Source organism: Oratosquilla oratoria, chromosome 16 (assembly GCF_046742065.1).
Source record: "Oratosquilla oratoria isolate Oo_2021 chromosome 16, ASM4674206v1, whole genome shotgun sequence".
Taxonomy (NCBI): Eukaryota; Metazoa; Arthropoda; class Malacostraca; order Stomatopoda; family Squillidae; genus Oratosquilla; species Oratosquilla oratoria.
In genome coordinates, this window is record NC_134792.1 from 9,751,909 (window position 1) to 10,040,266 (window position 288,358).

The 288,358-nt window shown below is 41.2% G+C and overlaps 7 protein-coding genes across 11 annotated transcripts in view; 2 read left to right on the forward strand and 5 right to left on the reverse strand.

Moving 5' to 3' along the window:
• Positions 1 to 9,850: 9,850 nt before the first annotated feature.
• LOC143033815 (HAUS augmin-like complex subunit 3) lies at positions 9,851 to 147,565 on the reverse strand. Its single transcript, XM_076199319.1, has 12 exons — positions 147,542 to 147,565; positions 142,546 to 142,736; positions 129,601 to 129,783; positions 128,741 to 128,927; positions 125,787 to 125,897; positions 119,570 to 119,712; positions 48,783 to 48,917; positions 46,510 to 46,690; positions 45,641 to 45,793; positions 13,500 to 13,738; positions 12,481 to 12,658; positions 9,851 to 10,265 (listed from the first exon to the last, which is right to left on the reverse strand). Exons 2-12 carry the CDS (start codon positions 142,734 to 142,736, stop codon positions 10,230 to 10,232), a joined length of 1,737 nt encoding a protein of 578 aa, XP_076055434.1. The 5' UTR covers positions 147,542 to 147,565; the 3' UTR covers positions 9,851 to 10,229.
• Positions 143,096 to 159,501, forward strand: LOC143033822 (uncharacterized). Its single transcript, XM_076199329.1, has 2 exons — positions 143,096 to 143,432; positions 154,563 to 159,501. The coding sequence occupies exon 2, from the start codon at positions 158,169 to 158,171 to the stop codon at positions 158,532 to 158,534; it is 366 nt and encodes a 121-aa protein (XP_076055444.1). The 5' UTR covers positions 143,096 to 143,432; positions 154,563 to 158,168; the 3' UTR covers positions 158,535 to 159,501.
• A 152-nt stretch (positions 159,502 to 159,653) lies between these two features.
• RpL14 (ribosomal protein L14) lies at positions 159,654 to 171,971 on the reverse strand. The gene is made up of 5 exons (XM_076199328.1): positions 171,904 to 171,971; positions 166,065 to 166,166; positions 160,233 to 160,310; positions 159,985 to 160,101; positions 159,654 to 159,816 (listed from the first exon to the last, which is right to left on the reverse strand). Exons 1-5 carry the CDS (start codon positions 171,904 to 171,906, stop codon positions 159,685 to 159,687), a joined length of 432 nt encoding a protein of 143 aa, XP_076055443.1. The 5' UTR covers positions 171,907 to 171,971; the 3' UTR covers positions 159,654 to 159,684.
• A 135-nt stretch (positions 171,972 to 172,106) lies between these two features.
• Positions 172,107 to 179,520, forward strand: RpS24 (ribosomal protein S24). The gene is made up of 5 exons (XM_076199327.1): positions 172,107 to 172,173; positions 172,438 to 172,509; positions 178,461 to 178,529; positions 178,782 to 178,922; positions 179,353 to 179,520. Exons 1-5 carry the CDS (start codon positions 172,123 to 172,125, stop codon positions 179,503 to 179,505), a joined length of 486 nt encoding a protein of 161 aa, XP_076055442.1. The 5' UTR covers positions 172,107 to 172,122; the 3' UTR covers positions 179,506 to 179,520.
• A 19,473-nt stretch (positions 179,521 to 198,993) lies between these two features.
• LOC143033728 (uncharacterized) lies at positions 198,994 to 199,950 on the reverse strand. Its single transcript, XM_076199212.1, has 2 exons — positions 199,529 to 199,950; positions 198,994 to 199,285 (listed from the first exon to the last, which is right to left on the reverse strand). Exons 1-2 carry the CDS (start codon positions 199,933 to 199,935, stop codon positions 198,994 to 198,996), a joined length of 699 nt encoding a protein of 232 aa, XP_076055327.1. The 5' UTR covers positions 199,936 to 199,950.
• A 58,795-nt stretch (positions 199,951 to 258,745) lies between these two features.
• On the reverse strand, positions 258,746 to 260,792 carry LOC143033546 (uncharacterized). The gene is made up of 2 exons (XM_076199038.1): positions 259,423 to 260,792; positions 258,746 to 259,316 (listed from the first exon to the last, which is right to left on the reverse strand). Exons 1-2 carry the CDS (start codon positions 260,790 to 260,792, stop codon positions 258,746 to 258,748), a joined length of 1,941 nt encoding a protein of 646 aa, XP_076055153.1.
• Positions 260,793 to 283,771: 22,979 nt separating this feature from the next.
• LOC143033824 (uncharacterized) overlaps positions 283,772 to 288,358 on the reverse strand; it is a 154,744-nt gene continuing 150,157 nt past the window's right edge. For all 5 annotated transcript variants that reach the window (XM_076199334.1, XM_076199332.1, XM_076199333.1 and 2 more), the window contains exons 10-11: positions 287,379 to 288,358; positions 283,772 to 287,033 (exon numbers count right to left, since the gene is read on the reverse strand). The exon at positions 287,379 to 288,358 is cut by the window's right edge and continues 230 nt beyond it. In XM_076199334.1, coding sequence (XP_076055449.1) covers positions 286,861 to 287,033; positions 287,379 to 288,358 — 1,153 coding nt within the window. In that variant the 3' untranslated portion in view covers positions 283,772 to 286,860. The remainder of the gene's footprint in view (positions 287,034 to 287,378) is intronic.

The window sequence follows — 288,358 nt, forward strand, 5'->3', positions numbered from 1 at the left end:
TTTTGTCTATGATAGAGGAAAACTCTTCATAGAGAAATGATGACACTTTTATACTACGACTTTCCCTCCGTTATGCTGTCCCCCAACCCCTTGCTACTGTCAATGTACCATTTCTCTGAGTATTCATTTTCTGCTGTGGGGGAATTCCCTGTGGTGGGGGAAAAGAATACTGCCACCAAGTATTTCCACTTGGATCGTACAAGGCGAGAAGAAATGGACGGGGAATGGGTCTAGGCATCCTTCTCCTTGTAGCCCCACAGGGTACATTCCTAAAAGAAAAAGTGAAGGCATAGGAGGGTCTGGGAGTTTTCCGACCAGCACCCTAAGGTTTGGGTCTTTTAATGTGCATGGATGTGGTACAGATGAGAGTAAAAGGGAAGAGATAGGTAGTATGTTTGTGAGAAGAAAGATGGATGTGTTGGCTTTGAGTGAAACTAAGTTGAAAGGGAAGGGTGAGTGTAAGTGGGAGGTTATCAGGAGTGAAGAGAGGGCAAGGGAGGGAAGGGGTGACTATTCTAGTAAGTGAAGAGATAGGTAAATGTGTAGTGGAGTGGAGGGAGGTTTCCTCAAGGATAATGTGGATGAAGGTGAAACTGGGAAAAGAGATGTGGGTCTTTGTAAGTGCATATGGGCCTGGCAGTGAGAAGAGTGTAGAAGAAAGGGAGGCCTTTGGATAGATTTAAATGAGTGCATAGAAGATTTAGGGAGAAATGTCAATGTAATAGTACTGGGAGACCTTAATGCTAGGGTAGGAAATGATCCAATTGATAGAGTGGTTGGGAAATGTGGAGTTCCAGGAAAGAATCATAGTGGAGAGTTGATGGTGGAAATGTGTCTAGAAAGAGAGTTGATGATAGCAAATACAGTGCTTCGGAAGAAAGTCAACCATAAGTACACATGAGAGAGGGTGGTGGATGGAAGGGTGATAGATAGAGCGTTGATGGATTATGTAGTGGTAAATAGGACTATGATAGGAAGAATTAAGGATGTACATGTGCTAAGGGGAGAGGGTGGGGGAATATCAGATCATTTTTTGGTGGAAGGTAAGCTGAGAGTGGAGGATAGATGGAGAAAGAGGAAAGGGACAAAAAGTAGGGAGGTGCTTAGAGTGAACTCTTTAAAGGAAAAGGAGTACAAGAAGCTGAAGGAGGAGTGGGAGGGAGTGAAGGATAGAGTAGAGCTAGGTGTGGAGGAGGAATGGGGATGGTTCAAGGAGGGAGTCACAAAGTGTGCAAAGATGGTGTGTGGAACAAGAAGGACAGGAGGAAATAGAAGGAAGGGTAGTGAATGGTGGGATGAGGAAACAAAGAAGGTTGTAGAAGAGAAGAAGCGAGCTTTCACAGATTGGTTACAAAATAGGACGAGGGAGTCATATGAGAGGTACAAAGAAAAAAAAAAAAGAGAAGTAAAGCAAAAGGTACAGGAGGCAAAGAGGAGAGCAGATGTGAAGTGGGGTAAGAGTATGACAGAAAATTTTGAAAGTAATAAAAAGATGTTTTGGAAAGAAATTAAGAGAGGAAGAAGAAGCGAATCAAATAGAGAAGAAAAGGTAAAAGGTGCAGATGGAGAGATGATAATGGAAGAGAAGGCAGTAAGGGGAAGATGGGCAGAATATTTTAGGAGTTGCTGAATGTGAAGGATAGGGAGGGAAAAATAGTTGCAGTGGGAAATGCTAAGAAAATGAGAGTGATGAGTGAGGAAAATGGAGGAGAAATAAGGAAGGATGAAGTGAAGGCAGTTGTTAAGATGATGAAAGCAGGTAAGGCACCTGGTCTGGATGGATGCCATGCAGAATGTCTGAAAAAGGGAGGTACAGTGATGGTGGACTGGCTGGTGAGGTTATTTAATGTTTGCTGGAGAGAGGGTAGAGTGCCGGAGGACTGGAGGAGTGCCTGTATAGTTCCACTTTACAAGGGAAAAGGGGACAAGTGTGAATGTAGTAGTTTCAGAGGGATTAGCTTGTTAAGTGTAGTTGGGAAGGTTTATGGGAGGATCTATATTGAGAGGATTAGGAGAGGAACAGAGGGAGTAATTGGTGAGGAACAGTGTGGATTTAGGACAGGTAGAGGTTGTGTAGATCAGATTTTTGTGGTAAGACAAATATGTGAGAAAGCTATAGGAAAGGGGAAGGATGTTTTTTGGGCTTTTATGGATCTGGAAAAGGCTTATGATAGGGTAGACAGGAAGGCACTGTGGGAGGTTATGCAGATATATGGGATAGGAGGAAAGTTTCTAGGAGCTGTCAAGAGTTTTTATGAGAGTAGTAGAGCTTGTGTCAGGATTAGAAATGGAGAGAGTGAGTGGTTCGAGGTAAAGGTGGGACTTCATCAAGGATGTGTTATGTCACCCTGGCTGTTCAACTTATACATGGATGGGGTAGTGCGAGAGGTAAATGCAAGGGTAGTGGGTCAGGGATTGGAGATGGTTAAAGAAAATGGAGAAAAGTGGGAGGTGAGCCAGCTGTTGTTTGCGGACGACACTGCGCTCGTGGCAAGATCGGAGGAGGGATTGAGGAAGTTGGTGACAGAGTTTGGGAGAGTATGTGATAGAAGAAAGCTAAAGATAAATGTGGGTTAAAGTAAGGTGATGAGATGTACAGGGTGGGGCAAATCAAATGCCCGAGTTTTGAAAGGCGTGCGAAACGGCTGTGGTGATGATGGTAAGATGTGTGTGGTCTCATTGTGACCACCAAACCCCGCCGTTTACAGTAGCCAGGAAATGTTGAACCGCATCCCCGAACCATCAACTTTTTTCAGCAGTGACAAGGCCCACTTCCACCTTTCTGGAAGCGTGAATAAGCAAAATTGTTGCTATTGGGCTGAAGACAACCCAACAGAACACCAGAGACCGCTCTATTCCCCTAAAGTTACTATTTAGTGTGCAGTTTCCAAATTTGGGGTAATTGGGCCTTATTTCTTTGAGGAGGATGGAAGATCTGTCACCATCAACTCTCAACGTTATCTTGCGATGTTGTAAGACTTTTTTGAACCGAAATTGGAAAAATTAAGTGAGGAAATAAATCTGGGAGACATCTAGTTCCAACAAATTGCAATGGTTAAATTGCGACAGATGTTCCCGGCACGCCTCGTCTCTCGGAGGGGTAATGTCGAGTGGCCCCCACGCTCACCTGATTTGAGCATGTGCGACTTCTTCCTGTTGGGATATCTGAAGGAGAAAGTGTTCAGAAGTCGGCCATACAATTTGGAAGAATTGAAGATCAGAATTCGTGAGGAAATCGCTGCAGTACCCCTTGAAATGTGCCGAAGAGCAACCGAAAACTTCAGACATCGCCTTCAACAGTACATCGCTAAAGATGCCATCTTCAAAAAGTGATCACACAAACAGCATTGTATACTGATTCAAATAAAACAACAAATAATTCTCCAAGTATTGTTTTACTTTTCCTAATAGCCTTTCAAATCTCAGGCATTTGATTTGCCCCACCGTGTACAAGGGGTGAAAGTGGCAGTAGACTGGAAAAAGTGGATAGTTTTAGATACTTGTGGCAGGAAAAGGTGGAGTGAAGGTGGAGGTAGAAGGTAGATTGAGAGAGGCGAGTAAATGCCTTGGTGGATTAAAAAGTGTAATGAGGAATAGACATTTGGGAATGGATGCTAAGAGGAGACTGTATGAAGGAGTGATTGTGCCAACAGCACTGTATGGGGCAGAAACATGGAACATAAGAGAGGAAGAGAGATGGAGTTTGAATGTGTTTGAGATGAGGTGTCTGAGAAGTATGATGGGGGTTACTAGGCTAGATAGAGTGAGAAATGAGGAGGTGAGGAGAAGAACGGGGTTGGAAAGGGAGTTGGGAGATAGGGTTGATGAAAGTGTATTAGGATGGTTTGGACATATGGAAAGAATGAGTAAAGAAAGACTAGTAAAAGAGGTATGGAAGGCAGATGTGGAGGGAGTGAACATAAGGGGACGTCCTAGGATGAGGTGGATGGATGGGGGCTTTGGGGAAGAGGGGAATGTCTGTCGAGGAAGGATGAGAGAGGACAGAAGACAGGGGTGAATGGAGAATGGTTGTATATGGATGATGTTGTGATGCATGAGGTGGGGGGTGAGGTAGTATGTGTGAGCAAAATTTGATGCAGCCCAAAGGGATTTCTCCCCGTCTTCTCCTTTTATGCATGGGGGGACAGAGAGAGGGGGTCGCCGATTTAATGAAGCGGCCTTGCTGTGGATGTGCTGTGTCTTGCGACACTGCTTCTGACCCAGGGCAGTGGACAAGGTGCAGGGATGACCCATCATCCAGGAGGTGCTAAGATAAGAGGGAGGGTGGAGGGGTGTGGAATGTATTCAGGGATGGAATGGGTGGGAATGAATTTATGCATTTTCCTTTTTTGGCTACCTCCCTTGTAAGGGGGAAAAAGCCTTGGTATATGTATGTATGTTTTTCTTAACTTATATACTCTTTGAGGTGGGTTTGTGGTTGGGAGACATGACAGTTGTATTTTTTTTTTTTTTTTTTTTTTTTGACAGGGTTATTACTCCTTGTTGATGTTTGGTTACTATTGTTATTTGTGCTGCATTTAGACCTTGCTGGGGGCAGTTCCCCAACCAGAACAGGTTTAGGGAGCCTATATTTAGGGGTATTGGCTGCATGTTAGTGTGGCAAAGTAGCATGTTGTTGATACTTTAGGGTCTATATGGGGTGCCCCTATGGACCAGAGCCATACATAATTTTGTCTGTGATAGAGGAAAACTCTGTTCATAGAGAAATTATGATCAATTTATACTACGACTGTCCCTCTGTTATGCTGTCCCCCAACCCCTTCTTACTTTCCTGTACCATTTCTCTGAATATTCATTTCCTTTTTTCGCCTACCCTGTGATGGGGGAAGAGAATGCTATCACCAAATCTTTCCACTTGTCGTAAAAGGAGACAAACAAGGGACAGAGGATGGGATTAGGAGTCCTGCTACCTGTAGCCCCAAAAGGGTACATTCCTAAAAAATGTAAAGGCATAAGAGGGTCTGGGAGTTTTCCAACCTGTACCCTAAGGTTTGGGTCTTTTAATGTGTGTGGATGTGGTACAGATGAGAGTAAAAGGGAAGAGATAGGCAGATGGATGTGTTGTTTGAATGAAACTAAAATGAAAGGGAAGGGCGAGTGTGAGTTTGGGAGTATAGCTGGAAGGTACTCAGGAGTGAAGAGTGGACGAGGGAGAGAAGGGGTGGCTATACTAGTAAGCGAAGAGATAAGTAAGCATGTAGTGGAGTGGAAGGAGGTTTCATCAAGGTTGATGTGGATGAAAGTGAAGCTGGGAAGGGAGATGTGGGATTTTGTAAGTGCTTATGTGCCTGGTAGTGAGAAGAGTGTAGAGGAAAGGGAGGCTTTTTAGGTAGATATAAATGAGTGCATAGAGGGATTAGGAAGAATTGTCAATGTAGTTGTATTGGGAGACCTGAATGCTAGGGTAGGAAATGAACCAATAGACGGAGTGATTGGGAAGTATGGAGTTCCAGGTAAAAATCGTAGTGGAGAATTGATGGTGAAGTGTCTTGAAAGAGAGTTGATGATAGCAAATACAGTGTTTAGGAAGAAAGTCAAGCATAAGTACACATGGGAGAGGGTGGTGGATGGATGGGTGGTGGATAGAGCGTTAATGGACTATATAGTAGTGATCAGGAGTATGGTTGGAAGAATTAAGAATGTACATGTTCTAAGGGGAGAGAGTGGGGGAATATCATATCATTTTCTGGTGGAAGGTAAGTTGAGAGTGAAGAATAAGTGGAGAAAGAGGAAAAGGGCAGAAGGTAGAGAGGTACTTCGAGTGAACTGCTTAAATGAGAGGAAAAAAATGAGTATAAGAAGCTGGGAGAGGAGTGGGAGTAAAGGATAGAGTAGAACTAGGAATGGAGGAGGAATGGGAATGGTTCAAGGAGGGAGTCATAAGGTGTGCAAAGATGGTGTGTGGAACAAGGAGGGCGGGAGGAAATAGAAGGAAGGGTAGTGAGTGGTGGGATAAAGAAGCAAAGAAGGGTGTAGAAGAGAAGCAGGCATTCATAGATTGGCTACAAATCAGGATGAGGGAATTGTATGAGAGGTACAAAGTAAAGAGAAGGGAAGTTAAGTAAAAGATAAAAGAAGCAAAGAGGAGAGCAGATGTGAAATGGGGTAAGAGTATGACAGAAAATTTTGAAAGTAATAAAAATATGTCTTGGAAGGAAATTAAAAGAGGAAGGAGAAGCGAATCAAGTAGAGAAGAAAAGGTAAAAGGTGCAGATGGAGAGATGATAATGGAAGAGAAGGCAGTGAGAGGAAGGTGGGCAGATTATTTTAGGGAGTTGCTAAATGTGAAGGAGGATAGGGAGGGAAAGTTAGTTGCAGTGGGAAGCGCTAAGAAAATGAGAGTGATGAGTGAGGAAAATGAACGAGAAATAGGGAAGGATGAAGTGAAAGCAGCTGTTAAGGTGATGAAAGCAGGTAAGGCACCTGGCCTGCATGGATGCCATGCAGAATGTCTGAACAAAGGAGGTACAGTTATGGTGGACTGGCTGGTGAGGTTATTTAATGATTGTTTAACCTCTTCACTCCGGGGCACATTGCATGTCTGGCAGCATTAGCTGCCTGACGTGCAATGTTGCGTCATAATAATCACATTATAAAAAATAAAGTCAGTGCTCAATCGTTCGTTCTTTCACCTATGAATTTTGATAACCATAGAAAATATGATGAAGCCAGTTTAGAGAGAATGGAGGTTATGTAGGTACGACTACAATAAATATAATCAAGACGCCGATGTCGGCATCATCGCGTACCCATTTGCTCCTCATGACGCCTACGTAGGTGTCACCGTATGGAAGTGGTTAAGAGAGGGTAGAGTGCCGGAGAAATAGACATCTGGGAATGGATGCTAATAGGAGGTTATATGAAGGAGTGATTGTGCCAACAGCAATGTACGGGGCAGAAACATGGAACATGAGAGAGGAAGAGAGGAGTTTGAATGTGTTTGAGATGAAATGTCTGAGAAGTATGATAGGGGTTACTAGGCCAGAGTGAGAAATGAGGAGGTCAGGAGGAGAACAGGGGTGGAAAGGGAGCTGGGAGATAGGGTTGATGAATGAGTATTAGGGTGGTTTGGACACATGGAAAGAATGAGTGAAAAAAGATTAGTAAAAGAAGTGTGGAAGGAGTGAATATGAGTGGGCGTCCTAGGATGAGATGAATGGATGGGGGTGAAAGGGGCTTTACAAAAGAGAGGAATGTCTGTAGAGGAAGGGCGGGAGAGGACAGAAGATAAGGGTGAATGGAGAAGGGTTGTGTACAGATGAGGCTGTGATGCATGAAGGGGAGTGGGTGGGGATGGGGGGTGAGGAAGTATGTATGAGAAAAAATTTGATGCAGCCCAAAGGGATTTCTCCTCATCTTCTCCTTTCCTGCATGAGGGGACAGGGAGGGGGGGTTGCCGAATTTATGAAGCGGCCTTGCTGTGGATGTGCTGTGTCTTGCGACACTGCTTCTGACCCAGGGCAGTGGACAGGATGCAGGGATGGCCCATCATCCAGGAGGTGCGAAGATAAGAGGGAGGGAGGAGGGTGGAGGGGAGTGGAATATATGGGAAATGAAATGGGTGGGAGTGGTTTCTATGCCTTTTTCTTTTCGGCTAACCCCCCCCCCCCTTGTAAGGGGGGAAAAAGCCTTTAGTATATGTATGTATGTAGAGTGCCAGAGGACTGGAGGAGTGCCTGTATAGTTCCGCTTTACAAGGGAAAGGGGGACAAGTGTGAGTGTAGTAGTTTCATAGGGATCAGCTTGTCGAGTGTTGTTGGGTAGGCTTATGGGAGGATCTTGATTGAGAGGAATAGGAGAGGAACAGAGAGAGTAATTGGTGAGGAACAGTGTGGGTTTAGGACAGGTAGGGGTTGTGTAGATCAGATTTATCAGATTTTTGTGGTAAGACAGATATGTGAGAAAGCTATAGGAAAAGGTAAGGATGTTTTTTGGGCTTTTATGGATCTGGAAAAGGCTTACGACAGGGTAGACAGGAAGGCAATGTGGGAGGTACTGCAGATAGATGGGATAGGAGGAAAGCTGTTAAGAGCAGTCAAGAGTTTTTACGCGAGTAGTAGAGCTTGTGTTAGGATTGGAAATGGAGAGAGTGAATGGTTTGAAGTAAAGGTGGGACTTTGTCAGGGATGTGTTACTGTATGTCGCCCTGGCTCTTCAATCTTTACATGGATAGGGTGGTGTGAGAGGTGAATGCAAGGGTAGTGGGTCAAGGGTTGGAGATGGTTAAAGAAAATGGAGAAAAGTGGGAGGTGAGTCAGTTGTTGTTTGCTGATGACACTGCGCTTGTTGCAGGATCAGAGGAGGGATTGAGAAGTTGGTGACAGAGTTTGAGAAGGTGTGTGAAAGAAGGAAGCTGAGGATAAATGTGGGCAAAAGTAAGGTGATGAGATGTACAAGGGGAGAGAGAGACAGCAGGCTGGAAGTGAGCATAAAGGGTGAAAGACTGGAGGAAGTGGATAGTTTTAGATACTTGGGTGTGAATGTGGCAGGAAAGGGAGTGGTGGTGGAGGTAGAATGTAGATTGAGAGAAGCGAGTAAATGCCTTGGTGGATTAAAAAGTGTAATGAGGAATAGACATTTGGGAATGGATGCTTAGAGGAGGTTATATGAAGGAGTGATTGTGCCAACAGCACTATACGGGGCAGAAACATGGAGCATAAGAGAGGAAGAGAGAAGGAGTTTGAATGTGTTTGAGATGAAATGTCTGAGAAGTATGATAGGGGTTACTAGGTTAGATAGAGTGAGAAATGAGGAGGTGAGGAGGAAAACAGGGGTGGAAAGGGAGCTGGGAGATAGGGTTGATGAAAGAGTATTGGGATGGTTTGGACACATGGAATGACTGAAGAAAGATTAGTAAAAGAAGTGTGGAAGGCAGAGGTGGAAGGAGTGAATATGAGGGGGCATCCTAGGATGAGATGGATGGACAGGGTGAAAGGGGCATTACAAAAGAGAGGAATGTTTGTGGAGCAAGGACAGGAGAGAACAGAAGATAGGGGTGAATGAAGAAGGGTTGTGTATGGATGATGCTGTGATGCATGAGGGGGAGATGGGGGGTGAGGAAGTATGAGAAAAAAATTGACACAGCCCGAAGGGATTTCTCCCCGTCTTCTCCTTTTCTGCACGAGGGGACGGAGAGAGGGGGTTGCCGAATTTGTGAAGCAGCCTTGCTGTGGATGCGCTGTGTCTTGCGAGACTGCTTCTGACCCAGGGCAGTGGAAAGGATGCAGGCATGACCTGTCATCCAGGAGGTGCCAAGATAAGAGGGAGGGTAGAGGGTGGAGAGGAGTGGAATATATAGATGGAATGGGTGTGAGTGGTTTTTATACCTTTTTGTTTTTGGCTACCCCCCAAGTAAGGGGAAAAAGCCTTTGGTATATGTATGTATATTTAGGGCATCTTTTCTAGTCCTTCCCCATGTGGAGTGATCAGAACAGATCCTAAGTAGTGCTACATAACCATATAGGTTGCTATCCAACTCAACTGCTCCCTAATCTTAACAAAGGGGCTGCCTACCATGTGGGTTTTAACCAAGGGTTTGCAAAGATCATCATCGTTTGTCCCCACCATCATGCACCATCACTGGAAGAGTTTTGGGTGTTACTTGGCAGAATAAAGTTTCTTCTTAGAAGGATCTAGGAAAGAGCACAAAGACAAATGACAGCTGTTGTGGGGCTGCAGGTTTTCAGTCAGTGAAATTCAAGGCAGTGGTTAGTTGATAGTGTGGCCAATCCCAGACAATTTCAATCTGCATTGAGTAGGATCTTATACTGAAGAGGAATCATTGTGTAGCTTTCCTTTCCAGAAAGGATGAGGTTACTGAGAAAACATCTTGCAGAATACAGATTTATTAACAAAAATAATATTTTCCCATATATGTATTGGATCTATGTAGGATGCACACAAAAATCAATCTAAATTAAAGCTCAATGGCAGAAATCATCCTTAAAAATGCATAACCGGGGTGGGAGTGGGGGGTTAAGAGGCATGACCCCATCAAATTCCTTTTTTCACACACCCCAATTGGCATTTTATGTGGGTGTGCCCCAGGTTTGTCAATTACCCTAATATTAGAACATAACTACTCCACCCCCAAATAGAAATTCATGGTTAAGCTCTAGATACTTAATTAAAAAAATTATAAAGAGACAGAAAAAAGTGTTTATTTTAATTAAGATAAGATTCCAAGGAGTTAATTGATGTCAGACCAACTACTTATCTTTCAGACCTGGAGCAGCTTTTAAAACCTGAAAATATATCATACATTTAGATAATTATAAGTGAATAATATGCACAGAAAATTGTTTAGCATAAATATATACATACCGTATATACTCGTCTATAGGTCGAAATCTTAAGGAATTTTTTTTTAGGCCAAAACCTAGGGGTCGACCTGTACACAAGTAATAATCTTGTTAGGTTGAAATCCAGACATGACAAGAAAGGCTAGGAAGAACTCTTACCTTTTCTTTAGGTTCAGAAATCAAAATATTTACCTACTAAATACTACCAGTAAACAATGGGTACATAAAATGCACGGTACGTACTAAAACATGTAAAATTCCTTCTAGATACGGTAACCCCATACTGTGGTTTTACCTGTTTGTTAAATTTCTTAACACAGGCGAGCTTATTATATCATGTATACTATTACAGTACCCATAATTGTTTAAAAAAAATAATGAAATGCTGTGATATTCTCAAATTTATTTATTTATTATTTTTTTTTTTTTTATAGTTTAGTTTCGACCATGGGCGCAATATAGCAATAGAAAATTAATCATTAATTTTATAAATTAAAATGTATCAACGTAATATGCAATTTTGTGGGCGGAAGTGAAAATGAAAAATACCTTGCCACAAGCATAGGATCGGAACGCCATCTTGTCTGTCAATTGACGGCCTCGGTGCTTCCGACAGTACCTCGCCATGTACATTTTCTTGAAGGAATGTTATGGAGTGGAGATACATGCATTCCTTCAAGCTGCAAGAACTTTGTATAGCCAGCAAGCTAAGTGGTTGAAAAGCCCGCCAACTTCTCATTTCTTCGTCGTCGGCATGTATCATAACAAATATGACGTACTATTCGTCCGACACGACTTCATTACTTACGAAATGGTTTAGCATCTTTCTTGTTTTTTTATTTCCGATCACAAAATTGCATATTACGTTGATACATTATAATCTACAAAATTAATAATAAATTTTTATTGCTATGTTGCGCCCTTGGTCGAAACTAAAAATTTACCCAAATTTAGCTTTCTACATGGTATATGTTATTGTTACCATTACCAAAACAATGCATGGATCTCACCATCACGAAAACAAACTGTTCAGTATTGCCAACTTGTTACTGTTACAGTGACACATGGTATAATCCTAAATATTTTAACTGAAATCCACCAAAATCGTTTTCCTTGATGTCGTCATCTTCACCACCAAACAGCTCCTCCCACTCACTTCTGTGTCGAGTATCGTCATACGAATCAACCTCATCAGCCATAGGAACATCAACATCATCTTTCTCCTCCAGTTGAGATTACAAGACTAACTCTGAGTGTTGGTTAAATTTTTTTCTAACGAAACACGCCTAGCCAGTTTATTCCGAATACCGTACTTGGTAATCTACCGTACTTGGCAATCTGTTCAAGTTTTTCACTCCGCTGAAATGGCAATTTCAGTGAAACTTATTAAATTTTAAAATCAGTGAACTTGAAAAAACATAAACCAGAATACATCAGAATTAATGAAGTGAAAAAACCATAATAATCAATTGCTATACCAGGCAAGCCATGCTACTTCAAAGCATTAAGGCAGTGGAATGCTCACAGCACCAAAAACAAAAACAAACCACTCGACCTATACATGAGGTATATGGAAAATTCCAGATTTTTTGGCCAAAAAATGGGGGGTCGACCTATACACGAGATCGACCTATAGATGAGTATATACGGTAATCAAGGGTTTTTTTCCCCCTTACAAGGGAGGTAGCCAAAATCAAAGGGCATAATTCCACCCCAACCCATTTTATTCCCACATACTTCACTCCCATTCACAACCCTTCCTTCCCCCACTCTTTTCTTGTCTCCTCCTGGATAACAGGCCATCCTTGCATCTTGCCCACTGCCCTGGGTCAGAAGCAATGCAGCAAGGCACAGCACATCCACAGCAAGGCCACTTCATTTGATTGGCAAAAGCCCCCTCTATGTCCCCTCGTGCAGAAAATGAGATGGGGAGAAATCCTTTCATGCTGTGTCAAAATATCGTTCACACAAAATCACTCCCTACCCCTTAATCCTACACACTCCCTTCTATGCTAACATTATCATCCCTATACAACCATTTTCCACTCACCCCTATCTTCTGTCATCTCCCTCTTTCTCAGCACCCCTTTTACTCCAGCTATCCATCTCATACTCCCCCTCCTGTTCCCTCCATACAAAAAAAAAAAAAAAAACTCACCCTTTTCTTTTCTTCATAACTTTTGGAAATATTCAGAAGTTTCTGCTTTAACTCCAACATTTGCTCATCCAGTTGAATATAGCGATCCATGAGTTTTTGGTTCAGCCAGAAGCGTGGTAGGCTGGTGATAAAGGAGTCACCAAAGAGACAAACTTCCACCATGGTGCAGTTTAGATTTCTTAAAAAGAAAATGAGTATATATGTAAATACACACATACATATGTATGCACACAAGCACATACCCTGTCATGAGCCTTCTTCAGATTCATAAATACCCAAAACACACCCTTATCTTTTGCCAAAAACTTCTCACATATCTGCCTTCCGACAAAAATTTGATCCTTAACCACTTCAGTACAAGTCAAATTCTTGTGTGCACCATTGGCTGCCATATGTATGATGCATCACACTACTTGCTTTGTAAAATATAAAGTCAATGCTGTATTACTCATCCTCTTCTACTCTGAGTAAAAATAAACATAAAAAATGTAATCAAACCAGTTCACAGAATCCTGGTGTAACTCATGTACAACTACAAAAAATATATATATATATATAATCAAGATGCAGATGCAGTCATCCTCATGTACCCCCTCATGACTCCTATGTAGGTATCATCATACCGGAGAGGTTAACCCTCACTGTTCCTTCCCAATTTCTCTCTCTGTTCCTCTCCCAATCCTATACCTTTCCAACTACAATCATATTTGTCCCCTTTTCCTTTGTAAAGTGGAACTATACAAGCACTCCTCCAATTCTCTGCCACATTCCCCTTCCTTAGGCACACATTAAACAACTTTATTAGCCAAGCTACTATAACAGTTCCTCCCAATGTCAGACACCACATGATACTCATCCATTCCAGTTGCATTTCCAGCTTTTATCACATTCAATGCTCTTTGCATCTCTTTACAAGTAGAAATTTTAAACTCTAACGTGGACAAATACATCACAATTAGGTAAACACACATTAAATATAACATCCTAGGCAAAATATATCAAACAACAATTAAACTTACAGAACTGACAGATGACTTAATTGGAGTTTCCGAGTTGAAGCCAACTGCTCCCTTGCTGTATTCTGTTCCTTGTGTAACTTCTGATATTTCTGGCTGAGAGCCTCTGGAGTTGTCAGCATTTCATAAGACGAGTTCTCACTCTGATTCTGTATTATTCTGTACATAGTTTCAAGCGTGGAGGGCAACTCCCCTGAAGCTCTCTTCTGTTCTGCTTCTTCTAACCTTTTCTTTAAAATTCCCTGAAAGACAAATGGAATTTGCCTCTTAGCAACAGCCATCCATATACCAAGAGCCTTTTCCCCCTCATAAGGGAGGTAGCCAAGTCAAAGTCATGTACCTACTCCCACCCATTCCACATTTGCCCCCTCTAATCTTGGCTACTCATAAATGACAGGTCATCTCTGTATTCCGCCCACTACCCTGGATCAAAAGCAATGTAGCAAGACACAGTACATCCACAGCAAGGCAACTTCACTTAATCAGCAACCTGCTCTCTTCATCCCCTCATGCATAAAAAGAGAGGATGGGGAGACCCTTCGGACTCCATCAAAATATCATCCACACATAAGCACCCCCCACCCCTCTCTTCCTTGCATAACAGTGTCATCTATACACAGTCTCAACTCATCCCTATCTCCTCCCTTCCTTGCTGAACACCCCCTTCACTATTATGGTGGGTAAAGAAACGATGTAACAAGTTCACAAAAATATTGATCTAAAAGTATGGCACGATACAGAGTGCACATGTGCTCTTGACCATGGTTGGTACAATACTGACTTCACAGTGTTGGCACGCTCAATTGGTGGGAATATAAATCCATTGGGAGGAACCCGCTAGATGGTGCTTACACAATTACATTTGTACATGAAACAAAGGTGGAAGAGAAATGGACAATATGGAAGGAAATTTATAATGAGAGTGTGAATAAGTATGTACCTAGACTAAAACATGAAGGGGTATATATAAAACCCTGGTATGATAAAAAGTGCAGTGAGGTAAAATACAGAAGAGATAAAGCCTGGAAAAGATTGACGGGAAAAAAAAAAAAAAAAAAAAATGTAAAATTACGTACAGAAGAAAAAAGAAATTATGAAAAGGACATAATAGATATATGGAAAGATCAACCCAAACTATTTAATAGATATGTAAACGGCAAGCTAAAAAATAAACAGGAAATACACAAATTACGTCAAGGTAATAGAGAATACACATAAGATATAGAAATGGCAGATATTATGAACATTTTAAATCTGTATTCACCAAAGAGGAAGAGAATCTACAAAACTGGGATAAAAAAAAATTGAAATAAGATTTCCTCCACTAAAGAAAATAAACATTACTCAGAATGAAATAAGGAATCAAATACTAAAGCTAGACGTTAACAAGTCACATGGACCAGACGGAGTTGCAAACTGGATACTGAGAGAATGTATACACGAACTAACAGGAAAAATATTTAAAATAATAGAATGCTATCTCAGAGGGAAAACTACCAGAAGACTGGAAAAATGCCAATATAGTGCCGATATATAAAGGGGGAAATAAGGAAGACCCAACAAATTATAGACCGGTGTCCCTAACAAGTACAATAGTCAAAATTTGTGAGAGAATCATCAAAGATGGATGGACAAAATATCTGGAGGAGAATAATATTCTGAACCCAAGACAATTTGGATTCAGACAAGGGAGATCATGTAACACCAATTTAATTTGTTTCTATTCAAGATTGATAGATATATTGCAGGAAAGATATGGCTGGGCAGACTGTGCATTCTTAGACCTACAAAAGGCATTTGATAAGGTACCACACAGAAAATGACTATATAAACTGGAAACAATAGGAGGCATACATGGAAAACTATTGAAATGGATGGAGGACTTCCTATATGGAAGAAAAATGAGTGGTGCTCATAGAGAAATATTCAAAATGGGAAGAAATGAGTAGTGGCGTCCAACAGGGGTCACTACTAGCTCCGATAATGTTTGCTATATATGTAAATGACATGATTGAGGGCTTTGATAATTACCTGAACGGCTTTGCAGATGATGCAAAATTATTAAAGAGAATAAACTCCAAAATAGACTGTGACTCATTGCAGAAGGATCTGAACAAAGTCTCAGAGTGGAACAAGAGATGGGAAATAGAATTTGACATCAAGAAGTGCAGTACAGGAGTCCCTCAAATAATGTGGGGGTTAGGTTCCTGAAATTACCGCGTATGCTGACTTTCCATATTAAATACAGAGATCCGTATGTATGTCTATGTATTTACCTAGTTGTACCTAGTTGTATTTTACGTGGTGTCCTGTCTTCATATCTCAATTTATCTAAACTATTTTTAAATTCATGTATTGTTTTTGCACACACCACTTTCTCATCTAACTTGTTCCAACTGTCTATTCCTCTGTGAGGAAAGCTGTTCTTTTTCACATCTCTTCTATAGCTGTCTTTCTTGATTTTCTTTCCGCGCCCTCTTATATTTCTATCATCCCATTTTATCAGATTCTCTCTATCAATAATTTCTATGCCTTTCATGATTCTGTAAATAGCTATCAAATCTCCTCTCTCTCTTCTTGGCTCTAGTGTCTGTAGTTCAAGTTTTGCTAGTCTCTCTTCATATGATAGTTTTGAGTGTTGGTGCCAATTTTGTAATTGCTATTTGTATTCTTTCAAGTTTTTTTATACACTTTTTTGTACTTGGTGACCACATCGTTGCTGCATATTCCAATCTTGGTCTTATCAGAGTGATTAGAATTTTCTTCACCATTTCCTCATCCAGGTATGTAAATGCCACTTTGACTGTTCTTATTGAATTATAAGTTTCTCCAAAAATCTTATTTATATGTTTCTCAGGTGACATATTATTCATAACAATGACTCCCAGGTCCTTCTCATTTTCTACTTTTTTTATTTCTTCTCCCAATTTATATGATCCTGTTATTCTGTTGTTGCTTTTTCCAAATTCCATTATACTACACTTTTTAGTGTTGAACTCCATCTCCCACTTCCTACTCCATTCCCATACTTTATTCAGATCACTCTGTAGTGACTCACAATCTTCTTCCATGTTCACTTTTTTTAATAGTTTTGCATCATCTGCAAAGAAGCTCATTTAACTTTCAATTTCTTCATCCATATCATTAATATATATAGCAAACATTATTGGGGCCAGAACTGTTCCTTGTGGAACACCGCTTATTACGTCATCCCATTTTGAGTGTTTGTCTCTTATCACTACTCTCATTTTTCTTTCTTGCAAATAGTCTTCCATCCATTTAAGCAGTTTGCCCTGTATTCCTCCTTCAGTTTCTAATTTCTTAAGCAACTTCTTATGTGGTACTTTGTCAAAAGCTTTTTTTAGGTCTAGAAATGCACAATCAGCCCATCCATCTTTTTCCTGTATTATATCTATTAGCCTTGAATAGAGACATATTAAATTAGTGACCCATGATCGTCCTTGTCTGATTCCAAATTGCCTTGGATTTAGCATGCGTTTTTTTTTTCTTCTAAATATTTTACCCATTTACTTTTGATAATTCTTTCACAAATTTTTGCTATTGTACTTGTTAGAGAGACTTGTCTATAGTTGGTAGGGTCTTCTTTATTTCCTCCTTTATATATAGGTACTATATTTGCTTTTTTCCAATCTTCTGGAACTTTTCCTTCTTTCAAGGAACTATTTATTATGCTATGTATTTTGTCTGCCAGTTCATTTCTGCATTCTTTCAAAATCCAGTTTACTATTTCATCTGGTCCATGCGATTTTCTAACATCAAGATTACTCAAGTATTTCATTATTTCATTCTTTGTTACTTCTATTTCTTTCATAGGGGGGACTTTCTCCTTCCATTCGATCTCTTCCGGTTGTATATTCTCCCTTGTAAACACTGATTTAATATGCCTGTTCATAGTTTCCGCCATTTCTATTTCCTCTGTGTATTCAACTCCTCCTTGTTTTAATTTCTCCAAATATTGTTTGTTTTTCAGTTTGTTGTTTACAAATCTGTAGAATAGTTTTGGTTGATCTTTACATTTTTCTATGACATCTTTTTCATATTTTCTCTTTTCCTCTCTGCATGCTTGTACATATTTATTTCTATAACAAGTATATATTTTCCATTTTTCAGGTCTTTTGTCTTTCTTCAATTTGGTCCAAGCTTTTTCTCTTTTGTCTTTTAACTCCCTACAACTTTTGTTGTACCAGCACTTTACATATTCTTTTTCTTGTTTTTGTCTTGGGACATACTTTTCCACTCCTTTTTTTATATATTTTTGTCAAAATATTCCATTTCTCTTCTACTGTTGTATCTTCTTTGTGTATTCTTTCCCAGTTTTCATTTTGAAAGAATTCTCTTATTTTATCTAAATTTGTTTTTTCATACATCACTCTTCCTTTTCTATATTGATCATTTCTTTTTGTGATTTTTTCTCATTTAGTTCTAGTTCTATCAATATGTGGTCACTTTTACTTATTGGTGCCTGGTATTCTATTTTTTCCACTATTTCAGGTTCTGATGTGATTATTAGGTCTAGTCTTGATGGTTCTTCATCATTTCTATACCTAGTGTTCTCCTGAATCCATTGTGTCATTGTGTGGTCAATAATCATCTCAAGTAGAACATTTCCCCATGAGTCTTCTCCACCCTTTACGGTCATCTCTTCCCAGCAGATTTCTTTGCAATTAAAGTCGCCCATCATAACTATTCTTCCTCCATCTTCCATTATCTTGTTTAATGTTATTCTTGTGTCTTCTAACATACTTTTATGTTCACTCTCTTCCCACGAGGCTGTTTTTGGGGGCACATAGTTTATTACAATCTTTCTGCTCTTCTTATCTCTGTCTTCTACTTCTATCATAATCATCTCTACTCTATTCTTTCCATATGTGACACTCTTCACATTTATATCCTTCTTAGTCAGGAACATAACTCCACCCCCTTCTTTTATCTCTGTTTCTAATCCAATAATTATATGTATTGTGTCCTATGCTGTTGGGTGGTAGTGGACCTTTTAATTTTGTCTCAACAATTCCCATTATGTCCGGTTCTTTTTCCTTCAGATACTTGTTCAGTTCATTCAGTCCTATTATTAATCCATCTATATTTGTGTAGGACACTCTTAACTTTCTGTTATTTCCATTGTATTCTCTGTTTCTTTTTTGTTTCTCTCTGTTATGGTCCATTTCCTCAATTTCATATTCACTACTCTCCAGGCGCGGATCCAATTTGTTCTTCCATGAATCATTGTAAGGATGTCATTTAATCGATTTTAGTAATTTCTGATGTTTTGCCAGGTCCGGGGGCTAAATAAACTGACAGCATGGGTGCGGTATTTGGGCGGAATTGTACTGTGTTTGGCATTTGTTTAATTCCATTTATCTGTTTTGTGCTGCACGTGTTGTAGGGTTGCCAGGATTGTGTCTCAGTTGCGCTGAAAAGGGATAGAAAGGAGATATACCACGTTCGTTGGCCGTTTAACATACCTGTATTGTCACCTATATGATTGTTTTGTGTTGTTGAAGCAATCAAGTTGAAGCAATCAATCAAGAAGTATCATCTGCAAACAGTAAGCATTCAGGAATACCACAGGCTTTATAGATATCGTTACTGTAAATAAAAAACAAAATAGGACCTAGAATACTACCTTGAGGTACCCCCATACTTACACCCATTAATCTCGATTTAACACCATTAAATAAGACAACTTGATTATGATTAGATAAATATGACTGAAACATCTGAAGTTCAAAGTCTCTTATTCCGTACTCAGCCATTTTCATCAATAGAATACTATGATCAACTGTGTCAAAAGCCTTTTTAATATCTAGAAAAACTGCGGCACATATTTTTTATTAGATAGTCGAGTTGCAATATATTCATGTAAGAGAGCAACAGGCATATATGTTGAGTGGTTTTCACGGAATCCAAATTGATTATCGAAAATGATCCCATAGTACTCAAGGTAATCTACCAATTGCTCAAGAATAACGGTTTCAAGTACTTCAGACAATACCGGAAGGATCGAAATAGGACGAAAATTTGATACGTTTGATGTGGGCCCATCTTTATGGATCGGGTGTACTACAGCAATTTTTAGGACATTAGGAAAGCAACTCTGTTGAAAGCACAAAGTGATTAAATGCATGAGTAAATGAATAATTTTGGGAGCAGCAAGTTTAAGGATCTTTGTATTAGGGCAATCATAGCCATTGGACTTATTTTTAAGATTATTTATAATACGCAAAATATCATGAGTTGATGGTTTTATTAGACTAAATTGTGATGAGACTGGAGTTATATATTGAAGTGGGTTTCCTGGGTCATTTGGCAGCTTATCAGCCAATAAACTACCAACTGAACAGAAAAAGTTGTTAAACATGTCAGCGATCTCATGGTTGTCAGTAACCTGCCTGTTATTGTGAATAAACAAATTGGGAGTATTATTACTTTTCTTTTTATTAATTACTTCAAGAAGTATTGACCAGAGTTTCTTCGGAACCGATGAATTTTCTTCAAGTTTTTTGAGATAGCATTGCTTGCGAGCCAATTTAATTGATGAGTTGAGAACATTACGATATCTGATAAAATTGTGTTTATTAAGTTCAGAGTTGCACTTAATGTATTTTTTATAAAGTTTATTTTTTAAATTGATGCATTTCAATAAGTTATTTGTTATCCAAGGTTGGATTGGAATCTTTCTTCTTGATGTTATTTTAGTCGTTCATTTAGTAATTTCTTCATTAAATATAGTTATCAAACAATTGGCAAAATCATTGTGGTGACAAGTATAATGAGAACGAGAGCAACTCGGACGCGACGGGACTACTACTAATAGCAATCCGAGAGCCGCGCTTTCTTGCCAAGATAGTCCAGAGCCCCAGGATAACTGAGCTGAGTCAGAGCCTTTGATAGCTCTGGGACGGGTGGGTACTTTTATCCACTCTGACACCTGGCTATCACAGGCAGCTGGGCTCCTGGACTCCTTCAAGCTCACCAGCGTTCTCCTTGAGAAGGGTAGGGACTCTCCACACCCAGAGTTCAAGCCCCCACCACCATGGCTGTCGATACCTGCAACCTTCGTTGTCGCAAAGCTTCCCAGTAAGAAGAAGTTATGTGACCAGGAAAGAGTACGAGTGCAGGCCCTACAAGGCATCCGCGCACTGTCGGAACCTGGAATGGCGGTCTATTATACGGATGGCTCCGTAGACCCCAACAGGCCTCGTAGTGCGGGGGCTGCTTTCGTGACGGATGGTTTAACCTACGGCAGGAGAGTTTCTGATCATGCGTCCACTCTCCAAGCTAAGGCCATAGCGGTCCAAGGAGCGTTAGAGCATGCTCTAATATCTTGAGCTGGTCCTGTGGTGATCCACACGGATTCACAGTCTCTGCTAGGCAGCTTGGAATCGATACAGCCCAGTGACAATGTACGCCTACTGACCTCCATCCTAGCACTCCTGCTCAAGCTGCATCAGCAAGGCAGGAGTGTTACGGTCAACTGGGTGCCAAGCCACGTAGGTGTCCCAGGTAACGAGCTAGCCGACGCCGCAGCTGAAGCGGCGCGCCAAAGACCCGAAGTCGATGTTGTCGTCCCTCTCAGCAGAAATCAGTTGTGCATACGCACCAGGGCTCTTAATCAGATACAACGGTTCCTTCAGCACAGACTGGAGGCAGAGGTGTCAGAGAGGGCAAGGTGGTACAGGGCAGTCACAGACTACGAGCCCCTTGTACTTCCTCGCTCCACACCTAGAAAAGTGGAAACTCTGCTCTTCCGTCTGCGACTGGAGGATCGTTATTTCTGGCAAATCAAAAGTAACCCAACACCTGAAGAAAGAAGATGCCACCACTGTAGCCACCCTGAAGCATTACCTCAAGCATTGCCCCACAACTGCTTTTCTGAGGAGAGAGCCTCCGACAACATCTGAGGGTCTTGTGCGTCGCCTATGCCGCCACCTAAGCGATTACTAACTGCGTCGGCTGGTGGAGTGTCAGCCCCCCCTGTATATATATATATATATATATATATATATATATATATATATATATATATATATATATATATATATATACATGTATTCACTGTATCACCTCTTGTAACACCAAACACTGTTAGATCAGAAAGGGTGCATTCGCCGAGATGTGCATACATATTTTACATGCGTATACACATCTTTTGAATGTATGAGTGTGTGTGGTTGGGCCCACACACACACACATATGTAAAATCACCCTCCAAACGGGCTCGCATCAAAAGCCCGTGGGAGCTTCACTCCCGAATTACACACACACACACACACACACACCGCTTTCTGATTGGTCTCGCCGTCGCTGAGTCTGTGCTAGCTCACACTGTCGAGCCGAGCCGAGCCCTGCAGTCCCCTATGGTCGATCTAGTCTCAGCGTATGCTACGATTGGTGATGCGGTGATGAATCTAATCAAGACCCGGGAAGGTGCAATGACCAGCTTCCATTACATCTTCAAGAAGGCAGAGGGGCTCCTCCAGGAGATCGATTCATCACACGACACCATTCCTGTACCTCGAGTTTGCAAGCGCCAAACGCAGCGAGCGAATTTACCCTTCCAGACAGCTGAGGAGTATTACCGAAGATCTGTATATGTCCCATTCCTCGACCATGTATTGACTGAGCTGCAGACCCGGTTCGGGAATGATACTATTCCTGTTGGCTTCAAGATCAAGAATCTGCTCAGCAGCGCTGACGGAGATGTTGCTGCTGTACTGGAAGCGGCAAAGGTTTATGAGGCTGACATCGAGACCTTGAGCCTCGTGAAGGCGGAAGCAGAGCGCTGGTATTCAACAACAATGAAGTTTGAATCCATTGGAGATGCCCTTGCCCACGCCCATACCCAAATGTATCCGAATCTGGCCAAGCCCCTTCGAGTTTTAATCACGCTCCCAGTCTCGAACGCAGAGGCCGAGCGTCCATTTTCAACCCTGAAGCGACTGAAGACCTACCTAAGGAATACTATGGGTCAAGATCGCCTCAACGGCCTGGCGCTACTCGGCGTTCACAATGAAATCAATATTGAAATAGACAGTGTAATCAATATATTTGCCCCCAAAAAAAACAGGAGGTTGATGTTCGTGTGAGATCCCATGAACAATGCTGTGTGCTATTAATGTAATTTAGATACTTTTATTAACAGGTTCAGAAGTTCATACACGTTTTTGTTTGTATTTGTTTTTACAGCTGATTTTATTTTTTCTTACCTCCATGAGCAATAATTTCTCTCTATGCGAGAGTATACGCGTGCCAGTGCCATATCACTGACTAGCACAAGCCACAAGCGTATAATATAAAACGAATATACATTCTATTATATACGTCTAAAATACAGAAAAATCTGATATTATTAAGTTAAGTATACCTCAGACTTCTGATACATCAGACTACTCAGAGGAAGGAATTCAGGTTAGCCCCCCCCCCCAAATTTTTATCCTGGATCCGCAACTGCTACTCTCCAGTAGAATTCTTCTTTTTCTGACTCTGTTCTGGTCTCGTTTTTTTCTTTAGCTTCTTTCCTTTTCATTTTTTCTTCCTCTCTTTCCTCTTTATTCATTTCTATTTTTATCCATACCTTTTTATATTGTTCACTTGCTGCTAGCTTCCCTGTTTTTGCTAAGATATTCTCTGCTGTTGTTTGTGACCTGAATTTAATCTTAATTGGCCTGGTCTTATCTGTACTATATTTTCCGAGCCTAAACATCTCTTCAATTTGTTTCATTATTTCAGGTTCATCTTCCTGAACTAATTCTAGTAAACTGCTTACTTTTTCTTTTTCCTCATTGATTCTTGAAGTTCTATCTAGGTTATGTTTCTCTTCCATTCCCAATATAATTATACATTTCTTTTTATCTGCTAAGTCTCTTACTATATTCTCCTTTTGTCTCATCAGTTTGATAACTGAGTCTTCAGTTTGTTCTTTCATTTGCTGTTTAATTATGTCAGTAAATGCAACTTTACTGTTTTCCTGGATTTTTTTCCAACCCTGTGCTTCTTTTGCTATGGTCTCTTTATTGTCTTTATTATTCCTCTTTAATTCTTTATTCTCCTCTTTTACTTCTTTTAACTGTCTTTTTAATTCTTCTATTTCATTAGTTAAATTTTTGTTCGTCTTCTCTAGTTCTTCCAACTATTCAACTCTCTGCGCAATGTTGGTTATGTTACCGAACCTGTCTTCCCAATGTTCGATCATCTTATCAAGTTTTTCCTCTAGTCTTGTCAATCGGGGGAGGTTGGTATCCCCCCCACCCTCATTAAATCCCTGGAAATTATTATCCTCACCTTCCATTGTGCTGCTCTTATCTATATTTCTAATCTTTACAATTTTGTTAATCCCATCACCAGAATCATCGGTCCTTTATTTGTTTACAAGACGTCTGGCCTCTTGGACCAAGTGTACGTGTATGTATTTACCTAGTTGTACCTAGTTGTATTTTACGGGAAGGGGAGCTATGCTCATGGTGTCCCGTCTTCATATCTCATTTTATCTAAACTATTTTTAAATTCATGTATTGTTTTTGCACACACCACTTTCTCATCTAACTTGTTCCAACTGTCTATTACTCTGTGAGGAAAGCTGTTCTTTTTCAGATCTCTTCTATAGCTGTCTTTCTTGATTTTCTTTCCGTGTCCTCTTGTATTTCTGTCATCCCATTTTATCAGATTCTCTCTATCAATAATTTCTATGCCTTTCATGATTCTGTAAATAGCTATCAAATCTCCTCTCTCTCTTCTTTGTTCTAGTGTCTGTAGTTCAAATTTTGCTAGTCTCTCTTCATATGATAGTTTTGAGAGTGTTGGTGCCAATTTTGTAATTGCTCTTTGTATTCTTTCAAGTTTTTTTTATACATTTTTTTGTACTTGGTGACCACATCGTTGCTGCATATTCCAATCTTGGTCTTATCAGAGTGGTTAGAATGTGTGTATTTACCTAGTTGTATTTTACGGGAAGGGGAGCTATGCTCGTGGTGTCCCGTTTTCATATCTCGTTTTATCTAAACTATTTTTAAATTCATGTATTGTTTTTGCACACACCACTTTCTCATCTAACTTGTTCCAACTGTCTATTACTCTGTGAGGAAAGCTGTTCTTTTTCAGGTCTCTTCTATAGCCGTCTTTTTTAATTTTCTTTCCATGTCCTCTTGTATTTCTCTCATCCCATTTTATCAGATTCTCTCTATCAGTAATTTCTATGCCTTTCATGATTCTGTAAATAGCTATCAAATCTCCTCTCTCTCTTCTTTGCTCTAGTGTCTGTAGTTCAAGTTTTGCTAGTCTCTCTTCATATGATAGTTTTGAGAGTGTAGGTGCCAATTTTGTAATTGCTCTTTGTATTCTTTCAAGTTTTTTTATACATTTTTTTGTACTTGGTGACCATATCGTTGCTGCATATTCCAATCTTGGTCTTATCAGGGTGATTAGAATTTTCTTCACCATTTCTTCATCCAGGTATGTAAATGCAACTTTGATTGTTCTTATTAAATTATAGGTTTCTCCAAAAATCTTATTTATATGTTTCTCAGGTGACATATTATTCATAACAATGACTCCCAGGTCTTTTTCATTTTCTACTTTTTTTATTCCTTCTTCTCCCAATTTATATGATCCTGTTATTCTGTTTTTACTTTTTCAAAATTCCATTATACTACACTTCTTTGTATTGAACTCCATCTCCCACTTCCTACTCCATTCCTGTACTTTATTTTGATCTCTCTGTAGTGATTCACAATCTTCTTCCGTGTTCACTTTTTTCAATAGTTTTGCATCATCTGCAAAGAAGCTCATATAGCTTTCAATTCCTTCATCCATATCATTAATATATATAGCAAACATTATTGGGGCCAGAACTGTTCCTTGTGGAACACCGCTTATTACTTCATCCCATTTTGAGTGTTGGTCTCTTATCACTACTCTCATTTTTCTTTCTTGCAAATAGTCTTCCATCCATTTAAGCAGTTTGCCCTGTATTCCTCCTTCAGTTTCTAATTTCTTAAGCAACTTCTTATGTGGTACTTTGTCAAAAGCTTTTTTTAGGTCTAGAAATGCACAATCAGCCCATCCATCTCTTTCTTGTATTATATCTATTAGCCTTGAATAGAAACATATAATTGGTGACGCATGATAGTCCTTGTCTGAATCCAAATTGTCTTGGATTTAGCACGTTTTTTTCTAAATATTTTACCCATCTATTTTTGACAATTCTTTCACAAATTTTTGCTATTGTACTTGTTAGAGAGACTGGCCTATAGTTGTTAGGGTCTTCTTTATTTCCCCCTTTATATATAGGTACTATATTTGCTTTTTTCCAATCTTCTGGAACTTTACCTTCTTTCAAGGAACTGTTTATTATGCTATGTATTATGTCTGCCAGTTCATTCCTGCATTCTTTCAAAATCCAGTTTGCTATTTCATCTGGTCCATGCGATTTTCTGACATCAAGATTACTCAAGTGGTTCAAATATTGAACCACTTGAGTAATCTTGATGTCAGAAAATCGCATGGACCAGATGAAATAGCAAACTGGATTTTGAAAGAATGCAGGAATGAACTGGCAGACATAATACATAGCATAATAAACAGTTCCTTGAAAGAAGGTAAAGTTCCAGAAGATTGGAAAAAAGCAAATATAGTACCTATATATAAAGGGGGAAATAAAGAAGACCCTAACAACTATAGGCCAGTCTCTCTCTTTGTTACTTCTATTTCTTTCATAGGGGGGACTTTCTCTTTCCATTCAATCTCTTCAGGTTGTATGTTCTCCCTTGTAAACACAGATTTAAAATGTTTGTTAATAATTTCCGCCATTTCAATTTCCTCTGTGTATTCAACTCCTCCTTGTCTTAATTTCTCCAAATCTTGTATGTTTTTCAATTTGTTGTTTACAAATCTGTAGAATAGTTTTGGTTGATCTTTACATTTTTCTATGACATCTTTTTCATATTTTCTCTTTTCCTCTCTGCACGCTTGTACATATTCATTTCTATAACAAGTATATATTTTCCATTTTTCTGGTCTTTTGTTTTTCTTCCATTTGGCCCAGGCTTTGTGTGTGTGTGTGTGTGCGCGTGTATGTGGTGTATATATGTGGCGTTTGTGGCTTATGTATGTGTTTGTGCATATAAACAAGTAAAAATAGAATATTGAGAAATTATAAAATTGGTGAAGAAGTAAAAAAAATGAGCTCGGAAAAGGACCTAGGAGTAATAATCAGCAAAGACAAATCACTGTGCAAACATATTAATGAAATAGTTGGAGAAACCTTCAACCTACTAAGGTCAATGAAAGTGGCATTTGACTATTTGGATAAGGAAATGGTCAAGAAAATATTAGTTACACTGATAAGACTAAAATTGGAGTATACAGCAAAAATATGGACACCCAGTACTAAGAGTATAAATTAGAAAGAATACAAAAAGCAACAACAAAGATGGCACCAACACTCTCCAAAATGACGTACGAACAAAGATTGTCCAAAGTGGAACTACCAACTCTGGAAGAAAGAAGAGAAACAGGAGATCTACTGACTATTTTTAGAACCATGAAAGGAATGGAAATCCTAGATAGAGATGATATAAGGCAACAGTGTGTGCAAATACTATTCAAGAATTTAAGAACAAACTTGATAACTGAAAGATACAAAGACGGGTCACTAAGAGCATAGCTCCCTTCCAGTATAATACAACTAGGTAAATACACCAGAGTGTGACAATTTGTTTATTATCTATTTGATTAATATAAGAGAGGAAGAGAGAAGGAGTTTGAATGTATTTGAGATGAAGTGTCTTACAAGTATGATACGGGTTACTACGCTGGATAGAATGAGAAATGAAGAGGTGAGAAGGAGAACGGTGGTGGAAAGGGAGTTGGGAGATAGGGTGGATGAAAGAGTATTGGGATGATTTGGACACATGGAAAGAATGAGTGAAGACTAGTGAACGAGGTGTGGAAGGCAGATGTAGGAGTGAACATGAGGGGGCGACCAAGGATGAGATGGACGGATGGGGTAATGGGAGCTTTAGGGAAGAGGGGAATGTCTGTTGAGGAAGGACGGGAGAGGACAGAAGATAGGGGTGAATGGAGAATGGTTGTATATGGATGATGATGTGATGCATGAGGTAGAATGGGTGGGGGGATGGGGGGTGAGGGAGTATGTGTGAGAAAAATTTGACGCAGCCTGAAGGGATTTCTCCCCATCTTCTCCTTTTCTACATGAGGGGACAGAGAGGGTGGGGTCACTAATCTAATGAAGCAGCCTTGCTGTGGATTTACCTAGTTGTATTACCGTATTTTTCGGTGTATGACCCGCGGCTTTTTGCCTCAGAAAAGGGCCAAATTTCGGGGGTGCGGGTGATATAAAGGTGCGGGTCATCTGTGGATTCTGGTTAGAAATTGCCCTCTTACGCAGTGAAAAAAAAAAAAAATGAACGATTAGTTTAGCTGGGTGCCCTCTCGGATCGGGGATTTGCGGGGGGGACCGACCGGATTCGTCGTATGAAAGTTGATTAAAGTCATAATACAGCGCGTACGATCGAGACAAACGACAAAGAGAAGGTAGGATTTGTCTTACCCGCTTTACATGCTCTTGTGTCGCGATCAAACAAAAACAAGCGGGCGGCCATTTTCGCAATTACAAATTACAAACTGTACCTGATTCCTTAATGCTAAATTTGTGCATTACATGTGGGTCGTTCAAGCATGGAAGAAAATTAAAGATCGACTATTCAGAACGGTTTCCGTAAATCAGAAACGTGCCATTCTGCAATATTCGATGCATGCTACGACTCTGAAAAGGAATCGGACGAATCCGAAATCGAAATGGAAACGGATGAGGTCACTGCATTAGAATTGGCCGATTTATACCACAACCTCTTCCATGACGATACAGAGGATGAGGAATTCGATGGCTTCGTGAGCGATGATACGCCTTCATAAACATTGACTGGCGTCTGTGATCACTATTTTTTTTGTAATAACGATGTGCTCCATTGACTCTGTTCATAACAGTTCAGTAATGTGCTCTATTATTGTTCTATTCTATTGAAAACTAACCATTGGAAATTGTTTGGTTTAAAAATTAATTACCAGTGTTCGTATGGCATTTATAAACCAATTGATTAATTACTGGTAAACGATCAAACAGGGTTTTATGGCATTATTTACACAAATTTATTAAAGGTCAGATATCAACAGATATACCATTCACTAAAAATCATCGAAAAAGTACTTTTTAAAAGCATACAAATAAAGTTTTTACCTATTACAGAAGAATTTATTCAGAAAATTCATTTTTAATTGCGCCTCGCATACCACTTTTCCGAAGTCTAGATATTCAGAATAACAATATTGTTTGTTTGGCAACTGTGACGTCACGAACGCGGAATTCCCCGAACCTTTCCCGAAGCGCACGGGCGGAATGTTTCGAATAGCAGACGACGCAATGAAATGAAGACAAAACTGATTTTTGCCAAATTTGATAAGATGTAGATGGTGGAATTATATAGAATACTGTCAGTATGTTTTTCTATGTAAATTAAACTGTAAATACAAAAAGTTATTGAAGTCTTGATTTCTGACCTTTAAAGGTCAGATATCAAGACTTCAATAACTTTTTGTATTTACAGTTTAATGTACATAAAAAAAACATACTGACAGTATTCTATATAATTCCACCATCTACATCTTATCAAATTTGGCAAAAAACAGTTTTGTCTTCATTTCACTGCGTCGTCTGCTATTCGAAACATTCCGCCCGTGCGCTTCGGGAAAGGTTCGGGGAATTCCGCGTTCGTGACGTCACAGTTGCCAAACAAACAATATTGTTATTCTGAATAACTAGACCTCGGAAAAGTGGTATGCGAGGCGCAATTAAAGTGAATTTTCTGAATAAATTCTTCTGTAATAGGTAAAAACTTTATTTGTATGCTTTTAAAAAGTACTTTTTCGAGCAATATGATGATTTTTAGCGAATGGTATATCTGTTGATATCTGACCTTTAAGGTTCTTTGTAATATATATATATATATATATGTGCAATAAAATATATTGAAATTAATTTGTTGGTTATTCTTCATCTTCATCACAATCAGAAATAAATAGGACTAGAGGAATACTAGTATCATGATCATGAATCGCAATGCCGCGTCTTCGACCCATCCCAAAGGCATCGTAAGATCAGTTGCACATTTTCGGGATCACCCCTCTTTCATCGAAGCTACCACTACATCTAGTGGCAGCTTCAGAAACCAAATTGTGATGAATCCTGAAAAGCAAGATATCACCAAGAAACCTGCTAATATCGGAAAACATATATTTTTTTTTTTATAAATCACATAAGCATTGATGAGACAGAAAATTTAGAAAGCCTCAGCTTTGAAATTACTTTGATCACCACGTCAACGGCCGGCCGTAACAACAACCACCGTGAGCTGTGCCTGTGGCCACCCATGGATGGGTCGGATCTACACTGCCGCGCACGCCATATGACTGCGGGTCATACAGCGGTGCGGGTCTTGTGTGGATTTGCACTAAGGTGTAAGGGGGTGCGGGTCATATAACGGTGCGGGCTATAGTCCGAAAAATACGGTATACGAGAAGGGACCTATGCTTGTGGTGACCTGTCTTTGTATCTTTCAGCATCAAGTTTTTTTTTTAAATCTTGAATAGTGTTTGCAAACACTGTTTCTTTGTCTAATTTGTTCCAAGTATCTATCACTCTATGTGGGAAGCTATTTTTTTCAGATCTCTTCTGTAAATATCTTTTTTGAGTTTCTTTTCATGTCCTCTTGTTTTTCCATTGTCCCATTTCAATAAATCGTTCTTATCTAAGATTTCCATTCCTTTCATAATTCTATAGATACTTAATAGGTCTCCTCTTTCCCTTCTTTGTTCCAGAGTTGGTAATTTTAATTTGGACAGTCTTAGTTCATGTCATTTTGGAAAGAGTTGGTGCCAGTTTTGTTGTTGCTCTTTGTGACTGCTTCTGACCCAGGGCAGTGGACAAGATGCAGGGATGACCCGTCATCCAGGAGGTGCCAAGATAAGAGTGAGGGAAGAGGGTGGAGGGGAGTGAAGTGTGATAGGGTGGGAGTGGTTTTTATGCCTTTGTTTTATGAATACCCCCCTTATAAGGGGGAAAAAGGCCTTTGTTATATATATGTATTATTCATCTGTCCATTTATTATTATTTACCATTTACCTGTTTATTATTCAACTTTACCTATTCATATATATACATATATATATATTTCTATATGTTTTATCAATATTATCATTTTTTGCATCCGACATAGTTATGGACCAAAAGGTCTACTGTTGGCATGCTCCTCCTTTGTAATCTTTTGAAAAAGATTACATACAGCCCAGTGATCCAACACATAAATGCTGGCATTGTCTGCTTGGAGAGGGATACTTGTATCTTGAAGGAATACCTTTGGAATAGAGGACAGGAGACCACTGAATGCAGTATGACTGACCCACACAGGGAGTAGCTGCTGATCAATAGCTATGCACATGATCCTGGCTCACCCACCTCTACAAAAGCATGGAATTATGAGAATTTATAAAAAAAAAAAAAAAAAAAAGTCAATACTGTTTAAGTGAAATTAGCCTTGTCATAGAATATGAAGACCAATAGATAATATGATATTGGAAAGGGGTAACCATAATATACATTAACTCTAATATACAGACAATATGGTGGACAACAACATGCCAATGTCACAAACTAGCCTTTGTATTTGAGTTCATGTATCAAATCTTGGCTGTGATTTGAACAGTTCCTTCAATCCAATGGCCAGGGTGATATTTTGCCTTCTTAGGTTTTTCTATCCTCGTTTGGACAATATAAGTGGTTATGTGCAAAACTTATTTTATTTACATGATATATAAGATTTCAACTTACAATGAAGTTGGATATGAACAGAGAGCAAGCGTGGGAGTCAGAGGGTCCTATGCCCATGTCTCTTAATTTATAATACGACTGTGCAACATCAGTGCCAGGGACAGGTGCTGATGTGTGCCTATATAAGCCTATTCTATCGCTATTTGCCTAGCTCCACACAATCCTTCTACTTCTTTGTGTGAAGTAGCCTTACAAAGTTTCAATCATTACCTATCTAAACAAATGGGAAAATGCCCTCCGACCTCTAAGGGAGAAGGTCTCAATTTTGTACTCCTCTGCCACTGGTTTGCAAGGCTCCTGCAACTAGTTATGCTCACATGAGAATAAGCCTATTTCAAGTTTTATCTTATTATCTAATTTAAGGTATCCTACTACTTTGTTGGACCTAATATAATCAATTTACTAGGAATAGCTTTTTGGATAGATTTAAATGAGTGCATAGAGGGATTAGGGAGAAATGTCAATGTAATAGTACTGGGAGACCTTAATGCTTGGGTAGGAAATGAACTAACCGATGGAGTGGTTGGGAAATGTGGAGTTCTAGGAAAGAATCATAGTGGAGAGTTGATTGTGGAAATGTGTCTAGAAAGAGAGTTGATGATAGCAAATACAGTGTCAAGTCAGAGTCAAGCATAAGTACACATGGGAGAGGGTGGTGGAGGGAAGGGTGGTAGATAGAGTGTTAATGGACTATGTAGAGGTAGATAGGAGTATAATAGGAAGAGTTAAGGCTGTACATGTGCTACGGGGAGAGGGTGGGGGAATATCAGATCATTTTTTGGTGGAAGGTAAGTTGAGAGTGGAGGTTAGATGGAGAAAGAGGAAAAGGACAAAAGGTAGGCATAGTGCTTAGAGTGAACTCTTTAAACAAAAAGGAAAAGGAGTACAAGAAGAAGCTGAAGGAGTGAGAGGGAGTGAAGGATAGAGTAGAGCTAGGAGTGGAGGAGGAATGGGGATGATTCAAGGAGGGAGTCACAAAGTGTGCAAAGATGGTGTGTGGAACAAGAGGGATGGGAGGAAATAGAAGGAAGGGTAGTGAATGGTGGTATGAGGAAACAAAGAAGGTTGTAGAAGAGAAGAAGCGAGCTTTCACAGATTGGTTACAAAATAGGACAAGGGAGTCATATGAGAGGTACAAAGAAAAGAGAAGTAAAGCAAAAGGTAAAGGAGGCAAAGTGGAATGCAGATGTGAAATGGGGTAAGAGTATGACAGAAAATTTTGAAAGTAATAAAAAGATGTTTTGGAAAGAACTTAGGAGAGGAAGAGGAGGCGAATCAAGAAAAGGAGAAAAGGTAAAAGGTGCAGATGGAGAGATGATAATGGAGAAGGCAGTAAGGGGAAGATGGGCAGAATATTTTAGGGAGTTGCTAAATGTGAAGGAGGATAGGAAGGGAAAGATAGCTACAGTGGGAAATGCTAAGAAAATGACCGTGATGAGTGAGGAAAATGGAGGAGAAATAAGGAAGGATGAAGTGAAGGCAGTTGTTAAGATGATGAAAACAGGTAAGGCACCTGGTCTGGATGGATGCCATGCAGAATGTCTAAAAAAAAAAAAAGGAGGTACAGTGATGGTGGACTGGTTGGTGAGGTTATTTAATGTTTGCTGGAGAGAGGGTAGAGTGCCGGAGGACTGGAGGAGTGCCTGTATAGTTCCACTTTACAAGGGATTAGCTTGTTAAGTGTAGTTGGGAAGGCTTATGGGAGGATCTTGATTGAGAGGATTTGGAGAGGAACAGAGGAAGTAATTGGTGAGGAACAGTGTGGATTTATGATGGGTAGAGGTTGTGTAGATCAGATTTTTGTGGTAAGACAGATATGTGAGAAAGCTATAGGAAAGGGGAAGGATGTTTTTTGGGCTTTTATGGATCTGGAAAAGGCTTATGATAGGGTAGACAGGAAGGCACTGTGGGAGGTTTTGCGGATATACGGGAGAGGAGGAAAGCTTTTAGGAGCTGTAAATTGTTTTTACGAGAGTAGTAGAGCATGTGTCAGGATTAGAAATGGAGAGAGTGAGTGGTTTCAGGTAAAGGTGGGACTTCATCAGGGATGCGTTATGTCACCCTGGCTGTTCAACTTGTACATGGATGGGGTGGTGCAGGAGGTAAATGCAAGGGTGGTGGGTCAGGGATTGGAGATGGTTAAAAATGGAGAAAAGTGGGAGGTGAGCCAGCTGTTGTTTGCGGACGACTCTGCATTTGTGGCTGGATCGGAGAAGGGATTGAGAAAGTTGGTGAGAGTGTGTGATAGAAGAAAGCTGAAGATAAATGTGGGTAAAAGTAAGGTGATGAGATGTACAAGGGGTAAAAGTGGCAGCAGACTGGAAGTGAGCATTAAGGAGAGAGACTGGAGGAAGTGGATAGTTTTAGATACTTGGGTGCAAATGTGGCAGGAAAAGGTGGAGTGGAGGTGGAGGTAGAATGTAGATTGAGAGAAGTGAGCAAATGCCTTGGTGGATTAAAAGGTGTAATAAGGAATGGATGCTAAGAGGAGACTGTATGAAAGAGTGATTGTGCCAACAGCACTGTATGGGGCAGAAACATGGAACATAAGAGAGGAAGAGAGGAGAATTTTGAATGTGTTTGAGATGAGGTGTCTGAGAAGTATGATGGGGGTTACTAGGCTGGATAGAGTGAGAAATGAGGAGGTGAGGAGGAGAACAGGGGTGAAAAAGGAGTTGGGAGATAGGGCTGATGAAAGATTATTAGGATGGTTTGGACACATGGAAAGAATGAGTGAATAAAGACTAGTAAAAGAGGTATGGAAAGCAGATGTGGAGGGAGTGAACATGAGGGGACCTCCAAGGATGAGGTGGATGGATGGGGTGAAAGGGGCTTTGGGGAAGAGGGGAATGTCTGTTGAGGAAGGACAGGAGAGGACAGAATACAGGGGTGAATGGAGAATGGTTCTATGTGGATGATGTTGTGATGCATGAGGTGGAATGGGTGGGGGGATGGGGGGTGAGGTAGTATGTGTGAGAAAAATTTGTCGCAGCATGAAGGGATTTCTCCCCGTCTTCTCCTTTTATGCATGGGGGGACAGAGAGGGGGAGGGGGTCGCCAATTTAATGAAGCGGCCTTGCTGTGGATGTGCTGTGTCTTACGACACTGCTTCTGACCCAGGGCAGTGGACAAGGTGCAGGGATGACCCATCATCCAGGAGGTGCTAAGATGGGAGGGAGGATGGAGGGGAGTGGAGTGTATTCAGGGATGGAATGGGTGGAAACAAGTTTATGCCTTTTTCTTTTTGACTACCTCCCTTGTAAGGGGAAAAAAAGCCTTGGTATATGTATGCATGTACTAAGAATAGTAAGCACTCTGGCTCTTGCTAGGGTATGGTTTATGATGCCATACCCACATCCTTTTGTGTCAGTGATGCATCATGGACCATGACACCAACTAATGGAATCCCACATGGACTCGGAACACAATACTCATCTGACAACATCCATGTGCACAGTAAGAGTATACACTGAGGATAATAGTCTGGGACAATGTTAACCTCTTCAGTACGGGCCAAAATCTCGCGGGCAGCATTACATGCCAGACGTACGATGTGTCGTAACAATACTCGCATCATAAAATATAGTCACCGCTTATATCGATCGTTCTCTCTTTCACCCGTGAATTTTGATAACCATAGAAAATGTGATGAAGACAGTTTAGGGAGTATGTCATTACGCAGGGGCAAGTACAATAAATATAATCAAGATGCCGATATGGCAGCCTCGCGTATCCACATGCTCCTCATGCCGCCTATGTATGCGGCACCGTATGGAAGGGGTTAAGGTAGCTAGTGGCAAGGAAACGAGCTCTAAGTCGGAGGCAAAATGGCTCAAGTCAATGTCCAACAGAATAATACTAAGCAGTCCACAATTTCACCTTTTGCACTTCTACAATAGTCACTTATTTGCAGTTGCATACACTGCAGTGTATATATGAACCTAGCTCCCTTACAAGGGAGGTTGCCAAAATTCAGACATAAAATCCACTCCCACCTATTCCATCTCCACATACTCCACTCCCATTCACCCACCTCCCTTCCTCTTATCTTGGCTCCTCATAGATGACAGGTCATCCCTGCATCTCGCCCACTGCCCTGGATCAGAAGCAGTGTCACAAGGCACAGCACATTCACAGCAAGGCCACTTTGGGCTGCGTTAGAATATTTTTCACACATACTCCCTCACCCCCATCCCCCCACCTATTCCATCTCATGCACCACAGCATCATTCATACACAATCATTCTCCATTCACACAATCATTCTCCATTCTCCATTCACTGTCTTCTCCCGTCCTTCCTCAACAGACATTCTTCTCTTTCCCAATCCCCCTTTTACCCCATCCGTCCATCTCATCCTTGGTCACCCCTCATGTTCACTCCTTATACCTCTGCTTTCCACCTCTTTTACTAATCTTTCTTCACTCATTCTTTCTATGTGTCCAAACCATCCCAATACTCTTTCATCAACCCTATCTCCCAACTCCCTTTCCACCCCCGTTCTCCTCCTTGCCTCCTCGTTTCTCACTCTAGCCAGCCTAATAACCCCTATCATACTTCTCAGGCACCTCATCTCAAACACGATCTTGATGGAAATCTACAATGGAGTGAATAAATACATACCAAGAGGTGTACATTAAGTGCTGGTTCAACAGAAGATGTAGTGAGGCAAAAGATAGAAGTGATAAAGCTTGGGAAAGATGGAGAAAAAAAAAAAATGGAAATTGGCAAATATATATCAACCATAGAAATAGATATGTAAAAGTTCAGAGAGGAAAAAAGAAACTACGAAAAAGACAGGAAATGGTGAAACTACACCAAGGAAATACAAAACACACATGGTTTAACATCACAAACTCCTCCCATAGGAAGGCTAGGAAGGTGCCCCTTACAGAGGACTTTGTAGCGTGGAATTTAATGAACCATGCCTTTGCCTGTGGCAGGACTCGAACCGCCAAGATCTAGAAATGGCTGAAGTCATGAACAATCACTTCAAGTCAGTTTTCACTAGAGAAAAAGTACAGCATTGGACGAAGGAAGTGAAGTGCGATTTCCCCATGAAGGAAATAAAAATAACAAAGAAATAATGGATCAATTAATGAACCTTGGTGTTAGGAAATCACATGGCCCAGACAGAATTGCAAATTGGATACTAAAAGAATGTAAAGAACTAATGGACAAAATATACAACATAACAAGTTGTTCACTCAAAGAAGGAAAACTACCAAAAGACTGGAAAAATGCCAACATTGTACCAATATATAAAGGAGGAAACAAAGAAGAACCAACAAATTACAGACCAGTCTCTCTGTGAAAAAATGATCAACAATAGATGGATAAAACACCTTGAGAAAATTTGGATACAGACAGGGAAGATCATTTGCTACAAATTTAATCTGTTTTTACTCAAGACTAATAGATGTAATACAAGAAAGTGATGTATGGGCTGATTGTGCTTTTCTAGACTTAAAAAAAGGATACAAGGTAACCTACTAAACTGGATGGAGGATTTCCTGCATGGTAGAAAAATGAGAGTAGTGCTCAGAGAAAAGTGTTCAGGTTGGGAGGTGATTAGTGGAGTTCCACAGGGATCAGTATTGGCTCCAATAATATTTGCTATTTATGTGAATGACATGGATGAAAATGTGGAATGTTACACAAGCTTCTCTGCAGATGATGCTAAATTGTTGAGGAAAGTGAAAACCGAAACAGATTGTGAATCCCTACAGAGACCTAAACAAGGTTTGGAAATAGAGTCAGAAGTGGGAATAGACTTCACCATTAAGAAATGTAGCATAATGGAGTTCAGAGAAAGTAAAAAAAGAATATCAGGACAATAAACAATTGGAACAAAGGAAGTGAAGAAAGTGGGATCTGAAAAAGACTTGGGAGTAATTATCTCAAATGACTTGTCCCCTGATAAACAAATAAACAAAATTGTTGGAGAATCCTACATCTATAGGTCAATAAAGGTGGCTTTTACCTATCTAGACGAAGAAATGATGAAAAAAATATTACATACATATACCAAAGGCTTTTCCCCCCTTATAAGGTGCCAAGATAGGAGGGAGGGAGGAGGGTGGAGGGGAGTGCAATGTATGGGAAATGAAATGGGTGAGAGTGATTTCTGTGCCTTTTTCTTTTTGGCTACCCCCTGTGTAAGGGGGAAAAAGCCTTTGGTATATGTATGTATGTATAAGGGAGGTAGCCAAAAAACAAAGGCATAAAAACCACTCCCACCCATTCTATTCCTAACATACTCCACTCCCCTCTATCCTCTTCACTCCCTTTTATCTTAGCACCTCCTGGATGACTGGTGATCCCTGCATCTCATCCACTGCCTTGGGTCAGAAGCAGTGTCGCAAGACAACACATCCACAGAAAGGCCGCTTCATTAAATCGGCAACCCCCTACCCCTCTCCGTCCCCTCATGCTGAAATGGAGATGGGTAGAAATCCCTTCATTCAGGCTGCGTCAATTTATTTCTCACACATACTCCCTCACCCCCTATCCCCCACCCACTCCATTTCATGCATCACAGCATCATCCATACACAACCATTCTCCATTCACCCCTATCTTCTATCTTCTCCCATCCTTCCTCAACAGACATTCCCCTCTTTCCCAATCCCCCTTTTACCCCATCTATCTCATTCTAGGTTGACCCCTCATGTTCACTCCTTCCACCTCTACCTTTCACACCTCCAGTGGCTGCAATTTTTTTTTTTACATTTAGGACTTTGGTACTACACTTAATATTTTTACTTGTTACCCTTATTCTTGATAACCATCTGGATCCTTCTGGGCATTGAATTGGCAAGTTCGGTAAAGTAGGTGGTGTCCACTGTAGCCCACATCTTCTTCAGCTCCTCCTTCAGGACAGGGATGATTGTGGGTTGTGACTTTTCCAGCTTGTTTTCCATTTGGTTCCAGGCATTTTCAATGGGGTTTAGGTCAGGGGAGTTACCTGGCCACTTCAAAACACTAATGTAATGGTCAGAAAGAACTTTTTCACTGCCTTGGACCTGTGAGAGGGAGCACAATCATGCATGAAGTGGTCATACTCATGAATATCCCAGAAAGTGAGCATGTGATCCCTCAAAACCTCAATATAGTTACTTGCTTTCACTGTCACATTTGTGGGGAGAAAGTAGAATACACCCCTGCCCTTTTTTCCACTAAAGGCACCCCACACCATCACACTGTCTGGATGTTTTACTGTCTTGACCGTGTACCACGGGTCATATCTTGACACATCACTTGGTTGACAGACAATCTTGGAGTCTCCCCTAACCAGCCTGAAGATGCTTTCATCAGTGAACATGACATTCTGCCACTGCTGTGGTGTCCAGTCCTTGTATTTCTTGCAGAATGATAATCTTTTCTTCTTCATGGGTTCTGTGAGCAGCGGCTTCTTGGCAGCACGTCGAGCAGGTAACTTTAGGTCTTTTTGGAGCCGATGTTGAATGGTTCTGACAGACGTTTTTCAGTAGTTCCAGATGCTTTTTCTTTAGTCCAATGGCTGTAATGGATGGGTTTGATTGTACTTCTCATTGTAGGACCTTGTCAGTGTATGTAGAAGTCTTCCTTGGTGCCCCAGAGCCCGGCTTTCTTGGTGGAACAGTACTGGGAGGGAGGGCAGCGGCTGCTTTCTTGAGGGTGTTGATGGCTATCCTTGACACCTTAAGATTCCCTGCTTTAACAGAGCAAGGGCCCTGCTCTTCTCTTCCATAATAAGCTTGGTACACCCCATCTTGAACACTGGAGGGCAAGTTAAAGGGCACCAAAGTTCCTGGAGAAGTAAAAAAAAAAGGGGTGCTGAGGAGCAGCATACTGGGCCACCTCCCTCACTGAGCTCAGATGGCTCACTGAAAAAGGGCAGGGGTGGACTCCTAGTAACCCCTATCATATTTCTCAGGCACCATGGAACATACGACCCATTGGGTCAATAAATACCAGATACAGAAGTAATGAAGAACTATCAAGACTGGATTTAACATTTACAACAGAACCTGAAACTGTAGATAAAATTGAATACAAGACACCATTTGGAAATTGACCACATACTAACAGATGCTGAACTATAGGAAGAAATATATATAGAGAGAAAAGAAATGTACACATCAGGATGATTGATGTACAATAAAACAGACTTTGGAAAACTTAAGAAATTCTTTCAAAATGCAAATTGGGAAAAATTCTACATTGAAGAGACAAAAGTGGAAGAGATATGGGTGATCTTGATGGAAATCTATAATGAAGGATTGAATAGCTACATACTAAGACAGGAACAAGAGAGGCAGTATGTTAAATGCTGGTTCAACAGAAGATGCAGTGAAGTGAAAGATTGAAGAGACAAAATAGCAAATATCTATAAACTATAGAAATGAATATGTAAAAGTGTGCAGACAGGAAAAAAGAAACTATGAAAGAGACATCACAGGAAAGGGTTAAGATCAACCCAAACTATTGCATGTTGAGAAAAAAGGATTGTGGTACTCCCTAAGGCAGACGTAGCTCCTCTTGGGGATTGGTGCCACCTGCGTAGAGCCGGTGGCCAGGGCTGGTTGCCACGGTTTGGCCCCCAACTCTTGGGGTTGGTGGGTGGTCCCACGACGTAGACACTGCGGCTCCAGGACCCCATACCATACAACACATAACGGAAGACTGCATTATACACAATCATGCATGCAAACAACACAACATACACTCTATAAAGGATTTGTGGGAAAACCCAGTTTCGGCTGTGGCATTCCTTGGGGAGACGGGACTGCTCGGACAGACAGTCTATGGAACGACAACAACAACCCAAACTATTCTATACATATGTGAATGGTAAACTTAAAAATAAACAGGAAATGGTGAAACTACACCAAGGAAATACAGAACACACATAAGATCTAGAAAAGGCCGAAGTCATGAACAATCACTTCAAGTCAGTTTTCACTAGAGAAAAAGTACAGCATTGGGATGAAGAAAGGGAAGTGCAATCTCCTCCCATGAGGGAAATAATAATAACACAAAAATAAATAATGGATCAATTAACAAATCTTGATAATTAGGAAATTGCACGGCCCGGACGGAATTGCAAACTGGATACTAAAAGAATGTAAAGAAGAACTAATGGACAAAATATACAACATAATAAGTTGCTCACTTAAAGAAGGAAAAGTACCAAAGGACTGGAGAAATGCCACCATTGTACATACATATACCAAAGGCTTTTTCCCCCTCCCAACCATTCCATCCCCTACATACCCCTCTCCCCTCTTCCCTCCCTCTTATCTTGGCACTTCCTGGATGACGGGTCATCCCTGCATCTCACCTACTGCCTTGGCTCAGAAGCAGTGTCGCAAGACACAGCACATCCACAGACGACCCCCCCTCTCCATCCCCTCATGCAAAAAGGGAAAAGATGGGGAGGAATCCCTTTGGACTGCATCAATTTATTTCTCATATATACTTCCTCACCCCCCATCCCCCAACCACTTCCCCTCATGCATCACAGCATCATCCATACACAACCATTCTCCATTCACCCCTATCTTCTGTCCTCTCTCGTCCTTCCTCAAAAGACATTCCCCTCTTTCCCAATGTCCCCATCCATCCATCTCATCCTAGGTCGCCCTCTCATGTTCACTCCTTCCACCTCTGCCTTCCACACCAACATTGTACCAATATATAAAGGAGGAAACAAGGAAGAACCAACTGATTACAGACTGGTCTCCCTAACAAGCACTGTAACCAAAATTTGTGAGAAAATTATCATGAATAGATGGGTAAAACACCTGGAAAAAAAAACAATATAATAAACACGAAACAATTTGGATTCAGACAGGGTAGATCATGTACCACAAATTTAATCTGTTTGTACATATACCAAGGCTTTTTCCCCCTTCCAAGGGAGGTAGCCAAAAAGGGAAAGGCATAACAACACTCCCACCCATTTCATCCCTAAATACACTCCACACCCCTCCCACCCTCCCTCTCATCTGAGCACCTCCTGGATGACGGGTCATCCCTGCACCCTGCCCACCGCCCTGGGTCAGAAGCAGTGTCGCAAGACACAGTACATCCACAGCAAGGCCGCTTCATTTAATCGGCGACCCCCCCTCTCCGTCCCCCTTTGCATATAAGGCGAGGACGGGGAGAAATCCCTTCGGGCTGCGTCAAAATTTACTCACACATACTACCCCACCCCCCACCCCCCACCCCCCCGCCCATTCCTCCTCATGCAGTCACAACATCATCCATATACAACCATTCTCCACTCACCTCTGTCTTCCGTCCTCTCCCTTCCTTCCTCAACAGACATTCCCCTCTTCCCCAAAGCCCCCTTCACCCCATCCATCCACCTCATCCTAGGACGTCCCCTCATGTTCACTCCCTCCACATCTGCCTTCCATACCTCTTTTACTAGTCTTTCTTCACTCATTCTTTCCATGTGTCCAAACCATCCTAATATTCTTTCATCAACCCTATCTCCCAAATCCTTTTTCACCCCTGTTCTCCTCCTCACCTCCTCATTTCTCACTCTATCCAGCCTAGTAACCCCCACCATACTTCTCAGACACCTCATCTCAAACACATTCAAACTCCTTCTCTCTTCTTCTCTTATGTTCCACGTTTCTGCCCCATACAGTGCTGTTGGCACAATCACTCCTTCATACAGTCTCCTCTTCGCATCCATTCCCAAATGTCTATTCCTCATTACACTCTGTTTGAACTCACGACTAATAGATGTAATAAAAGAAAGGGATGGATGGGCTGATTGTGCTTTCCTAGACTTACAAAAAGCCTTTGACAAAGTAACACACAAAAATTATAATAATAAAAAAGGAGAATTTCTTGCATGGTAGAAAAATGAGAGTAGTATTCAAAGAAAAGTATTCAGGTTGGAAGGAGGTGATTAGTGGAGTTCTGCAAGGATCTGTACTGGCTCCAATAATGTTCGCTATGTGAATGACATGGATGATGATGATGTGAAATATTACACGAGCTTCTTTGCAATGCTAAATTGTTGAGGAAACTGAAAATCGTAATGGACTGCAAATCACTAGAGACTTAAGGGGATCGTCCATTAGAAAATCAAACTTTTTTAGTTTGGGGTGAAAGTGACTGAGATTTTTTCCTAGTAATTGTCTTGTCTCAGAGAAGATACCACCGAGTTTTCAAGTCATTTAGGCTTATACTTTTTTTATTGTGATTTTTTGTTTTTTTCCGAGGGGTAATTTTTGAAAATTTTGAAACTGATTCAGAGGATAGACCTTTGACTGGATATTGATTATTTTTTGTCTTTATAATGGGCTAAGATAGATGAAGAAACGGAGGCAGAATTATGATGTTCTGATCAGTCTGTTATGAGGAGGAAAAGAAAAGAAAAAAAAAAAAAAAAAAAAAAAAAAAAAAAAAAAAAAAAAAAATTTGATGGAAAAAAAAAATGTATATATCAAAAAATCCTACTAGTCCCTGACAGGACATAAATCTGCCTCCAAATGTTCTCCCAATTATGCTGAATCCAAAAAGGATTTGCAGTTGAAAATCAGTGAAGGCGTTTTGGATATGAATCGAGTTAAATGCGCAAAAGTCAAGTTTTTCAGGAATGAGCATCATAGTTTTTTTTGTTCATGGTTACTGGTCCCCTTTCATTATTTAGGATGTTATGGTGTTGAAAGGGTATCATAGGCACCACCCTACTCTTTGTTGCCAGCTTTTGATTAATTACAGGTTTATATGATGAATCCAGTTAGTATCCACCAAGGATATTGCTCAGGTTCCAAGCGTGCACTTTTCCTTTTCTTGGCGCGATGCATCTTTGGTGACAGACGATCTTTATCTGCCATCCTAAGCTGTTTTATGGCATCACTGGTTGTTTTAGAGGAAATATTTTCAGATTTTTTTTTTTTTTTTCGTGATTTTCTGATGGACGATTCACTGTACGGTATGCAGTCAGGTCCCTCTTACCATATCGTATGCTATTATCTATCATACAAAAGCATAAATATTGTGCAAAATACACAGCTTCTTTTGTTAGCAAATATATGTAACAACAGAAAACGTAATATGCAGTACGCAGCCCACACGACCCAGCCACAGTAGGATGGGGGGGTACTGTATTATATTTTTTTTAGATAGTAAAATCAAGATACAGCTTCCATACTCAGCCATGAGATAGCTTATGAGCAACACTTTTAGAGGAAATATTTTCAGAATTTCGTTTTCTTTTTCTTTTTTTTCGTGATTTTCTGTTGGACGATCTCCTTAAACAAGTTTTAGAAATGGAGTCAGACATGAAAAGTGGACTTCAACATTAAGAAATGTAGCATAATGGAGTTTGGAAAATATATATATATATATATCAGGACAATATATAATTGGAACTAAGGAGGCAAAGAAAGTGGGATCTGAAAAATATCTGGGAGTAATTATCTCAAACAACTTGTCCTCTGATAAACAAATAAACAAAATTGTTGGAGAATCTATAACTTGCTAAGATCAATAAAAGTGGCATTTACCTATTTGGACAAAGAAATAATTAAAAAAATATTAGTCACATTAATAAGCCCTAGACTGGAGTATGCTGCAATATTATGGCCACCCAGTACCAAAAAGAATATAAAGAAAATTGAAAGAATCCAGAGAGCAACAACAAAAATGGACCCAGTACTTTCAAACTTGTTATATGAAGAGAGACTGGCTAAATTGATGTTACTGACTTTGGAACAAAGAAGAGAGAGGCAATCTAATGACCATCTATAGAATCATGAAAGGTACGGAAATACTTGATGGAGAGGACTTAGTAAATTGGGACAAGAGAAACACAAGAGGACATGGAAAGAAACTCAAAAAGGATAGTTATAGAAGAGATCTGAAGAAAAAAAGTTTTCCACACAGAGTGGTGGATACTTGGAACAAACTGGACAAAACAATAGTGTGTGCAAAATTCATACAGCCAATACACCAGACAGGATAAAAATGAATAAGAAAAAAAGAAGAAAAAAAAGGTGCCAAAACACCCAGGAAACCATTGAATTCACTTGTGCACAATTCAATATCACTAAAATGTCTCACATTGAAATATAATGTTTTCAACTACTGCCACCATTTAATACTATGGTGGGTAAAGAAACAATGTAACAAGTCCACAAAAATATTACTGACATAAAAGTATGGCATGTGTGCTCTTGACCACAGTTGGTACAATACTGACTTCACACAGCATCTGCACACTCAATTGGTAGGAATATAAATCCAATGGCGGGAGCCCCCTAGATGGTTCTTACACAATTACATTTGTACATCTTTATATACTATTACACATACAATGCATTATATATTATAGACATACTACATTTGAAGAAAGACTAGTAAAAGGGGTGTGGAAGGCAGATGTGGAAGGATTGAACATGAGGGGGGGTGACCTAGGATGAGATGGATGGATGGGGTAAAAGGGGCTTGGGGAAGAGGGGAATGTCTGTTGAGGAAGGACGGGAGAGGACAGAAGACAGGGGTGAATGGAGAATGGTTGTATATGGATGATGATATGATCCATGAGGTGGAATGGGTGGGGGATGGGGGGTGAGGGATTATGTGTGAGAAAAATTTGATGCAGCCCAAAGGGATTTCTCCCTGTCTTCTCCTTTTCTGCATGAGTGGACAGAGAGGGGGGGGGGGGGGGGTCACAGATTTAATGAAGCAGCCTTGCTGTGGATGTGTTGTGCCTTGCAACACTTCTTCTGACCCAGGACAGTGGGCAAGATGCAGGGGTGACCTGTCATCCAGGAGGTGCCAAGGTAAGAGGGTGGAAGGGAGTGGTGTGTGATAGGAATGGAATGGGTGGGAGTGGTTTTTATGTCTTTGTTTTTTGGCTACCTCCCTTATAAGGGGAAAAAAAGGCCTTGGTATATGTATGTATATTTGACCACATCACCCCATCCATTCCTCTTATCTTTGTTTGTCCCCTCAAGTTCACTCCCTCCACCTCTGCCTTCCACATTTCTTTTACTAATCTTTCATCACTCATTCCTTCCATATGTCCAAACCATTCCAACAATCTTTCATTAGCCCTATCTGCCATCTCCTTTTCCACTCCCGCTCTCCTCGTTTCCCTCTTAGCAACTTACCTCAAAATTAATTATAGTTTTGATCTTCCTCATCAATGCTAGATGCAGTAATTACTATATGACCATTAAGATTAATTATTTTCTAGAGTTTAGTACTTACACTACAAAGCTGGTGATTCTTGTGTCCCTCAAAAATCATACTGCTACATTCCTTTAAAATTTGTAATATTTCTTTGATTCTTTGGTTTTCAAGTTCCAACTGAATGTTCACCCAATCATGTCTTGCAATCTGCTGCAGAAGTTCGTCTGTTACCTGATAAATGGATCAAGACATTATACAATCTGTTATCAGGTGAGCTCCACCAACTCTGTTGGGTTTCTATGGAGGTGTCCAGCATATTTGGAGGTTCATTACTACCTATGTATATTGGAGGGAACAGAATGGGCACTTGTGACTTGGCAGACCCAATTTCAGGTAGGAGAGGGGAATGTTAGTGGTTGACCTCTTCACTCCGGGGCACATCGCATTATAAAAAATAAAGTCAGTGCTCAATCGTTCGTTCTCTTTCACCCATGAATTTTGATAACCATAGAAAATATGATGAAGCCAGTTTAGAGAGAATGGAGGCTACGTAGGTGCGACTACAATAAATATAATCAAGATGCCAACATCAGCATCATTGCGTACCCACTTGCTCCTCATGCCGCCTACGTAGGCATCACCTTATGGAAGTGGTTAAAAGAAAAAGGGAGGAATGGGTTATTTAAGGAAGCAGTGATGGAGGCCATTCACCAACATCTAACTTTTCTTTGCAAGTTTATCTACTCTTTTTTCACACCAGAGTGGGCACAAGAAAAGTGAGTCTTTCCTGGTGCATAGTTTTTAATAATAGATTGACACAAGTGACCTATACCAACAAGCCCTAACATATACCCCACCCTCCCAACTGCATCAAGGTCCTCCACATGGAGGGTAGGGTTTGGAGAGAAGAGAATAGGAGAATGCATACAAAATGCTAATATTCTCACAAACTGCTGTTTCTGTTTGTAGTATTCCTGCCGGTGAAGTTTGAGTTGATAATTGCCAGCAATGGTGCGGGTACTTTCTAGTTGGGCAACTTCTTCAAGTAGAGTCATGAGTCTCTGTTTCTGGAGTAGGCTTTCTTTATAAACAAGATCTTTCTCCTCGTTAATATTTTCAATCTGCTGTCTGAAAATGAAAATGCCTATCAGTAGTACATTGGAAAAAATTACTACAATATAACAATGTACTCATTACATAAAAGGATCTGTTACTGTGACAAAATTGAGAAATAAAAAAACAAGATGGTCTACTTTGGACTTGATTGTTATTCTTTATACATTAACCACTTCACTCCGGGGCACATTGCACGTCTATCAGCATTAGCTGCCCGACGTGCGATGTTGCATCATAACAATCACATTACAATAAATAAAGTCAGTGCTCAATCGTTCGTTCTCTTTCACCCGTGAATTTTGATAACCATAGAAAATATGATGAAGCCAGTTTAGAGAGAATGGAGATTACGTAGGTACAACTACAATAAATATAATCAAGACGCCGATGTCGGCATCATCGCATACCCACTTGCTCCTCATGACGCCTACGTAGGCGTCACCGTATGGTAGTGGTTAAATATTCTTATTTCTGAAAAAAATTAAGTCAAGGCAAAAACTGAACAAAACTTAATAAACAAGAAAATTAAATGCATCAAAATAACATTCAGGTCCAAAGTACTAAAATAAAACATCTTGTTTTGTTTATTTCTCTTTTCAAAAGCAATATATATATATATATATATATATACATAAATCCTTACATACAAACATATGGGGGAGTCAAAGCACACATCTCCACCCATGTATACCCATTCACTGCCTGTCCTAGCTTAGTGCCTTAAGGCTGAAAGGTCATCCCAGTCCTTTACCATACTACTCAAGTCAAATGTAATACATACATACATACATACATACATATACCAAGGCTTTTTCCCCTTACAAGGGAGGTAGCCAAAAAGGGAAAGGCATAAAATAATTTCCACCCATTCCATCCCTGAATACACTCCACACCCCTCCACCCTCCCTCTTATCTGAGCACCTCCTGGATGACGGGTCATCCCTGCACCTTGTCCACTGCCCTGGGTCAGAAGCAGTGTCGCAAGACACAGCACATCCACAGCAAGGCCGCTTCATTAAATTGGCTACCCCCCCCCCCTCTCCGTCCTCCCATTGCATAAAAGGAGAGGACAGGGAGAAATCCCTTCGGGCTCCGTCAAATTTTGCTCACACATACTACCTCACCCCACATCCCCCACCCATTCCACCTCATGCATCACAAACTCATCCATATACAACCATTCTCCATTCACCCCTGTCTTCTGTCCTTCCTCAACAGACATTCCCCTCTTCCCCAAAGCCCCCTTCACCCCATCATGTTCACTCCCTCCACATCTGCCTTCCATACCTCTTTTACTAGTCTTTCTTCACTCATTCTTTCCATATGTCCAAACCATCCTAATATTCTTTCATCAACCCTATCTCCCAGCTCCTTTTCCACCCCTGTTCTCCTCCTCACCTCCTCATTTCTCACTCTATCTAGCCTAGTAACCCCCATCATACTTCTCAGACACCTCATCTCAAACACATTCAAACTCCTTCTCTCTTCTTCTCTTATGTTCCATGTTTCTGCCCCATACAGTGCAGTTGGCACAATCACTCCTTCATACAGTCTCCTCTTAGCATCCATTCCCAAATGTCTATTCCTCATTACACTCTTTAATCCACCAAGGCATTTACTCGCTTCTCTCAATCTACATTCTACCTCCACCTTCACTCCACCTTTTCCTGCCACAGTTGCACCCAAATATCTAAAACTATCCACTTCCTCCAGTCGCTCTCCCTTAATGCTCACTTCCAGTCTACTGCCACTTTCACCCATTGTACATCTTATCACCTTACTTTTACCCACATTTATCTTTAGCTTTCTTCTATCACACACTCTCCCAAACTCTGCCACCAACTTCCTCAATCCCTCCTCCGATCCTGCCACAAGCGCAGTGTCGTCCGCAAACAACAGCTGGCTCACCTCCCACTTTTCTCCATTTTCTTTAACCATCTCCAATCCCTTGCCTACTACCCTTGCTTTACATCTCAACAGCAGCCTGAACAGCTTGCAGCCAATGAAAATAATTTTCAAATCACAAGCCACAGCAAATGAAGTAATCAGCATCTTAAAAATTAGCAGGGAAAAAAAAATATTTTATTTTTCTTCTTGAACTCACATTATAACTGGAAGAGATGCGAGGAATTTTCCCTGTTGAAGGAGAACCATTTGTTTCTCCAGCTCCTCAATTTTGGTCTTCCTATCTGCCACAGTAATCTCCTCCTCCATTTTTTCTTTCTCTGTTATCAAGATCCTAGAATAAAGGAATGTAAGAAAAAAAAAAAAAAAAAAAAAAAAAAGTCAATTTCTCCTACAGAGTTCATGGAAAATATTCTGGGAGGTACCCTTAGAAATGGGTGTTTGAATATGAGAGGATGTGGAATAAGCAAAGGCAAAAAGATTGGTTGTATGTTCATGGGAAGAAAGATGGCTATGTTAGCATATACAGGGTGTTCGGGATAAATTTGATGCTTTTTCGGAAAGGAAAGAAAAACTTCGTACCTTGGCTAAAAATCTATGTGTTCTCAAAATTCAAAGTGCATCACTTAGAGGATCTTTTGCCAAATACAGCTCACTCAAAGAAGCTGTCCTGAGCCTCCACCACGGCCTCCCAGCGGGACCTGAACCTGCAGCATATGGCCTTCACGGTGCCTGAACACCAGTTTGATCATGGCAATCAGCTTGTCCTTGGTGTTGCAGACAGTATGATTGGTGTCTTTTTCAACTGCACCCCATACATAATAGTCCATGGGGTTGCAATCAGGTGAGTTTGGGGGTCAGATATTGGGATTGGTGAAGTCGTAGAAGTTCTCAGATAGCCACTTCTGGGTTTTCCTGGAGGTGTGACGCAGAGCTGAGTCCTGCTGCCACACGTATGTTCTTCCCGCAGCCACCCTCTCCACCCAACACTTGACAACGGTGGACAGCAACTCAATATAGCCATCTGAAGTGAGTCTGAGTCCCTCTTCAAAAATGTGGGGCAGCCTGACATGGCCTTTGCTGTAAACGCACCCAAAGACCATCACAGTTTGAGGGAACTTGGTTTTCATAAATTGTGGGACTTTGTGCAGACTATAGGCTAGCCACCTGTTGTTCTAGCAACTGGTCCTGGCAGTTCTTCTTGTCTGAGAAGAACCAGAACATCCACAGCTTCACTGGGTGTTTGACCTTGTTGAGGAGTTTCTTGGCTTTCGTAAGGTCTCTTGGTCCTTGGTGGTGATTAGTTGGCCCTTGCATCTCTTGCATGAGGAGTAGCGAAGATCCTCGATCAGTGCTTTCTTCATAGTTGCCACTCCAATGCCCATCTCTCTCACCAAGGTCTGCATTGCCTTGCCTGGATCTTGTCGCACTTTTTTTTTTTTGCAGCTTCTTGACGAATTTCATTGTGCAGACAGTCAGAACACCTGCTATGATCCTTCCTGCTAGCCACTGCTTCCACACCTCCATCACAATTCTCTAGCTCACATCTCACAGCCTTCATGGTATTCAAGGAGCACTGAGCTCCAGCTAAGATTTCCAATTTTTTAATCTGGCACAAATTATCATGATGCAGGTCACTCTCTTCCAGATCCTGCTTCAGGTGCAGTGTCGTCAGCAAACAACAACTGACCCATCTCCCACTTTTCTCAATTTTCTTTAACCATCTCCAATTCCCAACCCATTACCCTTGCATTAATTAAGGGGATCGTCCATTAGAAAATCGAACTTTTTTAGTTTGGGGTGAAAGTGGCTGAGATTATTTTCTAGTAACTGTCTTGTCTCAGAGAAGATACCACCGAGTTTTCAAGTCATTTAGGCTTATACTTTTTTTTATTGATTTTTTTTTTTTTTTTTCGAGGGGTAATTTTTGAAAATTTTGAAATTGAATCAGAGGATAGACCTTTGACTGGATATTGATTATTTTTTGTCTTTATAATGGGCTAAGATAGATGAAGAAACAGAGGCAGAATTATGATGTTCTGATCAGTCTGTTATGAAAAAAAAAAAAAAATCCAAAGTTGATGAAAAAAGAAATGTATATATGAAAAAATCCTACTAGTCCTTGACAGGACATAAATCTGCCTCCAAATGTTCTCCCAATTATGCTGAATCCAAAAAGGATTTGCAGTTAAAAATCAGTGAAGGCGTTTTGGATATGAATCAAGTTAAATGTGCAAAAATCAAGTTTTTCAGGAATGAGCGTCATAGTTTTTTTTTGTTCATGGTTACTGGTCCCCTTTCATCATTTAGGATGTTATGGTGTTGAAAGGGTATCATAGGCACAACCCTACTCTTTGTTGCCAGCTTTTGATTAATTTCAGGTTTATATGATGAATCCAGTTAGTATCCACCAGGGTTATATTGCACTTTTCCTTTTCTTGGCACGATGCATCTTTGGCGACAGACGATCTTTATCTGCCATCCTAAGCTGTTTTATGGCATCACTGGTTGTTGTCCCTCTTATTGATGGCATATATGCAAGTTCATAACCAAAGATGTGGTTCAGAACTGCAACTTGAGCACAGAATTGAACTCTAGCTGATGATGCAAACTTCCTCTTTGAACTCAAAGCCCATATCTTTGCATGGAAGCTTTCATTTTGGTTTTGTGTCCTTCCCTCGAGGCATTTCTCTAAAAGCTCTGTAGAGGTGAGGTCTTGATATATTGCCAGGATGGATTTCCGCTTCTCAATGGGAATCTTCGCCAGGAACGGCTTCTTGACTCTATGAGACTCGGGTTCCTCTTGCCTGGCTAGTGCTCTCTGGAAAAAAACACCACGAGTCTTCTCCCTTAGGACAGTAAGAATGCAATGGCTTCTCATCTGTGCTGACAGAATGCAGGTAGGAGGCCATGATAACTTTACGCATTGTCTGAACGTCAGTATTCACACAATCACGTATTGCCTTCCCATAATACTGTGTCAACTGTCACAGCATCAGTCAACATATTAGCTCATATGCTATTATCTATCATACAAAAGCATAAATATTGTGCAAAATACACAGCTTCTTTTGTTAGCAAATATATGTAACAACAGAAAACGTAATATGCAGTACGCAGCGCACACGACCCAGCCACAGTAGGGTGGGGGGGTACTGTATTATATTTTTTTTAGATAGTAAAAATCAAGATACAGCTTCCATACTCAGCCACGAGATAGCTTATGAGCAACACTTTTAGAGGAAATATTTTCAGAATTTCGTTTTCTTTTTTTTTCGTGACTTTCTGATGGACGATCCCCTTAACCTATCACACCATCCCATCCATGTATAAATTGAAAATCCAAGGCAATTTAACATATCCCTGGTGAAGTCCTATTTTTACCTCAAACCACTCTCTCCATTTCTAATTCTAACACAGGCTCTAACTCTTGTAAAAACTCTTGACTACTCTTTAACATTTTTCCTCCCATCCCATATATCTGCAACACCTCCCACAGTGCCTTCCTATCTACCATCACAAACCTTTTCCAAATCCATAAGGGCCCAAAAAACATTCTTACCTTTTCCTAAAACTCTCTCTTCAAAACGTTGATCATCATAGTAATAACATGCATAAATTCGAGCTCCTGAGAAAATACTTTAAAAACAAAATGTCTTAACAGTGATACAATTACAGAATACCAAGGGTGTGATATATGGGAAGAGGAGTGCTTGTGGGTACCTGAAATGGTTAATTTACATAGTAGTGTGAAATTGAAGTAAAATGGAAGAAAACAATGAAAGGCCACACAAACCCCAAGAGGGCCATCCATTGCATTACAATATAAACATGTACCCAGAGCCATCTACTGGCACAAGGGCGAAGAAAAATGCAAACACAGGCTTCAGATCATCGAGAGGCACGAAAAGATTTCTACTTGATAATGGCAATGAGGGTCATTTCTCTGGATTTAGTGGGTACAAAAAAGGACTTTTTAGTAGAGTTATAGACATTGAGAAGGACATGAGAAATATGAATGAACCATGGAAGCAAAAAACTAATGATCTATGGATCAGATCATCAAGAGACAAAAAGGTTTCTACTTGATAATGGCAATGAGGGTCATTTCTCTGGATTTAGTGGGTACAAAAGAAGACTTTTTAGTAGAGTTATAGACATTGAGAAGGACATGAGAAATATGAATGAACCATGGAAGCAAGAAACTAATGATCTATGGAAGACGAATAAAGACATAAACAAGGAAGTGACTTATAAAAGTAAACATTGAAATAAAAGAAGAGGTAAGTGCACTAAAAAAAGAACTGGCCGAGTTGAAATGTGAAAACAAGAGGTTAAAAATAATGAAAACACAAATAACAAGACCATAAGGAAAGAGGTGGATGAATGGATAAAAGCAATGACCGTAGAAGCAGGAAAAGCATAGATGATTTGCAACAGCTCAGGAATGACTGGAAAAAAGACAAAGAAGATAAGGTGATTTTTAAAGAAACAATTCATCAACAAATGCAGAAGGCTGAAGGTGCTGTTATTAACCACTTCCATACGGTGATGCCTACGTAGGCGGCATGAGGAGCAAGTGGGTACTTGATGCTGACGTCGGCATCTTGATTATATTTCTTGTAGTCGTACCTACGTCACCTCCATTCTCTCTAAACTGGCTTCATCATATTTTCTATGGTCATCAAAATTCACGGGTGAAAGAGAACAAACGATTGAGCACTGACTTTATTTTTTATAATGCGATTATCATGACGCAGCATCGCACGTCGGGCAGCTAATGCTGCCAGACGTGCAATGTGCCCCGGAGTGAAGAGGTAAAGGTAATTAAAGAAAAAGAAAATCTAGTAAGAGATATAGTAGGAAAAAAAAGTGTAGTAACATACGGTCTAAAGGAAAAATAACCCAAATTTGTTCCAAGAGATAAAGAGGACAAAGAATTGGCAAGGAATGTTCAAACAATAGTACAATAACAAGAAATTGAAAAGGAAATAGAGGAAATGCACAGAATGGGTAAATATGCAGAAGGAAAAGGAAAAAATTGACCACTAAAAATCAAATTAAGGTCACAAATGGCAGCAGAAGAAATCTTAGCAAGAACAGAGAAAATTAGCATGAAAATAACACTATAAAAATGTATGGATAAAAAGACACGCATGATGAGGAAAGAGAAAAAATTAAGACATTAAGAAACGAATCTAAAAAAAAAATAATAATAATAAATAAAAAAATAAATAAAAAAAAAGAGATAATGCAGTTCTATTAGAAAGTTAGATATGAGACTGAAAATATGATATATTCAAGAGGGGAAAAATTCAGAGAATGAGATGGAGGGAATAAATAATTAAAATTAGTTAATACTAATGTAGATGGATTAATCTCAGGATTAAATGAACTAAATGATTACCTATCAGAAACAAAACCAGATTAATGGGAACTGTGGAGACAAAATTAAGGGGTCCACTAGTATCAGTGTTGGACATGGATTATAATCACTGGCTTAGAAATAGGGAGAAGAAACAAGGTGGAGTCATGTTTCTGGTTAAGAATTTTTTTTAATGTGATGAAAGTTACATATGGAGAGAACAGGGTAGACATGATCACAATGAGTGTTGAGGATAGACATGAAAAACAGAAAGTTTGCAGAGATTTGTGCCCCCAAAAATGAGGTTTTGGAGAGATTATTCCAAAATTTTAGATGATTTGGGATCTTCATTAAACGAGATGCTGAGGGATGGAAATAATATGGTATTCAAGGAAGATTTTAATTGCAAAGAAATATATTGGGAAGAGATGACAGTGGAAGGTGGAGAGGATTAATTGGGAAATGTATTACTCAACATGACTATAGAACATACAATGACACAATGGGTGAAAGAAAACACTAGTTTTAGAAAAGAACTATCAAAACTAATTTATTATTTTTGTCAGAACCTGAAATTGTAGACGGAATTGAATAGAAGACACCAATTGCAAAGAATGACCACATACTACTTGAGTTAGAACCACAGGAGGAAATACATATAAAGAGAAATGAGAAACACAGAAACTTAGAACATTTTACTTAAAGCAAGCTGGGAAAAATTTTACAAGGAAGAAACACAAGTGGAAGAAAAATGGATTCTGATGAAAATCTATAGTGGATAAATATGTCCCAAAGTAAAAACAGGAAAATGTGTATATTAAGTGCTGGCTTAATAGAAGATGCAGTGAAGCAAAAGACAGAAGAAATAAAGTTTGAAAAAGATGGAAAGAAAAAAAAAAAAAAAAAAAAAAACTAGTAAGTGGAAAATATATTAATCAAAGGAACAATTATGTAAAAATAAGCAGGGAAGATAAAAAGAAACTATGAAAAAGACATAATAGAAAAATGTAAAGCTCAGCCGAAACTATTCTATCCATATGTAAAAGATAAACTAAAAAATAAACAGGAAATAGTGAAATTACACCAAGGGAATACGGAATACACAAAAGATACAGAAATGGCTGAAGTCATGAGCAAACACTTCAAGTCAATTTTCACTAGAGAAAAAATGCAACATCTGGATGGAGAGAAGTGAAATCCCACCCCCGAGGGAAATAATAGTAACATGGAAAGAAATAATGGATCAAATAATGAACCTTGGTGTCAGGAAATCACACGGCTCGGATGGAATAGCAAATTGTATATTAACCACTTCCATACGGTGACGCCTACATAGGCGGCAGGAGGAGCAAGTGGGTACTCGATGATGCCGACATCGGCATCTTGATTATATTTATTGTAATCGTACCTACGTCACCTCCATTCTCTCTAAACTGGCTTCATCATATTTTCTATGGTTATCAAAATACACGGGTGAGAGAGAACGAACGATTGAGCACTGACTTTATTTTTTATGTGATTATTATGACGCAACATCACACGCCGGGCGGCTAATGCTGCCAGACGTGCGATGTGCCCCGGAGTGAAGAGGTTAAAAGAATGTAAAGAAGAACTAACGGACAAAATATATAGCATAATAAATTGCTCACTCAAAGAAGGAAAAATACCAAAAGACTGGAAAAATATTGACAGTGTACCAATTTATAAAGGAGGAAATAATAAAGACCCAACAAATTTCAGACCGGTTTCCTTTACAAACACGGTAGCTAAAATTTGTGAAAAAGTTATAAAAAGTAGATGGATAAAACATTTAGAGAACAATATCCTAAATCTGAGACAGTTCAGATTTAGACAGGGAAGATCATGTAGCACAAATTTGATCTGTATTTACTCAAGACTACTAGACTACCCCATCTGGGGGTATTGGCTGCATGCTATTGTGGAAAGTAGCATGCAGTTGATACTTTAGGGTCTATATGGGGTGCCCCTATGGACCAGATCCACACATCATTTTGTCTGTGATAGAGGAAAAATCTGCTCATAGAGAAATTATGGCACTTTTATACTATGACTGTCCCTCCTTTATGCTGTCCCCCCAATCCCTTGTTACTGTCCTGTACCATTTCTCTGAATATTCATTTCCTTTTTTTGCCTACCCTGTGGTGGGGGAAAAGAATCCTACCACCTAGCTTCCCACTTGAGTCGTAAGAGGACAGGGGATGGGATTAGGAGTCCTACTACCTGTAGCCCCAAAGGAGACGTTCCTAAAAAAGTAACGGCATAAGAGGGTCTAGGAGTTTTCCAACCAGTACCCTAAGATTTGGGTCTTTTAACCCCTTCCATACGGTGCCGCACACGTAGGCGTCATGAGGAGCAAGTGGATTCGCGACGCTGCCATATCGGCGTCTTGATTATATTCATTGTAGTCGCTCCTGTGTTTTTACATTCTCCCAAATGCACCCTGAATCCCATTCTCTGTGGTTTTCAAAATTCGCGGGTGAAAGAGAGAACGATCGATATAAGCGGTGACTATATTTTATGATGCGAGTATTATTACGACACGTCGTACGGCTGGCATTGGCTGCTGCCCGCGAGATTTAAGTCCCGTACTGAAGTGGTTAATGTGTGTGGATGTGGTACAGATGAGAGTAAAAGGGAAGAGATAGGCAGTATGTTTGTGAGAAGAAAGATGAATGTGCTGGCTTTTGAGTGAAACTAAAATGAAAGAGAGGGGCAAGTGAGAGTTTGGGAGTGTAGTTGGGAGGTTCTCGGGAGTGAAGAGGGGACAAGAGAGAGAAGGGGTGGCTATACTAGTATGTAAAAATATAGGTAAGTGTATAATGGAGTGGGAGGTTTCTGCAAGGTTGATGTGGATGAAGGTGAAGCTAGGAAGGGAGATGCGAGTTTTGTAAGTGCGTATGGGCCTGGTAGTGAAAAGAGTGTAGAGGAAAGGGAGGCTTTTTGGGTAGATTTAAACAAGTGCATAGAGGGATTAGGGAAAAATGTCAATGTAGTTGTATTGGAAGACCTTAATGCTAGGGTAGGAAATGACCCAATAGACGGAGTGATTGGGAAGTATGGAGTTCAAGGTAAAAATCGTAAAGTAGAGTTGATGGTGGAGATGTGTCTTGAAAGAGAGTTGATGATAGCAAATACAGTACTTAGGAAGAAAGTGAAGCACAAGTACACATGGGAGAGGGTGGTGGATGGACGGGTGACAGATAGAGCGTTAATGGACTATATAGTGGTGACCAGGAGTATGGTAGGAAGAGTTAAGGATGTACATGTTCTAAGGTGAGAGAGTGGGGGAATATCAGATCATTTTCTGGTGGAAGGTAAATTGAGAATGGACAATAGGTGGAGAAAGAGGAAAAGGGCAGAAGGTAGGGAGGCACTTAGAGTGAACTGCTTAAATGAGAAGGAAAAGGAGTATAAGAAGCTGAGAGAGGAATGGGAGGGAGTGAGGGATAGAGTAGAACTAGGAGTGGAGGAGGAATGGGGATGGTTCAAGGAAGGAGTCATAAGGAGTACAAAGATGGTGTGTGGAACAAGGAGGGCAGGAAGAAATAGAAGGAAGGGTAGTGAGTGATGGGATAAGGAAGCAAAGAAGGGTGTAGAAAAGCAGGCATTCACAGATTGGCTACAAATTAGGATGAGGGAATTGTATGAGAGGTACAAAGTAAAGAGAAGGGAAGTTAAGTATAAGATAAAGGAAGCAAAGCAGAGAGCAGATGTGAAATGGGGTAAGAGTATGACAGAAAATATTGAAAGTAATAAAAAGATGTTTTGGAAAGAAATTAAGAGAGGAAGAGGAGGCAAATCGAGTATAGAAGAAAAGGTAAAGGGTGCAGATGGAGAGATGATAATGGAAGAGAAGGCAGTGAGAGGAAGGTGGGCAGAGTATTTTAGGGAGTTTCTAAATGTGAAGGAGGATAGGATAGGAAGGGAAAGGTAGTTGCTGTGGGAAGTGCTAAGAAAATGATCGTGATGAGTGAGGAAAATGGAGGAGAAATAGGGAAAGATGAAGTGAAAGCAGCTGTTAAGATGAAGAGAGCGGGTAAGGCACCTGGGTTGGATGGATGCCATGCAGAATGTCTGAAGAAAGGAGGTACAGTTATTGTGGACTGGCTGGTGAGGTTATTTAATGATTGTTTAAAAGAGGGTAGAGTGCCGGAGGACTGGAGGAGTGGCTTTATTGTTCTGCTTTACAAGGAAAAGGGGGACAAGTGTGAGTGTAGTAGTTTCAGAGGAATCAGCTTGTAGAGTGTAGTTGGGAAAGCTTATGGAAGGGTCTTGATTGAGAGGATTAGGAGAGGAACAGAGGGAGTAATTGGTGAGGAACAGTGTTTTTAGGACAGGTAGAGGTTGTGTAGATCAGCTTTTTGTGGTGAGACAGATATGTGAGAAAGCTATAGGAAAAGGTAAGGATGTTTTTTGGGCTTTTATGGATTTGGAAAAGGCTTACAGCAGGGTAGACAAGAAGACACAGTGGGAGGTACTGCAGATATATGGGATAGGAGAGCTGTTAAGAGCAGTCAAGAGTTTTTGTGGTAGAGCTTGTGTTAGGATTAGAAATGGAGAGAGTGAATGGTTTGAGGCAAAGGTGGGACTTTGTCAGAAATGTGTTATGTTACCCTGGCTGTTCAATCTTTACATGGATGGGGTGATGTGGAGAGGTAAATGCAAGGGTGGTGGGTCAGGGGTTGGAGATGGTTAAAGAAAATGGAGAAAAGTGGGAAATAAGCCAGTTGTTGTTTGCTGATGACACTGCTTGCAGCAGGATCAGAGGAGGGATTGAGGAAGTTAGTGACAGAGTTTGAGAAGGTGTATGAAAGAAGGAAGCTGAAGATAAACGTGGGCAAAAGTAAGGTGATGAGATGTACAAGGGGAGAGAGTGACAGCAGGCTGGATGTGAGCATTAAGAGAGAAAGACTGCAGGAAGTGGATAGTTTTAGATACTTGGGTGCGAATGTAGCAGGAAAGGGAGGAATGGGGGCGGAGGTAGAATACAGATTGAAAGAAGTGAGTAAATGCCTTGGTGGATTAAAAAGTGTAATGAGAAATAGACATCTGGGAATGGATGCTAAGAGGAGACTGTATGAAGGAGTGATTGTGCCAACAGCACTGTACGGGGCACAAACATGGAACATAAGAGAGGAAGAGAGAAGAAGTTTAAATGTGTTTGAGATGAAATGTCTGAGAAGTATGATAGGGATTGCTAGGCTGGATAGAGTGAGAAATGAGGAGGTGAGGAGAACAGGGATGGAGGGATGGAAAGGGAGTTGGGAGATAGGGTTGATGAAAGAGTATTGGGATGGTTTGGACACTTGGAAAGAATGAGCCATGAAAGATTAGTAAAAGAAGTGTGGAAGGCAGAGGTGGAAGGAGTGAATATCAGGGGGCATCCTAGGATGAGATGGATAGATGGGGTACAAGGGGCATTACAAAAGAGAGGAATGTCTGTTGAGGAAGGACGGGAGTGGACAGAAGATAGGGGTGAATGGGTGAATGGAGAAGGGTTGTGTATGGATGATGCTGGGATGCATGAGGGGGAGTGGGTGGGGAAAGGGGGGTGAGGAAGTATGTATGAGAAATAATTTGACGCAGCCCAAAGGGATTTCTCCTTGTCTTCTCCTTTTCTGCATGAGGGGACGGAGAAGGGGCTCACTAATTTAATGAAGTGGCCTTGCTGTGGATGTGCTGTGTCTTGCGACACTGCTTCTGACCCAGGGTAGTGGACAGGATGCAGGGATGACCCGTCATCTAGGAGGTGCCAAGATGAGAGGGAGGGAGGAGGGGAGTGGAATATGTAGGGGATGAAATGGGTGGGAGTGGTTTCTATGCTTTTTCCTTTTTGGCTACTCCCCGTGTAAGGGGGAAAAAAGCCTTTGGTATATGTATGTACTAGATATGATACAAGAAAGGGACGGATGGGCTGATTGTGCGTTCCTAGATCTACAAAAGGCTTCTGATAAAGTCCCCCAAAAACTATTAAGAAAACTGGAAACCATAGGAATGATAAAAGGTAAACTACTGAAATGGATGGAGGACTTTTTACATGGAAAAGAAATGATGGTATTGGCTCCTATAATGTTTGCTTTCTACGTGAATGACATGGACAAGGATATTTACCTAGTTGTATTTTACGGGACGGGAGCTATGCTCGTTGTGACCCATTTTTGTACCTCTCCACATCCAGATTATTCTTGAACTCGTGTATAGTTCTGGCATTCATTGTTTAGTTTGTTCCAGACATCGATCACTCTGTGTGGGAAACTGTTCTTTTTCAGGTCTCTTCTGTAGCTGTCACTCTTTAGCTTCTTATTGTGTCCTCTTGTTTCTCTCTTGTCCCATTTCAATAGGTCATCTCTATCGAGAACTTCCATCTCTTTCATTATTCTGAAGATAGTCAACAAATCATCTCTTTCCCTTCTCTGTTCCTATGTTGACAGCTGTAATTTCTCCAATCTTTGTTCATATGTCAAATTTGATAGTGTGGGTGCCATCTTAGTTACCGCTCTTTGAATTCTTTCTAATTTCTTTGTATTTTTCTTTATGCTTGGTGCCCGCATTGATATAGCATATTCTAGCTTTGTTCTTATCAATGTAATAATTATTTTCTTAACCATCTCTTCATCCATGTAGTCAAAGGCCACTTTCATTGATCTTAATAAGTTGTAAGTCTCTCCAAATAATTTATTTACATGTTTGTCAGGTGTCAAGTGACCGTCACTTGAGATGATCACTCCTAGGTCCCTCTCTGAATTTACTTTCTTTACTACTTTGTTTCCAATCCTATATTTTCCTGAAACTCTATTTTTGCCTCTTCCAAATTCCATTATGCTACATTTCTTGATGTTGAAAGTTCATCTCGTATTTTTGGCTCCTTTCCCATACTTTATCCAGGTCATCTTGTAGCGATCTGCAATCTTCTTGTTTTCACTCTCTTGAGTAATTTGGCATCGTTGGCAAAAAAAATTCATGTAACAATTTACTCCTTTGTCCATATCATTTATGTATATGGCAAACATTAAAGGAGCCAAAACAGAGCTTTGTGGGATGCCACTTTTTACATCTTCCCATCTCGAACTTTTGTCTCTAGGTATCACTCTCATTTTTCTCCCAGTTAAAAAGTCCTTCACCCATTCCAACAGTTTACCTTGAATTCCTATTTTTTGTGTGGTACCTAGTCAAAAGCTTTTTGCAAATCCAGGAAGGTGCAGTCTGCCCATCCATCTCTTTCTTGTATTATCTCAATTAATCTCGAGTAAAAGCAGATTAGATTTGTGGTACTCTATCTTCCACTTCTAAAACTAAATTGTTTGGGGTTTATTATTTAATTTTCTTCCAAGTGTTTGGTCCATCTGTTCCTGATAACCTTTTCGCATATTTTTGCTACTGTGCTTGTGAGGGACACCAGTCTAAAGTTTGTAGGATCTTCCCTGTTTCCTTCTTTGTGTATTGGTACTATGTTTGCATCTTTCCAATTTTGCGGTGCCTTTCTCTCTTTTAATGAGAAGTCTATTATCTTGTGTAGTTTATCTGTCAGTTCGTCTATACACTCTTTCAATACCCAATTTGCAATTTCATCTGGTCCGTGTGACTTTGTGACATCTAGGCTTTTTATTTGGTCTCTTATTTCCCTCTGTGTTATTTTTATTTCCTTCATCATGGGTGAACTTTCTAGTTGTTCGTCCTCCTGGGGTTGTGAGCTCTCAATTGTAAAAAAAGACCTGAAATGTCTGATCATAACTTCTGCCATCTCTGTATCGTCTATGTACTCTTTATCTCCTTCACGCAATTTTACTATATCATGCTTATCCTTTAGTTTGTTGTTTATATTATTAGAAATTACGTAAAAGGTGACGTCATATTGAACTCGTTTATTGAACTCTAGAAGTTTAATTTCATTAAAGTAATAAATTATGTATATTTAAATTATTGGATAAAATCTGAATAATTAATAATGTTAATGATCAATTGCTACTGATAATTTGTAGTCTATTGAAAAATTTAAACATTTGAAATAAATACCGAAAATTCTGGTCGGTGAAAAGTAAACAATGGTCGCGAAAATTATAGATATTGCGTGTGGCCTGCGACCGGATTCACTCAAATACTTGTTTTCGTGAAGTCAAGACGCTTAGAATTTGTGTCAACTGAAACTACAGAAAATCAATTTCGGAGGAACAATTACTCCCAACTATAAAGAGAAACCTCTCTTTAAAACAAAGCATAAGATTACACAATTGAAAATAACGGATAAACTTAAAAAGGCGAAAGGGACGTAAGTATAACTCGGCCGAGTTAAAAATGGTCTCTCGAAAATCCGCCTTTTCTATAATTTACATCTAAAATATCAAGAAGAAGGTAAGATTGAACTTTCTCTTTTGAATTAGTTTAACTAAAGTAAGAATTATTTGTTTGGATGAGGAAAACAGATCCTTTTCCAATAATATATCTGTAAAAGAGTTTTGGTTGATTCTTACATTTGTCTATGATATCCCTTTCATATTCTCTTTTTTCTTTCCTGCATATGTTTACATATTCATTTCTAAGTTTTTTATATGTTTGCCATTTAGATGTTTTCCTATCTTTTTTCCATTTTTTCCAAGCTTTATCTCTCCTGGCATTAGCCTCACTACATCTTTTGTTAAACCAACGTTTTATATAAATTTCTTTTTGTTTATTTTTTGGTATATATTTGTTAATTCCCTCTTTATAATTTTCTTTAAATATGTTCCATTTGTCTTCCATCTTTGTTTCCTCTTTAGAGAACCTATCCCAATTTGCGTTTTGGAAAAATTTCCTTAGCTTTACAAAGTCCGCCTTGTACATAAATCTTCCTTCTCTAAGTTTATCATTTCTATCTATGTTATTCTGTTCTTTTAATTCAAACTCTATTAGTATATGGTCGCTTTTTCCAATTGGTGTTTTATACTCCATTCTGTTCACAATATCTGGTTCAGAAGTTAATATTAGGTCTAGTTTCGATGGTTCCTCATCATTTCTATATCTAGTATTCTCCTTAACCCACTGTGTTAGGGTGTATTCTATGGTCATATCTAGTAGCATGTTGCTCCAGAGTTCATCTCCCCCTTTAACTGTCATTTCTTCCCAAATTATGTCTTTTGCATTAAAATCGCCCATGATTACTATGTTTCCACCCTCTTTCAGTAACTCGTTTAGCACCTTTATTGTTTCTTCCAATAATTTGGAATGTTCACTATCTGGCCACACATGGGTTTTTGGTGGTACATACACTACTACAAATTTTCTGCTTTTCATCTTTTTGTTGGGAATTTTAATCATAATTACTTCAGTATTTCCCTGACCTTCAATTATCTTTGTCACATTTAAACCTTTTTTGGTCAATACCATGACACCTCCTTGCTTTTCAGTTCTGTTTTTCACCCAGTGGTTATATAGACCATGTCCCACCATGCCTGTTATTGTGGCAAAGTAGCATCCAGTTGATACTTTAGGGTCTATATGCGGCACCCCTACGGACCAGAGCCACACATCATTTTGTCTGTGATAGAGGAAAACTCTGTTCATAGAGAAATGATGACACTTTTATACTACGACTGTCCCTCCGTTATGCTGTCCCCCAACCCCTTGCTGCTGTCCTGTACCATTTCTCTGAGTATTCTTTTTCTGTGGTGGGGGAAAAGAATACTGCCACCATGTATTTCCACTTGGATTGTAAGAGGCGAGAAGAAAGGGACGGGGATTGGGACTAGGCATCCTTCTCCTTGTAGCCCCAAAGGGGACATTCCTAAAAGAAAAAGTAAAGGCATAGGAGGGTCTGGGAGTTTTTGGAACAGAACCCTAAGGTTTGGGTCTTTTAATGTGCGTGGATGTGGTACAGATGAGAGTAAAAGGGAAGAGATAGGTAGTATGTTAGTGAGAAGAAAGATGGATTGTTGGCTTTGAGTGAAACTAAGTTGAAAGGGAAGGGTGAGTGTAAGTTTGGAAGAGTAAGTGGGAGGTTATCAGGAGTGAAGACAGGGCGAGGGAGGGAAGGGGTGGCTATTCTAGTAAGTGAAGAGATAGGTAAACGTGTAGTGGAGTGGAAGGAGGTCTCCTCAAGGATAATGTGGATGAAGGTGAAACTGGGAAAGGAGATGTGGGTCTTTGTAAGTGCATATGGGCCTGGTAGTCAGAAGAGTGTAGCAGGGAGGCCTTTTGGATAGATTTAAATGAGTGCATAGAAGATTTAGGGAGAAATGTCAATGTAATAGTACTGGGAGACCTTAATGCTAGGGTAGGAAATGGTCCAATTGATGGAGTGGTTGGGAAATGTGGAGTTCCAGGAAAGAATCATAGTGGTGAGTTGATGGTGGAAATGTGTCTAGAAAGAGAGTTGATGATAGCAAATACAGTGTTTTGGAAGAAAGCCAAGCATAAGTACACATGAGAGAGGGTGGTGGAGGGAAGGGTGGTAGATAGAGCATTAATGGACTATGTAGTGGTAAATAGGATTATGATAGGAAGAGTTAAGGATGTACATGAGCTAAGGGGAGAGGGTGGGGGAATATCAGATCATTTTTTGGTGGAAGGTAAGTTGAGAGTGGAGGATAGATGGAGAAAGAGGAAAGGGACAAAAGGTAGGGAGGTTCTTAGAGTGAACTCTTTAAATGAAAAGGAAAAGGAGGAGTACAAGAAGCTGAAAGAGGAGTGGGAGGGAGTGAAGGATAGAGTAGAGCTAGGTGTGGAGGAGGAATGGGGATGGTTCAAGGAGGGAGTCACAAAGTGTGCAAGAATGGTGTGTGGAACAAGAAGGACAGGAGGAAATAGAGGGAAGGGTAGTGAATGGTGGGATGAGGAAACAAAGAAGGTTGTAGAAGAGAAGAAGCGAGCTTTCACAGATTGGTTACAAAATAGGACGAGGGAGTCATATGAGAGGTACAAAGAAAAGAAAAGAGAAGTAAAGCAAAAGGTAAAGGAGGCAAAGAGGAGAGCAGATGTGAAATGGGGTACGAGTATGACAGAAAATTTTGAAAGTAATAAAAAGATGTTTTGGAAAGAAATTAAGAGAGGAAGAGGAGGCAAATCAAGTAGAGAAGAAAGGGTAAAAGGTGCAGATGGAGAGATGATAATGGAAGAGAAGGCAGTAAGGGGAAGATGGGCAGAATATTTTAGGGAGTTGCTAAATGTGAAGGAAGATAGGGAGGGAAAAATAGCTGCAGTGGGAAATGCTAAGAAAATGAGTGATGAGTGAGGAAAATGGAGAAATAAGGAAGGATGAAGTGAAGGCAGTTAACATGGTCGGTGAAATGGCAAATGAACTTCAATATCTCTAAGTGTAGCATGTTAAAGATAGGGCTACACAACCCCGAAAATAGATACAACTTAGATAACACGTTTTTAGAAAAATCTGAGTGCGAGAGGGACTTGGGAGTTCTGGTGAGTCCGGACCTTAAAACCAGGAAGCAGTGCATTAGCACCAGAAATAAAGATAACAGAGCATTAGGCTTCATTGCTAGGGCGGTAACGAATAGAAGTGCAGAGGTAATTATTAAACTCTATCTAGCGATAGTTAGACCCATCCTTGACTATGTGGTACAGTTTTGGTCTCCATCCTACAGAATGGACATAAATTCACTAGAATCAGTACAGAGAAGAATGACCAAAATGATACAATGACTCGGAAATTTGCCTTACGAAGAGAGGCTTAGGCACCTAAACTTACACTCTCTGGAAAGGCGCAGAGTGTGGGGTGATCTAATAGAAGTGTTCAAGTGGATCAAAGGCTATAACAAGGGTGATGCAAACAAAGTCATCATAATAAAACAACAGGGCAGGACTCGCAGTAATGGGTATAAACTGGACAAATTTAGATTTAAGAAGGAAATAGGCAAGAATTGGTTTACTAATAGGGTGGTCGATGAATGGAATAAACTTAGTAACATGTAGTAAGCGCTGAAACTATCAGTTGTTTTAAAAAACAATTTGCCAACTTTATGGATGGGGATGACAGGTGGTGATGGATACGGAGCTGCCTAGTGTAGGCCTTATGGTCTTTTGCAGTCTCCTTTATTCTTATGTTCTTATGTATGTTCTTAAGATGATGAAAGCAGGTAAGGCACCTGGTCTGGATGGATGCCATGCAGAATGTCTGAAAAAGGGAGGTACAGTGATGGTGGAGTGGCTGGTGAGGTTGTTTGGTGGAGAGAGGGTAGAGTGCCAGAGGACTGGAGGAGTGCCTGTATAGTTCCACTTTACAAGGGAAAAGGGGACATGTGTGAATGTAGTAGTTTCAGAGGGATTAGCTTAAGTGTAGTTGGGAAGGCTTATGGGAGGATCTTGACTGAGAGGATTAGGAGAGGAACAGGAGTAATTGGTGAGGAACAGTGTGGATTTAGGACAGGTAGAGGTTGTGTAGATCAGATCTTTGTGGTAAGACAGATATGTGAGAAAGCTATAGGAAAGGGGAAGGATGTTTTTTGGGCTTTTATGGATCTGGAAAAGGCTTATGACAGGGTAGACAGAAAGGCACTGTGGGAGGTTATGCAGATATACGGGATAGGAGGAAAGCTTCTGGGAGCTGTCAAGGATTAGAAATGGAGAGAGTGAGTGGTTCGAGGTAAAGGTGGGACTTTGTCAAGGATGCATTATGTCGCCCTGGCTGTTCAACTTATACATGGATGGGGTGGTGCGAGAGGTAAATGCAAGGGTAGTGGGTCAGGGATTTGAGATGGTTAAAGAAAATGGAGAAAAGTGGGAGGTGAGCCAGCTGTTGTTTGCAGATGACACTGCGCTTGTGGCAGGATCGGAGGAGGGATTGAGGAAGTTGGTGGCAGAGTTTGGGAGAGTATGTGATAGAAGAAAGCTAAAGATAAATGTGGGTAAAAGTAAGGTGATGAGATGTACAAGGGGTGAAAGTGGCAATAGACTGGAAGTGAGCATTAAGGGAAAGCGAGTGGAGGAAGTGGATAGTTTTAGATACTGTACTTGGGTGCAAATGTGGCAGGAAAAGATGGAGTGAAGGTTGAGGTAGAATGTAGATTGAGAGAAGCGAGTAAATGCCTTGGTGGATTAACCACTTCACTCCGGGCCAAAATCTCGCGGGCAGCATTAGCTGCCAGACGTACCATGTTGCGTCATAATACTCACATCATAAAAAATAGTCACCGCTTATATTGATCGTTCTCTCTTTCACACGTGAATTTTGATAACCATAGAAAATGTGATGAGGCCAGTTTAGAGAGTATGTCAGTTACGCAGGTACAACTACATTAAATATAATCAAGACGCCGATACGGCAGCCTCGCGTATCCACTTGCTCCTCATGCCGCCTACGTAGCCCAAAAAACATCCTTCCCCTTTCCTATAGCTTTCTCACATATCTGTCTTACCACAAAGATCTGATCTACACAACCTCTACCTGTCCTAAATCCACACTGTTCCTCACCAATTACTCCTTCTGTTCCTCTCCTAATCCTCTCAATCAAGATCCTCCCATAAGCCTCCCGTATGGAAGAGGTTAAAGAGTGTAATGAGGAATAGAAATTTGGGAATGGATGCGAAGAGGAGACTGTATGAAGGAGTGATTGTGCCAACAGCACTGTATGGGGCAGAAACATGGAACATAAGAGAAGAAGAGAGAAGGAGTTTGAATGTGTTTGAGATGAGGTGTCTCAGAAGTATGATGGGGGTTACTAGGCTAGATAGAGTGAGAAATGAGGAGGTGAGGAGGAGAACAGGGGTGGAAAGGGAGCTGGGAGATAGGGTTGATGAAAGAGTATTAGGATGGTTAGGACACATGGAAAGAATGAGTGAAGAAAGACCAGTAAAAGAGGTATGGAAGGCAGATGTGGAGGGAGTGAACATGAGGGGACGTCCTAGGATGAGGTGGATGGATGGGGTGATGGGGGCTTTGGGGAAGAATGGAATGTTTGTTGAGGAAGGACGGGAGAGGACAGAAGACAGGGGTGAATGGAGAATGGTTGTATATGGATGATGATGTGATTGCATGAGGTGGAATGGGCGGGGTGGATGGGGGGTGATGTAGTATGTGTGAGCAAAATTTGACGCAGCCCAAAGGGATTTCTCCCCGTCTTCTCCTTTTATGCAATGGGGGGACGGAGAGGGGGGTCACCGATTTAATGAAGCGCCCTTGCTGTGGATGTGCTGCGTCTTGTGACACTGCTTCTGACCCAAGGCAGTGGACAAGGTGCAGGGATGACCCGTCATCCGGGAGGTGCTAAGATGAGAGGGAGGGTGGAAGGGTGTGGAGTGTATTCAGGGATGGAATGGGTGGGAATGATTTTATGCCTTTTCCTTTTTGGCTACCTCCCTTGTAAGGGGGAAAAAGCTTTGGTATATGTATGTATGAAGAAAAGTGGGAGGTGAGCCAGTTGTTGTTTGCTGACGACACTGCGCTTGTAGCAGGATCAGAGGAGGGATTGAGGAAGTTAGTGTCAGAGTTTGAGAAGGTCTGTGAAAGAAGGAAGCTGAGATAAACGTGGGCAAAAGGTGATGAGATGTACAAGGGGTGAGAGTGACAGCAGGCTGCAATTGAGCATACAGGGTGAAAGACTGGAGGAAGTGGATAGTTTTAGATACTTGGGTGCGAATGTGGCAGGAAAGGGAGAGTGGGGGTGGAGCTAGAATGTATATTGAGAGAAGCAAGTAAATGCTTTGGTGGACTAAAAAGTGTAATGAGAAATAGACATCTGGGAATGGATGCTAAGAGGAGGTTATATGAAGGAGTGATTGTGCCAACAGCACTGTACGGGACAGAAACATGGAACATAAGAGAGGAAGAGAGAAGTTTGAATGTATTTGAGATGAAATGTCTGAGAAGTATGATAGGGGTTACTAGGCTAGATAGAGTGAGAAATGAGGAGGTGAGGAGGAGAACAGGGGTGGAAAGGGAGTTGGGAGATAGGGTTGATGAAAGAGTATTGGGATGGTTTGGACACATGGAAAGAATGAGTGAAGAAAGATTAGTAAAAGAAGTGTGGAAGGCAGAGATGGAAGGAGTGATTATGAGGGGCGTCCTAGGATGAGATGGATGGATGGGGTGAAAGGGGCATTACAAAAGAGAGGAATGTCTGTGGAGGAAGGACGGGAGAGGAAGATAGGGGTGAATGGAGAAGGGTTGTGTATGGATGATGCTGTGGTGCATGAGGGGGTGGGTGGGATATGGGGGGTAAGGAAGTATGTATGAGAAAAAATTTGACACAGCCCGAAGGGATTTCTCCCCGTCTTCTCCTTTTCTGCATGAGGGGACGGAGAGGGGCGGGTCGCCGAATTTATGAAGCAGCCTTGCTGTGGCTGTGCTGTGTCTTGTGACACTGCTTCTGACCCAGGGTAGTGGACAGGATGCAGGGATGACCCTTCATCCAGGAGGTGCCAAGATAAGAGGGGTGGAGGAGGGTGGAGGGGAGTGGAATATATAGGAAATGGAATGGGTGGGAGTGGTTTCTATGCCTTTTTCTTTTTGGCTACCCCCCCGTGTAAGGGAGGAAAAAGCCTTTGGTATATGTATGTATGTATTTGCCTATCCTGTGAATCTTGTCAATTTCTTTAACGAGATTTTGATCTTCATCCTGTATTTCTTTCAGAAATTCTTTGACTAGTTCCTTCTCCTCCTTTTCTTTTTGGTATCTATACATGTCATGCTTTTCGTGTATACCATGGACCACAGTGCACTTGCCTTTGTCATCTGTGTCTCTCAACCAATTTTCCTTCTCTTTAATCACTTTTATAACTTTCTTTTATATTTTCTTCCATCTGCTCTTTTAATATTTTTCTAAATTATATTTCTTGATTTACCTGTTCTTTCTTTCACTGATTCTTTATTTCAATGAGGTTGGTTTCTTTAATTGATTCTGCTACTTTACCAGTCACTACTTGCAACTGTTGTTGTTGTTGTTGTCGTTCCCTAGACTGTCTGTCATTTACCTCCTTTTTTTAGTTTGTCATTTTTATTTTTATCCTCATTTTTCAGTCTTGTTTTCTCTCTTAAGACTTTCTATTTCACTTTTTAGGTCACTCAATTCTTTGATAGTTTGTGGAATGTTACATGAGCTTCTTTGCAGATGATGGAAAATTGTTAGAGTAATGAAACGGACTGTGACTCACTACAGAGATCTGAACAGGGTCTGAAGTCAGAAGTGGGAAGTGGACTTCAACATTAAGAAATGTAGCATAATGGAGTTTGGAAAATGTAAAAAAGGGATATCAGGACAATATAAAATTGGTGAAAAGGAAGTGAAGAAAGTGGGATCAGAAAAAGACCTGGGGGTGATCATCACAAAAGATATGTCCCCTGGACAAACATATAAACAAAACATATAAACAAAATGAAGAAATTGTAAAGAAAAAACTAGTCACACTGATAAGGCCTAAATTGGAGTATGCAGCAACACTATGGTCACCCAGTGCATTCTATCATATGTAAATATAATTTTAGGAAGAGATACTGGACAGAATGTCAATGAAGGCCAAAATATCAAGATAGGATGTAATGACAGTGGAAGACAAAAGATCACGATGGGATGTAATTATAGTGGAGGAAAAAATATCACGGTAGGATATAATGTCACTGGAGGACAAAATATAATTTTAGAAAGGGATGCCGGACATAATGTCACTGAACGACGGGAGGCCGGCGTGAATCACGGTGACGTAGGGGGACAAAATGTACAAAATAGATCGGATGACCGTAATCGACCAGATGTCCGTGATGGGGGAAATGTTAATTTTGATAGGAGAAATGTTAATGAGGCATTGAATGTCAATGAAGGACCAAATAATAATAATATAGAGCAAGGCATAAATAGAAAACAAAATGATAATATAAGACATGATATTGAAACTCAAAATGTGTCAAAAAGAAATAATCACGAGTTTCTTAAAACTATGTACTTTAATGCTCGTAGTATTAGGAACAAATTTCAAGAAATACAGGCGTATGTCAAAAGCGAAAATCTCGATATGATAGGAATAACTGAGACATGGTTAAATGGTACAGAGTTCGAAGCTGAATTTAATATTGCGGGATTTAAACACTTTCATCAGGATAGAAACCACAAGAAAGGTGGGGGTGTTCTATTGTACGTTAAAAACAATGTTCATGCTTGTGTTTTAGAGAAAGTGAAACAGGATGCATATGACAGTTTGTGGGTTGAGTTAACCCAGACAAATGGACAAAAAATTAATATAGGTGTAATATATAGGCCAAAGACATTATCATTAGCAGACGACAAACTGTTATTTCAAGAACTGTCTAGTTTCTGCAACCGGGATTTATTGATAATGGGTGATTTCAATTTTACTGACATTGATTGGATGACCCTTGAACATGGCCATATAGGTAGTCGCTCGATTGATTTTCTTGGTGACAATTACTTAATTCAGCATGTAAAAGAGCCCACAAGATATGGAAACTTACTCGATTTATTGATCACTAGCCGCGAAAGCATGGTAACTGATGTAGAAGTCGGTGAATCTGTTGCAAATAGCGATCACAACTTAGTCAGATTCAAACTCCTAAACAATTTTAGAATAGATACTTGTGCTTCTAAAATACCCGATTTCAGTCTAGCTCAGTTCATAGAACTACGTCAGGAGCTTCAGCTTACAGATTGGGAGGCAAAATTAAACGAAAGGCCTGTAGATCAGATGTGGGAAATATTTCAAAATACGCTCACTAAGATGATTCAAACTTACATTCCTTTTAAGGACAGACGTCCCCCAAATCAGGCTCGCCCAAAGTGGCTCGACAAAGAAACTGAAAAAAGTATTGCTAAAAAGAGACAGGCTTATAAGAAATATAAGTGCTCGGGTGCATCTAATGACTATGAAAGTTATGTATCAATACAGAGAGATTTAAAAAAGACAATAAGAAAAAGAAAACGACAATACGAAATGAACATCGCTGATAAATCCAAAGAGAATCCCAAAGAATTCTATAGTTACATTAGAGATAAAAAGGTTGTTAGGAATCACATTGGTCCACTATTATCTGCTGACGGTCAACTTGAATATTCAAATGAAGGAATGTGTAATATCTTAAACAATTATTTTAGCTCGGTGTTCGTAAACGAAACACCTCCAAGTGAATTCCAAACTGAAACCTGTGAAAAGTCTGGGGTAAACTTACTACGGTAAATATAACAAAAGAAAAAATTAAAAGGTGTATAGACAAACTCAAAGTTAATAAAACACCAGGGCCTGACGGTTGGCATCCAAGAATCTTAAAGGAAATGAAAAATGAGATTGTTGTTCCATTAGAAATTATTTTCAAGAAATCCATCATATCCGGAGATGTCCCAAGAGAATGGAAGCTAGCTAACGTTACTCCCATATTCAAAAAAGGTGACAAAAAGAAACAAAATAACTATAGGCCTATAAGTTTGACTTCAATCGTAGGAAAAATAATGGAAACTATCATCAGAGATGCTATCGAATATCATTTAGAAAGTAACCGTTTGATAAATGATAGCCAGCATGGTTTCAGATGGAAACGTTCTTGCGTGACTAACTTACTCGAATTCTACAACACAGTTATCTCGAATTATGACAAAAGAAACAATATAGATTTAATATATCTAGACTTTGCAAAAGCTTTTGATACCGTCCCACACGAAAGACTACTTACTAAATTAGCTTTGCATGGAATAAGTGGTAGCCTATTAGGTTGGACTAGTAATTGGTTGAAAGGTCGAAAACAGAGAGTTGTTTTAAATGGAAAAACTTCTGGATGGAAAAGTGTTGCAAGTGGAGTTCCTCAGGGTTCCGTTCTTGGGCCACTTCTATTCATAGTATATATAAATGATATAGACCATGGACTAAAATCTACTGTTTCCAAATTTGCTGATGATACAAAACTGTGCGGAGTGGCAAATGATCACTCAAACCAATTAGATATTCAAGAAGATTTAGATAAATTACAGCAATGGTCTGAAAAGTGGCTAATGAAATTTAACACAGGTAAATGCAAGGTAATGCACATAGGTAAAAATAACAGTAAGTACGATTACAAGTTATTTGGAAATTCGTTAACAAAAGTGGATAGTGAAAAAGATCTCGGTGTAATTATCAGTAACGACCTCAAATCATCCAAGCAGTGTATTTCAGCCTCTGAGAAAGCAAATAAGATTCTGGGATTGATTGTGCGATCTTTTGATTTCAAAAGTCCATCACTCATTAACAAGCTATATAAATCGTTAGTTCGTCCACATTTGGAATATGCTGTTTCCGTATGTTCACCGAATCTCATTAAAGACATTGACAGACTGGAAAAAGTACAACGGCGAGCCACAAAACTGATTCCAAATATCAAAAATAAATCATACGAAAATCGACTTAAGCACATGGATCTGTTTTCCCTAAAAAAGCGTATACTCAGAGGTGACTTGATACAGGTCTTTAAGATTTTAAAGGGAATTGACAACATCAAAAGTGACAAAATGTTTACACTGAATGAGAATCAGACAAGAAACAATGGTCTCAAACTATCCGGAAATAGATTCAATTTGGAAGTAGGTAGAAACAACTTTGCCAACCGTGTAGTTAATGAATGGAATAAACTTCCTGCACAGGTAGTGCAATGTAGTTCAGTTCGAAGCTTTAAGAATCATTTAGATAAATACCTAAGTAAGATGCTGTAATGATTATAATTTATGTTATATTATTTGTTTTTGTTTTGTTATAATTTGTCTGTCTGATTTTCATTTATTATTAGTTATATGTCAATTTATTATCATTTACTATTTACCTGTTTGTTTGTTATTCAACTATACCTATGCATTTATTTATGTGTTTTATTTGTTATTTACATTATTATAGTTTTAATTTATTATTAATATGATTTTTTTTTTTTTTTTTCATCCGACCTAGATATGGATCAAAAGGTCTCCTGTCGGCATGCTCCGCCTTTGTAATCCTTTGTAATAAATAAATAAATCAAGTAAAACAGTAAAAGCAATAAGCACTCACAAAAACACATCAAAAGAAGATACACACACAACCAAAAGATAAATTTATGTCTTTTAAAAACTTTAAAACATTCTCCACATGAGCACCCTCCCCTAAAACTTCTTCAAGAGAGATTTATTACAAAGTTTGCCCTGCACTTATTAGAGTATGCATACATACATACATATACCAATGCTTTTTCCCCCTTGCAAGGGAGGTAACCAAAAAGGAAAAGGCATAAAATCATTCCCACCCATTCCATCCCTGAATACACTCCACACCCCTCCATCCTCCCTCTTATCTTAGCACCTCCTGGATGATGGGTCATCCCTGCACCTTGTCCACTGCCCTGGGTCAGAAGCAGTGTTGCAAGACACAGCACATCCACAGCAAGGCTGCTTCATTAAATCAGCGACCCCCCCCTCTCTCCGTCCCCCCATACATAAAAGGAGAAGACGGGGAGAAATCCCTTTGGGCTGCGTCAAATTTTGCTCACACATACTACCTCACCCCCCATCCCCCCGCCCATTCCACCTCATGCATCACAACATCATCTATACACAACCATTCTCCATTCACCCCTGTCTTCTGTCCTCTCCCATCCTTCCTCAACAGACATTCCCCTCTTCCCCAAAGCCCCCTTTACCCCATCCATCCACCTCATCCTAGGACGTCCCCTCATGTTCACTCCCTCCACATCTGCCTTCCATACCTCTTTTACTAGTCTTTCTTCACTCATTCTTTCCATGTGTCCAAACCATCCTAATACTCTTTCATCAACCCTATCTCCCAACCCCCTTTCCACCCCTGTTCTCCTCCACACCTCCTCATTTCTCACTCTATCTAGCCTAGTAACCTCCATCATACTTCTCAGACACTTCATCTCAAACACATTCAAACTCCTTCTCTCTTCTTCTCTTATGTTCCATGTTTCTGCCCCATACAGTGCTGTTGGCACAATCACTCCTTCATACAGTCTTCTCTTAGCATCCATTCCCAAATGTCTATTCCTCATTACACTTTCTCATCCACCAAGGCATTTACTTGCTTCTCTCAATCTACATTCTACCTCTATCTTCACTCCACCTTTTCCTGCCACATTTGCACCCAAGTATCTAAAACTATCCACTTCCTCCAGTCGCTCTCCGTTAATGCTCACTTCTAGTCTACTGTCACTTTCACCCCTTGTACATCTCATTACCTTACTTTTACCCACATTTATCTTCAGCTTTCTTCTATCACATACTCTCCCAAACTCTGTCACTAACTTCCTCAATCTCTCCTCCGATCATGCCACAAGCGCAGTGTCGTCCGCAAACAACAGCTGGCTCACCTACCACTTTTCTACATTTTCTTTAACAATTTCCAATCCCTGACCCACTACCCTTGCATTTACCTCTCGCACTACCCCATCCATGTATAAGTTGAACAGCCAGGGCGACATAACGCATCCTTGACGAAGTCCCACCTTTACCTCGAATCACTCACTCTCTCCATTTCTAATCCTGACACAAGCTCTACTACCCTCATAAAAACTCTTGACAGCTCCGAGAAGCTTTCCTCCTATCCCGTATATCCTCAAAACCTCCCACAGTGCCTTTCTGTCTACCCTGTCATAAGCCTTTTCCAGATTCATAAAAGCCCAAAAAACATCCTTCCCCTTGCCTATAGCTTTCTCACGTATTTCTTACCACAAAAATCTGATCTACACAACCTCTACCCATCCTAAATCCACAGTTCCTCACCAATTACTCACTCTGTTCCTCTCCTAATCCTCTTAATCAAGATCCTCCCATAAACCTTTCCAACTACACTTAACAAGCTAATCCCTCTGAAACTACTACACTCACACTTGTCCCCTTTTCCCTTGTAAAGAGGAACTATACAGGCACTCCTCCAGTCCTCTGGCACTCTACCCTCTCTCCAGCAAACATTAAATAACCTCACCAACCAGTCCACCATCACTGTACCTCCTTTTTTTAGACATTCTGCATGGCATCCATCCAGACCAGGTGCCTTACCTGCTTTCATCATCTTAACAACTGCCTTCACTTCATCCTTCCTTATTTCTCCTCCATTTTCCTCACTCATCACTCTCATTTTATTAGCATTTCCCACTACAGCTATCTTTCCCTCCCTATCCTCCTTCACATTTAGCAACTCCCTAAAATATTCTGCCCATCTTCACCTTACTGACTTCTCTTCCATTATCATCTCTCCATCTGTACCTTTTACCTTTTCTTCTCTATTTGATTCGCCTCCTCTTCCTCTCTTAATTTCTTTCCAAAACATCTTTTTATTACTTTCAAAATTTTCTGTCATACTCTCACCCCATTTCACATCTGCTCTCCTCTTTGCTTCCTTTACCTTTTGCTTTACTTCTCTTTTCTTTGTACCTCTCATATGACTCCCTTGTCCTATTTTGTAACCAATCTGAGAAAGCTCGTTTTGTCTCTTCTACAACCTTCTTCATTTCCTCATCCCACCATTCACTACCCTTCCCTCTATTTCCTCCTGTCCTTCTTGTTCCACATACCATCTTTGCACACTTTGTGACTCACTCCTTGAACCATCCCCATTCCTCCTCCACACCTAGCTCTATTCTATCCTTCACTCCTCCCACTTCCTTTCCCTTTTCATTTAAAGAGTTCACTCTAAGAACCTCCCTACCTTTTGTCCCTTTCCTCTTTCTCCATCTATCCTCCATTCTCAACTTACCTTCCACCAAAAAAATGATCTGATATTCCCCCACCCTCTCCCCTTAGCACATGTACATCCTTAATTCTTCCTATCATAATCCTATTTACCACTACATAGTCCATTAATGCTCTACCACACTTCCATCCACCACCCTCTCCCATGTGTACTTATGCTTGACTTTCTTCCAAAACACTATTTGCTATCACCAACTCTCTAGACACATTTCCACCATCAACTCTCCACTACGATTCTTTCCTGGAACTCCACATATCCCAACCACTCCATCAATTGGATCATTTTCTACCCTAGCATTAAGGTCTCCCAGTACTATTACATTGACATTTCTCCCTAAATCCTCTATGCACTCATTTAAATCTATCCAAAAAAGCCTCCCTTTCTTCTACACTCTTCTCACTGCCAGGCCCATATGCACTTACAAAGACCCACATCTCCTTTCCCAGTTTCACCTTCATCCACATTATCCTTGAAGAGACCTCCTTCCACTCCACTACATGTTTACCTATCTCTTCACTTACTAGTATAGCCACCCCTTCCCTCCCTCGCCCTCTCTTCACTCCTGATAACCTCCCACTTACACTCGCCCTTCCCTTTCAATTTAGTTTCACTCAAAGCCAACACATCCATCTTTCTTCTCACGAACATACTACATATCTCTTCCCTTTTACTCTCATCTGTACCACACCCACGCACATTAAAAGACCCAAACCTTAGGGTGCTGGTCAGAAAACTCCCAGACCCTCTTACGCCTTTAATTTTTTTTGGTGGCAGTATTCTTTTCCCCCACCACAGGGCACTGAATTAAAAAAAAATTATTTGTAAAAACAACTTGGTAAGTGGGGCATTGGGGGGGGGGGCCAGCCTTTCTGCTCCACTTGCCATAAAAAATTTATGGTTAATGTAGGAATGGCCAACTCTTAACCTTGTTAAAACAATACTTGATCTCCTGTCCAAAGAATGAGACTTCCAAGGATTCACTGAGGGGTGAATCTCTTTTAACTTGTAACTACCATCCAGCCTTGTCCATTGTTCCTGCCACTTCTCTACTGCATAACAACGAATTACTTGCTTGAAGTCTGCATGTGGGATTTTAGTGTCTGTTATGTGACTGAGCCTAGTAGCAGCTTTGGCTGCAACATCGGCCTGCTCATTTCCAGTGACACCCACATGGGATGGCACCCAGCGAAAGTTTATTTTTATTTTCTTCTGGTTGTTAATAAAAATCAACCAGTCCTGTATTTCTTGGACTAAATAGTGAAGAGGCAATAATTTACTAGAGGATAGAATGCTCATAGTCTATAAAAATAACAATGCTCATATTAGATGAAACAGAATTAAAAACAAATTTCAGGGCATTCTAGATTGCCAGCAATTCAGCAGTAAAAACCAAGCTAAAAGTAGGCAACTTCCTCTTTAAAACTGTGCTATCAGACACAACAGCACAACCAACACCATCTTGGGATTTTGATCAGTATAAATAAAAACTGAATCAGTATGTACTGATAAGTGTTCTAAAAATTCACTCCTTAGCTCTACAGCAGTTCTATTTTTCTTGTTTTTAAATGGACAAATTACAATGGGAGATCGGTTCCAAGGAGGGAATTTGGGAGGTTTAACCTCAGCAATTGTCACAGGAACAAGCCCTACCTCCTCTGCCCCAACTTCACATCTCACTTCTAAAGGTTTGGCAGAAGGTTTGGCAGAGTACCTTTCTTGGAGCTCTGTCTACCGGCTGTTTTACATATTTGAAGTTTGGATTTTGTTTTGATGATAACACACAAGATATATATCTAAGTCCTACGGTGACGCCTACGTAGGTGTCATGAGGAGCAAGTGGGTACGTGAGGATGCCGACGTCGGCGTCTTGATTATATTTATTGTAGTCGTACCTGCGTGCCCCCATACTCTGTAAACGGGCTTCATCATATTTTCTATGGTTATCAAAATTCACGGGTGAAAGAGAACGAGCGATAGAGCAGTGACTTTATTTTCTATAATGCGAGTATTATGACGCAACATCGCACGTCTGGCAGCTAATGCTGCCAGACGTGCGATGTGGCCCGTAGTGAAGGGGTTAATTCCTCCCTACAAATATAAAGGGGAGGAATTCCTTTGTCCACATAAAAGCTATCCACTGGAGATGTTCTATAAGCTCCCGAACAAATCCGCAAAGCTGTATTTTGGACTACATCAAGCTTCTTTTATAAAGTTTTACATGCCGATCCATAAATTTGACACCCATAATTGATTTTGCTAAGGCATAATACCTGGTAAAGCCTTGTTAGAGTTATACGATCTGCTCCCCAGTTGAAGTGAGACACTACCTTTTGTATATTAAGCTGCTGTTTAACATTGCATATGACCTCATTTATGTGATGAGTGAATGTCAACCTTTTGTCCAAAAACAGACCCTAGTATTTTACATGATCTTCATACGGTAATATAACACCCTCTAAGAATAATGTTGGTATCTTTTCCTTGTGTTTGTCTAGAGAACCTAATGGCTTTTGTTTTTTCAGCAGAGAATCTGAAGCCCCTACAATTAGCCCATGCTGTTACTAAGTTAATAACCTCTAGAATCTTTTGGCCTGTTTCTAATGTTGTCAATCTGCTGCACACAATAGTGAAGTCATCAGCATAAGCTAATCCATGAATTCCAACAGGAACTTGTTCTAACAAACTATTAATGGATATGCTGAAGAGTGTAGGACTCGGAACACTTCCTTGGGGAATCCCTTCCTCTTGAAGATATGCAGAGGAGAAAAAAGAGCCCACTCTGACTTTTAGATAATGATCAGACAAGAAATCCTTTAAACAATTGAACATATTACACCCAATACCCCACTTTACAAGTTGCTTCAGAATGCCTCCCCACCAGGTAATATTGTAGGCTTTTTTTAAATAAAAAAACACAGCAATGCTCGGATTCTGGATTGCAAAGGCATTCTGAATCTCACGAGTGATAAAAAGTAAAGGGATCCAGAGTGCACTTGTTTCTTCTAAATCCAAACTGTTTGTTAGATAGAAGATTTTTAGACTCCAAAAACCAAACTAAATGTATATTAACCATTCTATCATATATTTTACAAATGCAGCCAGTGAGAGCAATAGGTCTGTAGCTTTGTGGGAGATTAGAATCTTTTCCAGCCTTTAAAATTGCTATGATAACTAAAGTCTTCCAAGATTTAGGAGAAGACCCAGAAGACCAAAATTTATTCAACACATTTAAAAGGAATTTCTTTGAAGATATGGATAAATGAGCAACCATGAAATAAAGAATGTTATCCTCTCCAGGAGAGGTTGGGGAGAATAAAGATAAAAGAATTTCTTCAAAGAGGTTGGGGACGAAAAAGATAAAAGGAATTTCTTCGAAAATATAGATAAATGAGCAACCATGGAATAAGGAATGTCATCCTCTCCAGGAGAGGTTGGGGAGAATAAAGATAAAGCATGATCCAATTCATCCTAGGTAAAAAGAAGATTATATGCCTCTGAGTTCGTATTGATAGGAGGATTAATCATGGTCTTGTCTAATTCTTCTGAAGTCAGGTGAATAATGAAGTGCACTTGAAATATCAGCATAGTGTCTTCCAAAAGCCTCTGCTACCTCTCTTGTATTTGATATAAAACAGTCTTTAATCTTGAGAACGGGCAAAGGAGTTGGGGCAAATTTTCCCTGTAATTTTCGGATCCTATTCCATACTAAGGTAGGGGAGAATCATATTTCAACTCACTAATAAATCTAATGAAGGATTCCCTCCTAGCTTTCTTAAAGATTTTCTTCTCCTTTGCTGGAGCTCTTCTGTACGTTATCCTATTGGCTAAACAAGGATATCTCAAATATCTCTTATAGAAAGTTCTTGCAATATTTCTGCTCAAAACACATTCATCATTTCACCAGGGGAACTACTGGGCATCGAGGTTTACCAGCTGTTCTAGGAATGGATGAAAATGCACCAGGAAGTGTGATGCCAACCAGATAATCATATGCATCAAAGTTACTAGAAAAATCACTACTCTTACAATCAATCTCTGTGGATCTCCCAAATAATTCCCAATCAGCCTCTCCTGTCTTCCATTTAGGCAAGCAAGAGGAGGGAATGTTCCTTAAACATTCAATATGGATAGACCAGTGGTTGCTACCATGTAGATCTTCATCTATTGACCAACTGTAATCTAATCTTAACCACTTCACTCTGGGCCAAAATCTCGCGGGCAGCATTAGCTGCCAGACGTACCATGTTGCGTCATAATACTCGCATCATAAAAAATAGTCACCGCTTATATCGATCGTTCTCTCTTTCACCCGTGAATTTTGATAACCATAGAAAATGTGATGAAGCCAGTTTAGAGAGTATGTCAGTTACGCAGGGACAACTACAATAAATATAATCAAGACGCCGATATGGCAGCCTCGCGTATCCACTTGCTCCTCATGCTACCTATGTGGGCGGCACCATATGGATTAGGGAAAAATTAAAAAGTACAAAAAATTAAAAAGAATGAATAACGTCTAAGTACCAGACTTCAGGAAAGCAAACTTTGATAATATAAAAACCTATTTGAAATTGAATACGAAATGTCATGCGGACATTTTGAACATTGTCGGGTCCCGGTGCGTGACTGGGGGTCAGGTCATGATTAGGGGTCGGGTCACGGAGGGTAATATGCATACCTTGGGTCAGGTCATTTGGGGGCGAGGGCTCAACAGTCAGGTCAGCAATTTGGATGAAATGTATAGCAATCTAACTGATCTAATTATTAATGCACAAAACACATTTATCCCCCCAAAGTCAATACGGAAAAATAGTAATACTCCCAAATGGATGACGGACAGATTGAAACATGAGATTGGAATGAAAACAGGACTTTACGTAAAAATAAAAAACGGGGAATCACACCTTAGATCAAGATATAACGAAATGGAAAAGCTGGTTAAAAGGAATACACGTACAGCGAAACATAATTTTGAAATTAAGGTTGCCAGTCAAGCAAAATCCAACCCAAAGGTTTTCCTTCACCTCTATAGAACAAAAAATAAAGAAATAATAGGACCAATTAAAAACGATGAAAATGTCATGATAGAATCGGAGGAAAAAAGAAGTGAGGAGTTAACAATTATTTTCTATCAGTCTTTACTAAGGAGAGGTTAGATAAAGTATCTGACTGCGATCTGATTTTCAGAGGGGATGAAGAAAGCAGTCTACCTAATATCAGCATTAGTAAAGAAGAAATAGTCAAGCAGATTGAAAGACTTAAAGCTATAAAATCTCTGGGTCCAGATGAAATTTTTCCAAGAATGCTTAAGGAGTGTAAATTTGAAATCTACGACTAGTTAACTGAAATATTCAATAAATCGGTAGACACTGGTTTTGTGCCAACTGCTTGGAGGTAGGCAAACGTTGTTTCTGTTTTTAAGAAGCGAGATAGATCGTCTATATGCAACTACAGGCAAATCAGTTTGACATCGGCTATAGGAAAAATGCTTGAATCAATAATAGTAAATAGACTCGGAGAACACATCGAAGGACATAATTTAATTCGTGATTCAAAACATAGTTTCTCCAAGGGTAAGTCATGTGTGACTAACCTTCTATCCTTTTACACTAAAGTATATAAGGCGTCAGATAACAATGATAATTATGATGTTATTTACCTTGACTTTAGCAAAGTGTTCGACAAGGTGCCACTCCAGAGACTACTAAATAAAATCAAAGCCCATGGCATAGGAGGAAAAGTGTTAGAATGGATTAGAGCTTGGATCAGTAACAGAAAACAGCAGGTCACCATAAATGGAATAAAATCTAGGTGGGGCAATGTTACTAGTGGGGTCCCCCAGGGCTCGGTTTTGGGTCCCTTCTTGTTCATTATGTACATAAACAACTTAGATGATGGGATAGTGAAGTTAGTAAGTTTGCGGACGACACTAAAATAGGACGCCTAATTAGGTCAGGAGACGACACAGAGATTCTGCAGGATGATCTTAATCAATTGTTAACATGGTCGGTGAAATGGCAAATGAACTTCAATATCTCTAAATTTAGCATGTTAAACGTAGGGCTACACAACCCCGAAAATAGATACAGCTTAGATAACACATTTTTAGGAAAATCTGAGTGTGAGAGGGACTTGGGAGTTCTGGTGAGTCCGGACCTTAGAATCAGGAAGCAGTGCATTAGCGCCAGAAATAAAGCTTACAGAGCATTAGGTTTCATTGCTAGGATGGTAACAAATAGAAGTGCAGAGGTAATCATTAAACCCTATCTAGCGATAGTTAGACCCATCCTTCACTATGAGGTACAGTTTTGGTCTCCGTCCTACAGAATGGACATCAATTCACTAGAATCAGTACAGAGAAGAATGACCAAAATGATACATGGACTCAGAAATTTGCCTTACAAAGAGAGGCTTAGGCACCTTAACTTACACGCTCTCGAAAGATGCAGAGTGCGGGGTGATCTAATAGAAGTGTTCGCAGTAATGGGTTTAAACTGGACAAATTTAGATTTAAGAAGGAAATAGGCAAGAATTGGTTTACTAATAGGGTGGTCGATGAATGGAATAAACTTAGTAACCATGTAGCAGCGAAAAAATACACAGGAGCGATGAGCGATTTCGCTCGGGAAAGTTCCAATGTCGCTCTCGCAAATCCAATAGCGGGAACGATCCCCCACAAAAAAATCGCTCCCGCGGCAAGATTCAACGTTTTTCATGCATTATCCATCATTTGGCAATCCCTGAATCCCATCACCATTGATGAAAGGATCAGAGCAAACACAGCTTACCCGTGATCAATCATTGCATTATCAATCAATATCATAAACGCAACGCATCAATCAACTTTAATTTGTTGATGTACGTACATATGTGTACGTGGTATAGCTGCTTGAGTTCAATGGCTTACCTAGCCTAGCTTCGTATCAGCTGCATGCGTACGTATACTAGTACATGTTGACTAGACTCTACACGACTATCGTGCTACATAATGTTGCTAGTTGCGAATTACATGGTACCTGTATGCACGGATGTTCATTGGTTGCATGCAGCTAGCTGCCCAATCAACGTGCCGAGTACATGTACAATGCACCATACCCAATACCACATCACTGTATGCATGCGTACACTGTACATATGCAAACTCGCTCCGACATGAGTAATGAGATAGCCTTCCAATAGTTTGAAGGAAATCGAACCTGCAAAAACATGACTCTGGAAGTATCAAAAATGGCTCTAGTGAAATTTAGAAAATAATGAAAAATGGCTCTGGAAAAAAAAAATATTTTTTTCCCTGCCATGTAGTAAGCGCTGAAACTATCAGTTGTTTTAAAAAATTATTAGACAACTTTATGGATGGGGATGACAGGTGGTGATGGATACAGAGCTGCCTAGTGTAGGCCTTATGGTCTCTTGCAGTCTCCTTTATTCTTATGTTCTTATGATGAACAAATAGTTAGGTCTATAGCAGAACTTGAATTGTGAAAGACATCAAACCTAGTTTTGGAACCATCATTCATCAAAATGACATCATTATTATCAATAAATTCTTCAATTATATTTCTCCAGGGCTCACATCTTGATTCACCCCAAAGAGGATGCTTGGCATTAAAATCACCCATTAAAGTAAAAGGCTGAGGAAGCTGGTTGACCAAAGATTGTAGGTCATTTAACTCAAACTGACAGGAGTGGTAATACATCTAGAAGTCGATCTCCCAGTTCAGGCTCCAAATACAAAGAACATAAAGTGATGCATTTAGTGGTAAAAATTTGTTCTGCACAAGCCCACAACACTGAATGTAGGTGGACAGTTCTGTGGTTTTCAGACTTGTTCACAATGTTACCAGTACCTCCATGAGCACAACCCCCAATCTATAAAAATTATGATTAAGTCCAACATTAGGGGGTAAATCGCCAAGCATAGTCTCTTGGAGACAGAGGAGACACATTATGTTCTTAAGAGAATCCGAACCTGCTCTCGATGAGTATTAAAACCTTGAATATTCCACTGAATTAGAGACTATTATACAGTTTTCTTTTTCTTTTTTGGTTTTCCTGGGCTGGGAAGAGAAGGTTGGGAGAGAGAGGATTTACAAGATGGGTTATCTAATTTCTTTGTTTTCAAGGCTGGCATCCTCCTCTCTGACAATGGTCCTACAGATGTTGATATAGAGTCTGAATTACTAGTTCCTTTCTTATATTGCATACCTCCATGAGCACAACCCCCAATCATAGATCTATAAAAATTATGAGTAAGTCCAACATTTAGGGGGTAAATCGCCAAGCATCTCTTGGAGACAAAGAGGAGACACATTATGTTCTTAAGAGAATCCGAACCTGCTCTCAATGAGTATTAAAACCTTAAATATTCCACTGAATTAGAGACTATTATACAATTTCTTTTTCCTTTTTGGTTTTCCTGGCCTGGGAAGAGAAGGTTGGGAGAGAGAGGATTTACAAGATGGGTTCTTATCTAATTTCTTTGTTTTCAAGGCTGGCATCCTCCTCTCTGACAATGGTCCTACAGATGTTGATATATAGTCTGAATTACTAGTTCCTTTCTTATATTGCATATCACGATATGGGGAAGAAGTTGGAGATGAGAGTGGACTGTGAAGTCTTCTACTGCACACAGCTTCAAACTCCATAGCTTTGCTTCTGTGCACCTCAACTGAGTGAGGCACACCAGTCAGCAATCCCTTTGCTGGGGAGCCCCCCCCCCCCCCCAAGTTTGGGAGAGAGACTGTCTGAGGGGAGGCTTTATTGAAAGAACCTGCGAGGTTTCAGCAATGGAGACCTCCAGATGGGGCATAAGGCACTCCCTCAACAGGGTATGGGAGAACCTCTGCAGAGGATTGAGGAGTACTAGAAATTCATAGTTGTGGAGAAGAACAATTAGATCTAGTAGTGACTCTTTCATGTTGAGGCTTGGGTTCAGCATTAACAGAAGAATTCATATTAGCATTTGTTTTTCTATTGGGTTCTAGAGTTGGCTGATCTTCATTGCTTCTGTGCACCTCAACTGAGTGAGGTACACCAGTTAGCAATCCCTCTACTGGGGAGTCCCCCAAGTCTGGAAGAGAGATTGCCTGAGAGGAGGCTTCATTGAAAGAAGTCTGTGAGGTTTCAGCAATAGAAACCTTAGGTGCCCCTCCAGATGGGGCAGGAGACACCCCCTAAACAGGGGGTGAGGAAACCTCCGCAGAGGAGGATTGAGAAGTACTAGAAATTTTAAGTTGAGAAGAAGAAAGACGATTAGATTTAATAGTGACACTGAGGCTTGGGTTCAGTGTTAACAGAAGAATTCATATTGGCATTTTTATTTCTATTGGGTTCTACAGTTGGCTGATCCACTTTACTATTTGTTTTAACGTCATCACTGTATCTTTTAGAACTAGTTGTCTTTTAGCATGACCAACACTAATACAGTGTATGTTCTGCATGGGCTTTTAGTATTACGCAGTTCTTATCCCTGGCATTATGCTCTCTACAATTTATGCAAACATTTGGACAGGAACAATCCCCATGCTCAGGCTGAGCACATATCAAACACAGTTTGTCCCTTGCACATCGGCAGGAAGGATGGCCAAAACCATAGCAGTTAAAGCACTGAAGGGGACAAAGCTTAAACTGCTTCACATAAACAATCTCTTCTTCTATCTCTATTAAAAATTACCCCTTTGGCATAACTAAAGGTGTAGTGGGGTTTAACTTACTTAATGTCTGGTTTCTGGCTCAAATTAAGCACCATGGCAGCTTGCTCATAAGACTTTACATGAATTAAGAAGGAATTTCTTCCAAATCGTGATACCTGTGAGTTAGTCAAAATACCAGAGCCAAGGTGACTCTTCAAGAATCTTCTAAACTCAAACAAGTTAGCACGCTCTTTTGCAAAAGTGATAATAAGCCACTTAGGTGGATTGGAAGGCCTCTGCACACTTTTCTTCATATCTTCTACTGAGTTTTCTGGATAAAAGACATCCAGGATAGATGGCGCTCTGGCAACAAGTTGGGCCGAAGATTCATTTCCTATGGAATTATCATAATCCAAGCAGGCAGCAGCTGCATCCTGATTAGAAAGAAATGAGATCCAGACTAGCCAAGCCTTATAGTTGCCAGTTAATTTAACCATGATCTCTTTAATTGATCCAAACTTACAGAACTCTTCATGTAAGTCAACATAACTCTTATCAAGAGACATATTTTCAAAAGTTCTATGACAATTAGGAGCAATACTTGAGCTATTTATAGGCTTCAGAGTATCTAAAGATGATTTTGTCACTCCAAAATCCATTCTAATTGTAAGTTTCTGGACACAGAGTCATCTGTCAATGAAATCGCAGTATCATTACTTTTTCAAGCTGGAGTCAACAACTGAGAGTTTTACTTTCACCGAGCCAAAATTGTCAGTTAGAATTAGCAATATTATGAGAGGGATTGTGGGGTTTAGGAGGAGGATCAGGTAGTGGTGGAGGTTTAAAACATACAGTCTGAGCAGCTGCCATGATCGTATATATCAATAGGTCCACATCTAGAGATGCAGAAAAAAAGCCCTCTGCTGAATTAATAAATGAAAATAATTGATTTAATAATAGGGTAATAACATAACTTATAAGTATACAAGTTACTTTTGATTAGTTTGTCACTGCACTCAACACCACTCACAGCTTGAAGCTGGTTGTTATTCTACTATCGACCACTACGTGAACGGATTCCTGCAGTTTCTCTCTCTCCTCTGCAACGTATATTAATCGTATTACTTGTCAAATAAGAGTGATAGATGTCATTAATAAGTCAAGAAAAATGTGTCGTCTGCGACACCATTTTGAGTATTTCGCTGTTTGTCACATTTTTAAGGTAGTTACTATTTAGCAAAAAATAAATAAATAAATAAATAAATAAATAAAAAATAACCATGTAAATGAACAGACACGAAAATTATTAAAAAAGAATACTGGGCAAGTTGCTATTTTTGTCCGAAACATTTTTAAAACTGCCAAAACTAAGTGGGGCAACTGTACATTGTAAAACAAATTAAAGACATCAAAACATGAAACCACAGAAAATAAAAGTGCCCTAACACCATAGAAAACCTCAAGTGGGGGGTATACTGATTTATTTGATATTCTAACATAGACAAATTATTGTAATATGGTTATTTTCCTTGCTGAGTTACTTTAAAACAAAATATATATAAAAACGAAAATATCAATTTTTTTTTGGTCAAGGTTTTTTTTTTTTTGCAAAAAATATGTTAAAAAAAAAAAAATCTGAGTTGCATCTCAAGGACTTATGTATGATTGTAGGTTAAAGTTAAGGGATTGCAAGCAAAAAGTCAGGTAGAAAGTAAGCTCTGAGCCTTGATGGGTGGCGGGGAGTACAACAGTTTCCCCCCATTACTATATTAACCCCTTTTCACTGTCCAAGTGGCGGATCTGTGTTTAGGCAACGTCCAGGGTCACTATGGGAAATTGGAGTGTAATCTTTGAAGAGTATGCTAAGATAAAATGTAAATTTTGTAAGGTAGCCAGCCAATAGCCATACTGGCCCATATACAGTATCTACACTTGTTGCAGGCTTGCAGCATCTGACAGTGACTAAAATGGTCAATTACTTGTATATTTTTATACTCTGTCTAATGCCTCTTTGAATAAGATAGATGCACATATGTGGAGGGATGAATAACATACCTGCACCTGTTTTTATATACTAAATATTTAATATCTGAACAACTGTCATAGGGTGAGGGTGGCAAATCGTATGAGCATTCTTGTCCATAGTCAAAAACAAGCCAGGGTCGTCAACAAAAGTCCACTGGGTGGTGGCCGCACCGCAGTCTAGCCAAGTGGACTCTGTCCTTTCGTGGGAGAGAGGATTCAGAAGGGTGGATGTCAGGGGGTCTGGCATGCAGCAGTGTGTTGTCTTTCAGTGTGTTAATGGAGCGGTGAGTGATATGATTATGAATATGTTTCCAGAGGCTGGTATTTGGTGGTTGTGGAGGAAGAGAAGAGAGTATCTGTGTGTGATACAGGTCTTTGGGTGTTGTTTTAACCACTTCACTACGGGACTTAAATCTCGCGGGCAGCAGCCAATGCCAGCCGTACGACGTGTCGTAATAATACTCGCATCATAATATATAGTCACGGCTTATATCGATCGTTCTCTCTTTCACCCGTGAATTTTGAAAACCAGATAATGGGATCAAGAGCAGATTAGAGAGAATGTAAAAACACAGGGGTGACTACAATAAATATAATCAAGACGCCGATATGGCAGCGTCGCAAATCCACTTGATCCTCATGACGCCTACGTGTGCGGCACCGTATGGAAGGGGTTAATGTTTCTTGGTGTGTGTGGGTGTTCTGCTATGTAGTGTAGCGGGTGTGATGTGTTTGTGGTGGCTGCAGCAAGTGTTTGTGTGCCTCTCATATCGAGGTGGTCCTTGACCTTGAGGACTTTTGTTTCATGCACTTCTAAGCTACCAGAAGAGGCTGGATGACCGCATTGTGAATAGCTGCCCAGGATGTAACACTTCACCCCATACCATACAACATATAATGGAAGACTGCATTATACACAATCATGCACGCAAACAACACAACATACACTCTATAAAGGATTTGTGGGAAAACCCAGTTTCGGCTGTGGCATTCCTTGGGGAGACGGGACTGCTCGGACAGACAGTCTAGGGAACAACAACAACAACAACAACAAAAGTCCACTGGCTCAGATTTTGTGTGGCAGCTTAGGGCTGACCTCTCCAGTATGGCTGCACCTGGCTGGCATAGCTCAGCCCATCCTTGCTACATGCAAGCCCTCAACTGTCATAGGGTGAGGGCGGCAAATCCTATGAGCATTCTTGTCCATAGTCAAAAACAAGCCAGGGTCGTCAACAAAAGTCCCCATATCGTGATATGCCTAACCCCAACAACGTCATGGAGAGTGGTGGGAACCCTTGGTTCTGACCAGGGCTGGGGAGTAGGAGTCGGAAGCATTTACGGTGTCACTGGAGTCGGAGTCAGTAAAAATATACCGACTCCAGTTAAATTTACATTTTATAAGGCCTTCGTATAGTCTGTAGAGTTATGCAGTGCACACTCCTTATAAGTAGATTATATACAAAAATAATTTTATAAAATGTAATAAATCTCATCGTCTTATCTTCGTGGTCATTCCACTAAACCCCCAAAACGTCCTTGTGCAACGCTGGCTTTCAAATTTATACATAGACCGATAAACATCCAAAGTATTACTTGAATAAATTAAACACCTCCATTTTTCACCTTTTAACATACAGTCACAGGAGCTGTAATATTCCTGTCAAGTTCCGTATGCATCGTTTCCATCACTCCATCAGTTTGGTAGTTTCTCCCGCTGCTGTGTTGCCAAACAGTAGGATAATTATGATTTCAACTGTAGACTAACGCAATAATACTATCTCTTCACTCCTTTCCCCTTCTTTTTCCCCTCTATACTTTAACATTGAATTATTGAAATAAGGATATTTAAAATTGAAAAAAAAAAAAAAAAAAAAAGTTTCACGTTTCAAACAAGTTCAGCTGTATCTTGTTTTGTACTCTTATCGATAAGATCGGTTCCAGAACCAGAGTAATATCCATCGCAATAATCGCATAGCAGTACCAGTATGTAGTTAAACCAAGAGGTACCAAGGTGTCAGTAATTTCAGTACATTAAGACAAAAGAAGGTATGAAAACATATGAAGTATAAGGATACCCAAAAAGTATGTATGATACATATACCTTTCAGCATCATACATGTTCAGCCATAACACTCGACCTTGTAACGTACTAGTATCAATAAGGTATATTTTCTCTATATTTACCGTTTCCTTTCAAGAAATTTGCCTAAACTTCTTTTATAAAGTATTTTAATTTTCTTTATTTTGTATTTGCAAAACTATGTAAAAAAAATCTTGCATTATATATTTACAAAGGTTATATTTCAACTTTTGTTATAAAAAACAGTATTTTTGTTTTTTAAATGTACTTATCACTTATTTGCAAAGATATATATTATGGCAAATGTCTTACATCATAGAATCTTTTTTTTACTGAATTTTCTTCAATATCCTTTCAAAATGTTTGTCTCTACTTCAGTTATAAAGTATTAATGAAGAGGTCAAACATAGGAAAGCCACACTATAATATATATTCATTCTTTGATATAAACCAGTTATAATGATATAAGTCTACTCAAGATTGGAGCGTATGTGTGTTGTATAGGCTTTATAAAATATGAAGGCCATAATCAGTTAATTACATGAAGAGGAGTCGGAGTCGCCAAAAATAGAGGAGTCGGAGTCGGAGTCGGAGGTTTTGTGTTCCGACTCCCCAGCCCTGGTTCTGACCACCTTCCAATCATCATCACCACCAAAACAAGATGTATCCCAGTTGGCCACAGACACACTTACACCAATTACAAGAGAGCTAACTGGGAAGCTTTTACTGAAGAGACAGAACAACATTTTGAAACACTTAAGAGTACACTAATCACAAACATATCTGGAAACATATTCATAATCATATCACTCACCGCTCCATTAACACACTGAAAGACAACACATTGCTGCATGCCAGACCCCCTGATATCCACCCTTCTGAATCTTCTCTCCCACGAAAGGACAGAGTCCACTTGGCCAGACTGCGGTGCAGCCACCACCGAGCACTTCTAAGCTACCAGAAGAGGCTGGATGACCGCATTGTGAACAGATGGCCAGGATGTAACACTTCACCCCATACCAAACAACACATAATGGAAGACTGCATTATATACAATCATGCACGCAAACAACACAACATACACTCTATAAAGGATTTGTGGGAAAACCCAGTTTCGGCTCTGGCATTCCTTGGGGAGACGGGACTGCTCGGACAGACAGTCTAGGGAATGACAACAACAACAAAAGTCTACTGGCTCAGATTTTGTGTGGCAGCTTAGGGCTGACCTCTCCAATATGGCAGCACCTGGCTGGCACAGCTCAGCCCATCCTTGCTACATGCAAGCACCTCCCCCCCCCCACTACTTCAAAGTATTGGACCCTGGGGGAGACAATCCAGAGAGCAACTACAAAGATGGCTCTTACACGATCAAAAATGTCATATGAAGAAAGACTGTCAAAACTAGTTCTACAGACTTTGGAATAAAGAAGAGAAAGTGGTGACTTGTTGACCATCTTCAGAATTATGAGAGGTGTGGAAATCCTTGATAGAGATAGCTTACTAAACTGGGATAAGAGAAACACAAGAGGACATGGAAGGAAACTCAAAAAGGACAGTTATAGAAGAGGTGTGAAAGGTAAATGCAAGGGTTGTGGGTCAGGGATTGGTGGTTAAAGAAAATGGAGAAAAGAGGGAGATAAGCCCATTGTTGTTTGCTGATGACACTGCTTATAGCAGCATCAGAGGAGGGATTGAGGAAGTTAGTGACAGAGTTTGGGAAGGTGTGTGAAAGAAGGAAGTTGAATGGAATGGAATGGTTCAAGGGTTGTCTGGCATCGCAACAGCAAAGGTCATTGATGACAATGTTGTCTAAAGAAAGTCAATAATAACTATGAATAAAATAAAAGGGTAATTTAAAACATATCTTTTTTAAAGTAATAATTAAAAATAAAACTTATTTACAACTTTTGAAGAAGGCCAGCTTTTTCGATGAATTTAAAAATGCCACTAGCATTATACACAACTTCCTCTCCAAGGATCTTGGCAAGGATGTATCTGCTATCCCCATCAAGAGCCTCGGAGAGGTATCGGTGTCTAAGATCCTCGAGACTGGGGCATTCAACCAGCAAATGTTGCACAGTCAGGGGGACCAAACATTCCTCACAATTTGGCTGATAATTTCCTTCCATCAAATATTTGTGAGTGAGACGAGTATGTCCAATCCTGAGTCTGCATAGTGCTGTTTCCCATCTCCTAGGCATTCTACCATATTCCCAAGGAGATATCACACTTGTAATCTCCTTCATCTTATTAGGATTAACCAAGTTCCAACGTTCCTGCCAGGTACTGCGAGTGAAAGTTTTAATTTCTGGAAAGTAATCGCTGAATAACAGTGGGTATCTCCTTGGAAATAGCTCTGTTGCTGCATGTTTGGCTAATTTATCAGCCTCTTCATTTCCATTCACTCCAACATGTGCAGGGACCCAGCAAAACTTTACTTCGGTACCTCGCCTCTCTATAATATGAATCCACTGTAAGATTTTTAAAATCAGAGGATTCGTAGAGTTATAAGCACAGAGTGCCTCCAACACGCTTTTGGAGTCACAGAAAAAGGTAAAGCTACCAGTATCCAGAGTTGCCACTTTCTCAACAGCAGCTAGAATAGCATACAGCTCAGCTGTAAAGATAGAGGCTGAAACAGAAAGAGCCCCTCTGCATAAAAAGTTGCTACTACAGGTAGTCGTTGACTTACGACCTATGCGACTGATCGACTTTACGACCACGAGATAGTGCAATAATATTTAACATTTAATAGAGTAATAGAATTGCAATGTTATGTTTGGCAGCGCAGAACAATTACTCCACACACTGCGAGACACTAGTGCGATAGTTTTGGCATGCTGCCGACAGCGTCAGCATCCCAGCCAGCTAAATATTCTTTCAATTTTTTGTTTGAAGTAAAATCTTTCCTAATTTTGCATTGCATTTTTTATTTTTGTATTTCTATATGTTTTGCAATTAACCACTTCAATACGGGACTTAAATCTCGCGGGCAGCAGCCAATGCCAGCCGTATGACGTAACGAAATAATATTCGCATCATAAAATATAGTCGCCGCTTATATCGATCGTTCTCTCTTTCACCCGCGAATTTTGAAAACCACAGAGAATGGGATTCAGGGCGCATTTGGGAGAATGTAAAAACACAGGGGCGACTACAATAAATATAATCAAGACGCCGATATGGCAGCGTCGCGAATCCACTTGCTCCTCATGACGCCTACGTGTGCGGCACCGTATGGAAGGGGTTAATAAAATGTAACAATATTTTCTTATGCCTAGGCTAGTTTGTCGATAACAGTATGTTCGGTACAGTACGTAAACGGAAAGAATGTGTTTTGAAATAAAAAAATTCATAATTTTGCCTTGCATTTTGTATTTTTATATGTTTTGCAATTAATAAAATGTAACAGTAAAACTTTTTTATGCCTAGTCTGTTGTCGATAACAATATGTTCGGTACAGCATTTTGTATTTTTATGTTTTGTGATTAATAAAATGTAACAGTAAACTTTGTTTATGCCTAGTCTGTTGTCGATAACAATATTTTCGGTACAGTACGTAAACGCAAAGAATTTTTTTAAAAAAAAAAAAAAAAAAAAAAAAAAATCCGAATTTTGCCTTGCAATGATTTTATTGTAACCAACAAAAAAGTATTTGTAGGTCAAAGATAACAGGACTTTATTCAGTATGCGTAGGCCTAGGCTATGTTTCCTAACGAAAATTATAAAAAAGTTCATGAATATTAAACAACATACATACATATACATATACCAAGGCTTTTTCCCCCTTCCAAGGGAGGTAGCCAAAAAGGGAAAGGCATAAAAACACTCCCACCCATTTCATCCCTAAACAACATAGCTCAAAGATAATAAGATTTTATTCAGTATGCATACGTTTCTTAAAGAAAGTCTGATGGTAAAATAATAAAAAGATTAGAAAATACTCGTACAGTATTAGATATCATAGGTTAAAGATGATAGGATTTTATTCAGTATGCTTATGCCTAGGCTACGTTTCCCAAAGAAAATCAGATAAAATTATAAAAAGGTTAAGAAATACTATACAACATAGTAACAGTTCAAAGATGCTAAGATTATTTCAGTATGCTAAATATAATATACAATATATATATACAGTAACAAAAATATTTAAAGGGTAATATATACTGTATATATATATAAAGACCGACTTGCGTCCAGATCGACTTACGACCTGTCTGTCGGAACTGAACTCGGTCGTAAGTCGACGACTACCTGTATAGACTTCAAACCCAACGCCAGCATCAGATTTGGAGCCATCAGTAAAGATACAAGTAGTATCACTATGCTCTACAACATGGTTCATAAAAATTGTTCAGGCTTCAACCTCTGTCGTGTCTTTCATAAAACCATTGAAATATTTACAAAAACTCACTTCCTGTAGCTTCCAGGGACGAGTTATTGATGGTTTGAAGGGTAATACCTCATCCATATTTCTATCTATGTTTATTAACCCCTTCGATACGATGATGTCTAAGTAGGCGTCATGAGGAGTAATTGGGTACGCGAGGATGCCGATGTCGGCGTCTTGATTATATTTATTGTAGTTGTACCTGCGTGACCCCCATACTCTGTAAACTGGCTTCATCATATTTTCTATGGTTTTCTAAATTCACGGGTGAAAGAGAGAACTAGCAATACAGCGGTGACTTTATTTTTTATAATGCGAGTATTATGATGCAACATCGCACGTCTGGCAGCTGATGCTGCCCGCGAGATTTTGGCCCAGAGTGACGGGGTTAAAATCTGCTTTGCCCGAAAACCATATGGATGAGGAGATTTTGGGTGAGCTTCATAAAAGTTAAAATAGGTTTCCTTAGTTACCATTTTAAAAGTTATAGATTCAGGGAGCCTCTGTAGTCTGTACCAATATCTTAGTAAGAAAGACTGGTGATAAATATCCAGGGGTAATTCGCCCACGTCTACCAAAAGACTTGGATTAGGTGAAGTTTTAAATGCACCAATAGCTAGGCGGATGCTTGCATGGTGTATCAAATCAAGCGTTTTGAGCTGGTTTGGAGAGGCTGAAGAATAGATATCTCAACCATACGAGATTTCTTAAAATATAAGTGCCTTATACAACTTCAGTAATGTTTTTCTATCTGCACCCCAGGAAGTATGAGCCAATACTTTTAGAATGTTCATTGCATTACTGCATTTAATTTTCAGGTATTTCAAATGGGCAGTCCATGTCAATCTTTGGTTGAATATTAAACCCAAGAAACGGGTCTCTTGAACACAAGGGATTTGTTGTCCTTTAATGTAAATATCAGGGTTTGGATGTATTCCTGATTCTACAAAAGTGCACAAGGACAGTTTTGCTCATAGAGAACTTAAAACCATTCATCTCTGCCAATTCAATAACACTGGCCTGCGTTTAATTTTTTTTTTTCAAAGGTCGAAGGTTTTTCAAGTGATTTATAGGTTTTTTGGTGCGCTCAATCCAAAAATGCCATCCATTTCCTTGGATCAGGTCTAGTTTTTGAGATATGAGAAGTGCGACTTTTGGGCCTTGTATAGTACTAAGTATAAGGAAAACGAGGCTGCAGGTATAGCCTATTCTTATTTTTTTTTGCATAAAAATTATACTGTAGCACCCCGAAACTGATACTGAAACCTAATTATGTTTTTGTTTACTTTCAGGAAACTGAAACCGAAACTGAAACAAACTGCATTGACAACACTGAAACTGAAAATTGTTTAGAAAAGTGTGATCTCCAATCAATGTGACTGATTTTATAAGAATCTGTGCTTTTTTCAAGAATCTGTGCTTCTTGTGTTTCTATTTTGGACACGTATCTTAGATTGACAGAAAATGGAACGCATATGCACAAATCATCCTGATAGGTTCTGCTACATATGTGGTAATGTGATTCTTCCTCGTCGACTAGCAAATATAACTGATTTTGTGAAGAAGGCATATGCTTACTTTGGAGTTAAGCTTGGGGACCAGGACAAGCCATTTGCACCCCATGTTAGCTGCAAAACATGTGTCGAGAACTTGCGTGATTGGAGAAATAAAAAAAGGAAGAGTATGCCATTCGCTGTTCCAATGGTTTGGAGAGAGGGTAAAGATCATGTGTCAGACTGCTATTTCTGCATGACAAATCTTAAAGGAGTCAACCGCAAGAACAAGCATTGTATTCAGTATCCTAATGTTCCGTCTGCCATACGACCAGTCCCTCATGGTCCAGGCCTGCCCGTTCCCGAGCCAGATGTTGCAATGGAATCTAGCTCTGAATCGGAATCTGATAACGCACTAGACAGGGCAGAGGGTGGAGAATACATGCCAGAAGAGAATGACCGGCCAGTGCCTCTAACACAAGCAGATCTCAATGACCTGACACAGGATCTAAACCTATCAAAGGAATCAGCACAGCTTCTGGGTTCTCGTCTTCGTGAGAAAAATTTGCTAGCACCTGAGACAACATTCTTTTGGTACCGAGAGCGTGAAAGAGAATTTAGACAGTTCTTCACAACCCAGAAGGACTCGTCATTAGTTTACTGCAACAACATTGCTGGTTTGATTCAATCAATGGGGCTGGACTATGTTGCTACTGAATGGAGACTGTTCATCGACTCTTCCAGCAGAAGTTTCAAGGCAGTCCTCCTTCACAACGGAAATAAATACTCTTCAATTCCAATCGGTCATTCGGTGCAAATGAAAGAAACTCATGACAACATGGATCAGCTACTGTCTGCTCTGAACTACAATGACCATGGTTGGTTGATCTGTGGAGATCTTAAGGTAGTTGGATTGGTTTTGGGACTACAGGGTGGGTACACAAAGTATCCATGCTTTTTGTGTTTGTGGGATAGTCGGGCTGATGATCAACATTTTGTCAGACAAGAATGGCCACCACGACAACGTTTGGAACCTGGTTCACACAATGTTCAGGATTGTTCTCTTGTTGAACCAAACAAGGTCTTACTCCCACCTTTACATATCAAACTGGGACTGATGAAGAACTTTGTGAAGGCAATGGACAAGGACGGCATGGGATTTACTTTTCTTCAGCAGAAGTTTCCTCGGATCAGTCTGGAAAAGCTTAAGGCTGGCATCTTTGATGGGCCTCAGATAAGGGAACTTATGAAGGACTCAATGTTTGACAATGCACTGAATGCAGCTGAGTTGTCCGTTTGGTGGTTGCTTAAGTCAGTGATAAGAAACTTTCTTGGAAATAACCGAAGTGCAGAATACGAGAAAGAAGTCGATCAGCTCTTGAACAGCTATCAAAAATTAGGGGCTCGCATGTCAGTCAAAATGCACTTTCTACGGTCCCACTTAGACTATTTCCCTCAGAACTGTGGTGACTTCAGTGAGGAACAGGGAGAACGTTTCCACCAGGATATTCGTGTCATGGAAGAACGCTACCAAGGCCGGTGGGATGTGAACTTTCTTGTGGACTACTGTTGGTGTTTGAAACGAGACGTGGTGGCTGCCCAACACAGGAGAAAGTCACTGAAAAGGCCCTTCATCCATGATTAGATTTTCTGTAATATATCCTCTTTATCTTCTGAACTATGCAAGAAAAAATTATTTCTTTTGTCAAGAATTTTTTTTCCAAAATTAAAGGGAATAAATAGAACTAAATGGCGTTTTTAATTATTTTTACCGCCTCGTATCTCAAAAACGTGACCTGATTGAACAAAATGAGTGTGATTTTTAGATTCTGCATAGCAAATTACCCTAGAATCAGTTATCAGATGCTTTACCTTTGAAACTTCGCAGGCCAGTGTAATCTTATCGATTGTCAGTTGGATTTTCCTTTCCACCATAACCATTCTTGCTCCAGAAAAAGATATGAACAGGTCATCCACAAAGAGTGTGTGTAGGATATCATGAGGAATGGCAGATGATATTCCATTAATAGCCAAAGCAAATAATGTGACGTTGAAAACACTTCCCTGCGGCACACCTTCTTCTTGACATTTTCTGTCTGAGTATGTATTACCCACCTTAACTTGAAAGTAATGTAATAGTACTGGGAGACCTTAATGCTAGGGTGGGAAATGGTCCAATCGATGGAGTGGTTGGGAAGGATGGAGTGGTTGGGAAGTGTGGAGTTCCAGGAAAGATCGTAGTGGAGAGTTGATGGTGGAAATGTGTCTAGAAAGAGAGTTGATGATAGCAAATACAGTGTTTCGGAAGAAAGTCAAGCATAAGTACACATGGGAGAGGGTGGTGGAGGGAAGGGTGGTAGATAGAGCGCTAATGGATTATGTAGTGGTAAATAGGATTATGATAGGAAGAGTTAAGGATGTACATGTGCTAAGGGGAGAGGGTGGGGGAATATCAGATCATTTTTTGGTGGAAGGTAAGCTGAGAGTGGAGGATAGATGGAGAAGTAGGAAAGGGACAAAAGGTAGGGAGGTTCTTAGAGTGAACTCCTTGAATGAAAAGGAAAAGGAGAAGGAGTACGAAAAGAAGCTGAAGGAGGAGTGGGAGGGAGTAAAGGATAGAGCAGAGATGGGTGTGGAGGAGGAATGGGGATGGTTCAAGGAGGGAGTCTTAAAGTGTGCAAGGATGGTGTGTGGAACAAGAAGGACAGGGGGAAATAGAAGAAAGGGTAGTGAATGGTGGGATGAGGAAACAAAGAAGGTTGTAGAAGAGAAGAAGCGAGCATTCACAGATTGGTTACAAAAGAGGACAGGGGAGTCATATGAGACGTACAAAGAAAAGAAAAGAGAAGTAAAGCAAAAGGTAAAAGAGGCAAAGAGGAGAGCAGATGTGAAATGGGGTAGGAGTATGACAGAAAATTTTGAAAGTAATAAAAAGATGTTTTGGAAAGAAATTAAGAGAGGAAGAGGAGGCGAATCAAGTAGGGAAGAAAAGGTAAAAGGTACAGATGGAGAGTTGATAATGGAAGAGATGGCAGTGAGGGGAAGATGGGCAGAATATTTTAGGGAGTTGCTGAATGTGAAGGAGGATAGGGAAGGAAAGATAGCTGCAGTGGGAAATGCGAAGAAAATGAGAGTGATGAGTGAGGAGAATGGAGGAGAAATAAGGAAGGATGAGGTGAAGGCAGTTGTAAAGATGATGAAAGCAGGTAAGGCACCCGGTCTGGATGGATGTCATGCAGAATGGTTGAAAAAGGGAGGTTCAGTGATGGTGGACTGGTTGGTGAGGTTATTTAATGTTTGCTGGAGAGAGGGTAGAGTACCGGAGGACTGGAGTAGTGCCTGTATAGTTCCTCTTTACAAGGGAAAAGGGGACAAGTGTGAATGTAGTAGTTTCAGAGGGATTAGCCTGTTGAGTGTAGTAGGGAAGGCTTATGGGAGGATCTTAATTGAGAGGATTAGGAGAGGAACAGAAGGAGTAATTGGTGAGGAACAGTGTGGATTTAGGACGGGTAGAGGTTGTGTAGATCAGATCTTTGTGGTAAGACAGATATGTGAGAAAGCTATAGGAAAGGGGAAGGATGTTTTTGGGGCTTTTATGGATCTGGAAAAGGCTTATGATAGGGTAGACAGAAAGGCACTGTGGGAGGTTATGCAGATTTATGGGATAGGAGGAAAGCTTTTGGGAGCTGTCAAGAGTTTTTATGAGAGTAGTAGAGCATGTGTTAGGATTAGAAATGGAGAGAGTGAGTGGTTTGAAGTAAAGGTGGGACTTCGTCAAGGATGCGTTATGTCGCCCTGGCTGTTCAACTTATACATGGATGGGGTGGTGCGAGAGGTGAATGCTAGGGTAGTGAGTCAGGGATTGGAGATGGTTAAAGAAAATGGAGAAAAGTGGGAGGTGAGCCAGCTCTTGTTTGCGGACGACACTGCACTTGTGGCAGGGTCAGAGGAGGGATTGAGGAAGCTGGTGGCAGAGTTTGGGAGAGTATGTGATAGAAAAAAGCTAAAGATAAATGTGGGTAAAAGTAAGGTGATGAGATGTACAAGGGGTGAAAGTGGCAGTAGACTGGAAGTGAACATTAAGGGAGAGCGACTGGAGGAAGTGGATAGTTTTAGATACTTGGGTGCAAGTGTAGCAGGAAAAGGTGGAGTGAAGGTGGAGGTAGAATGTAGATTGAGAGAAGCGAGTAAATGCCTTGGTGGTTTAAAGAGTGTAATGAGGAATAGACATTTGGGAATGGATGCGAAGAGGAGACTGTATGAAGGAGTGATTGTGCCAACAGCACTGTATGGGGCAGAAACGTGGAACATAAGAGAAGAAGAGAGAAGGAGTTTGAATGTGTTTGAGATGAGGTGTCTGAGAAGTATGGTGGGGGTTACTAGGCTGGATAGAGTGAGAAATGAGGAGGTGAGGAGGAGAACAGGGGTGAAAAAGGATTTGGGAGATAGGGTTGATGAAAGAATATTGGGATGGTTTGGACACATGGAAAGAATGAGTGAAGAAAGACTAGTAAAAGAGGTATGGAAGGCAGATGTGGAGGGAGTGAACATGAGGGGACGTCCTAGGATGAGGTGGATGGATGGGGTGAAGGGGGCTTTGGGGAAGAGGGGAATGTCTGTTGAGGAAGGAAGGGAGAGGACGGAAGACAGAGGTGAGTGGAGAATGGTTGTATATGGATGATGTTGTGACTGCATGAGGAGGAATGGGCGGGGGGTGGGGGGTGGGGTAGTATGTGTGAGTAAATTTTGACGCAGCCCGAAGGGATTTCTCCCCGTCCTCGCCTTATATGCAAAGGGGGACGGAGAGGGGGGGTCGCCGATTAAATGAAGCGGCCTTGCTGTGGATGTACTGTGTCTTGCGACACTGCTTCTGACCCAGGGCGGTGGGCAGGGTGCAGGGATGACCCGTCATCCAGGAGGTGCTCAGATGAGAGGAAGGGTGGGAGGGGTGTGGAGTGTATTTAGGGATGAAATGGGTGGGAGTGTTGTTATGCCTTTCCCTTTTTGGCTACCTCCCTTGGAAGGGGGAAAAAGCCTTGGTATATGTATGTAACTTGAAAGATTTGTTGAGCCAGGAAAGCTTGAATGAATAAAGGCAGTTCACCTCTCAATCCTGCTCTATGAATGGCTATCAGGATTCCATGCCTCCATGTAGTGTCATATGCCTTTTCCATGTCAAAGACTACTGTTGTCGAGTGCATTCTTCTAAAGCCACATTGATTTGGAGAAAAAATATATTTCTTCTCCAAATACCATACCAACCCTGTTTTAACCATCTTTTCCATGATTTTACAAAGGCAAGAGGTCAATGCAATAGGACGGTAACTTGCTGCTAAAAATTTATCTTTTCCAGGTTTTAAAAAAGCTAGATAATTGAGTTCCCATATTGTTGGGTAACTAGTGTCACGCCAAATTCTATTAATAATACTAAAATGAATTTCTTTGTATGAATAGAAGCATTTTCACCATTGCATTAGGGATCTCATCAGGGCCTGGAGTCTTATTATTACATGATGACAAGGCTGAATCAAATTCCTTTTTGCTAAATGGTTGGTTAATATAAGACTCAGTTTTATTGGTAGAGAAATCTAGTCTTTTCCTCTTCTCTGAGTTGATACTGATATCTAGGTGAGACTTGTGATTTACTGGATATATTTGCAAAATGAGTGGCTAAAGAATCACTCATGTCTACAGCACTGGTTAAAATATGTCCGTTTACGTTTAATACTGGGAGTGGATTTGGAGCCAACTTCCCCGCAATTTTCCTGAGCTTTCTCCATACAGATGAAGGTGGAGTTCTATTATTTATTGAGGATACATATGATGTCCATGAAGCACATTTGGCAGCCTTTACTGTGCTATGAAATTGTGCCCTACTTTTCTTATAAAAAATTAGATTTTCCTCTGTGTGGTGTCTACGACATCTGGTAAAAGATCTTCTTGTTAATCTATGTAACACCTGGAGTTCATTGGACCACCAAGGAACTGGTCGACGTCGAAATAAACCTGTAGACTTGGGGATGGAATTGGTGCCGGCAGAGTGGAAGGTTCCATTCAACAGCTCAATTGCACTATCCACTGTCTGGAAGTCGTCAGCATCTCTCTCTATATCGCTCTGCTCCTGAAATTTTTCCCAGTTGGCTTTTTCCAAGATCCACCTTGGTGATCTATATGTAGGAAGATCAAAACCGGTATCAATTACAATAGGTGCATGGTCACTGGTATGCCAATCATCCAGAGTTCTCCAACTGAAATCAGTTAGACAATTCGAGCTGGCTATAGAGATATCAATACATGATAATGTTCCAGTTTGTATATGGAAATGAGTAGGCTCTCCTGTGTTGAGTAATCCAATGTCCTCATTTTCTATGAGGGATGCTATTATGTTGCCGTTAGCATTTGCTACTACATCACCCCATAAGGGGTGTCTGCTGTTCGTATCACCAAGTATGAGGAAAGGCTGTGGAAGCTGTTGGAAAAGATTTTTCATATCTTCATATTTCAACATACTGTGTGCCTTCTTCTCCCAAGATCTACACACTGCAACTGCTTGTAATGGGGTTTGCAAATGAACAGTTATTTGAGGAGTGTCATGGCGAACATATAGAACACTTCCACCATGACTTCCTTCTTGAGGATTATATGGGGTTCTATAACCGAAGTACTCCCTGGGACAGGAAGTATTTTGGTCTAATTTGCTCTCCTGTAAGCAAACTACTGTAGGTGATATATCATGTATTAGTAGTTTAAATTCCTCATATTTCGCCCATAGACCCTGACAATTCCATTGTAGTAATGATATGAAATTTAGTTTTTGTTTTTGGAAGACTTTTTGTGTGGTCTTCCCATTGGCACTGCTTATTTTGTAGGTGGGACTACTTCTAACTGCTGTACTGTTTGATAGAGTTGGTCTTGAAACACTGGGTTTACTGCCAGCATTCATTCCTTTTTTTGCATGTTTCTTTGATGGATGGAGATGTTCCTCATGAATCTCAGCCTTTATATTATAAGTTTTGGTGGTACCTGGTTTTTTTTTGTGATTCGGAGTTGGTTACTATATCAGAATTCCATGAGGAAAGGACTTATATCTATATGAGGAGCTTATTTTGGCATTTTTTGGTTTAGGAGAAAGTGATGGAGGTCTCTCACATTTACGGTTATCTGATGTACTAGTATTATTGACTTCCATGTCTAATGTTCGAGGTAGTTTTTGATCCTGAATGATCTCCCCAAGATCAAGTAATGATGATGCCTGAGATGGGGAAGGCAAGGATGGAGGAGTGGGGGATGAAGGTCTCTCATCATTAATTGAAGCTCCATTCTTCTTTCGGGCTATCTTGTCCTCCTTGGAGGGTTGTGCTCTAGCCTCAACAGGATGAGCACTTGACCCAGATGGCTGGGCCACTACCACAGGGGTTGATGCACCTGCTAGAGGGGGTGCAACCACTGATCCCCTTGTGGTAGTGAGGGGTAGTGGATTTAGAGCTCTCGCATAGCTCTTAACCCCTTCCATACGGTGCCGCACACGTAGGCGTCATGGGGAGCGAGTGTATTCGCGAGGCTGCCATATCGGCGTCTTGATTATATTTATTGTAGTCGCCCCTCCATAATGACATTCTTTCTAATTCTTTTGTAATCGCATTTTCTATGGTTATCAAAATTCACGGGTGAAGAGAGAACGATCGATATAAGCGGTGACTATATTTTATGATGCGAGTATTATTACGACACGTCGTACGGCTGGCATTGGTTGCTGCCACCGAGATCTAAGTCCATGACGCCTACGTGTGCGGCACCGTATGGAAGGGGTTAAAATGCCCTATTTGTTTTTTTGCATAGCCAACACTTATGTGTTCAGCATTTGCTTTATCAATTGCTGCCAACTCAAATTTGAATATTTCACAGCTCTTATCGTTAGATTTATGTTCTAGCTGGCAGTTTACACATTTGGGAGTTCTGGAACATGTATCGTGATGAAGATCAGAACAGTTAATACAGAGTTTAACATTTTTACATACTTTTGATGAGTGGCCATACTTAAAACAATTGAAACATTGCATTGGTCTTTGGTGGAAGGGTCTTACTCTCACCCGTTCGTTCTCAAATGTTACGTGGGAAGGTATGTCAGAGTCGATGAATGTCAAAATTATCATACCAGTGTTAGATGCCTTTTTTACTTTCCATACTGTGGAGGGGCTCATGTTCAGGATTACAGTTTCTGTCAAGTCATACAGATCTTTGTCAAAGATGACTCCTCTTCCATAACTAAAGTTTAAATGAGGCTTGATCTCCTTAAGCATTTCATTATCTTTAATCTGCATCAGAAGCATCATCTGGGCTTGCATTTTGGATTTTGCATGTACTAGCACAGTGAATTTTCCAAAGCAGGAAATGTCTCCACTTTTAATGCCACCTACTTTCTTTTGGAGGTATCTGCTAAATTTGTAATAATCATAATTTTCTTCCTTTGCTGTAGCAATCAACCACATAAGAGGATTGGGAGTCCTTGAGTAATCATCTAGTTGCTGATCAATAGCTGGAGCCCATTCAGATGGTACATATATGTCTAGATTAGTTGGAACTCTGTCTGTTAAAGCTCCTCATAAATCAGATTCACATATTTTTAGGCTGCCATGTTACAGCTGGTTTTGAGTGCATCCTCATGTTTACTAAAATTAACCTAAGCTTCCCACTTTTGTTTATTTTCAAGGAAGTTCATTCGAATTTATGAGATATTACCAAAGTCGCCAAGGGTATTTGAGATAATCTCATAGTTACATTGAAGAGGAATATCTTCAATGTGAAGAACTCTAAGATATTCAATGTTTGTTGACTTTCCCATCTGGGGCTTGATAGATTTATTCTGAGATTTGCCTTTTTCTTTATCTCTGGTTGTGCCGAGAGAGGAGTCCAGGTTAGGCCAAGGTTTGTCAGGAGGATCAGGAGGGTCTGGGGGTGGAGGTATTGGTGCCAGTTTGTGGCCATATTTAAAAGTTAGTTAAGAGAAATGCATGGAAGAAAGATACTATGGCCTCCCAATGCCTTGGGAGGTGAAGGAAAGTTCCCCATAGGACCAGAAAGTTCCAGAATATGGTCATTTACACATGCAGGACCTCGGAATTGAGCTGTAGACTTTGACAACCCGATTTGTCCTCTGGAGTTTTGTCCCATAAAGAATGGGGCCAGCGTAGTCATCCTGCATGTGTACTGGAAAGGGGGGAAAGGAAGTCAGCAGCCAGGTACCTTCCTCACAAACATGTATTCCCCAGTCGGCGGGCTTTCGGCCCTCGCAGGGAGTAGGGACCTCACGGTATACATCCCCACTTGACTGGGTTCAAGCATGCAGCTTGGAAGGCACCAGGTTGCCAGAACCTTCCCAGTAAGTACAAGAGAAAGACTGGAGTGTAGAGCTGGGTAGGCAATATGAAGAAGAGGGATAGGCGAGTTCACCAAGGGGAAGAGTGAGGGGTCGCCCATCTATTACCTATCCAGTTAGTGCCAGCACAAACTGGAAGTGGAAGGAGGGAAAAATGGAATATTAGGCTGAGGGTGAAAAGGTGGCCAACAGATTTCGTCTGGAAGCTCTGGGTCAACCTTAGCAGCATGGTCAAACCTACCAGGGTGAAAGACTACCCCGCTGCCATTGCTTGATCCTTCATTGCTTCACACAATCCCCTCAACTACATCAAAGTACTGGGCCCTTGGGGGGAAGGAACTTGAAGATAAATGTGGGAAATACTTAAATTATGTCAAGGTAACAGAATACACAGAAGAAATAGAAATGGCATGGGGGGACGGAGAGGGGGGGTCGCTGATTTAATGAAGCAGCCTTGCTGTGGATGTGCTGTGTCTTGCGACACTACTTCTGACCTGGGGCAGTGGACAAGGTGCAGGGATGACCCGTCATCCAGGAGGTGCTAAGATAAGAGGGAGGGTGGAGGGGTGTGGAGTGTATTCAGGGATGGACTGGATGGGAATGATTTTATGCCTTTTCCTTTTTGGCTACCTCCCTTGTAGGGGGAAAAAGCCTTGGTATATGTATGTATTACTTTTTGCTAGTCTTCCTGCGTTTGTTAATATTTCTTCCGCTATCCTCTGCAAATCAAGTTTTCCTTTGAGAGGTCTATTCTTTCTTCAAAATATTTTTCCATTCTGTAAATTTCTTCAATTCCCTTTTCAAGTTCTTGTGGCTCCTCCTGTATTTCTTTTAGTATTTCTGTCACTATATTCTCCTCCTCTTTTTCCCTTTGGAACCTTATTAGTCCATGTTTCTCTTTGATACCAGATTACAATACATTATTTTTTTTTGTCTATTGTGTCTCTTACCCAATCCCTTTTTTCCTTTATTACTTCTATATGTATATGTATGTATGTCTATATGTACTTGTATATGTATGTATGTACTTCTATCACAGTGTCCTTTGTACTTTCGTTCATTTGTTCTTTGACTATTTCTTTAAATAGTATTTTTTTTTTCTTTGTCGTCTTTCATTTGATTTTTAATTTCCATAATTTTTTTTTTCCCACCAACTTTGCCTGCCTCTATTAGTATCTTCTCATTAACTTCCCTCAACAAAGTTTCATTTATATTTAGGTCATCATTTTTCTTCTTTTCATTATCATTTTTTAACTATAGCCAGTTCCTTTTTCATTTCTTCCATTTCTTTAATTAATAGTGAATTTTCCTTTCTCAATTCACTTACTTCTTTGTATAACTGGTTATGTTCCCTTTTCCATTCAACAATTTCCATTTTCATTTCACACATTTCTTGGTTTATTAGTATGCTTTTGAGATCCATACCTCTTTCTGTTCTGAATCCATGGAATAATTCATCTTCATATCTAGGACTATCAATATTACAATTTTTTTCTAACCACTCCCAAAGGCGTTTCATACTTACTCGTATCTATTCTAAATTTGGTTGTCTCAGCATATGTCGGTTTGTCATCCTTATCATCCATTTCCCTTTTTTTTTTTTTTATTCTTGCTAAACTTAATCATTTTACTACATCACACTTCCACTCACCATCTGTTTACAACTAGGTAAAGCACCAATGTTTGGTTGATGAATCGCTAGATTTTAGTGTAAGCTCGCAGAGCATTCTCAGGCACATCCAATTCATTCGACTGTCAGTGTGTGTGTGTTTTTGTAGTGCTGTGTTTGTGGAGGCTGCATTTACCTAGTTTTTTTTTTTTTCCTTTAGGAATTTCCCCTGTGGGGCTACAAGGAGAAGGATGCCTAGTCCCAATCCCCGTCCCATTCTTCTCGCCTCTTACAATCCAAGGTGGAATGGGCGGGTGGATGGGGGGTGAGGTAGTATGTGAGAGCAAAATTTGAAGCAGCCCGAAGGGATTTCTCCCCGTCCTCTCATTTTATGCAATGGGGGAACGGAGAGGGGGGTTCGCCGATTTAATGAAGCGGCCTTGCTGTGGATGTGCTGTGTCTTGCGACACTGCTTCTGACCCAGGGCAGTGGACAAGGTGCAGGGATGACCCGTCTTTCAGGAGGTGCTAAGATGAGAGGGAGGGTGGAGGGGTGTGGAGTGTATTCAGGGATGGAATGGGTGGGAATGATTTTATGCCTTTTTCTTTTTGGCTACCCCCCTTGTAAGGGGGAAAAAGCCTTGGTATATGTATGTATGTATGCATTTACCTAGTTGTATTAAACATGAAGAGAGCTATGCTCGTGGTGACCCGTCTTTGTATCTTTCAGCATCAAGTTTAAAATCATGAATAGTATTTGCACACACTGTTTTTTCATCTAAGTTATTCCATATATCCAGCATTCTGTGTGGGAAGCTATTCTTTTTTCTATCTCTTCTATAGTTGTCCTTTTTGAGTTTCTTTTCATGACCTCTTGTTTTTCCATTGTCATTTTTTAGTAAATCTTTTCTGTCAAGGATTTCCATTCCTTTCATGATTCTATATATAGTCAGTAGATCACCTCTTTCTCTTCTTTGCTCTATTGTCTGTAGTTCTAGCTTTGATAATCTTTGTATGTTAATTTAGAAAGAGCTGGTGCCAACTTTGTTGTTGCTCTCTGTATTCTTTCTAGTTTCCTTATATTCTTTTTAGTACTGGGTGTCCATAGTGTTGCTGCATATTCCAGTTTTGGTCTAATCAATGTGACTAATATTTTTTTTTATCATTTCTTCATCCAAGTATTCAAATGCCACTTTCATTAACCTTTATAGGTTGTATGTTTCACCTACCATTTTGTTTATATGCCTGTCCGGTGTCATGTCATTGCTGATTATCACTCCAAGGTCTCTTTCCGAGTGCACTTTTTTTTTTTTTCATTTTCACCAATTTTGTAATTTTTTGAAATTCTGTTTTTGCTTTTACCAAACTCCATTATGCTACACTTCTTGATATTTAAGTTCACCTCCCACTTTTGAGTTCATTTCCAGATTGTGTCCAGGTCTGATTGTAATGAGTCACAGTCCTCATTTGTTGATACTTTCTTTAATATTTTTGCATCATCTGCAAAGAAATTCATATAACATTCAACTCCTGCGTCCATGTCGTTTACGTATATGGCAAACATAATTGGAGCCAGTACTGACCCTTGTGGAACACCACTTATCATTTCTTCCCATTTCGAGTATTTGTCTCTAATTACCACCCTAATTTTTCTCCCAGTCAGGAAGTCTTCCATCCATTTTAATAAATTACCTGCAATGCCACCTATTGATTCTAATTTTCCTATTAATTTTTTGTGCGATACTTTGTCAAATGCCTTTTGCAGATCTAGATAGGCACAGTCTGCCCATCCATCTCTCTCATCTATTATATCTATTTTTCTCGAATAGAAGCAGATTAGATTTGTAGTACATGATCTTCCTTGTCTAAATCCAAATTGGCTTGGGTTTAGTATAGATTTTTCTTCCAAATGATTAACCCATCTACTTTTGATCACTTTTTCACATATTTTAGCTACTGTGCTTGTTAGGGAGACCGGTCTATAGTTAGTTGGATCTTCCTTACTTCCTCCTTTATATATTGGTACAATGTTTGCATTTTTCCAGTCTTGTGGTACTTTTCCTTCTTTGAGCGAGTATTTTATTATCCCCGTCTGGGGTATTGGCTGCTTGTTATTGTGGCAAAGTAGCATGCAGTCGATACTTTAGGGTCTATATGGGGCGCCCCTACGGACCAGAGCCACACACCTTTTGTCTATGATAGAGGAAAACTCTGTTCATAGAGAAATGATGACACTTTTATACTATGACTGTCCCTCTGTTATGCTGTCCCCCAACCCCTTGTTGCTGTCCTGTACCATTTCTCTGAGTATTTCTTTTTTCTGTGGTGGGGGAAAAGAATACTACCACCAAGTATTCCCACTTGGATCGTAAGAGGCGAGAAGAAAGGGACAGGGATTGGGACTAGGCATCCTTCTCCTTGTAGCCCCACAGGGCACATTCCTAAAAGTAAAGGCAAAGGCATAAGAGGGTCTGGAAGTTCTCGGACCAGCACCCTAAGGTTTGGGTCTTTTAATGTGCGTGGATGTGGTACAGATGAGAGTAAAAGGGAAGAGATAGGTAGTATGTTTGTGAGAAGAAAGATGGATGTGTTGGCTTTGAGTGAAACTAAGCTGAAAGGGAAGGGCGATTGTAACTTTGGGAGTGTAAGTGGGAGGTTATCAGGAGTGAAGAGAGGGCAAGGGAGGGAAGGGGTGGCTATACTAGTAAGTGAAGAGATAGGTAAACATGTAGTGGAGTGGAGGGAGGTTTCCTCAAGGATAATGTGGATGAAGGTGAAACTGGTAAGGGAGATGTGGGTTTTTGTAAGTGCATATGGGCCTGGCAGTGAGAAGAGTGTAGAAGAAAGGGAGGCCTTTTGGATAGATTTAAATGAGTGCATAGAGGGTTTGGGGAGAAGTGTAAATGTAATAGTACTGGGAGACCTTAATGCTAGGGTAGGAAAGGATCCAATTGATGGAGTGGTTGGGAAATGTGGAGTTCCAGGAAAGAATCGTAGTGGAGAGTTGATGGTGGAAATGTGTCTAGAAAGAGTTGATGATAGCAAATACAGTGTTTTGGAAGAAAGTCAAGAATAAGTACACATGGGAGAGGGTGGTGGAGGGAAGGGTGGTAGATAGAGCTTTAATGGATTATGTAGTGGTAAATAGGATTATGATAGGAAGAGTTAAGGATATACATGTACTAAGGGGAGAGGGTGGGGGAATATCAGATCATTTTCTGGTGGAAGGTAAGTTGAGAGTGGAGGACAGATGGAGAAAGAGGAAAGGGACAAAAGGTAGGGAGGTGCTTAGAATGAACTCTTTAAATGAAGAGGAAAAGGAGAAGGAGTACAAGAAGAAGCTGAAGGAGGAGTGGGAGGGAGTAAAGGATAGAGTAGAGCTGGGTGTGGAGGAGGAATGGGGATGGTTCAAGGAAGGAGTTATAAAGTGTGCAAAGATGGTGTGTGGAACAAGAAGGATGGGAGGAAATAGAAGGAAGGTTAGTGAATGGTGGGATGAGGAAATGAAGAAGGTTGTGGAAGAGAAGAAGCGAGCTTACACAGATTGGTTACAAAATAGGACAAGGGAGTCATATGAGACGTACAAAGAAAAGAAAAGTAAAGAAAAAGGTAAAGGAGGCAAAGAGGAGAGCTGATGTAAAATGGGGTAAGAGTATGACAGAAAATTTTGAAAGTAATAAAAAGATGTTTTGGAAAGAAATTAAGAGAGGAAGAGGAGGCGAATTAAGTAGAGAAGAAAAGGTAAAAGGTGCAGATGGAGAGATGATAATGGAGGAGAAGGCAGTAAGGGGAAGATGGGCAGAATATTTTAGGGAGTTGCTAAATGTGAAGGAGGATAGGTAGGGAAAGATAGCTGCAGTGGGAAATGCGAAGAAAATGAGAGTGATGAGTGAGGAGAATGGAGGAGAAATAAGGAAGGATGAAGTGAAGGCAGCAGTTAAGATGATGAAAGCAGGTAAGGCACCTGGTCTGGATGGATGCCATGCAGAATATCTTAAAAAAGGAGGTATAGTGATGGTGGACTGGTTGGTGAGGTTATTTAATGTTTGCTGGAGAGAAGGTAGAGTGCCGGAGGACTGGAGGAGTGCTTGTATAGTTACACTTTACAAGGGAAAGGGGGACAAGTGTGAATGTAGTAGTTTCAGAGGGATTAGTTTGTTAAGTGTAGTTGGGAAGGCTTATGGGAGGATCTTGATTGAGAGGATTAGAAGAGGAACAGAGGGAGTAATTGGTGAGGAACAGTGTGGATTTAGGATGGGTAGAAGTTGTGTAGATCAGATTTTTGTGGTAAGACAGATATGTGAGAAAGCTATAGGAAAGGGGAAGGATGTTTTTTGGGCTTTTATGGATCTGGAAAAGGCTTATGACAGGGTAGACAGAAAGGCACTGTGGGAGGTTATGCGGATATACAGGATAGGAGGAAAGCTTCTCGGAGCTGTTAAGAGTTTTTATGAGAGTAGTAGAGCTTGTGTCAGGATTGGAAATGGAGAGAGTGAGTGGTTTGAGGTAAAGGTGGGACTTCGTCAAGGATGCGTTATGTCACCCTGGCTGTTCAACTTATACATGGATGGGGTAGTGCGAGAGGTATGCAAGGGTAGTGGGTCAGGGATTGGAGATGGTTAAAGAAAATGGAGAAAAGTGGGAGGTGAGCCAGCTCTTGTTTGCGGACAACACTGCGCTTGTGGCAGGATCGGAGGAGGGATTGAGGAAGTTGCTGACAGAGTTTGGGAGAGTGTGTGATAGAAGAAAGCTGAAGATAAATGTGGATAAAAGTAAGGTGATGAGATGTACAAAGGGTGAAAGTGGCAGTAATCTGGAAGTGAGCATTAACGGAGAGCAACTGGAGGAAGTGGATAGTTTTAGATATTTGGGTGTAAATGTGGCAGGAAAAGGTGGAGTAAAGGTGGAGGTAGAATGTAGATCGAGAGAAGCGAGTAAATGCCTTGGTGGATTAAAAAGTGTAATGAGGAATAGACATTTGGGAATGGATGCGAAGAGGAGACTGTATGAAGGAGTAATTGTGCCAACAGCACTGTATGGAGCAGAAACATGGAACATAAGAGAGGAAGAGAGAAGGAGCTTGAATGTGTTTGAGATGAAGTGTCTGAGAAGTATGATGGGGGTTACTAGGGTGGATAGAGTGAGAAATGAGGAGGTGAGGAGGAGAACGGGTGGAAAGGGAGTTGGGAGATAGGTTTGATTAAAGAGTATTAGGATGGTTTGGACACATGGAAAGAATGAGTGAAGAAAGACTAGTAAAGGAGGTATGGAAGGCAGATGTAGAGGGAGTGAACATGAGGGGACGTCCTAGGATGAGATGGATGGATGGGGTGAAGGGGGCTTTGGGGAAGAGGGGAATGTCTGTTGAGGAAGGACGGGAGAGGACAGAAGACAGGGGTGAATGGAGAATGGTTGTATATGGAAGATGTGATGCATGAGGTGGAATGGACAGGGGGATGGGGGGTGAGGTAGTGTGTGTGAGCAAAATTTTGACGCAGCCCGAAGGGATTTCTCCCCGTCCTCTCCTTTATATGGGGGGATGGAGAGGGGGGTCGCCGATTTAATGAAGCGGCCTTGCTGTGGATGTGCTGTGTCTTGCGACACTGCTTCTGACCCAGGGCAGTGGACAAGGTGCAGGGATGACCCGTCATCTAGGAGGTGCTAAGATTGGAGGGAGGGTGGAGGGGTGTGGAGTGTTTTCGGGGATGGAACGGGTGGGAATGATTTTATGCCTTTTCCTTTTTGGTACCTCCCTAGTAAGAGGGAAAAAGCCTTGGTATATGAACAGTGGCCGCGAAAAGTTTGGGCGCGTAATTAACGAGACACAAATGTAAACACTTGTGACATTTAAATAATCATTTAAAGACCTATAAATGGCTTATTACATACCTTATTTACCAAGCGATTTTCCTTTAAGCTTTATGACCTTCTCCAAACGTGCCGGGATGCATCTTGCCAGGTTTTGTACGTGTTGTGGAATAATATTATCCCAAATATCCTGTATTTCTGTTTTTAGCTTAGCTACAGTGGAGACGTCACGATCTTGAAGCTGTTTTTTAATTATATGCCATACGTGCTCAATGGGATTTAGGTCTGGAGAATTTCCAGGCCATTTTTTGAAGTAATCAACACCACAGTCTTCTAACCATTGGGTAACAGACCGAGCTGTATGAGCAGGAGCTCCGTCCTGCATAAACCAACTAGCATTGCACTTTTCAAAACTTTCAGGCAGGTTATCACACAATAACTCGAAATAAGTGTGCTGATTTACACTCATTTTGTGCAAGAAACACTAAATTGCCAACTCCACCATATGCAAAGCATCCCCACACCATAACACTTGCAGCATGTTTCACCACTTTAGCTGTATAGCGAGGGTCATTAGGGTCAGACCCCCTGGGGCGCCTCACACGCTTCGACCTGCAGCCCGACGACACCACAAACGTTGACTCATCACTCCACAATACTCGTTCCCAGTCTTCTGAGGACCAGTCCTTATATTTCTTGCAAAATGCTATGCAATCACGTATGTTTTTTGAACTTAGGAGGGGAAGAACTTTAGCACAGCAACTACAGTATTGTAAATCTTTGGCTAAATGATCAGAAATACATCTTACAGACACATCATGCAGCAGTGCAGGGTTATTTTCTTTCAGTTTTCGAGCTGTGAGCGTTGGATCTTTATCTAACTGCCTCCTAATAACCGTAGAAGTACGATTTGATATCTTCCTTGGCCGACCAGAGCGATGCTTTGGAGTAGGAATGATGTCACTTCCTCCGTCTCGAAATTTCTTGGTCCACTTTTGCACTTGACGCACTCCAATTCCCACACGAGTAGCAATATCTTTACACTTATAACCCTCCTTATAGAGGGTTATGATTGTAACAACTGTGTCTCTTTCCAGCTCTTTACCACTTCCCATTACGGAGATATCAAGGCACAAAAACAGAGACCACCGCAAAAAAAACACTACTCCCCGTGAGAGATGTTTAGAAACTGACTCCACGTGACATCGAGTGCGCCTAAACAGAGTTGCCAAGTAGTGCGTATTGTCTTGGCTAAATACGGGTACAAACGCTAGCATTGAAAAATAGCGAAAAGTTGTATTTTTCGCATGTTTTGAGTTTAGCGGAAAGTTTGGCCGCCTATAATTTTGCGCCCAAACTTGTCGCGGCCACTGTATGTATTTTATTATAGTGTGTATTTTATCTGTTAGTTCCTCCACGCATTCCTTCAGTATCCAATTTGCAATTCCATCCGGACCATGCGATTTTCTAACATCTAGGTTTTTTATTTGGTCACCGATTTCCTTTTTTGTTACGGTTATTTCCTTCATTTGGGGGGGAATTCTGTTTTTCTATTCCTTCACAGTTAGGCGAGTTCTCAATTGTGAAAACGGATTTAAAGTGGTTACTCATAATTTATGCATGGGGGGACAGAGAGGGGGGGGGGTCGTCAATTTAATGAAGCAGCCTTGCTGTGGATGTGCTGTGTCTTGCGACACTGCTTCTGACCCAGGGCAGTGGACAAGGTGCAGGGATGACCCGTTATCCAGGAGGTGCTAAGATAAGAGGGAGGGTGGAGGGGTGTGGAGTGTATTCAGGGATGGAATGGGTGGGAATGATTTTATGCCTTTTCCTTTTTTGGGTACCTCCCTTGTAAGGGGGAAAAAGCCTTGGTATATGTATGTACTCATAATTTCTGCCATTTCTTGTTCTCTTGTGTATTCATGATTTCCTTGGCGTAGTTTTTCTATTTCTTGTTTGTAAAATAGCTTCATCCGATCCTTACATTTTTCTATAATTTCCTTTTCATAATTTCTCTTTTCCTCCCTGCATATTTTTACATGATCATTTCTTAGTTTGATGTATGTTTGCCATTTGCTCTTTTTTTTGTCTTTTTTTCCAGGCTTTGTCTCTTTTATCCTTGGCTTCACTACATTTTTTGTTGTACCAGTTTTTTATGTATATTCTTTCTTGCTTTTGTTGTGGAACATATTTGATCACACCCTCATTATAAATTTCCTTTAGTATATTCCATTTCTCTTCCATCCTTGTTTCTTCACTAAGACAGCAAGTATTTGTGTGTCTCTCATATCAAGGTGATCCTTAAATTTGAGTACTTGTGTTTCACAGTGTCTGTAGGTGTTGGGAGTTGGGAGATAGGGTTGATTAAAGACTATTAGAATGGTTTGGACACATGGAAAGAATGAGTGAAATAAGATTAGTAAAAGAGGTGTGGAAAGCAGAGGAGGAAGGAGTGAACATGAAAGGGTGGCCTAGGATGAGATGGATGGATGGGGGTAATAGCTATATAAATCGTTAGTTCGTCCACATTTGGAATATGCTGTTTCCATATGTTCACTGAATCTCATTAAAGACATTGACAGACTGGAAAAAGTACAACGGCGAGCCACAAAACTGATTCCAAATATCAAAAATAAATCATACGAAAATCGACTTAAAACATATGAATCTCTTTTCCCTAAAAAAGCGTAGACTCAGAGGTGACTTGATACAGGTCTTTAAAATTCTAAAGGGAATTGACAACATCAAAAGTGACAAAATTTTTACATTGAATGAGAATCAGACAAGAAACAATGGTCTCAAACTGTCTGGAAATAGATTCAATTTGGAAGTAGGTAGAAACAACTTTGCCAACCGTGTAGTTAATGAATGGAATAAACTTCCTGCACAGGTAGTGCAATGTAGTTCAGTTCGAAGCTTTAAGAATCATTTAGATAAATACCTAAGTAAGATGCTGTAATGATTATAATTTATCTTACATTATTTGTTTTTGTTTTGTTATCATTTGTCTGTCTGATTTTCATTTATTAGTTATATGTCAATTTATTATTATTTACTATTTACCCGTTTGTTTATTATTTAACTATACCTATGCATTTATTTATGTATTTTATTTGTTATTTACATTATCATAGTTTTTATTTATTATTTTATTATTAATATGATTTTTTTTTCGCATCCGACCTAGATATGGATCAAAAGGTCTCCTGTCGGCATGCTCTGCCTTTGTAATCCTTTGTAATAGGGGCATTGGGAAAGAGGGGAATGAATGTTGAGAAAGGATAGGAGAGGACAGAATGGAGAATGATTGTGTATGGTTGATGCTGTGATGCATGAGGGGGAGTGGGTGGGGGATGGGGGGTGAGGGAGTATGTGTGAAAAATAAAATGACACAGCCCAAAGGAATTTCTCCCCATCTTTTCTGCATGAGGGGATTTTTTTTCCCGCTGATTTAATGTTGCAGCCTTGCTGTTGATGTGCTGTGCCTTGCTACACTTCTTCTGACCCAGGGCAGTGGGCAAGATACAGGGGTGACCCGTCATCCAGGAGGTGCCAAGTGGGAGGGAAGGTGGTGGATGGGGATGGAGTATGTTGGGGATGGAATGGGTGGGAATGGTTTTTATGCCTTTTTTTTTTTTTTTTTTGGCTACTTCCCTTGTAAGGGGGAAAAAGCCTTTGGTATATGTATGTATCTACTGTACTGCCAATACTTGATCTACATCTTTTCCTAAACTCACACTGTTCTTCCTCATTGGTAGTGAAAGGGTTAAAAATAAGATAATAGTCCATTCCAATGCCAGAAGTGCCTAATAACTTACAGTTTACTAATTGTGGTATAGTGTTATCATGGGCCCTGGCGTTCAACACGAGCAGGGCAACATAGGTTTACAAGGACTCTTTGGGCACAAGGCCCTCATTGATAAATATGTAGGACGTGGCATAGTTTTCCCTTTGCGCAGGGAATACGTTACCCCCAAGTCAGTCTAGAACTGTCCGTCTTACTGTGAGCATGTAGCTCTCCTATTGTGACTCACCTCTGTATGCATGACCCACTTATTAGACTCCAAACGTCCCCCCGCGTTTCTGTTGCACACATGGCGCAGTGAGTAGGATGCTTGCAATTGCTTGCAGTGTGCAACAATGAAACATGGGACGATACGTGAATCAGTGGCGCGTACTGACGGAACTAGATCGATAGGCGACAGTGAACACGCTGGACCGTGAGTGCAGTGCCGATACAGTGAGCATGCACTGGACCGTGCAAAATCGTGTGATAGTGATAGTGGCGTGCGTTCGTGCACGTAGTGGGGCGAACATAGAGGCCCTTGTCCCACTGCTCCGCCCTGCTAGCTGCGGACGTCACCCTGCACGGGGCCCAGGCCAAAGCAGGCCGCGCAAACAAGGAGGCCTTTGTCCTGCTTTGCCTTGCTCACCGCGAGTGCCACCTGCGTGGGGCCTAGCCGACTCGCACAGGCCACACCCACCCAGCCTAGGAACTGCCACACTGCCTCTGCACACCCGTGGCAATTACGTCACCACAGGAGGAGTCGACACCACTGCCGCCCACCGGAGGCATTGAAGGGGACCGTCTCGGACGCCCAGTAGGACCTGCACGCATACACCGTGTCACTATGCAAGGGGTCCCCCGCCAGACGCACGCACTCTCCGCCCCTTCTCCCGGAAGGACTGGCACCTGCCGTCCTAATGCCTTCTGGACCATCGCCCTCCACCACCTGTCAGCGCCCGCAATGTGCTGCCCTTTGCAGGTGTGTAAATCATGGGGATAGGCCCTCAGCACCTAGGCATGTTGGAGATATCAAGAGCTCTGCAGCCGCCGCTCTCAGTGCAGACGACGCGGTCGACGTATCTCACGTGACGCCCCCACCCCCAACGGGACACTTCTGGGTGACCGCCCTTCGCCACCTGTCAGTGCCCGTGCCGTATTGCCTGACAACACAGGTGCGGAATCACAGGGATAGGCACTCGGCACCTAGGCACGTTGGAGATATCTGGAACCAGCCTACAGACGCCTTTCTTGGTGCCGATGACGCGGCCGACATATCTCACCTAGCCCCCCACAACGAACGCTTCCGGATCACCTCAACGTCGGAGACAGGGACCGCAACGCCGCCATGCGGATTCACGGGGAGGTCCGACCGCTCCTCCTCTCCTTCGGCTTGGCCAGTCCCACTCGACTTCCCGGACCCTGTCCTGGCGATGACATACGCAAACAGGTGCGCCGAGCTGACATTGCCCATGGACAGCTCCCGGCCGCCAGTTGCGACTGCTTCCTACGGTACTTGAGTGACGTCCTGGTCTCCAAGGACGACTCCAGCATGGCCCCCCCTAGGAAAGACCATGGTTCTCCCCCCCTTCGTGAGAACCCACCTGCAAGCCGACGCAACGCCCCACGCCTCCCACACGCCCAGGCCGATACCGCTCGCATTTCAGGTTCAAGCGAAGGAAGACTTGACTCAATGGTGCAGCAAGGTATCGTCACGCCCATCGTAAGGCGAGCTCTGTCGCCGCCGCCCGTGCTGGCGCCTTTCGAACACCGGGCCGACCTCTCCGCTCGGCGAAGGATTTGTCGTCCTCGTGCGCGGACCCCCTTCGATTCCGCCCCTGACGCAGTTTATATGCGTGACTGAACTACCGCCTCGTCCAGTGTAGCCTACGGTTTCCGACGGATGCCGAAACCTGATACGCCACTACCACTGGAGACGCTTGCTGCCATCTGGGCCGCACCCAATTGCAAGCCATGACTGTTTGGATGGCCCCACTTCTCGTGGATGACGGACCATCGTTCGCTCATCCCCTCCTCACGTCAGGAACTCCGTCACCGGCAATACCGGCGCTCCGCAGTGACGACCCATCGCCAGCCGCCGACACCGACGGAGCGCTCTGAAGACTACGGGCTGTGGCACGGATAAGCCCCGCCTACGGTCACCCGCTGACCTGCGTGACCTCCGGGCTCCCGTCCGACTACTGCGCCCTACGCAACTCCATCCCTCCGTATTGGAAGCTCCGCACCGCCCCTTCCGCTGACGAGGACCGGCGCTGTCCGACAGCGTGTTGACGCCCCGCCATCTCCGGGAGCGACCACAGGTCTTGAGAGAAGCCGCCCCTTTGCGTCCCTTCCTTCAATGGAGGACATGCCGTCCTCATGCGCGGATCCCCCCACTTCCGCCTCCGCCGCTCGCCCGGGCTTGCGGGTAAGCATTCCCCTCGCTGTGGTCGTGCGAGCACGGAGGGTGGGGAGGTATGGTATAGTGTTATTATGGGCCCTGGCGTTCGACACGAGCAGGGCACCATAGGTTTACAAGGACTCTTTGGGCACAAGGCCCTCATTGATAAATATGTAGGACGTGGCATATTAGGACGTCGTATTCCCTTTGCGCAGGGAATACGACGTTACCCCCAAGTCAGCCTAGAACTGTCCGTCTTACTGTGAGCATGTAGCTCTCCTCTTGTGACTCACCTCTGTATGCATAACCCACTTATTAATAAAGACTCCAAACGTCCCCCCAAGTTTCTGTTGCACACACTAATAACAACTTACAGTTTACTAAGGCGATCCAGCTCAGCAACATGGTGCCTGTAAGCTGCTTCACCAGCTCCCTTGACAAGATGGAGATCCAGCTGCTGCAAGTCTACTATCTGGTACTCGCCAGTATCTTCAGATCCAGACAGTTCTCGCATATTCTGTTCAAAATTTATTATAAAAGTGTTATTTTAATTTATGATATATTCATGGTGGCATTATACTTACATACATATTACATTTAAAAAGACCTTTATCATCTGAGCTGGGCAAGTGCAATTGTATATACTTGTGCACAAGTAAATATTCATTACACATTGCACACGGCATGAAAACCCTCACACAATGTGTTCATGCAAGAAAGTGCAGGTGTGCAATCACAAAATTATTTGCATTAACACAACTAAATTGGTAACAACTACAGAGAACTCCTGCCTATTTGTGACCCCACATATGTGCCACTTTTCCCATGGAACCTAACTAATGTGTATTCATGATTCTCCTGCATATCAACTAGGCCTACACATCTAGGTACTAGTACTTAAAACCTTAAAAATACCCTTTTTCCTCATTTAAACCTTTAAATCATTATGATTCTTCTTATAAATATGTGAGGTAAATGCAAGGATAATGGGCTGGGGAATGGAGATGGTTAAAGAAAATGGAGAAAAGTGGGAGATAAGCCAGTTGTTGTTTGCTGACGACAATGTGCTTGTCACAGGATCTGAAGAGGGATTAAGGAAGTTAGTGACACTTTGGGAAGGTGTACAAAAAAGATAAATGTGGATAAGTGTAAAGTGATGAGATGTACAAAGGGAGAATGTCCTCTCCCATCCTTCCTCTACAGACATTCCCCTCTTTCCCAATGCCCCTTTTACCTCATCCATGTCATCCTAGGTCACCCCCTCATGTTCATTCCTTCCACCTCTGCCTTTCACACCTCTTTTACTCATTTTTCTTCACTCGTTCTTGCCATGTGTCCAAACCATCCCAACTCCCTTTCCAACCCCATTCTCCTTCTCACCTCCATGTTTCTCACTCTATCCAGCCTAGTAACCCCTATCATACTTCTCAGGCACCTCTTCTCAAACACATTCAAAGTCCCCCTCTCTTATGTAAATGAATAAAATAAAATCAACAAAATACATATACCCAGGGCTTTTACCCCTTACAAGGGAGGCAGCAAATGTCAAAGGCATCCACGCCTATCCATTTCATCCCCATATACTCCACTCCCATTTACCACCCCTCCTTGCATTTTGCCCACTGCCCTGGGTCATAAGTAATGCAGCAAGACACAGCACATCTGACAGCAAGTCCGATTCATTTAATCAGCGACCCCCCCCCTTTCTTCATCCTCTCATGCAGAAAAAGAGAAGACTGGGAGAAATCCCTTCAGGCTGCGTCAAAATTTAATTCACACAATCCCTCACCTACACCTTTCTATGCATAACAGCATCATCCATACACAACCATTCTCCACTCATCCCTATCTTCTGTCTTCTCCCTTACTTCCTCAATGGACATTCCCCTCTTTCTCAATGCACCTTTTACCCCATCCATTCATTTCATTCTTGGTCACCCCATCATGTTCCATCCCTCCACCTCTGCCTTCCACGCCTCTTTTACTAATCTTCCTTTGCTTATTCTTTCCATGTGTTCAAACCATCCCAATATTCTTTCATCAACCCTATCTCCCAACTCCCTTTTCACCACTGCTCTCCTCCTCACCTCCTCATTCCTCACTCTATTCAGCCTAGTAACCCCTCCCATATTTCTAAGGCATTTCATCTCAAACATATTTAAACTCTTCCTCTCTTGTGCTCCATGTTTCTACCTCACCCAGTACTGTTGGCACAATCACCCCTTCATACAATCTCCTCTTATCATCCATTCCCAAATGTCTATTTTTCATTACACTTTTTAATCCCCTCAAGGCATTTACTTGCTTCTCTCAATCAACATTCAACCTCCACCTCCACTCCACGAATGAATAAAAAATGGAATATTAACATTTATTCACTTTAAAACACAATATAGGAGTTAAAATAAAGTTTGTGCCATTAAAAAGGGTATTCTAATGCATTTTTAAGGGGTGTGTCCACTATACGTGAATAATGGGGATCACTATATCTATCTATATACCATGAGCATTTTTCCCCTTATATGGGAGGTAACCAAGTGAAAGGCGCATACCTACTCCCACCCATTCTACAATACTTTCCACCCCCTCATCTTAGCTCCTCATGGGTGGCTGTTCATCCCTGTATCCTGCCCACTGCCCTGGGTCAGAAGCAATGTAGCCAGACACAATACATCCACAGCAAGGCCACTTCACTTAACCACTGTACACATAATGAAATATAAGTTGTACAATTTTCTTGTAAATTGTTGTCTTTATTATCCCCTTTGTGTATTTGCTACACTTATCTTAGCTGGTACACCATCTGGGGTATTGGCTGCATGTTATTGTGGCAAAGTACCATGCAGTTGATACTTTAGGGTCTATATAGGACAGCCCTATGGACCAGAGCCACACATCATTTTGTCTGTGATAGAGGAGGACTCTGTTCACAGAGAAATGATGACCCTTTCATTATACTGCGACTGTCCCTCCATTATGCTGTCCCCCAACCCCTTGTTGCTGTCCTGTACCATTTCAAAGGATTACAAAGGCGGAGCATGCCAACAGGAGACCTTTTGGTCCATATCTAGGTCGGATGTGAAAAAAAAATCATAATAATAATAAATAAATAAAAACTATAATAATGTAAATAAATAAGATACATAAATAAATGCATAGGTATAGTTAAATAATAAACAAACAGGTGAATAGTAAATAATAAATTGACATATAACTAATAATAAATGAAAATCAGACAGACAAATGATGATAAAACAAAAACAAATAATATAAAATAAATTATAATCATTACAGCATCTTGCTTAGGTGTTTATCTAAATGATTCTTAAAGCTTCGAACTGAACTACATTGCACTACCTGTGCAGGAAGTTTATTCCATTCATTAACTACACGGTTGGCAAAGTTGTTTCTACCTACTTCCAAATTGAATCTATTTCCAGACAGTTTGAGACCATTGTTTCTTGTCTGATTCTCATTCAATGTGAGAATTTTGTCACTTTTGATGTTGTCAATTCCCTTTCTCTGAATATTAATTTCCTTTTTTCACCTACCCTGTGGTGGGGGATAGAATACTGCCACCAAGTATACCCACTTGAATCGTAAGAGGCAAAAAAACAGGATGGGGATTAAGACTAAGCATCCTTCTCCCTGTAGCCCCACAGGGGTTGTTCCTGGAAAAAAAAAAAAAAAAAAAAAAAAAAAAAAAAAAAAAAAAAAAAAAAAAAAAAAGGTAAAGGCAGGTCTAGGAGTATTCCAACCAGTACTCTAAGGTTTGGATCTTTTAATGTGTGTGGATGTAGTACAGATAAGAGTAAAAGGGAAGAGATAGGTAGTATGTTTGTGAAAAAAAAGATGGATGTGTTAGCTTTGAGGGAAACTAAATTGAGAGGGAGGTGCAAGTGAGAGTTTGGGAGTGTAGTTGGGAGGTTCTCAGGAGTGAAGAGAGGGCAAGGGAGAGAAGGGATAATAAGAGAAGAAGAGAGAAGGAGTTTGAATGTGTTTGAGATGAGGTGTCTCAGAAGTATGATGGGGGTTACTAGGCTAGATAGAGTGAGAAATGAGGAGGTGAGGAGGAGAACAGGGGTGGAAAGGGAGTTGGGAGATAGGGTTGATGAAAGAGTATTAGGATGGTTTGGATACATGGAAAGAATGAGTGAAGAAAGACTAGTAAAGGAGGTATGGAAGGCAGATGTAGAGGGAGTGAACATGAGGGGACATCCTAGGATGAGATGGATGGATGGGGTGAAGGGAGCTTTGGGGAAGAGGGGAATGTCGATTGAGGAAGGACAGGAGATGACAGAAGACAGGGGTGAATGGAGAATGGTTGTATATGGAAGATGTTGTGATGCATGAGGTGGAATGGACAGGGGGATGGGGGGTGAGGTAGTATGTGTGAGCAAAATTTTGACGCAGCCCGAAGGGATTTCTCCCCGTCCTCTCCTTTATATGGGGGGACGGAGAGGGGGGGTCGCCGATTTAAAGAAGCGGCCTTGCTGTGGATGTGCTGTGTCTTGCGACACTGCTCCTGACCCAGGGCAGTGGACAGGGTGCAGGGATGACCCGTCATCTAGGAGGTGCTAAGATTGGAGGGAGGGTGGAGGGTTGTGGAGTGTTTTCAGGGATGGAATGGGTGGGAATGATTTTATGCCTTTTCCTTTTTGGCTACCTCCCTAGTAAGGGGGAAAAAGCCTTGGTATATGTATGTATGTAAGAGTTTTACGAGAGTAGTAGTGGGTGTGTCAGGATTCAGGATTAGAAATGGAGAGAGTGGTTCGAGGTAAAGGTGGGACATTGTCAGGGATGTGTTATGTCGCCCTGGCTGTTCAATTTATACATGGATGGGGTGGTGCAAGAGGTGAATGGAAGGGTGGTGGGTCAGGGATTGGAGATAGTTAAATAAGATGGAGAAAAGTGTGAGGTAAGCCAGCTGTTGTTTGTGGACAACACTACACTTGTAGCAATGTCAGAGGAGGGATTGAGGAAGTTAGTGACAGAGTTTGGGAAAGTGTGTGAAAGAAAAAAGTTGAAGATAAATGTGGGTAAAAGTAAGGTGATGAGATGAACAAGGGATGAAAATGGCAGCAGACTAGAAGTGAGTATTAAGGGAGAGAGACTGGAGGAAGTGGATAGTTTTAGATACTTGGGTGCAAGTAAGGCAAGAAAGGGAGGAGTGGGGGTGGAGGTAGAATACAGATTGAGAAGCGAGTAAATGCCTTGGTGGATTAAAAAGTGTAATGGGGAATAGACATTTGGGAATGGATGCAAAGAGGAGATTGTATGAAAGAGTGATTGTGCTAACAGCACTGTATGGGGCATAAACATGGAACATAAGAAAGAGAGGAGTTTGAATGTGTTTGAGATGAGGTATCTGATAAGTATGATAGGGGTTACTCGGCTGGATAGAGTGAGAAATGAGGAGGTGAGGAGGAGAGTGGGGGTGGAAAGGGAGTTAGGAGATAGGGTGGATGAAAGAGTATTAGGATGGTTTGGACACATGGAAAGAATGAATGAAGAAAGACTAGTAAAAGAGGTGTGGAAGGCAGATGTGGAAGGAGTGAACATGAGGGGGCGACCTAGGATGAGATGGATGGATGGGGTGAAAGAGGCTTTGGGGAAGAGGGGAATGTCTGCTGAGGAAGGACAGGGGAGGACAGAAGACAGGGGTGAGTGGAGAATGGTTGTATATGGATGATGTTGTGATGGATGAGGTGGAATGGGTGGGGGATGGGGGGGTGAGAGAGTGTGTGTGAGAAAAATTTGACGCAGCCCGAAGTGATTTCTCCCGGTCTCCTGTTTTTCTGCATGAGGGGATGGAGAGGAAGAAGTTGTCACAGATTTAGTGAAGCAGCCTTGCTATGAATGTGCTGTGCCTTGCGACACTGCTTCTGACCCAGGGCAATGGACAAGATGCAGGTATGACCTGTCATCCAGGTGCCAAGACAAGAGGGAGGGAAGAGGGTGGAGAGGAGTGGAGTGTGATAAGGATAGAATGTGTGGGAGTGGTCTTTACTACTTTGCACTAGTTATATCAGAAAATCTTGCACTCTTGTGGTTCCACTCAGTAGTGAAATAAGGTTTGCACATTGCACTTATGTTGGCGAAGTGGGTAAGAGCACCACTACTCGTGGCTGAGGTCAAGGTGATGGCAGTTCAAATTTGCCACCAGCGAGTTGGACCAAGGGCATTGTTAATCAAATTCAACACTACAAAATCCTAGCCTCCCAAGAGGGGAGTTACCAACATTAAACTGAATCATCATCTATGTTAGATCCATTTGCACCTACACTACCTATGATTTACTGCACTGGTATTTATCAACATTCCATTACTATATCAGACCAATCATGCAGGTCTTACTTGGAATTTTCAAATAAAATATATCTTCATAAGCAAACCTAGTAATGTAAAATTCAGTGATCATTATTCATCTGAACATGTTAAAATCAAAATACTCTACTATCGACACTGATCTTACCCTTAAATCTAGTATAGTACCATTCTCTTCACAGGATAAACTACTTTTATATCACTTCTATATGGGTATTTATAAAACAAACTAAAATGATAAATTTTAATATAGACGAAGCAAACCTCATCAAATTGTTTTGTGATGTACTCCTTCAGACATTCTGTGAATTTAATCTCTTCTTCCTGCCAGCTCTTGAGGTCCAACTGAGTTAAAAAATGTGCATAATGTTCCTCCTGGAAAAAAAAAAAAATATATATATATATATATATATATATATATATATATATATAAAATAAAATAAATAATATTTATATATATTATATATATATATATATATATATGCATGCGTTATTAAATTCGACAGCATTAAGGCGGTTGTTAATCTTCTTATGGGTATTCTCAAGATTTCTAACAAGTACTCTGCCATTTGGAGAGTGGGCATAAACCAGAATGCCAAAATGATTCATTTATTCAATGTTTTGTCTGCAAGGAGACATCCTCAGGAAAATCTGTAACATAAAAATTACTGACATACAGAAATAAAGAACAAGGGTATTAACCTTAGCAAAAATTCACAATCATGGAAATAGACTTCAATTAATCAAAAATAGACAACAATAAATCAAATCCTATCTCAATACATGGGTCGTTGGAGACCAATACTTACAAAATTAAAGGTCCAAAGAAATGACGAAGGAAATCGTTGAGTGGTGACTTATATACACGAACCTAACCGACTTGGGTGGTGGAAGGGTTAGTGGGAGGGGTTGATGACCCATCATGTTGGGAAGGAGGGGGTTGGAGGGTTTGGGGGGTTGCAAGGTCGGTTGGGGGGAGGATGGATGGAGTGGGTGGGAAGAGGTGGTGGGGTTTGGGGCATATTGACATAGGGTGTGGTCACGGGTCGTGGTGATGGTGGCAGCTCCACTGTGCGAGTGAGTGCATTGTTAAACAAACTAATGATGGAAATCATGTTGCTTTGGATATTTATAATAGGGCTATGTTCCCTTATAAACATAGCTTCTAAAAGCTTAAGCTTATGTGCATCCCTATTGCTTGCTAATAAATATCCAAAGCAACATGATTTCCATCATTAGCTTGTTTAACAATGCACTCACATTTAATTGTGTAGTTATTGGTCCCCAACAGCCATGTATCGAGATAGGATTTGATTTATTGTTGTCTATTTTTGATTAATTTAAGTCTATTTCCATGATTGTGAATTTTTGTTAAGGTTAATACCCTTGTTCTTTATTTCTGTATGTCGGTAATTTTTATGTTACAGATTTTCCTGAAGATGTCTCCTTGCAGACGAAACGTTGAATAAAAAATAATTTTGGCAATCTGGTTTATGCCCACCCTCCAAATGGCAGAGGGTGGACCTCATTAACAAACTTAGTTTGTTAATGAGGTCCAAACTGTTCTTAACATGTGAAGTGGAAATAGTTCCAACTAGTGGACTAAGAATTGTTACCAACCATTTCGAAAGTTTGTATGAAGCTGAACATATTGAAGAAACGATTGGTCTTACCGGGTTATTTGGTTTATGTGTCTTAATTAGACCATACACACAAATTGTGTGTTAAAGATTGCAAATTCCAATTTAATGATAAATTCTATTCTCAGAAATTTGGAATGAGCATGGGTAATCCTCTCTCCCCCGTATTGAGTAATTTATATATGGAGTTTTTTGAAACCAAAATTTTAAGTAAGATCATTCCCCCCAACATTACATGGATGCGGTACATTGATGACATCCTATGTCTGTGGCCCATTCAAGATAATGTAAATGATTTTTTATGTAAGCTTAATAATTTGGTCAGTTCCATTAAGTTCACGGTGGAGATAGAGAAAGAAAGTGTTTTGCCTTTCCTTAATTGTAATATCTACCGCCGTGAAAGTGAGTTGAAGTTTAGTGTATATCGCAAACCAACCAATGTTTGTTCATATATACACTATTATTCCTCACACCCTGATGGCGTAAAGATATCTGTTTTTTCGTCGATGTACCTCAGGGCCCTACGCATTTGCAGCCCAGAGTACATCGATGATGAAATAAGATGTATTTACGACATTGGTACTAAGCTACAATACCCCACACATGTTCTTGACAAAGCTTACAATCGTGCTAAAAGGACATTTTATAACCTTAGGTCAACTCAAACTTTCAATATGAATAACTTGCTAATTTTACCGTACCAAGAGAACCTGCAAAATATTCCAAATATATTACGTAAATTTAACATTAATGTAGTTTTCAATAATAAGAACACTGTAAGACAACTGCTCATAAATAATTCTGTCAATAGTAATAAAGGGTGTGTGTACAAAATACCTTGCAAATCATGTAATCAGTTTTATGTTGGTCAGACTGCTAAAACACTCACAACACGAATCAATCAACACAAGAAATACGTTAGAGAGGGAAACCAATCTAGCGGTATATTCAACCACATGAACCATTTTAACCACCCAGTTGACTGGGATAACGCTGAAGTCATCACATACAACAACAACATAACAGAAAGAAATTTAATTGAATGCAGTTTGATCAAATCTAGTAAGGGGATAAATGTTAATCTTCATCAAGGTTTGTACAAATTAGATAGTTTTATTTCTCATGAAATTTCAAAATTGTTTGAATTGTAATATAAATTATGAGCAGTTGTCCCATACTTGTTGGTTACCAGGACGGCCCAAACGTCCCATACTTGTTGGCTACCAGGACGGCCCAAACGTCCGTCACGTGTACTTCTTCCACTACCTCTCCGAATGCCCTTTTCACTATGTCATATATTTTGTACCTTGTTTCTTCATCTTATAATTCCTTCTTTGTATCTGCACTGAAGATGTAATTATACGAAAGCGCTCTGCTTCGTTAGTTTACTTTTCCTAGTGGTTACTTACGCATATATATATATATATAATCAGACTTGTTTTGGGTGACACACTAACAAACTGGAACCAATGATGAGTATATGAGAGGTAGCCATCCAAGGCATACACCTATCCCACTCCTATCTATCACCCATTTGTTTCCACCAAATTCTTAAAAAATCTTATCATAAATACTAACCTCATTGGAAAATTCAATGAATAACTTGATAACAGCATCAAGTTTCTTTGCAAGTTCACCTTGAGCTGATGACAATTGCTGGCAGACTTCAAGAGCTTGCTCCTGGTTATGTTGAAGTTTAGCCTTGCCTTCTTGAACCCGTGTATTAATGGTATGTACTTCATTTTGCAGCTCTATTTTATATACACTGAAAAATTCTTAATATCAAAATAGATACACTAGAAAATCTCATAAGATATACAAATATAAGCACATAAAATATATTCAGTTCTCACATGAGAAGAATGAATGAGGAAAGAATATCAAAGAAAGTGTGGAAAGCAGTGGTAGATGGAGCGAACTTGAGAAAGACTAAGAATGAGAAAGATGGATGTGGATGAAGGAGGATTTTGCAAGCAAATTGGGAGGAGAGACTGCAAAAGACAGAAATGAATGGAAGGAGATTATGAATCAATGACAAGATGATGTGACCTAAAGATATGTTCTTCTCATCTGCTTCATGTATCATTTTGATTGGATGATGATTATGGTGTTTGCCATATGATGAAGTGGTGGAGGTAAACTAACTCTAGCTGTTGGCCCATGCTGCATTGCTTTTGACCTAAGCAATGTGGCAGGGGGTCTGGACAGCCCTTCATCCCCAAAATGTTGTGATGTGAGAGATGATTGAGTGGGATTCATTTGTTTATGATGTAGGTGTGTGGTTTGCCTTAGCTACCACCTTATAAGGGTCTTGTGCTCAATCCTGAAAACCATGACTAAGTATGTACGAGTAGGTTATCACAACTATACATTGTATTATTGGTGACCGCATATCAATATCAATGGTAATAAAAGTATGCAATGAACCAGTCTAATACCCAAGATTATTGCTCATATTTTTCAACTGCTGTAGCCGTGATTCTAAGGTTTCCAACTGAGCATCAGCAACTGGATCTGCCAGTGTATATGGACTAAGTGATGGAACACTGGTGAGGCTTCCCACCATATCCTCAAGCTGCTGTCCACTAAGCACTTCTCCTCTAGAAATCAGGGATTCATATCTGTCAAAAGAAAAGTAAAATATATAAACACATCAAAAGGCCTTCTATCCTTGTAAGGGAGTGGCTGAGTCAAAGTATACGCACATCCCACACCTAACAAAAAACATTCATCATGTCTCCCATCTTACTTCTTCTTCCTCAGGTCAAAGGCAATGCAGCATGACAAAGCACCTTCACAGGAGAGCCCAACTGCCATAGATGCTTTACCCCCTCCTCATCCACTCACAATACTTAACCCCTTCCATACGGTGCCGCACACGTAGGCGTCATGGACTTGGATCTCGGTGGCAGCAGCCAATGCCAGCCGTACGACGTGTTGTAATAATACTCGCATCATAAAATATAGTCACCGCTTATATCGATCGTTCTCTCTTCACCCGTGAATTTTGATAACCATAGAAAATGCGATTACAAAAGAATTAGAAAGAATGTCATTATGGAGGGGCGACTACAATAAATATAATCAAGACGCCGATATGGCAGCCTCGCGAATACACTCGCTCCCCATGACGCCTACGTGTGCGGCACCGTATGGAAGGGGTTAACAAACAATACAAAAAACACCTCTTCAGGCCATGTCATTCCTTCATCCATTCATTCCTACCTTTTTCACACACTCTTCTTTGTATGACAAATATTTCTCTCTAATGTCCATGTCCAGTAGTGGGATTCAAATTTTTCGTCAGCCGGTTCTGTTATAGTCGGTGTATTTCCATCTGACACTAATTTGCAACCACTTCTTAGCCACATTTTCTTTATATTATTGTTATCAATTAAATATTCTAACTAGAAATATGGAAAACTAACAATATTATATTTAAAATGCATCTCTGGCTGCCAAACGTAAAAATTATTCAAATATTTACATATGAAAAACCTGAAAAATTGTCAGGTGGAAAAAAAAATGGGGTATAGACCTGGGTGCCAACCTATAGTTAGTCTCGTGATCAAAAAATTCGATTTGGGCAACCTAGTGCAGGTGTATTTATTTTTTTACGGACGCATGTTTGTGTGGGGGTAGTGTGTGCATGTGTAGGCTATGTATTTACCTAGTTGTATTTACCTAGTTGTATTTTGCGGGAAGGGGAGCTATGCTCGTGTTGTCCCGCCTTTGTATCTTGCAGTGTCTAGTTTGTTTTTAAACTCATGAATGGTTTTTGCGCATACTATTTCATTGTCCAGTTTGTTCCAAGTGTCCAAAACTCTATGAGGAAAACTGTTTTTCTTCAGTTCTCTTCTATAGCTATGTTTTTTTATTTTCTTTCCATGTCCTCTTGTGTTTCTTTTGTCCCAGTTAAGTAAGTTCTCACTATCGAGTACCTCTGTGCCTTTCATGATTCTGTAGATGGTCAATAGGTCACCTCTCTCTCTTCTTTGCTCCAGTGTCGGTAACTCCAGTTTAGCCAATCTCTCTTTGTATGATAGGTTTGCAAGTGCAGGTGCCATTTTTGTAGCTGCTCTTTGGATTCTTTCTATTTTCTTTATATTCTTTTTGGTACTGGGGGACCACAATGTCGCTGCATACTCTAATCTAGGCCTTATCAATGTAACCAATATTTTTTTCATCATGTCTTCGTCCAAGTATGTAAACGCCACTTTTATTGATCTTAGCAAATTGTAAGTCTCCCCGACAATTTTGTTAATCTGTATATCATAGGACAAGTCGTTCGTGATAATTACTCCCAAATCTTTTTCGGATCCTACTTTCTTTACTTCTTTGGTTCCAATTGTATATTTTCCTGATATTCTGTTTTTGCTTTTTCCAAACTCCATTATGCTACACTTCTTAGTATTAAAGTCCACTTCCCATTTCTGACTCCAGTTCCATACCCTATTTAGGTCTTCTTGCAGTGCTTCACAGTCCTCATCAGTTTCTATTTTCCTTAGCAGTTTGGCGTCATCGGCAAAGAAGCTCATGTAGCAGTTCACGTCCTCATCCATGTCATTCATATAGATAGCAAACATTATTGGTGCCAGCACAGATCCTTGCGGTACTCCACTGATCACCTCTTTCCAGTCTGAATATTTTTCTCTGAGCACTACTCTCATCTTTCTACCAGTCAGAAAGTCCTCTATCCATTTTAGTAGGTTTCCCTGTATTCCTCCTATGTGTTCCAGTTTTTTTAGTAGTTTTCTGTGTGGTACTTTGTCAAAGGCTTTTTGCAAGTCTAGGAATGCACAATCAGCCCATCCATTTCTTTCTTGCACTATGTCTATTAGTCTTGAGTAAAAGCATATTAAGTTTGTGGAGCATGATCTTCCTTGTCTGAATCCGAATTGTCTTGGGTTTAATATGTCATTGTCTTCCAGATGTTTTACCCATCTATTCTTGATTATTTTCTCACAAATTTTGGCAATGGTGCTTGTTAGTGATACTGGCCTATAGTTGGTGGGTTCTTCTTTGTTTCCTCCTTTGTGTATTGGTACAATGTTAGCGTTTTTCCAGTCCTCGGGTATCTTTCCTTCTTTGAGTGAGCTGTTTATTAAGATGTGTATTTTGTCTGTTAGTTCTTCTTTGCACTCCTTTAGAATCCAATTTGCAATACCGTCCGGGCCATGTGATTTTCTGACATCCAGCCTTGATAAATGTTCTGATATTTCCTTTAGTGATGCTGTAAACTCATTCATGAGGGGAGATTTCTTGTTTTTGTCTATGTCACAATTCGGTATTTTCTCTCTGGTGAAAACAGATTTAAAGTGATTGTTCATGACTTCGGCCATCTCTAAATCTTCTGTGTATTCTATGTTTCCTTGGCATAGTTTCACCAATTCCTGTTTGTTTTTAAGTTTACCATTCACATACCGATAGAATAGTTTGGGTTGCTCTTTGCATTTGTCTATAATATCCTTCTCATGGTTCCTTTTCTCCTCTCTTCTCACATTAACATACTCATTTCTATAGTTAACATAAATTTGCCATTTGCTTTGTTTTTTGTCTTTTCTCCACTTTTTCCAAGCTTTGTCCCTTCTGTCTTTTGCCTCACTGCATCTTTTGTTGAACCAACATTTAATGTACTCTCTCTCTCGCTTTTGTCTTGGTACATGCCTGTTTACCCCTTCATTGTAGTTTTCCATCAATATATTCCATTTCTCTTCCACTGCTGTTTCTTCCCTGTAAAATATTTCCCAGTTTGCATTCCGGAAGAATGTCTTTAGTTTTGTAAAGTCTGTTTTGTTGTACCTCAGTCTTCCTTTCCTATGCTTTTCGTTCCTCTCTATGTCTATTTCTTCCTTTAGTATAGTTTCGATGAGTACATGGTCACTCTTTCCAATTGGTGTCTCATACTGGACTTTATGCACTATTTCAGGCTCTGTTGTAAATATTAGATCTAGTTTCGATGGCTCTTCATTATTTCTGTACCTTGTGTTTTCATGGACCCATTGGGTCATTGTGTACTCCATGGTCATATCTAGCAGTACATTGCCCCACGAGTCATCTCCTCCTTGCACTGTCATGCTGTCCCAACAAATTTCTTTGCAATTGAAGTCCCCCATAACTACCAGATTACCCTTACCCATTAGTATCTCATTGAGTGATTTTCTTGTGTCATCTAGCGTGTGCATATGTGTACATGTACATGAGTATGTGTGTGCATGTGTGCAATGCATTTGTGTTATTTATAAACAAACATGTTTGTGTGGGTAGGCCTAAGGAGTGTGTATGAGAGCGCGTGTATGTATGTATGTCCATAATTATAATAAAATGTAGTTTAATAACACAAATATACAGAGAAACCAAGCACTATATACATGAAAAAAAACTGGTAACCACTTGTGTAAATAAACTATGCAATAAATCACTAACGAAAGTTACGAAACATACCGTCCCGGTACTTATCGGATGAGATGCAGAAGACCACTGACCAGTTGAGCAACTAGTCGGTTCGCCAGTTAGTCGGTTCGCCGAACTGACAAATTTGCGTGAGCCGGTTCTAGCGAATAGGTAAGAACCGGCTGAATCCCACTACTGTCCATGTCCTTTTATCCTGACTATTCACCCTATTCTTGGTCTTCCTCTGAAATTCACTCCATCCATTTCTGCCTTCCTTACTCTTTTTACTAGTACAGTCGAACCTCGAAAGCCCGGACCCCGAATGCCCAGACCCACGCATGACCGGTCGAAATGAACAAAGGGCATACTTTTCAAGCAAAGTTCCCAATTTGCCTGGTAGATGGCAGTGACGGCTGTACACGTGTACTCAAACCCGGCCCAGTCAAGCCGCCACCAGGGTGCCGTTTCGTAGAATTTTGTACCAAAACGTAGTAAAATAGTGGCATGTGGCAACTGCACAAGGACATGAGGAATTTTTTTCTACATATCAGCGGGCTGTTAAAAACATTCAAAAACTCAAACTTTTGTTTAAAAATTATAGAACTAGTTATCAAATAATAAATGGTACATCAAAATAAATATGACTTTTATTGGTAATTGTGTAAGTCTAAATAAAAATATTCTTCTAAAAAACGCTGTGGAAGTCGGGGACAGGTGGTATTACGGTGACACTTTGTCCTACAAATATTCTTGAAAAAGTGCTTGGGTAAGTCAGGGTCAGGTGGTATTCTTCTTCTTCGCATTCTTCTTCTTCTCCGCGTTCCTCTTCTTCTTCTTCTTCGCGTCCTTCTTCTTCGCGTTCTTCATGCTGGGGATCCCGTGTTGGGGTTCCGCCCCGAGGCCGAGGCCGAAGGGGAAAACGAGGGATTAGAGCGCGGAAAGCTGCAGCCATAGGCCGCTGTTTGCGCAGCCAAGCCCCCGGTGAAGCCCGCTACTTGTATTACTTATAAACTATTATACCCCAAAAGATACGTTTTTACAGTGTAGAAAAAAAATTCTATGCTAAAGTTTCAGCTTTCTTTTAGCACCAGGGCTGCCGTTTCGTAGAATTTGTAGCAAAACATAGTAAAATAGCGCCATGTGGCAACTACACAAGGCCATGAGGAATTTTTTTCTACATATCAGCTGGCTGTTAAAAACATTCAAAAACTCAACTTTTGTTTAAAAATCATAGAACAAGTTATCAAATAATAAATGGTACATCAAAATATTACTTTTATTGGTAATTGTGTTACTTATAAAATATCATACCCCAAAAGATACATTTTTACGGTGTAAAAAAATTCTACGCTAAAGTTTCAGCTTTCTTTTAGCGATAATAATATAAAAAAAAAAAATTATATGTTACTGAATACGTTAGGGCATGGGGGCCTTATATACATTCAAGAATAAAAAAACTAGAACCAACATTTTGTCAAAGTTGGACAAGTATCTTGCTATGGAAGTCTGCACACGCCCGAGAAAAATGTAGGCCCCGGTATGGCAACACTCCCATTCTACACGGCAGTGTAGAAAACGCGGCAACCCTGGCCGCCACCACTGTCCCACGTGCATACCTTCCGATATTTACAGTGTACGTAATAAAAAATACAGTGCAGTACACTGTATGTACAGTATATTTACATGCCTGTATTACAGTTATTACAGAATTATTACTATTATAATATTATTATTATTATTATTATTATTGTGCCTTGTCCTTTTTGGCTACCCCCCTGGTATGGGGGAAAAAGCCTTGGTATATCTATCTATTATTATTACAGTATTGTTATTATTACAGTCTTAGAGTATTATTCATATGTTTCAATGCCATATCATACATTACTTATACGAATACCGCTACGAAAATCTACGGGTGTTAGGGCGACATTTTCGATGACCGGACCGCCCTTCCCCCCAATTAGTCCGGGTTTTCGAGGTTCGACTATATTTGTCTACTCATTTTTACGATATGGCCAAAACACTGAAGCACTCTTTGATTTAACCTATCTGGCAGCTCTTTCCACCCAAATTCTCTGCCTCACTTCCATATTCTTTCTCTATCAATCCTAGTAATGCCTATAATACTACTGATCAAACATATTCATGCTCTTCTTTTCTAACTCCTTTAACCACTTTGGTATGATGATGCCTATACAGGTGTCATGAAGCACGAGTGGGCACACAAGGATGCCAGCATTGGCATCTTGATTATCTATATATTTTTGTAGTTGTATTGGGGTATTGGCTGCATGTTATTGTGGCAAAGTAGCATACAGTTGATACTTTAGGGTCTATATGGGGTGCCCCTATGGACCAGAGCCACACATCATTTTGTCTATGATAGAGGAAAACTCTGTTCATAGAGAAATGATGACACTTTTATACTACGACTGTCCCTCCATTATGCTGTCCCCCAACCCCTTGTTGATGTCCTGTACCATTTCTCTGAGTATTCATTTTCTGTTTTCGCCGACCCTGTGGTGGGGGGAAGAGAATGCTACCACCAAGTCCACTTGAGTCGTAAAAGGTGACAAAAAAACGGAACGGAGATGGGATTAGGAGTCCTACTACCTGTAGCCCCAACAGGGGACATTCCTAAAAAGAAAAGAAAAGGCATAGGATGGTCTGGGAGTTTTCCAACCAGTATCCAAGGTTTGGGTCTTTTGATGTGCGTGGATGTGGTACAGATGAGAGTAAAAGGGAAGAGATAGGTAGTATGTTTGTGAGAAGAAAGATGGATGTACTGGCTTTGAGTGAAACTAAAATGAAAGGAAAGGGCAACTGTGAGTTTGAGAGCGTAGCTGGGAGGTACTCAGGAGTGAAGAGGGGACGAGGGAGAGAAGGGGTGGCTATACTAGTAAGTGAAGAGATAAGTAAGCAGGTAGTGGAGTGGAAGGAGGTTTCATCAAGGTTGATGTGGATGAAGGTGAAGCTGGGAAGGGAGATGTGGGCTTTTGTAAGTGCATATGGACCTGGTAGTGAGAAGAGTGTAGAGGAAAGGGAGGCTTTTGGGGTGACCATAATGCTAGGGTAGGAAATGAACCAATTGACGGAGTGATTGGGAAGTATGGAGTTCCGGGTAAAAATTGTAGTGGAGAAATGATGGTAGAAATGTGTCTTGAGAGTTGATGATAGCAAATACAGTGTTTAAGAAGAAAGTCAAGCATAAGTACACATGGGAGAGGGTGGTGGATGGAAGGGTGGCAGACGGAGCGTTGATGGACTATATAGTGGTGACCAGGAGTATGGTAGGAAAAGTTAAAGATGTACATGTTCTAAGGGGAGAGAGTGGGGGAATATCAGATCATTTTCTGGTGGAAGGTAAAATGAGAGTGGAGAATAGGTGGAGAAAGAGGAAAAGGGCAGAAGGTAGGGAGGTACATAGAGTGAACTGCTTAAATGAGGAACAAAAGGAGAGTGAGTTTAAGAAGTAACTGAAAGAGGAGTGGGAGTAAAGGATAGAGTAGAACTAGGAGTGGAGGAGGAATGGGGATGGTTCAAGGAAGGAGTCATAAGGTGTGCAAAGATGGTGTGTGGAAAAAGGGGGGCGGGAGGAAAAAGAAGGAAGGGTAGTGAGTGGTGGGATGAGGAAGCAAAGAAATGTGTAGAAGAGAAGCAGGCATTCATAGATTGGCTGCAAATTAGGACGAGGGAATTGTATGAGAGGTACAAAGTAAAGAGAAGGGAAGCTAAGCATAAGATAAAGGAAGCAAAGAGGAGAGCAGATGTGAAATGGGGTAAGAGTATGACAGAAATTTTTGAAAGCAATAAAAAGATGTTTTGGAAGGAAATTAAAAGAGAAAAAGGAGGCGAATCAAATGGAGGAGAAATAGGGAAGGATGAAGTGAAAGCAGCTGTTAAGATGATGAGAGCAGGTAAGGCACCTGGACTGGATGGATGCCATGCAGAATGTCTGAAGAAAGGAGGTACAGTGATGGTGGACTGACTAGTGAGGTTGTTTAAGGGCGTCCATCAGAAAATCACGAAGAAAAAAAAAAAAAAAAAAAAAAAAAAAAAAAAAAAAAATTAAAATATTTCCTCTAAAAGTGTTGCTCATAAGCTATCTCGTGGCTGAGTATGGAAGCTGTATCTTGATTTTTACTATCTAAAAAAAATATATAATACAGTACCCCCACCCTACTGTGGCTGGGTCGTGTGCACTGTGTACTGCATATTATGTTTTCTGTTGTTACATATATTTGCTAACAATAAAGCTGTGTATTTTGCACAATATTTATGTTTTTGTATGATAAATAATAGCATACGACACGGCAACAGGGACCTGACTGCATACCGTACAGTATGAATTGTCCATCAGAAAATCACAAAAAACGAAATTCTGAAAATATTTCCTCTAAAACAACCTGTGATGCCATAAAACAGCTTAGGATGGCAGATAAAGATCGTCTGTCACCAAAGATGCATTGCGCCAAGAAAAGGAAAAGTGCACGCTTGGAACCTGAGCACCCTGGTGGATACTAACTGGATTCATCATATACACCTGTAATTAATCAAAAGCTGGCAACAAAGAGTAGGGTGGTGCCTATGATACCCTTTCAACACCATAACATCCTAAATAATGAAAGGGGACCAGTAACCATGAACAAAAAAAACTATGACGCTCATTCCTGAAAAACTTGATTTTTGCAGATTTAACTTGATTCATATCCAAAACGCCTTCACTGATTTTCAACTGCAAATCCTTTTCGGATTCAGCATAATTGGGAGAACATTTGGAGGCAGATTTATGTCCTGTCAAGGACTAGTAAGATTTTTTCATATATACATTTTGTTTTGTTTTTGCATTTTTCATCAACTTTGGATTTTTTTTCTCAAAACAGACTGATCAGAACATCATAATTCTGCCTCCATTTCATCTATCTTAGCCCATTATAAAGACAAAAAATAATCAATATCCAGTCAAAGGTCTATCCTCTGAATCAATTTCAAAATTTTCAAAAATTACCCCTCGAAAAAAAAAAAAAAAAAAAAAAAACAATAACAAAAGTATAAGCATAAATGACTTGAAAACTCGGTGGTATGTTCTCCGAGACGACAATTACTAGGAAAAAATCTCAGCCACTTTCACCGCAAACTAAAAAAGTTCGATTTTCTAATGGACAATCCCCTTAATGTTTGTTTGAGAGAGGGTAGAGTGCCAGAGGACTGGAGGAGTGCCTGTATAGTTCTGCTTTACAAGGGAAAGGGGAACAAGTGTGAGTGTAGTAGTTTCAGAGGGATCAGCTTGTTGAGTGTAGTTGGGAAGGCTTATGGGAGGGTCTTGATTGAGAGGATTAGGAGAGGAACAGAGGGAGTAATTGGTGAGGAACAGTGTGGGTTTAGGACAGGTAGGGGTTGTGTAGATCAGATCTTTGTGGTAAGACAGATATGTGAGAAAGCTATAGGAAAAGGTAAGGATGTTTTTTTGGGCTTTTATGGATCTGGAAATGGCTTACGATAGGGTAGACAGGAAGGCACTGTGGGAGGTACTGCAGATATATGGAATAGGAGGAAATCTGTTAAGAGCAGTCAAGAGTTTTCACAAGAGTAGTAGAGCTTGTGTTAGGATTAGAAATGGAGAGAGTGAATGGTTTGAGGTAAAGGTGGGACTTCGTCAGGGATGTGTTATGTCGCCCTGGCTGTTCAATCTTTACATGGATGGGGTGGTGCGAGAGGTGAATGCAAGGGTGGTGGGTCAGGGGTTGGAGATGGTTAAAGAAAATGGAGAAAAGTGGGAAATGAGCCAGTTGTTGTTTGCTGATGACACTACGCTTGGAGCAGGATCAGAGGAGGGATTGAGGAAGTTAGTGACAGAGTTTGAGAAGGTGTGTGAGAGAAGGAAGCTGAAGATAAATGTGGGTAAAAGTACGGTGATGAGATGTAGAAGGGGAGAGAGTGACAGCAGGCTGGAGGTGAGCATTAAGGGTGAAAGACTGAAGGAAGTGGATAGTTTTAGATACTTGGGTGCGAATGTGGCAGGAAAGGGAGGAGTGGGGGTGGAGGTAGAATGTAGATTGAGAGAAGCGAGTAAATGCCTTGGTGGACTGAAAAGTGTAATGAGAAATAGACATCTGGGAATGGATGCTAAGAGGAGGTTATATGAAGGAGTGATTGTGCCAACAGCATTGTATGGGGCAGAAACATGGAACATGAGAGAGGAAGAGGGAAGGAGTTTGAATGTGTTTGAGATGAAATGTCTGAGAAGTATGCTAGGGGTTACTAGGCCAGAGTGAGAAATGATGAGGTGAGGAGGAGAACAGGAGTGGAAAGGGAACTGGGAGATAGGGTTGATGAAAGGGTATTAGGATGGTTTGGACACATGGAAAGAATGAGTGAAGAAAGATTAATAAAAGAAGTGTGGAAGGAGTGAATATGAGGGGGCATCCTAGGATGAGATGGATGGATGGGGTGAAATGGGCATTACAAAAGAGAGGAATGTCTGTGGAGGAAGGATGGGAGAGGACAGAAGATAGGGGTGAATGGAGAAGGGTTGTGTATAGATGATGCTGTGATGCATGAGGGGGAGTGTGTGGGAGATGGGGGGTGAGGAAGTATGTATGAGAAAAAATTTGACGCAGCCCGAAGGGATTTCTCCCAGTCTTCTCCTTTTCTGCATGAGGGGACGGAGAAGGGGGTGTCGCCAAATTTATGAAGCGGCCTTGCTGTGGCTGTGCTGTGTCTTGCGACACTGCTTCTGACCCAGGGCAGTGGACAGGATGCAGGAATGACCCGTCATCCAGGAGGTGCCAAGATAAGAGGGAGGGAGGAGGGTGGAGGGGAGTGGAATATATGGGAAATGGAATGGGTGGGAGTGGTTTCAACGCCTTTTTCTTTTTGGCTACCCCCATGTAGGGGGAAAAAGCCTTTGGTATATGTATGTATGTATGTATGTATATATGTATGTATCTACCTATTTACCTAGTTGTATTTTACAGGACAACAGCTATGCTCATAGCGACCAGTTTTCGTATCTTTCCACGTCCAGTTTGTTCTTAAAATCGTGTACTGTATAGTTCTGGCATTCACTGTTTCTCTGTTCAGTTTGTTCCAGACATCGATCACTCTATGTGGGAAGCTATTTTTTCTCAGGTCTCTTCTGTAACTGTCTTTCTTTAGTTTCTTTTCGTGTCCTCTCATTTCTCTTCTGTCCCACTTTAATAGGCTGTCTCTATCAAGAACTTCCATCCTTTTCATAATTCTGAAAATGGTCAACAAATCACCTCTTTCCCTTCTCTGTTCTAGTGTTGACAACTGTAATTTCTCCAATCTTTGTTCATATGTCAGATTTGACAGTGTGGGTGCCATTTTTGTCGTTGCTCTTTGGATTCTTTCTAATTTTCTTATGTTCTTTTTTGTGCTAGGTGCCCACATTGATACAGCATATTCTAATTTGGGTCCTATCAGTGCAACAATTATTTTTTAACCATCTCCTTATGTAGTCGAAGGCCACTTTCATTGACCTTAAGTTGTAAGTCTCTCCAATTAATTTTTTCACATTCTGTGAACTGGTTTGATTACGTTTTCTGTGTTTATCATTACACAGAGTAAAAGAGAACAAGTAATACAGCAGTGACTTTATATTCTATAATGTGAGTAATGTGATGTAGTGTACATATGGCACCTGATGCTGTGCGCAAGAATTTTATTCATACTGATGTGGTTAAATTTTAAGTCTGGTTACTACAGTGACTCCACACAACCTTCCTTATCTTTGCATTTAATATTTATCCCCAAATACCTATTTGGATCTGCTGTGTCTTGCTACATTACTACTAACCAAGGGCAGTGGGCAAGATGCAGGGATGACCTGTCATCCAGGAGGAGCCAAGATAAGAGGGATGGAGTAAGTGGAAATGGAGTGTGTGGAGATGTAATGGGTGGGAGTGGGTTTTATGCCTTCATTTTTTGGCTACCTCCCTTGTAAGAGGGGAAAAGCTATTGGTATATGTATGTACCTATTTCTCAACACTTTTTATTCCCCAAAGTCCAAAAATACATAAACAAGTAAATAAGTAAACAAATAATTGACTAAATAAAAATCCTATTTGACTGAAACATATGCACATGTATGCAATATAGCAATAGAAAATTAAATAATTTTATAAATTATAATACACCAATGTAATATACATTATTCTTGGCAGAAATTAATAATAGAAAAGGTTGGTAAAAGCCGTAAACAAACAAACGTAGCCACGACTCGGTGACGCAGTTGGTAGAGCACTGGACTGCGAAGTACGAGGGTGCTCGCAGTACCTGGTTCGAATCCTGCCCAGGGCCGAAATTATTTCGGTATCACTGCGCTTCGGGTCGTTACTCTGACTCTCGTTGGGGGTGTGTATGTGTGAGTGAAAGGTCATAGCATTACCCATAGATCGGTCATATGAGCTCTGAGCTCTCTTCCGGGAGGGAAATAGCTGTCGATCACGAGTCCAACACGTGATCCAAAGACCAAGGTGAATACTTCTATTGCTTGAGACACCATCTTTGTCTTGGTAGAGGCGGAGGCCGAAGAAATTAAAATATGATAAATTAGTCTATTCTAACCTAACCTGCATTTAGTAAGGCATACATACATATACCATATGCTTTTTCTCCCTTACTAGGGAGGTATCCAAAAAGAAAAAGGCACAGAAACCACTCCCACCTATTCCATTTCCTATATTCCATTCCCCTCCACCCTCACTCTTATCTTGGCACCCATAATTTTAGAGGCACTCATGGTCATCCTCATTGTCTCCAATGGCCGAATCTATTAAAACAATGATGGCATCTGTATAGGTTTTAGCAATATTTTCTTATATTGATTTCTGGCAAAATATTTATTATATTGATGTATTATAATTTACAAAATTATTTATTTTACTAATGCTATACTGCATAGGATGGTGTTTGACATTAAGCCATAAAAATTTAAATGAATGAATAAGTTAAAAAGTATAACTTACTCCTCTAGTTCTTCCTCTGTAAGGAGATCGTCCTCAAAAACATTGTCTAGTAGCCACTGAAGAAAAGATGCAAGAGGCTTATGCTGTTCAGATGAAAAAATCCAGCCGAAGTCAACATCTGACAATTTTTCTGATCCAGGTACTCCTAGGGAAACTAAATGTTTTACCATTTCCTTACCCTTCCCATCCATCTAAAAGAGGAAAAACGATTTTACGGATTATACACTTCACACGTATTTTCTATTATTATATTTCTTCATTCTAGTAAGTGTCCAATATATCTGGGATACAACATATGATCCCAACATCTGTACTAGTCTAAATTAATAATTATTAAATACTCAGTTTGGAACTTTTTACTTTGTCACTGATCGTGGCGATATCTTCAGTTTATATGCAAACTTTTATACTGTATACTGAGGGTTTCTCTTTATGTATTAAGTTCACACGAATTTTGGATTTATTTTACTTTACTTCTACTTAATAATTTCAAATCATACCAACAATAATAAAAAATATATACAGAAGAGAACTGCTAAAACTTCACCCTGTTCTTTGAAGGTTGTTTTGGTTTAACCGCCGGTAACGAAACGAATGTTTAGGACCAGCATTCGAGTATAAACAAATGAAGAACTGCGAAGTTTAAAATTATATCTACATTATCACATACAGTAGTTCTTGACCATTTATCCAGGAGGAGACAAGGAAATAGAAAAGAAGAGAGGAGTGGAGTGGGTGGGGGAAGGGGATGAAACGGGTGGGAGTGCAATTATGCCTTTTGACTTTGGACTCCCTAGTAAGGGAGGATGGCCTTTAGTATACTTATGTACAGTAGTTCTTACAGAAACCATACATGACCAAGTTTTTAGATTGTCTTCACTATCAATGTAAGTTGAAATGGTGTACAGCTGCACAGAAAACTATCGTTAGTAAATCACGCTAATCATTTTGACACAAAACAACGAAACTATTTGAGACAAGTTGAAGCCTCCATCGGAAATAAGATTATCATGTCATAGTGAATCCATATGAACTCCGGAACTATTATTCGATTCATATTCATTCAGAAGGAATTCGAACAATTCGAACCCCAGAAATACCAACCCTTCGGTATCAAGGTTATGTTCATTAGCGAATGTTTCGACACCCCTACTAACGATAGTTTTCTGTGTAGCTGTACATGAAACAAACTACCACTACGGTGAGCACGCCAGATTAGTAAAGGTTGCATTGTAGTAGTGCTACATGCTTTTGGTTCTTTGAAACGTCACTAGACGGTCTCACTAAACATCGACCAACGCCGACCAAAACTACACAATGGCGGTTTTTGCTCCAATGCATAATTTATATATAAAAAATAGCATATGGTTGCATTATTTGACCTATTTTCTTTAAAATGTGTGATTTCCATTTAAAATGATCAAAGAGAAGTTACGTTTATATCCTCTGCAAAATTACCAACCGGCAACTAACGCCGACCAAACCCAAACAATGACGGCTTTTGCTCAAATGTATAATTTTAAATGAAAATTAGCATATGGTTGCATTATTTGACCTATTTTCTTTAAAATGTGTGATTTCCATGTAAAATCATCAAAGAGAAGTTACGTTTTTATCCTCTACAAAATTACCAACCGCCGACCAACGGCAACGTCGACCAAAACCACACAATGACGGTTTTTGCCCAAATGCATAATTTATATATAAAAAATAGCATATGGTTGCATTATTTGACCTATTTTCTTTAAAATGTGTGACTTCCATGTAAAATCATCAATGAGAAGTTACGTTTTTGTCATTTGAGCAAAAGCCGTCATTGTTTGGGTTTGGTCGGCGTTGGTTGTCGGTTGGTAATTTTGCAGAGGATAAAAACGTAACTTTTCTTTGATAATTTTACATGGAAATCACACATTTTAAAGAAAATAGGTCAAATAATGCAACCATATGCTATTTTTTATATATAAATTATGCATTTGATAAAAATCCATCATTGTGTGGTTTTGGTCGGCTTTGGTCGACTTTGGTCGGCGTTTAGTGAGACCCTCACTAGAAGGCTTAAAATATTGACAGCTTATGCGGGCAGTTCCTCACATAAAAACTAATTTAAGTTATGAAATCGTTGGTCGTTTGCGGAATAAAACTTACATTACATATTCATTACTGGATGGTTTAAGAAGTAAAACGGGAGAATAAAATCCCTTGGAGGCAGATAGGGCACGCGCCCACACACACACACACACAAAAACAAGCGCTTGGAAAGAAATTGAACATAAAAAAATGCTAGATGACACAAGAAAATCACTCAATGAGATACTAATGGGTAAGGGTAATCTGGTAGTTATGGGGGACTTCAATTGCAAAGAAATTTGTTGGGACAGCATGACAGTGCAAGGAGGAGATGACTCGTGGGGCAATGTACTGCTAGATATGACCATGGAGTACACAATGACCCAATGGGTCCATGAAAACACAAGGTACAGAAATAATGAAGAGCCATCGAAACTAGATCTAATATTTACAACAGAGCCTGAAATAGTGCATAAAGTCCAGTATGAGACACCAATTGGAAAGAGTGACCATGTACTCATCGAAACTATACTAAAGGAAGAAATAGACATAGAGAGGAACGAAAAGCATAGGAAAGGAAGACTGAGGTACAACAAAACAGACTTTACAAAACTAAAGACATTCTTCCGGAATGCAAACTGGGAAATATTTTACAGGGAAGAAACAGCAGTGGAAGAGAAATGGAATATATTGATGGAAAACTACAATGAAGGGGTAAACAGGCATGTACCAAGACAAAAGCGAGAGAGAGAGTACATTAAATGTTGGTTCAACAAAAGATGCAGTGAGGCAAAAGACAGAAGGGACAAAGCTTGGAAAAAGTGGAGAAAAGACAAAAAACAAAGCAAATGGCAAATTTATGTTAACTATAGAAATGAGTATGTTAATGTGAGAAGAGAGGAGAAAAGGAACCATGAGAAGGATATTATAGACAAATGCAAAGAGCAACCCAAACTATTCTATCGGTATGTGAATGGTAAACTTAAAAACAAACAGGAATTGGTGAAACTATGCCAAGGAAACATAGAATACACAGAAGATTTAGAGATGGCCGAAGTCATGAACAATCACTTTAAATCTGTTTTCACCAGAGAGAAAATACCGAATTGTGACATAGACAAAAACAAGAAATCTCCCCTCATGAATGAGTTTACAGCATCACTAAAGGAAATATCAGAACATTTATCAAGGCTGGATGTCAGAAAATCACATGGCCCGGACGGTATTGCAAATTGGATTCTAAAGGAGTGCAAAGAAGAACTAACAGACAAAATACACATCTTAATAAACAGCTCACTCAAAGAAGGAAAGATACCCGAGGACTGGAAAAACGCTAACATTGTACCAATACACAAAGGAGGAAACAAAGAAGAACCCACCAACTATAGGCCAGTATCACTAACAAGCACCATTGCCAAAATTTGTGAGAAAATAATCAAGAATAGATGGGTAAAACATCTGGAAGACAATGACATATTAAACCCAAGACAATTCGGATTCAGACAAGGAAGATCATGCTCCACAAACTTAATATGCTTTTACTCAAGACTAATAGACATAGTGCAAGAAAGAAATGGATGGGCTGATTGTGCATTCCTAGACTTGCAAAAAGCCTTTGACAAAGTACCACACAGAAAACTACTAAAAAAACTGGAACACATAGGAGGAATACAGGGAAACCTACTAAAATGGATAGAGGACTTTCTGACTGGTAGAAAGATGAGAGTAGTGCTCAGAGAAAAATATTCAGACTGGAAAGAGGTGATCAGTGGAGTACCGCAAGGATCTGTGCTGGCACCAATAATGTTTGCTATCTATATGAATGACATGGATGAGGACGTGAACTGCTACATGAGCTTCTTTGCCGATGACGCCAAACTGCTAAGGAAAATAGAAACTGATGAGGACTGTGAAGCACTGCAAGAAGACCTAAATAGGGTATGGAACTGGAGTCAGAAATGGGAAGTGGACTTTAATACTAAGAAGTGTAGCATAATGGAGTTTGGAAAAAGCAAAAACAGAATATCAGGAAAATATACAATTGGAACCAAAGAAGTAAAGAAAGTAGGATCCGAAAAAGATTTGGGAGTAATTATCACGAACGACTTGTCCTATGATATACAGATTAACAAAATTGTCGGGGAGACTTACAACTTGCTAAGATCAATAAAAGTGGCGTTTACATACTTGGACGAAGACATGATGAAAAAAATATTGGTTACATTGATAAGGCCTAGATTAGAGTATGCAGCGACATTGTGGTCCCCCAGTACCAAAAAGAATATAAAGAAAGTAGAAAGAATCCAAAGAGCAGCTACAAAAATGGCACCTGCACTTGCAAACCTATCATACGAAGAGAGATTGGCTAAACTGGAGTTACCGACACTGGAGCAAAGAAGAGAGAGAGGTGACCTATTGACCATCTACAGAATCATGAAAGGCACAGAGGTACTCGATAGTGAGAACTTACTTAACTGGGACAAAAGAAACACAAGAGGACATGGAAAGAAAATAAAAAAACATAGCTATAGAAGAGAACTGAAGAAAAACAGTTTTCCTCATAGAGTTTTGGACACTTGGAACAAACTGGACAATGAAATAGTATGCGCAAAAACCATTCATGAGTTTAAAAACAAACTAGACACTGCAAGATACAAAGGCGGGACAACACGAGCATAGCTCCCCTTCCCGCAAAATACAACTAGGTAAATACAACTAGGTAAATACACACCCTATAGAAAAGGAAAATCACATGTCGAAAGGATGTGAAGAAATAGTTTTCCATGTAGATGCACAAATAGCTCAAGCTCAAACAATACACGAGTTCAAATCGGAATATGATACTGTAAGTGGAAATCAAGGAACTGTACGTGAATTTGTGTAATATGTGTAACGTGAATACGTGTAACGAGAACGGTGATTTACTTACCGTACTTGATTTCTGTAGAAATCCCGTTCCTGCGGTTGTTTTTGCTTCAGTCTTTAATCCTCTTTGGATTCATACCACACAGTTCCCTATACTTTTTTCCCTACCGTCTAACTTCTAACACAGTCCAGCCGCGTCCCCCCTCATTCCACTCACACACACATTCAATAGGTGGCATTGCAGGTAATTTATCAAAATGGATGGAAGACTTCCTGACTGGGAGAAAAATGAGGGTAGTAATCAGAGACAAATACTCGGAATGGGAAGAAATGATAAGTGGTATTCCACAAGGGTCAGTACAGGCTCCAATCATGTTTGCCATATACGTAAACGACATGGGCGCAGGAGTTGAATGTAATATGAATTTCTTCGCAGATGATGCAAAAATATTAAAGAAAGTATCAACAAATGAGGACTGACTCATTACAATCAGACCTGGACAAAATCTGGAAATGGACTAAAAAGTGGGAGGTGAACTTAAATATCAAGAAGTGTAGCATAATGGAGTTTGGTAAAAGCAAAAACAGAATTTAAAAAAAATTACAAAATTTGTGAAAATTAAATAAAAAAGTGCACTCGGAAAGGGACCTTGGAGATAATCAGCAATGACATGACACCGGACAAACATATAAACTTGTTGGTGGAACATACAACCTACTAAGGTCAATGCAGCGGCGGCGCCAGGAATTTTTAGTTGGGGAGGCTAAGGGGGGGCTGAGCAAATTTTTTGGGGGGCTAATAGTAATATAATTTCTGCGTTAGCGGCAATCCGAAAGGCGTAGTCCAAGGTCCGGCATGGGTCAAAGGGGCCGGCCTAGGGTCCTTGGTGGGGTCCAGGGGCACCGCCCTGACGGGAGCTCTGCTAGGATTTTTTTTGGGGGGGGCTGAGGAGGGACTCGACATGTTGACGAGGGAGTGGTCTCAGAAAATAAACTCAGATGATCATTCACGAACATCTGAACATGGGAGGCATACCATGCTGTTTTGATCCCGGTAAAAAAGTTGATTTTCTAACCTCACTTATCTATTGTTCGAGTGAGGTATATCGAGTTTCCAAACCCACTGCTGGAGGTCTATTGTTATCACTTCACCGAGCTGCTATTCCACTTAGGTTGCAAAAAATGACACGGTACTTTGGGCAGGATTGTAATCAAAACCCCCTCTACATGCGCTGCATGCTGTGACTAGGGTTTCTTGAGCTGGATTAAATGTCTATGAATGGGGTATTATTGTCTGTCAATTTTTACCGTGACCAATTCATCATGCAGTACATGCCATAGGAAATTCAGGGCCACATGGAAATTCAAAAGCTTCTTATATAGTATTGTGGGTCCTGGCATCTGATCACCCTTTTAACCCATGTAGCATATACGTCTGTGTAAATTGCTTCATGAAACATTACTTGAAGTAGGCTATATTTCTTCAATTGTCGAATAGACAAAGATTGAAATAAAAACAAAAACAAAAAGGTTTTACGGTTTGTAAAACATTTATATGAATGAAAATGAAATTCATATATAGCTGAACAAACTTTTGAAACATAAGCATTTCCCTAGAAACTATTTACATATTTCGATAACAAAAATGTAATCCTCTTGCTAAACTTAATTGCAAGTTGTTCCTTAAGAATATTTTTAAAAACATAGAAATACATGTTTTCTTCATTCAGTGTCCTTCATATGAAAAAGCCAGTAAATCCTTGATGTTTTGACATTTCATGGATTTCAACCACAAACAGATAAAAAAGAGAGAGAGAGAGAGAGAGAAACTCACGATGATATATCTCGGGAAATACATCGTTCCACCCAAGATCTAAGAATATAAGGTCTAACCACTTCCGACCGAATTTCGAGGGAGTTGGCGCAGCGGGCCCGTGAACGTCACCTGGCTGTTCAAAGTGGGGTTAGCGGGTCCTATAGCTGTCAGTTGAAGCTGGTGCGTCGTTCGGGAATGTCGTTGCCTTCGCTCGCATCGCTCCACGCAATTAGTTATATTCTGACAAATATTATATAAAATATTATAGTTCCTGTCTATATATATTAATATAATATATATATATATACTAGATCTATATATAGATATAGTATATACATATATAATATAAAAATATTATAGTTCCTGTCTTCCTTGGCGTTTCACAGTTTTCTTCAGTGTATCACAAAGAGAAAATGGACTCAGCCAAATGACGTCAGAAGCTGCGCAGAAGAATTCTAACGGTCTGACCTGTATATTTAGACCTTGGTTCCACCCAGGGCTGTGGAGTCGGAATCGGAAGCAATTACGGTGTCACTGGAGTCGGAGTCGGAGTCGGTAAAAATATACCGACTCCGACTCCAGTTCAATTTACACTTTATAAGGCCTTAGTTTAGTCTGTAGAGTTACGCAGTGCACACTCCTTATAAGTAGATTATATAAAAAAAAAACATAATTTTATAAAATGTAATAAATCTCATCGTCTTATCTTGAAATCTTCGTGGTCATTCCACTAAACCCCCGTAACGTCCTTGCGCAACGCTGGCTTTCAAATTTATACATAAACCGATAAACATCCAAAGTATTAATTGAATAAATTAAATAAACACCTCCATTTTACACCTTCTGTTGACACACAGTCACAGGAGCTGTAATATTCCTGTCAAGTTCCATATGCATCGTTTCCATCATTCCATCAGTTTGGTGGTTTCTCCCTCTGCTGTATTGCCAAACTGTAGGATAATTATGATTTCAACCGTAGACTAACGCAATAATACTATCTGGCATCTCTTCTCTCCTTTCCCCTTCTTTTATTTTCCCCTCTACACTTTTTAACGTTGAATTATTGAAATAAGGATATTTAAAGTTGGAAAAAAAGTTTCACGTTTCAAACATGTTCAGCTGTATGTATTGGTTCCAGAACCAGAGTAATGTCCATCGCAATAATCGCATAGCAGTACCAGTATGTAGTTAAGAAACCTGCCAAGTTTCATATTCCTAATATAAAAAAATAAATATTTCAGACCATTTTCAGTAATTTCTGTGACGTTTGTCACATGGCAAGATAGTTCCTGGTGTGGCCATCAGGGGACTCTGACAGCTTGCCTCCATGACCCAAAATGTTTACCTGGGGTTACTCTATAAGTGTGCCAAGTTTCATGCTTTAACCCAAAAATCTATGAAATGGCTCCGGGGCTGGTCTTAGATTCCCCACTATACTCGTATAGTGGAACACCACTTTAATCTTCTACAGTAGTCTGTATGTCTCCCACAATCCTCTTGATATGTCTATCAGGTGACAGGTTGTTTTTTTTATCAACATTCCCAAGTCTTTCTCCTCTTTTGCTTTTGTAATGGGTCCACTTCCCAAGGAATATTTTAAGGATGGCCTTTTGCTGCTATTTCCCATTTCCAGTACTTTGCATTTTTTGGTATTGAACTTAATTTCCCATTCTTGACTCCATGCAAAAATAGTGTCTAAATGTTTTTGCAATAGTCCCATCATCCTCGTTTTCACTCCTAATGATTTTTGTGTCAACTGCAAACATATTGGCATAGCTTGTTGTTCCTTCCATCATGTCATTGACACAGACAAAAAACATTATTGGTGCAAGCCCTGAACCTTGTGAAACTCTGCTCGTTACTGCTCTCCAGCTTGGCATTTTATTCTTTACTACTGTCCTCATGTATCTTTACTTCAAATAGCCTTTCATCTATTCTAATAGTTTGCCACTCAGTCCTCCAACTTCCATATAAGCCAACTGTGAGGTACTTTATGAAATGCCTTCTCTAGGTCGAGGTACATGTAGTATACCCACCATTCTCTCTCTTGCAGCACATCAGCCACTGTCGAGTAAATGCTTTAAAGGTTCGACACACGACTTTCCAGATCTGAAGCCAAACTGACTGACTGTCTGAATGTTCGTCTTTTCGAGATATTTAGTCCATCAATCTTTCACATTCCTTTCACACAATTTCACTCTAGTGCTGGTTAGTGATGCTGGCCTATAATTTAGTGGTGTCTCTTTGTATTCACCTCGGATCTGCTGCAGTCTCTGTGAACTGAAAAGGGTGTAAACAGTGGAAATGGTTGAGTGACTTAATGTGTATGAATTCACGATGCGGAGAAATAAGTGAAATTGGAATTTTTAAGTATCAATTATATTTTAACTTACAAATGAACAGGTAGTTTGTTCATGACATTTACAATCCTGTAGAAAAAAATCATTGGTGTTTGATTTCTTATAGACCATTTTGTAACCATTATTTCTTGTGACGTTACTTAGGTTCACAATGAAATAATCATCTATGTTCACATGAATGAAACCATGGGGGCATTTTGAAAACTTCACTTAAATCACCCTGCATTCTTCATTTGGTTAAGTTTATGAAAACAAATTCACTTAGACACATAGTACATAAGTGAAGAATCATTTTAGTGATTCTATGTTGTACCCTTTCTAATTCGTGTATGTCTTTTATAAGATATAGGACCAAAACTGAACACAATATTAGAGACGAGGTCTTATAAGACAATAATTTTTTCTTCTCTCTTGTGTTTAGATATTATTCCAATAATTTTTGCTATTTGCTGGGCAATGTTTGCAGTTTTTGTACACTGGAGGATCTTGGTCTTTTTTTTTTTTTCTTGGTCTGATTTCTGAAGCCGATTACCGTTCATGGAATAATAATTATATGCAAATTTTTTCATTTATCAACGTTAGAATCCATTTGCCATGCTCCACTCAACTGAGCGATCTAAGTCAGACTAATTAATCCCTATCTGTTGCATTACTGATTTATGATAAAACTTAGAGTTGTCTGCAAATTTTGACATTCTGCATACCAGACCACTATCCATATCATTCACATAAATCAAAAAGAGAACTAGACCGAGCACAGAACACTACTGTACTCTCATCACTTCATTTGGACTAATTTCCATTGATTACAACCCGTTCTTTTCTTCCTATTAGCTAATCTGACCCAATTTCATTACTTATGATGCTATATAGGTAAAATTTACTGTGTAGCCTATTGCGTGGGACTGTATCAACGCTTTTTGAAAATGCAATTATACTTGATCAAAGTCTAGGAAGTTGGTCAAACATGAACGTTTTCTTCCAAAACCTAGTTGAAAGTCTTTTATTAAAGTGTTAGCTTCAAGGAAGTCCACAATTTCATCCTTCAGATTTTTTCTTTCTTTTTTGATTTGCGGGGCTAGTTCCAGATTGGATCCCAACTTTGCACGTGGTCTGGAACAGTGGTGATGCTATTGTTATCAGCGGCGGTGCCCTGATCTCAGTGGAGGGGGTGGAGGTACCCCTAACCGCAAGCGCCGCCAGGGGAAGGGTGTGTCACGAAAAAACTTAGGGTTGCCTTGGAAGGGGAGATGTTGAAAGGTCGCGCTACCCCTGCAGCGGCTGTGTCCTAGGCGAAGAATGGTCGTGGGTCTACACTTTTGCATGTAGTGGTGGAGTGTCTGTTGCACCTTGGCCCTACAGAGTTTACTGCGTTCGTGATTGTTTCTTCCCACGCGTAGCACTTGCCACCTACAGCGATATCCTAGGCAGATCCTGTGGACGGTCGATTCCGCCCTTCTATCCGGAGGTAGGTGGGCTGCCTCGTACCTAGCGACGAGATAGTACCACAGCGCTGATTCTGAAGTATGAAGCTGGCTGCTGTGGTTGGCCCTGGCCATTACTCTAGCCTTCTTGATAGTGACACTCGATTTGTGTGGCCGTGGGTGCCAGAGGCAGTGTGATTGTGCCGAACTTTGTGGCTGCCTCGGCACCATCATCTGCAATAGTGTTTTCTGGAATCCTGATGTACAGTAACTGGAGATCTACTGAAATGTTGTAGGCCTCTTATACTGGTCCAAAAGGTGCAGCGAGTGATGCCAATGGCACCCCTTGAGTCTGTGTGGATCACGACTGGCCCCTGCCCAGCAGAGAGAGCGTGGTCCAGGGCCTTGGAGATGGTACCAAGCTCCGTTTGGAGAGTAGAGCTAACGTTACTTATTCTCCATAGCACAGTCACCCCATTGCCTTTTGTAAAAGCCGCACCACACCTTCACGTAAGTGGGTCCACAGAGCTGCTCGTGTAGTCGGTGATTACGATCCGTGCCTTTGAACTCCGGGAATTGGTTCAGCGACGTGCTCTAGACGGCCCTCATCCAGTTTATACCGCCCCTCCCCCTTCCCCGTGGCGATCTCTTTGTGCCTGTTTTCAACTTTTCCACCTCAACGGAAGGAAGGGTGACTGCGACCTAGCGCGGTTGAGACCCATGGTCCTTGAAGCCATAAAATCCATCACCCCCCTCACCCCACCCACGCCGAAGCGATCTTATCATGATGATGAACAAATAGTTAAGTCTATAGCAGAACTTGAGTTGTGAAAGACATGAAACCTAGTTTTGGAACAGTCATTCATCAAAATGACATAATTATCAATAAATTCTTCAATTATATTGCCCCAGGGGTCACACCTTGATTCACCCCATAGAGGATGCTTGGCGTTAAAGTCACCCATTAAAATAAAAGGCTCAGGGAGCTGGTCAACCAAAGATTGTAGGTCATTTAACTCAAACTGACGGGGGTGGTTATATATGTCTAGGAGTCGATCTTCCAGTTCAGGTTCCAAATACAAAGAACATAAAGTGATCCATTTAGTGGTAAAGATTTGTACTGCACAAGCCTGCAACACCGAATGTAGGTGGACACTTCTGTGGTTTACAGATTTCTTAACAATGATACCAGTACCTCCATGGGCATGGCCCCCAATCATAGGAGGAGATCTGTAAAATTTATAATTAAGTCCAACATTAGGGGATAAATCGCCAAGCATAGTTTCTTGGAGACAAATAGCAGACACATCATGTTCTTTAAAGAGAATCCGAACCTGCTCTCAATGAGAATTAAAACCTTGAATATTCCATTGAATTATGGACATTATACTTTTTTTTTTTTTTTGGGTCTACTGGTCTGGCAAGAGAAGTCTGGGAGAGAGGGTCTACAAGATGGGTTCTTTTCTAATTTCTTTGCTTTCGCAGGTGGCATCCTCCTCTCTGACAATGGTCCGACCTACGATGTAAAGTCTGCTTATCACGATTTGGGGAAGAAGATGGAGATGAAGGTGGACTGTGGAGTCTTTTACTGCGCACAGCTTCAGACTCCATAGCTTTGCTTCTGTGTGCCTCAACTGAGTGAGGCCTGGAAGAGAGATTGCCTGAGAGGAGGCTTCATGAGAAGAAGTCTGTGAGGTTTCTACAATAGAAACCTTAGGTGCCCCTCCAGATGGGGCAGGGGACACCCCTTCAACAAGGGGTGAGGAAACCGCAGAGTAGGGTTCAGAAGTATTACAAATTTCTAGTTGAGAAGAAGATGGTTAGATTTCATAGTAACAATTTTACACTGAGGCTTGGGTTCAGTGTTAACAGAAGAATTCATATTGGCACTTTTATTTCTATTGCGTTCTACAGTTGGCTGATCCACTTTACTATTTGTTTTAACATCACTGTATCTTTTGGAATTACTTAATAGTCTTTTAGCATGTCCTACACTTATATGTTCTGCATGACCTTTTAGTAGTATTTCCTGTTCCTTCTTATAAATTACACAGTTCTTATCTCTGGCATCATGCTCTTCTTTACAATTTATACAAACTGTTGGGCGGGAACAATCCCCATGTTCAGGCTGAGCACATATCAAACATAGTTTGTCCCTTGCACATCTGCAGGAAGGATGGCCAAAACCATAGCAGTTAAAGCACTGAAGGGGACAGGGCTTAAACTCTTTCTATCTCTACATAATGAGGTAGATCTTCACCAGAAAAACTTAGGATAATCATAGAAGAACGAGCAATTTTAGCAACCTTCCAAACATTAGTTGGGCACATTTCTAAAATTTCTCCTTCCTCAAAGTCATACAGATATCTATTAAAAATTACCCCTTTGGCATAACTAAAGGTATAGTGGGGTTTAACTTCCTTAATGTCGGATTTCTGTTTCAAGTTAAGCACCATGGCAGCTTGTTCATAAGATTTTACATGAATTAAGAAGGAATTTCTTCCAAATCATGATACCTGCGAGTTAGTCAAATTACCAGAGCCAAGGTGACTCAAGAATCTTCTAAACTCGAACAAGTTAGCACGTTCCTTTGCAAGTGACAATAAGCCACTTAGCTGGATTGGGAGGCCTCTGCACACTTTCCTCTACCGGGTTTTCTGGATAAAAGATATCCAGGTTAGGTGGCACTCTAGCAACAAGTTGGGCAGAAGATTAATTTTCATTGCAATTATTATAATCCAAGCAGGCAGCAGCTGCATCCTGATTAGAAAGAAATGAGACCCAGACTAGCCAAGCTTTAAAGTTGTCAGTTTAACCCTCTCTTTAATTTGTCCAAATTTACGGAACTTTTCATATAAGTCTGTTTAACTCTTATCAAGAGACATATTTTAGATGTAAGATTCTATGACTATTAGGGGCAGTATTTGAGCTATTTATTGGTTTCCGAGTATCTAAAGATGTTTTCATCACTTCAGAATCCATTCTAATTGTAAGTTTCTGGGCTACAGAATTATCTGTCAATGAAGTCAGTATTTTTACCAGTCCTTTTTCAAGCCGGGGTCATCAACTGGGGGGTTTACTTTTGCTGAGTCAATAGCGTCAACATTAGGATTGGGATCGGGGGGTTTAGGAGGAGGAGGATCAGGTAGTGGTGGAGGTTTAGAATATTCAGTTTGAACAGCCGCCATGATCGTGTATATTTATGAGGCCACACCATATATTAGGAAAGAAAGGTAAATGCATAGAAGATACTGCAGTTGCCTGATGCCTCAAGCAATAAAAGAGTCTCTGCAGAGTTGGGAAGTTCCAGAAATGACTATTTACACATGCAGGGCCTCGGAGGGTCTGGCGTAGTCACTCTGCTTGTGTACTGAATAGGGAGAAAGGAAGTCGGCAGCCTAGTACCTACCTCACAAACATGCATTCCCCAGTCGGTGGGCTTTTGGCCCTCGCAGGGAGTAGTGACCTCGCGGTATACATCCCCACTTGACTGGGTTCAGACATGTAGCTTGGGAGGCACCAAGATACCAGAACCTTCCTTAACAAGTATTAGAGAAAGATGGTGAAAAAGGAGAGTAGGGTAGCAAATATGAAGGGTAGGGATAGGGGAATTCACAAAAGAAAAGGGTAAGGGACTCCCCATCTATTCACTAATCCCCCCCCCCCCCAAAAAAAAAGGCTCGGTTCTCGTCTGGTAGCTTAGGGCTGACCTCTCCAGTATGGTTGCACCTGGCTGGCACAGCTCAGCCCATCCTTGCTACATGGAAGGCCCCCCCCCCACTACATCAAAGTACTGGGCCTCGGGGGGGGGGGGAGATTGAGGACAGGCAGGGGTTGTGTAGATCATATTTTTGTGGCAAGACTGCGAGAAAGCCATAGGAAAAGGTAAGGATGTCTTTTGGGCTTTTATGGATTTGGAAAAGGCTTATGACAGGGTAGACAGGAAGGCACTGTGGGAGGTTTTGGATATATGGGATAGTAGAGCTTGTGTTAGAATTAGGAATGGAGAGAGCAAGTGGTTTGAGGTAAAGGTGGGACTTCGTCAGGGATGTGTTGTTGTTGTTGTCGTTCCCTAGACTGTCTGTCCGAACAGTCCCATCTCCCCGAGGAATGCCACATACGAAACTGGGTTTTCCCACAAATCCTTTATAGATTGTATGTCGTGTTGTTTGCGTGCATGATTGTGTATAATGCAGTCTTCCATTGTGTGTTGTATGGTATGGGGTGAAGTGTTACATCCTGGGCAGCTGTTCACAATGTGGTCATCCAGCCTCTTCTGGTTCTCGTTTCCCTGGCTGTTTAATTAACACATGGATAGGGTGATGCAAGGGTAATGGGTCATGGATTGGGGACTGTTGAAGAAAATGGAGAAATGGGAGATTAGCCAGTTGTTTGCTGAAGACACTGCACTTGTAGCAGGATTGAGGAATTGACAGTTTGGGAAGGTGTGCAAAAGGAAATTGAAGATAAATGTGGGTAAATGAAAGGTAATGAGATTTACAAGCGGAGAAAGTGGACAATTTTAAACACTTGGGTGAATTTAGGCCTTTACTTTGGTTACCTCTCTTGCAAGAGTGAAAAAAGCCTATATGTACCACTAGCTGACAAAGTGAACTCAAAATACATTTGATCCTCGACTTCCACGCAAGGGGACAATTTATTAAGGGGACCCCCCCCGCCCCCAGATTTAAGAAAAATTAGAAAAAAAAAAAAATTATTGCATTAATACATAGTAGGGATCTTGCTCTAGATGCTGGTAAAGTGTTTTTATCGTACCGCCATTTTTAAAGGGTTTAAAGGGCCTACCCTCCCTCCCCCCGGCAGCCACATGCTGCGCACGACCATTGTTTACATACGTTTTGACCATATTTTACTCTATTTTTTTTTTGCGTTTGATGCACTCGTAAAGTTCACTCTTACGTCCGGCATGCACGTGAGTATGTGGTGTGAGGAAGTTCAGCCTGCACGACTGGCAGTGGCCTGAGCCTTACAAAGTAAAGGACATGTACACGTTAGTTTGCCGCGTTCACCAATTTGCCGTGTGAAATTCGCATCTATTTTTCAGTGAAGAGATATTTGAAGATATTAGCCATGCCTAAGCTATCCAAACAAAAGATACACTTGCAGAAGATAAGAACGTCTACATTAGCAACTCAAGGGGAGAAAGAAAGAACCCCAGCATTAACTTTGTTATCACCACCTCCGCCACCACCACTAGTACTCCCTCCAGCAGCACTCTCCCTGCCATCTACATCCACATCCTCAGCACCTGATCCTCTACACCTATATCAGACACGTTGTCTCTACGCAAACAACTGTTTGCTAACAAGTGGCTACAAGGATGCCTCCTTGTTGCAACACCTTGGGTTTAGAGTCTCAAACCCCACAGTGATGTCCCTGATGCAGCAAGAGCCTGTTCCAACACCAGAAAGGAAACCCAAGAAAAGAAAGAGCTGAATCCCAGCGGACTACCTTGCTGGGTCATTCTAGACCAAGAACTCAAACTTTGCGACAAAGAGTGAGGTGGTGGCTTACGAGACCCTCACTTGGAGTGAATAATATCCTACACTGTAGGAGGGCACAAAGTGCGTGAGTTACTTGAAAGATGCAAAATCATCATGAAAATACAATGGAACCTGTTTTCAATGGGTCTTAGGAGATCCAAAGTAAAATTTAGTCAAACTAAGGAAAAAAAAAACAAAAAAAAAACTTAACACTCATTTCTGAAAAATGCAAGTTTTTGATACACAAAGTCTATCTCCTCCCTCAATTTTCAACCGATGTTTCCATACGAGGTCTCTATTAATAGCTAGATAAATGACAAAAAATGAGTTTTCTGCATATGTTAAATAGAATTTTTTTAATGCGTCAGTCAAAATTTTGCATTTTTTCGATAATCTTTTTATTTTTTCCTCGGCATTAAACAAAGATATTAAAAAACTTTCTATTTTGTTTTTTATATATGTAGAAGATTCTTTTGCTGTAAAATGGAAGACATCGAATAAAAATTGTAAGAGGATAGGATTTGAAAGCCCAAAAATATGGTATTTTTTTTTTACGTTTTTGTTAAAAAATAAACTACTAGTCAGATCTGAATAAAACTCGAGCTGTGAAGGTTTCCTCAGACCTAGATATCACACAGAAAAAAGATTTAAGCAGGGAAAGAAGGCAGGAGATAGGGGCAAGTAATGGCTGTGCAAAGATAATACTGCAATACAAGGGAGGGTGTGAGGGGTATGGAGTGGTTATGGATGACATTGGTACAGACAAAAGGGTTTATCTCCCCACCCTTTTTTTTTTTCACATGAAGGGATGGGGCCATCAATTAAGTGATGCAGCCTTGCTTCTGACCCACGACATTGGGAGGGATACTGGGATGACCCCATCCATGAGGAGCAAAGAGAAATGGATGAGAGTAGAATGGGTACTTGCATTTTGACTGGGCTACCTCCCTTGCAAAGGTGAAAAAGTCCTTGGTATATAGATTGATTTACCCCTCTATTGAATTTCATTATATCCCTATTGCTGCTGTAAAACAGCTATGCTTTGTCCAGTGAACAAATTAAACACTGCATATGATTTATTTTTTCTTTATTGTATTTCATGCTCATTTACTCTCACCAGCCTTAGCTTTCTTTGCCTTTGCCCTTAGACGCAGGAAAGCCTGGGTTATAATACGGTTGCGAGCCTGCTTGGCCTTTCCAAGTTTAAATCTATCATAGTCCGTCAGGGAGGCACGCTGAAAAAACAAACAAACTGATCAGTTCTATAATATATAAAAATATATATATGTACACACATATATACACTCAGTGAAAACAGCAGCTTCATTTGTTGATCAAACGGCAATTCCTACAAACTCATCAGTGTATAATGAATACCCAGAAATACCCCCAGAAAAATTTACCTTTGCTCTGGCTTCGATGTTCTTTGCCCAATTAGAGGCCTCCCATTTCTCTGAAATGTTTGCATCATTCCATGCTTTCTTCACAAACTTTGAATGCTGTCCATTGTGTATCTTAACCTGCCAAGATATTGTAATAATTCAATTACACATGCTTTAGATTACAGGAGACATGAAATGCACATCTAGCAATTCCTCATGTATATAATGTCAAAGAATTGAAGATGAAAAATACATGTATTTGGGCTTACAGTGAATTTGGTGAGATGCATATTGGAGAACTTGTACTCCTGTCGTGGAACACCAGAGCAGGGACCATCAATTAGGGCCTGGAATAAAACAAAACAAAAATAATGTAAAACTGTTCAGCACAGAACACAAAATTCCAATATCAAACAACCATCAGATATAAACTGGCTTCATATATGGATCAGCCGGCAATTCCTATATTTGGTTCATCATGAATAGTTGTAGGACCCTGTGTATTTCTGGGAATCTACACAGAACTTCCTATACAAAGAATCCCTACGACTCCAACCACAAAAACTTTTAACCCAACATCCTCATATAATAGGAATATTGAAACCATTGCTACTTTCATTAAAAGCATCAGACAATTGTGTATGGCCTTCAACACTCACTTGAGGCTAATTTAACCATATCCAAAGCATTTAACCACTTCAGTATGATGCAAATTATTGCATGCAGCAGCAGCCATTCACATCACACTACTTGCATTATAATATATAGTCACTGCTGTAGCATGTTCTTTTACTCTGTAATAATAAACATGAGGTCCTAGTTATTACAATCTGTATCTCTGTCTCATCGCCAGAAAACTTGATCAAACCAGTTCACAGAATTCGGGGGTAACTTGTGTGTAAAGGTGGAAAGGGCGTTGGGAGATAGGGTTGATGAAAGAGTATTAGGATGGTTTGGACACATAGAAAGAATGTGTGAAGAAAGATTAGTAAAAGTTTGAAAGGCACAGGTGGAGGGAATGAACATGAGGGGGCAACCAAAGAAGATGGATGGATGGATGGATAGGGGTAAAAGAGGCACTGGGAAAGAGGGGAGTCCCTGTCGAGGAAGAAAAGGAAAAGATAGGGGTAAATGGAGAATGGTTGTGTATGGATGATGCTGTGATACATGGAATGGAGTGGGTGGTGAGGGAGTATGAGCGAATGATATTTTGATGCAGCACTAAGTGATTTCTCCCCCATCTTTTTTTCTGCATGAGGGGACAGAGAGGGGCCATAACCAATTAAATGAAGCACCCTTGCTGTGGATGTGCTGTCTCCTGCTACATTGCTTCTGATGCAGGGATGACCTCCATTCTGGAGGAACCAAGAAAAGAGGGAGGGAGGGGTGCAGAATGGGAGTATGTAGGGATAAAAATGGGTGGGGGTGGACTTATGCCTTTGACTTTGGCTACCTCCCTTGTAAGGGGAGAAAAGCTATTGGTACATACATTATGTGCATGTATAAACAATGATATACCCTCATTATATAGGGAGAGATGATCATGATGTGTTCATAATTAGAACATTTAGACAAAAACAGAAGGAAGATCGTGACTGGACATCCATTTCTGCTCTAAAATCATTAGTGGTTACCACATAAACATGTGGTGAGGCCCTGCTAAGGAAGCATTGCACTGCCTATCATCTGAGAAGTGAGGAGTGGAGGTAGAATGCAACATCCATCCAACAGTCACATCAACCAATTTCACAATGTCACAACATGCCATTTTATGTGCACTATTTTCAAAAGGGTCCTGCGGACCAATAAGGGTGGCACCAAGGCCCAATAGCCAAGGTGGTTTTGCCCCCAATCACTCTACTACTTTAGCAACCTTGAACTCATAATCAAAAGTAGAGAAAAGTATTCCTTCATTCACAATATCTCCACAAACAATACAACTTGCTCAATAGATTTCCATTTCACAACCATGGCCATGTTATCCTGTCCATACACACATTTCATGCCTTTCCCTTGAGCTCACTCAATACACTACTTCTGTCTCATTTGCTAGGCCTTCATTATCCATTCTCTTCATATAGTCTTTGATCTATCCTACCCAACAGGTCTCCTTCCATTTGTTCTCTGTTTCACTTCCACAATTCTCATCATCCATTTTAATAATGCTTATCACACTTCTCAAATACATTAGGCCTATCCCATTAATTTTGCTATATACAGTGTGGTGGGTACACAAGCATCTGTTTGCATTTATCACCACATACCTATTCTCAAAACACATCACCCTCTCCCTAAAGTTGCCTTTTCTCTAATTCACCTCCACATGAGCCCCTAAAAACTAAAAATTCAATATCAAGCTCCTACAAACCCACCACATCACTGCTTTAACACTATCACGGTTTCATCCAAATTGACTATTTCTTGTTCTCGCATTAACTATGAGACTACCACCAACTGCTCATAGAGATTTCAACCAACTTACCTCTCATGTCCCTCAACTATCACCATCTCCAATCAGTACATAGCACTATCATTAACACCTTTCACACAATCCCATCCATATACACATTGAATGATCATGGCAACATCATGAAACCTTGACACAGCCACCTTCACCATAAACTATTCAGTCTATTTCAGACATGTACAGAGACGAGTGGTTTGAGGTACAGGCATGACTTCATCAGGGATGTGTTATGTCACCCTGGCTGTTCGATTTTTACATGGATGGGGTGGCCCGAGAGGTAAATGCAAGGGTAGTGGGTCAGGGATTGGAGATGGTCAAAGAAAAATGGAGAAAAGTGGGAGATAAGCCAGTTGTTGTTTGCTGACAACAATGTGCTTATAGCAGGATCAGACGAGAGATTGAGGAAGTTAGTGACAGATTGGGAAAGTGTGTGAAAGAAGGAAGTTAGATTAATGTGGGTAAAACTAAGGTGATGAGATGTACGAGGGGAGAAAGTGGCAGTAGACTGGAAGCAAGTATTACGGAGTGAGACTAGAGGAAGTGCATAATTTTAAATGGTGAGAATGTGGCAGGAAATGGAGTGGCAGTAGTTGAGGTGGAATGTAGACTGAGAGAAGCGATTAAAAAGTATAAATGTGGGTAAAAGTAAGGTGATGAGATGTACAAGGGGAGAAAGTGGCAGCAGACTGGAAGCGAGTATTATGGGAGAGACTAGAGGAAGTGCATAGTTTTAAATGGTGAGAATGTGGCAGGAAATGGAGGAATGGAAGTTGAGGTGGAATGTAGATTGAGAGAAGCGATTAAAAAGTATAAAAGAGAAATAGACATTTGCAAATAGATGCCAAAGAAATTGTATGAAGGAGTGATTGTGTTGACATGGAACATAAGATAGGAAGGGAAGAGTAGTTTGAATGTGTTTGAGATGAGGTGCTTGAGAAGTATGAGAGGGGTTCCTAGGCTGGATAGTGAGAAATGAGGTGGTGAGGAGGAGAATGGGGATGGAAAGGGAGTTGGGAGATAAGATTAATGAAAGAGTATTGGGATGGTTTGGACACATGGTAAAAATGTGTGAAGAAAGACTAGTAAAAGGGGTGTGGAAAGCAGAGGTGGAAGGAGTGAACATGAGAGGTCGACCTACGATGAGATGAATGGATGGGGGTAAAAGGGGTACTGGGAAAGAGGGGAATGTCTGTCGAAGGACAGGAGAGGACAAGAGATAGGGGTAAATGGAAAATGGTTGTATATGGATGATGCTGTGATGCATGAGGGAGTATGTGTTAGAAATAAATTGACACAGCCCAAGGAGACCCCCCCCCCCCCAGCAATCTTCTTCTTGGAACAGACCTACATAATAAGATGAAGTGTCTACTTTTAACCTCATCACTCCGGGGGACATCGCACGTTTGGCAGCATTAGCTGCCCGACGTGCGATGTTGCGTGATAATAATCGCATTATAAAAAATAAAGTCAGTGGTCAATCGTCCGTTCTCTTTCACCCGTGTATTTTGATAACCATAGAAAATATGATGAAGCCAGTTTTGAGAGAATGAAGGGTACATAGGTACAATTACAATAAATATAATCAAGATGGCGACGTTGGCATTATCGAGTACCCACTTCCTCCTCATGCCGCCTACGTAGGCATCACCATATGGAAGCGGTTAATATGGATTAAGGAGTTGGCTGGTGACTGGTATGGAAACAATCTCAAAAAAGGGAATTGCTATCTTCCAAGACCTTAACCCCTTTCATACGGTGCCGCATACGTAGGCGGCATGAGGAGCAAGTGGATATATGAGGCTGCCATATCGGCGTCTTGATTATATTTATTGTAGTTGCCCCTGCGTAATGACATACTCTCTAAACTGTCTTCATCACATTTTCTATGGTTATCAAAATTCACGGGTGAAAGAGAACAATTGATATAAGTGGTGACTATATTTTATGATGCGAGTATTATTACGACACACTGTACGTGTGGCAGCTAATGCTGCCCGCGATATTTTGGCCCGTATTGAAGAGGTTAAGGGGGCCCGTCACAGTGAATTTCAGATTAATATTTTTAAAAAAGCTAAATATTCGAGAGAAAAAACTGCCATCTGGTGGCATTTGGCAAGCCAGTCCTAAAATATTTCAGCAATACAAAAAAATAAAAATAAAATAAATAAATAAATGGGTTATGACTAGTTTTCTGCACCCCCCCCCCACCTCGACCACTGGTGTACCATGTTTGTGTATATAAAAAAAAAAAAAAAAAAAAAAAAAAACAATTTCCCCGTAAAAAGGGAGGGGTGACCAGGTACCAGCTACACTATAACATGTGAATGACATAGAATGCATGAAGATTGGCACAAAGAAAAATCTAAATGAAAATTCTAAAAAATGCATTTTGAACTTAAAGCTCAATATCTCAAAACTACACATTTTTATCTCCTCCATAACTACTTGGCCGATTTTAATGGGGTTTAGATCATTTGAAAGCTGAATAAATTTGCAATTTTTTCATAGTGGCATTTTTCATTTTTTTTTGTGATAGAAGTTCTTATATAGTATTCTGTAAGAAAATCTTCTAAACTAAGAGGAAATTCCAAAAACTATATAATAATTATTTAGGTATTGCTATAAAGCATTCTATAGAGCATTTGTGGTATTTTTTTTTCTAGCATGTTCAGACAATGGATAAATGAGGAGACAACATTTGTGACTTTTCAATAAAAAATTTTTTAATTACTTCATTAATGGTATGAAAATTGGTGGTGAACATCTCAGTATATGTATATATAAAAAAAAAATCGCGAAATTTCGATAGTAATTGACGAAGTTCACTTTCAAGCGCGACGGCCTCCTTAAACGTGATGCAGTTAAGGAGGGAGAACCATTCACTGCTATCACCTATCTCTGTGGTATGATCTATCATTATTATATATTATTTTAGCTGTGTTATTAATCATGTATTTATCTATAAATTGTGCTTGTTTTGTGTAATTTAAGTTTGTTTTGGAGCAATTTCCTATTTTTGGAACAATTATATTTCCTGTTGGTACATTGTGACAAGTTGATGAAGGTGGAAAAAGAAGTCTGAAGAAGCATAGAGCGAAACCGGTCAGGAATAAACTCAGTAACTCGGAACTAGACCCGTGACTTCTTTTTCCACCTTCATCAATTATATTTCCATTAATTTAAATGGAAATAATTGTTTTGAGATACAATTCTTTTGACATATGACCGCGGGCATGAAGAAATTAATTTTGTGCCTCAACGCATCACTGAAGATGAATTATCATCCTTTAATTTCTTCAACTTCGGCATCTATCAAAACAAACATGGCGTATCATTCAACTGCCACAACTTAGTTCATTAGTAAATTGGTTTTTAGCCAATTTTTTGTTATAGATTTCCAAGAAAATCATGTATTATAATTTGACAATTGATATGGTTACCATCACAAACTCCTCCTATCCAAAGGCTTCATATAATTTACAAAATTAATAATTACATGCTACCGTCATACAATCCTCAACTGCATACAACTGTTGATTCTCCTGATGCTCATGAAATCTAGCTTATGCTGTACTATGGGTTCATAATAATTGATCATGTACATCCATATTATTGACCATCTAAAAAAACTTACACTAGTGCCATTGATAATGTCCACAATAACTGCCAACTTGCCCTCACTTGGACCTCCCGCCAAGTAGGCCACCCGGCCAACCTCAACGAACTTTAAGAAAGGCTGAAAGAAAAGAACATTAAATCAGTACACATGTTCTCTCATGATAACATAGTTCTTAGTCAAAATGTGTAGAACCACGCTGCTCAGGTCTCACTAATTACCGACAATAACCAAGGACATTTTTTGCTAAAATGCACAATTTTATATAAAAAATTATCTTATGGTTGCATTATCTGGACTATTTTCTTTAAAATGTGCAATTTCCTTGTAATTGGATCAAAGAGAAGTATGCTTTTAGCCTCTGCAAAATTACCGACCACAAGGGAAGCAGAGGATGACTTTGTTTGGAAGAGAAAGAAAAAACACTACTCCAAGACACAAACATATAGAAAATGAGGACATATTAATCTCTCAACCAACAACACAATTCATGAACCAACCTTAACATCTTCACTCCGGGGAACATCGCACGTCTGGCAGCATTAGCTGCCCGACGTGCGATGTTGCGCCATAATAATCGCATTATAAAAAATAAAGTCAGTGCTCAACCATTCGTTCCCTTTCACCCGTGTATTTTGATAACCATAGAAAATTGATGAAGTTTAGCGAACGGAAATTACGTTGGTACGACTACAATAAATATAATCAAGATGACGACGTCGGCATCATCGAGTACCCACTTGCTCCTCATCCCGCCTACATAGGCGTCACCGTATGGAAGTGGTTAAACCAAAACACAGGGGCTAGGCCCAAGAGTACAGAGAAGGGGCAAGTTGGAGTAAATAGTAACTCTAGCTCTACCCTGGAAACTGGGGCAGTCGCCAGTAAAGCAGGAGTAATTAACAACCTCAGCTCTGAGCACACCAAAACAAAAACAAAAGAATCTCATTCCACTGGGGCAACTCCTAAGGCTAAGGTTCACGACACAGAAAACAACACTACAGAGAAGCAGGCCACCAACACCACCCAGGCTACTCCAGCAAGCCTACCAGAAGGTCTAAGCCTGGACAAACCTCAAAATGGGGATAGGCCTAATGGCCAGGATACCAAAGGTGAACCTGCCATCTCCAACTTTAGTTGAACACAAGAATTACCAAGAAACCCTTATTTGTCAGTACTATTGGAAAGGGCCATACTGGCATGTAAATCCGAGTAGAGGATGCAACTTCAGACATCCAAAACCATGGCATAAGCTACTGGTGCATGGCACATGCGACAACCGTGGTTGCAAACTCGGGAGAAAATGTCCCCAGTTCCACCCACTGATGTGCAGAAACTCCATAAGGCACAATATATGTCATGTTGACATCCTATAAATATGTGCACATTAAAGGAATGTGGAAGCCAAATGAAGCTAAAACTCAAACACCAACAACAAAAAAGCTGGTGACTCAAGAAGCAAACCAGATAACGTCAGATGCTGGCCAGCACCAGGGGCAGTCCCAGACTCTCCAACAAACACCAACACTTCTTTTTTAGAAATGGCAAAAGGGCTACAGACCACAATTCAAACACTAACCAAAGCCATAGGGTCACAGGGCAAGATACTGTCCACTCTTATGCAAGACAAACAAAAAATGGCCACCGCTTCCAGCCCATGTTCCCTTAGGCACCTGTCTCCCAACTCAACTAGAGACTATCTTAATGGACAACATAAAGGGCCTCTATTGTTGTTAATTTCTTTATAATACCAAGATTACACCCCCACCCCCACAGTCATCACTGAAAACGCTTCATTCCCCATGCTTTCTTCATTCTATATTGTCTTGATTGTTTACTGTGGTATATGCAATTCATATCTGTGGTCGGTAATTTTGCAGCTACAAACGACTTCTCTTTGATCAAATTACATGTATGTCACACATTTTAAAGAAAATATTTCAAACAATGGAATCATGTGCTAATTTTTTTTACAAAAAAAGTGTATTTCAGCAAAACCCATCCTTGGCCGGTAATTGGTGAGACTGCTGCTACTCCACTTTCACAAACCAGCAGTACTAGTACTTTGTCATAACATGCATGCAGTATTGAAAGCATGTCAAGTACATGCTTCAACTCTTACTCCCTTAATTTGGGCTAAAGGGTCTGTGTGTGTGTGTGTACATGATTTCCTTATTGTATAAATATAATCATAATGTACAGGTGTGGAGCAATGCTCATGGGATACTGTCTAATTTTCACTCACCATACATTGGTTTGGGTTATATTTTCACCTATTCCCCAACACCTTACATTACTTCCAAATAACCCTCCTTGCAACTACACTATCTTAGAAGAAGCCCAAAACTATTCCACTACCATCCATGATAATGTTAATCAGATGTAGGAACTCTAATATCATACCAAATCAAGTGCAAGGGGATGCTAGATCTTGCAGCAGAAGAGGACCACCACAACTGAGGAAGAACCTCAAAGCTTCTAAGTAAATTAAGAGAGCAGGTCGAATACTTTGGTTGCTAAATTACTGGCCTTACTAGTTTTTTTTAACGCTTTCATTACATCATGGCTTGATGAATCGGTCAGTTTCATCTGCCATAAACACTACTGCCATACTGCCCCATTCTCCTCTTTCAGTACTGGCAAGCTTAATGATTTAAACGTATCCAAATTCCACTGTACTTGGAATTTGGTTCATACATGGTCACAAAGGCAACTTTTAGCAAGGAAAGTAATGCTATGCATTACAATGAATATGTAGGTACGCCCAAATCCACGTGCGGTGCCACTGCCAACCATGTACTGCTTTCATCGTCATTTGTTGCGGCCCATTAGCTTTTGTTTAATTCAATTTGAATGCTTCCTGCGTTCAGCGCATGATATTCAAATTACCTTGTTGTTTTGCAAATGTATGCCCAATTCTTGAAATAGAAAAAAATTCAGCGATTTAAACAGAAATTTGGTCATCAAACTCGGCAACATAGTTTTCCGAGTAAAAATATTAAGGTAAGGCATCAATAAATATAATCTTAAAGTTACATAAACAAGTTTATCAACCTATTTTCTCTTACATAAACAAGTTTATCAACCTATTTTCTCCCAGAAATGAGAAGCTTAAGATCGTTGCTCACTAGATGTTTGAGCTTAGCGGCATTATATGTAGGCATATCACCCATGAATCTGATGCGTCCAGTCGACCAATGCCGACCAAAACCACACAATGAGTTTTTGCTCAAATGCATAATTTATATATAAAAAATAGCATATGGTTGCATTATTTTCTTTAAAACGTGTGATTTCCATGTAAAATGATCAAAGAGAAGTTACGTTTTTATCCTCTGCAAAATTACCAACCGGCAACCAAGGCCGACCAAACCCAAACAATGATGGCTTTTGCTCAAATATATAATTGTAAAAAAAAATTAGCATATGGTTGCATTATCTGACCTATTTTCTTTAAAATGTGTGATTTCCATGTAATTTGATCATATAATTACGTTTTTATCCTCTGCAAAATTACCCACCACAGCTACGAATACCGTAAAATTACATGAAAATCACACATTTTAAAGAAAATAATTTGAATAATTCAATTATATGCAAGGTATTACGCTAATAACCCAATAGTAACAAACTTAATAGTGTAGTTTGATCCATACCACCAGTGATCATAGATAGCGGGCAGGACGAATCGTAGCTGTGGTCCGTAATATTACGGAGGATGAAAACGTAACTTCTCTTCGATCAAATTACATGAAAATCACACATTTTAAAGGAAATGTTTAAAATAATTCAACTATAAGTCTATCACACTAATAACATAATAGTAAGAAACTTAATAGAGTGAAGTTTGGTCCATATCACCAGTGATAGATAAGATGGCGGGATGGATGTTGATGTTGTTATCCGATAATCCGACCCGATAGAAAAAAAACTAATTTAAACAACCAATTTCTCAGCTCTACCGTAACATACCGACTTTATTTTGGTATTAGAATAATCCACGATACTAGTAGTTTTGGTTCATTATGGTAGGTAGGTCAAACACCACCAGAGGGGCCACCGTCGATGACGAGCACAATAGCGCGTCATTTTATGCGCACGCCATTCAAACGGCCAAATTTATACACCGCGGGAAAGTTAATTAATAAAAATGTTGTGCGAGTGTATTTACTACAATCGTAGTAAATTTCAAACATTCACACCATCAGTTACATGTCGGTCAATAAAAACATAAGATAAACATGGCGGCCTGCATTCAGCAGTAAATCGAAAATTGGCATATGTTTCAACGTAAAAGATGAGCTAACATATTTACGGTTGTGGCAACTGACCATAATAAAGAAAAACTACTAGTATCGCGGATTATTCTAATACCAAAATAAAGGCAGGGTGTTACGGTAGAGCTGAGAAATCGGAGGTATTAATTAGTTGTTTTTTTCTATCGGGTCGGATTATCGGATAACAACATCAACATCAACCCGCCATCTTATTGCAACCATATGCTAAATTTTTATATAAAATTGTGCCTGTCAGCAAAAACCGTCATTGTTTACGTTCGATCGGCGATTCGTCAGACCGCACGTTTCGGCCCGATTTCCGGGGAGAAAATAGGCCCGATTTAATTCCATTCAAAATGCAATATCTCGAGAACAAGGACAGCTAGATGGATAATTCAAATTGCATTATACTCATAGCGACTTCTTGCATCCCATGAGAACTACTTCAGCTCAAATATAATGAATTCCATTTTCATGTTGACCTAGCTAATTATGGTCAGTTGCCCGCACGATAAATTTGTTAGCTCATTTTTTTACGTTGAAACATATACCAATTTTTGATCTACTGCTGAATGCAGGCCGCCATGTTTATCTAATGTTTTTATTGACCGACATGTAACTGATGATGTGAATGTTTGAAATTTATTACGATCGTAGTAAATACACTCGCACAACATTTTTATTAATTAAATTACCCGCGGTATGTAAATTTTGCCGTTTGAACGGCGTGCGCATAAAATGACGCGCTATTGTGCTCGTCATCGACGGTGGCGCCTCTGGTGGTGTTTGACCTACCTAACCAGTGGTTTAGAGTTAATGTGTATTTCTTTACCGAAATCTTTACAAATTACCACCCTTAATTCTAACACTTTGTTATGGTAAAGGCTAGCCAAATATGCGGGCTAAAAAAATAATTAAAAAAATCGTTAAGCTATTTAAAAAATTCAAAAAGCATTTTGTTTCTAATAAAGTTGTCTTTCATATGCAATAATAATTTAAGGGTTATTTTTTTTTTTTGTGGGCGTACCTAGAATATGCTGTTATCTCCAAGTCGCAATTGCCAATTCCAATTCCACAATGACAACATGCATCTTATAACAGTAGCAAGTTGAGTTTCATTAATGAAGCAACAGTGATCATCCCCATGCTCGTATTGAACAAGAGAATTTAACACTGTATGGTCATATGCTTCCCTTTGACTTTCATTGGTTCAAATGACAAGATAAAGATTGCTAAATGAACCGCAATAAACTTCACATACAATTAAGTATACAACATAAATAATTCAAACCATGGTTCAATACAGTAAGAATGCACATACTGACAAACAATAGTATTGACAAACCAATGATGTAAACAGTAATAAAAATGTATACTCACTCCTTTGGACTTCTAGAATGATGCATGAATAAAGATACAATGTTCAAATTTTTCATTAAATAACAAAAATAATCCAACATACACACTACTCTTAGTAGAATGTTACTTATTTATTTTACTTTAAGTGAGGGACAGTAAATCCCTAAATTTGGCAAAGATGACTAGAATATTATTAGATATATTGAACCTATCTTACGTACCATGTTTACACCTCTCTTTCCTAGGGATGAAGAACTACGTTTTGTAATCGATGTAAATAAAACATATAAACATTAATTTCATATGTACAGTTACCATACAAAATATCAAAATAATATTTTTATAAACATTCTTAATATTTTAGTATTAAAATAAATATTTATTTATTTGTAAAAAATATGAATACATATTATCCATATTTGTTATTATCGAAAACTTGAATGATTACCCTAACGTTACCCTTCTTAGTGTGTGCCGAAGCAAACGCAATGGTGAGACGAAGAAGTTAATGATTTATCGTGAAATATTTGAACCATCTAAAAGGAATGAGCTACCTGATCATATTAAATGAAATAATGAGGTGTTATATTTCAATAAGCAAGCTATTATGGAAACTGGATTAGGGTATTTAATTAAGTTCTGCTTAAATAACGACGAGTACATCTACATCTGTGTACGAGTCCCTAACGTAAATAAATTGTATCAAAGTCTCTGGACTCGTGAATTTAAGTGGTTGTGTTCTATGATTCTTCCAGGCTGACACAGCAGTTGTTTCCGTAAGAACTCGAAAATACCAGATCAACCGCCTCCTGAATAGGAAGCAAATGGTGAGTTGTTTTCAAGTGAACGATATTTTATATTTTACAGTAATATAGTCACTAGTGTTAGTATATTAAGGAGGTCTACGGTTTTCTGTTTGTGTCTATTTTTTGTTGTATGAAATGGTATCAAGGTCCTCCAACTTTCTTTACCACGTTTCGTAAAATTGAGTATTGTGTGTACCGCAGACACCATGCAGTGTATGGTGGGGGTTGCCAAGCCGTGATAGAGGCTTGAGGTGCTCTCGGTTTGCTTTGACAAAACTGAATGTTGTGTGAGCCTAGTGGTCAAATGCAGGAAAATAAATAATGGGTATTATAGTTGGGCATTAGAAACCTAAATATAAATTTTGTAAATCTTAAAACATGAATGTAACATGTAGGTTCGGGTAGCTAGGTCAGCATGAAAATTGAATTCCTGATATTTGAACTGAAGTAGTTCTTATGGGATGCAGAAAGTCGCCATGAGTACAATGCAATATGAAATATCCATCTAGCTGTCCTAGTTTCAAGATATTGCATTTTGAAAGGTACCAAATCTGGTCTATCTTGTACACTTAGATCCATATATCCAGATGTTTTTTGAAGGTGTCTGGAGACTCCCATGTTATATTTCTCAGTTGAGGTGGGATGCAGTTGAACAATCTTGGCCCACTGAAGAACGAGAAGCTGTTATGTATTCTGGACTTGATGCTCAGTGATGATCCGGGAGTGGTCCTCGCATAACATAGCCTCCCTCTTCTTTGGTAGACTGTTACTTGAATACCGGTGTTGGGCACCCTCTTATCTAACACCTTCCAGATGTAGATGATGTAGTAGGTACCTCCACAAAATAATAATAAAAAAAATTAACCTTTATATTATTGTTGCATATGAAAGATAACTTTATTAGAAACAAAATGCTTTTTAAATTTTTGAAATAGCTTGAAAAATAAGGGAGATACGATTTTTTGAATTATTTTCTTAGCCCGCATTTTTGGCTCGACTTTACCATAACAAAGTGTTAGAATTAAGGGTGGTAATTTGTAAAGATTTCGGTAAAGAAATACACATTAACTCTAAACCACTGGTCCAATTTTATTAAAATTCGGAATACTTTGGTTTTATGGATCAACAAATCACATGAGCATGTCAAAAACAAAGTGAGACATCTCCATCATACCATATTTGCCTTTTCATGGCAACCATGAAGCTGTCGCTAAACGCCGACCAAAGTCGACCGACACCGACCAAAACCACACAATCACGGTTTTTGCTCAAATGCATAATTTATATATAAAAAATAGCACATGGTTGCATTATTTGACCTATTTTCTTTAAAATGGATTATTTCCACGTAAAATGATCGAAGAGAAGTTACGTTTTTATCCTCTGAAAAATTATCAGCCGGCAACCAACGCCGACGAAACCCAAACAATGACGTTGGTTGCCGGTTGATAATTTTGTAGAGGATAAAAACGTAACTTCTCTTCGATCATTCTACATGGAAATCACACATTTTAAAGAAAATAGGTCAAATAATGCAACCATATGCTATTTTTTATATATAAATTATGCATTTGAGCAAAAACCGTCATTGTGTGATTTTGGTTGTCAATGGTAATAGTAAACAAAATCGAACGCGAACTGGACGCATCAGATTCATGGGTGATATAGCTAAATTCCAGGGACTTTAGCTCAAACACGAATAAGTCAATGATATTAAGCTTCTCAATTCCGGGAGAAAATAGGTTGAAAAACTTGTTTATGTAACTTAAAATTATGTTTAGACATTCCTTACCTTAATATTTTTACTCGGAAAACTATGTTGCCGAGTTTGATAACCAAATTTCCGTTTAAGTTGCTGAAAAATTGTTTCTATTTCAAGAATTAGCCTTACACTTGCAAAACAACAAGGTAATTTGAATATCTTGCGAAGCGCGGGAAGCATTCAAATTGAACTAAACAAAAACTAGTGGGCCGCAACATTTGTCCATGAAAACAACACATGATCGACAGTGGCGCCGCGCGCGGATTCCGGGGTACCTAGATGTAGCGTTCCCTGCGCCATTGAAGAGTAAACAGCTGCAACTCCTTCAGCCTCTCCCAGTAGTTCAGTTCCTGGAGCCCATGTATTTTGTTGGTGAAGGTCCTTTGGGGCCCTTCAATCTCCATGATTTCTGATATTTTCTGGGGAGACCAGAGCTGGCAGTAGTATTCTAGGTGTGGTAAAACTATGTAGGTACGGGCACAAAATTTTCATTTTTTTTTTTTTTTTTAACTGAAATTATTGTTGCATATGAAAGGTAATTTTATTAGAAACAAAATTCTTTTAAGTTTTTGAAATAGCTCGAAAAATAAGTGAGATAAGATTTTTTTGAATTATTTTTTTTTAGCCCGCATTTTTGGCTGGACGTCACCATAGCAAAATGTTGGAATTAAGGGTGGTCATTTGTAAAGATTTCGGTAAAGAAATACACATTAACTCTAAACCACTGGTCCAATTCGTATCTTGGGTTTTGAGGATCAACAAATCACATGAATATGTCAAAAACAATGCAAGACATCTCCATCATACCATATTTGCCTTTTCATGGCAACCATGAAGTTAGGTAGGTCAAACACCACCAGAGGCGCCACCGTCGATGACGAGCACAATAGTGCGTCATTTTATGCGCACGCCATTCAAACGGCCAAATTTATATACCGCGGGAAATTTAATTAATAAAAATGTTGTGCGAGTGTATTTACTACGATCGTAGTAAATTTCAAACATTCACATCATCAGTTACATGTCGGTCAATAAAAACATAAGATAAACATGGCGGCCTGCATTCAGCAGTAAATCGAAAATTGGAATTATGGTTGTGGCAACTGACCATAAGAAAGAAAAACTACTAGTATCGCGGATTATTCTAATACCAAAATAAAGGCAGCGTGTTACGGTAGAGCTGAGAAATCGGAGGTTTTAATTAGTTTTTTTTCTATCGGGTCGGATTATCGGATATCAACATCCATCCCGCCATCTTATCTATTACTGGTGGTATGTATCAAACTTCACTCTATTAAGTTTCTTACTATTATGTTATTAGCGTAATAGACTTATAGTTGAATTATTTGAACTGTTTTCTTTAAAATGTGTGATTTTCATGTAATTTGATCAAAGAGAAGTTACGTTTTTATCCTCCGTAATATTACGGACCACAGCTACGATTCGTCATGCCTGCTATCTATGATCACTGGTGGTATGGATCAAACTACACTATTAAGTTTGTTACTATTGTGTTATTGGTGTAATAGCTTGCATATAGTTGAATTATTCAAACTATTTTCTTTATAATGTGTGATTTTCATGTAATTTGACGGTATTCGTAGCTGTGGTAGGTAATTTTGAAGAGGATAAAAACGTAATTCTATGATCAAGTTACATGGAAATCACACATCTTAAAGAAAATAGGTCAAATAATGCAACCACATGCTAAATTTTTATATAAAATTGTGCCTGTCAGTAAAAACCCGTCATTGTTTACGTTCGATCGGCGATTCGTCAGATTATCATAACTAAAATCCAAACCCCTGGCCCAATTCGTCAGATTATCATAAATAAAATCCAAAACCCTGGCCCAACTGACATGCAACTTGGCATGTCTAGATTTTATGGGTCAATAAAACACCTGAGCATGTCAATAACATTGCAGAACCTTCTTCTGATACACATTCTTACTAACACCTATCACGTTGGAATGGCAACTGTTGTCAATATAGAAATAATCAATAAAATCCAAACCCCTGCCCCAACTGACATACAACTTTGCATGTAGAGGTTTTATGGGTCCAAAAATATCCTGAGCATGTCAAAAACAATGCAGGACTTTCCTCTTACACCGTTCTTACTGACACCTATCACGTTGCCATGGCAACGATATGTCGAATAGGCATCTAAGCTTCAAGAAACTTAGATTGCACAACTGCGCTATTACCAACGATTTCAGAGTTGCTCATATCCGGTTGAATAGAGGCTAATAAACAACATTATTACATTAAATATTAAATTATTTAGTTTCTTGCCTTTACACTTTTACTCGGAAAACTAATTTGCCAAGGCTAATATAAAAAATTGCCTTGGAATCGGCAAGAATTAGTACAGTTTTGAAGAACTGGTCATAAACTTGTTTAACAACAAGATAATTTTAATACCCTGTGAATGTGCTGAATGCTCCAAGCATTCAAACTAAGCAAAAAAAAAATCCGACGGGGCGCAAAAGATGGCGTTAGGGCGCCGCGCATGGTTTCCCACGTGACTATATGCCTACATGTGATGTCCCTAAGCTCAAACATCAAATGATCAATGATCTTAAGCTTCTCATTTCTGGGAGAAAATAGGTTGATAAACATGTTTATGTATATTAAAATAATGTTTATTGATGCCTTATCTTATATTCTTACTTGGAAAACTGTTGCCGAGTTTGATAACCAAATTTCCGTTTAAATCGCTAAAAAATTGTTTCTATTTCAAGAATTGGGCATACACTTGCAAAACAACAAGGTAATTTGAATATCTTGTGCATGCACTGAATGCGGCAAGCATTCAAACCAACCTAAAGAAAAGCTAGTTGGCCGCAAAAAATGGCGATGTAAACTGTACATGGTCAACAGTGGATTCGCGCGTACCTAACTAATGATTTCCACAGGGTCAGCATACATCTTGGACTTCTTGTCTGGAAGGTATGTAGGATCCACCCTGATGGATGCCTTGCTTTTAACCACATCCATACGGTGACAAAGGAGCATGCCGACAGGAGACCTTTTGGCCTGTGTAGGCGGCATGAGGAGCAAGTGGGTATTCGATGATGCCGACGTCACCATCTTGATTATATTTATTGTAGTCGTACCTATGTAACTTTCATTCTCTCTAAACTGGCTTCATCATATTTTCTATGGTTATCAAAATACATGGGTGAAAGAGAACGAACTATTGAGCACTGACTTTATTTTTTATAATTTGATTATTATGACGCAACATCGCACGTCGACAGCTAATACTGCCAGACGTGCGATGTGCCCCGGAGTGAAGAGGTTAATGTTGTTTGGTTTGTGTGATGATAGAAGGAGGCATCACTGCACATACTCACTCCCAGATCTTTCACTACATCCTTTGCAATGATCTCTTGTTGGCCACAATAGTAATTGTATCATATCTGCAAGCCTTTGGTTTTGTCAGTATCAAGGTAATCAACATGTCTGATATAGTTTCAGCAACTCATCACCCAACACAGGCAAAAAACTGAGTTCATGTGATTTGTTTAGTACTCTGAACAAACCTTGCATCGTGTAGCTCAAGTTGTTGGTCATGTCAATATATACAGGTTATGTTGGATATCTTATTGTCTCAATCAAATTCTTTCAAACTTGCATCTGATGATGTATGATACAATTTAGCTATGGAAATATGAATTAGAAAATTAATTAATTTTATGAGAGTTCACTATTGTTGGTAAAGTATGACTGGATGGGAGAAGACATGATGCACATAAAGATTTGTAAGGTAGATCACGGGGGGCCGAGATGATTTGGACATGGAAAGAAGGGAAAACTAGTTAAAGGTGTGTGTGGAATGCAACTGCAGTTGGAGTGAGCTGGAGATCACAGAACAATGTTGATGGGTGGGGTAATTCCACATGGAATATGTTGAAAAAGGGAAAAGAGTGAAGTGAATGGATGAGGGGATGTCCTCGCCTTCATGAATTATTTGGAGTGGATGAGAGAAGGGGTATGTATATATGAAGTAATCAGGACCAATTGTTATGGGTATTGTTCTGTCACCAAATAATTGTATTAGACCCAGGCTTTGTGTAACGCTGGTAATTTTGAATAGGCATCAGTCATCAACTTCCAATGTACTGTTTTAGGGGGGATTCTGGTGTAGGTATAGGTATGTTGATTTATTTTATTTACTTTTTTTTTACCTCTTTCTTTTTCAGGTTGTGGATGTGCTACACCCAAGCCGAGTTACAGTTAGCAAAATTGAGATTCGTAAGAAACTAGCAGAGGTAAGTTTGCACATTCACTTGGCATTTTTCTTACATAACACATGTGGAAATTGTTACATTTTATTACTGGGTTACTGAATGTGGTCATGCCTTAAAACCCCACAGAGAAGTCCTAAAACCTATGAAAAAAATTATACTAGCCAGTGCTCACTTTACAACATAGTACAAGTGATGCCAACAGTATAGAACACAACTGATACTACCCAACACAGCAAGAATGAAATCATTAAAGTCCTCCTTTCTTTTTTACAGATGTACAAAACTACACCTGATGTTGTCTTTTGCTTTGGGTATAGGACTGCCTTTGGAGGTGGCAAGACAACAGGTTTTGCCCTTATTTATGATTCGCTGGACAATGCCAAAAAGATTGAACCTAAACATAGGCTGGTCAGGGTGAGTCAAATCATGCTAAACTCTGTTTTGTAGATATTGTATTTAAACCCAGTTATGCCATTCAGGCATGAGGGGGAGTGGGTGGGGTATGGGGATGAGGGAGTGGGTGTGAAAAATAAATTGACACAGCCCCAAGGGATTTCTCCCCATCTCCATTTCTGCATGTGGGGATGGAGAGGGGTTGGTTGCCGATTTAATGAAGCAGCCTTGCTGTGGATGTGCAGTGAATGAGATGCTGGGACGACCATCATCCAGGAGGAGCCAAGATGAGATGGAGGGAAGGGGGTGGATGGGAGTGGAGTATGTGGGGATGTGGCTACCTCCCTTATGAGAGGGGAGGGGGGCCTTTGATGTATTTTCTTTCAGTGTAACGCCTCTTGGAAGGAGGAATATAAACAGCTGTAAATGACTCTTGTCCTTTGGTTTACAGCATTCGTTGATTGAAGTGAAGAAGACAGCCAGCAAACAGAGGAAGGAACGTAAGAACAGAATGAAGAAGGCCAGAGGTACTGCCAAGGCCAAGTTGGCATCTGCACAGAAGAAGGTTAGTAGAATCTATTTTTTTTTTAGTGTATCTGGGTAGTAGTAATACTCAAATTGTTTTCCCAAAGGATAGTTGTTTATCATCCGCAAGAAATAATTGTAATGGGGGGGGGGGGCTATGTCATCGTTAAGTTCGTTTAGTTATTGATTTTATTTCCTTTTTTGCACGAAGTTGTTAGAAAATTGCTCCTTGGCTTATTTTATTTGTTTTCTTTTAAGTTTATGGAATGCCACTAGAATATCAAATGTTGAAAATGGTTGAGTTTTTAATATGTACTTTCATTTAAGCATGTAGAACTGTAAATTTTTATGTTCAAGCATGTAAATTTTAAATTCCTTTGTACAGTTGAGGATTCCTTTGTACAGCATGAGGATTTTTTTCTATTTTATGTTTTTCTTTTTCACACTGCAGAAGGTGAGTTGATTATGCCAATGGTGGAAGCTGCTAGCAGGAGGATAAGTATATATATATATATATCTTTTGTGGTTGTATACCAAATTTGTGTGAAGTGTGCCATAGTGTTTGTTCAGAGTATAAATCTACAGTACCTGCTGAAATATGTGGTTATATGTGTTTTCGGGAATGGAATGGGTGGGAATGATTTTATGCCTTGTCCTTTTTGGCTACCTCCATGGTAAGGGCTGAAATTAGTGGAATGAACTACTAAATGTCACTATGATAGTGTTGCATCATTCCTCTATGCTGAGAATTTGAAATGTACTGTTGCTGTCCTTCCTTTATGTCACTCTTCAGAACCTGGTCTTTCCCTTTTATTATTTACCTTTTCCTAAAAAAAATGTGGGGGTGGGGAATATATATATATATATATGTGTGTGTGTGTATGTATATATGTGGAGTTTCCAGAAAAATTGTAGCGGAGAGTTGATGGTGAAGATATCTTGAAGAAAGTCGAGCATTAGTATACATAAGAGTGTGGTGGATGGAAGTGTGGTAGATTGAGCATTAATGGACTATATAGTGATAACCAGGAGTATAGTAGAAAGAGTTAAAGATCATGTTCTAAGGGGAAGGGTGGGGGAATCGGATCATTTTTGATGGAAGGTGAGTTGAGAATGGAGGATATATGAAGAAAGAGGAAAAGGCAGCAAGGTGCTGAGAGAGGAGTGCTTAAATGATAAAGAAAATGAGTACAAGAAGCTGAGAGAGGAGTGGGAGGTGTGAAGGAGAGTAGAACTAGAAGTGGAGGCAGAATGGGAATGGTTCAAGGAGGGAGTCGCAAGGTGTGCAAAGAAGGGTGGTGGGATGAGTAAGGAAAGAAGGCTGTAGAAGAGATGATGTGACCTTTAACAGATCAGATAAAGGAAGCAAAGAGGAGAGTAGATGTGAAATGGGGTTAGAGTGTCAGAAAATTTTGAAACTAATAAAAACATGTTTTGGAAAGAAATTATGAGGAAGAGAAGTTGTGGGTTGTCCTAATTGATGAATGTAGAAATTTTACCATGTAAATTCAGATGAGCTATGTGCGTCTGCTTCCTATATTGTTTTCTCTGATATTCTCTGCTTCTTATATAGCCTGGGAATTGGTGCTTATGTTTCTGGAATGCCAGAAGTAGGTATTTTAGACACCTCCAACCAGTGGGAATGGAGAACTTTTTTATGCCAAATTATGTAAATTTTTTTTTTTTTTTTTTTTTTTTTTTTTTTTTTTTTTTTCTCTCTCCACAAGATTCATTTTTCACTTAATTGCTTTGAAAAAATTATCATAGAAACTTTGTTCATATATCTACATTTTGTTGGATTTGTTTTTCAATTTTTTGTTTTGTCTGAAGTTTTTTTTTTTTTTTTTTTTTTACAAATTGAAAAATCCAATTCCAACAAAAAATTATATTTTTGTTGAAGTATAAATTGATACCTAACATAAGTTGATCAGAGTTTTTACCGATTTTGTGAAAAAATTGAAGTTCAAAAAACATTTCGAGATATCGTTTTTTTTTTCCGGTTTTTTCCTTTTCCTGCCATGTGTATTCATCTGATTGGCATGAAATTTTCACATATGATTGTGTATATACGTATTGTTGACTTAGTGGAGAATGAAGAGAAATGGGGGGTGACTGCTGTTGTGGTGTGGGTGGGAGTGGTGGCGGAGGAGGAGGTGATAAGCCGGACGGCGATAACACATACTCCCCTTCATCTCTGCTAATTTCTTCGCTAATTTCTCCTTGATCTGAAGAGTCTTGATGCCCTTTACTTCTTGAAGTTGGATATCCTCGACAACGTAAGCTTACGTTTGTAAGTCATCTTGCAAGACGAATATAAAATAAATATTACAGGAACGCAGCGTTGCGTTGTCTGTAATGTCTCCGTATGTACTGGACGTGAGTAGCTAGGAATACCACACGCATGCGGGGAAGAGATGCCATTTGTCGAAATTTATATAAAGAAAAAATTATTTTAATGACAGTTCTACATAGTTATAAGCATTGAATGATACCTCATTTTCTAGCGCACGCGTCAGGCTATGACGCAACACCCCGGGTCATTTAAAAATGGCATCTGAGGGGGGGGGAATATTTTTCAGAAAACTTCAAGTGATAGTTTCGGGTAGGACTGACTTCTTGAGTCAATAAAAGTGAAAAGTGAAATTTTAAAAATATTCGTGAAAAATTCACTGGGGTGGCCCCCCTTAAATGAGTGCATAGAGGGATTAGGGAGAAATGTCAATGTATTGGGAGACCTTAACCTCTTCACTCCGGGGCACATTGCACGTCTGGCAGCGTTAGCTGCCCGACGTGCGATGTTGCGTCATAATAATCGTATTATAAAAAATAAAGTCGGTGCTCAATTGTTTGTTCTCTTTCACCCGTGAATTTTGAAAACCATAGAAAATATGATGAAGCCAGTTTAGAGAGAATGGAGGTTATGTAGGTACAACGACAATAGATATAATCAAGTCGCTGACGTCGGCATCATCGCATACCCACTTGCTCCTCATGACGGCTACGTAAGCGTCACTGTATGGAAGTGGTTAATGCTAGGGTAGGAAACAAACCAGTAGATGGAGTGCCATGTTAAAATCATAGTGGAGATGCATCTCGAGAGTTGATGATAGCAAATACAGTGTTTAGGAAGAAAGTCGAGCATAAATACACATGGGGAGGGTGGCAGATAGCGTTAATGGACTATATAGTGGTGACCAGGAGTATGGTAGGAAGTTAAGGATGTACATGTTCTAAGGGGAGAGAGTGGCGGAATATCAGATAATTTTCTGGTGGAAGGTAAATTGAGAGTGGAGGAGGAAAAGGGCAGAAGGGGGAGAGGTACTTAGAGTGAAATGTTTAAATGAGAATGGGGATGGTTCAAGGAGGGAGTCAAAAGGTGTGCAAAGATGGTATATGGAACAAGGAGGGCAGGAGGAAATAGAAGAAAGGGTAGTGAATGGTGGGATGAGGAAGCAAAGAAGGCTGTAGAAGAGAAGCAGGCTTTCATAGATTGGTTACAAATTAGGACGAGGGAATCGTATGAGAGGTTCAAAGTAAAGAGAAGGGAAGTCAAGCATAAGAGAAAGGAGGCAAGGAGGAGAGTTGATGTGATTTGTGGTAAGAGTGACAAAATTTTGAAAGTAATTAAAAAGTATTTTGAGAGGATTAGGAGAGGAACAGAGGGAGTAATTGGTGAGGAACAGTGTGGATTTAGGACGGGTAGAGGTTGTGTAGATCAGATCTTTGTGGTAAGACAGATATGTGAGAAAGCTATAGGAAAGGGGAAGGATGTTTTTTGGGCTTTCATGGATCTGGAAAAGGCCTATGATAGGGTAGACAGAAAGGCACTGTGGGAGGTTATGCAGATTTATGGGATAGGAGGAAAGCTTTTGGGAGCTGTCAAGAGTTTTTATGAGAGTAGTAGAGCATGTGTTAGGATTAGAAATGGAGAGAGTGAGTGGTTTGAAGTAAAGGTGGGACTTCGTCAAGGATGCGTTATGTCGCCCTGGCTGTTCAACTTATACATGGATGGGGTGGTGCGAGAGGTGAATGCTAGGGTAGTGGGTCAGGGATTGGAGATGGTTAAAGAAAATGGAGAAAAGTGGGAGGTGAGCCAGCTGTTGTTTGCGGACGACACTGCGCTTGTGGCAGGATCAGAGGAGGGATTGAGGAAGCTGGTGGCAGAGTTTGGGAGAGTATGTGATAGAAGAAAGCTAAAGATAAATGTGGGTAAAAGTAAGGTGATGAGATGTACAAGGGGTGAAAGTGGCAGTAGACTGGAAGTGAACATTAAGGGAGAGCGACTGGAGGAAGTGGATAGTTTTAGATACTTGGGTGCAAGTGTAGCAGGAAAAGGTGGAGTGAAGGTGGAGGTAGAATGTAGATTGAGAGAAGCGAGTAAATGCCTTGGTGGTTTAAAGAGTGTAATGAGGAATAGACATTTGGGAATGGATGCGAAGAGGAGACTGTATGAAGGAGTGATTGTGCCAACAGCACTGTATGGGGCAGAAACGTGGAACATAAGAGAAGAAGAGAGAAGGAGTTTGAATGTGTTTGAGATGAGGTGTCTGAGAAGTATGGTGGGGGTTACTAGGCTAGATAGGGTGAGAAATGAGGAGGTGAGGAGGAGAACAGGGGTGAAAAAGGATTTGGGAGATAGGGTTGATGAAAGAATATTAGGATGGTTTGGACACATGGAAAGAATGAGTGAAGAAAGACTAGTAAAAGAGGTATGGAAGGCAGATGTGGAGGGAGTGAACATGAGGGGACGTCCTAGGATGAGGTGGATGGATGGGGGGAAGAGGGGAATGTCTGTTGAGGAAGGAAGGGAGAGGACGGAAGACAGAGGTGAGTGGAGAATGGTTGTATATGGATGATGTTGTGACTGCATGAGGAGGAATGGGCGGGGAAGTGGGGGGTGGGGTAGTATGTGTGAGTAAATTTTGACGCAGCCCGAAGGGATTTCTCCCTGTCCTCGCCTTATATGCAAAGGGGGACGGAGAGGGGGGGGTCGCCGATTAAATGAAGCGGCCTCGCTGTGGATGTACTGTGTCTTGCGACACTGCTTCTGACCCAGGGCGGTGGGCAGGGTGCAGGGATGACCCGTCATCCAGGAGGTGCTCAGATGAGGGGAAGGGTGGGAGGGGTGTGGAGTGTATTTAGGGATGAAATGGGTGGGAGTGTTTTTATGCCTTTCCCTTTTTGGCTACCTCCCTTGGAAGGGGGAAAAAGCCTTGGTATATGTATGTATGTATGTATTTTGGAAAGAAATTAAAAGAGGAAGAGGCAGCGAATCAAGTAGAGAAGAAAAGGTGCAGATGGAGAGATGATAATGGAAGATAAGGCAGTGAAAGGAAGGTGGGCAGAGTATTTTAGAGAGTTACTAAATGTGAAGGAGAATAGGGAGGGAAAGATAGTTGCAGTGGGAAGCACTAAGAAAATGAGTGAGGAAACTGGAGGAGAAATAGGGAAAGATGAAGTGAAAGCAGCTGTTAAATAATGAGAGCAGGTAAGGCACCTGGACCTGGGTTGGATGGATGCCATGCAAAATGTCTGATAAAAGGAGGTACAGTTGTGGTGGACTGGCTGGTGAGGTTATTTAATGTTTGTTTCTATTGAGGGTGGAGTGCTGGAGGAGTGCCTGTATAGTTCCGCTTTACAAGGGAAAGGGGGACAAGTGTGAGTGTAGTAGTAACAGTGGGATCAACTTGAGTGTAGTTGGGAAGGCTTATGGAAGGGTCTTGATTGAGAAGATTAGGGGAAGAACATAGGGGGTAATTGGTGAGGAACAGTGGTTTTAGGACCGGTATGGTTTGTGTAGATCAGATTTTTGTGGTAAGATTATGTGAGAAAGGTAAGGATGATTATTGGGCTTTTATGGATTTGGAAAAGGCTTACGACAGGGTAGACAGGAAGACACTGTGGGAGGTATTGCAGATATATGGGATAGGAAGAAAGCTGTTAACCACTTCACTACAGGCCAAAATCTCGCAGGCAGCATTAGCTGCCAGACGTACGATGTTTCGTCATAATACTCGCATCATAAAAAATAGTCACCGCATATCCACTTGCTCCTCATGCCGCCTACGTAGGCAGCACCGTATGGAAGGGGTTAAGAGCAGTCAAATTTTTTATGAGATTAGTAGAGCTTGCGTTAGGATTAGAAATGAAGAGAGGGAATGGTTTGAGGTAAAGGTTGGACTTTGTCAGGGATGTGGTATGTTGCCCTGGATGTTCAATCTATTCATGGATGGGGTGGTGCGAGAGGTGAATGCAAGGGTGGTCAGGGATTGGAGATGGTTAAAGAAAATGGAGAAAAGTGGGAAATAAGGACATGGCACTGTTATATTCATTCTTTCACCCTGAATTATGTCACAGGAAACATGATGAAGCCTGTTCACAGAATATAGAAGTCACTCATTTATCCCACTCACTGCTCATGATGCATACATAGGCATCATCATATTCTGGAGGTTAAGTTGAAGTAGGAAGGTGTTTGAGATTGGAAGTTGTGGGTAGGGTGTTTGGAGTGATTATTGTATGGGGGAAGGTGGCTCTGCTGTTGTGTGCTGAGATGGGGAGGTGTCTGAGGATTATGTAGGCAATGGTGAAATTGGGATGGGAAGTACAGTCTTTAATTAGTGCATATGGTATTGGTAGTGAGACATGATGTGAGATGAGGGAGATTTTTTGGTATAATGAATGTATAGGATTGGAAGGAGTGTAACTAATTGTGTGTGGGGATCTCATTGCTAGAGTTGGTGAGGTATGGAGTCCATCATCCACTAAATTGAAGACCTACAGTGGCTGACAGCAGTCATCGTGACAACCCACAGATTTATCTGGGAAGGAACTTTGGACTGTTTTCTGTACTTCTGACCCAGGGCAGTGGACAGGGTGCAGGGATGACCCGTCATCTAGGAGGTGCTAAGATGGGAGGGATGTGGAGTGTTTTCGGGGATGGAATGGGTGGGGATGTTTTTATGCCTTTTCCTTTTTGGCTACCTCCCTTGTAAGGGGGAAAAAGCCTTGGTATATGTATGTATGTACTTCCCTTGTCACCGGCTGATAGTTATAGGGAGATGAGACCAGTTGCAAGTTGGTAGAAGTTGAGCGTAAGTATACAGAAATGGTAACAGAAGGAATGATTTGGGGTATCAGCTCTGGAATTTGTAGTGATGTCCAATGGGTGGATTGGAAGAGGTCTGGATATTAATGGTTACAGAGGATTGTGGAAGCTCAGTTTGTGATTTAGGTTGAGAGGAAATGTGGCAGTTAATGAAATGAAAGATTGTAAAGGGAGGATGGGTAGAGTACTTCAGGGGGAGTTGTTGAATGTGGCAGAGGGAAAGTGATGGGAGCTGTGAAGGCAGATGGGCTTGATGGATGTCATGTGGAATGTGGCAAAGGGAAGAACACAGATTTGCTAGCAATGTTGTTTATTGTGCCAGAGGACGAGTGCTTGTATAAATTTAAAGAAGAGACACAAAGAAGTAAAGAACTTGGTAATAAGGGTATAGGTGCAGAAGTACAGGAAGCACATACAAAATCTGTATCTGAGGGTGAAAGCAAAAATGTGGCTGTATGGAGGGTTCTTTTCCTGTAATATTGTTGTGCTTAGTTTAACCTGGATGTATGAACTTGTTATTGTTTAGTGCCCACATTGAACTGTGATTGTATTTTTGTGTAGAGCCAGTTTTTTTTTTATACATGATACAGTTTCATTTATTAATTGGATGTTTTTATTTTTCAGTAACAACTGCTTAAGGAAAATAAAAGTAAGGAGAGCAATTAAATGTATTTTTATTCCCTTTTATGGAAAGAAATGGTTTTACCATACTCGGTAGACCAAAACTAAGGTTTGAAAATGTATGCATTTGGCCTTTGACTTGGCTACTACAGTAATGACTGCTTAAGGAAAACAAAAGTAAGGAGAGCAATTCAATGTATTTTTATACCCTTTTATGGAAAGAGAAGTGGTTTTACCATACGCAGTAGACCAAAACTAAGGTTTATAGTGTGCATTTGTCACTGTGGATTCTTTTGGTTGTAGGTACAAGTTGACTTTGGATGAGGCAAGGTATGATTTCTTGTAAATGGGTGCCTCCCTTATATATAGGGGGAAGAAGCCCTTGGTATAAACATTATCCCTTTATAAACTGAAGTCATTGGGGGGAGCTGCCTGATGGTTTCTAAAATGGTCAGAATAGCACCTTATATAACGGCTGAGGGTTGGATTATATGGTGAAGTATTTGGTAACACGTGTTTAAAAAGAGTGACTTCTATTGTGCACATTTTTTATGGTGCATCTTAGTTGGAGTGGGTTTATGCATTTGTCTTTGGATACCTACCTTGTAACAGGAAAAACCTTCAATGGTGCACTACTTAATGTTATATAAACAGTAAGGTACATAAGAATGAAGGAGACTGCAAGATACCATAAGGCCTACACTAGGCAGCTCTGTATCCATCACCACCTGTCATCCCCATCCATAAAGTTGTCTGTTATTATTTTGCAATGTTATGTGTATAATTAATGATTTAGGGGTGTTTTATAAGATACAGTAATAGAATTTACGGATGTATAGTACAGTAACAACTTACGTTCGGCCATTCGGAACGTAACTAAAACGTAAGTTGAGGAGCGTCTGTACTAGTGTGTACTGGTCTCGACAAGATGTGCTATTAGTGCTATGCTTTTTCTCATATTTGTCTCTTGCCTTTGTATATATGGCTCCACTTTCAAAAGGAGAACAGAAAAGCTGCTTATGTTCATTCTCGTGTAATTGCAAAACAATTGTTCATTTTCATCCTGCAATTCACATAGGATTGTCACTGAGCTTCCCATTAAATCATGTCTTTGTAACCACTCCCGGCATCAGACATGTCTCCATGATTTCTTGTTTTTCTTTTTAATGCAGGCAGCAATTATAATGCTGTAAAGTGCTACCTTCTTTCCAAGTATGGCGGGAACCATGGTTATCGTACCGCACCGAATCACTCCCTCCCAACCTCTGCTTGCGGCCAACTAACCTCCAACCACTATCGTCAGCCGTGTGGACACTTCGCGGGCAGAGTATGCGGACTTTGCCCGGTAAGGGCAAAGTCTGCCAGGCACAGCTCGACCGTGTGGACGCGGCATAAAACAACTGATAGTTTCAGTGGTTACCAAGTTTATTGCATTCGTCAACCACCCTATTAGTAAATCAATTCTTGTCTATTTAATTTTTAAATCTAAATTTGTCCAGTTTGTAACCATTACTGCGATGCCCTGTTGTTTTAATATGATGACCTTGTTTTCATCACCCTTGTTAAAGCCTTTGATCCACTTGAACACCTATTAGATCACCCCGCACTCTGTGTCTGTGCCTAAGCCTCTCTTTGTAAGTCAAATTTCTGAGTCCATGTATCATTTTGGTCATTCTTCTCTCTACTGATTCTAGTGAATTGATGTCCATTCTGTAGGACGGAGACCAAAACTACTGCATAGTCAAGGATGGGTCTATTCATTACCGCCCTAGCAATGAAACCTAATGCTCTGTTGGCTTTATTCCTGGTGCTAATGCACTGTTTCCTGGTTTTAAGGTCTGGACACGCTTAAGCTGTATCTATTTACTGGGTTGTGTAGCCCTACGTTTAACACACTACACTTAGATATATTGAAGTTCATTTGCCATTTCACCGCCCATGTGAACAATTTAAGATCATCCTGCAAAATCTCTGCATCGTCTCCTGACCTAATTAGGCATCCTATTTTAGTGTCGTCCACAAACTTAATTAATAACATCACTATTTATCCTGTCGTCTAAGTCATTTATGTACATAATGAGGAACAAGGGACCCAAAACCGAACCCCACCTAGATTTTACTCCATATATGGTGACCCGCTGTTTTCTGTTAATCCAAGCTCTAATCCATTCTTAACACTTTTCCTCCTATACCATGGGCTTTGATTTTATTTAGTAGTCTCTGGTGTGGCACCTTATTGTATGCTTTGCTAAAGTCAAGGTAAATAATATCGTAATTATCATTGTTATCTGACACCTTATATACTTTAATGTGAAAGGGTAGAAGATTAGTCACACATGACTTACCCTTGGAGAAACCATGCTGTGAATCACCCCTATCTCCCAACTCCCTCTCCTCACCTCGCATCATTTCTCACTATCAAGCCTAGTAAGTAGAAGTGTCACAAGAGAGCACTACTACAGCAGGGCTGCTTCATTGAATTGGCAACCCCCCACCCCCTTCTTACCCCTTACACAGTAATGGAGAAGAGGGAGAAATTCCATTGGGCTGTGTCAAATTGTCTCCATCTGGATGACAGGTTGTCCCATCATCTTGCCCACTGCCCTGGGTCAGGAGTGTCGCAAGAAACAGCACATCCACAGCAAGGCTGCTTCATTAAATTGGCGACCCCCCCCTCTCGCCATCCCCTCATACAGAAATGGAGATGGGGAGAAATTCCTTTTGGGCTGTGTCAAATTATTTTTTTACTTGTAATCCCTCGCCTCTAATCCTCCACACACACCCTTTCATGCATTACAGCATTGTACACAATCATTTTCCATTCACTCCTATCTTCTGTCTTCCGTCCTTCAACATCACTTTCCCAATGCCTCTTACCCATCCATCTCATCCTTAGCTGCTCCCTCGTGTTATCTCTGCCTTCCACACCTCTTAATAATTTTTCTTCGCTCATTTTTTTCATATGTCCAAAGTATCCCAAATTTTTCATTAACCTGATCTCCCAACTACCTGTCCACCCCTGTTCTCACCTCATTTTTCACTATATCGAGCTTAGTAACCCCTATCATACTTCTCAGGCACCTAATCACAAAAACATTAAAATTCCTCTCTTCCTCGTTATGTTCCATGTTTCTGCCCTATACAATGCTGGCGGCACAATCTTTTCCTACAATCTTGTTTTAGCATCCATTCCCAAATGTCCATTTCTCATTACACATTTTAATCCCCCAAGGGAAAAGGGGACAAGTGTGAATGTAGTAGTTTCAGAGGGATTAGCTTGTTGGGAAGACTGAGGATCTTGATTGAAAGGATTAGGAGAGGAACAGTGTGGATTTAGGACGGGTAGAGGTTGTGTAGATCATATCTCTGTGGTAAGACAGATATGTGAGAACGCTATAGGAAAGGGGAAGGATGATTTTTGGGCTTTTATGGATTTGGAAAAGGCTTACGATAGGGTAGACAGAAAGGCACTGGGAGGTTATGCAGATATACGGGATTGGAGGAAAGCTTCTAGGAGCTGTCAAGAGTTTTTATGAGAGTAGTAGAGCTTGTGTCAGGATTAGAAATGGAGAGAGTGAGTGGTTCGAGGTAGAGGTGGGACTTAGTCAAGGATGCGTTATGTCGCCCTGGCTGTTCAACTTATACATGGATGGGGTAATGCGAGAGGCAAATGCAAGGGTAGTGGATCAGGGATTGAGTATGGTTAAAGAAAAGTGGGAGGTGAGCCAGCTGTTGTTTGCGGACGACCCTGCACTTGTGGCAGGATCGGAGGAGGGATTGAGGAAGTTGGTGACAGAGTTTGGGAGAGTATGTGATAGAAGAAAGCTAAAGATATACGGGTTAAAGTAAGGTGATGAGATGTACAAGGGGTGAAAGTGGCAGTAGACTGGAAGTGAGCATTAAGGGAGAGCGACTGGAGGAAGTGGATAGATTTAGGTACTTGGGTGCAAATGTGGCAGGAAAAGGTGGAGGTAGAGTGTAGATTGAGAGAAGCGAGTAAATGCCTTGGTGGATTAACCCTGGACAGGTAGCGTGGTGTCATATCTGTTACTTTCACTTTGGGCGCTTATGCCCTTTATTTACTTTTTTATATTTCACTAATATAAAGACTACTTTCTACTGGTGAAGGAGGAAAAAAACGCTCAATATAAAAATAACACTATTTACATGATTACGAAAAAATGGTAAAAATAGACATTTGGGCAAATAACAGGCACTACGTTTTAGAATACCAAATTCTACTAATAACGGGTGTTTTCTTAAAAGTAGAAGAGTTCCCGAGTTGATTGATGTAAAAACATTGTTGATTGGAGCACAACTGCAAAATCTGTAAAGGAAAGAAAGCGGTTAATTTTTTTTAAGTACAAAATCACTAAAATTTTTGGTGTGAAAGGAAGGCCATCATCTACAATGATCTTAGATGATGACAAAACCTTAGAAAATTATATTTAGTGATTATAGAAAAAAAAGGCTTGGTTTCAATGTAACCCCTACTGAGCGCAATTTACGTAAAAGAAAGGCATATTTAGAGTACTAATAATTGATGGATATGCATGAAATTTTGCAAAAGTAATCTACAATGGCCCTAGATGAGGGTAATTTTTTGTTTAGAAATTATTATTAAGTATAAACTGGTAAAAAAAAACATTCGTGAAACTTACCACGCGCGATGGCACTGGTCACAGATGTAGTTGACATGCGAGTTACATGCAAGATTATGGCACTTTGCACACAGAAGCTTGGTCCTGGCATAAGAAGAGGAAGGGCATATGCCTCAAAATTCACTGTAGAAGGCTCTTCATCGCTACTCACGAAAAGGGCCTGCAAATACTCCGTCAGGCTTCTCTTTGCCATGCTGAAATCTGATAATAGAAAAAAAAAAATGAAAATTAGAAATTAGCCTCAAAATCACTTTTGTTGTCCTCCGTTCCAATATGGTGATCGGTACGGGTGTCTACACCATTCACTGATATTTTCCGATAAACACAAAATTATTTCACCAAGTAATAATGCAAAATGCAAAACTTGCAATTGCGTGACTTACCCGAGTAACGGTAGCGTGGTGTTAGATATGCACCATACTTTGGAGGGCGATAGCGGGTGAAGGTGGCGGAGCAGAGGTGACACAAATGTTGCTTCCACTGAGTGGTGGGCAGTTACCGGTTTTATCGGTAACAACCTTAACGGTAGCTTACCGGCAAAAATTCTGCTACCGTTAAAGCTCTGTTAACCGATGACTCAATGAGCTATACCATAACACTCAGAGAGCGGTAAGCACGTCTCAATAGAATTACTGTTATTTCTGTGATCAGCATACGAAAGTTGTGAAAAGTTTCATCGAAAAATTCCGCGTGCCGCCAAACGAAGACCCATATATGTATGTGTGTGTGTATATATATATATATTATATATATGCTCAAGTGATGAAAATGCCAATATGCTTCTGTTTCTAAATAAGAATATGAACTAATTTGTACGAAAAAATAATCGAGGAAATAAATAACAAACATGCTGACAATGAAATCTAATATATCCTTGAGTATTCACCTTGGTCTTTGGATCACGTGCTGGGCTAATTTGTATGAAATAAGTATTAAACAAGGGAGCATAAAAGTTTTTAGGCAAACATTTATTACAAATTAGTCAGGTTAGGTTAAGTTAGTTTTTAGGAAAACATTTATTACAAATTAGTCAAAGCTCATTATATGTGTGTGTATCAACAAAACTCCCACTCCCACATGAACCCATGCATGCAGACACACGCGGATGAAAGTTTACTTATCCACAGACACCCTCCATTCACTCACTCGCGCGGTATATAGCATACTATAGTAGCACCAATTAAAGTATGACTTTTCCCATTACAATGACATAACAATCAAAATAATATGTAAAACAGAACCAGAGATATAGCTTATTAAAGGACAAAAACATTGATATTTCGAACTTGGGACGTCACTACCACCTCACGAATCTTTTACCGGTAAACTGCCGGTAATTTCGGTAACGGTATTGTTGTTCACCGGTAATTCCGGTATTGAAATTAGCGGTATTTGCCCAGCACTATCGGGCACACACTATGTTATGTCAAGGAACCATAAGTCCACTGCGTCGATACTTATGTAATCACTGTAGAAAGTAGAGTGCTGGATGGATACATTGGCATTCCTACGCTGGCGAGTAGGGGAGTGGTCAGTTTGGCATATGAATATCTTTTGGCACAAGATAGTAGTAGCACCAGCAGCTGGCAGATGCAAATCAAAGGTAACATTTGCAAGAAGGCCAATAGTGTTGTACAAACCACGTGGCGTTGAGCACACGTTGTCTCGCCCACGCGGCTAGACTTGTTGCACCAGTCACACACACCTGCCTATGACAGTGGGACCCTGCTTGACCCGACCTAACCTAATACAAAGGATTACAAAGCAGGAGCATGCCGACAGGAGACCTTTTGGTCCATAGCTAGGTCGGATGCGGAAAAAATATAATAATGACAAATGCAAAGCAAAATATATAGAAATTTATAATAAATAAAGTGAATAGATGCATAGCTATAGTTTGATGTCCTTAGTTACCTCATCATGGTATATAGGCATCATCCTCAAAAGAATACTTAAGTGGAATTTTAATATTTTTCTGGACATATTACTGGTCTTCCCGTCTGCTATGACATAAATTATACATAATGGTCGGGGCACCGAAGCGAGCAACCCAGTTATCGACGAGCGCTCGTGCAACGGTGTCGGTGTTGTCAGGAATTGGAATCGCTTCTGACCAATGAGTGAAGCGGTCGCCACGATATCGACGTGTATGTGGCTGAACCTGGTAGAGACAAGTGGGAAAGGAGTTGGTGGAGAAAACGTGTGTCGTGCTACCTGGAAAGCCTGGCACTGGAGGCAGGTGCAGGCCCAGTGCCTGACGTCCTTGTTGATGCTTGGCCAGATGAACTTGGATGTCAACATTCGTCGGGATGCACGGATGCCAGGGTGTGCAAGGTCATGAAGGTGGCGGAAGAGTTGATGCCGGAATGACGTAGGGATAAAGGGGCGAAGGTTGCCGGTGGAAACGTTAGTATACAGACTGATGTCTGTGCCAGGTACATGAATTTTCTCCATCTTGAGGGAAGGGATGCCCAACAGTCGCTGCAATTCGTCGCAGTTGGCCTGTGCCGCTGCAATGGCGGCTTAGTCGATGACAGGAGACTACGGAGAGACTGAGTAAATGTTTCTGGAGAGGGCGTCAGCGGGTGCGTTGTCAGTACCTTGGACGTAGCGAATATCTGTAGAGAACTGGGAAATATACTGTAAGTGGCGGAACTGAGTAGGGGTATAGCTGGCTTTGTTAGCGTGGAAAGTGGTGGTGAGAGGTTTATGGTCTGTGAAGATGAAATACCTGAATCGTTGGACTGCCCGGTAGATAGCAAGCAACTCCCTGTCGAATGCGCTGTAGTTCTTCTCAGCCTTGCTCAAACTCTTGGAAAAGAAGGCGAGCGGCTTCCAAACACTGTCGACGTATTGTTGCAAGACGGCGCTGATTCTGCCGTTGGAGGAGTCAGTGGCGATGGATGTGAGGGCCTTCGGGGCAGGGAAACTGAGGGTGGCGACGGTGTCCAGCGCAGTCTTCGTAGAAGCGAAAGCTTCGTCGGCTCAGGACACAAAGCAAGCTTTATGGATTGACCACACTTGCAAGGCCTAATGAGAGAATACAAATGTTGTAACGTGAGGGAACACTTAGGGATGAAGCGATTGTAAAAATTTATCATACCTAAGAAGTGCTTGAGTTGTCTCTGGATGGAGGGCTTCAGGAACTGGCGAATGGCATCACACCTGGTACGCAGAGGTGAAATACCAGTGAAGGAGACAGTTTGTCAGAGGAAATCTACGGAGGTCAATCCAAAATTTGACTTGGTGGCGTTGATTTGAATTCCGTATCCTCTTAGACGGGTAAGGACTTCTTCGAGGTGACGGCGGTGGGTGGCTTCATTAGGGCTAGCGATGAGGAGGTCATCTATATAGGCGAAACAGAAGGGTAAGCCACGTAGAACTTCGTCGATGAAGCGCTGGGATGTCTGTGCTGCATTCTTCAGGCCGAAGGGCATCCGGACGTACTCATAGAGGCCAAATGGAGTAGTAATGGCCGTCTTCGGGATGTCATCGGGGTGGACAGGGATCTGATGGAAGACTTGAACAAGATCCACCGTAGAAAAGATGGTACAGCCGAAGAGCTGGGAGCCAAATTCTTGGATGTTGGGGATGGGGTATCGATCGAAGACAGTTTGGGAGTTCAGTGCACGGTAGTCACCGCACGGTCGCAAATCACCGCTCTTTTTAGGTACAACTTGAAGCGCTGAAGACCGGTTGCTGTTGCTGGGCCGAATGATCCCTTGCGGCATAAGGGACTCGAACTCATGACGATGCGTTGTCGTTCGGGTGCGAGACATCGTGGCTTGGCGTGGGTTGGGCGGCCAGAAGTGACGATGCGATGCTCGACGTGGTGACGTATCGGAGGCGTGCATGGATGTGGCTGAGTGAGGGTGGGGAACTCTTGCAGTAGGGAAGCAAAATGGGTGTCTTGACTGGTGACAGAGATGCTGGTGCTAACGCCAGGTCGAGTGTGGCCGTAGGACGGGAGGCGCGTTGAGACATCGTAGAGGCGACGGCGCTGTATGTCTACGAGAAGACCGTAGTCGTTGAGGAAATCGGCTCCGAGGATTGGTTGCTGCGTAGAGGGAAGTGAGTGGTGGTAACATCCTTGAACTAGCTGCAGCAGGAAGTATGCTTACTGCAGCACCGGTATCAATAAGAAATAGGTGGCGCGTCAGAGGGCCTCTGATGTAGAGGAGTTGTGAGGAGGAGGGGCGAACATTATGCACCTCATGTTCGCCGCTGGAGTTTAAAGTGGGGGAATGTGTGAAGGCATAGGGTTAGTTACACTTGTGTGCCTTGGAACCGAACTGGGTATGGTAGTAACATACCGCTGGGGTGCGGTCCATGCTCTTGGATCTTGGTCTGGATCTGGAACGTTGCCTGCGGGAAAAATTACGGCGGTCTGCTGCTTGAACTTGTTCCTTGAGCTCGCTAACTTGCAGTGTGAGTTGAGTCACCATGTCGTAAAGGGGGTCTGTCTTAATGTGGGAGACGGAGGGCGAAGAAACAGTCTCGATGAGCTCGTCGGCGAGTGTGGCGAGTTTCTCCACGGGAAGCTGGTCCTTCACAGTGAAGAGGCTACGCTGGATAGTGGCGGGCAGACGTTGGTAGAACAGCTGGAGAAAAAGGGTCTTGTCGAACGTGTCGTACTTGTCTGCCAGGAGATTCTTCATGCGGCGTAGTAGGTCTGACGGTCTCTCGTTGCCTAGTTCTTCCTTAGAGAGAAGCTCTTGAAGGCGTGTAGCGACGGATGACTGGAATCGGGCAAGGATAGCGTCCTTTAAGTCTTCGTACGGAGTGTCGGATACTAACGCTGTAGAAATAGCGTTAGATACACGAGAAAGGACGTCCGGAAGAAGAAGGGAGCAGGCGTTGCTGAACTTGGCGAGGCTAGTAGAGATGCGTGAGGACTTGAAATTACACTCTAGAATGTTGAACCACACAGTCGGGTCATGACTGAGAAGAGGTGGTGCACGAAAGGCATTGACGGCAGATAGGATTGCAGGTTGCTGGGGTGGGTCGATGGGTGGTACTTCCATAGAAACCACGTCCACTGAGGTAGGAATAGGCTGGTCCATGATGGTTAGGGCGTCCACGTCTACTGCAGCAGCGGCTGGGGCTGGCGGCGGTCCACTCCGGCAGGGGCGGCAGGTGGAGGCTGGGACTTGGGCTGGCGGCGCTAGGAGTCCACTCCGGCAGAGGCTGGGGCGGCAGGGGTGATCCACGTCGACTGCAGCAGTGGGGTAGGTCCACAATTACTGCGGTTGGGGCTGTGGCTGGGGACGCTGGAAATCCACTCTACTAGGCGGAGATGCGCTGTGGTCCACTCCAGGAGGCGGCAGGCAGCGGCTGGCAGTCCACTCCAGAGGGCGGGGCAGGCGGCGGCTGGGGCTGGCGGTCCACCTCGGAAGGCGGTGGCGGCTGCTGCGCTGTGGTCCACTCCAAGGGATCACCATTTCTTGTGGATAGTTACCACATCATGGTAAATAGGTCTCGTTTTTAAAAGAAGGATTAAATGAAATTTCATATATCTTCTGGCCTAGTGGACTAGTGGACTAGCTAGGTAAGACCACCCGCTCGCGCGGGATCGGTAGTTATGAGAGGGGAAGAGATGTCCGTATGAAAATGAAAAGATAGTTGTGTATAAAATACTTCTTTGTCGCGGCTAGTGCCGCTTAAATTGTTTTTTATCGGCTTAAGAAACCTGCACAGCGAAGCTATAGCGGTAATCCCCTACCACACTCCTGGCCAAATGGCCACTTCCGGAAGGGAGTGTGTGGTTGGACATTCCGCATAAATCATCGGAAATTTAAAATTCCCGGCTCTGTGCAGGTGGCGCAAGCGTCTACAACCCCACCTCCCCCTCCCTATCCCCTCCCTTCTTACTCGGCTGCACGGATTGAGCCGTCACTTCAATGAGAAATGAAGGCTTCGCCTGTGGGAGGAGGGAGGGACCCTAAATCTGTGCAGGTTTCTTAAGCCGATAAAAAACAATTTAAGCGGCACTAGCCGCGACAAAGAAGTATTATCGGCTGAGAAGAAACCTGCACAGCGAAGCTAAGCATGAGACGAGGATAGGTGGGAGGAGAAGGTGAAGCCCAAATTGTAGTCGAGGACAGGGCTCAAGCCGTTATTACGTGTGTCTCGTATGGGAGACTATTCATCTTATCATTCAGTAGAGGGGAGACAAAAAGCATCAAGTACTTATATCGATATCAATATCAATATATATATATTCATTTGTTTATTTTTTATAAAAATAATATTGTACAATTTACATAGTGCATAAATTCTATGTAGAATATTGTATCTTGCTCAGCGGTTCCTGGGCCTTCCCCTACCCCTCGGTCGCCCTTTGCCCCCCTTCTTTTGCGAAGAGAGGGGTGGAGCCGTTCCCATGGCGACACATGGGACAGGGGTGATCGAGTGGTAGAGATACCGTGTCTTGAAGGAAGTTGCTGATGCCCAGCCCCCGAGGTCCTGCACCCGTTCCACAGAGTGGGTGCGGAGAAATGCCAGCGATGCCGCGAGGCCTCTGATGTTGTGGGCGTGGGGGGCATGGCCCGGGTCGGCCTTCTCTATAATGCGGCAAAGTAGACACGCCAGGGACCTCGGGGTTAGGGGGTTCCGAGATTTCGCATTGTAGAAGAGATGATCCTCGGACACCCCTTCCGTGCGTTCCACGTAGTCTTTAAACGCACGGACCGGGCACAGCGGGTGTGGGTTTCCTTCCTCCAGGAAGGATGGTATTCTGATAGGGCCAATCATGTCGTCCGCCTGCTCATTCTTGGCTAGGAATGTAGGTGATGGAGCGAGAGTTAGGGCAGAGCAGTCCTCCTCCAGGTTGGAGAAGGACTGGTGGCGGGTGATCGCCGCCAGCTGTGACGCCCTGTAACCCGTAGCCAGGGCGAGCAGAAAGACGGCACGTTGAAGGAAGTGTTCCCCCTCCATGATGGTCCCTTCGAACGTCAGGTACTGCAGAACACGATGCAAGGACCAGGCTAGGACCGGCTGACGTCTCGGCTCTCTCGAGGCGCGGATCCCCTTCATTAGAAGGTTTCGCTCCCTTTGTGGCACTCTGATGTTCATGCCGAAGCAGAGTGGATCAGCGAGGGCTGCGGAGTGAGCCGAGATCGTCGCCGGTGCCCTGTTGGTGGTGTCAGCTAGCCAAGACAGGAAGTCCAGAACTGTGCTAGCGGAGATGGTCACTATCGCGTGTCTCCGAAGGTTGGGAGGGTTGTTGGATCTGGATGACGGTCGGGACCGTAGCGAAGACGCGGTCTGTCGCTTCCTGGTCGAACAGACCACGGGAAAGGGGAGCTGCTCTCACCACGCCCCGGCGAGCTATCTCCGGGGCCGACCGCGTTGCAGACTGACGAGCTGCCAAACGAGCCGCGGTGAAGGCCCTCGCTGCTGGGGGTAGGGCTGATGACGCCATGTTGGCTGTACCCTCTGCCACGGTAGAGAGTGCCGCCAGGGTGTGTCTGCATACAGAAAACACGCGAATCAAATTAGTAGGGCGAGAAGGATCCCGATCCCCGGAGGGTGTAATAAAGTCACATCGCTCAATTGTAGAACGTATAACATATGCGAGGCCGAGGTCGTTTCCGAACGACCTCGTCCTCGGGCGCTAGTCAAGAGGCTCCGTCCTGGGTGAAGACGCTACCTGAGCGTCTCTCGCCAGGACAGGTCTGGACCCTCTGTATAGATTGAAATATCCCACTCACCTCAATTCTTCCCGCGGGAAGTCCTCAAAGCTCGTGGCGAGCGTCGTCAGCCAGTTCCTCATCATCGCGATTGCCGTGACGGTCGAGATGGTAGAGGCAAGGTCTTGTCTGGTCGAGGCCTCCGTCGTCAGCAACTTAGCCTCCGGTTCACTAAGTTGATGGGGGAGGGCGGGGTCCCTGCCCGAGTGCCATAAGCAATCGCGCAGGCCCTCCGGCGCGAAGGGTGGTGGCAGGACGACGGGGAATGATGAAGGGATATGCCGTCGAGGAGGAACCGTCTTGGGTTGGTCTTGGGCCCGCTCGAAGAGAGCAGGGATGTCTAAGGCCTTCTCCCCTTTCTCCTGCGGGAACCAGGCGTTTGGGGAGAGTGCTACCGCCGGCGAGTCCCCCGACCTGTCGACAAACATATGCCCATCAGGGTTTAAACGAGGGTTCTCCAGGAGAGCACCTAATGCGTCCAGAGTGTTAGAGGTGGAAATCCTGGAGGGCGTGGAGGCCGGGGCGGAGAGGGGTCAATCTTATATAGAACCTTAGCCCCCTCCTCGTCGTTGGCCCACTTTAGGATAACGTCATCTCTCCTCCTCCAGCCCTCCGGTAGCGAGTAGTCGGGAGACCAGGCCACTAGCTTGTGGCCTTCTCCAAACGAGTACTCCCAGGACCGGGGAAGGTCACACCATGAGAAGGGGCGGAACTCAAAAGAGTCCGTCATGGTAGGAGGATAAGGTAAAGAAGAACTGTAGTGGTCCTCCACCCCGTCCAACCCGACGGACGTCTGATTGGGGGGTTCCTCCTGAGAGGGGCCTTCTAGTCCTATACCTGTCGCCGGCACGGAGGGGCGGAGGGAAGGACCAGGAGGGAGAGTGGGAGGGGGGGCTAGAGCCGTAGGTTCAATAGGAGGTTGCTCTGGAGAGGGGTGCGTTATGATTTGCGCGGCCTGAAAGGCCGGATAATGTGATAGGGCCGATTCAAGGACGGGGCCTATCAGGGACGGAAGGAGGGCAGCCACTTGGGCAGCCAGAGTTCCCTCTCCCCTCGTTTCGTCCTCCGGCTCCCTGCCCTTGTGGGATTTACGGCGAGGAAAAGGAGAGCGAGGAAGGGAGGGTGAGTTGGGGGGAGAGGCTGTGGAGGGTGGGGACAAGCTGAGCGTCCTGGACCTCGGTGAGGCAGACCTCTTTTTCGAGCGAGATTTCCTGCCGGGTTCACGCGAGTGAACTAGGGAGGAAGACGAGTTCGTGGGGGTGCTTGACAAAGCAAGCCGTAAGGGTTTTAAGGACCCTTGATGGTCGGATGTATGGGGCTGCCGAGAGGCCTGAGGACGCTCGGGGACACCATACTCCGCAACATCAGACTCGTCCCCTTGTACTCCGAGAGGCCCAGGTTGTGCACCAACGGAAGTCTCGGAGACATAGGGAGACGGATGGCGAGGGCGAACGAGGCCCAATTCCACGCCTAACGCCGGATCCGCCCACACTAGGGGGGGGGGGGGTCGTCAGCGGATTTCAATTTCCGAGCTCTGCGCCATGCCTCCCGAAGGAGTTCGAGGGCAGCTAGCTTGGAACGGGTTTTGGGAGGAGCAGCACGAATCTCCTCAACCCGCGCTTTGCACACAACGCCAGCTTGTGAGAAACAAGGGGTATGGCGGGAGCAGAGGTCGTGGTGGCCGTCTGACGAGATCCTGGCTGTGCAGCCGGATTCCACACACAAGCGTTTGGTCTGAAAATAGAATAATGGTAATCATAGACGGGGTGTCCCAAAGGTGTCTGGACACAACACCGAAGGGGAAAAACTGCAGGAGAACAGGTAGGGCTCCCACGAGAACACGAGCACGAGCAGGAACCAGACTTACCTGCATGAGAAGAAGGTGGGTTGTTGAGTGACCGACTCGTCTGGTTCCGCGATGCTAAGTGACGGCTCAATCCGTGCAGCCGAGTAAGAAGGGAGGGGATAGGGAGGGGGAGGTGGGGTTGTAGACGCTTGCGCCACCTGCACAGAGCCGGGAATTTTAAATTTCCGATGATTTATGCGGAATGTCCAACCACACACTCCCTTCCGGAAGTGGCCATTTGGCCAGGAGTGTGGTAGGGGATTACCGCTATAGCTTCGCTGTGCAGGTTTCTTCTCAGCCGATAAGAGGGTTTCTGCCACCAGGCGATTAGGGATATCTATTTCATGGTGTCGTGGCTTTTGGAGGTCTGGGCAGGAGACTTGGTGTTGTAGACTGGGATTAATATGTGTAACCGTGAGGTTACGTAGGAATATTTTTTCTTCTTATCATCATCCAACAAAGTTAAAAAACGAGTAGGAGGCTTAGTCCTAGGGAAAAATAGAAAAAATGGAAATAATTTTAGTGGTAGGTAAACAGAAATGAGATGAAGGAGAGAAAGTTAGAAACTAAAATAATTTCAGTAGAAGAAAAAGTTTATGTAGATGTTTGTGCATGTAGGTGTGTTATTTTTGTTTGCGAAATGATTTTGTGTATATTCTATACATAGAGGGTTGTTGCCTCCAACGTGTGTGCTTACAGCCTGACAATCAATGGGCTATATACATTATAATTATTATTATTATCATCATCATTATTATCATTGTTATTATCATCATTATTATTAATATTAATATAATTGTTATTATCAGTATTGTTACTATTATTATATTACAATCACTATCATTTTCATTATTACTGTTATTACTATCAGTCTGGCCTTATTTGAAAATCCCCGTCCTCCATGACATAAATTATACATAATGAATATTTTAATGCTTTGTACAGGTTAAGCAAATAATATTACATTTAGATACTTTTTACAAAATAAGGGCTATCCTTGTATGTGATAAGTGTTGCCACAAGTTAAATAATAAACAAATAGGTAACTAGTAAATAATAATAAATTGACAGATAACTAATAACAAATGAAAATCAAGCAAATAATAATAAACAGACAATAAATAACAAAGAAATACACTAATAATATAAAATAAATGGCAGGCATTACAGCATCTTGCTTAGGTGTTTATCTAAACGAATCTTAAAGCTTCGAACTGAACTACATTGCACTGCCTCTGCAGGAAGTTTATTCCATTCATTAACTACACGGTGAGCGAAGTTGTTTCTACCTACTTCCAAATTATATATATTTTCTGACAGTTTGAGACCTTTATTTCTTGTCGGATTCTCATTCAGTGTAAAAAATTTGTCATTTTTTATGTTGTCAATTCCTTTTAGAATCTTAAAGACCTGTATCAAGTCATCTATGAGTCTACACTTTTTTAGGGAAAACAGATTCGTATGTTTTAGTCGATTTTCGTATGATTATTTTTTATATTTGGAATCAGTTGTGTGGCTCGCCGTTGTACTTTTTCCAATCTGTCAATGTTTTTAATGTGATTCGGTGACCATACCAAAAATGCATATTCCAAATGTGGACGAACTAACGATTTACATAGCTTGTTAATGAGAGATGGACTTTTAAAATCAAAAGATCGCAAAATTAGTCCTATAATTTTATTTCCTTTATCAAAGGCTACTTAGATGATTTGAGATCGTTACTGATAATTACGCTGAGATCCTTTTCACTATCCACTCATGTTAACGAATTTCCAAACTACTTGTAATCGTACTTACTGTTATGTTTACCTATGTGCATAACCTTGCAGTTATTTGTGTTAAATTTCATTAGCCACTTTTCAGACCATTGCTGTAATATATCTAAATCTTATTGAATATATAATTGATTTAAGTAATCATTTGCCATTCCACACAGCTTTGTATCATCGTCAAATTAGACAGTAGATTTTAGTTCGTGATCTATCATTTATATATAATATGGATAGAAGTGGCCCAAGAACGGAACCCTGAGGAACTCCACTTGCAACACCCTTCCATCTAGAAGTTTTTCAGTTTAAAACAACTCTTTGTTTTCGATCATTCAACCAATTTCTAGTCCAACTTAATAGACTACCACTTACTCCGTGTGAAGCTAATTTAATAAATAGTCTTGTGAGGGACGGTATCAAAAGCTTTTGCAAAGTCTAGATATATTAAATTATATTGTTTCTTCTATCATAATTCGAGATAGCTGTGTTGTAGAATTCGAGTAAATTAGTCATACAAGAATGTTTCTATCTGAATCCATGCTGGCTATCATTTATCAAACAGTTACTTTCTAATTTATATTCGAAAGCTCCTGGCCGCACGTAAAACCAGTTCAGTTTTACCTTACATATAAAGGAGACGAACTCACGAATATTTTTTTCTTCTCACCATAGCTCACAGCTACTACAATGTCATTGGCCAGGAGTGTGATGTGAGAGGGATACCATAGGAAACTCACGGAGGTTGTGACCAGCTGTGAGTCACAAGTGCTCAAACTGCTGTTTCTGGTTTGTGTCAACAAAGTAACAGCATCTAAGAATCCGTTTGGATTATAATATGTTTTGTTAAGTTGGGGAGTCGAAGGCCTGTCCAACCCTCTTCCAGTGGATCCATAATTTGGGGAAACACAACCAGCGCTGCCATATCCCTAAAGGGAGCCGTCAGTATAGGGTAACACAAGGAGGGAAGATGGTGCATAAAGATACTGAACAAAAAGGGACTATGAACCTGTAGGGTACCGAGCTCAAATTTCTTGGTGAGGTTACACGCTCTACTAGTACCAGTATTCCACACAACCCCCTACTCCCTCCAGTCTGAAGATTTTACCTACCTTAAAAGTGTAGAAGAACCTTCTGTACAAACTCAGTCTTTTCCTCCCTTTATCCAACTTAAAATTTTCAACTATTCCACTCCAAGAAAACATCAAACTTCCAGGAGAGACCATAGGTGTCATGGAGTTCATTAACTATACCACACCAGTAAAGTTCCCACCACAAAAATGTCAAAAAATCACCTCCCCCCAACACACAGAAGCGAGGTAGCCAGACAAGGTAAACCATTTGTTTCAATTTTGAATATACCTTTGCTCCTTGTGGATGAAAGGCCATCCCTGTTCCTGACCCACTGCCTGGTCCAGAAGCAATGCAACAAAACACAGCATCTCCATAGCAAGGCTTCACTTACTTGGCGACCCTCCCACCTCTTCCCCTCACAACTAGAGAAGCCAAGGAGAAATCCCTTTGGGTTGTGTCAGTTCATCATCCATTCTCCACTCACGCCTATCTCCTGCCTTCTTCCTTCACTGCTCAACAGTTATTTCCCTTTTACCTAAGGCCCCCTTCACCCCATTACCAGTCTTCTTCTTGATTTCACTCTATCCACCACTGCTTTCCAATATTTTTGCTAATATTCATTCATTCATTCTTTCCATTAACCCAAACTATTCCAGTATTCTTTGATCAACCCTATCTGCCAGTTCCCTTCCCACTCTTGCTCTCTGCCTCACCTCATTTCTCACTCCTTCCATCCTTGTGAACCCCAACATGCTTCTCAAACACATAAAAAAAAAAAAAAAAAAATGTAGTCATTTACCCCCTTAAACAGCAATGACAAACTAAACGTACATACATATACCAGAGGCTTTTTCTCCCTTATAAGGGAAGTAGCCAAAAAACAAAGGCATAAAATCCACCCATTCCATCCCTGCATATTCCACTCCCATTTACCCCCTCCCTCCCTTTTATCTTGGCTCCTCCTGGATGACGGGTTCATCCCTGCATCTTGCCCATTGCCCTGGGTCAGAAGCAGTGTCGCAAGACGCAGCACATCCACAGCAAAGCCACTTCATTTAATCGGCGACCCCCCTCTCCGTCCCTTCACACAGAAAAAGAGAAAACGGGGAGAAATTCCTTCAGGCTACGTCAAGTTGTTTTTGACGCACATTCCCTCACCCATCACCCTCACCTCTCCATTCCCTCATGCAGAAAAAGAGAAGATGGGGAGAAATTCCTTTGGGTTGCATCAAATTATCATTCACATATTTTCACTCACCTCCTCATCTCCAACCCACTCCCTTTTATGTATCACAGCATCATTCATACACAACCATTCTCCACTCACCCCTATCTTCTGTCTTCTCCCGTCCTTCCTCAACAGACATTCCTCTCTTTCACAGTGCCCCTTTTACCTCATCCATCCATCTCACCCTTGGTCGCCCCCTCATATTCACATATCCCATCTCTGGCTTCCACACCTCCTTTACTAATCTTTCTTCACTCATTCTTTCCATGTGTCCAAACCATACCCGTACTCTTTCATCAACCCTATCTCCTAACTCCTTTCCACTCCCGTTCTCCTCCTCGTTTTTCATTCTATCCAGCCTAGTAACCCCTATCATACTTCTCAGGTACCTCATCTCAAAAACATTCAAACTCCTCCTCTCCTATGTTCCATGTGCTGTCGGCACAATCACTCCTTCATACAATCTCCTCTTAGCATCCATTCCCAAATGTCTATTTCTCATTACAATTTTTAATCCCCCAATGCATTTACTCGCTTTTCTCAATCTACGTTCTACCTCCACTTCCTCCAGTCTCTATCCCTTAATACTCACCTCCAGTCTGGTGTCACTCTCCCCACATTTATCTTCAACTTCCTTCTTTCACACACCCTCCCAAACTTTGTCACTAACTTCCTCAATCCCTACTCTGATCCTGCCACAAGCGCAGTGTCAATAGCAAACAACAACTGTCTTATGTCCCACTTTTCTCCATTTTCTTTTACCATCTCCAATTCCCGATCCATTACCGTTGCTTTTACCTCTCGCACCACCCCATCCATGTATAAATTGAACAGCCAAGGCGACATAACACATCCCTGGTGAAATCCCACTTTTATTACCACAACCACTCGCTCTCTCCATTTCTGATTCTAACACAGGCTCTACTACTCTCGTAAAAAACTTGACTGCTCTTAACAGTTTTACTCCTATCCCATATATCTGCAATACTTCCCACAGTACCTTCCTATCTATCTTGTCATAAGTCTTTTCCAAAAATCATAAAGGCCCGAACAAAACCCATATCTTTCCCTAAGCTTCCCAACTACACTTAACAAACTGATCCTTATGAAACTAGTACACCCACACTTGTCCCCTTTTCCCTTGTAAAGTGGAACTATACAGGCACCCCTCCAGTCCTCCGGCACTCTGCCCTCTTTTAAACAAACATTAAATAACCTCACCAGCCAGTCCACCATCACTGTACCTCCCTTTTTTAGGCATTCTACATGACACCCATCCAACCCAGGTGCCTTATCTGCTCTCATCATCTTCACAACTGCTCTCACCTCATATTTCCTTATTTCTCCTCCATTTTCCTCACTCATCACTCTCATTTTCTTAGCGCTTCCCATTGCAACTACCTCTCCCCATCCTCCTTCACATTTAGTAACTCCCTGAAATACTCTGCCCATCTTCCTCTTACTACCCTCTCTTCTATTATCATCTCTCCACCTGCACCTTTTACCTTTTCTTCTCTACTTGATTCGCCTCCTCTTCCTCTCTTAATTTCTTTCCAAAGCATATCTTTATTACTTTAAAAAATGGCCACCTTTATCTCATGCTTTATTCCTCTTGTCTTTGTACCTCTCATGATTCTCTCGTCCTGCTTTGTAACAAATCTGTGAGTGCTTGCTTCTTCTCTTCTACAATTGTAAGAGACTGGTAGAGAGACGTAGGTAGAAAGAGGGGTAGATGGTGAGGGTTTCATTTTTATGAGTTGGGTGCTTGGTAAACAACGGTTCGTAAGCGAGCAGTTGTATAAGTTCGCTCTCCGCTTGGAGTAATAAAAATGGCCGGGGGCCTGATACCAATTGATGACGTGTATATGTTTTGCTGACATGTAACCTAATTAAGTTATGCAGAGACTCGAGATTGCATATAGACTTGTAACAATGAATCTGATTTGAGAAAGGGTGGAGAAAATTCAGTTTGTTCACTATTGTAAGATCACGCCCTTAGGGGAGGATCTTAAATAGAAAGTTAATTATCATTGGACTAAGGAAATCATGACGTCACCGCAGAACTTACCTGGGACGTAATAATATGTGTTCTCATGAGATTTAGAGATTAACTGGGGGAAGCACGCAGTATAACCGGTATTTAAGAAAAATATACAAACATTCCATTCCCATTTGTTTGAAGCACATTATAAATAAATTGAAAAGAAGAGGAATACTTGTAGGGACAGGGCCTACCGACAAAATATCTATAAATTAGTACAGAAAAATAAATAACAAGAGAAAGGTGGGTAAAAGTGAAGAAAGGGGGAGTGACTAAAGACAGTGGTGAAATTTTAAGAGACGTACGAAACCAAAGTAAACTCGCAAAAGTGGCGGCTTAGAGTGGCGGCATGGTGGGATGAAACCAACGCTACTAAAGAATACTACATCTAAAGGACTTAGTACAAGATACGGTTACGAGACTGGTGTATCAAACTACAAGCAACTACAGGACCACCCACTGCACACGACCACGCAGTGCACACAATCACGCAGTGCACACAGTGCTCAACAGGATTTAGTTTCTCTATGCAATGCCTTTCGACATGCCATTGCCTTGCCGTGTGAATCCCTAGGTTCTACTGACCTCATTCACCATCACATCCCCCTTCGCGATGGCTCCAAACCTTGTTACATTCCGGTTACAGAATGCCGCACAGTAAACGTAAAATTGTGGGCAAGCTCATTGCAGACATGCTTACCCAAGATATTATTGAGCTCTCCATTTCTGAATGGAATTTCCCCTTGTTGTACGCAAACCAGATGGTACTTTCCGTCCTGTTGTAGATTTCTGAGAACTAAACAAGATCACCATTCCAGAACGAAAACCTATTCCTGTCTTACAGGAAATTTTACATTCTGTTCGTCAGAATAATACTGTCTTTTCAACTTTAGACCTAATGTCCGGCTACATCCAGATTCCTCTTACTCCAGAAAGCCGACCCCTGACAGCCTTCTCAACACCTTCTGGTCATTTTCAATTCAAACGCTTAGTTATGGGTCTAACCTCTGCTCCTTCTGTCTTCACAAGACTTATGCATACTGTTCTTGATGGCTTACTTGGTGATAATGTCTTTATGTATTTGGATAACATCATAGTAGCTTCTAAGTCAATACCAGAACACCTTTAAACCCTTCAATAGGTATTTTCTCGTTTTGCTGATGCCAACCTCAAACTCAAGTTGAGCAAATACTCTTACCTTAAGAAAGAAATTTGTTTTCTTGGTCATGTCCTCACTTCTCATGGCATTCTTACTGTTCCTGATAAAGTCAAAGCTGTTGCTCACTTCCCTCGTCCCACAGACGTTGAGTACCTTCGCTCATTTCTTGGACTTACGGGATATTACCAAAGGTAAATTCGCAATTATTCTTCTATTGCAGCTCCTCTTACTTTGCTGCTAAAGAAAGATGTTCCTTTTCACTGGTCGTCTGCCCAGGAACAAGCTTTTGCAGACTTAAGGAATGCCCTTACTACTGCTCCTGTCTTAACTTTTCCTGACTATAACTTACCTTTCATTTTCTACACTGATGCTTCTTTCCAGGGTCTTGGTGCTGTCCTTATGCAAGAACAAGGCACACACCTTCGTCCCATTGCCTTTGCCAGCAGACTCCACAAAGCTGAACGTAACTATTCTGTTACCGAAATTGAAGCTTTAGCGGTTATTTATGCTCTTCGACATTTTAAAGAAATTATCCTTGGCTACCCTGTCACATTCCATACAGGCCACCAGGCGCTTCTTCAGCTTTTAAAAGGCAACTTTCCATCTTCTAATACGAGTATTGTGTTGCATCGTACATTTGGCAGCCGATACTGCGCGCGAGATTTTGACTCATACTGAAGTGGTTAATAGTTTCCAAAATAGCGGCTGAGTATTTTAAGAAATTACATTTAGTATTATCAAGACTAATTGAAGCAGGGTTTGAAAGTAAAAATGTAAGTTTTTGCAGGACAATGTGTCATTTATTTGGGGCATAGGATAGACAAACATGGACTTAGTACAATGATCAAAGGTAGGAGCAGTAAAGAACTATCCAGTTCCAGATAATGTAGAACAAGTTAGAATTTTCTTGGGACAGAGTATTATAGGAAATTTATCAAGAGTTGTGCAGACATAGTTAATCCATTAAGTTCTTTGTTCAGGAAAGAATCAAATTTTATTTGGAGACCTGCACAATAACAAGCTTTTGACAAGTTGAAAGATAAACTTACTAGTTCTCCAGTTCTCATATTTCCTGATTATGGTGAGGAGTTCATTCTTTGTACCGGTGCGTCTGACATAGTGTTAGGAAGCATACTGATCCAAGAGAGATGGAAATTGAATCTGATAGCTTTCACATCGAGACTTTGTAATAGTGCAGAGAGAAACTACTCCATTACAGAGAGAGAAACATTAGAAGTGATATATCCATTAGAAAGTTTTAGAGACATACCGGTAATAATGGGATACCCAGTGTGGACTGACCATACAGCTATCCAGAACTTAATCAAGCATAAGAATCTTAGGGGCAGATTAGCCAGATGGCATACTACACTTCAGTATTATGAGGTTAAGTTTGAATAAGTTCCAAGTAGAAAGAATGTTGCAGCAGATGCACTATCTAGAAACATTAGCCAACCAATGTCAGGTTTGTTCAATTCCATCTGCAGTATAGACGAACTAATAACATTAGATGAGAAAATGATAATAAGGGAACAAAGAGAAGATAAAACTTGAGAAAAAGCCCAGAATTTGATGAAACCAAAAAACTACAAAAAGGGCAAAATATAGAGGAATTTAATTTGAACAAAGGACTTTTGTATAGGGAAACAGTTGTAAGTGGGAAGGATATTTCTAGGGTCCCAGTGAACCAGTTGGTAATTCCACAAGCTCTTGTACAAGAGGTATGGAAAGGATAAAACTTATGGACAAGCACAACTTAAACACTTTTGTTCAGGTGTGAAGAAAGACATATATGCTTATATAGAAAATTGCTTGAAATGTGCTGAGAGCTAGGGAAAGAGTTCACATAGATACACTGGAGTTACCTAAGTCTGAAAATTTATATTAATATGTATTTGTTGCCATTGATATCTTTCAAGATTTTGTATTTTACAACCCGTACTAAATAAGAGAGTTGAAACAATTGCTTCAGTAATCTATGATCAGATAATCTGTAATTTCACTACTCTTAAGATCTTAGTTTCAGACAATGGTACTGAATTTGATAACAAAATCTTGGTAGAATTATGTATGTTATTTAAGATAAATATTCAGGTAAATCATTCTCAGAACAATGGAGTTATCTTAAAGGTTTGATGAGCCCACATAGTATAATTTGGGATAGCTGGATTCCTTGTGTTAAAGGTGCCCTAAACAACCAAATTAATACAGCTACAGGAGAAACACCCCATTTTATTAATCTTAGGAAGAAAAAAAATTTCCATATGAAATCTTGATTGTAGAACAAAAGCCATTATATATAATATAGATGATTATATCTTAAATACGATACATGCATTTCAAGCTATACACATGAAAGACTATACACAAGAGATGAAGAAGCAACAACACAAAATAGCACATAAAATAGAATTACAAATAGGAGATTTGGTCATGGCCAAAATACATACCATCAAAAATAAACTTTCACCAAGATACTCAGGTCCATATAGAATACAGTAATTGATTTTGCAGGTGGAAATAGAAACAAGATATTGCACTTAGAAACTGGGAAGTGTCAGTTAGACATGTAGATTATTTAAAAACGACTAAGATAGAACTTGATAATGATGATAATTGTGACACTAAGGATTGTACAACAATAACTCTTTTTCAGGGAGAAGAAACACAATGTATTAATTATATTAGGGAATCTGTAAGTGGGAATTGTGTATTAATACTGACAATTTTTACAGATGGATTAATTTTATTAATGTGTAAGTACAGTAATGCCTTGGATTGGAATCCTGTTCGACGTGGAGCCTTGGTACAGCATCAGGGAAACCTGATAATGGTAGACCATATCCTGAGTATAGGTTTAAATTATAAAGAACATATCATTAATAAAGGATAATGTTGACTCCATGCAAGTGAATTTAAATACAATTAAGGAGAACATCTCCAATAAAAATGTTCAAAGTAAACTTGGAAGTAAGGTGAGATAGAGTAAAATTTATCTCAGATTCAAATTTCAAAAGAAATGGTAGGCGAAAGAAAAGGTTGATTTAAAGATTTCCATGAATAGATTGAATGAGAAAGTAGCAAGAATTGATAATTTACAAACAAGTGTAGATAACATAGGGAATTTGATCTCTGAAATTACAGATAATTTAGAGAAACTCAGCATTAAACAGTTTGAACAAGAGAACTCCCTACTTGTTTTCTTACTACTTGATGCGATGCATTTGAAAATAACTGAGATGCAATCTCAGCTGCAATCCTTTGTGGAACACTTAGTTTTAGCAAAGTCTAGTCAAGTTACGTCCTTTCTTCTCCCATTACCTCAGTTTATTAACATTATATTACCCTTTGTTAACTGCATATTTAAATGTCTCTTCAATAATAAGAGAAGTTCCTTTCTCTTCTCACTTTAGACTTAACTTGTACAACCTGATACCCTTCCCAATGAAGATGACATACCACTTGTAAATCCACTTAATTACATCCTTTCTCTAGACAACTTGAAGGCGAGTACAATCTCTAATGATAAACTTAAAAGTTGTAAGATCACTAATAGGAATCTTTACCTCTGTCACTCTTCATTTTTTGTGTTCCGTGAAGCACTGAAAAATTCTTGTGAAGCTTCACTTGTTAGAAATGTGTCCGTGATGAATCATTGTCATTACAAAAAGATTGTGCTAAACCAGTTTCTCATAGTAACATGGGAGGTTCCCATTATCTATTTTTCCCAAACAAGACAAGAGTTTCAATCATTTGTCCAAATTTAAATCCAAAAATGGAATCGGTTGAGGATGCTAATTCAGTTTTTCACAACTGTGAAATCGTGTAGGCACTTTCCACTATTACTAACACCCTTAATACTGTGTATTTGACCAACGTAACATACTTCACAAACATCAGTATCACATTGTCCGATAACTCTCCACCTTTGTATATTAGGAAAACACCAACATTAAGATCTTCCTCAAACAATTCCTCAAGCAATTATATAGTTATTATTTTCAGTATCCTCGTTTCTTCAGTAGTAGTTACTGCCTTAAACACATTTGTAATATTCAGGAAGATGAAGACATTAAATACTATTCGTCACTTACCAGCATGGATTGTTTTGTTTTTAGGATTGTTTAAGGGTCAGTAGGTATTTGGTGTTACATTTGTATATGTTAGAGTAGATGCATTTTTGGGTTACCATTAGTTAACATCCATTGAAGGATATTTCTTTTAACCTTGTTTAGCCAGTTTATGCTGAAATATTTTAATAACTAATTTAGCCCCATGTATATGATATATGAAATATTAAATTCCATGATAATGTAGTATGCCAAAGCCCTGTAAGAGGGTAGTAGAAAATGGTTGGTCGGGATGACCAAGCGGTAGCTGCCGAGCCCTGTAAGAGGTTAGAAGACGTAGGTAGAAAGAGAATTAGATGGTGAGGGTTTAATTTTTATGAGTTGGGTGTTTGGTAAACAACAGTTCGTAAGCGAGCGGTTGTAAAGTTCGCTCTCCGCTTGGTGTAATAGAAATGGCCGAGGGCCTGAAACCCATTGATGGCATGTATATGTTTTCCTGACATGTAACCTAAGTTTTGACCAGCGGCGCGTCACCACAACTGTTTGATGATTGCCAGCATGGATTCAGACAGAAACAGTCTTGCGTGACTTACTCGAATCAACACAGTCATCTCGAATGATAAAAAAGAAACAATTTATATTTGATATATCTAGAATTCTGCAAAAGCTTTTAACACTGTCCCCCACGAAAGACTATTCATTAAATTAGCTTTACATGTAATAAATGGTGGAGTTCCTCAGGGTTCATTCCTGGCCCACTTCTATTCATAGTATAAATGATAAAAGACCACGGACTGAAATCTATTGTTTCCAAATTTGCTGGTGATAAAAACTGCACAATGGCAAATGATCACTATAACTAGATACTCAAGAATATTCAGATGAACTACAGTAATGGTCTGAAAAGTGGCTAATAATTAATTAACACGAGCAAATGCAAGGTTATGCACACAGGTAAAAATAACAATAAGTACGATTACAAGTTATTTGGAAATTCGTTAACACGAGTGGATAGTGAATAGGATCTCAGCGTAATTATCAGTAATTATCTTAAATGATCTAAACCGTGTATTTCAGTCTCTGGGAACGCAAATAAGACTCTAGGACTGATTGCAAAACATTTTTACTTCGAAAGTACATCTCTCATAATAAATCGTTGTCGATAGGTTCGAATAGTATATATACTCAGGAATTTGAGAAGGCGAGAGCAAAACACACATCAACACCAACTAAGATGTCTTTAATCGGATTAACACAGGACAGCTATCCTAGCTAGATTACAATATAAATATATATGTATATATATATATATATATATATATATATATATATATATATATATATATATATATATGTGTGTGTGTGTGTGTGTGTGTGTGTGTGTGTGTGTGTGTGTGTGTGTGTGTGTGTGTGTGTGTATTCACCTCGGATCTGCTGCAGCCTCTTTTCGAGACAGCCAGACACCACCCTACGGCAGTGAGCTCAGAGCTCATTATTAGCAGATCTCTGGGTAGGTCTGAGACCACTCACACTCCACACACCGGGAATACAAGGTCACAACTCCTTGTGTGTGTGTGTGTGTGTGTGTGTGTGTGTGTGTGTGTGTGTGTGTGTGTGTGTGTGTGTGTGTGTGTGTGTGTGTGTGTGTGTGTGTGTGTGTGTGTGTGTGTTTATAACTTTTTGTGGGAGAGGAAAAATGTCAGTAAAAAATTAAAAGATAGTAGTGTATAAAAGAGGGCTATTACCAAATGCGCTTTTTCGTGAGCGATTAGGGGCGGTTTGTGGTCGTGGCTAGGAAGAAATGGGCAGGGAACTTGGACGGCGGCGCCGACGCCTGGGATTAAAATAACCAAAAGTTGAGAAAATGGTAGGAGGCGTAGTAGTAGAGGAAGGTTGAAAAACGGAAAAATCTTTAGTGGGAGGTAAACTAAAATGAGAAGATGCAGTATAAGAGAAAGTTAGAAAGGAAGCGAATTTTAGTCGAAGAAAAGGTACGTGTAGATGTTTGTGCGTGGGGCGTGGCTATGTTCGTGAGAGGTGCGTGTATGTATCTTACGGGGAGTGAGTAGAGTTCACTTCCCGCGTGTGGCGGTGCTGATTAACCCCAGCTAGGTATCGCGGTCCTGATTAGCCCCAGGTTGGGCATGGGAGGTCCTCTTTAGCCCCAGGTTGGGCTTGAGCGTTGAGTGAACGATATCCGAAGCGTAGTCAGGAGAGTGGATCCAATGGCGGTGCGAGTGTTGTTTTATCTTTCTCCTTCCAAACACAACTCTGAAAGCAGAGAATTACGTGACTTGGGAATTGTGTGTAAATGTCAGAAGTGTAAACCCGCTCGCCAGCGTCAGCGAAAAGGCCAGGCATGGCTGCGGGCCGGTCGACAAGAGAGGCTCCCCAATTCCTCTCCCACGACCAGCCGGCGAAGAGTTATGGGCTCCGAATCAGAGTTGGATTAAGGGCCTCTGCTAAGCCAGCGAGCAAGTGTGCGTATATCTCTTTTCTTTCAGAGAATTACGTGACTTGGGAAATGTATTTTTCTTTGGTGTAAACCCGCCTGCCGACATCAACGAAGAGGTCAGCCTTGTGCCAGACCGGCAGCAGCAAAGGAGAAAAGTCTCCTCGCTGCCACCGGCCAGCGAAGATCGATGGACGCTGTTGAGTGATCTGGAACGAGAGAGTGACGTCTGACCTCTGCGAGCGCTGTGTTGTATGTCCCAGTTCCTTCGTGCCCTCCCTCTGTAGATCTGGAAGGGGGGAGGGGACGGTGAGGAGGGACGAACTGCGCCTGCGCGAGCAGCAGTGACCGCGAATTTCCCGGTCTAGTTGGCGGCCCTGGGAAGGTATGACCCCGCGCTATGGTCAACCTTTTGACCTGGTCAGGTGACTGACCGCGATGACCGGATCCTTGCTTCCAACTTGGTCCATCCACGTGGTCAGCGTGTGGTCGAAATGTCCCACGCTGACAATCGTTAATTCGTCCACATTTGGGATATGCTGTATATGGTCACCAAATCTCATTAGACACTGACAGATTGGAAAAACTAAAACGGCGAGCTACAAAGCAGATTCCAAACATAAAAAATAAGTACGAAAATAGACTAAAACATTAATTCATTTCCACTAAAACAGAAGAAAGATGGATGTGCTGGCTTTGAGTGAAACTAAAATGAAAGGGAAGGGCGAGTGTGAGTTTGGGAGTGTAGCTGGGAGGTACTCAGGAGTGAAGAGGGGACGACGGAGAGAAGGGGTGACTATACTAGTAAGTAAAGAGATAAGTAAGCGTGTAGTGGAGTGAAAGGTTTCATCAAGGTTGATGTGGATGAAGGTGAAGCTGGGGATATGTGGGTTTTTGTAAGTGCGTATGGGCCTGGTAGTGAGAAGACCGTAGAGGAAAGGGAGGCTTTTAGGGTAGATATAAATGAGTGCATAGAGGGATTAGGGAGAAATGTCAATGTAGTTGTATTGGGAGACCTTAATGCTAGGGTAGGAAACGAACCAATAGACGGAGTGATTGGGAAGTATAGAGTTCCAGGTAAAAATCGTAGTGGAGAATTGATGGTGGAGATGTGCCTTGAAAGAGAGTTGATGATAGCAAATACAGTGTTTCGGAAGAAAGTCAAGCATAAGTACACATGGGAGAGGGTGGTGGATGAAAGGGTGGCAGGTAGAGCGTTAATGGACTATATAGTGGTGACCAGGAGTATGGTAGGAAGAGTTAAGGATGTACATGTTCTAAGGGGGGAGAGTGGGGGAATATCAGATAATTTTCTGGTGGGAGGTAAATTGAGAGTGGAGAATAGGTGGAGAAAGAGGAAAAGGGCAGAAGGTAGGGAGGTACTTCGAGTGAACTGCTTAAATGAGAAAAAAAAGGAGAATGAGTATAAGAAGAAGCTGAGAGAGGAGTGGGAGGGAAGGATAGAGTAGAACTAGGAGTGGAGGAGGAATGGGGATGGTTCAAGGAAGGAGTCATAAGGTGTGCAAAGATGGTGTGTGGAACAAGGAGGGCGGGAGGAAATAGAAGGAAGGATATTGAGTGGTGGGATGAGGAAGCAAAGAAGGGTGTAGAAGAGAAGAAACAGGCATTCATAGATTGGCTACAAAATAGGACGAGGGAATCGTATGAGAGGTACAAAGTAAAGAGAAAGGAAGTTAAGCATAATATAAAGGAAGCAAAGAGGAGAGCAGATGTGAGATGGGGTAAGAGTATGACAGAAAATTTTGAAAGTACTAAAAAGATGTTTTGGAAAGAAATTAAAAGAGGAAGAGGAGGCGAATCAAGTAGAGAAGAAAAGGTAAAAGGTGCAGATGGAGAGATGATAATGGAAGAGAAGGCAGTGAGAGGAAGGTGGGCAGAGTATTTTAGGGAGTTACTAAATGTGAAGGAGGATAGGGAGGGAAAGGTAGTTGCAGTGGGAAGAGCTAAGAAAATGTGTGAGAAAAATGGAGGAGAAATAGGGAAAGATGAAGTGAAAGCAGCTGTTAAGATGATGAGAGCAGGTAAGGCACCTGGACCTGGGTTGGATGGATGCCATGCAGAATGTCTGAAGAAAGGAGATACAGTTGTGGTGGACTGGCTGGTGAGGTTATTTAATGCTTGTTTAAGAGAGGGTACTTGGGCGTCATCTTTCAAAAAGATGCTCGCTGGACCAGTCAGGTCCAACAAGCCATAAACAATGCCAGACGTGCCCTCAACCTCATTGGGGCCGTCCGACACGAACCATGGGGCCAGCGCAAAGAAACAGTCATCCACCTCACCCAGAGTCCAGTCTGCTCCCGGCATCTGTTTAGCGCACAAGCTTTGCACGACCTGCCGATGTCGGCCATCCGTCGCATGGCTACAGTCGAGTGCCAAGCACTTAAAACTAGGACTCGGCCTCCCGCAGTCAGTCCCTCAGGAGCAAGTATACTGCGAAGCCGGAATCCTCCCACTTTGGCATCGCCTAATGAGAGACACCTGCAGGTACCTCTTCAGCTCAGCGAGGGTATCTAACTCCACGGATACTGAACTAGGCGAAGGCTGGAACCCAGCTCCACCTACTGTATCAGGACATGGTCTGGTCTCCTCTGTCTCCGATCTTTGTTCGAGAGCGGGAATAGAGCCAGCCTACCACCTCCGTGTCCCCCAAGCCCAAATCGATCCATACCCACCCTAGATCATGAAGCTGCCGGAGGTATGAACCAACGTCCCTGGAGTAGCCAAAGAAGATCCCCCACACCCAATCGCCACCTGTACTCGAGAACTGCTGGCTAAGGAGTACGCGAACGACCTCAAGATCTTCACAGGCGGATCGGTGCTCAGTGACGGCAGAACAGGAGCATGACTGTTCTTCGAGACCACTTCGAAGTGAAGCTCCCACCCACCACCATCCTAACTACCGAACTCGTCGCCATCAGAGAAGCTTCGAATACTCAAAGCTCTCCCCCGTTCCCCAACGCAAGTAGTCATCCTATCGGACTCCCAGTCCAGCCTAGCTGTAATACAGAGTGAGTACTGCAAAACAAGACCGGAAATCCTCAAGGAAATCCTAATCCTTTCAGAGGAAATCGCACGACGCGGCCTCCGTCTTCGTTTCCAGTGGGTGCCCTCCCATGTAGGCATCCATGGAAACGAGATGGCCGACCGAGCCGCCAAACAAGGGGCCCTAACCTCTGAAGAGGATTGCATCTCGCTCTACTTCTCAACAAGTGATGACAACAAAAAAATTGACCAAGCCACATGGGATCTCTGGTCGGACGAATACGCCGGGACTGCCGCTACCCGAGGCTGGCCCTTCAAGACCTGCAATACGGGAACCTTCTGGACCCACCCTCCTCCACTTCCTACCCACATTCTTCACCTCATCTCAAGAATCCGTGTCAACCACTGGCGAACCCGCTACCCTGAAGACCGTCTGTGCCTGCGAGACGGAGATGGTCTCTTTCCTCCACTGCATATCGCTATGCCCCGTCCTTTGTAACCATTTCCAGCCGCTACTGAACCTCCTAGGAGAGAACCCCTCAAGAATGTCTAAGTTATATTCAAGCACCGACCACCACAGCATCATCATGGCAGCCCACCTCACCAGTTGGACACTTATTATAGCGCTACTGGCAGCCCCTGACGCTCACCATCTTCCCGGAGACGGGCTAGATGTACCAGATGTACACACTAGTACCTCCAACTGTCTAGCAACACACCACACACAACTAAAATTGAGAAACTAAAAGACAGTCCCTAAATCGGATCCCTCCGCTGGAACTAATTAAAAAAAAAAAAAAAAAAAAGTGCCGGAGGACTTGAGGAGTGCCTGTATAGTTCCGCTTTACAAGGGAAAGGGGGGCAACTGTGAGTTTAGTAGTTTCAGAGGGATCAGCTTGTTGAGTGTAGTTGGGAAGGGTTATGGGATGGTCTTGATTGCTAGGATTAGGAGAGGAAGAGAGGGAGTAATTGATGAAGAACAATGTAGTTTTAGGACCGGTAGGGGTTGTGTAGATCAGATTTTTGTAGTTAAGACAGAGTAGACAGGAAGGCACTGCAGATATATGGGATAGAAGGAAAGCTGTTAAGAGCAGTCAAGAGTTTTTACGAGAGTAGTAAAGCTTGTGTTAGGATTAGAAATGGAGAGTGTGAATGGTTTGAGGCAAAGGTGGGACTTCGTCAAGGATGTGTTATGTGGCCCTGGCTGTTCAATCTATATATGGATGGGGTGGTGCGAGAGGTGAATGCAAAGGTAGTGGGTCAGGGGTTGGAGATTGTTAAAGAAAATGGAGAAAAGTGGGAAATAAACCAGTTGTTGTTTGCTGACGACACTGCGTTTGTGGCAGGATCAGAGGAGGGACTGAGGTGTGTGAAAGAAGGAAGCTGAAGATAAATATGGGCAAAAGTAAGGTGATGAGATGTACAAGGGAAGAGAGTGACAACAGGCTGGAAGTGAGCATTAAGGGTGAGAGACTGGAGGAAGTGGATAGTTTTAGATACTTGGGTGCGAATGTGGCAAGAAGGGGAGGAGTGGGGATGGAGGTAGAATGTAGATTGAGAGAAGCGAGTAAATGCCTTGGCAGATTAAAAAGTGTAATGAGAAATAGACATTTGGGAATGGATGCTAAGAGGAGGTTAAATGGAGTGTTTGTGCCAACAGCACTGTACGGGGCAGAAACATGGAACATAAGAGAGGAGTTTGAATGTGCTTGAGATGAGGTGTCTGAGAAGTATGATAGGGGTTACTAGGTTAGAGTGAGAAATAAGGTGAGGAGGAGAATGGGGGTGGAAAGGGAGCTGGGAGATAGGATTGATAAAAGAGTATTAGGATGGGTTGGACACATAGAAAGAATGAGTGAAGAAAGATTAGTAAAAGAGGTGTGGAAAAAGTGAATATGAGGGGGCGTCCTAGGGCGAGATGGATGGATAGGGTGAAAGAGGCATTACAAAAGAGAGGAATATCTGTTGAGGAAGGACGGGAAAGGACAGAAGCTAGGGGTGAATAGAGAAGGGTTATGTATGGATGATGCTGTGATGCATGATGGGGAGTGGGTGAGGAAGTATGAGAAAAAAATTGACGCAGCCCGAAGGGATTTCTCCCAGTCTTCTCCTTTTTCTGCATGAGGGGACGGAGAAGGGGAGTCGCCGAATTTATGAAGCGGCCTTACTGTGGATGTGCTGTGTCTTGCGACACTGCTTCTGACCCAGGGCAGTGGACAGGATGCAGGGATGACCCGTCATCCAGGTGCCAAGAGAAGAGGGAGTGTAGGAAATGGAATGGGTAGGAGTGGTTTCTATGCCTTTTTCTTTTTGGCTACCCTCCGTGTAAAGGGGAAAAAGCCTTTGGTATATGTATATACTAAAACAGTGTAGGCTCAGGAGGTTACTTGATACGATTCTAAAGGAAATTAACATCAAAAGTGACAATTTTCACACCGAATGGGAATCAGTCAAGAAATCCAATAGTCGCAAACTGTCAGGAAATATACTTTATTTGAAGGAGGGTGGAAACAACTTCGCCAACGGTGTGGTTAATGAATGGAATACACTTCCTTCAGAGGCAGTGTAAGGTAGTTCAGTTAGCTTTAAGATTTTAGATAAACGCATAAGCAAGATGCTATGATGCCTGCCAATTATTTTATATGATTTGTTTATTATTTATTTGATGAAGCGGCCTTACCGTGGATATGCGGTGTCTAGCGACACTGCTTCTGACCCAGGGCAGTGGGCAAGATGTAGGGATGACCCGTCATCCAGGAGGAGCCAAGGAAGGGTAGTGGGTGGTGGGTTGAGGAAGCAAAGAAGGTTGTAGAAGAGAAGCGAACATTCAAAGGTTGGTTACAAAATAGGATGAGAGAATCATACGAGAGGTACAAAGAAAAGAGAAGTAAAGTATAAGATTCAGGAAGCAAAGGAGAGGTGTGAAATGGGGTAAGAGTATGACAAAATTTTGAAAGTAAAAAGATGTTTTGTAAATAAATTAAGAGAGAAATAGGAGGCAAATAAAGTAGAGAAAAAAAAAGGTAAAAGGTGCAGATGGAGAGATGATAATGGAAGAGACACCAGTAAGAAGATCAGAGTATTTTAGGTAGTTGCTAAATGTGAAGGATAGGGAGGGAAAGGTAGTTGCAGTAATGAGTGCAGAAAATGGAGGAGGAATATGGAAAGATGAAGTGAGGGCTGTTATTACGAGGATGAGAACAGGTAAGGCACCCGAGTTGGATGGGTATATGCACAAAAAAAGAAAGAAAAAAAAAGAGTGATGGTGTACCGACTAGTACGGTTATTGTTTGTTTAAGAGAGGGTAGAGTGCCAGTATAGTTCCACTGTATATGGGAAAAGGGGGCAAGTGTGAGTAGTATTTTAAGTTGAGAAGGCCTATGGGAGGGTCTTGATTGAGAGGACGAGAGGAAGAGGGAGTAATTGGTGAGGAACAGTGTGGGTTTAGGACAGGTAATTGATCAGATTTTTGTAGTAAGATATGTGAGAAAGCTTTAGGCAATGGCAAAGATGTTTTTTGGACCTTTATGGATATGGAAAAGGCTTATGACAGGGTAGACAGGAAGGCACTGTGGGAGTTATTGAAGATGGGGTAGTGTGAGGTAAATGCAAGGGTAATGGGTCGGGGATTGGAGATGGTTAAAGAAAATGGAGAGAAGTGGGAGATAAGCCATTGTTGTTCATTAATGGCACTGGACTTGTAGCAATATCAAAGGAGGGATTGAGGAAGTTAGTGACAGTGTGGGAAGATCTGTGAAAGGAAGTTGAAGATAAATGTGGGTAAAAGTAAGGTAATGAAATGTACGAGGTACAAGAGGAGAGTGGCAGCAGACTGGAAGCAACTATTAAGGGAGACTGGAGGAAGTGGACAGTTTACTTGGGTGCAAATGTGGCAGGAAAGGGAGTGTAGGAAGAATGTAGATTGAGAGAAGCAAGTGAATGCCTTGGGGGATTACATACATATACCAAGGCTTTTTCCCCCTTACATGGGGGGTAGCCAAAAAGGAAAAGGCATAAAATCATTCCCACCCATTCCATTCCTGAATACACTCCACACCCCTCCACCCTCCCTCTTATCTTAGCACCTCCTGGATGACGGGTCATCCCTGCACCTTGTCCACTGCCCTGGGTCAGAAGCAGTGACGCAAGACACAGCACATCCACAACAAGGCCGCTTCATTAAATCGGCGACCCACCCTCTCCGTCCCCCCATGCATAAAAGGAGAAGACGGGGAGAAATCCCTTCAGGCTGCATCAAATTTTGCTCACACATACTACCTCATCCCCCATCTCATTCCACCTCATGCATCACATCATCATCCATATACAACCATTCTCCATTCATCCCTGTCTTCTGTCCTTACCCCTCTTCCCCAAAGCCCCCTTCACCCCATCCATCCACCTCATCCTAGGACGTCCCCTCATGTTCACTCCCTCCACATCTGCCTTCCATACCTCTTTTACTAGTCTTTCTTCACTCATTCTTTCCATGTGTCCAAACCATCCTAATACTCTTTCATCAACCCTATCTCCCAACTCCCTTTCCACCCGTTCTCCTCCTCACCTCCTCATTTCTCACTCTATCTAGCCTAGTAACCCCCATCATACTTCTCAGACACCTCATCTCAAACAAATTCAAACTCCTCCTCTCTGTTCCATGTTTCTGCCCCATACAGTGCTGTTGGCACAATCACTCCTTCATACAGTCTCCTCTTAGCATCCATTCCCAAATGTCTATTCCTCATTGCACTCTTTAACCCTGGACAGGTAGCGTTGTGTCAGATCCGCACCAAGGCGCTGCGCAAAACGCGTTTTTTTTTCTGCGCATAGACGCCTAGCATGATCTCGCTTGTATTTCAGGGACCGTTAGTCATTCACCGGCCTCAGTGGTAGTGCTGGGCAAATACCGCTAATTTCAATACCGGAATTACCGGTGAACAACAATACCGTTACCGAAATTACCGGCAGTTTACCGGTAAAAGATTCGTGAGGTGATAGTGATGTCCCAAGTTCGAGTTCCGCCCAGTGGAGTGGATTTCCAGCGTCCCCAGCCACAGCCCCAACCGCAGTAATTGTGGACCTGCCCCACTGCTGCAGTCGACGTGGATCACCCCTGCCGCCCCAGCCTCTGCCGGAGTGGACTCCTAGCGCCGCCAGCCCAAGTCCCAGCCTCCACCTGCCGCCCCTGCCGGAGTGGACCGCCGCCAGCCCCAGCCGCTGCTGCAGTAGACGTGGACGCCCTAACCATCATGGACCAGCCTGTTCCTACCTCAGTGGACGTGGTTTCTATGGAAGTACCACCCATCGACCCACCCCAGCAACCTGCAATCCTATCTGCCGTCAATGCCTTTCGTGCACCACCTCTTCTCAGTCATGACCCGACTGTGTGGTTCAACATTCTAGAGTGTAATTTCAAGTCCTCACGCATCTCTACTAGCCTCGCCAAGTTCAGCAACGCCTGCTCCCTTCTTCCTCCGGACGTCCTTTCTCGTGTATCTAACGCTATTTCTACAGCGTTAGTATCCGACACTCCGTACGAAGACTTAAAGGACGCTATCCTTGCCCGATTCCAGTCATCCGTCGCAACACGCCTTCAAGAGCTTCTCTCTAAGGAAGAACTAGGCAACGAGAGACCGTCACACCTACTACGCCGCATGAAGAATCTTCTGGCAGACAAGTACGACACGTTTGACAAGACCCTTTTTCTTCAGCTGTTCTACCAACGTCTGCCCGCCACTATCCAGCGTAGCCTCTTCACTGTGAAGGACCAGCTTCCCGTGGAGAAACTCGCCACACTCGCCAACGAGCTCATCGAGACTGTTTCTTCGCCCTCCGTCTCCCACATTAAGACAGACCCCCTTTACGACATGGTGACTCAACTCACACTGCAAGTTAGCGAGCTCAAGGAACAAGTTCCAGCAGCAGACCGCCGTAATTTTTCCCGCAGGCAACGTTCCAGATCCAGACCAAGATCCAAGAGCATGGACCGCACCCCAGCGGTATGTTACTACCATACCCAGTTCGGTTCCAAGGCACGCAAGTGTAACTAACCCTATGCCTTCACACATTCCCCCACTTTAAACTCCAGCGGCGAACATGAGGTGCATAATGTTCGCCCCTCCTCCTCACAACTCCTCTACATCAGAGGCCCTCTGACGCGCCACCTATTTCTTATTGATACCGGTGCTGCAGTAAGCATACTTCCTGCTGCAGCTAGTTCAAGGATGTTACCACCACTCACTTCCCTCTACGCAGCAACCAATCCTCGGAGCCGATTTCCTCAACGACTACGGTCTTCTCGTAGACATACAGCGCCGTCGCCTCTACGATGTCTCAACGCGCCTCCCGTCCTACGGCCACACTCGACCTGGCGTTAGCACCAGCATCTCTGTCACCAGTCAAGACACCCATTTTGCTTCCCTACTGCAAGAGTTCCCCACCCTCACTCAGCCACATCCATGCACGCCTCCGATACGTCACCACGTCGAGCATCGCATCGTCACTTCTGGCCGCCCAACCCACGCCAAGCCACGATGTCTCGCACCCGAACGACAACGCATCGTCATGAGTTCGAGTCCCTTATGCCGCAAGGGATCATTCGGCCCAGCAACAGCAACCGGTCTTCAGCGCTTCAAGTTGTACCTAAAAAGAGCGGTGATTTGCGACCGTACGGTGACTACCGTGCACTGAACTCCCAAACTGTCTTCGATCGATACCCCATCCCCAACATCCAAGAATTTGGCTCCCAGCTCTTCGGCTGTACCATCTTTTCTACGGTGGATCTTGTTCAAGTCTTCCATCAGATCCCTGTCCACCCCGATGACATCCCGAAGACGGCCATTACTACTCCATTTGGCCTCTATGAGTACGTCCGGATGCCCTTCGGCCTGAAGAATGCAGCACAGACATCCCAGCGCTTCATCGACGAAGTTCTACGTGGCTTACCCTTCTGTTTCGCCTATATAGATGACCTCCTCATCGCTAGCCCTAATGAAGCCACCCACCGCCGTCACCTCGAAGAAGTCCTCATCCCGTCTAAGAGGATACGGAATTCAAATCAACGCCACCAAGTCAAATTTTGGATTGACCTCCGTAGATTTCCTCTGACAAACTGTCTCCTTCACTGGTATTTCACCTCTGCGTACCAGGTGTGATGCCATTCGCCAGTTCCTGAAGCCCTCCATCCAGAGACAACTCAAGCACTTCTTAGGTATGATAAATTTTTACAATCGCTTCATCCCTAAGTGTTCCCTCACGTTACAACATTTGTATTCTCTCATTAGGCCTTGCAAGTGTGGTCAATCCATAAAGCTTGCTTTGTGTCCTGAGCCGACGAAGCTTTCGCTTCTACGAAGACTGCGCTGGACACCGTCGCCACCCTCAGTTTCCCTGCCCCGAAGGCCCTCACATCCATCGCCACTGACTCCTCCAACGGCAGAATCAGCGCCGTCTTGCAACAATACGTCGACAGTGTTTGGAAGCCGCTCGCCTTCTTTTCCAAGAGTTTGAGCAAGGCTGAGAAGAACTACAGCGCATTCGACAGGGAGTTGCTTGCTATCTACCGGGCAGTCCAACGATTCAGGTATTTCATCTTCACAGACCATAAACCTCTCACCACCACTTTCCACGCTAACAAAGCCAGCTATACCCCTACTCAGTTCCGCCACTTACAGTATATTTCCCAGTTCTCTACAGATATTCGCTACGTCCAAGGTACTGACAACGCACCCGCTGACGCCCTCTCCAGAAACATTTACTCAGTCTCTCCGTAGTCTCCTGTCATCGACTAAGCCGCCATTGCAGCGGCACAGGCCAACTGCGACGAATTGCAGCGACTGTTGGGCATCCCTTCCCTCAAGATGGAGAAAATTCATGTACCTGGCACAGACATCAGTCTGTATACTAACGTTTCCACCGGCAACCTTCGCCCCTTTATCCCTACGTCATTCCGGCATCAACTCTTCCGCCACCTTCATGACCTTGCACACCCTGGCATCCGTGCATCCCGACGAATGTTGACATCCAAGTTCATCTGGCCAAGCATCAACAAGGACGTCAGGCACTGGGCCTGCACCTGCCTCCAGTGCCAGGCTTTCCAGGTAGCACGACACACGTTTTCTCCACCAACTCCTTTCCCACTTGTCTCTACCAGGTTCAGCCACATACACGTCGATATCGTGGCGACCGCTTCACTCATTGGTCAGAAGCGATTCCAATTCCTGACAACACCGACACCGTTGCACGAGCGCTCGTCGATAACTGGGTTGCTCGCTTCGGTGCCCCGACCATTATGTATAATTTATGTCATAGCAGACGGGAAGACCAGTAATATGTCCAGAAAAATATTAAAATTCCACTTAAGTATTCTTTTGAGGATGATGCCTATATACCATGATGAGGTAACTAAGGACATCAAACTATAGCTATGCATCTATTCACTTTATTTATTATAAATTTCTATATATTTTGCTTTGCATTTGTCATTATTATATTTTTTTCCGCATCCGACCTAGCTATGGACCAAAAGGTCTCCTGTCGGCATGCTCCTGCTTTGTAATCCTTTGTATTAGGTTAGGTCGGGTCAAGCAGGGTCCCACTGTCATAGGCAGGTGTGTGTGACTGGTGCAACAAGTCTAGCCGCGTGGGCGAGACAACGTGTGCTCAACGCCACGTGGTTTGTACAACACTATTGGCCTTCTTGCAAATGTTACCTTTGATTTGCATCTGCCAGCTGCTGGTGCTACTACTATCTTGTGCCAAAAGATATTCATATGCCAAACTGACCACTCCCCTACTCGCCAGCGTAGGAATGCCAATGTATCCATCCAGCACTCTACTTTCTACAGTGATTACATAAGTATCGACGCAGTGGACTTATGGTTCCTTGACATAACATAGTGTGTGCCCGATAGTGCTGGGCAAATACCGCTAATTTCAATACCGGAATTACCGGTGAACAACAATACCGTTACCGAAATTACCGGCAGTTTACCGGTAAAAGATTCGTGAGGTGGTAGTGACGTCCCAAGTTCGAAATATCAATGTTTTTGTCCTTTAATAAGCTATATCTCTGGTTCTGTTTTACATATTATTTTGATTGTTATGTCATTGTAATGGGAAAAGTCATACTTTAATTGGTGCTACTATAGTATGCTATATACCGCGCGAGTGAGTGAATGGAGGGTGTCTGTGGATAAGTAAACTTTCATCCGCGTGTGTCTGCATGCATGGGTTCATGTGGGAGTGGGAGTTTTGTTGATACACACACATATAATGAGCTTTGACTAATTTGTAATAAATGTTTTCCTAAAAACTAACCTAACCTAACCTGACTAATTTGTAATAATTTTTTTCCTAAAAACTGTTTTATGCTCTCTTGTTTTAATACTTATTTCATACAAATTAGCCCAGCAAGTGATCCAAAGACCAAGGTGAATACTCAAGGATATATTAGATTTCATTGTCAGTATGTTTGTTATTTATTTCCTCAATTGTTTTTTCGTACAAATTAGTTCATATTCTTATTTAGAAACAGAAGCATATTGGCATTTTCATCACTTGAGCATATATATATATATATATATATATATATATATATTTATATATATATATTTATATATATATATATATATATATATATTATATATATATATATACACATACATATATGGGTCTTCGTTTGGCGGCACGCGGAATTTTTCGATGAAACTTTCACAATTAATAGTTTCGTATGCTGATCACAGAAACAACAGTAATTCTATTGAGAAATTAACAAAAGTGCCGAAAAAACGGTTTTAATGGTAAAAAAAAAAAAAAAAATGATCGAGACCTTAGCGGTACATGCTTAAGTGTAACCGTTAAAATTAGCGGGACACTGGGCACTGGACACTGGATACCGTCAATACCGTCACTCAGTACCACCAAGCCGAGACGTACTTACCGCTCTCTGAGTGTTATGGTATAGCTCATTGAGTTATCGGTTAACGGAGCTTTAACGGTAGCAGAATTTTTGCCGGTAAGCTATCGTCAAAGTTGTTATCGATAAAACCCGTAACTTTACCGGTAGCTGCCCACCACTACCGTCACTCAGTACCACCAAGCCGAGACGTGCTTACCGCTCTCTGAGTGTTATGGTATAGCTTATCGAGTTATCGGTTAACGGAGCCTTAACGGTAGCAGAATTTTCGCCGGTAAGCTACCGTTAAGGTTGTTACCGATAAAACCGGTAACTTTACCGGTAGCTGCCCACCACTAGTGCCCGACTTAGACTGGGCCACCGGCCGGTGTGGAAGTCACTGAAGCGGTTGACATGCCACACTTCACTTATAAAACGTGTAATGCATCCAGTGCCAACACCCTTGTTCACTATTGCAAACAATGTTTTTTTTTTTTAATGACTTAATACCACAGGGACTCGTTAGCGGACACATGTAGGTATTTGTCACAAAATTATCTAGACAATATAGCCATCTATCATCCACGCTTTGGTGGATTGTATGTAGATATAGCCGGCATGTTCTGTGAAGACCGAGTACTTTGTAAATACTTTGATTTTGGCCTCGTGGCCATGCATTATGTCACCCTTGGGCGTAAAAGATAAATGCATAAACCCACAAGCTTACAAACATCAAACACAAAACCAAAGTTCCTTTGTTGCACTCCCACCCTGCAACGTCTTGTGAGCAAAGCAAAGAGGCTTGCCCGCAAACTCAAGAACAATCTACAGTAGTGACACCAGTGCAACCACCCACCCTCTCCTCAGAGGGTAATAATCTCCGATGGTGTTATCAGCAAACCCAAGCATCACAGTGATTACTACCCCAATCCCACTAGGAGATATTACATTCCAGAATCTACCCATACCAATATGAAGAGGCCCTGACTTGGACTAACCAAAATTCTTGGTCCTGAAATCTACCAGCAATTAATGGACAACAACAAAAATGCCCCATGAGAGTATATGATGAATATGAAATAAAAATGTGAAGCTACTCGTGATATGTAGCCCCCCAACAAAAAAAAAAAAAAAAAAAAAAACTATAGCAATAGAATTAAAATCAAGAGCTCAGTATTACAAAATTAAAGCCTCAACAACCCTGGTAGACACCCTAATTCAAACACCACATGTAACATTTAATGCAGATGTCTTTAGAAAGTTCCTTGCATTACTAAAATCAGTAGGCTTTTCCGAATTTCTGTCAGAAAGTTTTAGAAAACCGGAATTATTCTCGTGCTGATTTCTGATGTATAGCAACACACCTTTGATCTGCTCCTTCCTTTCATCTGTTCTTCATTTTCTTCCTCACGACGTGAAAACATTTTGTCAAACATGGTCAGGGGTATAAAAAAATGTAGTGGTGAAATAATATTAGTCGCTATTCTCTTCAGTTAATACCGTCTGGGGTATTGGCTGCATGTTATTGTGCGGTATAAACTGTGCAGTAGCATGCAGTCGATACTTTAGGGACTATATAGGGCGCCCCTACGGACCAGAGCATCTCATAATTTTGTCTATGATAGAGGAAATCTCTAATCATAGAGATGCTGCTGCTTTATTGTACTGCGACTGTCCCTACGTTATGCTGTTGCATCCCCTCTTAAGAACACTGTCCTGCACCTCTTTAAGTATCTATTTCCATTCTCGCTTTCCCCTCTGTTAGGGGGAAAAGAATACTGCCATCGAGTCTTCCCACTCTGGCCATAAAGGCGGCTGAAACGGGACAGTGTGGAACTAGGCGTCCTACTCTCTTTAGCCCGAAAGAGGACATTCGTGTGAGAAATCAAGGCATAAGTGAGACTGGGGAGAGTTTTCCAACCATAACCCTAAAGGGGTTTTTACACGGTCAAACATGTTGGGCCAACACGTTTGGCAACACGATGTTTGAGAGTATGTTTGAACATGTGAAAGGGGTAAATATGTTGGACAAACGTGATGAACGGGTGTCTGATCTGGCCAGACTTTTGTGGGGGGAGCTTGCTCGTTCATGTCCATGCATGAACGTCTGAACACGTGTCAGTCTCCAACCGTCAGACATGCTCAAATCTCGCGGAGGTAACATCTAGAGCAGCTCCTTCAATGACAGACTTGCCGATTATTTCCGTTAAGGACAAGGAAAGGGAAATTATGGTAGATTTCATTGACATAAGGTGCAGATGAATTGCATGGAAAACTAAAAGAACTTGACCCTCAGTGCACGCGGGATGATGTGATGAAAAAAATCAACTGTCTTCGTAGTTCTTTTAGAAGGCATGGCAAGTTTCTGGTAAAATCCTAGATGAGGTGCTAGTTGCGATGATAGCTGAAAATCTCAAGTCTTGCAGAGATCTGTCCGTTGGTATATAAAAAAACCCGCAATGTTGCGCTCAGCCGTTTATGAGGGCTAATGGACTTTCTCATAACGGTGTTTTTATAAGTAATGAATGGAGTGACCAAATTAAGAAGTTATAAATATCTTGATTCGTCCTTCATTAAGTTGGTATGGGAAATGTGGTCTCTTTTCAGTAACCAGTCCTTTGTCCACTTTGAACGCTTCCTTTTCTTTTCGCTGAGGGCAATCACTATCCCAATTGCCATCACCTCGTCTTGAGTAAGGGTGTAGCCAAGCCCTTCCTTACTTAATTATTGTATATATTTATTGTACATGTATCTCCTTTATTGTATAGGTAACACTTCTTTATTATACATGAGTACGTAATATCAACATATATCTATTGTAAATGTTTTTGTATAAGTAAGCCTATGTAGTCATTACATTATACTGTATAAGTGCCCTATACATAATTATATAACCGATTATATATACGTCATTAGGCGTACGCTACAGGCGTATGCGTCTTGCCAATTGTTCGTTACATAGCATTAAGGTATTAATTATATGTTACCCTTAACCATTTTGCATGCATATTCTTCAGTATATGTAATTGTTCTCTTGTTTCTGTACATTCTTATGTATATACCTAGATATGTTTGTATGTATTGTTTTGCCTAATCTTTTTCCCGCCTGGCAACAATGTATCAGAAATAGGTCACGGGCGCGTCATGATCCCCCAAGCATTCGCTTGTGACAGATCACTTCCTGCCATACTTGTGTGTAGACCTACGCAATAAACTCCTACCAAAAATACTGCGTGTTTGGCACTTACCACAAAGGACATGTTGTCCCCTTCTCCTCTTGGCACCGACTGAGGTTGTCTATCTGTTTGGTCTGAACGTGTAACAACTCTTCAAACATGTTGTGTTGGAGGTTTGATGAACGAGTTGGCCAACACGTTTGATTGTGTAAAAACCCCTTAGGTTTTGGATCTTCTAATGTTCGTGGGTGTGGTACAGTTGAGAGTAAAAGGGAAGTTCTAGGCAAAATGTTTGTGAGAAGGAAGATTGATGTGTTGGCATTGAGAGTAAATTGAAAGTGAGGGGTGATTTTGAGTTTGGGAGTGTAGTGGGGAGGGTTGTTGGATGGTATCTCAACATATGAGTTGTGGTAGTACGTGGTCGTAGTTGAGCGGTGTTCGGAGGCTTTAGAATAAAATGCAGCGGAGCAGCGTAGCTCTGTCTCTCTGTGGTCTTTCTCTTCTTTATTTAGTGACAGGAGGTGTTTATATACATGGCTCGTGGCTAGGTTGCCGACGAGATAATATTTATTCACAAGATGCAGTTTTAGCAAATATTAGAGATCAGGATAGGTTTTAACTACCTTATACTTTGTATATACATATATACAATGAAATACAGTTTGTCCGAGGTTGGACAGGATAGACATATCCCGTAGAAAAGGGATTTTAATATAAATAGTAATTGCTTGACTTGGGTGGCAATCCTTTGGGTTGGTGAGGCGTTGATACTCGGCCTCCGGTGAGGTCCATCTCCTTGGACAATAGCGACCTGACCCGGAGCGACCAGGTGCGTGAAGACGTCAGGTCGACTACCAGGCTACTGCTGTATGCACCGAAAGCATATGTGCAGTGCTGATAGTATAAGCAGAGGTGGTAGATGAATGTCTAGGAGATTTTGGTGGTAGATTACGTCTTCTAGGAGGTCTAGAGGGAGGAAAGGAAGGGGCGGCTCTACTAGTAAGTGAGGAGGTAGGTAAGCGAGTGGTGGAGTGGAGGGAGGTCTCTTCTAGGCTAATGTGGATGAAGGTGAAACTAGGAAGGGAGACGTGGGCCTTTGTAAGTGCAGATGGGCCTAACACTGAGAAGAATGTAGAGGAAAGGTAGGCGTTTTGAACAGATTTAGATGAATGTGTAGAGAGCTTTGGGAGGAATGTCAATGTAGTGGTATTGGGATATCTCAATGCTAGAGTAGGGGTTGAACCAATAGATGGAGTTGTTGGGAAGTATGGAGTGCCTGGTAAAAATCGTAGTGGAGAGTTAAAGGTGGAGATATGCTTTGGAAGAGAGTTGATGATAGCTGACACAGTGTTTTGGAAGAAAGTCAAGCATAAGTACACATGGTAGAGGGTGGTGGATGGAAGGGTGGTTGATAAGACATTAACGGACTATGTATGTTTATATTCTCAGGGGAGAGAATGGGGAATATCAGAATTTTTTTTAGTGGAAGGTAAGTTGAGAGTGGAAAAAGAGGAAAAGGGCACAAGGCAGAGAGGTGTTTAGAGCAAACTAGTTAAATGAGAAGAAAGGGAGTGAGGGATAGAGGGGAAGAGTGTTTCAAGGAGGAAGTGACAAGGTGTGCAAAGATGGTATGCGGAACAAGGAGGATAGGAGGGAATAGAGGGAAGGGTAGTGAGTGGTGGAATGACGAAGTGAAGACGGTAGTAGAAGAGAAGATGCGAGGGTTCAGGGACTGATTGCAAAGTAGGATAAGAGAAAAACACGAGAGGTGTAAAGAAAAGAGAGAAGAAGCAAAACAAAAGATAAAGGAGAACAGATGCGAAATGGGGGAGGGGTATGACAGAAAAATTTGAAAGCAATAAAAAGGTGTTTTGGAAGGAAATCAACAGAGGAAGGGGAGGTGAGTCAAGTAGAGAAGAAAAGGTGAAACTCGCAGATGGACAAATCTTAACGGAGGAGGAGGCGGTAAGGGGAAGCTGTGTGGAGTATTTTAGAGAGCTGCTGAATGTGGAGGAAGATAGGGAGGGATTGGAGGTAGCAGTGGGAGCGCTATGAAAATGACGGTGACGGTAGAGGAAAATGGAGGAGAAATAAGAAAAGATGAGCTGCAAGTAGCTTTGAAAATAGTAAGAACAAGTAAGGCACCTTAGATGGATGTCATGCAGATTGAAGAAAGGAGGTACAGTGATAGTGAACTGGCTGGTTAGGTTGTTCAATGTGTATCTAAGGGAGGGTAGAATGCCTGTATAGTTCTACTTTACAAGAGGAAAGGGAACAATTATAAGTGTAGTAGTTTCAGAGTTTTTTGAGTGTAGATGGGAAGGCTTATGGTAGGCTTTTAATTTAGAAGATTAGGAGAGGTACAGAGGGAGTAATTGGTGAGGAACAGTGTGGGTTTAGGAAAGGTAGGGGTTGCGTGGATCAGGAAAAAGTAACGATTTTTTTCACCTTTGTGGGTTTGGAAAAGGCTTATGACAAGGTGGATAGGAAGGCACTTTGGGAAGTATTGGAGATATATGGGGTAGGGGGAAACTGTTAAGGGCAATCAAGAGTTTTTATGAGAGTGATAGAGCCTGTGTTAGATTGGGAAATGGAGAGTGTGAGCGGTTTGAGGTAAAGGTGGGAATGTGTCCGCGATGTGTCATGTCGCCATGGCTGTTCAATGTGTACATGGATAGGGTGGTGCGAGAGTAATAGGCAGAGGACTGGAGATGGTTAAAGAAAGTGGAGTGAATAGGAAGGTGAGCCAGTTGTTGTTTGCATAAGACACTGCGCTTGTGGCAGGATCAGAGGAAGAATTAACCTCTTCGGTACAATAACGCCTACGTAGACGTTATGAGGCGTGAGTAGATACACGAGGAAACCGGCGTTGACGTCTTGATTATATATATATATATATATATATATATATATATATATATATATATATATATATATACTTATGTGTGTGTGTGTGTGTGTGTGTGTGTGTGTGTGTGTGTGTGTGTGTGTGTGTGTGTCTAATGAAATTTAACACAAGTAAATGCAAGGTAATGCACATAGGTAAAAATAACAGTAAGTACGATTACAAGTTATTTGGAAATTCGTTAACAAAAGTGGATTGTGAAAAAGATCTCGGCGTAATTATCAGTAACGACCTCAAATCATCCAAACAGTGTAGAAAGCAAATAAGATTCTAGGACTGATTGCGCGATCTTTTGATTTCAAAAGTCCATCACTCATTAACAAGCTATATAAATCGTTAGTTTCTTCCACATTTGGAATATGCTGTTTCCGTATGGTCACCGAATCTCATTAAAGACATTGACAGACTGGAAAAAGTACAACGGCGAGCCACAAAACTGATTCCAAATATCAAAAATAAATCATACGAAAATCGACTACAACACATGAATCTGTTTTCCCTAAAAAAGCGTAGACTCAGAGGTGACTTGATATATATATATATATATATATATATATATATATATATATATATATATATATATATATATATATATATATATATATATATATATATATATATATATATATATATATATGGGGGAGTGTTTCAAGGAGGAAGTGACAAGGTGTGCAAAGATGGTATGCGGAACAAGGAGGATAGGAGGGAATAGAGGGAAGGGTAGTGAGTGGTGGAATGACGAAGTGAAGACGGTAGTAGAGGAGAAGATGCGAGGGTTCAGGGACTGATTGCAAAGTAGGATAAGAGAAAAACACGAGAGGTGTAAAGAAAAGAGAGGAGAAGCAAAACAAACGATAAAGGAGAACAGATGCGAACAGATGTAGTCTTTAAGATTTTAAAGGTAATTGACAACATCAAAAGTGACAACATTTTCACATTGAATGAGAATCAGACAAGAAAGAATGGTCTCAAACTGTCCGGAAATAGATTCAATTTGGAAGTAGGTAGAAACAACTTTGCCAACCGTGTAGTTAATGAATGGAATAAACTTCCTGCACAGGTAGTGCAATGTAGTTCAGTTCGAAGCTTTAAGAAGCATTTAGATAAATACCTAAGCAAGATGCTGTAATGATTATAATTTATGTTATATTATTTGTTTTTGTTTTGTTATCATTTGTCTGTCTGATTTTCATTTACTATTAGTTATACTGTATGTCAATTTATCATTATTTACTATTTACCTGTTTGTTTATTATTTAACTATACCTATGCATTTATTTATGTATTTTATTTGTTATTTACATTATTATAGTTTTTATTTATCATTTTATTATTAATATGATTTTTTTTCGCATCCGACCTAGATATGGATCAAAAGGTCTCCTGTCGGCATGCTCCGCCTTTGTAATCCTTTGTAATCCTTTGTGTGTGTGTGTGTGTGTGTGTCTGTGTGTGTGTGTGTGTGTGTATTCACTTGGTCTTTGGATCACGTGTTGGACTCGTGATCGACAGCTATTTCCCTCCTGGAAGAGAGCTCAGAGCTCGTAGGTCCGATCTATGGGTAATGCTATGACCCTGCACACACACACACCCCCAACTCCCCGCCCACGAGAGTTGGAGTAACACCCCTCAGCGCTGCGATACTGATATTATTTCAGCCCCGGGCGAGAGTCGAACCCGGACCTCCGTAGTGGCAGGCCAGAGCTCTAACCACAGCGCCATGAGAGGTGTGTGTGTGTGTGTGTGTGTGTGTGTGTGTGTGTGTGTGTGTGTGTGTGTGTGTGTGTGTGTGTGTGTGTGTGTGTGTGTGTGTGTGTGTGTGTGTGTGTGTATTTACCTAGTTGTATTTACCTAGTTGTATTTTGCGGGAAAGGGAGCTATGCTCGTGTTGTCCCGCCATTGTATCTCTCAGTGTCTAGTTTGCTTTTAAACTCGTGAATGGTTTTTGCGCTTACTATTTCATTATCCAGTTTGTTCCAAGTGTCTAAAACTCTATGTGGAAAACTGTTTTTCTTCAGTTCTCTTCTATAGCTATGTTTTCTTAATTTCCTTCCATGTCCTCTTGTGTTTCTCTTGTCCCAGTTTAGTATTTCTTCTCTATCAAGTATCTCTGTGCCTTTCATGATTCTGTAGATGGTCAGTAGGTCTCCTCTCTCTCTTCTTTCCTCCAGTGTCGGTAGCTCCAGTTTAGCCAATCTCTCCTCGTATGATAGGTTTGCAAGTGCAGGTGCCATTTTTGTAGCTGCTCTTTGGATTCTTTCTATTTTCTTTATGTTCTTTTTGGTACTGGGGGACCACAATGTCGCCGCATACTCTAGTCTAGGCCTTATCAATGTAACCAATTTTTTTTTTATCATGTCTTCGTCCAGGTAAGCAAAAGCCACTTTTATTGATCTTAGCAAGTTGTAAGTCTCCCCGACAATTTTGTTAATCTGTGTATCATAGGACAAATCGTTTGTGATAATAACTCCCAAGTCTTTTTCGGATCCTACTTTCTTTACTTCCTTGGTTCCAATTGTATAATTTCTTGATATTCTGTTTCTGCTTTTTTCAAACTCCATTATGCTACACTTCTTAGTATTAAAATCCACTTCCCATTTCTGACTCCAGTTCCATACCCTATTCAGATCTTCTTGCAGTGCTTCACAGTCCTTGTCAGTTTCTACCTTCCTTAACAGTTTGGCGTCATCAGCAAAGAAGCTCATGTAACAGTTCACGCCCTCGTCCATATCATTCATATAGATAGCAAACATTATTGGAGCCAGTACAGATCCTTGCGGTACTCCACTGATCACCTCTTTCCAATCTGAATATTTTTCTCTGAGTACTACTCTCATCTTTCTTCCAGTCAGGAAGTCCTCCATCCATTTTAATAGGTTCCCTTGTATTCCTCCTATGTGTTCCAGTTTTTTTTAGTAGTTTTCTGTGTGGTACTTTGTCAAATGCTTTTTGCAAGTCTAGGAATGCACAGTCATCCCATCCGTTTCTTTCTTGCACTATGTCTATTAGTCTTGAGTAGAAGCATATCAAGTTTGTGGTGCATGATCTACCTTGTCTGAACCCGAATTGTCTTGGGTTTAATATGTTGTTATCTTCCAGGTGTTTTACCCATCTATTCTTGATGATTTTCTCACAAATTTTGGCTATAGTGCTTGTTAGTGATACTGGTCTATAGTTGGTGGGTTCTTCCTTGTTTCCTCCTTTATATATTGGTACAATGTTAGCATTTTTCCAGTCATTAGGTATCTTTCCTTCCTTGAGTGAGCTATTTATTATGATGTGTATTTTGTCCGTTAGCTCTTCTTTGCATTCTTTTAGAATCCAATTTGCAATTCCATCCGGGCCATGTGATTTTCTGACGTCCAGTTTTGATAGATGTTCTGATATTTCTTTTTGTGATGTTGTAAATTCACTCATGTGGGGAGAATGTTTGTTATTATCTACGTCCCAATTTTGTATTTCCTCTCTGGTGATTTCGGCCATCTCTAATTCTTCTGTGTATTCTATATTTCCTTGGCGTAGTTTCACTATTTCCTGTTTGGTTTTAAGTTTACCATTTACATACCGGTAGAATAGCTTGGGCTGATCTTTGCATTTATCTATAATATCCTTCTCATGGTTCCTTTTCTCCTCTCTTCTCACATTAACATACTCATTTCTATAGTTTATATAAAATTGCCATTTGCTTTGTTTTTTCTCTTTTCTCCACCTTTTCCAAGCTTTGTCCCTTCTGTCTTTTGCCTCACTGCATCTTTTGTTGAACCAACATTTAATGTACTCTCTCTCTCGCTTTTGTCTTGGTACATGCCTGTTTACCCCTTCATTGTAATTATCCAACAGTATGTTCCATTTCTCTTCCACTGTTGTCTCTTCCATATAGAGTTTTTCCCAGTTTGCTTTCTGGAAGAACGTCTTTAGTTTTGCAAAGTCTGTTTTGTTGTACATCAATCTTCCTTTCCTATGCTTTTCGCTCCTCTTCATCTCTATTTCTTCCTTTAGTACAGTTTCGATGAGTACATGGTCACTCTTTCCGATTGGTGTCTTGTAGTGGACTTTGTCCACTATTTCAGGTTCCGTTGTAAATATTAAATCTAGATTTGATGGCTCTTCATTGTTTCTGTACCTTGTGTTTTCACTGACCCACTGGGTCATTGTGTACTCCATGGTCATGTCTAGCAGTACGTTGCCCCACACGTCATCTCCTCGTACTGTCATGTTGTCCCAACAAATTTCTTTGCAATTGAAGTCTCCCATAATTACTAGGTTACCCTTACCCATTAGTATTTCATTTAGTGATTTTTTTTTTTGTATCTTCTAGCATTTTTGTGTTTTCGTTTTCTTTCCAAGCATTTGTTCTTGGGGGCACATAGGTCACCACAAACTTTCTACTTTTCATATTCTTGCCTTCGACTTTTATCATGATCAGTTCAACATTACCTTTGCCCTCTGCAATTTTTCTCTCATGTACCTCGCCAATCCCTGTTTTTCTTTTAGTCCATAGACCACAATACATTTTTTCCTATTTACTGTATCCCTGACCCAGTTTGCTTTTTCATTAATCACTTGGATAATTGTGTCTTTTGCATTATCCTGCATTTGCTGCTTGACTATTTCTTTAAAAGCAGTTTCCTTGTTTTCGATGTTTTCCTTCCACTTCTTAATTTTCTGAATACTTTCTTCACCTAGATTCTCTTCGATCTTTTGTGACAACTCATGTAATCTGTTGTTCACCTCTATCTTTAAATTGTCGCTGCTGTTGTTTTCATTAGTTTTCTTCTTTTCATTATCATTCTTCAGCTAATTTATATCCCTTTTCATTTCTTTGATCTCGTTTGTGAGATCTAAGTTGGTTTTTCTTAGGTCAGAGATTTCGTGATTCGCCTGTGCTAAGCATTCCCTTAATCCTATGATATAATTTCTTAAGTCCATAATTTCATTCTCCCACCGAGTCCTAGTTTTGTTCATATCTTTCTCTATCTTTAATAATCGACTTTCATATTTGTTAAACCCTGTGAAGTCTTCTTCGTCGCACGTGGATTTGTTTACATTGCGGTTCGATCGTCTGACGCTAGATGGCTCTGTTTCGTGACTGTCTCTCGAGTCGTTGTTTTCCTTCATTTTCGCTAATTCCATGATAATACAATTGACTAGCACTGCAGATATATCATTTCGGACACTCACGATCACTCCCCACCCCTACAATACAAACCAGGTCTCGTTTTTCGTCGTAAATCCCCTTCTTCTTGGTGACGACGGCGGACGAGTGTGTGTGTGTGTATTTACCTAGTTGTATTTACCTAGTTGTATTTTACGGGAAGGGGAGCTATGCTCGTGGGGTCCCGTCTTCATATCTCATTTTATCTAAACTATTTTTAAATTCATGTATTGTTTTTGCACACACCACTTTCTCATCTAACTTGTTCCAACTGTCTATTACTCTGTGAGGAAAGCTGTTCTTTTTCAAATCTCTTCTATAGCTGTCTTTTTTTATTTTCTTTCCGTGTCCTCTTGTATTTCTGTCATCCCATTTTATCAGATTCTCTCTATCAGTAATTTCTATGCCTTTCATGATTCTGTAAATAGCTATCAAATCTCCTCTCTCTCTTCTTTGCTCTAGTGTCTGTAGTTTAAGTTTTTGTAGTCTCTCTTCATATGATAGTTTTGAGAGTGTTGGTGCCAATTTTGTAATTGCTCTTTGTATTCTTTCAAGTTTTTTTTATACATTTTTTTGTACTTGGTGACCATATCGTTGCTGCATATTCCAATCTTGGTCTTATCAGGGTGATTAGGATTTTCCTCACCATTTCTTCATCCAGGTATGTAAATGCCACTTTGATTGTTCTTATTAAATTATAAGTTTCTCCAAAAATCTTATTTATATGTTTCTCAGGTGACATATTATTCATAACAATGACTCCCAGGTCCTTCTCATTTTCTACTTTTTTTATTCCTTCTTTTCCCAAATTATATGATCCTGTTATTCTGTTTTTGCTTTTTCCAAATTCCATTATACTACACTTTTTTGTATTGAACTCCATCTCCCACTTCCTACTCCATTCTTGTACTTTATTTAGATCTCTCTGTAGTGATTCACAATCTTCTTCAGTTTTCACTCTTTTCAGTAGTTTTGCATCATCTGCAAAGAAGCTCATATAGCTTTCAATTCCTTCATTCATATCATTAATATATATAGCAAACATTATTGGGGCCAGAACTGTTCCCTGCGGGACACCGCTTATTACTTCATTCCATTTTGAGTGCTGATCTCTTATCACTACTCTCATTTTTCTTTCGTGCAAAAAGTCTTCCATCCAATTTAGCAATTTACCTTGTATTCCTCCTTCATATTCTAATTTCTTAAGCAACTTCTTATGTGGTACTTTGTCAAAAGCTTTTTTTAGGTCTAGAAATGCACAATCAGCCCATCCATCTCTTTCTTGTATTATATCTATTAGCCTTGAATAGAAACATATTAAATTGGTGACGCATGATCGTCCTTGTCTGAATCCAAATTGCCTTGAATTTAGTACGTTGTTTTTTTCCAAGTATTTTACCCATCTACTTTTGATAATTCTTTCACAAATTTTTGCTATTGTACTTGTTAGAGAGACTGGTCTATAGTTGGTAGGTTCTTCTTTATTTCCTCCTTTATATATAGGTACTATATTTGCTTTTTTCCAATCTTCTGGAACTTTTCCTTCTTTTAAGGAACTGCTTATTATGCTATGTATTTTGTCTGCCAGTTCATTCCTGCATTCTTTCAGAATCCAGTTTGCTATTTCATCTGGCCCATGCGATTTACTGACATCAAAATTACCCAAGTGTGTCAATATTTCATTCTTTGTTACTTCTATTTCTTCCATAGGGGGGACTTTTTCTTTCCACTCAATCTCTTCAGGTTGTATATTTTCCCTTGTAAACACCGATTTAAAATGTTTGTTCATAATTTCTGCCATTTCCATTTCCTCAGTGTATTCAACTCCTCCTTGTCTTAATTTCTCCAAGTCTTGTTTGTTTTTCAGTTTATTGTTTACAAATCTGTAGAATAGTTTTGGTTGATCTTTACACTTTTCTATAACATCTTTTTCATATTTTCTTTTTTCCTCTCTGCACTTTTGTACATATTCATTTCTATAACCAGTATATATTTTCCATTTTTCAGGTCTTCTGTCTTTTTTCCATCTGGTCCAGGCTTTGTCTCTTTTGTCTTTTAACTCCCTACAACTTTTGTTGTACCAGCATTTTACATATTCTTTTTCTTGTTTTTGTCTTGGGACATACTTTTCCACTCCTTTTTTGTAAATTTTTGTCAAAATATTCCATTTCTCTTCCACTGATGTTTCTTCTTTGTATATTTCTTCCCAGTTTTCTTGTTGGAAGAATTCTCTTATTTTATCAAAGTTTGTTTTTTCATACATCATTCTTCCTTTTCTATATTGTTCATTTCTTTTCATATATTTTTCTTCATTAAGTTCCAGTTCAATCAATATGTGGTCACTTTTACCTATTGGTGTTTTATATTCAATCTTGTCCACTATTCTAGGTTCAGATGTAATTATTAAGTCTAGCCTCGATGGTTCTTCTTCATTTCTATACCTAGTGTTCTCTTGTATCCATTGTGTCATTGAATGGTCAGTAATCATCTCAAGTAGAGCATTTCCCCATGAGTCATCACCACTCTTTACTGTCATTTCTTCCCAGCAGATTTCTTTGCAATTAAAGTCGCCCATCATAACTATTCTTCCTCCGTCTTCCATTATTTTAGTTAATGCTATCTTTGTGTCCTCTAACATACTTTTATGTTCACTCTCCTCCCATGAGGCTGTTTTCGGAGGCACATAATTGATCACAAATTTTCTGCTCTTCTTATCTCGGTCTTCCACTTCTATCATAATCATCTCTACTGTATTCTTTCCATATATGACACCTTTCACGTTTATATCCTTCTTAGTCAGGAACATAACTCCACCCCCTTGTTTTTTCTCTCTGTTTCTAATCCAATAATTGTATGCATCATGTCCTGCACTGTTGGGTGGTAGTGGGCCTTTTAATTTTGTTTCTACAATTCCCATTATGTCTGGTTCTTTTTCTTTCAAATAATCATTCAGTTCATTCAATCCTGTTATCAATCCATCTATATTTGTGTAAGACGCTCTTAGTTTTCTGCCACTTCCATTGTGTTCTCTGTTTCCCTTATGTTTTTCTTTAGTATGTCGAACTGTCTTATTTTCATGTTCACTACTCTCCAATAAAATCTCTCTTTCTCTGACTCCGTTCTTTCCTCGTTTTTTGCCTTAGCTTCAAGTCTTTTCTGTTTTTCTGCCTCTCTTTCCTCCTTATTCATTTCTCTTTTTATCCATACCTTTTTATATTGATCATTTGTTGCTAGTTTCCCTGTTTTGGATAGAATTTTCTCTGCCGTTGTTTGTGACCTGAATTTAATCTTAATTGGTCTGGTCTTATCTGTACTATATTTTCCGAGTCTGAATTTTTCCTCAATTTCCTTTATAATTTCTGGTTCATCTTCCTGGACTAATTTTAATAAACTGCTTACTCTTTCATTTTCCTCCTTGATTCTTGCGGTTCTATCTGAGTTATGTTTCTCTTCCATTCCTAATATAATTATACATTTCTTTTTGTCAGCTAATTCTCTTACTATATTCTCCTTCTGTCTCATCACTTTAATAACTGAGTCTTCATTATGTTCTTTCAATTGCTGTTTGACTATGTCAGTGAATTAAACCTTATTCCCTTCTTGGGTTGTTCTCCAATTTTTAGCTTCTGTAGCTATTTTCTCTCTGTTTTCATTACTATTCTTCTTCAATTTCTCATTCTCCTCCTTTACATTTCCTAACTGTCTTTTTAGGTCCTCTATTTCTTCAGTTAAGTTTCTGTTTGCCTTCTCTAGTTGTTCCAACCTTTCAATTCTTTGGAAAATGGAATCAACATTACCTAACTTACGTTCCAAGTCCTCGATCACCTTATCAACTCTCTCCTCTAGTCTTATCAGTCGGGGGGGGGGGTTGTGTCCCCCCCACCCTCTTTAAATCCCTGGAACATATTCTCGTCACTTTCTACTGTATTGCTCCTCTCTATACTTCTAATCTTTACAATTTTATTAGACATTTCATCCTCACTCAGCCTTTCGCTTGTCTGGCTGGGCCAAGTCTACTCCCTCCTCATTTCCTTCCATTTCCCTCAGTAATCCTTCCCCTTTTCCTCTTTCCCTACTTTCCCACTACTCCACGAGCAATTTCCCCCCCACCCTGTAAAAACACTAGGCACTTCTCTTTGCGTTGGGATCCACAGACTTCAGTTTTCTTCAGAACGTCATCCAAGCCGTCCATTCGCTGAAGTGTGTGTGTGTGTGTGTGTGTGTGTGTGTGTGTGTGTGTGTGTATGTGTGTGTGTGTATTGTAGTTGTACATGAGTTACCCCCGGATTCTGTGAACTGGTTTGATCACGTTTTCTGTGTTTATTATTACTCAAAGTAAATGATAACGAGTAATACAGCAGGGACTTTATATTTTACAATGCGAGTATTGTGATGCATCGTATATATGGCAGCCGATGCTGTGCTTGAGAATTTGACTCGTACAGAAGTAGTTAAAGGAGATAGTGACAGAGTTTGGGAAGGTATGTAATAGTAGAAAGATGAAGGTAAACGTGAGTAAAGGTAAGGTAATGAGATGTACAAGGGTAGAGGATGGCAGTTAGAATTCTTTGGAGAGAGGCTGAAGGAGGTGGATAGCATTAGGTAATTGGGGTCACGTGTGGCAGGAAACGGAGGAGTGGGTTTGGAGGTGAATTGTAAATAGAAGTAAGTAGATGCATTGGAGGTTTAAGAAAGGGTATGAGAAATAGACAACTGGGAATTGATGCAAAAAGGAGATTGTATGAAAAGGTGATTGTGCCGACGGCATTGTATGGAGAAGAGACTTGGATTTTATGAGAGGCAGAAAGGAAAAGTTTGAATGTTTTCGAGAAGTATGGTAGAGAGTTGGATAGAATGGGAAACGGAAAGATGAAGAAGAGAGTGGTAGTGGAAAATGAGATAGCAAATAGAGCTGATGAAAGATTGGTAAAGAAGTGTGGAAGGCGGAGATGGAGGGAGTAAAATTGAGGGGACGACCAAGGATGAGATGGATAGATGGGGTGAAGCGGGCACTGGGCAAGAGGGGAATGCCTGTTAACCAAGGAAGGGAGAAGGCAGGAGATAGGGATGAGTCAGTGGCAGATCCGGGGGGGGGGGGACTGAAGCCCCTCCCAATTTGTTCTTTCATTACCTCTTCGTAGTGGTCGAGAAACCTGCCACGTGTACACCGGTACACGATAGAAAGCAGTGTTACAATGGCAAAAGTATGATCAATACATTGAGGGTAAATTTTTAGAATGTAAGATTAAGTATTACATTTGCCCAATATATTGTGTACATCCCTTTAAAAGCGTCATTTATATTTACAAAATTCAGGTTAATCCCCCAAACGTCATCTACATTTACAAAATTCAGATTTTTTTTTTTTTTTTTTTTTTTTTTTTTTTTTTTTTTTTTTTTTTTTTTTTTTTTTTTTTTTTTTTTTTTTTTTACGATATTGGTGACCTGCTCCGATTGGGCCACCATCACACCCACATGTGGAGGGTCGCCAGGGCTCCTGTCGATTCCACTTGGACACTGCTCAGGCGAACAGTACGGGCGCCAGAGGTGGAAAAAAATATCGGGAAAAAAAGATTCAACTTTCTATGGTCGCCACGCACAGGCTCCTCGCGTCTACCTCGCGGTGCACTATGCCCGACTCTCTCCCTCTGGAGTAAGTTTGGGCCAAATCGGTAACCTGTCGAATTTGACTAAAATCCGTGGGTGAGATGGTGGCCCAATCGGAGCAGATCACCAAAAATTCAAAGGTTCCCACAGAATTGATAAAAAATAGCCCGGTCACCGATTTGACCCGAACTTACCCCAGAGGGAGGAGTCGTGCACAGTGCACTGCGGGGTAGACAGGAGGAACGTGGACCCAAGGGCGTGTGCGTGGCGACCTGCTAAATTTGAGCCTTTTTCAGATTTTTCACATTTCTGACTCGGACCCCCGTACCTTTGGCCTGAGTGGTGTCCAAATGCAATCGGCAGCAGGGGCGAGATGGTGGCCCAATTGGAACAGGTCAACAAAATGACCCCCAAACCCACCAAAATTGAAAAGGCCCACGGAATTTGCCAAAAATTGTCAGGTCACCGATTTGACGCAAACTTATCCCAGAGGGGGAAAGTCGTGCACATTGCACTCCGAGTTAGACGGGAGGAATGTGGACCCAAGGGCGTGTGCGTGGTGATCGGCCAAAGTTGAACCTTTTTTGTTTTTTTCACGTTTCCACCTCTAGCGCCCGTACCTTTGGATTACACTTGGGCACCGCTCAGGCCAACAGTACGGGTACCAGAGGCGGAAATGTGAAAAATTGGAGAAAAGGCTCAAATTTGGATGGTCGTCATGCACAGGCCCTCGGGTACAGGTTCCTTGCGTCTACCTCGCGGTGCGGTGCGCGGAGTAAGTTTTGACCAAATTGGTGACCTGCCGATTTTGGCCAAAATCCGTGGGTCCCCTTTGGAATTATTTTCGTTTTGGGACCATATTGGTGACCTGCTCCGATTGGGCCACCATCTCACCCACATGTGGAGGTCTGCCAGGGCTCCGGTGGATTTTACTTGGACACCGCTCAGGTCAACAGTACGGTCGCCAGAGGCGGAAATGTGAAAAATCGGGAAAAAGGCTCAAATTTGGATAGTCGCTACGCACAGGTCCTTGAGCCCAAGTTCCTCGCGTATACCTCACTGTGCATTGTGCCCTTCGTTTTGGGGTCATTTTGGTGACCTGCTCCCATTAGACCAACATCTCACCCACAGGTAGAGGGCCGCCAGGGTTCCTGTGGATTCCACTTGGACACCACTCAGACCAACAGCACGGGGGCCAGAGGCGGAGTTATGAATAATCGGAGAAAAGGCTCAAATTTCTATGGTCGCCACGCACAGGCCCTTAGGCCCAGCCTCCTCGTGTCTACCTCGCAGTGCACTATGCTCGACTCCCTCCCTCTGGGGTAAGTTTGGGAAAAATCGGTGACCTGCCAATTTTGGCCAAAATCCGTGGGCATACCCAGTGGCAGATCCTGGGGGGCTGAGGGGGCTGAAACACCTCTCGAATTTCTTCTTTCATTACCTCATTATAGAGGTCGAGAAAGCTGCCACATGTACGTCGGTACACGGCAGAAAGATGTATTACAGTGGCTGAAGTATAATTAACACATCATTGAAGGTAAATCTTTAAAATATACTGAAAAAATCTAAGGTGATAGCATATACTTCAATTTATATTCAAAATCATCGTGTTCGTGCTGTAGAGTACATATAGATATACAAAATTCAGGATCTGCCACTGGGATGAGTGGAGAATGACTGTGTATGGATAATACCGTTATGTAATGAAGGGAGGGATGGGGATTAGGGGGTGCTTATATGTGAATGATATTCTAACGGAGCCTGAAGGGATTTCTCCCCGTCTTCTCTTTTTCTGTATAAGAGGACGGAGAGGGATGGGGGAGTCGCCGATTAAGTGAAGCAGCCTTGCTCTGGATGTACCGTGTCTTGCTGCATTGCGTTTGAGCCGGAGCAGTTGGCAGGTGCCAGGGTGACCCATCATTCATGAGGGGCTGAGATGGGAGAGTGGTGGAAGGAAGAAAAATGGGTGGGGAGAGGTGCATGCCTCTGACTTCGCTATCTCCCTTGTAACAGAGGAAAAAGCTCTCTGTATATAGATAGATTCTCACTGTGCGTTGTATTTACAACACCAAAGTTTGTCGACCAGGGAAGATATTATATGTCTTTTTAAATATTCAGTCCTATTAACTCTATGATGGTCTGGCGCTACAGTTTCTTGCCGACTTCTTCGTTTACCTACGTAGTTCACAAGAAAAGAGAAGAATCACAAGTACACACACACGCGCGCGCGCACACACACACACACACACACACACACACACACACACACACACACACACACACACACACACACACACACACACACACACACGCACACACACACACACACACACACACACACACACACACACACACACACACACACACACACACACACGGCTCGGTGGCGGATTGGTAAAGCACTGGCCTCACAAGCCAGAGAACCGGGGTTCGATTCCCCGGCCGGGCGGAGATAAGTTGGGTTTGTCTCCTTTCACGTGTAACCCCTGTTCACCTAGCAGTGAGTAGGTACGGGACGTTAGTCAAGGAGTTGTGACCTTGCTGTCCCGGTGTGTGGTGTGTGAGTGGTCTCAGACCTACCCAGAGATCGGCAAATAATGAGCTCTGAGCTCACTACCGTAGGGTGGTGTCTGGCTGTCTCGACAGAGACTGCAGCAGATCCGAGGTGAATACACACACACACACACACACACACACACACACACACGCACACACACACACAACAGATTTGTCTATGACTTGCATTCCTTGCACCCCAGTGGTGTCATTTGTATATATATTTTTCATTTCTATTTCTCAAGATTCAAAGTGAATTCATTATGCTTTTTAAAATGATCCCTATGTTAAAGGTGGAAGTGCAATTAATTCATCATAGAATTCAGCAGTCTTAAGTTCCCTCCGCCAATGTTAGTAATTTTCCATTTATTTTTTCTTCGAGATTATTTCATTAATCTCGATGGAGAAGGGATAAATGCAAAGCAAATAAGTCTCACAAAGTTTTTTGCATCTCTGTTGTGTCAAGTTTGAGAGTTAGAATAAGGTGTATCGAAAAACTCAAAAGTTAATAAAACATCAGGGCCTTACGATTGGCATCCAAGAATCTTAAAGGAAATTATAAATGAGATTATTGCTCCATTGGAAATTATTTTCAAGAAATCCATCATACCCGGAGATGTGTAGCCAAGCCCTTCCTTACTTAATTATTGTATATATTTATTGTATATGTATCTCCTTTATTGTATATGTCATACTTCATTATTATACATGAGTACTTAATATCAATATATATCTATTGTAAATGTTTTGTATAAGTAAGCCTATGTAGTCATTACATTATATAAGTGCCCTATACATAATTATATAACCGAATATACATACGTCATTAGGCGTACGCTAAACGCGTATGCGTCTATGCCAATTGTACACGTCGTAGAATTAAGGAACTAAATATATGTTACCCTTAACCATTTTGCATGCATATTCATCATTATATGTAATTGTTCTCTTGTTGCTGTATATTTCTATGTATATACCTAGATATGTTAGTATGTATTGTTTTGCCCAATCTTTTTCCCGCCTAGCAACAATGTAACAGAAAGTAGGCCACGGGCGCGTCTTATGCCCAGCTAGGCCCCCCAAGCATTCGCTTGTGACAGATCACTTCCTGTCTTACTTGTGTGTAGATCTCCGCAATAAACTTCTACCAAAATACTGCGTGTTTGGCACTTACCACAGTGGTGACCCCGGAGTGACACGAACACCCAGCCTTCTGACCACAGTGGTGACCTCCTGGAGTGACAGTGCCCAAGTGACCCTAATACCCAGTGCTCCATACCTAAGTGATTTAGGGTCATACATATTACGTGGTTAAGTGCCTATGCGTATTCATAAACTGTGAATCGTCACGCGCATGGAACTACGCATTTACGAACTTCAAAGTGCGCAAGAAATAATCGGAGTGTGCGGCATTGTTCAGTTCTGATCTACACGCAACACGTATACGATACGCAACACGTATACTGGGAAACATCCGACAACAACAACATGAATTCCCCTTCTCCGCCTACAACCACTGTAGCCACTTCAACAACGACAGCAGCAGCAGGAAGCACTTCTTCCTCTACGCATTCCACGACTTCCGCCGCCGTCGCTGTTCGACCACCACCATTCGACGAAGCATCGCCGGCAAGATGGTTTTCGTTGCTAGAGGCGCAATTTGCACTAGCTAACATAACCGTCCCCCAAACTAAGTTCAACCATGCACTTGCGAACTTAACCATCCCTGTGCTCAACCAGCTCGATGACGATGTCGTTACTTCCGGTGACTACGACCGCTTGAAGAAGGCGCTAATCGACGTCCTTACCAGGTCTCCGCCGGAACTCTTCGATGCCTTGGACCATCAGAACAATATCATGTATGATAAGCCGACGACCTTCCTACGAGAACTTCGCACCATAGGTAAGCAACTCGGTGTCGACGACGACTTCATCCGCCTAAAATTTTTACGTGCAGTGCCAAGTGACATACGACCACTACTTGTTACACATGCCGGTTCCCTAGATGAGTTGGCCCGTGTTGCTGATACTCTCATCGCCCATGGCCACGGAAACAAAGGGATAAGTGCGTCATCGGTGAACAAGCCTGTGCCAAGGGCTCCGCGTAGTGATAGTGTGCCAGTGTTTCGTAGTGGTGACCCCACTACACGTGTTTCAGCATCCACTACCTTACCACTCGGATTAACTCCCTTCTATGACGGTCAAACACCACGAGTGTGCCGTTACCACCTCTTCTACGGCAACAGTGCTAGAACTTGCAAACAATGGTGCATATTGTCCCACACTAGTGCTAACGTGTTGCCCAGTTCACGACCTAACTCACGTTCTTCATCCCCAGGACCTCAGCTTAACACGTCGGGAAACTTGATGGGCAGTCTGTAGAAGTATCCCTTGCAACCGCAGGACTGCCTCTCGTCATTAGTGCCACTATAGGTTGCAAGAACTATGAATTCCTTATAGATACCGGTTCTCAAGTATCGCTCATTCCCTACGACCCAGGCTTAACGCCACTGCTCCGTCCTACGGTAGTACAACTTACTACTGCTTCCGGTACCCGTATTCGTACGTACGGCGAAGTCGACGTGGAACTTGGGATTCGACGTATCAGACGTTCTCTCCCATGGTCATTCGTCGTTGCTGATGTTGTCCGCCCAATTCTTGGTACCGATTTTTTAACCCATAATTCACTAGTAGTTGATTGTAGAAATCGCCTCCTCTCTGATCCTTCCACTGCATGCACCATTCCCCTTAAGGCTTCTCCTCTCCCTATCTCTTCACATGCGGTACATTATGGGGATATTGATTCAAGAGCCATTGCTCTTCTTTCAAAATTCCCCGTACTTACCGCACCCCGACAACTGTCTGATCCTCCACCATTAGAAACTACAACCTATCATCATATTGATACAGGTGATTCTTCCCCTATATCCTGTAAATTAAGGCCATTGACAGGTGAGAAGCTCAAAGCTGCTAAGGATGAGTTTCAATTTTTGCTTAATGCAGGGATCATACGACGCTCCAACTCACCTTGGGCGTCCCCACTTCATTTGGTTCCCAAGAAAGAACCACATTCCTGGAGACCTTGCGGAGATTACCGAGGTCTCAACAATGTAACTGTAAATGACAAATATCCCATACCACACTTGCGCTCTCTCACCATGTCACTTAAGAATAAGGTTATATTCACTAAGTTAGACTTACAACGTGCATATCTGCAGATTCCTGTAGCTGAACAAGATATTCCTAAGACTGCGATATGCACGCCATTTGGTTTATTTGAATTTTTGTACATGCCCTTTGGATTGAAAAATGCCGGAGCCACATTTCAGCGCTTTATAGATACCCTCTTAGCTAACGTAAACAACACGTTTACGTACCTTGATGATGTACTGATTGCTAGTGAGACCCTTGAAGAACATATTTCAGATGTTCAAACTGTTCTTTCTATTTTGGCTCAGCATAACATGCGACTTTCTCTTGACAAATGTCAATTTTTCAAGTCAAACCTTACCTTTCTCGGTTACGAGATTAGCTCACAAGGGATTAAGCCACCTAAAGACCGTACTACGGCCATTTCCGATTTCCCTTTGCCTCAGACTTCACAGGCTTTGCGCCGTTTCATGGGTATGATAAATTTTTTTCGGCCCATGATTCCTAATTTTGCAACCGTAGCCTATTCCCTTACTGAGCTTCTTAAACAATATCCTTCTTCAAAGTGTCTCACTTGGACTGATGCAGCAAAGGACTCCTTCAATAATTTGAAGCAAGCCTTACTGGACTGTCCAACCTTAGCTTACCCTTCCCTATTACCGACAAACTACCAACTCGTGACTGACAGTTCAAGCCTAGCCGTTGGCGCCGCTCTCTATCAAGTTATAGACGGCGAGCCAACGCCCCTAGGATTCTACTCGAAGAAACTCTCTGACGCACAACGCATCTATTCCACCTACGACCGCGAGTTATTAGCTGCTTACCTCGCAGTTTTGCATTTCAGGACTCTCATTGACGGACATACAGTTACCCTATTTCTTGACCACAAACCCCTTGTAGCTGCCTTTTACTCTAAATCTCTTGCTAAAACTGACAGACAACAACGACAACTCTCTGTTCTTTCTGAATACGTTTCTTCAGTCGAGTACATTCGTGGCGACACTAACGTCATCGCTGATTGCTTATCTCGCACGTCATGCGCTGTTACACTCGACGCTTTTGACTTAAGTGGCATAGCTCAAAGTCAGACAACAGATGACGAACTGGAAACTTTCAAGCCTAGACTCTCTAAATTCACTTTACCCTCTGATTTAACACTCTGGTGTGATACCTCTACTAACACTCCTCGACCTTTCGTTCCATTACCCTTACGTAATGACGTAGTCTCTTCTTTGCATAACCTTTCTCATCCTGGTGTTCAGTCCACCTCTAAGTTGGTCAAACAACGTTACTTCTGGCCACACATTGACAGAGATGTAAAGACATTTGTAAGACAATGCCTTAGGTGTCAACAGTCTAAGACTACCCGTCACACTTCCTCTCCTGTTTCTCCTATATCTACTCCTACTGACCGCTTCCAGTCAGTACACATCGACATTGTAGGACCGTTGCCCCCTGCTACTCTTCCTAACTATCCTTACCCTCTCCCATACAAATACTTGTTGACTTGCATTGACCGAGCTACTCGTTGGACTGAAGCAATTCCCCTCATTGACACTACTGCCACTTCTGTAGCAATCTCTTTTGTAAATGGCTGGATATGCCGTTTCGGTGTTCCACTTCATGTCATTACGGATAGAGGTTCCCAATTCGAGAGTGAACTTTTCTCTAAGCTTTCATCTATCATTGGTTTCCACCATATGCGTACAACTAGTTATCACCCTCAAGCTAACGGCATGATTGAACGTTTCCACCGTTCTCTGAAATCAGCTCTCCGCGCTAGGCAAGATAACTGGTTTTACTCCTTACCTATCGTCCTTCTTGGCTATCGCATGACACCTCACGTCACCAAATTTTCCCCATTTACCGCCGTTACTGGCGCTCATATGTTATGCCCTTCTGTCGCCATTACTCAGGAACACACCCACTCCTCGGATGACCCAACCATCCTCCGTCTCATCAAGGAAATGCAGTCTGTCAACCATCCTCCGTCTCATCAAGGAAATGCAGTCTGTCAATTTCCAAGATCTCGCATCCGGTGACTGCCATACACCACCTCCACCCTATCTCCCTCACGACCTTCACTCTTGCTCAAAAGTTTGGTTACGAGTCGACAGAATTCGTAAGAGTTTGGAGGCTCCGTACTCTGGTCCATATGACGTCATTCGACGTGAACCTAAGTACTTCATCCTTAACCTACCTCAAGGCGAAACCTCAGTTTCCATTGATCGTTTGAAACCAGCTTTCCTCCCAGTTTCTCCTCGCCCTAAGACCCGTCTCCATGTAACCCCAGACATACCCTCACCACCTTCCACTCCTCCTGTTCCTACTTCATCCACTTCTGACACTTCAACTGTCATCCCACCGAATCCCATACCACCCACAAGTGCCAATGACCTTGGCCACCCTATCACCTCTTCCCATCCCTCCCACCCTCATACTTCCGCTCTCCCATACAAAAGTCGCTCAGGCAGGGCAGTCAGATTTCACAATAAATCTGATTTTTACTACTACTAAAGACTTTCTTTACTGACGCTACACTCTCAAGGGGGTAGTAATGTAGCCAAGCCCTTCCTTACTTAATTATTGTATATATTTATTGTATATGTATCTCCTTTATTGTATATGTCATACTTCATTATTATACATGAGTACTTAATATCAACATATATCTATTGTAAATGTTTTGTATAAGTAAGCCTATGTAGTCATTACATTATATAAGTGCCCTATACATAATCATATAACCGAATATACATACGTCATTAGGCGTACGCTAAACGCGTATGCGTCTATGCCAATTGTACACGTCGTAGAATTAAGGAACTAAATATATGTTACCCTTAACCATTTTGCATGCATATTCATCATTATATGTAATTGTTCTCTTGTTGCTGTATATTTCTATGTATATACCTAGATATGTTAGTATGTATTGTTTTGCCCAATCTTTTTCCCGCCTAGCAACAATGTAACAGAAAGTAGGCCACGGGCGCGTCTTATGCCCAGCTAGGCCCCCCAAGCATTCGCTTGTGACAGATCACTTCCTGTCTTACTTGTGTGTAGATCTCCGCAATAAACTTCTACCAAAATACTGCGTGTTTGGCACTTACCACAGATGTCCCAAGAGAATGGAAACTAGTTAATGTTACTCCCATATTCAAAAAAGGTGACAAAAAGAAACCAAATAATTACAAGCATAAGCTTGACTTCAATCGTACGATAGATAGTGGAAACTATTATCAGGGATGCTATCGAGCGTCATTTAGAAAGTAACTGTTTGATAAATGATAGCCAGCATGGATTCAGACGGAAACGTTCTTGCGTGACTAAATTACTCGAATTCTACAACACAGTCATCTCTAATTATAAAAGAAACAATATGGATTTAATATATCTAGACTTTGCGAAAAACTACTTACTAATTTAGCTTTACATGGAATAAGTGGAAGCCTATTAATTTGGACTAGTAATTAGTTAAACGATCGAAAACACAGAGTTGTTCTAGATGGCAAAACTTCTAGACGGAAATTTTTTACGAGTGGAGTTCCTCAGGGTTCCGTTCTTGGGCCACTTGTATTCATATTATCTATAAATGATAGAGACCACAGACTGAAATCTGTTGTCTCCAAATTTACTGATGATACAAAACTGTGTGGAATGGCAAATGATCACTTAAACCAAATAGATACTTAAGAATATTTAGATGAACTACAGCAATGGTCTGAAAAGTGGCCAATGAAATTAACACAAGTTACTGCAAGGTTATGCACATAGGTAAACATAGAAGTAAGTACGATTACAAGTAATTTGGAAATTCATTGAGAAAAGTGGATAGTGAAAAGGATATCAGCGTAATTATCAGCAACGGTTTCAAATCATCTAAGCAGTGTATTTCAGCCTCTGGGAAAGCAAATAAGATTCTAGGGCTGATTACACGATCATTTGACTTTAAAAGTCCATCTCTCAATAACAAGCTACATAAATCGTTAGTTCGTCCAAATCACATTAAAAAACATTGACAGATTAGAAAAAGTACAACGGTGAGCCACAAAACTGATTCCAAATATCAAAAACAAATTATACGAAAATCGAATAAAACATACGAATCTATTTTCCCTATATAAACAAAAATCGTAGGCTCGGAGGTGTCTTAATACAGTTTTTTTTTTTAAAGATTTTGAAGGGAATTGACATCAAAATTGAATTTTTTTTCACACAAAATAAGAATCCGACAAAAAATAATGGTCTGAAACTGTCAGGAAATAGATTCAATTTGGAAGTGGGTAGAAAAACAATTTGCCAACCGTGTAGTTAATGAATGGAATAAACTTCCTGCAGAGGCAGTGCAATGTAGTTCAGTTCGAAACTGTAAGATTCATTTACATAAACACCTAAGCAAGATGCTGTAATGCCTGTCATTTATTCTATATCATTCGTTTGTTATTGTCTGTTTGTTTATTGTTATCTATACGATTATTATTTATTATCATAATTTAACTGTCAATTTATTATTATTTACTATTTAGTTGTTTGTTTATTATTCAACTTTACCTATTTATATATTATTATTATTTATATTACTATTATTTCTATTTATCTATTTATCCCTATTACAATTTTTTCGCATCCAACCTAATTATAGACCAAAAGGTCTCTTGTTGGCATGCTCCTCCTTTGTAATCATGCTGTGGTAAATCTTGAACCGTTCTTGTGCAGCTGTCTTTTAACTGTGTCCTGCTGCATTGCTTCAGACCTGGATAGTGGGCAGGGATGACCTTTCATCAACAAGGAGCTAAGATAATAGGGAAATGACTGATGGGTGTGCTTTGGCTGGTTACCTCCCATATAATGGTTAAGAAGCCTATTTGGACATAGTCTTTTAACACCTTCCGTACCTAGTAGCACATTTACCTCACTGGCTTCCCTCAGGCCATTATTTTTGTCGTTGTGACAGCTCTTTATTCTCTCTGTATGAATGAGCAATTTTGACACAAACGAGTTCGCACGCCACTAAGGCCATATAAAAATGAAATAATAAAGATAAAAAAATGGTTGGTTAAATAAATAGATAAACAAAAATAAAAATAAAATCGCAAGCCATTCAGACCTTTGCGCCTGTAGAGTTTCAAGCCTCGGTATACTTCAGCGCAGTGCATAACTGGCTGATGTGGCGAAAGTGCCGGAGTGTTTGGTTTATGGCATTTTTTATATCTTTTATCGAAGCTAGCATAAAACAAGAGGGCAATACCCTCTTAAAGCCCTAGTATGGACTGAGCATTGCCAACGACACGTCTCTGATTTCTACGCAAAATTCTCTAATGGAAGGTTTGACAACGAACCACTACAGGAGCCATGCAGGCGATTATTTGTCAAACTTCTACCCGGTGAATTTGCATGTTTCATGCACATATTTTGACAAATGAAAAAAAAAAAAAAAAAAAAAAAAAAAAAAAAAAATCCAGAAACAAGTACAATACTATATACAGTATATGCAGGTTTCCCCCGCTATACGATTGGGTTACGTTCCTGAAAACCAGATCGAATAACGAACGATTGGATAGCGAACTTAATTTCTAATAAGATTTGATTTAATGGGGATAGTAGCCTTGGTCTAGCCTATATTGAGTTATATATAACACCTTTCCGCACCATCCAAAGAGGTAGTGTTATAAACGCGTTATTTTTTTTATATAGTGGTTCCCTCGGTAGGCATATATCCACTGAAAAGAGCAGAAAAAGAGGCTCTGTAGAACGCCACTAGTTACCTGATCCCGCACCGTACATACCTTTCATGGCTGTTCTTACTAAAATCACTGAATCCAATGAAGTTGTCAGCTGGTTTGACACACTTGGGCCACAGTTTCTTCCAGTAGCCATTCGTTGTTTTTTCTGTTACCTCTTTCCATACTGCACTGATATTGTCAATGGCCTTCTTGATATTATAATTGGCCCAGAACTGATTGACTGTGGGCTTTTCTGGGGTGTCAGTCATGTTAATCAGCTGACTCATTGTGCGGCACTGGTGGGCCTAGAAATTGGTGATCACACCTTGGTCCATGGGCTGGATGAGTGTTGTATTTTTGGACAAAAACATTACCTCTATGTTGTCTGCCCAATCTTCCATAGTTGTTGGGTGGCTTGGGGCATTGTCAACCAGCAAAAGGAAACTGTTGGCAATGTTTTCTTTGGCAGCATAGTCACGCAGTACAGGGGACAAATTATTTACGACATAATACTGACTAATAGAAAACGTTATCCAGGCCTTCTTGTTGGATCTATATATCACTGAAAGATTTTCTTTCACATAGCCCTTAAGTGCCCTTGGGTTTTCACAATGGTAGATCAGTAAAAGCTTTAGTTTCAGGTCCACAACTGCATTACCACCCAGCACCAGGTGGTAATGCAATAAAGATTCTGGATGACATTTTCTTCTAATACAGACCTGTCTCGTCGTAGTTTATCACCTATTTGGCACTGTAACCACACTCTTCAATGTGTTTATCATTGTTGGTATGAATACTGCAGCGGCAGGCTCGTTAGAACTTGCTGCCTTACCAGTCATATTGATGTTGTATAGGGCTGCTCGGGCTTTAAAAAGCTCGAACCAACCCTTACTGGTGTAGTAATTCCTCTCTTTACTTAGTTATTGCATGTTTATTGTATACGTAACTCTCCTTTATTGTATATGAAATACTCCTTTATCATACATATAGTACTTAATCTCAATATATGTATTTATTGTAAATGTTTTATGTAAGCCTATGTAGTCATTACATTATATAAGGGCCCTATGTACAATTATATAACCGCCTATGTACGTCATTACATGTCGCTAGGCATACGCTCCGAGCGTAAGCGCTGTTGTCAAGTTTATATGCACGTTTTGCACGCATATTCCTCATTATACGTGATTGTTCTCTTGTTTCTGTATGTTCTCATGTATACATTTATATGTTTGTCTGTATTGTTCTACCTACAAATTCCACCTGGCAACAGAGTACCAGGGAAGTAGGTCAAAGAGGGTACCCATACCCCGAGGCAACGCCTCGAGGGCAGATTCCTACTTACCGTGCTTGCGTGTAGATCTACATAATAAACTCCCGAAATAAAACCAGTGTTTACACTTAACCACACTGGCACTGAAAGTTGACCCATCCTTAACTTCATCTCCTTTCTTCTGTAGATCATCATAAATCGAGAGGGCTTTCGTTGACACAAGGGAGGTAGAAAGAGAATTGCTGCTGCGAGACAGGTCATCAATCCACAGCCTTAAGAATCTATCCATTTCCTCCATTATTGATTCCCTCTGCCTCGTCAGCGTCTCTGCCATTAACGTAGAAGCTGTTTAACCAGCTTTTCATACTGTCTCCTTGTTTGATTATTGTGGGGACAGTTGACTGGGGCAACTGCATGATTCTGACGATGGAGTTGCCCCTCCACCTCTCATGGCGCTTAACAATTTCAAGTTGTTGTTTTTTCTCCAACGATAAACTCTTCCTCGTTCTTTTGGGCTTGATCTCACCAGTAGTAGTTGTTGCATGCCACTTGGAAGTCATCACGTTATGTATTACTCTCGTACAAGCAACAGTGAATGTGAAATAGTAGCACACAATACAGACACTGATACACGGGCCGAGGGAGTAAACACAAGTGAATAAAGAGCGGGAACGAGTTTCGATGGGTGGCCGATGGAACGTAGATGGCGCTGCAATCGCGGTGCTTTTGTTTACGGTTTGGTGATCGTATAATGGAGTGCTTACATCGAAAAACGAGAGTCGTATAAATTCAAAATGATTGTAGAAACGAAACATCGGATGTCCAACCATCGAATAGCTAGGGAGACCTGTATATATATATATATATATATATATATATATATATATATACATATATATATATATATATATATATATATATATATATGTATATATATATATATATATAAATATATATATATGCAAGGTTGACCACGAAGAAAAACTATCAAAGCAGAGCGCTTTCGTGTATTCACATGTTCAGTGCAAATAATACATAGTGAAAGTTTTTTTTTCTTATTCGGTAGATAATGGTTATCTACACACGGTCCTTTCTCCATTCGGAGACCCGTAAGTGTTGAGCCGCTCTGTGTTCAGCTACTCCGGCGTTTTTGTAGTTATCTGGACGTAGGGTATCCGATCAGGATGTGGGCGAGGCGTTCTATTTTTCGGTGATGTTGTAAACTATGTCGGCTCCAGTCTTCCAAGCTTTTGGGGGCCATGGGGTTGAATTGTCTACCTCTTCTCAGGGCGATGGTGTGAGCGCACTCCAGTAGGTAGTGAAGGAGAGGCTCTGAGGTGTTCATCCCGCAGTGGTCGCATTCCCTTTCCTGTCGTTCAATGATTTCCCAGCAGCATTTGTACCCCAGCCTGAGCCTGTGGATGATCACGGAGAGTCCTCTGTCGGCGATCTTGGTGGCGGGATGAGGGCACAGTTTGGTGGCCCTCTCGTACCACTTTGCACTTGCTGATGCTAAGTTGATCAATTTTCTGTGGTTGGCTACCTTTGTTCGTTGTAGGTGGTCTCTGGCCCAGCTTTTGATTAATGTGGTTGATGGTTGGACTTGGATTTCAATGTGAGGATGGTAGCGTGTTGTCTTGGCCAGCTCATCTGCTCGTTCGTTTCCGTGTACCCCTATGTGGCTGGGTATCCAGTTGATGATGACTGGGCGATTTTGTCTTGTGTAGCTGCAGGAGGTAGAGTATTGTTGTGATAATGTTTATGTTGGTAGGTATGTCCTTCTTCTGGAGTACTTGTGTCACCGCAAGAGAGTCTGTGTGTATGACCACCGGCCCTTGCAGTTGGCTTGAGTACTCCAGGGCTTTTTGCATTGCCACCAGCTCAGTCTGTAGGGTCGAGCAGTGGTCTGATGTGCGCCAGGAGGCGGTGTAGGTTGCGGAGTATACTCCTGCACCTGTTATGCCGTTCTCCGGGTCGACAGTGCCGTCAGTGTAGCAGACAAAACCATCATGGGCCTCCGTTGCCTGGATCGCTGTTCGTGCAGCGTCTCTCAGTTTCCCTGGTGAGCAGTGATTCTTTGCGTGTGGTAGTTGTGTGTGGTTGAAAGTAGTTGTTGGGGATGTCCACGGGGCTGGAGGTCGGTACTTCAGGCATGCCCTGTCTGGCTTCAGAGCCTTTAGGTGCCCTTCCATGCCTGTCGCGCGGATTTGGTCTCCTAGGTGTCCGACGTTTGTATCTGGTCGTGGTAGGTCCGGGTGCGCGTCCAGGTGAGCCTTGAGTTTAGTCTTGAGATGTGAGTCCCTGTCGCTCAGCAGGGCCTTGGCTGCCGCGGTGCAGTTCCGGTTCTGAATCCTGGCCATCAGTGGTGGTATGCCAGATTCCATTTGCAGGTTGCTTTTTCTGGTCCACATGGGGGCACCTAGGATGAGGCGAAGGGCGTTGTTTTGTGCAACTTCAAGTGATTCTTCCTGCTGTGATATTAGATGTGATAGGACAGGTGCTCTATATTCAATGATGGGTCGGATGCAATACTTGTAGTAGTGTTCCAGTACCAGGCGGCTGGCACCCGCATCAAGTGATTGCATATATCTCATCGGAGCTGTCTTCGTTTTTGTCATTTGCTTCAGCCTCTGGATTTGAAGAGAGGATGACAAGATTTTCTGCACAGTTACTCCAAGATAGGTGAAGTCATCCACCCACTCAAGATCTTGCTGTTGTATGGAGATTGGCCTTGGGTTTGCCATTTTGATAGCCATGGCTTTTGTTTTCCTTACGTTTATCTTGAAGCCTAGGTGTGTGCACCTTTTTTGTATGGCGTTGAGTGCTTTTTGGGCATTGGTGCGGCAGTTGGGTCCCTTGCTGACGATGGCGATGTCGTCAGCATATATGAAGATCTCAACGTTCCGTGGTCGTGGGAGGGAGGCTATGTTGTCCATGTGCACGTTGAACAGGTAGGGACTCAAGATGCCTCCTTGAGGGGTGCCGTATTCCAGGTCTTTGTAGCTAGACATGGAGCCCTGGAAACGGACTCTAGCCCGTCTGTTTTGGCAGTATGCCTGTACCCATGCCAGAAGGTTGCCTGCGATTCCCTTCTCGACGAGAGAAGTCAGCATCGCTGAGGGGGTGACCAATTCGAAGGCTTTTTCTAAGTCCAGGAAGACGACGATTGCCTTTTTCCCGTTGATGAAGCTGAGGAAGTCCATTATGCACTCTGTGGTTCCCACAAAGGTGCAGACTATATAGGTGGGAAACATGGGGGACGTGGAGACATCCTGGTGAGAGAGGTGAGGTAGTACCCATGGACCAACTGTCCGACGGCGTTTATAATGGGTGCGGAAATGTCCTACATGGTTACAATTTATACATCTTATAAATTTTCTTTACAAATAAAGTTGTCTAGTTTATATTATAATTTTTCAGTGCGAATAATACATAGTGAAAGGTACAGAAATGCAGACAATATGGGTTATAGTGTGGTTCAACTGTCCGTCTGTGCTTACAATGAGTACACAATGTCCTACATGGTTATAACTTATATATCTTAGTAATTTCTTTACAAATAAAGTTGTCCTACATGGTTACAATTTATACATCGTATAAATTTCTTTACAAATTTGTCTAGTTTATATTACCATTTTCAGTGCAAATAATACATAGTGAAAAGTACAAAGTGGGTTATAGTGTGGACCAACTGTCCTACATGCTTACAACTTATACATCTTAGAAATTTCTTTACAAATAAAGTTGTCTAGTTTATATAATTCTAGATTAAGGTTTATATTATCATATTGTGTGGTCTTGATTAAACTGCTTTCGATTACATTTCTTTCGACTATTGTAAGGACAGGAATTTTGAAGGGATATTATTTTTGGAATTTCGTTTTATTTATCTATTTATTTATTTGAGTGTTGATTTGAGAGACTGGGTATTATGGACGTCGTGACGGTTTTACTCAACCAAGAAGCAAAGTAGAAAATAGAGCCTTAATAGACCATGAATTTATTCTATTCTATGTCTGCCTATCAAGATGTGTTGGCAAAGAGCCTTACTATAATCATTGAAGAAAAACATACAATAGGAGATAGCTACAAATATATTTCAGCTGATTTTGGTTAAACTGAGTTTCGACGCGACATTAGAATGTTCTCGAACATAGCAGGGGCACCGTAGCTCCGCCCACCCGTGACGTCACTAAACGTTCGGACAGAGGCGTAAGCTAAGGCCATTAATTTTAAGAGTAATAGGAAAAATTCCCAACTTTCAGTTCAGGATTCCACTAGAGAAATAGTTTAGGGAGAGATTGTAGCAGCTAGGGGCTCTGTTGAGAAGCGAAATGAAGTTTTACGAAATGATACAACAGGGAGGTTAGTAGTTTACCCATAGATACGAACACATAGCCGTCTCGTTCTTTTTGTGCGCAGCTAAAATTTTAATCTGATGCCAAAAATGATTCCGATAACAGGTATGAACACGTTCTGTAAGATTAATGAAAACAAATGTCAATATGTGAGTTAAATGATATAGTGCAGATATAGTAGGTAGATAGTTATTATTATTATTAAGTTTTGAATCTGATGCCAAAAATGATTCCGATAACAGATATGGAAAAAGGGGTTTAAGGGAGTGTACTTCACAAACACTTTGCGTATATACATTAGCTATGAGAGTGTAAGCCTTAGAGTACAATTCTGTCTGTGATCGTTCTCTAATAAGAATACGGGGTTGAAGGTAGACACAGTGCTTGAAGGTAGACACAGTGCTTGAAGGTAGACACAATATTGTAAGTAGACTTATACAGTGACCGGAAGGTTGGAGCGTAAATAACTACGTTTTTCCACGTGCCTGTGACCTTACTTATGATGCCCATAAGAAAGAAAAAACTGTGTTATTAAATGTCTCGCATACCCATATATTTTTCATATTGTAAGGATCAATAGATTAGTTGGAGAAAACCACAATATACTTTTGTATTTCCTTACTATATTTTTGCTTCAGTGTAATAATTAACACATAGCAGACCTTCGCTTATTTTCTTTTACTACCCCCACTTGGGCATAGGCCTTTTCGCTACCCAGAACCAACCCCGAACGACCTGAGGAAAGGGGACGGAGTCAGACGTGAATAACAAGGAGCAGTTTCCATTTATGGTCAGATATATCCATATAGACGATTGGGTGGTGGCAGCGTATACCTTGATTTTTTTTATTTCCCAAATCGTTCTTATGTGGGTATCTCTGATCACTCCCATTGGAGGTGCTCTTGGTTAAACACTAAATCAATCGACGGCACCACACTATATTGTTACTATAAGCTATTATTTTAACTTCTTCCCAATTAATAGGGTGGTTAAAGGTACTGAGGTGTTGAAAAATACCACTGGACATATTTCCATCTTTAACACATTTCTTATGTTGTACCCATAGACAGTTGGTCCATGGGTACTACCTCACCTCTCTCACCAGGATGTCTCCACGTCCCCCATGTTTCCCACCTATATAGTCTGCACCTTTGTACCTTTCACTATGTATTATTTGCACTGAAGATGTGAATACACGAAAGCGCTCTGCTTTAATAGTTTTTCTTCGTGGTCAACCTTGCATTTTCAAGAACACACGCTTCCAGTGTTTTTCCTGCATATGTATATATATATATATATATATAAATATGCATTATATATATATATATATATACATCTACACTGAATGGTTCCCAGCGATCAATTGATATCTTTATTCAACCACAAACAACTTTTAATTCCATGCCATCGCAATCGAGACTGAAGAATCGCTCGATGGAGACACACACACACACACACACACACACACACACACACACACACACACACACACACACACACACACACACACACACACACACACACACATATATATATATATATATATATATATATATATTGTAACGTAATATTAGATATTACGTCATATGTGTAATTATGTTATAGAATTGTGTTCCTTTGTATTACATAACTATGTTCATATTTCTTGTCTATGTATGTATTGTAACAATGTTAAGCAGTAACGCCCGTCCACTATATGTAATCTTGCCTACGTGCGGAGAAAGGTGCGCACTCTTGTAGAACAAACAGACAAGCGAAATCCTGAATAGTTCGGAGCGCACAGATTTGACAGTTACTAAATAAGTAGATTGTTCAAGCGAGTCGAGGGTCTTAAAACTACCCATGTTGACGTGTGTTAACTTACCCTCCTCCCCCCTTTGCGCTCACCCGCACCCTTCACCGGAAGTAGCCCGCTTCCGGTCCAATGGTATATAAGCGGTGGAAATCACTCACACCTTGTCATTTTCTCGCATATTGATCTCTTGATAAAAACTAGAAGTTTAGACTCCATGAAGACGATTGGTGTGAAGTGATCACCCTTTTTTGCCTACATTACGTGTCTTATATACATTGCATTACTTTATACTTATATTTGTACTTATTACTTATTTTGATACATGTTCCTGATCTCTTTGTACTTAGATAGTACCATATTGTATACGTATCTTGTGTTTCTTATTTGAACGATACTTTCCATATTCTTATAATCATGTAACGGTCCCATTGACCCTACTGCCCATTCTCTTTTGTGTTGATTGCCTGTAAATATTTTCCATGATATTAATAATTTTCGTTTACTAGTTTTATCGCTAGTTTAATATTCCTTTCCTGGAATCTTCTTTGTTACCTTTACTTCTAGTCTTACGAATTATCTAGGCCCTGACCAGATAGTTCAGTCCTACAGTGGCTTCTAGAAGTGAGCTGGTTCTTAAGCACTTATCCGTTATACGTAACGTCTCTTCACATAACCAGCCCGTCCGTAACAAAGTGGCGACCTTGCCAGGATATTTTATCAGGTATTTAACACATTCTTTTAGAGATGGATGATATAATTCAAGAATTCGTTCAAAATCCCAAGGTAAGTTTCTTAAAGAAACAAACTAAAGACACTTTGATAGAAATAGGCAAGCACTTTGGAGTAGACATTGATACAAGTTTGCGAAAGAAAAAATTACTTCAGGAACTCGTTGAAAATCTGATCGAAGATGAGATCTTATCTCCAGAAGAGATTACAGCTATACAAATTCCTTCAAATAGGTTAGAAATAGAGGCACGACTAACCGAACTTAAGATTTAAGGTCAGGAGAGTAGAAATTGAGGAGGAAGCTAAATTGAAACAAATGCAAATTGAGGCAGAACTTAAAGCTAGAGAGGAGGAAGCTAAACTGAAACAAATGAAAATTGAGGCAGAATTTAAAGCTAGAGAAGAGGAAGCTAAAGTGAAACAAGTAGCTAAAGAGGACGAAACTAAAATCAAATTGGCAGAATTTAAAGCTAGAGAAGAGGAAGCAAAAGTGAAACAAATAGAAAGAGAGGACGAAACTAAAGTCAAATTGGCAGAGTTAGAATTAAAGAAGGCAGAAGTAGAAGCTAGGATTGTTGATAGACAACCCGTAGTTCAGGAAGGTCATATAGATATTTCCAAGTATGTAAAACTTCTACCCCAATTTTCAGAAGGAGAGCCAGAAACTTTCTTTCTCCAGTGGGAAAAATTGGCGCAACAGTTACAAACCCCTAAAGAAAATTGGCCATTAATCATTCAAACACAATTTAAGGGTAAGGCTCAGCAAATTTATACTTCTCTTTCAGAAGCAGAAAGCGAGTATGATAATATGAAAGCTTGTATTCTAAAAGCTTATGAACTAATACCAGAGGCCTATAGACAGAAATTCCGTAATTATAGGAAGACACCTCAGTTAACATACGTAGAATATGCGGCTCAACAAGAGAGGTTATTCAATAGGTGGTGTTTGGCTAGTGAAACGGACACCTTAGATAGACTTAAACAGTTGATTTTATTGGAGCAGTTTAAGAATACCTTAGAGACAGATCTTAGGATTTTTATAGATGATCATGTTCCCGAAACTTTAACTAAAGCTGCTGTATTGGCTGATGAGTTCACACTAAATCATAAACCTAAGTCAAGACAAATGGAATCCCAAAAGTCAAAGTCATATATTCCAGATTCAACAAAATACTCTGATCCTTGGTCCCCAAAGAAACCCTTTGAAAATCAGTCTAGCCCATCACATTCCAGTTACAGGTCTGATTTCAACCAATATCCTCCAAACCAACCTTGGCCAAGAATGGAAAGCTTTAAGACTAATCCCCCTGTAACTTGTTCATATTGTAAAAAGGCTGGCCATCACATTTCAAATTGCAGAAAGAGACTGACTCCCTCATTCTCCAATAAGACACCAACTCTTGTAAGTCATATAAAATCAGATGATTCAAAATCCTCTATTCAGGATAAACTACCAAAGAAGCCGGTATTGTCAAGTAATGTAGAACCCCCCTCATCAGATCATGATCCTTGTTTCAAACCATTTGTATCTTCAGGAACTATATCTCATAGTAGTAGTTCACAACAATATCCTATTTCCATACTCCGAGACACAGGAGCAAAGCAAAGTCTGATTTTAAATTCTGTCTTGCAGAATCTGGGTGAGTCATATACAGGTTATGATATATTGATAGAAGGAGTTGGAGGAATTGTAAAATGTCCATTACATAATGTTTTCTTGCGGTCTGATTTAACAACCGGAATGGTTAAAGTAGCAGTAGTAGACTCTCTTCCCATAGTAGGAATATCCTTATTGTTGGCCAATGACATCGCTGGAAGCAAAGTCATTTCTCCTTTAATAACAAATAACCCTAAGACCTCAGTAGAACCTTCAGATAACTTACAGTTGTTTCCCGCTTGTGCTGTAACCAGATCTCAGTACAAGAAATCTGAAGAGGAGACCTATAATTTAGAATCCCTATTCTCCCAAACTGACCCATCTTCTTCTTCACCAGTTTTTCTATCTAGAGCAGAATTAATCAAAGAACAGAAGTCAGATCATTCTCTTAAAAATTTGTACGAGTTTGTTTCATCTCCAGAAGAAGTTGAAAATATGTCACGAGGTTTCTATATAGAAAACGGAGTCCTAATGCAAAAATGGAGAGCATCCACCGCAACCGCTGACCAGCCATGGCAAGTAAGGAATCAAATAGTCCTCCCTCTTGGTTTCAGGAATAATGTTCTAAGATTGGCTCATGATACTCCCTTAGCAGGTCACTTAGGGGTAAGAAAGACCTTGTTCAACATAACCCAACATTTCCATTGGCCCACGGTTGTCAAAGATGTTGCCCAATATTGTAAAACATGTCATACATGTCAACTTGTAGGTAAGCCCAACCAGAAAATTGTAGAAGCTCCACTCCATCCCATTCCTGTAATGGAAGAGCCATTTAAAAAAATTCTTATTGACTGTGTAGGACCTTTACCTCCTTCTAGTAAAGGAAATCAGTACATTCTCACAATCATGTGTATGAGCACTCGTTTTCCAGAAGCAATTCCTTTGAAAAATATTAAAGCTCAAATATAATCAGAGAAATGTTGAAATATTTCACTATGGTAGGATTTCCCAAGAACATTCAAAGTGATCAAGGAAGTAATTTTCTTTCCAACAAGTTTAGAGAAACTCTTGTAACACTAGGTATAAATCATGTAACTTCCTCCGCCTATCATCCTCAATCACAAGGTGCTCTAGAGCGCTTTCACCAAACGCTCAAGACAATGTTAAGAATCTTCTGTGCTGAGAACACTCGAAATTGGGAAGACGGACTCCCCTTTTTGTTGTTCGCCACCCGAACAACAATTCAAGAAAGCCTTGGATTCAGCCCGTCAGAATTAGTCTTCGGTCATGAAGTCCGTGGTCCCCTAAAGATACTTCATGAACAATGGATGAAAGAAGAACCACCAGTTCCTTCTTTGAAATACGTGTCCCAGGTCACCGAGAAGTTGTTAGAAGCTTGGAAGTTGGCAAGAGAGAACTTGACGAATGCTCAACGAGTAATGAAAGGTCGGTATGATAAAAATTCTAAACTTAGAACTTTCTCTCCAGGAGATCAAGTGTTACTTTATCTTCCCATACCAGGAGATCCATTGCAGGCTAAATACAAAGGACCCTATGAAGTCCTTGTCCAGAGCCAGTGATCTCAACTACATAATCAAAACTCCAGACAGAAGAAAGAGTTTCCCGTCTCTGTCACATTAAATACCTTAAAACCTTATTATTCCAGAGATCCAATTCCAGCTTGCAGCTCTACCACAATAGAATCGAAGAGACTCCTGATAACCTGCCTAATCCTCCTGAGATTCCCTTGGAAAACTCTCAGATACTACAAAATCTTCAGATAAAAGTAGGACACTTATCTGAGAAACAAGGTAAAGACATTCTTTCTCTCTTAAGAAGTTTTCCAAAATTATTTCTAGATTCCCCAAGATTCACTTCTTTGATAGAACATGAAATAATTCTAGACTCGCCAAGAGCTATCAAACAAGCCCCTTATAGAGTCAATCCAAAAAAGAAGGAGTTTATAAAAGCAGAAATAAACACTCTGCTTCAACAGGAATAATTGAACCCTCCAGTAGTCCTTGGGCATCTCCTTGCATTCTTGTCCCTAAATCTGACAATTCTTATCGCCTGTGCATTGACTACAGGAAAATCAATGCCCATACTAAGGCCGATGCTTTTCCTATCCCTAGGATAGATGATATCATAGACAGTCTAGGAACTGCCAAGTATGTATCCAAGTTGGATATGTTAAGGGGATACTATCAAATCCCGGTACACCCTCGCTCAAGTGAAGTTACCGCTTTCATTACGGAAGAGGGATTGTTTCAATTCCGAGCAATGCCATTTGGGCTTAAAAATGCCCCTGCCACTTACCAAAGAATGATAAGTAATCTTGTTGCAGGATTGCCAGGAGTAAAAACTTATCTAGATGATGTGATATATTTAGTCAGTCTTGGACAGAACACATTGAACACTTAAATAATTTCTTTTATAGAGCAGACCAAGCAAACCTTACCATCAATTTGTCCAAATGTGATTTCGGACATACACAGGTCCCCTATTTGGGATTTAAAGTTGGAAATTCCCAAGTGTTTCCAATAGACGCCAAGATAAAAGCCATCAATGATGTTACCAACACCCACTAATCGTAGAGAGGTACGTCGATTCCTTGGAATGAGTGGCTATTATCGCCGTTTTTGTCCAAATTTTTCAGATGTAGCAGAACCATTGACTGACCTGTTGAAAAAGACCACGACTTCGTGTGGACACCTACCTGTGTGAACGGCCTTCAAAAAACCTGAAGTCCCTTCTCACTAACGCACCAGTTCTAAGGGCACCCGATTTCCAACGACCCTTTCTTCTGCAAGTCGACGCCAGCGACACCGGTATCGGTGCCCCCCTCTGCAAGAAACACAATGAAAGTTCTCACGCTATCGCCTACTACAGCAAGAAGCTGTCCCCTGCGCAGAAGAACTACTCAACAATTGAGAAGGAGACGCTCGCTTTGGTCCAGGCCCTTATCCACTTCGAAGTCTACCTGGGTTCCTCAACTACCATTCAAGTATATTCGGATCACAACCCCTTAAAGTTCCTACAGACTATGAAAAACAAGAATCCGAGACTTACACGTTGGAGTTTATTTCTCCAACCCTTTAATCTAACAATTCATCACATTAAAGGCGTCCTTAATGTTTTAGCCGACGTCCTTTCTAGAACATAGCTTTTCAACAGAAAATGAAAAGTTTTCCCAAACGGTGGAGGTGTAACGTAATATTAGATATTACGTCATATGTGTAATTATGTTATAGAATTGTGTTCCTTTGTATTACATAACTATGTTCATATTTCTTGTCTATGTATGTATTGTAACAATGTTAAGCAGTAACGCCCGTCCACTATATGTAATCTTGCCTACGTGCGGAGAAAGGTGCGCACTCTTGTAGAACAAACAGACAAGCGAAATCCTGAATAGTTCGGAGCGCACAGATTTGACAGTTACTAAATAAGTAGATTGTTCAAGCGAGTCGAGGGTCTTAAAACTACCCATGTTGACGTGTGTTAACTTACCCTCCTCCCCCCTTTGCGCTCACCCGCACCCTTCACCGGAAGTATCCCGCTTCCGGTCCAATGGTATATAAGCGGTGGAAATCACCACACACCTTGTCATTTTCTCGCATATTGATCTATTGTTAAATACTAGAAGTTTAGTATCATGAGAAGATTGGTGTGAAGTGATCACCCATTTTTGCCTACATTACGTGTCTTTTATACTTTGCATTACTTTTATACTTATATTTGTACTTATTACTTATTTTGATACATGTTCCTGATCTCTTTGTACTTAGATAGTACCATATTGTATACGTATCTTGTGTTTCTTATTTGAACGATACTTTCCATATTCTTATAATCATGTAACCCTACTGCCCATTCTCTTTTGTGTTGATTGCCTGTAAATATTTTCCATGATATTAATAATTTCGTTTACTGGTTTTATCGCTAGTTTAATATTCCTTTCCTGGAATCTTCTTTGTTACCTTTACTTCTAGTCTTACGAATTATCTAGGCCCTGACCAGATAGTTCAGTCCTACAGTGGCTTCTAGAAGTGAGCTGGTTCTTAAGCACTTATCCGTTATACGTAACGTCTCTTCACATAACCAGCCCGTCCCGTAACAATATATATATATATATATATATATATATATATATATATATATATATATATATATATATATATATATATATACGTACATATATCTTATGTGGTCTAATAAGCAGAAACGGGTGACCATGTTTTGTTACCTGTTAAGAGGATGTGTAGTTATGTGAGAATAAACACCGTGTGAGATCGAAACCTTTATTGGTACGACGTTTCGCTTGTTACAGCTTTTTCAAGTACAGACATGGCAAACACTCTGAGTATATATAGGCAACGGGGAAGGAACTGGGAGAGGTTATCAGGGAGGGGTGGGTGGTAGGTGGAGGGGCGGGGGTGTGAGAAAGGGGACGGGTGGGACTTGGTGGAGATAAAGGAGGACATTTCGGACAGTTTGTTGAAGTGGACTAAGGGGGACATTTCATACATTTGTATAATGCGGGTAATAGATGGATGATAGGAGGGGCGATGTTAAACATGCCTCTGTTCTGCTCAATGGTTTTGAAGCTTTGAATGGCGGCCGCTTCGAGGCATTTCCTCCTCACCCTGTCTGGTTCACTAAAAAGAAGCTCTGCGTTATCCCAATCCATCAGGTGATCGTTGGTGTTCCGGTGGATAACACAGGCGTTGGTGGTGATGTTGTTCCGGGAATCGTAGCGATGCTCCCGGATCCGGGTCTTCAGGTCACGGGAGGTCTCGCCGATGTATACTTTATCACATCCAGCACAGGGTATGGGGTAGACACCAGCGTTTTTTCCCCACATCTCGTCCTGGCTGTCACTCCTTCTAGAGAGCTCTTTGATAGTTCTGCTGGACTGGCCCACTACCTGTATGTTGCAACGCCCAAGTGTCCGGGTGAGGGTGGTGGTGACGCTGCTGGCTGGAAGGATAAGCCTCCTAGCTGGTTCTTCCGTTGGTTCCCGCCCTTCCATTATTTTGAGTGCCTTTTTCTTACACTGGTGGATGATGCACGCTGGAGGTTTTTCAGAAATTAAAATATACTCAGAGTGTTTGCCATGTCTACTTGAAAAAGCTGTAACAAGCGAAACGTCGTACCAATAAAGGTTTCGATCTCACACGGTGTTTATTCTCACAGTCTTGTCGGCGTTTGCCATTGTGTTTCAACATGTGTAGTTATAAAAGACAAATATGATTTCATAGTTTCATTTGTGTATGTGGGTGAATTTATCTATCAATCTATCTATCTATCTATCTATCTATCTATATATATATATATATATATATATATATATATATATATATATATACATATATACATATATATATATATATATATTGCGGGAGTCAAATTTAGTATCCCGAACACAGAGGACCTTGATGAGAAGTATGAAGAAGACAGCTCGATGTTCACCAACAAAAGTTTGTAGCACATTTTCAGTTTCCAAAGTACGCTAAGGACGGGATTGCACGACGATAGAGGCCTGTCAGGGGTCAGAATATAAAGACAAGTCCCCATCTTTATACAAAAAAGGATAGTTACCCCAGTGAGATAACCCAGGCTTAATTTCCTTCCACCAACTCTACCATATCTTCCAGTGGCCCATTGATTTTAAACACAACAGGAACACTTGTTAAGGCTACATTTGCATTTCATAACTGGCCCCGCAAGACTTCTACGAGACACTACTTCCCATCTGGATGTGCTGATGAAGAGGATGTGAATAATGGTGACATTAACCCAGGGGCATGTCGACGGCAAGTGTTCAGCCCTCTCCAATCTGTGGACCGTAGGGGAAGGTGGGGTAAGACGGACCACTTAAGAAAGTATTGAGTCTAGAAACCACATTTATATGATTTTTTTTTAGGGGTTGGTGGGTTTGTGGTGGTGCTTTGGGATGTTATCTTTGAAGTCCACACCCGGGTCACGGTTTTTGAAGGAAAACAATGAAGCACGAGATTTTACAAAATAATAATTTTTAATGGGCCAAAAACAAAATGATGGGGTAAGGCGGCACCCTGGGAGTCCGTCTTACCCCGCAAACTGAACATGAAGAAACAAATCCTTATTGGCATAAAGCACAGATAAAAAAAAATCTTCTTCGTCATCATCATATCCCTTCGCATTGCTCATGAGTCAAATTTATTGATACAAATCAAATGGAAAAAAAACTCTTACTCATCATCATCATCTATTCCTGCACAACTTAATGACAAATCACAAACAAAAACCTCATATCTCAGCATCATCATCATCTATCTCTGCACATTGCTCATGAGCCCAGCTTTTGCAATTAACACAACAAACCCACTCTTCTCCTCTCACAGAATTACCAAATGTGTTATTGCAGTACAAGCAGTTGAGTCTCCATCTTCACTGTCACTATCACTGTGATGAGCCCAGGATGGTCCAGCTTTCTCTTGATTTCGTTTTATCTGTTTTGTCATTGTTAGTTTCCTTTTCTTCTTATCTTCTCTCTCTTGTCGTTTATATGCAACCGGTAGAGCAAGGTATTTTTCCTTTTTCTTTTGAATTGCTGCCTCTAACTGGGAATGCTGTCAAAACTAGAGCTCGCCCATGGGGCTTGGCTCTCTTCTTTCGTACAGCTGGGTTCACCTTTGGCAAATTAATTATATCCTCGGATGAACTACCTGGCTTGAACAGGTTCTGAGCCACTTTTGGAGTTACAGGTAGAGGCACAACACTAGAACTTTCCGGCTCAAGGGCTCGGCAGCCCCATACCTCCGACCATCAATGGTCCTCTAACGCCTCACGGCTTGTATCGTCAGGCCCTAGGCGTAGACTTTGACCTTATACTCTCGCAATCCGTCCCCGTCTCCGAGTCGTCCCTGGTATACAACCCGGGTCCTCTCGGAGGACAAGGGGACGTGTCTTATGGTACGGAGGGTGGCGCCCCCCAGGATCATCAGTAAGAACCCGGGCCTCTCGGAGGACAGGGGGACGTGTCTTATGATACGGAGGGTGGCGCCCCGAGGGTCATCAGGCCTCGGCAGCCCCATAACTCCGACCATCAATGGTCCTCTAACGCCTCACGGCTTGCTTCGTCAGACCCTAGGCGTGGACTTTGACCTCTTCCGTCGTCTCCGGGTCGTCCGTGGGTGGGCGGCCCGGGGACTCTTGGGGGACGGGGGGGGGGGACGTGTCGGGTGGTGCGGAGGGTGGCGCCCCGGGGGGTCGGCGGGCCTCTCGGCGGCCCCCGTGCCCCCGACCGTCGTGGTCCTCTAACACCTTTCGGCTTGCCTTTTCGGGCGGGTCCGTGAGCCCACCTTCCTCCCGGAGCCGCTCACGTAGACCCAACAGGAAGTCCCGCTCGAGAAAGAGTTCTATCTCTCCCAAGAGGCCTAGGACGCTCAGCTCGTCCACACCCTCCACATCCCGGTCACGGCACCACCCTCCTTCCGGGTTTCTTAAGCCGATAAAAACAATTTCAGCGGCACGAGCCGCGACAAAGAAATATTTTACCATGTTAAAATTAATTTCAACGCTGTGACTCAGGTCGAAATGAACATGACTTTTCCTATTCAACTTAAGCTAATCTACGGTCATGATGGTCGAGAATTTTACCATGTTAAAATTAATTTTAACGCTCACTGTGACTCAGGTCGAAATGGACATGACTTTTCCTATTCAACTTAAGCTAATCTATAGTCATGATGGTCAAGAATTTTACCATGTTAAAACTAATTTCAACGCCCACTGTGACTCAGGTCGACATGAACATGACTTTTCATATTCAACTTAAGCTAATCTACAGTCATGATGGTCGAGAATTTTACCATGTTAAAACTAATTTCGACGCTCACTGTGACTCAGGTCGAAATGAACATGACTTCCTATTCAACTTAATTCAATCTACAGTCATGATGGTCGACACTTTTACAATGTTAAAATTTATTTCAACGCTCACTGTGACTCAGTGATGTCACGGTATGATAAGATGACGTCACGATGTAGTCCTATGACGTCAGTTTGTGTCCCTGTGACGTCACGAGGCGATCCTATGACGCCATGATTAAATCCGGTGACGTCGCAGTATAATCACATGATGTCACTAGGTATTAAACATATGGAAGTCAGCTTGTGGGTGAGGAGACGTCACAAACTGCCATAGCACACTATTGGATGAGGACGCTCGCCACGGGCTTCGAGGACTTCCCGCGGGAAAACTTGGGGTGAGTTGGATACATACCGAGGGTCCAGGCCCGTCGTAGCGGGAGACGCTCAGGGAACGTCTTCACCCAGGACGAAGCCTCTTGACTAACGCCCACGGACGAGGTCGCTCGGAAACGAACTTGGCCTCGCATACTCCCTTTCGGACTCTCGCTTACCCCGAGGATCTTCACGAAACTAGTGAGAGTGGTAGGCGTACGCTGGAAGGAAACAAGCGTCTCCACACTCATGTACCTAGACGGCTAGTTGATGCATTTGCCCACCGGGAAGGGTGCATCGGCCGACATCTCGGTGGCTCTGAGAGTGTTGGCGGACGTGGAGTTCGGGGTGGACTGGGACGGGTCTGCCCTCGCTCCCACACAGAGACTTTATTGGCTCGGGATTGAGTGGGACACAGTCAGCGCTCTTCGGGTGCTCCCCTGCGCCAAGAGAGCGTGCTTCTCTCACACGTTCTCCCTCCTTCGGTGGCGGGGGGGGGGGAGTTCAACTTCGCGACCTCGGCCCTTCCACTGAGCCGCTTGGGGCGCCGACGGCTGGTACGGGAGGTCGACAGGAGCATACTGCTTCTCCCGCGTGACCTGCCCGGGCCGATACCCTCAGCACTCCACAGGTTGTTGCGTCCCTGGCTTCGGTCGGGGGCCCTACGCCGGTCGCTCTATCCAGGTTTCAGGAGACCTACGTGGTGTGGCAACTACGCCCACAAGTGTTCGAGTCGCTCTCCCTCCGCTACGGCACCCCAGAGGTGGACCTGTTTGCCTCCCCAAACACGACCCAGCTCCCCCTCTACCTCACCTACATCCAAAGGACACGCACAGGAGGCCCAGACGCCTTCACGGAGGACTGGAACAGCTGGAAGTACGTATTCATTTTCCTCCTCCAGCGACACCGGTCCTCCTGAAGGTGATGCAGACCCTCAGATCCTTCAAGGGTCAGGTCCTCCTGATAGCTCCCTACTGGCCAACCCAGCCGTGGAACTTGATACTTGGAGTTTCTACAGAGGCAGCAGACAAGATGCTTAGAGCTCACCTTCCGTCCTCAGTGCGGCAGTGTGGGTCCTGCTGACGGAGATTCCGGAACTGCCTTCGGAGACACGCGATGGTGACCATCTCCGCTAGCACGGTTCTGGACTTCCTGACTTGGCTGGCTGCCTCCACCAACAGGGCACCGGCGACTATCTTGCCTCACTATACAGCCCTCACTGATCCGCTACGCTTTGGCATGAACATCCGAGTGCCACAGAGGGCGCGAACCCTCCTAATGAAGGGGATCAGCGCCTCGAGAGAGCCGAGACATCAGCCGGTCCTGGCCTGGTCCTTGCATCGGTTCTGCAGTACCTGACGTTCGAAAGGGCCATTATGGAGGAAGAACACTTCCCTCAACGTGTCGTCTTTCTGCTCGCCTTGACTACGGAATACAGGGCTTCACAGCAGGCGGCAATCACCCGCCACCCGTCCTTCTCCAAACTGGAGGAGGACAGCTCGGCCCTAACCCTCTCTCCATCACCAACATTCCTGGCCAGGAACGGCCGAGCGGACGACATGATTGGCCCTCTCAGAATACAATCCTTCCGGGAGGGAGGACGCCCACATCCGCTGCGCCCGGTCCGTGCGTTCGAAGACTACGTGGAGCACACGGAAGAGATTTCTGAGGATCATCTCTTCTACAACTCGAAATTTAGGATTCCCCTAACCCCGAGGTCCCGGATGCACCTGCTTTTCCGCTTTTTGGAGAGAGCCGACCCGGGCCATGCCCCGCACGCCCACAGCATCAGGGACTTCGTGGCATCGCTGGCGTTTCTCCGCACCCACTCTGTGGAGCGGGTGCGGGACCTAGGGGCTGGACATCGACGACTTTGGGGACACGGTGTCTCTACCACTCGGTCGCCCCTGTCCCATGTGTCGCCATGGAAACGGCTCCACCCCTCTCATCTCATGAAAAAAGGGGGGTGGGGGGGCAAAGGGCGACCGAAGAGTGGGGAGGGGCCAGGAACCGCTGAACAGGATACGAATTTCGTATAATTTACGCATTGTGTGAACAGTGCAATGTTGTGCATGTCACATTCTTCGGTGTGGGTACTTGACGTTTCTTTTCTCCCCTCTACTGAGTGGTAAAATGAATAAGTCTCCCATAGGAAAGACACACGTAATAACGGTTTGAATCAGGCTTCGCCTCTCCTCCTCTCATGCATAGCTTCGCTGTGCAGGTTTCTTTCAGCCGATAATATTTCTTTGTCGCGGCTCGTGCCGCTTAAATTGTTTTTATCGGCTTAGGAGAGGAACAGAGGGAGTAATTGGTGAGGAACAGTGTGGATTTAGGACGGGTAGAGGTTGTGTAGATCAGATCTTTGTGGTAAGACAGATATGTGAGAAAGCTATAGGAAAGGGGAAGGATGTTTTTTGGGCTTTCATGGATCTGGAAAAGGCTTATGATAGGGTAGACAGAAAGGCACTGTGGGAGGTTATGCAGATTTATGGGATAGGAGGAAAGCTTTTGGGAGCTGTCAAGAGTTTTTATGAGAGTAGTAGAGCATGTGTTAGGATTAGAAATGGAGAGAGTGAGTGGTTTGAAGTAAAGGTGGGACTTCGTCAAGGATGCGTTATGTCGCCCTGGCTGTTCAACTTATACATGGATGGGGTGGTGCGAGAGGTGAATGCTAGGGTAGTGAGTCAGGGATTGGAGATGGTTAAAGAAAATGGAGAAAAGTGGGAGGTGAGCCAGCTGTTGTTTGCGGACGACACTGCGCTTGTGGCAGGGTCAGAGGAGGGATTGAGGAAGCTGGTGGCAGAGTTTGGGAGAGTATGTGATAGAAGAAAGCTAAAGATAAATGTGGGTAAAAGTAAGGTGATGAGATGTACAAGGGGTGAAAGTGGCAGTAGACTGGAAGTGAGCATTAAGGGAGAGCGACTGGAGGAAGTGGATAGTTTTAGATACTTGGGTGCAAGTGTAGCAGGAAAAGGTGGAGTGAAGGTGGAGGTAGAATGTAGATTGAGAGAAGCGAGTAAATGCCTTGGTGGTTTAAAGAGTGTAATGAGGAATAGACATTTGGGAATGGATGCGAAGAGGAGACTGTATGAAGGAGTGATTGTGCCAACAGCACTGTATGGGGCAGAAACGTGGAACATAAGAGAAGAAGAGAGAAGGAGTTTGAATGTGTTTGAGATGAGGTGTCTGAGAAGTATGGTGGGGGTTACTAGGCAAGATAGAGTGAGAAATGAGGAGGTGAGGAGGAGAACAGGGGTGAAAAAGGATTTGGGAGATAGGGTTGATGAAAGAATATTAGGATGGTTTGGACACATGGAAAGAATGAGTGAAGAAAGACTAGTAAAAGAGGTATGGAAGGCAGATGTGGAGGAAGTGAACATGAGGGGACGTCCTAGGATGAGGTGGATGGATGGGGTGAAGGGGGCTTTGGGGAAGAGGGGAATGTCTGTTGAGGAAGGAAGGGAGAGGACGGAAGACAGAGGTGAGTGGAGAATGGTTGTATATGGATGATGTTGTGACTGCATGAGGAGGAATGGGCGGGGAAGTGGGGGGTGGGGTAGTATGTGCGAGTAAATTTTGACGCAGCCCGAAGGGATTTCTCCCCGTCCTCGCCTTATATGCAAAGGGGGACGGAGAGGGGGGGTCGCCGATTAAATGAAGCGGCCTCGCTGTGGATGTACTGTGTCTTGCGACACTGCTTCTGACCCAGGGCGGTGGGCAGGGTGCAGGGATGACCCGTCATCCAGGAGGTGCTCAGATGAGAGGAAGGGTGGGAGGGGTGTGGAGTGTATTTAGGGATGAAATGGGTGGGAGTGTTGTTATGCCTTTCCCTTTTTGGCTACCTCCCTTGGAAGGGGGAAAAAGCCTTGGTATATGTATGTATGTATGTAAGAAACCTGCACAGATTTAGGGTCCCTCCCTCCTCCCACAGGCGAAGCCTTCATTTCTCATTGAAGTGACGACTCAGGCGAGCCGGCTAAGAAGGGAGGGGGTAGGGAGGGGGAGGTGGGGTCGACAATGCGCATGCCTGCACAGAGCCGGGAATTTTAAATTTCTGATGATTCTGGCGGAAAATTCAAACCACACTCAACCTTCGGGAAATGGCCATATGACCAGGAGTGTGGTATGGGATTATCGCTATAGCTTCGCTGTGCAGGTTTCTTAAGCCGATAAAAAAAATTTAAGCGGCACGAGCCGCGACAAAGAAATATTCTGTCATAATATGCGGTTTCGGGTGATTTCGGCCCAGGGTTTTTCTGGGCCGAAATCACCAGAACTCTGCAGGATAGGACGTTTCGGCCAGTCCTCCTAATGTTGCTATTATTATTTACTTATTATTGAAAAAAAATATATTAAAAGAATGTTAAAAAATTACTTATATATTATTTCAGGTAACAATATTTTTTGCACATACTGTGTGAAAATGAAATTAAATTTATGAAACAAATTATCTAAATTGAAATTATACAAGTTTCATGTGTGGACTAAGGTAGATGGTGCTATTGTTGCACAAAAAGTTGCCTAACATTGATAACATGTTATAACAAGGAGTCTAGGGCTGGGTTGTTCAAAAAACTAATTCTGGCGTTAGTTTATCTTGATGTTAAATGTCATGGTAATGCTCTGTGTTACCATGATGTTTAATGTCAAGAAAGATTTAACGCCAAGATAGTGCAAAATTTTGTTTTGAACAGCCCAGCCCAGAAGTTCAACTTCATTAGTGAGCACTCAGGAGGGGAGCGCATCGAATGTAGGATATTTCGGCCAGAACTCTGCAGGGACGTTTCGGCCAGTCCTCCAAATGTTGCTATTATTATTTTCTTATTATTGAAAGAAAATATATCAAAACAATTAAAAAATTACTTATATATAATTTCAAGTAACAATATTTTTTGCACATACTGTGTGAAAACGAAATTAAATTTATGAAACAAATCATCTAAATTGAAATTATACAGTGCACCAAGCCAGGGCACCAAGCCTTCAAGCTTAAAAGGTTATTTTCGCTGGGCCGAAATCACCTGATCCCTAATATGCTATGGCATGAAGACATACCAGACATGCTTGGGGCTCCTGCACGCTATGGCAACAACACATTCTTAGAGTCCCCGGGGCAATTTCCCATGGCAAGAGTAGATACCATATGGGGTTCTATGTTGCGGGTATCCTTTTATCCATCTCAGAATGTTTGACAATAACTTTACTAGCTGGTGTAGGGTGATGTCTCTGTTGACGACGTCGAATACTTTCTTCATGCCAATGAATTCCAAAACACTGATGGGGAAGAGGCAAGTGTAAACTAGATGAGGAATTGGTGCAATCTTGCTGGGACAGAAAACCGTACATGGGCTTAAGCTGGTCTTGTAGCCGGAACATGAAGCCTTAAATGAGAACATGTTGTAATGCTTTGCAGAAACGGTGTGAGAGATAGGTTGGTGATGACTGTACTATTGTACTGCGGATCCAGCCTTGTGGTACGTATTCCAGGTGAAAGCAGGGACTGTACAGCTAAATGAGGGTGTTGCTAGGTACATCCAGGCATACGCGGAGATATGCAGAAATAACACCATTGTCACCAGGAGCTGCTGTCTTACCTATGGCAAGGGCATATTGCAGATCATGATCATTTATTACCACGTCATCATTTACGTTAGTCTCCAGTAAGGCAACGGTGGAGTGGAGTGCAGAGTAGTTTTTCTCGGTGAAGAGAGCGTCTTGTGTGTGCTGGAAGGTTGTCGGCAATCGTCAATAAGATCCTGTGCATAATGAGCAGGACTGGTGGGGAACATTATAAGGTTTTTTCCTCACTTTTTTTTTTATAATATTTCACATGAACCCAACGTTTGCTAGATAGTTAATGCCCACAAGTTTGTGCCACGAATCTGTTTAGACTCAACACTGCAGAGCAACGATGCCATCTATTGATATACAATTGATAATTGGTTCAGATTCTCAGGACTTAGTTGCCATTGAAAGGTAGGCCGTCCTTCATCGCCTTCCTCCACGGCTGCATAATACCGTGATCCAGTGTATAGGTGTGGTCACTGGGGAGGAATCGCGTGATGTGTGACTGATGTCGTATTGGGTATGGAAGACACATGTTTACAAGGGAAGAATAAAACTTTTTGGGTAGTGGAGGTCAAACGTAGGAAGGTTAGTCCAATATGATGTGTAGATAGATTTCCAATGCAAATGTGTGTGGTGCACTGGAGACAGTGTAGCAAGGAGAGAATTGTGGATAGTGAATATGTCATCAGAGATAAGTGCTGGTACAGATCATCTGACCGCGTCGAGCGTGTGATGCCAGCTGTATCCCACCAAGGCAGCTGATTCCGGCGAATGTAGTCCAAAAGTCGATTTTCTTTACGATTTATACCACAAGCAAGGTGTCGGGCATTAAAATATCCCTTGTAAATCATACCACAAATATTGGAAGCTGAATACTCGTTGTTTAATTGCATGGTGCCACTGCCAATGATTACCTCATGAAGCTAGAATGTCATGTCAGTACTCAGAAGTTTATTGGAAACAATGCTGGGTGGAGGAGTGGATATACATGATAAGCCCATTCCTAACCCAATGGACGTGTGACTTGCCGAGGGTATTTTCCACCCATGTGTCCAGAATGTGATAATGACAACTAGTCTCTGTGATATATACTTGTTGCTCAGCTTCAAGTCGGCCTCAAGATCCTCAAGGGAGTCTAGACTCAAATGAACCATGGTACACACCTACAGAAGGAAGGTGGTGGGCACAGCAGAGTTATAAGTTTCATATGTGTTGCGGAAGGTGTAGTGACATATCCATGACATCACATTGATGGCACTGTGCATGTGCAGAAATTGTATCTACTGCCAAGAGAAGCTTGGCCAGTGAGGCTGAATATGCAGGCCATAGTGGTGGATGAGAAGGTAGTTGAAAGGGCACTGATGGACTAGGTAGTGGTGCCCAAAAGGAGAATTGAAAGAGTTTTGGATGTAAGTGTATTCAAGAGAGAGAACAGAACAATGTCAGGTCATTATCTTGTAGAAAGGAAACTGAAAGTGGTGATAAAGTAGTGGGGGAAAAAAGGGATGCAGAGGGGTGCTGAGGTATGAAAATTAAGTGGAAAAGAAAAAGAGAAAGAATACCAAGCAAAGCTGAGAGAGGTAGTGAAGAGTAAAAGAGAAACAGGAGTAAAGGAAAAAATTGTGTTTCAAGTAGAAAGTACTGAATTGGGCAAATACAATATGTAGCATGAGGATGAAAAGGAACAGGAGAGGCAGTGAATGGAGTGAATAGGTGAAGATGGTAGAAAATAAGTGAGCATAAGAAGATTGGTTACAAAACAGAACTAGAGAAGCATATGATTCAGAAGAAAATGTGTGGAAGCAAAACACATGATGAGGGAGGCACAGAGGATTTTAGAAGCTGAAAGAAGTGGGATGTAGTGCTGCAAAGTATGGAAGAGATGTGGTTTCTTTCCTGTTCATTCAGGAGGCAAGGGTACACCCTTGCCCCAACACCAGCATGGACTGGGTATTGGACAGAGATATTCAATGTCATTGAAGAATATCCATTGGCAAATCTAAGGTCATTGACCTTGTTTTTTCCCAATGATGATATACTTCTTGCAGAATTGTTGGAGGTTCTGGTTGCAGTCTTCCAGGCACTGCACAGGGAGACAAGGCTGCTTAGACTACCAAGTCTCCTGGACTTAAATCAGGGCCCAGGCATTTGGATGATAATAAAACGACAGAGTTTATTCTGCCCATGTACGTGGTAAGGACACTGAGGTATCGGAAAATGCCACATACTTTGATAGTGTAGTGCATAACAGAGGGGGGCCATGTGAGCAATTTTTTTAATGGATTGGCATTGACCATGGTGTTATGGGCTAGGTTAGTCAAACTATATGGGATTGTAAATACTTATGCAAGAGGACTGATATCTAAATATTCAAGTTGCTTGTGCTCCCTGCCTTACTGTATGGCTATGAAACATGGACACTGAATGATCACTTGAGGCATCTCAACATCTTTGGTACCAAATGCCTTTGGAGAATCATAGAATACCACTGGGAAAACTATATTATCAAACCAGATACTATTACAGGAGACTCAGTTTAGGCCTGTTACCAGCACAATTCATGAATGCCAACTCTGGCTATATGGGCATGTGGCACATTTCCCTGATGTTGACCCTTGCCACATGGTTGTCTCCACAAGAGACAACCCTTGATGGAGGAGATGAAGGGCCCAAAGAACTCATGGCTAGGGCAGGTTGACTGAACCTACCAATAGTTGTTTGGAATGAGAAGGGAGGGTGGCTGCAAGGACAAACTGTAAGGATTGATGATGAAGTGAAGTGAAGAATGTGAAGTGATGTTCCCCTCCCAGGCATATGCTCCCATTTGATGATGATCACAATGCAAAGAAAGGTATGGTCAATAGGTACTCATTAGGATTAAAAATCTTGGGTAGTCTAGGTCAGGATCTAATTCAGCCTGGTAAGGGTTGAGGTGAGGATCAGGAGAGATGGGCAAGTTTAGAAATGTGGTGTGGTAGCAGCTAATTATATAGTTTCATTGCTGCAATAGTCATTATTTCATTTGTTGAGAGGTTTAACCACCAATGCATCTTCATGTTTGATTATCCCTGCATTTTTTCTTTAATATATATATATATATATATATATATACAGACGCTCCTCAACTTACGTTTTAGTTACGTTTCGAACGGCCGAACGTAACGTGAAAATGAACGTAAGTTGTTACTGTACGTTCCAGTAATGTATGATCATTCATACTGTACTATACATCCATAAAGTCTATTACCGTATCTTATAAAACACCCCTAAATCATTAATTATAAACATAACATTGTAAAATAATAACATTAATTTCAAATAAATTAAATTCAAGAACATAAAGTGAGATGGTGGAGAAGGAGGAGGGGGAGGAGGAGGAGGCATGTTCAATTCTGTCGTTTGTTCCATGTAAACAATGGACGCAGCGTCATGCGTATCGTTTGAACATTTCATACTACGGAGAGCGTACTAAACTCAAAAATTCACTCAATTTTTTTTCTTTTTTTTTCAGTCAGTTCAAACGTAAAATCGAAAAAAAGTAAAACGAATGAACGTAAGTAGAGGAGCATCTGTATATATATATATATATATATATATATATATATATATATATATATATATAAATATATATAATATATATATATATATATATATTAGCTATATATATATATATATATTATGTATATATATATATATATATATATATATTATATATATATATTATATATATATTATTTTGAAATGGGTGGGAATGTTTTTGTGCCTTGTCCTTTTTGGCTACCCCCCTGGTAAGGGAAAAAAAAAGCCTTGGTATATGTATGTATGTATATATATTTATATTTATATATATATATATATATATATATATATATATATATTTTTTTTTTTTTTTTTTTTGGGGGGGGGTATTGGTACAGGGTAGGATAGGATGAGAGTAGGTAGGCTTTGATGATTCTGGAGAGGCTGTTGATCTTCTCGTGTGATCCCGGTGGTTGATCTGTTTTGTTATTGTGGTTGCTGAACGGGTGACAATGTTGGTAGTAGCTCCCAAACCAGGTGGTGAAAAAGGGGCAGGACATCTTTTCAAGCCTCACACCTCATATGGAGTGAATTGTGTGCATCCTGAAAACAGTTGCTCAGATGTGCAGGCAGATACTAAACTGTACTGCTGCCTTATCATGGTGCAGAATGACCAATGTTCCTGCACTGCCCATGTATGGGTTGTGATGAAATATTTCCAAAGATCACCTTCTACACCCAACTGTCATAAACCTTTGCCATGGGTTAGTAAAAGGGAAGAATGGATATATTGTTAGTATAGTAGGGGTAAAAGATTTACAAACTGATTATGCTGTTAGTTATTTAGTCTATACCTCACATTTAGCATTGACTTCTCTGGTGTGAGTCAGTCCTAGAGGGCTGCAAGGAGGTGGTGATGTGTGGCAATCAGTTTCTCCTCTGGGGAAGAGAGCTTAATGCCATCTATCCAAAAACAGTCCTTATCAAGACAGGTTGAACTGGTTTAAAGTAATGACCAACATATAGAATTGCAAAAATGTTGAGTGAGGTTATTGTCAATAAATGCAACTTGTAACTGTACAGATATAAACATTAAGAAGCATAAGAAATTTAGAAAGCAGTCACATCTGCCAGGAACATTTGTTGGCCCAGAATATAATTTGGTGACTTTTAATGGCTTCTTACACCCAGAAACTGCAAAATAGGTGAAACATTCCTACAGTTAACTCCTGCACAATGGTGATGTCCTTTGCATATTTCATATTGGGTAATGCTTGGTAATTTCATTAAGCTGTAGGGTAGACTTAGGTCAAAATGAGGGTTTTGACTGATTTGTCCCTGAGCTGAGTGAATTTGTCTGGTACTTCTAGGCAGAATAAAACCTGTGAATGGTGTTGAAAGCAAAAGGGTTGGGAAAAGGGAGGCATGACACATGTCAAAGATAAGGCACATGCAGTTTTACACAATGCATAACCATTTAGTACTGGTGGCAGTTCTAAGACTGCATGATAACAATGCATAATCACCACCTAAATTCCTGTGATATCTTTTTTAATTTAGCAATGCAAATATAGCTTTATTTACTGAAATTTTATATATCTTTGTATTCCTTAGTTGTCTGGCAATGGAAGTAATTTTTTTCTATAAATGAAATAATGTGACATTTTAATAGATATAGATGGGAAGCCTGATCTTGGTTGTGATTCAACCATTCAATTGTATAACACAGGAAATGCACTTTGGTGCCTTTTGCAATATATATACAATATCAAACTGGATTGGAGCTACAACACTTTCAATGTTATGACTGGCAAAATTTAGCAAATACAGAAGCAGAAAATTGAGGACTTGCCAGACATTTTAATTATGGTATGCTATATTTTGTCTTGACAGGCAAAGAATACATACATACATATACCAATGGCTATTTCCCCCTTACAAGGGAGTTAGCCAAAAAACAAAGGCATAAAATCCACTCCCACCCATTCACTCCCTTCCCTCCCTCTTATCTTGGCTTCTCCTGGATGAAAGGTCATCCCTTCATCTCGCCCATTGCCCTGGGTCAGAAGCAATGTCGCAAGACAGCACATCCACAGCAAGGATGCTTCATTTAATTGGTGACCCCCACCCCTCTCCATCCCCTCATGCAGAAAAAGAGAAGATGGGGAGAAATCCCTTTGGATTGCATCAAAACATCATTCACACATTTTCTCTCACCTCCTCATCTCCCACTCCCTTTCATGCATCACAGCATCATCCATACACAACCATTCTCTATTCACCTCTATCTTCTGTCTTCTCCCATCTTTTCTCAACAGACATTTCCCTCTTTCCCAATATCCCTTTTACCCTATCCATCTCATCTTTGGTCACCCCCTCATGTTCACTCTTTCCCCCTCAGCCTTCCACACCTCTTTTACTAATCTTTCTCCACTCATTCTTTCCATGTGTCCAAACCATCCTAATATTCTTTCATCAACCCTATCTCCCAACTCCCTTTCCATCTCTGCTCTCCTCACCTCCTTGTTTCTCACTCTATCTAACCTAGTAACCCCTATCATACTTCTCAGGCACCTCGTCTCAAACAATTTCAAACTCCTCCACTCTCCCTCTCTTATGTTCCATGTTTTAGATACTTGGGTGCGAATGAGGCAGGAAAGGGAGGAGTGGAGGTGGAGGTAGAATGTAGATTGAGAGAAGCAAGTAAATGCCTTGGGGGATACAAAGTGTAATGAGAAATAGACCTTTGGGAAGGGATGCCAAGAGGAGATTGTATGAAAGAGTGATTGTGCCAACAGCACTGTATGGAGCAGAAACATAGAACATGGAACAAGCAAAGAAAAGAAAAAAAAGAAAAGAAAAAAAAAAAATAGAAGAAATAATAACAAATAAAAATAATAATAATAATAAATGAGCATATTCAGCATTGTCATTAAATGCAGAATTTGATTAAAGTTATGAAGATAGTTATTGCTAATCTGACACTACTATAGTTATCTATCAGTTCACAGCCATTCTCACTACAAAAACTTCAAAAAGTGCTTAGTATTTCAGCCCTTCTACACCCTCGTATTCTGTTACATAGTACATGACAAGTGTTTGGTCTAGATACTAAATTCAGTTATTTGTATTATGCAAATCTCACATTTATATATACTATTAGACCTCCCCCAACATGACTTCACCGTGCACAAAGTCTCATGTTTACACAAATAGGTAAGATCCCAGCATTTGCCAAACTCGACCATGATTCATGATTTGAATATCTTGCCTGGTCATGTAGTGTGTTAGAGTCTGGAGAGGGTCCGAGAACATAACCTATTAACCTATTTTTTCCCATAAGACCTGTTATTCACCCAACAATAATTTTGTCCTGTATGACAGCTGAGGAACCTGACACTTGTGTTCAGTGAGGTCTGACTGTATATATATTGTTCTCCAGGTATATATATTTGAAAACCATGTCATTTACTTTATTCTTTTTTTCGAATATATTCTTTGGGCACAAATCCAGTGCGCCCTTTGATTACTGCCATCCACCATCCTGTGTCTCCACTCTTGTCCACAATAAGAATTTGGTCTCCACGATCAAATCCAATAGATTGTGGGATTGTGGCTATATAAGAAAATTTGGCGATGTACCATTCTGTAATCACAAAACAGGAAAACATTATAAATATAGGAAAGCAAAGTGTAAAGGGTATTTCCACAAAAAAAATATATATATATAAATTTCTTTACCACTGTAATAGAAAAAGAGCAAATTAGGGTATAGAAAAGCAGTGTTTCAATGGTACAAAATAGTTTTAACTGGCTTTTTACCACTGCATTCTCAAAACATGATCATATTTGAAGTACAAGAAAGTCAAGTAATATTTCCACAATTATACAAAAATAGTGTAAGTTATCCTTACTACTGCAATAACAAAATATGAGCAAGAATGAAGAATCAAAACAGTATTTCTACAGACACAAAAATAATCTATATTACCTCCTATAGTGTCTTCCTGTTCTTCAAGTTGGCTACAATTATAATTTTCATAAAGATCAATTTTTGAGGTTTCAGTAACCTTTACTTCTTCCATCACTCCATTATCTATTTCATTTTTATCTACTCCATTTTTTTGTGGTTCTGGGAGCATAGGTTTTACTAGACTATCTTCATTTATCAGGTTTGGTCTGTCTTTATCTCTTTGTGTATTTGTAACTGAATTTGTTTTTTGTTGAGAATCTTTGGTCACTGAAGTTTGTACTTTATTTAAAATTGTATTTCCACTTGTTCCCCCTTCAATGGTATTGTTTTTATTCATTCGTGAAATTATATCTTTAACAGAAAATCCTTGACCAAACTCTGGATCCTTTGCAATGCCTGTGTTGAATTTTGCATGGATATTCCTTTTATTTTTGTCTTTATCTTGACTCCCTACTTCTTTTTGGCAAACTTGATCCTTCTTTTCAAAAGACTTAATGTTCTGAGAGACATTGGTTTGGGCTCTAAAACTGTTTGAAGTTTTCTTTTCATCACTATCATTACAGGTTCCTTCAGACATAAGTTGTGTTGTTGAAGGTACTGCTGCATTTGAAGGGGGAACTTGATATGTTGGAATGTTACCTTTTCTGACTTGGGAATTTGAACTAGCCTGTACTGGGTTAGACTGGGGAACTTGATATTCTGTGTCGAGGTTAAAAGACTGGGGGACTTTGTACTCTGTATCATCAGTTGGTAAAGGCTGAGTTGGGATTCCTCTTGGGGGTAATTTTGGTGGAGTACTGACAACTGTAGTATTGGTCATTCGGAACTGGCTAGGAGGAGGGTCCAGGTTTATATCAGGCTCCTCATAAAGCTCATCACTAAGTGTGTCATTTGGAACAGATGAAATTTCTGAGTGAGATGGGTTTGTAGGAGGTGTACGCAGTGAGTGTTGTGTGGTGGTTGATCCAGGGGTATGGGTCATTGTCAGCTGTTCTCCA

Coding starts and splice junctions, on each gene's coding strand:
- RpS24 (XM_076199327.1), top strand. CDS start 172,123: ATGATTACCCTAACGTTACCCTTCTTAGTGTGTGCCGAAGCAAACGCA. Junction 178,530..178,781: donor TTCGTAAGAAACTAGCAGAG/GTAAGTTTGCAC, acceptor TCTTTTTTACAG/ATGTACAAAACTACACCTGA. Junction 178,923..179,352: donor CTAAACATAGGCTGGTCAGG/GTGAGTCAAATC, acceptor TTTGGTTTACAG/CATTCGTTGATTGAAGTGAA.
- LOC143033822 (XM_076199329.1), top strand. CDS start 158,169: ATGCCTAAGCTATCCAAACAAAAGATACACTTGCAGAAGATAAGAACG.
- RpL14 (XM_076199328.1), bottom strand. Junction 160,102..160,232: donor TGCATCTCACCAAATTCACT/GTAAGCCCAAAT, acceptor ATATCTTGGCAG/GTTAAGATACACAATGGACA. Junction 159,817..159,984: donor ACATCGAAGCCAGAGCAAAG/GTAAATTTTTCT, acceptor TTGTTTTTTCAG/CGTGCCTCCCTGACGGACTA.
- LOC143033815 (XM_076199319.1), bottom strand. CDS start 142,736: ATGGATGGGAAGGGTAAGGAAATGGTAAAACATTTAGTTTCCCTAGGA. Junction 13,739..45,640: donor AGAATCACCAGCTTTGTAGT/GTAAGTACTAAA, acceptor TTTGTCTTTCAG/GGAATTTTAAAGAAAAGGTT. Junction 10,266..12,480: donor GTTATGAAGAAAAGAAAAGG/GTGAGTTTTTTT, acceptor ATATATTTTCAG/GTTTTAAAAGCTGCTCCAGG.
- LOC143033546 (XM_076199038.1), bottom strand. CDS start 260,792: ATGGACTTCCTCAGCTTCATCAACGGGAAAAAGGCAATCGTCGTCTTC. Junction 259,317..259,422: donor TACTCAAGCCAACTGCAAGG/GCCGGTGGTCAT, acceptor TACCTCCTGCAG/CTACACAAGACAAAATCGCC.
- LOC143033728 (XM_076199212.1), bottom strand. CDS start 199,935: ATGTTTGTCGACAGGTCGGGGGACTCGCCGGCGGTAGCACTCTCCCCA. Junction 199,286..199,528: donor TTCCCGCGGGAAGAATTGAG/GTGAGTGGGATA, acceptor TTCTGTATGCAG/ACACACCCTGGCGGCACTCT.